This window comes from Heloderma suspectum, chromosome 16, assembly GCF_057233095.1.
Source record: "Heloderma suspectum isolate Gila_16-S chromosome 16, 16-S_ref, whole genome shotgun sequence".
In the NCBI taxonomy this organism is placed as follows: domain Eukaryota; kingdom Metazoa; phylum Chordata; class Lepidosauria; order Squamata; family Helodermatidae; genus Heloderma; species Heloderma suspectum.
This window is the reverse complement of record NC_139473.1, coordinates 23,290,904-23,568,214: the sequence shown is the minus strand read 5'-3', so window position 1 is coordinate 23,568,214 and position 277,311 is coordinate 23,290,904. Positions and strand designations below refer to the sequence as shown.

Sequence of the window (277,311 nt, the reverse complement as noted above, 5' to 3'; positions counted from 1 at the left end):
GCTACCGTGCATGAACAGTGGCAAGGGATTATGGGAGTTGCATTCCAAAACATCTGGCGCACACCAAGTTGCCTCCCCCTGGAGTAGGGCCATAGGCACCCAGGGAGATCCTGGACTGGCAGGTCTCCCCACCTGGGTCTGTGTGCAACCACCCCCACCACAGGCACTCTCCTTGACTGTACTTGAGGGGGGCGCCCACTCCCCCAGCGGACGCTCTCCTCCACCAGCAGCGTGTGCGTGTCAGGGACCAGCCAGCGCTCCGCCACTGCTGCCCTTCCGCAGCAAGACTTGCGGAGGGGCGCAGCCGCCTGGAGCCACTGCAGCAGCTGTTGCCACCACTTGCAAGACCCTCAGTCTGGACACACAGGGACTGGCCCCCACCGGCATGTCAGCCTTCGCGCCTCGCCTGGGGCGTGGCCCTGGCGCACCTCTTGCGCATTCCGCTGTTGTGGCGCAGCGGAGGATCTCTGGGTGGCGATGGGGGTGGGGAGGGCACTGGCTCTCCTGTTGCAGCGCCGCGCGTAGAGGGGCAGATACTCACACACACACCCTCTCTCTCCCCGCTGCTCCCTTGTGCAGGGGCAGTGGCCAGGGCCGGGCCAAGCTGAAGAGATCCCAGAGCTTTGGGGTGGCCAGTGCCAGCAGCATCAAGCAAATCCTGCTGGACTGGTGCCGCTCCAAAACCATTGGCTACAAGGTAGGGAGCCGCGCCCACTGCATCCTGCTTCGCTCTTGGGCGTCCAGGGCCTCTGCCCCATTCTGTTCCTAGGCTTATGCACCCCGTGTCCTCCGTCAGGACTGCACCCCTGAACAGCCGTGCTTGGTGCTCATTCTGCCCCCTCCCCTCCCTGCCAGCACGTCGACCTGCAGAACTTCTCCTCCAGCTGGAGCGATGGGATGGCGTTCTGTGCCCTGGTCCACTCCTTCTTCCCAGAAGCCTTTGACTACCACACACTGGACCCCACCAAGCGCAAGGAGAACTTTGAGCTGGCCTTCACCATGGCCGAGTAAGTGTACTGATGGCCACCAATTTGGATGGCTTTAAAAGAGGGTTGGACACATTCCTGGAGGAGGAGAAGGCTCTCAATGGCCACTAGTTCTGATGGCTATGTGCTACCTCCAGCACCAGAGGCAATGAGCCTATGTACACCAGTTGCTGGGGAACATGGGCAGGCGGGTGTTGTTGCACTCGTGCCCTGCTTGTGGGTTCCAGGCCGACAGCTGTTGGCCACTGTGTGAACAGAATTACTGGACAAGATGGGCCCTGGGTCTAATCCAGCAGGGGTCTTCTGATGTTCCTATGGGGCGTGGGGCAAGCCCAGCCTCTGGGGGCAGCTGTGTGAGGGAGGCCCCCATCTCTGGGGCATCCTGAGGCTTGGGGGATGTGCCCAAAAGGCTCTGCAAGCTCTCTGGCTGAGAGAGCAGAGCAGCACGTGTAGCCTGGGCTGGGCGGGGGAAGGGGGTGGAATGTGGCCTGAGGGGAAGCTCTGTGAAATGGGGGGGCCCCAAGCAGCCCCTGAACCTTCCTGGGTCCCCTGCAGCCCTTAACGGGACTTGCCTTGCCTCCTCTGGCAGGAAGATGGCCAGCTGTGACCGCTTGATTGAGGTGGAGGACATGATGCTGATGGGCCGCAAGCCGGACCCGATGTGCGTCTTCACCTACGTGCAGTCGCTCTACAACCACCTCCGGCGCCTTGAGTGAGGCTGCGATGGACCGCCGGGCCCCACGCCAGCCGCCAGTGCCCGCTTTCATGCCGGCCCTTGCTGCCGCTCAGCTGCTTTCAGCACGGGCAGCTGCGGCAGCCACTGACCGAGGCCCGGGTGGCTGGACGATGCTGCTGCCATGAGCCGGAGCAAAGGAGAGACCGCCGCTGTGGCCCCAGGCTGCTTGAGCAGGGGCTCCGCAGGGCTCATGAGCAAGGCGGGGAAATGCCAGCCCCTGGCCTTCCTGGTCCACTCTAGGCAGCTGAGCCTCCGGCAGGCTCTTGCCGCAAGGCTTCTCTTTCCTAGCATCGGGCAGGCCCAGTTGGCCAAGAGGGTTGAGGCCCCCAGGTCCACAGAGAGAATTCAAGCAGAGCCCCTCCCTTCTGTATCCACGGTGTGTGCCCCCCACAAGGTAGTTCGCAATCATCCCCCCTGCCCCCCACCGACACACTCACTCCCTTCTGCGAAGTTTGGCAGCCGGAGCCGGCACCCTGGAACTCGCCTTGGCCAGAGCTTGAAACGAGGCTCTGCCAGGGGCAAATTCTGGGCGGGGTTGGGGCCCCTTGGGTGCCGGCGGGGCACAGCCCAGCGCCAAACGCTGCAGTGTGGAGCTGCTTGCACAGCGCAACAGCTCCTTCCCCAGCAGAGGCCTGTAGCGCACATGGCAAATCGGGCCCTTCGCGCCCGCAGCCCCCATGCGGTGCTGGACCTGCAGGCTGGGTGGGAGAGCCGAGGCGGGTGGGACTCAGCCATTCCGGCTGTGCTCTCCCCTGGGCAAGCCTCAGCTCCACCCCTTGGAGATGCTGCTGGTGCATGCCCGCCCCGCTTTAGACACGCAGCCGGGCTGGGGCCCCAGGCACCAGAGACGATGGCTGTGCGGCTCCCTCCATCTGCCTTTGCAGCAGGAACTCTTGTCCCCAGAGGACCCTGTGCAGACCACGCGCCCTTGCAGGCAGGGCTGGCTGAGCTCCAAAAGAAAAGAGCCACAGAACGCTGCATCCTGCATGAATTCGGCAAATGAAACAAATGCACTGACATTTGCATGACTTATTTGTCTGGCCCTGTGGGAAGGAACAAGCCGAAAAGCCGTGCAGGGAGGATTTTCACCCCCTGGAAATTTGGCCCAGCCCTCCACTTGTGGTTTCCTTACCGCCATGCCCCTTCTCAAGCAGGATCTGGAACCTTTTTTCCTTTTGATGCAAGGAGATCCTCTGCGCTGATTTCTGCACCAGGACCCAAGCTGGCGTTTGCAGACTGTGGTTGGGAAGGTTTGGAACACGCACACGGAGGCTTCCAGGGGGTGTCAGCCAAGCCACTGCGTGGGGCCCCTTCAGGGAAGGAGGGTGGGAAGGTGGCCATTGCAGGACCCCTGTTGAGCTCAAGGAGAAGGAATACTTCGTTGCCTGAGGGGTGGGCCACGAGCTGGCCCTTGCCCTTATGTCCAGCTGTGTGGGAGGGCTGCACTTAGTTGCAAAGGAAAGGCACTCTGGTCATGCTCAGAAACATGAGCATAGGGTCCAGATACTCCATAGCTGGTTGGGCAGGAGCCTCCACACCCATCCCTCTCAAGTGCTCAAATCCACACTGTGGGCCACTTTGAAACAGGGCCCACTGAAGGCACATCCCATTTCCAGCACTAGAGTTTTGGGGCAGAGGGAGTTGCACCTCGGGGCTCTCCGGCAGTGGATCCCAAGCGCTTCACCGGGAGCTGCTGGGTGAAAGCAGCACTGAAGACCTCCGAGACCCTGCAGCTTGCCTGCTGCTCTGCCAGCACAAGGACACACGACTTGCTTTGTGGCCCTCCAGAAGTGCACGGGGGCGGCGGGGGGGGGGGAGTTCCTGTACGACCCAAGCGTCCCTTCTCCCAGCAACTGTGTTCCTATTTGCTCACAGCTCCCCACTGCAACTGCCCTCCCAGCCTTCTGGACCTGGGCTTCCTTGCCAATATAGATGTATGTATAAGTGCTTGGTTCTGCACAGATGGCCATTTCTAACCGTATATACTGAAGGCAGCTCTCTGTGTTTTATCCCTCAATCTTTTATTGTTAACAGTAAAATGTATGAGCCTATAAACTGACTCAACATTAAATAAGAGAATAGCAGCACATAAGCTCGGGGCAGACTTTAAAAGCCAGTGAGCGACAGCTGAGCGTTTCTTGCAGGGTGGGCAGTGCAGAGTCGGGCTTCCCGGTGAAGGCAAGCGCCCCCCAAGAACACGCTGCCAGGGACAGGAAGATGGCGCTACACCGGACTCTGAGGGCTTTGCCCTCGGGGCCCATGTTAGAGTGGGTGCCTGGGAGCAGCCACCCCAAGCCCCTGGCTGTTCCAAAGGCGGCTCACGCAGCCTTGGCCCAGGAAAAGGGGGCTTCTCCCCACAGCAGCAGCAGGGGGCACCAAGGGGAACAACGGGGCCTCAAACTGACACTTGCAAGCAGCCCGTGGCGCTGGCTGCGGCCACGTTTGCTCAGCTTTGCTGACTCAGCCAAGGCTTCGGCAGTGGCGAGGTTCAGCAAGCCACGATTCCAACAAAGGCAACATGCCGTTCCACGCTGGACCACGCTTCTGCGCTTCCCAAAATAGAGAATGGAGCAGAGCTACCCTGTTTTGGGGGTTCAGCCCCAGCCTTGGGAGGAAATGCAGAGAGGGACCCAGTAGTACCCAGGGCCAAAGGACCAGAATGCAGCCACTGGGCCTTCTGACTACACAAAGCATCTGCAGGGAGGTTCCGGAGGCTGGGAGGCGAGAGAGAGCAGCTGCCAGCAGCCCAAACGCTCCAGGTGGAGCTCCCGCCTGCCCTGAAGGACCCGCCCCAAGAGCATCAAACCGCTTTCTGGGCCTTGTTGAGAAGTTTCACTGCTGCTTGTGATTGTCGGAGATAATTGCCCTGTCCAGACACCCTGGCTCAGTGCTGGGAAGCTCCCCTTTGTGCAACCTGTGCAGGGGAAGTTCCAGCATTGGAAAAGACTTTGTGCAGCTAAGAAGCAAACTGGTAGAGCAGGGGTGGGAAAGGCCGGATGCTTCTGGGGGCCCCGTCCCACTGCAGTGGCAAACTCAGCAACAGTATGCAGCACCCCACCCCCCTCAGCACCTTGGAAGATGCCCACCCTGATGTAGAGCCAACAAACTGCTATATCCAGCCATGCTATGCACATAACCCACAGACAGCAAATGGCCTGTGGAGAAGCAGTCTAATGGTTAGAGCGTGGGACTGGGGAGACCCGGGTTCAAATCCCCACTCAGCCATGGCGCTCACTGGTTGATCCTGGGTCAATTGCTGACCCAGGATCTGGGCCATAAGCCCACCCCGTGGGGTTGCTGTTGGCATAACATTAAGTGGGGAAGAGCCACGTATGCCGCAGTGAGGGCTGGGCAAGGGTGGGGGTGGGCATTCCAGAACTGGGTAGGAGCAGGACACCAGAGTCCCAGGCACGGCAGCTGCCACATCAAGGGCGTGGGGGGAAGAGGCGGACTGGGATTGTCGCTCCATTTGGCGTGTGAAGGGGTAAGGCAAGGCCGTGGAGGTAGAAAGGAGTGCCATTATTGAGGGGGGGGGTATTCTGGGGGAAGCTTGGGCCCCTGGGCTGTCCTGGACCTCCCTGAGCCAAGGGCAATGTTTGGCTCTCAGAGATGCTGCATTGGCCCTGAGGGGTCTTCTCAGGAGGGGGCTTTGTCCAGAAACCCTTGAGCCCTTCGGAGAAGCAACAGGAAGATGGGCATTACGAACATGAGAAGAGCCCTGCTGGATCAGACCCAGGGTCCATCTAGTCCATCATTCTGTTCACACAGTGGCCAACCAGCTGCTGACCAGGAACCCACAAGCGGGCATGAGCACAACAGCACCCACCCACCCATATTCCCCAGCAACTGCTGTACCTAGGCTCACTGCCTCTGGTACTGGAGGTAGCACATAGCTATCAGGACTAGTAGCCATTGATGGCCTTTTTCTCCAGGAATGTGTCCAACCCCCTTTTAAAGCCATCCAAATGGCTGGCCATCACTACATCCTGTGGTAGCGAATCCCATAGATGGACTATGTGCTGTGTGAAGAATTCCTTCCTGTTATCTGTCTTGAATCTCCCACCAATCACCTTCATGGGATGACCCCAGGTTCTAGTGTTTTCAGAGAGGGAGAAAAATGTCTCCCTATCCACATTCTCCACACCATGCATAATTTTGTACACCTCTGTCATGTCTCCCCTCGCCCTCCTTTATTCCAAGCTAAACAGTCCCAGCTGTTGTAACCTTCTCTCATAGGGGAGATGCTCCAGCCCCTTGATCATTTTAGCTGCTCTTTTCGGCACTTTTTCCAGCTCTACAATATGTTTTTTTGGGTGCGGTGACCAGAAATGTACACAGTGTTCCAAGTGTGAATGCACCATAGATTTGTATGGGGCAGTATGATGTTGGCGGTTTGACAGTTTTATTCTCACTTCCTTTTCTAATTATACCTAACATGGAGTTTGCCTTTTTTACAGTAGCTGCACACTAGGCTGACATCTTCATTGAGCCACAACCCCAAGATCTCTCAGATCCCATCAGGCTATACTTGAAGTTGGGATTTTTTGCCCCAACGTGCATCACTTTACACTTGCTTACACTGAACTGCATTGCCATTTAGATGCCCATTCTCCCAGTCTGGAGAGATCCTTTCGGAGTTCCTCACAATCCCATTTTGTTTTAACCACCCTAAATAATTTGGTGTCCTCGGCAAACTTTGCCACTTCACTGCTCATTCCTGATTCCAGATCACTTACGAACAGGTTGAAAAACATTGGTCCTAATACAGATGCCCTGGACTGCAAGGAGGTCAAATCAGTCAATCCTAGAGGAAATAAACCCTGAGTGCTCATTGGAAGGACAGATACTGAAGCTGAAGCTCCAATATTTTGGCCACCTAATGCGAAGAGAAAACCCTGATGCTGGGAAAGACTGAAGGCAAAAGGAGAAGGGGACGACAGAGGATGAGATGGCTGGATAGCATCACCGATGCAATGAATATGGACTTGAGCACACTCCGGGAGACAGCGCAGGACAGGAAGGCCTGGAGTGCTATGGTCCATGGGGTCATGAAGAGTCGGACACGACTGAACAACAACAACAACAACAACAATACAGATGCCTGCGGGACCCCACTATTTACTTCCCTCCATTGGGAGAATTTACCCTGTATTCCTACTCTCTGCTTTCTGTTCTTTAACCAGTTACTGATTTAAATTATTTAATTAGTCCACAGCCTGCTTATACAGCACGGGTGGGGACTTGTGGCCCTCCAGGGGTTGGACTACAGTTCCCATCAGCCTTCACCACTGGCGCTGCTAGATGAGGCTGATGGGACCTGCAATCCAACAACATCTGGAAGGCCACCCCTGACACACAGCCAGTAGCTCCAGGTAACCTAAGCAAGTGAGCCAAGCTACATGCTGCAGGGGAAGGCAAAAGATGCCAGGGAATCTTCCTTCCCAACATTGAATATGACAGGTCACTCGACTCCAGAGAATGAGCAAAGAGCCACCAAGGAAGTCAGATTTGGAGTGGGGAGGGGAAGCAGGGTCTGTGTCTCCACTCAGTACCACTCCTTATCCTGCTCCCAAATTGTGTCACCCTCCAAGGCTGTCCTATGGATAATGCCACAGCCATAAGAACTCTGCGCATGATAAACCTGGCCTCTAATACAATCCATCCATGAGTTCCAACATGAAGCAGGAGATGGCATGCTCAGCTTGGCCACGAGGGACCTCAGTTCAAATCAAAGCCTGACCACAAAACTCACGACACAGTGGTAGGGAAGTCAACATTGCTCAGCCTGGCCTACTTCACAAGGTTGTTGTAAGGCTAAAACACCACAAGAGGAAGGATGGGATGCATGCATGCGTGAAACAGAAAGAGCACCAGGAAAAATGGCCCCATTCGCAAGAAGCCAGGCTAGTTTCATTCATGCCACATGGTCTTTTGTTTTTCAGGATCTGGTAGGCACAATCCAGCACTTTCTGGCACTTGAGGGCTTCCAGTCCCTTGAAAGTGTTGTGGTTTTACTGTTTGAGCTCTCTGCTTACAGTTCAGTACTTTGGGACTCTTTGACTGCCCGATAACTCCCTATGGCAGATAAAAATACTTCTAAACAAGGTGTACACCTAGGATTCCATCAGGGGACTGAAAACAAAGCCCTATGAGGAGAGACTAGGCCTCATCTGGAGTACTGTGTCCAGTTCTGGGCACCACACTTTAAGAAGGATGCAGACAAGCTGGAGAGGGTTCAAAGGAGGGCAACAAAGATGATCAGGGGACTGGAAACAAAGCCCTATGAAGAGAGACTGAAAGAACTGGGCATGTTTAGCCTTGAGAAGAGAAGACTGAGGGGAGATATGATAGCACTCTTCAAGTACTTGAAAGGTTGTCACAGAGAAGAAGGCCAGGATCTCTTCTTGATCATCCCAGAGTGCAGGACACGGAATAATGGGCTCAAGTTACAGGAAGCCAGATTCCGGCTGAACATCAGGAAAAACTTCCTGAGTGTCAGAGCAATACGGCAATGGAACCAATTACCTGGGGAGGTGGTGGGCTCTCCCACACTGGAGGCCTTTAAGACGAGGCTGGACAGCCATTTGTCAGGGATGCTCTGACTTGGATTCCTGCATTGAGCAGGGGGTTGGACTCGATGGCCTTGTAGGCCCCTTCCAACCCTACTATTCTATGATTCTATGATTCTATTAACTGGGCATGTCTAGCCTTGAGAAACGAAGACTGAGGGGAGATATGATGGCGCTCTTCAAGTCCTTGAAAGGTTGTCACAGAGAGGAAGGCCAGGATCTCTCCTCAATCATCCCAGAATACCGGACACGGAATCATGGGCTCAAGTGACAGGAAGCCAGATTCCGGCTGAACATCAGGAAAAACTTCCTGACTGTTAGAGCAATACAAGAATGGAACCAATTCCCTCGGGAGGTGGTGGGCTCTCCCACACTGGAGGCATTCAAGATGAGGCTGGACAACCATCTGTCAGGGATGCTCTGACTTTGAATCATAGAATAGAATCATAGAATAGTAGGGCTGGAAGGGGCCTACTAGGCCATCGAGTCCAACCCCCTGCTCAATGCAGGAATCCAAGTCAGAGCATCCCCGACAGATGGCAGTGCCGAATACAGGGGAACTAGTACTTCCCAGGATTTGGAAGCTATGCTTCTATGAATGCAGCCCAAAAGAGCACTGACCTTTTTTGCAGCCACATCTCATTGTTGGCTCATATTCAGCTTGTGATCGACAACAATTCCAAGATCCTTCTCGCTTGTAGTGTGGTTGAGCCACGTATCCCCCATCTTGTAACTGTGCATTTGGTTTCTTTTTCTAAGGTGCAGAACTTGGCATTGATCCCTATTAAATGTCATTCTGTTGTTCTCTGCCCAGCGCTCCAGTCTATCCAGATCACTTTGAATTTGGTTTCTGTCTTCCAAAGTATTAGCTATCCCGGCCAATTTTGTGTCATCTGCAAATCTGATCACCATTCCGTGCACCTCCTCCTCCAAGTCATTCATAACAATGTTGAAGAGCACCGGGCCCAGCACTGAGCCCTGCAGTACCTCACTCGTTACCTCTCCCCAGTTGGAGAAGATCCCATTGATAAGCCTTCTTTGAGTCCGATTCTGTAGCCAGCTGTGGATCCACCGGATCGTTGTTTCATCTAGCCCACTTTGCGCTAGTTTGCTCATCAGGATATCATGGGGCACTTTGTCGAAAGCTTTGCTGAAGTCGAGGTATATGATGTACACAGCATTCCCATGGTCCACAAGGGAGGTGACCTGATCAAAGAATGAGATCAGATTCGTCTGGCAGGATTTGTTCTTGACAAATCCATGTTGGCTTCGAGTCATCACTGCATTGCTTTCAAGGTGCTCACAGATGGATTGCTTTGTCATCTGCTCCAGAATTGTCCCAGGGATGGATGTCAGACTGACTGGTCTGTAGTTCCCAGGTTCCTCCTTTTTACCCTTTTTGAATATAGGGACATTAGCCCTCCTCCAGTCATCTGGCACTTCACCCGTCCTCCATGATTTCTCAAAGAGAAATCTCAAAGAGACTTGGATTCCTGCATTGAGCAGGGCGTTGGACTCAATGGTCTTGTAGGCCCCTTCCAACCCACTATTCTATGGTGGGTTGCAATCCTGGTCTAGTACAACCACTGATTATTGTAAAGGAATCTTTGAATCCATCTCTTTCTTTTATTGATATAAATGTACATTTTCAATCAAAATGCAAGTATTAAAGTATTTAAATGCAAGTAAAGCTGTATTTCTTAAGCATTTCTTGTTGTTATAAAGGAGAGCATTGCTGAGCCCAGTTTGCTGACAAAGACCTTCTCTGTAGAGTTGTCTGGCATTATCACAGGCACAGAGCTTTGCTATCAAAGAAGCTCTCTGAATCCCAAATCGGGCCATATTTATATATTTTCTAAAACATTACCTCACTGCCAATGTTGTTGTTGTTGTTCAGTCGTGTCTGACTCTTCGTGACCCCACGGGCCATAGCACGCCAGGCCTTCCTGCCCTCCGCTCTCTCCCGGAGCGTGCTCAGGTTCATATTCATTGCATTGGTGATGCTATCCAGCCATAAATCTACGTTCACAATCTTGACTTCTAAAAGTCATGATTGAAACATGCATGTAAAAGCGTAAACATACACTTTTCAAGTTAGATACAGTCAGTTTCTTACTCGGAGTCTATTAATTAAACCTAAGTGTATAAATCTCTCTAGACATCTATACGTCAGGCTTTTATTAATTGATAAGTGAAAACTTTATGTTCGCTTTGACTCCGAATGATGCAGTTTGATGTCTTCCACCTCTCACGTAGCCCTTCTTCTCTGTAAGTCAGCATTTTCTCCTTGGATATTATCCAAACTGCTTTGCCAATGGCATTCCCATAGCGATTCCCTAAAGTTCACTGTGAACCCACTTCTGCCTTCCCTATCGGTACCAGCCGCGTTATTTCCTATTTGATCCTCTGGATCCCTCGTTGCTTCTCACGCCACGCGCGCCGCCGCCTGGGGCGGGCAGCTCCGAGCCCAGGCAGCGGCCCACGGGCCAGGGCGGGGCGGCGGGGGCGAGGCTGGGGGGACGCGGCCGACCTGGCGGGGCGGGCGGCGCCCCCTCCGCCCGCCACGCCCAGCCACCCAGGGCCGCGTTCCAGGGCGCCGGCGCCGCCCCCGTTGCCGCGGCACCGCGTCCGTCCCCACGGCGACGGGCTTGTCGCTCCGCCGGCTTCGGCTCCCCTGCGCCGCCCCGGACCGCCGCGAGGGGTGGGTGCGCTCGCACGGCGGCGACCGCCGCGGCAGCTTCCCCTGCCTTCGGCGGGGGTGGCGCCGCGCCCTCCCCGCGGCCCGGCCGCGACGGCGAAGGCAAGGCGGCGCCCGGCGCGCGCAACGCGCCGGAGCCCAGCCGGGCCCGCTTCTGGCCGGGCCCTGGCCTCGCCGGCCGGGCAGCCCGGGCTCTCCCGCGGAGGGAGCGCGCGAGGCCGGGGCGCGCCGCGGGCGGCCCGCTCCTCCCGGGCGCCAGGGCCCCGCCGCCACTGCGCCCTTCCTCCCCGCAGGAGCGATGGCCCGGCCGCTGCAGGCGCCGCCCGAGTTCCTGCCCGCCGAGTGGCGCGTCGCGAGCAAGGCCCAGTGCGGCGGCGCGGAGGCCCAGCGGTCCCGCTCCGAGCGCCTGGTGGACGAGAGCCGGCGCCTGGTGGACGAGGTCGAGAGGGCCGCCCGGCAGGCCCAGCGCGACGTCCGCGAGAGCATCGGTGACGGCGGGGGCGGGGGCGATGGCGGGGGCCTGGCGCCGCGCCGCCCGCGGAACGGCCCCCGCGGGGAGCAGGCGGGCGGCGGCGCGGGCGAGCCGCGCCGACACGGCGGGCGCAGGGCGGCTGCCCGAGGCGGAGCCCGGCCCGGGCCCTCTGGCCCAGCGCTGCCCGCGCGGACTGGCAGCTGCGGCCGAGCGCCCGAGCAGAGAAGGGTCTCCGCGCCTGGGAGCGGAGCCCAGGAGCGGTGGCGTGCGAGGCGGGGGCCCCTCGCAGCGCTGCGGCGCTCCCCCGAAAGTGAGGGCTCCGGGCCTCGCGGTTGCGCGTGGCGGGCTGATTTAAGCAGCAAATACGGGCGCAGGACGCCGCCTCCTGGCCAGCCCCGCACCCCCCCCCGCCCGCCCAGCTCCCTCGCAGGTCCCCAGGGTTTCCGGCAGGACTCTCGCCCAGCCCTCCCTGGAGGCGCCCCTGGGACAGAACCTGGAGCCTTCTGCATGCAGAGCACGGGCTCAGCCCTTCCCCGGGACGGGGGTAGCGTTTCGTATCTTATTCACGGATAGGTTAGTGAATAAGATGGCCACGGAAGCTCCGCGCAGGGAGGCCGCAGACCTGCTGGCTGCAGGAATCGAGCTGCCGGCGGGAGCCTCTTTCCAGCATGCCCTGTGTGTGTCTGGCTGGCTGCTGAGGGAGGCTTGGTGGTCCTGCTAGGCTCGCTCCTTGCTGGAGGAGAGGCCCCAGCCCTTGTACCGGCTGTGGGAGCCGCCTGCCAGGAGTGCTGGTGCTGGGCGCTTCCCCTTGGCCCACTGGCCTGCCGCTGTGGCACAACTGTTCCCCCCGTTAAGCCTGCAGCCTGGAGGTCCAGCCCCTTAAACGTGTTGGGTTTTTACCACCACGCCCAGTCCGCTCCCAGTTGTGTTGAGAGCCCCCTGCCAGCCTTGCTGCTCCTCTCCTTTGGACTGACCCACCATTCTCCCTCCTACAGAACAGAGACTCAAGGAGATAAAATTCTGGAAGCAGCAACTGGATGACAAACTTGACCAGATTGCACAGGAGACTGAGGCACTTTTGGCATTCAGGACAAGGCTGGAGAAAGCCCTGGAGGGCTGCAAGGAGCCGCTCTTCATTGCTCAGGAGTGTCTCCTGAACCGGTGAGCATGCGGGGCGGGGGATTGTTCCTCCTTCCCCCAGGGGATCTGAACTGGTTGGGGAGGGCGGCTTGCACCTTCAATTCCTGCTCAGGGAGCTCTGAAAAGACTCCGCATTTGGCTGCTGTGTGGCCGTCTCATCAGGGTGGTTCAGTAGGGGGAGAATGGCCCTTTGCACATGCCTCTGAGGCACTCTCTTCTTCATCTTAGGAAAGGCTGCAGCAAAGTGGCCCCTTTGTGTTCCAGGGCTGTGCCCTGGCATTGAAAACCAGCGTCTTCTCAGTCAAAGGGAAGCCCATGCAGCCCCTCCAAAAGCCCCTCCAATGCAGTCACAGGTGCCCATTCCTCAAACGGGCCGGGCAGGAGAGCAGCAGTACGAGTAGCCCACCCTACCATGTAGGTCACATCAAGATCTGCTTAGAGCAGCTCCTGATGCGTGTCATGAAAAGAAACAGCTGCAGGAAGCAAAGCAGGATTTGTTATCGTAATTAATAACACCAACAGTACATTTTGAAAAATAAAAATGTAGTGTTACACGGCCCAGACTAGAGGAGGGAGCATGTAGAAGTATCCAGGATGATGGACTTTTTCCCCACACTTCCATTTCCATCACTCCCTTTCCTCCCAGTTTCATCTCTGCATTCTACTCTCAGGGTTGCTTCCACACTAGCCCTTTTCTCTGAAATTGCCCCCTTGTGTTCCCTCACTCCTAACTCAGAATCCAGCCAACAGTGTTGCTGAATCATTGCGATCCAGGGTTTTCTGCATTCTTTTTCAGATTTGTATTTGCTATAAAGCACAAGTCCAGTGTGGAGAGACAGGACTATTGGGCTTTTCAGAGCTTCTTCCCCTTTAAGCTGCTGCTGCTTCTCCTTTCATTGCTACCTGTTCATTGCAAGGGGGGGGGGGAATTATTAATTAATTGCTCTTTAATGGTAACATCTCTTTCCCAGGTCTGTTTTAAAGGGTGGCTTTATATATATTTTGATCCTTTTATTGCTTCAGCATGGCTGGGGGAATTGTTGATGAATTGCCCCTTAGTCAGCTTCTGTTCCCTGCATGTCTTTAACTGCTACTTTCCTCTCATATTTTGTATATAAAAAAAAATATGAGAGGAAAGTAGCAATTAAAGACCTTCCCTGCGTGCGAATTGACTAAGGGGCAATTCATCAGCAATTCCCCCAGCCATGCTGAAGCAATAAAAGGATCAAAATCTGCATAGAGGAAACTTTTAATTAATATTGCAGGTGACATCTGCTGAATGGGAGTAAACTTTATGGAAAAGGGCATTGCTAGACAATACAGTGTTATATCAGGTGCTGTATGAATCCGCTGTTCAAATTCCGCTTCTGGCCGAGCAAAAGGGTGCTTGTCTGGACACAATCTCGCGGTTGCTTCCATGCATTCTTGCTCCAAGCTTTTAAAAGTTCCATCCACCCTTCCCTCAGACTGCAAGCAAAATGGTGGATGCCAAAGAAAACACACATGCACACACGCACACCCCCTATAATGAGGAGACCTCACAGAAAGTGCTGCACCCAGCCTTGTTGCTAGAGACACATCCTATCTGTGCAATCCTGCTGCATCTAAGAGGAAAACCTTTCTCCTTCCTTTGTACAGGGAGAGGCGGGTTGGGATCGACCTGGTCCATGACAAAGTGGAGCAGGAGCTGATCAAGGAAGTGGAGGTTCTCCAGGGAGTGGTTGCTCTGCTTGAGCGCACGCTGGAGCAAGCCAATGAGCAGATCAGGTATGGGAGAGCAAATGCAGTACATGGGTGGTGGGGGAAGAAGGAGGTTGTGGGGATTCTGGAGAATATGTGGAAAGCAGGGAAGGGCTGAAAGTGTATGTGTGTTCACACACAACTGAAAACCCAATTGCTGGCACATGTTCAAAGCATTTCCACAGCTGGAGCTGAGGGGTGTTAACACCAGAGCCCACAGCTCTGATCCATGGGGCTGAAGGACAGCCAGGGTGTGTGTGCGTGTGGCAGGGGTGGGGGGGATAGCTCTGCCCATGTACAGAAATCCCATGTGGAGGACCAGAGCTCAGTGGAAAAGCACCTGCTTTGCACATGAAAGGTCCCAGGTTTGATCCCCGGCATCTCCACCGAAAGAGAACCTTTGGCCATGTGGCTGGAGGCGCCTCTCTTCTCCCCCTTCCAGTGCTAGCATGGCCCTCTGAGGGCCATCCTGCCTCTTCCTGGCTCTCTGGCTTGGTTTTACAACTTCTGGTGAAGGAGGTTCTGTGCATTTCCCAGCCCTTCTGACATTCTGAAGTGTTCTCCTAAGAGTTCAATCCTACACTTGTCTAGTCAGAAGTAAGACTTGTTGAGTTCAAGGGGGCTTACTCTCAGGTAAGTGGGTCTAGGATTGTATCCTAGTAGGCTTTTCGATCTTTGAATTGTGCAAGGTTGGGGCGAGGACCATTCTGCCCATTCTACAGCAAGGATTGCTGAGGCAGAGAGAAATTTTGCAAAGCTGCTCTCTGCTCAGTGGAGTTGTGGAACACACAATATCACACACACACACACCCTCTTGTGCCATTTCTTCACAACACCCGGTGCCCTCTAGCCAGGGATTATGGACATGTTGGACACTTTCTGGCCAGGCAGTGTTTCACTTGGTTCTCTCCCCAAAAGCTGGCTTTCCTCTTCCAGGCTTAACCGCTCAGCCAAATACAACCTCGAAAAGGATCTGAAGGACAAATTCACAGCCTTGACCATCGACAACTATTGCTCCAGCCTGACCAACAATACGCCTGACATTGGATACGCCCAGAACGTTGTGAAGGTTGAGGAGAAGTGAGTCCCAAGGGAGCGGGGGTGCATAGTGGCAGCAGAGCAGGAAGAGGACCCTGAGATTACCCCCCCCCCCCAAGGCTCGAGCACTCTCACCTAGCTCCTGTTTGTTTCAACAAGTCTTGGCTTGGGAAGAGAACTGACCAGCAGGAGGAAGGGGTGAGGGGGTAATTTGGTCTCCCTCAAACAGTTCAGCCTCTGTTTCCCTTTTGCTGCCCGCTTGCCTGCCAGAGCCACCTCTCAAAACACCTGCATGATGCAGTCTCTCAGCTTTCCTGCAAATCTCTCCTCAAAATCCGCCCTTTCCAGGATGCCTTCTGCGCAGCCCCCAAGTCCCATTCCCTACAGGAGGCAACACAGAGTACTTCTCACTGCAGCCAACACACCCTGCTCTTCTTCCCTCCATTTCTTCGTCCTTCCACCCTTGTCTGCCTTCAGTAGAATTTTAGACTGCAAGTTCCTTGAGGCAGAGGCCTGTCCTCTTGGACTTTGTAAGCCCCCATGCACACTGTTGGCATAATTGTCCACCTCCAGCACAAAAGGACCTTGGGCTGCCCACCTTCTCTTAATTAGGCTGAGATCTCCATCTAGTTCCGTCGGCTCCAGTGCCATTCCAGGGCAGTTTCTCACTATGTATTGGACTTTCTCTTCCCCCCCCCCCCCCGCCCCACCATTCCTTTTGCACTGTCTCCTCTTGGAACTAGGGCTGTTCTTCGGGCTGGGATATATAACACATGATTTCCCAAGTGAGGAAAGCTTGCACAAAAACAACCTTGCACAAAGGCGATGCAAGCAGGCAATAAAAGATGCAAAAAAGCATTTTGAAGAGCATATCGCTAACAACATCAATGCCAACAATAAAGAATTCTTTAAATATATCAGAAGCAGAAAACCAACTAGGGAGGCAGTTGGACTACTGGACAACAATGGGGTTAAAGGAATACAGAACGAATACAAGGAGACTGCAGAAAAGCTGAATGAATACTTTCATCCATCTTCACTGCCTAAGATGTAGGACAGATACCTGTGCCTGAACTGATGTTTTCAGGAAGGGAGTCTGAGGAACTGAGGCAGATAGTGGCAACAAAAGATGATGTTCTCAACCTTATTGATAAAATGAAAGCAAGTAAATCTCTGGGCTCAGATGGTATCCATCGTAGAGTTCTCAAAGAACTCAAATATGAAATTGCTGATCTTTTAACCAAAATATGCAACATGTCCCTAAGATCAGCCTCTATACCAGAGGACTGAAGAAGGGCCAGTGTAACACCAATTTTTAAAAAGGGATCCAAGGGGGATCTGGGAAATTTCAGGTCCATTAGCTTAATGTCTGTTCCGCATGAATTGGTTGAAGGCACTATTAAAGATAAAATTAATAAACATATAGAAGGACAAGCCCTGCTGAAAAAGAATAAACATGGCTTCCACAAAGGTATGTCCTGTCTCATTAACCCTTTAGAGTTGTTTGAAAGTGTCAATAAACATGTGGACAGGGGTGATCCGGTAGACAGTGTTTACATGGACTTCCAAAAGGCTTTTGACAAATCTTTCACCAAAGACTCCTGAGCAAATTTAGCAGCCATGGAATCAGAGGACAGGTCCTCTTATGGATCAGTAACTGGTTAAAGAACAGAAAGCAGAGAGTGGTAAATTACATGGTAAATTCTCCCAATGGCGGGAAGTAAATAGTGGGGTCCCACAGGCATCTGTATTAGGACCAAAAACATTATTTGTATTAGGAACAAAAAAGGACACACATAGGAAGTGGAAAGAAGGCCAAGTAACAAAGGAAGAGTACAGGCAGGTAGCACAGAATTGCAGGGATGGCGTCAGGAAAGCTAAAGCTGAGAACGAGCTGAGGTTAGCGAGGGATGCTAAAAACAACAAAAAGGCTTTCTTCGGCTACGTGCAGAGTAAAAGGCAGAGGAAAGAAATGGTGGTTCAGCTATTAAATAAGGACGGCAAAACGATAACAGATGACAAAGAAAAGGTAGAGGTGCTCAGTTCCTACTTTGGCTCAGTCTTCTCCCAAAAGAGGGTCTATGACCCCCCTGGCAAAGGCGAAGTACAGGCTGAAGGGGCAGGATTGCAGCTTGAGAGATCGATAGGCACATGGTCAAGGAACACCTAATGACTTTGAATGAGTTCAAATCTCCAGGGCCAGATGAACTGCATCCTAGAGTCATAAAGGAACTGGCAGAAGAACTCTCAGAACCGCTGTCTATTCTCTTTGAGAATTCATGGAGGACGGGGGAAGTGCCAGATGACTGGAGGAGGGCTAACGTTGTCCCTATCTTCAAAAAGGGTAAAAAGGAGGAACCTGGGAACTACAGACCAGTCAGTCTGACATCAATCCCTGGGACAATTCTGGAGCAGATGATAAAGCAATCCATCTGGAAGTACCTTGAAAACAATGCCATGATGACTCGAAGCCAACATGGATTTGTCAAAAACAAGTCCTGCCAGACAAATCTGATCTCATTTTTTGATCAAGTCGCCTCCCTTGTGGACCGTGGGAATGCTGTCGACATCATATACCTCGACTTCAGCAAAGCTTTTGACAAAGTGCCCCATGATATCCTGATGAGCAAACTAGCGCAAAGTGGGCTAGATGAAACCACGATCCGGTGGATCCACAGTTGGCTACAGAATCGGACTCAAAGAGTGCTTCTCAATGGGACCTTCTCAAACTGGGGAGAGGTAACGAGTGGGGTACCGCAGGGCTCAGTCCTGGGCCCAGTGCTCTTCAACATTTTTATTAAGGACTTGGAGGAGGAGGTGCAGGGAATGCCGATCAAATTTGCAGATGACACAAAATTGGCCGGGATAGCTATGACTTTGGAAGACAGAAACAAAATTCAAAGGGATCTTGATAGACTGGAGCGCTGGGCAGAAAACAACAGAATGACATTTAATAGGGATAAATGCCAAGTTCTGCACCTCGGAAAAAGAAACCAAATGCACAGTTACAAGATGGGGGATACGTGGCTCAACCACACTACAAGCGAGAAGGATCTTGGAATTGTTGTCGATCACAAGCTGAATATGAGCCGACAATGGGATGTGGCTGCAAAAAAGGCTAATGCTCTTTTGGGCTGCATGAACTGGACACAGTGCTCCAGATGAGGCCTAAGCAGTGCTGAGTAGAGGGAAACTAGTACTTCCCAGGATTTGGAAGCTATGCTTCTATTAATGCAGCCCAAAAGAGCATTTGCCTTTTTTGCAGCCACATCACATGGTTGGCTCATCTTCAGCTTGTGATCGACAACTATTCCAAGATCCTTCTCACTTGTAGTGTGGTTGAGCCACGTATCCCCCATCTTGTAACTGCATTTGGTTTCTTTTTCCGAGGTGCAGAACTTGGCATTTATCCCTATTCAATGTCATTCTGTTGTTTTCTGCCCAGCGCTCCAGTCTATCCAGATCACTTTGAATTTTGTTTCTGTCTTCCAAAGTATTAGCTATCCCGCCCAATTTTGTGTCATCTGCAAATGTGATCAGCATTCCCTGCACCTCCTCCTCCAAGTCATTCATAAAAATGTTGAAGAGCACCGGGCCCAGGACTGAGCCCTGCGGTACCCCACTCGTTACCTCTCCCCAGTTTGAGAAGGTCCCACTGAGAAGCACTCTTTGAGTCCGATTCTGTAGCCAACTGTGGATTCACCGGATCGTTGCTTCATCTAGCCCACTTTGAGCTAGTTTGCTCATCAGGAGATCATGAGGCACTTTGTCGAAAGCTTTACTGAAGTCGAGGTATATGATGTCTATAGCATTCCCATGGTCTACAAGGGAGGTTACTTGATCAAAAAATTAGTCAGAATTTGGATGGCTTTAAAAGGGGGTTGGAGAAATTCCTGGAGGAAAAGGCTATCAATGGCTGCTAGTCTTGATGTCTATATGCTACCTCCAGTACCAGAGGCAGCATGCCTATGTACACCAGTTGCTGGGGAACATGGGTGGGAGGGTGCTGTTGTGCTCATATCCTGCTTGTGGGTTCCTGGTCAACAGCTGGTTGGCCAGTGTGTGAACTGAATGCTGGACTAGATGGACCCTGGGTCTTACCCAACAGGGCTCACCCAACAGGGCTCTTCTTGTCTTATGACACAGGGCTGTGCCTTGCCAGAGATGGGGGGTGCCCCCCAAAAGGAGGGAACAGGCCTCTGTGAAATTGAGACGTCAGACCCCCCCCCCCCCAAGTCTCCTCCCCTGGAACATGCTGTGTCCACTGACTGCTGAATAGGTGGACATGGTGCACCGTCAGGTTAATGACAGTTTTTGTTAGGGGAAAAGTAGCAGTGGAGGACGAGTTGCCCCAAGTTTGACCTCTCCCTACCTGAAACTCCAGAGAGCCACTGCTGCCAGGACTAGATGGACCGGGGGGTCTGACTTCCTAAGGCAGCTTCCGATGCCCCTAACCAATGGCAGCGCTAAGGCCACTGAGGGGCCTGTTTGCGTGTGGCACTTACTTTTGACATGCAGGGCCCCAGACGTGGCGCGCTGCTTGGGATGGCGCTAGGGGCGAAGCATGGGCTTTGCACGTGACAGGCAGAGGTAAAGTCACGTGGAAGGAGCCCGGGGAGGCACGTGCCAGCGCTCCTCTGACCGGCCATGGCCTTGCCATCTCGGAACTCTCACCCGCTGCTCCACATGCATCAGCCCCGAGAAACCCCCTTGCCCTCCTTTCTCCCAATTCCAGACATTTAGGGCTGGATGATGCCCAGCAATGTGAGTGACCTGCCTTCTCTTTCGCCTCCATGACAGCTCAGTGAGTCCAGAAGAATGGGTGGATTTCTCCAACCTGAACATTGAAAAAGCCGACAAGCAGCGGAACAACTCCCTGGCCCTCCGTGCGCTGATCGACAGCATCCTCTCCCGGGCGGCACGCGACATGCGCAGGCAGAGCAACACAGTCAACGTCGCCTTCCGGAACAGGGTGAAAGAGACCCGGGACGCCAAGAGCACGTTGGAGATGCACCTGGCCAAGGTCAAGCCTGATGTCATGAGCCCCCTAGCTGCCTCTTACAGTCCCCTCCAATAGCCAAGCACGACACAGACGAAAGGGATTCTTTCCAAGGCTTTGTTCCTTTGCAACTTAATGACGCTTTCAGATGCTCATCACCAGCAAGGAAACGCACTGGGGTAGTTAGCAGAGTAGCCTAAGCCCTGGGTAAGGCAGTTGGTCCCCGCTTGAAGGGGAAGAGTGGGAGAAAACTGAACTTACGGGCTATGGGGAAGTCCTCCCTCTTACCTGGGGATCCTCTGGACGCGACCGTTGTTTTAGCGCCAAGCGGGCAGAGCGCTGCCTCTTGGCACCCTCCATCAGGGGGCTCTCCCTCCGTCTCTGCCGAGCATCCAGCAAGGTCCCATCCTCCACTCTCTCACTGCTAGGGTCACTATCTCTCAGGAATGCAGGCAGGAGGAATCTCCCCCTGCCGCTGTGCCTGTGAGAGATGAGCGAGCTCCTCTCCCACAGGTGGTTGGTCCTCCTCAGAATCAGAACTAGTCTGGGGCTCTATGGGCTCAGTTTCCACCCTGACACCTGATGGGCCAGCAGCCAAGGGGGTGGGCCCTGTCCATCTCCTCCATTCATCTGTTGTTGCTTCCAGTCCATCACCGTGTCTAGGGTTTGTGTGGGTAACAACTTTGAAAGAACGTTCTCAGTCCAGGAAAAGGCTGAAAAACTGCCAACTGATGCCCTTGAACCCTGCCCGCAATGGCCCATCCCAAAGCATGGCCCAGACACTGCTCCAGCAGGGAGGGAGGGGCCACGTGTCAGTGGGGGGCCCTGCCTTGTGCGCGGAAGGCCCCCCGGCTCAGCTCCCGGCAGCATCTCCAGGGCCAGCTGAAAAGACTCGCCTGAAACCCCGCCAAGCCACCAAGCGGGCAATCAAGATGTGGCCCTCCAGATGTCTGGGCCTACAACTCCCCTTGGCTGCAGATGGGAGTTTTGGCCATTCGGATGTTTTGGCCTACAAGTTGCCCACCTCTGGTGTAGACAGTCGTGAGCTAGATGTTCCAAGGGCCTCTGTAAACAGCAGCTTCCTCCCATGTTCCTCTTAAAATCAGCACCCCAAGGACTGGAATCTGACTTCTTTTGCAGGGGAGGGGTGTGGCTGAATGGTCCAGCCCCTGCATCGCATACCGAAGGTCCTGGCTTCCGTGCCCAGCAAGGGCTGGGAAAGGCCCTTCTCTGCCCGTAAACCTGAAGAGCTCCTGCCAGTCCATGTTAGCAGTACTGGGCTGGATGAGCCATGGGGGATCTGTTGCCCTCCATCCCAGCCATCTGAGGCCCCAAGGGAAGGCTGGCTGGCTGCCCCAGGCTTCCCTTCGGTGTGCTTTGCTGTCCAGAGACATCCAGAGTTGCTGGGGTGCTTCCGGCCGAGCCCAAGCCCGGCTGCCCCAGGTAGCCTGCTTGACAAGCAGCATTGCTTCTGGGTCTTGAGCGGAGTGACGGGGCTCTTCCCTGCTAGTGCAGCTGCCTGCTGCCCTCCTTGCTGGGCTCACACCAGGAGTGTGCGGCCTGCCACGCAGGGCGCTCTCCTCAGGCAGACCCTGCCAGACTGAGAGACTGGCTGGGGCGGCAGAGCCCGTTACAGTGGGCAGCGGCAGGCACCCTCCCTCTCGCTTTTTGGCCAGCAGGAAACAGCAGCCCAAGCCGCGTTCCTCTCGCTGATGTGCTCTGCCTTTGGCTGCAGGTGATGGCGCAGATTGGCTCCCAGGAGAAGAACATTGAGGCCCTACAGAAGTCCATCCTGGACAAGGAGGGGCCAGCCAAGGTGGCCCAGACTCGCCTGGAGACCCGGACACACCGGCCCAACGCAGAGCTCTGCTGGGACCAGGTGCAGTGCAGGCTCATGCGGGAGGTGCAGGAAATCAGCCACAACATCCACAGGCAAGTCCAGCCCCCAGCAGCAACACGGCCTGGCCTCCCACTCAGGAATCTTCCCTGGGGGCTGGCAACCTCCCCAGGAGGGCAGGGGGGGCTGCCCGGCGCTAACAGCCTTTTGTGGCCTTGAGGCGTCACTGCACACCACCCCAAGATCCTCTGGGTTTGGGCCCCCTACGCTTCCCATCAAAAAGGAGGGGATGCTTTCCCCTGCCCCCAGCCTTCAGTGTCAGCGTGGGGTGAAGTTCTCTCCAGCAGAGGTGAAGTTTGGAGGGGCTGCTTCACGGGAGCTTGTCAGAGCAACAGATGGCTGTTCTGTGAACCGGGATGGATTTGGCCCAGTGGGTGCAAGCGGAGGGTGTCTCGCTGCTGGTTGCATGGGCACCACTGCCACCACCAGGGTCAGACTGGCACCCAGCTGAGCCTTGTGTCCTTCCTGGGAATTAATGCCTCCCTTTCCCTCTTTGAGAGCACATCTCTAGTCCTTATGGGTGGCTACGAAGGGAAATGTGAAGAGGCATGGGCAGAGCATCCAGCAATCCTGGGTCAAGAGGGATTGGGTCTGTCTTTCTGGCAAAGGACTACACAAAACAGCCGCATTCGTGCAAGCCCAGCTTTATTTGCACCATCTCCTCAGGGGCTTTTGTGGCACAGAATTCCTAGTGTCTTGGCTCCCAGCAGCCATTCCATTGAATCGTGGGCAGGTCCACGCCCCCCAGGAGAGTCGGGGCCTGGCTGGGATCGGGGGGGGGGGGGTGCCCTGCCATGTCCCCACCAGAGGGCCTGGGAAGGAGGCGGCCCCAGGGGCCTCTCGGCTAGTTGCCCTGCTCTTTCTCTGCTCTGCACTTAGGCTGAAGGAGATGCTGGCTCAGGCCCAAGCGGAGCTGAAGGGTCTGAACCGCCGGCAGCTCTCCCTGGAGGAGGAGATTGAGGTCAAGGCCCACACACTCTACATCGACGAGGTGCTGTGCATGCAGATCAGGGAGTCCCTGGCAATCCACCACTTCTGACAGCGGGCGGGAGCCCCACCCTGCGTGGGCCCCCAGCCAGGGACAGACCCAGCTCTGCCAGGGGCGGCAGCGGCCCAGCATTTGCACCAGACTTTCTGTGGGACAATAAAGTCGTGCAACACCCGAGGCCGGAGTAGTTCAGTGTGAGGCAAACAGCCTGATGCGCCCCCTTCTCATGTCGGGGCCTGCTCGCCCCAGCCGCTGGCCCCATTCCCAGGGGCTGGAGGGCTGCAGCTGCTGCCCCTCACACACAGGCCAAGCACTTCAGAGGCGGGGCAGCCCCCAGCCTGCCTCCTCAGGATTTGCAGCCCTGCCGCTGATTGCACCGTCCTGAGTCATCCTTGCCTGTCTGGAGCCAATTTGAACGGGCAGACTTGAGCGAGGCACCATCTGTCCCCCAACCCTCCTTTGTACGCTAGTGCAAATGATGCTGCCGGTTTAGGGGGAAAGTACCCAAAGCCGGACAGGTCGGGGACCCCGTAACGGGAGCAGTCCCCTGGCGTAGGGAGAGTGTGCTGCAAATTGCCAAAGGCAACTGGGTTTGTAAGCATCAAGGGCTTCTGCCTCAGCTCTGTCAGATACAGGTCTAGACCAGCGGAACCTGGCTGTCCACCGCCCCCCCGCCCCCATTTCCCACTGGGCCCCCCACGGGACTGGGACCGGGACTGTGGACACGGCCCAGGCAACTCTTTCCCTCAGCCTCCCATGCATTATGTGGGCTCTGTTTGCCCTTGCTTCCCTCCAGAGGACGCCCCTTCTGCCCCTAAAGGCTCCGAAGCCCCCCCCCAGTGCGTGCGCGCGCACACACACACACACACTGTTCTTCCTTGTGGACAGGAGACAGTGGAGAGGCCCCCACCCTGTTTTGCTCCGTGGCCTGCATCCCGCACTGGCCAGTACTGGCACGTGCTCTGGGAGGACAAGTCTCGGCAACCCCTTCCCCACCCCAAAGGGACTCTGCCCTAAATCCCAGAATGGCTGCTGGTGCTCCGTCTTGGATGTGAAGCGTAGCTCTTTTATTCTCAGCGAGGCAAATCAGGCCCGTGCGCGGCCAAGCAGTGGGCTGCACCGGATACTGCCGGACAGACAGGGATGCTCCCTGTCACTGCCAGCTGGCTTCTCCGGGGGGGCCTTGCAGTGACTCCTCTGCAAGACAAGGCAAGGCAAAGCAAGGGGGTCAGCGCTGGGGCAGGCCGGCCTGCTCTTTCCCGGCCAGAGCATGGCTGTGGGGTGCGACACTTCTCCTTCCCAGCCCTCCCCACAGGTGCCCAGAGCAGGGTGGTGCACCGGCACAGTCCAAGTCTCGGGGGCTCCGCCCCAGTGCGTGCTCAGGGTCAACAGGCCCACACGCACCCCCTGAACTGGCACAGCCACGTCTCCCTGGCCCGTGCAATGCCATGGGCCCACACGCACCCCTGCACGCGGGCCCACGACTGGCACAGCCGAGCCCTGGCAGGAGTGCGAGGCGCTCCCAGCGCGAGAGCAGCCGGCGGGATTTTGCTCGAGGAGCTTTGCCGGGAGCGGGGCGTCCCCACTGGCAATGGCGGCCCATCGTCAAATGGGGGTCCGTGGCGTGGCAGAGACCCCTCTTGTCCTGCTGGGGGAAAGGGACCCCACAGCCCCACCCAAGCAGGGGGCGGCTCAGCCTCTCGCCTGCGGCTGCACCCACTGCACCAGGGCCCTGGGTGGCTGGAGAGGGCTGGCATCTTCCACTGAAGAGCTGAAGGGGCACTGGGCAAGGGGAGGGGGTCCTCTGCCCTACATGCCTAAGCTGGGGGGGTCCACCCGCCATGCAGCTGCTACCTTAGGAGTCCCTTATGCGAGGGGCAGGGTCTTTCAGATTCCTGGCGCCTGGAGACCCAAAGGGGGCTGCTTGATCCCTTCTTCCCAGCTCTCCCTAGGCTTGTTTCTCAGACTGAGCTCTGAGTGTCTTACTGAGTATTACTCTGAACTCTGGGTCTCTTTCTGCTGGATGCGGCCTTGAAAGGGGCATCAGAAAGGGGGGTCAAGAATCAAACTAACTTCACTAAGCTTCCAGCTGTAGCTGGGGGCGGAGGGGGAGACAAGCTGCAGCTGCCCCGCTCTGAATCTCTTGCAACTGAGAAATGGGCAAGTGCAGCCTCCTTGGGTCACAGGAGGGGCCCCCAGCCAGGTGTGGGGGACTGGTACCCCCAAGTTCCATCAGCCCCAGCCAGTGCACTGGGATGATGGGAGACCCAAAGGCTTCCCGGCCCTGCACTTGGCGGAAGGAAGCTCCCCTGCGCCTTCTGCAGTGTGGCCCCTGCGTGCCACCAGCCGCTCCTCTGGCGTGGCTCAGCAGAAAGAGCAACAAAGTACCTCCTTTTCCCAGGAAACGGGGACTCCGACGGAGGGTCTGCAGGGAAGCTGCCTGCCGGCATTTTTTCTGAAACAGGAAGGATGAAAGCAAGAATGCCGCAGCGGGTCTCTGTAGCTGCCACGCATAGTAGTCCGAGGATGGCCCTATCCAACCTGGTGCCCTCCAGATGTATTGGACTACAACTCCCATCACACACAGCAAGCATGGGCACCACTTTGGGGAAAGGCTGCCTTAGGACCTCTCCACTAGCGCTGCTATCTGTCCTTAACTTTAAGGTTTTCATAGACTCTTCATTTTTAAGAGTTCTTGAACATAAACAAGCAAGTTTTCCTTTACAGAGAAGGAACCTCCCCTCCGCCCGCCCAAGGAAGAACCAGGGCGGTGCCAATTGCCTGGTGGACCCCGAAGGGAGCCATGCCCACTCCCCAGAGGTGAACTTTTAGGCCAATCATGGTGAGCAAAGCTGACAAGAACATGAAGAGAGCAATTATTTCAGCACTCCACTGATGTGGTTCCCACTGGAGAACTCCCCCCCCCCCCGAGTATCCCAGCAGCCCCTTCAGATCCTCCCCAGACATGGCCCCCGTGGCCGTGGCTCCAGCCACCCCTGGCTCACCTCGTGCTTCTGCAGGGTGGGACTTGGGAGGAGGATGCTGCACTGGGAGCAGCTCGCCAGCTGGTCGTAGGCCGCATCATCCAGACCCTGCAGCCCTGCCAAAGCCAAGGCGGATGTGGAGGCCAGGTGGCCAGCCCCCTTCTTGCTCCTGGGGGGCTTCAGCGAGGGCCTGGCTACAGAAGGCCGCTCGCTGTCCTTCCTCTTGGGCAGGACGTCCTTTTCGACCACTGAGTTCAAAGTGGGGGGAGCCAGGACCCTCTGAGGAAGAGGAGGAGGAAGCCGGGGCTCTGTGTGGGAACGGGTGCTGAGAGCCCCCAGGAGCCGAGAGCATTCTTCCTGTAGACAAGGGGCAAAAGGGAACGATGACCACATGTGCACACGCATACCGCATGTGAAAAGCGCCATCCTGGAGGGTGGGAACTGACCCGGAAACAACCCCCGAAGGTTCCAAGTGGCTTGTGGCAAGCCATCGGGCCAGTTCGGAGCAGTGGACAGGGTGCAAACATCCCCCTTCTCCCAGCTAGGGGATTTGGGGGTAGCAAAGAACCACATCATTCCACACACACACGTACACGACCAGAGGCCCCGGGGAGGGTGCCTGCTCCGCGCCCAGAGCACCCCAGGCCAAGCCCCGCGCACCTTTGCTGTGCCTTGGAAGGGCCATTCACAGGCGCCTGGCCTCTCCCCAGGCCGCCATCCAAGCCTCAGCATGGGGCTGTCCGGCCTGCCCAGGAAACAGCAGGGAGGTGGTGGCCGAGGGCGGGGGGGGGGGGGCATACACTTACCAGGTGCTGGAGGTGCTGCTCGTCCGGAAACCAGTTACCACACTGCTGGCATAAACTGTTTGGGGGCCCTGAGGAGGGAGGAAAGCGCTGTGAGCAGCCTGCAGGCCGGGGGGGGGGAGGCAGAGGCATTCCAGAGAGACCCTCTGGGGCAGCACCTCCCCCCACCCCAGGAATACCATCGGCCAGAGAATGGGGTGGCAGCAGTGGCTGGTCATCCATTTTGCCCCTCTAAGCTCCCCGAGTGATTTGGAGCATCTGCTGAGGCCAGTTGGGCAGCTTCGGAGAAGCCAAGTCTCTGATGCCCAGAGCGAGCCAGAGCCCTGAACTGCAGTGAGTTCTCTTGGAGGGTGTGGGGAGCGGGGGGGGGGGGCAGCCACTCCACCCACGAAGGTCACCCAGCTGCCTGATCTGCTACCGGAAACATCCCTTCTGCTGGGCCACTCTTGCCTCTAAGTCCCCATGGGGGAGACCAGGCTACATCTTGAGGGGGGCTCAGCGCACCCAGCTCCAGTTGTGGGCCCCTCCGGCACCTGTCCCTCAGAGTGTGCCGGAGGCGGAAGGCCTGGAAGGGCCGGGCCTTGGCAGAGGCAACTGGACTCACCGGGGTCCCTCCTCGGCGTGTTGCTGGCCAGGCACGTGGCTTTGTGGCCCTCGAGGGCTTTGTACATGATGTACTTGCCACAGTCCCAGCACATGGTGGTCCGGCTGCCGCATGCATCCAGATGACCTTCCAGTTTGTGGTAGGGCAGCTCCAGCTCGCAGAAGTGACACCCAGCGGAGCGCTCAGGGCACACCTCGGCCTGTGGGGGAGGGTTCGCCTTACACAGCAGCATGAAGAAGGACTGCCCCGCCCCAGGAACAGCAGGACCAGGGAAAAGGAGGGCGACCGGGAGAGGCCCCCAACTCTACGCGAAGAAGCACAGGCCCAAGCCCCTGTGGCCGCCTCGCACAGGACAAGACAAGCTGCAGCATGCTCCTCGGAGCGCTGCAATGGGCACCTTGAGAGGCCGCATCCGGCACTGGGGCGGCAACGGCTGCAGCTCCCTCGCCTGCCTGCACCGAGTGGCAAAAGCTGGGGGGGCTGCTTCACCATGGACGGAGCAAGGCCCCCATGGTGCTTTAAGAACCCGTGAACACCCACCAGGGGTAGCAGCCCCCCCCCCTTGTCAGTGCCGGGATGGAAGGGAGGCGAATCCAGAGATGTTGGGGGAGGGCAGCTCCCTTTCTGGTCACTGCAGCTGGGCCCTTGGGGTACTGACACATCTCAGCCAAACAAGGGTTCAGGCAGGGGCTGCTACCCAGGATCAGGGCGAACGGAAGCGGGTCCTGGAAGGCAGCCAAGGCCTGTCTCCCCCTGCAAACGCCCCCCTTACCTTGTGGCCCTCCAGCAGGTATTGCTGCATCAGCTGGTGGCAGAGCTGGCACCTGACCTACAAGGGGGAGAAAAGGCCAGGGGGCCCATCGTCCGGAAGGCCCGAGCCCTACGGCAGGAAGGGAGGCCCAGCCAGCCCAGGGCTTGGCTGCTGGGCTGGAGGGCGTCCGGCTCCCCTGCGCCCCGGCCAGGGCGGCGGAGCGGGGCGCAGGGCAGCTCTGCCCTGCAGGAGGAGAGGCCGAGGGCCCCGGGACGGGCTTTGGGGCGGCAGGGCCTGGCCCGGGGCGGGGCAGGGGCGCCCCGCCCTCTGCCGGGCAATCGGCCCCGCCCCTGTCGCCCAGCACACGCTGAGGGGGTGCAGGAGGGGGCGGAGGGGAGGGGAGGTCCCGCCCACTCTGGGCCGTGCCCCGCAACCCCCCTCCCTGGCGTGAATGTGGCTCCAGGCGCAAAGGGCCCCAGCACGTGTTCAGCAGGCGGGCGCCGGGCTCCCCCCTCCGCGGGGGGCCTCGCCGTGCCCCGGGGCCCCGCCCGCCCGCCCGCCCGCTGACCGGGCGCGCCCCGAGCGGGGCAAGGGGCGGGAGGGGCAGAGCCCCGCTACCTGCCGGTGGGCGTCCTCGCGGTGCTGCGCCATGTCCTTCCGCGCGACCAGCTCCCCGCAGGCGGGGCAGACGGCGAGGAAGCGCGCGCAGTGCGCCTCGTGCAGGGAGAAGTTGGCTGCGGCCACGTCGCGCTTGCTGGCCCGGCGAGGGCGGCGGGAAAGCCACGGGAGAGAAGTCAGAGGCCGCCGGGGCCGCGCCGCCAAGGCCCTGCCCGGGCCTGCCTGCGCCCCAGCACGCCCGGACGCGGCCCCCAGGCCGAGGCCTCTCCCGTCGCCTATGCTGACGAGGGCGGATGGGGGTTGCAGGCCGAAGCGTCCAGAACAGGCTTGGGCAGCGAGTGCCTTCGCAGGACAGGAGGGCGCACGTGCTCCTCCGGATCAGGCCCGGCAGTAGCCCCGGGCGTTTCGTCCAAAGTGACGGGGGGGGGGGGGCTCGCATGAAACACGAGGGGCTTCAAGGGGAGCTGAGGAAGCTTCCCTTAACCGGGGGAAATCCCTCCCACTCATTCTTGATGAGCCAAAGCGGCGACCGCCGCCTTCCTTCCCCGACCCTCCAGATGTGCTGGACTACCTGTGCCGGGTGGGGCATGCCGGGAGTTGTAGCCCAGCACATCTGGCGGGCGCCGGGGTGGGGAGGGCTGGGCGCCAAGTTGCACCCAGGCAGCCTTTGTGAGCGACCCTGAGACCGGGCAGAGGAAGGTGCGGAGGCCGCTGCTGCCCTCGGAAGACCCCCACCCGCCTTCCCGGGCCGCGCTGGGGCGGCCCTCTGTTCCCGTTGGCTTGCAGGGGGCTTGCGCAGGAGAACACCGCCCTCCGCCGCCGCCGCCGGCCCCTCCGCTGCCCACAGCTAATGGGGTAGGAGCAGCACCGAGCCCCCCTGCCCCGTCGGACCGGCAGCAGCAGCGCCCGAAGCAGCCGCCCGCCGCCTACCAGTTCTTGCAGAGGCGCCGCTCTCCCTCCATGGCTCGGCTCGGGCTCGCTCTGTCTTTCGCTTTCATTTCTGCAACCTGCCGGGGTGGAAACGAAACTCACCCGCCTGCGCGAGGGCTGGGCAGGCGGGCGGCCTGGAAGGGAGGCGAGGGAGCGCGAGGCGCAGCCGGGGATCCCTCCGCCTCCCGCAGCCGGGGGTCCCTTGCCCCCCCGCCAGCAGGTTTCCCCCGTTTTGGACTTCAGCTCCCAGCAGCTCCAGCATGGCCATTGGTCAGGAATGCTGGGAGTTGTAGTCCAACACATCTGGAGGGCGGCGGCAGTCGAGGCATCCCCGGATCGAGGCATCCCCGGAGGGAGATCCGCCGGCAGCGCTCCCAGCGGGCAGACCCCGGCGGCGGCCACGAGAGGGCAGCAGGCCCCTCCTAGCAGGAGCCTCACCCCGCTTGGCGAAGGCTCTGCAGGGAGGCCCTCGGGCCCCTTTCCTATCAGTCACCTGCGCCCCGATACCTTTAGTGGGGATGCCAGGATTGGGCCTTTTGCGTGCAGACTGCTGCTGCACCACGGAGCTCAGGTGCCACAGAAACCCAGGTGGTCATCCCAGAGCAGGGGTGATGAAGCTCAGGCCCATGGGTCAAATCCAGCCTGCCTGGGGACCCAGTGCTGCCCTCCGAGTTTGGTGGTCCCCCCCCCAGTGCTTCTCCTGCGGCTCAGTTCCCGGCACAGAGAGCTTTCAGCTACAATAAGCTGGTAATTTGGTGCCACCCCTTTGCCCCCACCCCCAGTGGAACACAGCCCTTGGGTGGTGGTCTCCAAAATGGCATTCAGGCTGAAGGAGAATCAGCAGCCCTGCTCTAGAGATGGGAGGCCCCTCCACTTGGTCTCTTGGACTCTGGGAAGGGCCAGGCACCCCCCTGGCTCTCCGCCAATGAAGAACCCATGGCCTGCCATCTGCATCGTGGAGTCTTTGTGAGCAGAAGGTACGCAGCTGCCATTCTAGGGGCCCTGAGCTGCCTCCATGCCAGTGAACACGTGCGCAGTGTTGGTGCCTCCACAAAGCAATGCCCCCCCCCCTGCTATGTTCTGGGAAGTGGCAGGGTTCAGGGAGACTCACGCACACACCACCCCTGGCAGATCTGTCCTGGTTCTCAGGGGCTGAATCGTGCCGACCTTCCTCACAGGGTTGCTGTGAAGGAAACCTGTTTTGCAGGAGTATTTTAAGGGATATATACATAATAACATGAGAAATCTCCAGAGCTGTGTGCTAGACAGCTTCTGGAGACCCTCCCCCCATACACACACCAGCCAAAGCAACAGGGAGAAGCAGCAGCATCAGGGTCCAGGGCAAATTTCTTAGCCAACAGTTTTCGTGGAAAATCAATTTGTCAGTCATGTGAAATGTGCTGGCCACTGAGATTTCATTTCCTGTAGGTCCCCCTGCCCTGCCCATAATCAGCGGTGGACGTGGCTTCCGTCCACCAGAGTCCACTTCGTCCAACCAACAGACTGAATCCTCAGTCAGCAGAGTGGTCAATTTATTTGCCATCTGACGATAACATTGTTTCGTGTATTGGATGAGATGGACCATGAAACTTCTGCCATAATAAATGGGTGGCCTTTAAGGTGCCATAGACATGTGGCTTTTGCTGCACCTGATTCACATGGCAGTGGTGGCAGCAGCAGCTGCTGGAGATTGGCATCCCATAGAAAGTGTTCATCAGATGTAGGGAATTGCTTCCCAAAAATCAGCAATTCAGACAAATTATGGAGCAATGGAGACCCGAGCGGGGAAGGTGCCAGCTGGAGCCCCCTTGCAGGGTTTCTGTACCTTTAAGAGTGGCAAAGAAGCTGGCAATTGGAATGGGCAGCTGTGAGGGCCAAACTTCCGGTATGGATGCCGAGGGCCCAGGCAGCTCTGGGCTGCAGCTGGTGTGTCTCCAAAGCCCAAGAAATCTACCTTTCCTTAGGCCACTTCTGATGTCTGGATCATCCCCAAGGAAGCAGGAATTTTACAGCCCATCACCCCAGCCTCTGGTCATGTAACAATGGCTCTTGTTAAGCCAGCCAATGGTGGCTTTGGGCTCCAGTTAGCCAGGCATCCAGCAGCAGCCACAGGGGCTCAGTTTGCTTCTCCCTTAATGGGGATGGAAGGCCATGGGACTTCTCAGTGGTCCTGAGTTTCTCACACTGGGAGCCTGCTGGTGGAGCTCAGCTCCACTTGGTGGTTGGGAAACCCTTCGGTCCCCTAAACTCACTGTGTGGTTTAGGGCTGCCTGTGGTTACTGGAGGGGGGGCTAGAGAGGGGAAATTACTCTGCATGTGCTCAGAGGCTGTTTTTTCTGTTAACCCTTCATGATTCTGAGCCTGGCACTGAAACAGGTTTGGGGGCTGAATCCTGGCTGTGATTAAGAGGAGGAAACCGATATGGATGCCCCTCAGTCCAGGTGCCACCCAAGCCCCCTGTGGCCCCGAGAAGTCCTGCTCCGTCTCAGCTTCTCCTCAGATCTGAAGTTTTATCTTAAAAGGTTATAATCCACTTTTATATTAAAAAAAATAATTATCTAAAGTAGCTTCCAAGAGCCATCCAGCCATTAAAACACACATACCAGTATCCCAGCTGAACTGTTTAAAATCTTGCAAGATGATGCTGTCCAGGTGATGCAGGCCATATGCCAGCAAATTTGGAAAACACAAGAATGGCCACCAGACTGGAAAAGATCAACTTATATCCCCATACCAAAAAAGGGGAGCACCAAAGAATGTTCAAGCTATCGAACAGTGGCACTTATTTCACATGCCAGTAAGGTAACGCTCAAGATCTTGCAAGGTAGACTCCAGCAATTCATGGAAACATCTATTTCTGCTTTATTGACTATTCGAAAGCCTTTGACTGTGTGGATCATAACAAATTCTGGCAAGTTCTTGGTGGTATGGGGATACCAAGTCATCTTGTCTGCCTCCTGAGGAATCTGTATAACGACCAAGTAGCAACGGTAAGAACAGACCACGGAACAACGGACTGGATTAAGATTGGGAAAGGAGTACGGCAGGGTTGTACACTCTCACCCTACCTATTCAACCTGTACGCAGAACACATCATGCGACGTGCTGGGCTTGATGAAGCCAAGGCTGGAGTTAAAATCACTGGAAGAAACATTAACAATCTCAGATATGCAGGTGATACCACTTTGATGGATGAAAGCGAGGAGGAGCTGAGGAACCTCATGACAAAGGTGAAAGAAGAAAGTGCAAAAGCTGGGTTGCAGTTCAACCTCAAAAAAACCAAGATTATGGCAACCAGCTTGACTGATAACTGGCAAATAGAGGGAGAAAACGTGGAGGCAGTGACAGACTTTGTCTTTCTAGGTGCAAAGATTACTATAGATGCTGACTGCAGCCAGGAAATCAGAAGATGCTTACTTCTTGGGAGGAGAGCAATGACAAATCTTGATAAAATAGTTAAGAGCAGAGATGTCACACTGACAACAAAGGTCCGCATAGTTCAAGCAATGGTATTCCCCATAGTAACCTATGGCTGCGAGAGCTGGACCATAAGGAAGGCTGAGTGAAGGAAGATAGATGCTTTTGAACTGTGGTGCTGGAGGAAAATTCTGAGAGTGCCTTGGACCACAAGAAGATCAAACCAGTCCATACTCTAGGAAATAAAGCCAGACTGCTCACTTGAGGGAATGATATGAATGGCAAAACTGAAGTACTTTGGCCACATAACAAGAAGACAGGATACCCTGGAGAAGATGCTGATGCTAGGGAAAGTGGAAGGCCAAAGGAAGAGGGGCCGACCAAGGGCAAGATGGATGGATGATATTCTGGAGGTGACGGACTCGACCTTGGGGGAGCTGGGGGTGGCGATGGCCGACAGGAAGCTCTGGCGTGGGCTGGTCCATGAAGTCATGAAGAGTCGGAAGCGACTGACCGAATAAACAACAAAACCAATAACATCAATAAAGGAGCCAAAGTCCTCAAAGCAATTTTAAAAGTCCAGTAAAGATCCACAAGTTGAGAGCGACAGAAATCTAGATCGCCTTTCAAAAGCCTCAGGCTCAGGGAATGGAAAGGTGGTGACCCTGGGCTGTATCCAGGAATAGGGAATGACCCTCCAAGGGGCCCCAGTCTCATCCCTTGGCCAGGGAGAAACCCGGTTGCTGCAGGCTGGTGTTCAGAGCCTTGCCAGAGAATTGTATTTCACCATGCAAGTAAATCAGCTATCCTGCCAAAAGTGTGCAGAGCTTGAATTGGCTAATGACCCTATGGACCTGGCAGCTAAATGGTAACAGTGCTGTTGCCTTGCAGAGTTTCTTGAGGACAGTATTCCACCGATGAGGGGCCACCATGGAAAAGACCCTGTCTCCACCTGCCCAATCTCGGAAGCTGGGGGCACTTGGAGGAGGGCCCCCAAAGCTAGGGATGACAGAGAATTCCGCCACGGATCTCGGTGAGGCCGAATGCCAGTGCATTCAGCCCCCTGAAATCTGTGGCGGAACGGCCCGCCCCCCCGCGGAACCCCCCCGGGACGAGACTTACCTGGGGCGGATCTTCTGGGCGGCGGTGGCAGCGGCAGCGGCTGGTCTTCCGACCGGCTGCCGCCACCATTTGCAATCTTGTCGGGTGGGGGGGGGTTGGCTTAAAAAACAAAAAACGTGTACACAAATGGCGGCTACGGCCACTGCCATTTGCGTTCCTTATTTTTGCCGTCTTAGTCTATGTAAATATTTACGTAGATTCAGACGGCCAAAAATAAGGAACGCAAATGGCGGCGGCCGTAGTCGCCACCGTTTGCGTATGCGCGTTTTTTGTTTTTAAGCCAGACGTGATAGGCTACGTAAGTCTTTACGTAGCCTATCACGGCTGACTACAGGGACGCAAACAGTGGCAGCTACGGCTGCCGCCATTTGCGTCCCTGCTAGCCAGCGGCCGGATGTCCGGCTGCTGGCGGAGCCAGCCGGCGGCTCCGCAGAATCCCTGTGGACCAGAGCCGGCCGGCCAGGATTCCGGGGGGGAGGATTCCGCGGGGGGGACAGTGCGCCTCCCCCCCCAGCAGAACCCGGTGGAGCCAGGTAAGGGGACTTTCATACATCCCTACGCAAAGCACATCACAGAGATGGTGCAAGCACAAATGGGGGGAAGTGGTCCTTCTGGGCACCCTGGTTCTCCATGGCAACAGATGGGAAGCACTTTCATGAAATCAGCTTTGGTCCATCAGGAGCATGTGAAGCAAAACATGCAGAGCAAACACTGCCTTGAAACCGGCTTTTCACAAGTTAAACTGCACTTTAATCTGCCTTACTTGGTGGTTGGATGGGTGGAGTCCCTCCAGTAGAAGTGATCATCATCAACCTGACTTGTGTTGCTGATAATTTGCTCCTGCAGAAAGTGGAGGAAGGAACTAGAGGATCAGCTATCCTTGACTTGATCCTAACCAACAGAGATGACTTGGTGGATAAAGTAGCAGTTACAGGAACTCTGGGGGAAAGCGACCACATTGTACTTGAGTTCTTGGTTCTAAGGGAAGCACAAGCCGAGTGTAGCCATACCCATACCCTGAATTTTAGGAAAGCTGATTTTAATAAACTCAGACCAATGATAAGTAAGGTCCCATTCAAGCGACTCTAATGAGAAAAGGAGTCCAGGATGGGTGGGAGTTTTTTAAAAAGGAAATTCTAAAGACACAATTCCAACAGAAAAAGGCAAAAGACAACAGAAGAAGCCAGTGTGGCTTCACAACAAGCTAGAGATGACCTGAAAACAAGAAAGGACACATATAGGAAGTGGAAGGAAGGCCAAGTAACAAAGGAAGATAACAAGCAGGTAGCACAGAATTGCAGGGATGGTGCCAGGAAGGCTGAAGCTGAGAACCAGCTGAGGTTAGTGAGGGATGCTAAAAGCAACAAAAAGGCTTTCTTCAGATACATGCATACTAAAAGACAGAGGAAAGAAATGCTGGTTCAACTACTAAATAAGCATGGCAAAATGACAACAGATGACAAGGAAAAGGCAGAAGTGCTCAATTCCTACTTTGGCTCAGTCTTCTCCCGGAAGAAGGTCTACAACCCCCCTGGCAAAGGCAAAGTACAGGCTGAAGGGGCAGGATTGCAGCTTCAGGTCGATAAGCATATGGTCAAGGAACACCTAATTACTTTCAGACTCAAAGAGTGCTTATCAATGGGATCTTCTCAAACTGGGGAGAAGTAACGAGTGGGGTACCGCAGGGCTCAGTCCTAGGCCCAGGGCTCTTCAACATTTTTATTAAGGACTTGGAGGAGCAGGTGCAGGGAATGCTGATCAAATCTGCAGATGACACCAAATTGGGCGGGATAGCTAATACTTTGGAAGACAGAAACAAAATTCAAAGTGATCTTGATAGGCTGGAGCACTGGGCAGAAAACAACAGAATGACATTTAATAAGGATAAATGCCAACTTCTGCACCTAGGAGAAAGAAACCAAATGCACAGTTACAAGATGGGCGATACTTGCCTCAGCAATACTACAAGCGAGAAGGATCTTGGAATTGTCGTAGATCACAAGTTGAATATGAGCCAACAATGGGATGTGGCTGCAAAAAAGGCAAATGCTATTTTGGACTGCATTAATAGAAGCATAACTTCCAAATCCCAGGAAGTACTAGTTCCCCTCTACTCAGCACTGGTTAGGCCTCATCCGGAGTACTGTGTCCAGTTCTGGGCACCATGCTTGAAGAAGGATGCAGACAAGCTGGAGAGGGTTCAGAGGAGGGCAACAAAGATTATCAGAGGACTGGAAACAAAGCCCTATGAGGAGAGACTGAAAGAACTGGGCATGTTTAGCCTTGAGAAGAGAAGACTGAGGGGAGATAAGATAGTGCTCTTCAAGTCCTTGAAAGGCTGTCACAGAGAGGAAGGCCAGGATCTCTTCTTGATCATCCCAGAGTGCAGGACACGGAATCATGGGCTCAAGTGACAGGAAGCCAGTTTCCAGCTGAACATCAGGAAAAACTTCCTGACAGAGCAATACAACAATGGAACCCATTCCCTTGGGAGGTGGTGGGCTCTCCCACACTGGAGGCATTCAAGATGCGGCTGGACAGCCATCTGTCAGGGATGCTCTGACTTCGATTCCTGCATTGAGCAGGGGCTTGAACTTGATGATCTTATTGGCCCCTTCCAGCCCACTATTCTATGATTCTATGAACCCCATGGATGCTGCTCAGCCAGTGAGAGAGGCTTGCGCCTGCCCCTCTCCATGCTCTACTGCTCAGGGACGTTTAATGGAAGAGATGAGCAATGTTGGATAGTTTACCCAACACCTCTCCCCTCGCATCCACCAACTGTGAACCAGCAATATAGAAGCCTAGGGGCAGATTGATGGGTGGGCAGACAGGAGGTGCTTGGGTCCTGCACAGAGGGAAGGGCCAGCATTGCCTCCCTCTGCTAGCGCTCTGGAGTCAGCGGTGTGTGCTGCTGCTGCCGCCGCCGCCTCCACTTCCCCAACTGGAACGGAGCCTCCTCCTCCTCCCCACAAACACACAGGAAAATTTCACACAGGTGACTAGTCTGAAGAGGAGAAATGAACGAATCAGAGGCTGCTATTTGTAAATGGAAACAGCAAACTGCTGCATTACTCTGAAGGGGCAACCCGGAGCGATTCTGTGACAGGCGTGTTCCCAGCCCTGTCCGTGCTCCCTTGCTGTACTGGCCTCCCTTTTCCTTCCGTCTGTCTATGTATTCCTTAGTTGTAGGTATGTTGTGCAGCTGCAAAGTTGCAGGTGTATCCACACTGCGAAATAGCAGCTGGCTGCCCTTTCTCTCTGTGTATTCTGTATTGTGCACTACATATAAACTGGCTACCCTGCTATTGTGAATGAAACAGCACTCCTGGTATAATGAATGGGGAAAGGAGGCTACTCAATGTGACAGCAGCGCTACTGCTTTAAGTGAAAAATACAGAGTAAAATGGTTTTCAGAAAATGTGGCTTTTCAAGAGGGAAGCAGCTGGTTGCCTACGGATTGGCCACGATGTCATGTGTTCCTAGTGACTGTAAGCCACAGCAGCATCCAAGAAAACCTCCCATGTAGATGGGCCCTTGGTCCCCAGTAGTTTAGGACTTAACTTGTCAAAACCAGGTCTTTCTTCAGTTAGGCCCAGAAGCCAGCTGTAGATCTTGGAAAAGAGGTGAAATGTGTTCAGAGCATCGAGCTCCCTTTTATGATCTCGCTGCTATGTTCTCAGCCAGCCAAAGTTTCCAAACTGCTGTTAATGACAGCTCCATGTATAACATACTGCCATAATTTAACAGAGAGTAGAGTCCAACTAAAGTCTTACTTAGAGTAGACCCATTTATTTATTGGCTGTTTCCCGCCTCCCAGCTGAGCAGAGCAGAGCAAGCTGCTCCAGCTGGTCAAGGGACTACAGAAGCCGGCAAGCTCCCAGAGAGCGAGCAACCAGAGCGAGCGGACAGGGGGAGCAAACAGGAGTTGGCCAGGGGAGTTTGGCAGGGGGGAGGCCCCTAACATTTTTTTTTCATTTTTTCATTTTATTTTATTTTTTAACTTAACTTTTTTTCATTTATTTGTCTTGTAACACACACTTCCACACCAGTGGGACTCTGCTTTTAACCTCTGCTGAGTAGAGCACGCACAGGCTAGTCTAGAACAATCCCAAAGCTAGACACAAAAAGGGAAAAGAGGTGATGGAAGGACAAGACTCTCCAGTGGTGGTGACCTGCAAGGTGTGTGCAATGTTTGTTTTCTTGCCTGAGAACAACATGGCCCACACCTGCAACAAGTGCAAGTTGATCACACTGCTGGAAGAAAAAGTAAGTGGACTGGAGCGGCGAGTGTCGACCCTCACGAAGAGTTCTTGGACAGAATGGAGGAACTACAGCAGCAAAGGGAAGACCAGAAGCTTGAAGAGCAACAGCAAGATGAGGCAGAAGTGGGAAATGCTGAGAAGAAAAATGGAGTAAAGGATACTCCTTGGAAAAGGGTGACAGGAGAAGAAGAACTAGACGCCACTCTGCACCAGTGGATGCAGTGGAGCTGTGGAACCCATTCCAGGTACTTGCAGATGAGACTGGAGGACAGCCTGCAGAGGAAGCATCACAGGGGAACCTGCATGACAGCGAGCAAGGGGCTGAAGGTCAGTCAAGCAGAAGCGATGAAACCCAGGCTTACAACAAGAAGAGAAGAGTGGCAGTAGTGGGAGACTCCTTGCTGCGTGGGATCGAAAACCAAGTATGTCGCGAAGACCCGTGGACTCGCCAGGTATGCTGTGTCACGGGAGGATGGATTAGAGACGGGACTGAAGGGTTGCCTGCACTCATCAAGCCCACTGACAGGTATCCCTTTCTTCTCATCCATGTGGGAACAAATGATACCACCAAGCAGAGCTACAAAGAGATCACGACAGACTTTGAAGCTTTGGGAAGGAAACTCAAGAACTTTGGGGGGCAGATAGTTTTCTCATCCATCCTTCCAGTAGTTAGAAGAGGACTAGAAAGGGAACGAAAAATACTCCGGGTGAATGACTGGCTATGAAAGTGGTGCCGACAAGAGAGATTTGGATTCTGGGACCACGGGCTATACTTCCTGGAAGATGGACTGTTGGCAAGGGATGGGTTGCACCTCACAAAGGCTGGGAAGAATGTGTTTGGCCACAGCATGAAGAACTTCTTCAGGAGGGCTTTAAACTGAATCCTACGGGGAAGGGAGATGTAAAGTTGGGGGTAACAACGGACGAAGGCTCATGCACTGCAGCGGAGAGAACAGCTGTAATAAACCCCAATAGTAGTCTTCAGACACATGTAGGAAGAAAGCCAGCCTATGAAGCACATGGTCTTCGATGTCTATATACTAATGCCCAGACTATGGGAAACAAACAGAACGAACTTGAACTCTTAATACAGGAGGGAAATTATGACTTGATAGGTATAACTGAGACTTGGTGGGATGACTCCCATGACTGGAATACAGCAATTGAAGGATATAACTTGTTCAAAAAGAACAGGAGGAACAGAAAGGCAAGTGGGGTTGCACAGTATGTGAAAAATACATATCTCTGCACAGAAATACAGGAGGATGAGCTTGGTAGCCCCATCGAGAGCATCTGGATCAAAATAAATGGAGCAAAGAATAAAAGCAACAAGGTGGTCGGAGTCTACTACTGGCCACCCAATCAAGGAGAAGGATGAAACTTTTGAAAAGCAAATAGCTAATCTTTTAAGGAAGCATGATGTAGCAGTAATGGGGGACTTCAATTTCCCCGATACTTGTTGGGAGACAAATTCTGCAAAACATGGCCCCTCCAGGAAATTCCTGACTTGTGTGGCGGATAACTTCCTCCTACAGAAAGTAGAGGATGGAACTAGAGGATCAGCTGTCCTTGACTTGATCCTAACCAACAGAGATGACTTGGTGGATAAAGTACTAGTTACAGGAACTGTGGGGGGAAATGACCATGTTGTACTTGAGTTCTTGGTTCTAAGGGAAGCAAAAGCCGAGTGTAGCCAAATGCGTACCCTGGATTTTAGGAAAGCTGATTTTCATAAACTCAGAACAATGATCAGGAAGGTCCCATGGCAAGCGGCTCAAATGAGAAAAGGAGTCCAAGATGGGTGGGAGCTTTTAAAAAAGGAAATTCTCAAGGCACAATTACAAACAATTCCAACAAGAAGAAAAGGTGGAAGACAACAGAAACATCATAGAATAGTAGGGTTGGAAGGGACCTACAAGGCCATTGAGTCCAACCCCCTGCTCAATGCAGGAATCCAGGTCAGAGCATCCCTGACAGATGGCTGTCCAGCCTCGTCTTGAACGCCTCCAGTGTGGGAGACCCCCCACCACCCTAGGTCATGGGTTCCATTGTCGTATTGCTCTAACAGTCAGGAAGTTTTTCCTGATGTTCAGCCGGAATCTGGCTTCCTGTAACTTGAGCCTATTATTTCGTGTCCTGCACTCTGGGAGAAGAAGCCAGATTCACAAAAAGCTTAGAGATTACCTGAAAACAAAAAAGGACACATACAGGAAGTAGAAAGAAGACCAAGTAGCAAGGAAGAGTACAGGCAGGCAGCACAGAATTGCAGGGATGGCATCAGGAAGGATAAAGCTGAGAACCAGCTGAGATTAGCGAGGGATGCTAAAAGCAACAAAAAGGCTTTCTTCAGCTACATGCATACTAAAAGACAGAGGAAAGAAATGGTTGTTCAGCTATTAAATAAGGATGGCAAAATAACAGATGACAAAGAAAAGGCAGAAGTGCTCAATTCCTACTTTGACTCAGTCTTCTCCCAAAAGAGGGTCTATGACCCCCCTGGCAAAGGCGAAGTACAGGCTGAAGGGGCAGGATTGCAGCTTGAGATCGATAGGCATATGGTCAAGGAACACCTAATTACTTTGAATGAGTTCAAAACTCCAGGGCCAGATGAACTGCATCCTAGAGTAATAAAGGAATTGGCAGAAGAACTCTCAGAACTGCTGTCTGTTGTCTTTGAGCAATCATGGAGGACGGGGGAAGTGCCAGATGACTGGAGGAGGGCTAATGTTGTCCCTGTCTTCAAAAAGGAGGAACCTGGGAACTACAGACCAGTCAGTCTGACATCAATCCCTGGGAAAATTCTGGAGCAGATGATAAAGCAATCCATCTGGAAGCACCTTGACAACGCCGTGATGACTCGAAGCCAACATGGATTTGTCAAGAACAAATCCTGCCAGACGAATCTGATCTCATTTTTTGATCAAGTCACCTCCCTTGTGGACTGTGGGAATGCTGTAGACATAATATACCTCAACTTCAGCAAAGCTTTCAACAATGTGCCCCATGATATCCTGATGAACAAACTAGCTCAAGGGGGGCTAGATGAAACAACGATCCAGTGGATTCACAGCTGGCTACAGAATCGGACTCAAAGACTGCTTGTCAATGGGATCTTCTCAAACTGGGGAGAGGTAATGAGCAGGGTACCACAGGGCTCAGTCCTGGGCCCAGTGCTCTTCAACATTTTTATTAATGACTTGGAGGAGGAGGTGCAGGGAAAGCTGATCAAATTTGCTGATGACACAAAATTGGGCGGGATAGCTAATACTTTGGAAGACAGAAACAAAATTCAAAGTGAAGCATAGTTTCCAAATCCCGGGAAGTACTAGTGATAATGGGCTCAAGTGACAGGAAGCCAGATTCCAGCTGAACATCGGGAAAAACATCCTGACCGTTAGAGCAATACGACAATGGAACCCATTCCCTCGGGAGGCGGTGGGCTCTCCCACACTGGAGGCGTTCAAGATGAGGCTGGATGGCCATCTGTCAGGGATGCTCTGACTTGGATTCCTGCATTGAGCAGGGGTTGGACTCAGTGGCCTTGTAGGTCCCTTCCAACCCTACCATTCTATGATTCTATGATTTCATTTCTATACTGCCCAATAGCTGAAGCTCTCTGGGCGGTTCACAAAAATTAAAACCACAAAGCTTTTAGTGGGCCTACTCTAAGTAAGACTTTAGTTGGATTCTACCCATAGATAGATAACTGTAACCAGGCTGAAGCAACCAAGAGTCTTGTGCACATTAAAGACTAGCAAATGTAATATGGCAGGAGCTTTAGTGGGCCACAGTCTACTTCTCCAGATGCATGAAGTGTCACCCTGAGTTACGTGTGCATACACCTGTGATTGGGGTGGAGGGAAGTAAAACAGCAACATCAGAGGGAAATGAAATGCAGAAAGCAGAGTGACAACCACATTCCCTTCTTGGCCGTGGCCATTTGCAAAACAGTTGCTGCTGATAACACAAATACACTGGCACTGGGAAAGCTAATGCACACCTGTCGTGGGATATAAGAAACAAAACAAAACAAAAACCCATGCGAGGCTATCTCAGTCCGGGAGGGGCTGCCACCGATGCAACCCAGCTAAAAGTGGTGAAGGGCTCAACCACTGTATGTCCAGGTAAGAGGCTGTGTCTCACCGCTCCCCTAAGATGTGAGTCCATTCCAGGGATGGGGGATTGCAACCCATCCAGAGCAGACCAAATGCCACTGTCCGCATCTGTAGGACAACCGGCCAACAGCACCTCCATCTTGTCCCAACTGAGCATCAGTCAGTTTGCCCTCATCCAGCCCATGACTGACTCCAGGCCCTGCTGGCCCCCTCCTGGTCCAGATGGTGCCAGCACACCGAGGACACCTCGCTTCAATTCTCTGTATGCTCTCCACGTGCAGCAGAATGGCTTTAAGCAGACAAACCAGAAACGGAGGATGTCAGCCCCTGGATCCATCCAGTCTACATGGGGGGTTTCTCTGATGCTGCTGTGGCTTAAAGTCATTAGGGACACATGACACCATGGCCAATTTGCAGGCAACCAGCTGCATCCCTCTTGAAAAACTGCATTTTCTGAAAATCCTTTTACTCCATTTTTTTTTACTTAAAGCTGCTCCCAGGCCATTCCCCTGCAGTATGCCCCGTCCCTCCACATTGAATCCTGGGTGTGCCTCTGTGATGTGGCTGTGACCTGGTAGTGAGGTGGTCAGGGGGTGGGGCTGCTCCCAACCCCCACCACATTCCCTCTTTTTCCCCATTTGTAGACACTGATGGGCAGCTGTGGGTCTCCAGGGTTTCTTTCAGGCAGGGTTTTTCCCAGCCCTCCCTGGAGATGCCACTGGGGATTGAACCCAGGAACTTCTGCATGCAAAGCAGGGGCTCCCTTGCTGAGTGACGGCCCTCCAGAATGGTTCCCTGGGTGCCAAAGGATAATTGCCCAGTGCCACCTCCTGGCATCACCCCACCAGTTAGGAGCTCAACAACTGCAGCCCGTCACTCCCAAGCCTCACCCTGAACAGAGGCATCCCATAGTTGATGCACAAAAGGCCCCTGAGAGATCCAGGAGAACCAAAGAGAGGGTTGCAACTTGCTGTCTTTCTCCACCAGGGCAACAGAAGCCATTTCGGTACCAAACCTGGACCAGAAACAGTTCCAGGTAATTTGGGTCACCCCAAGGCACTTGGCATGGCACTCCCACCATCCACCTTGCCTCAATAATGCACCCAGGTAACATGCTTTGCCCCACAAAACTGATACCCCAAGTCGGTCAGAGAGAGCAAGAGAGATGAAACATTGGAACCGGCCCTTCTGCCCGCACAATGCGCAGAACTCCTTGCAAATAAGTATCCTCACCCTGGCATAGAAATAGTATGAAAGAAAGGACATGGAAGACAGAGAAGCCAGTCACAGAACAACCACCATGGAGAGAAAGCAGATCTGTGGATGTCCTGTCCAGCCTCACCTGAGAAAGACCCTGCAAAGGAGGCCTGTTGCTTTGGACTGGCAAGGAGGGGCTGGGGGTCCCTGCCAGTGGGATAGATTTGTAATATCAGGGATTGCAGAGTCAACATTTTTAAAAGGGACCCTTTGCAGACGGGCGTTGGGGGGATCCTGCTGCTGCAGAGGCTTTGGGTCTTTCATAAAATCATAGAATAGTAGGGTTTGGAGGGGCTTATAAGACCCTCAGGTCCAACACCCTGCTTAATGCAGGAATCCAAGTCAGAGCATCCCCGACAGATGGCTGTCCAGCCTCAGCTTGAATGCCTCCAGTGTGGGAGAGCCCACCCCAGGTCATTGGTTCCATTGTCATATTGCTCTAACAGGGAGTTTTTCCTGATGTTCAGCCAGAATCTGGCTTCCTGTCACTTGAGCCCACTCTGCCGTGTCCTGCACTCTGGGATGATGGAGAAGAGAGCCAGGCCTTCCTCTCTGGGACAACCTTTCAAGGACTTGAAGAGCGCTATCATATCTCCCCTCGGTCTTCTCTTCTCAAGGCTAAACATGCCCAGGTCTTTCCGTCTCTCTTCATAGGGCTTTGTTTCCAGTCCCGATTATCCTCATTGCCCTCCTCTGAACCCTGCTCTGTGTAGGGCTCCTGGTGACTTCCCAAAAATTCTGCTAAAAATGGATTGTGGTTTGGCTGGGCAGCCAGGCAGCTGGGCCAGCCAGGAAACCCCAAACAGCTACCCTGTCCAGTGACTGGGATCGGGGGGGGGGGGGCTCCCTCAAATCCATGTGGGTCTTTCCAGAGGGGCAGGCTGGGGGGAGGCTCCCTGGGTGGAGACCTTTTTGACTGGTTCTTTTCATTCAGCTGGTCTGCCCACCCCCAACAGACCTCCCTCAACCAACCAGTTCCTGGTTGGCCTGCCTGGACAGGCCAGCTGCAGTCTGGCCCATAGTTGTGTCTATGGAAAAGCACTCTGTGCATGCCCCACAGTGCTTCCTTCTGACTTTCCACATTCTGCAGGGGTGCGGGGAACATAGCCAGGGCCGCTGAAAACAGGTCCCAATAGAGGTGGTTCAGCTGAAATGGGGGGGTCTTCTCCTCCCCAGCTGGAGAACCGAGGCACGTGGCTGGTGGGAAGGCGGGCTGGCGTGGCTCAGAGAAAGCAGGGCCAGGGCCAGCTTTTCGAGGCCCTCAGCAAGACTCTTAGTGAGTCCACCTTCTCACCATCATGGTCACCGGTTGCTCTTGCTTCTCCCCCTCTTCCTTGTCATGGCTCCTGCTTGCCTGCTGGACAGCCAGGGAGCCAGCAGGCTGCGGCACTGCCTGTCCCTCCTTCTCGCCCCCACCGCTGTGGTCTGGCCAGAGCGAGAGGCAGCAGGGGAACCAGCGGGGGGCAGCGGGGAGGAGGCGGGGCAGGCCGGGGGAGTCGTGTCGGTGGGCCCCTGCTGGGGGTGGGCCCTCAGTGGGTCCTGGCCAGGCCGGCCCTGACGCTGGCCCTGAAGCAAGGCCAGGCCCCACGGCTGCACCCGAGTCCTGCGTCCTGGTAGCACTCCAAGAACTTGGCGGCGTTCAGGTCAGCTGCGCCATTATCGCCACCATCTCCCCTTCTCAGTTCAGCACCCTCACACAATCGCTCCCTCTGGAAAGACACACCCAGAGCACCCGGAAGGGACACCCTGCCTGGATACCACCGCACCCGCTGTTAACCCCTCAGCTCTCTGCACAGCCTTGCCTTCCCAGCTGGGCCCATTTTGCCCAGCCCCCCGGGAAACTTCAGAGTGGCAGAGGGGCATTTGCTACAAAGGGGGCTCTGAAGCTGGCCGTTTGCTTCCTTTCCACCAATGTAAGAGCCTGGGGGAGGGGGATTTTGCCCTGGACAGGGGCTGCTGTCAGGGAAATGTAATGGGATGTTGCCCACGGTGGAGGGAAGGCCACTTTGAGATGCTGCCCTGCAGCCAAGCCCTGTAATGGGGCTGGGACAGACATGTCCCCTTGCTCTGCAGTCGAGGGCTGGGGTTGCACACCCTTTGCCCACCATGCACCAGGTGCAAGGCAGAGGGAACCCAGCACTCTCCTCCCCTCCCCTCCTGTCACCTGGCCCTGACCCCTTGCTTGCGGAGAGGCTGCGCATTCGGGGAGTGGCAACGCTGCCAACCTCCCCGCAGAGATCAGGAGTGGATTAAGTGAGGCCGATTGGCCCTTGACTCACCCAGCAATGTGGGGAGGCTGGTTTTTCTGGTAACTGTTGGACACCTGTGTCCCTGATCACTCCCACATGGAGGGCACACAGCGCTTTCCTAGGGCGAGGAGGCCAGGAACGCCAGCCCTGGCTCGGCATGAGCCACTGTGGTGGGCAGCTGGGGCCGGTGGGCCGTGGGGCCAAAGTTCAGGGCCCCAAAGTGCAGAGGAGGCCCAAGGGCCCCCGGAGGGTGGTGAGGGGCAGGGCGGGGCAAGCGGGCGAGGGATCAACCCTGGACCAGCCTGTGTCTGCGGGGTCCCGGGGGGGTGCCGCTGGCGGCAGTGGCCCCCGGTCTTCTTTTGAAGCAGCATCTCGTGGTCAGAGGGTGGCCAGCTGGGGGCACAGGGGCTCGTGCTATGGCTTTTACTTTACAAAAAATATCCCCAAGCAGGGCTGCATTACTGACCCCTGCTTGCACTTCTCTTTTGATATAGACATGGTGAGTGAAACATGCCGTGTCTGTATGGGGTGTCATGTGCGTCTCCTTCTCTCACCTCCACCCCACCCTGTTCCAATCAGTCCTTTAATAAAAGACTTGTATGGGAAAAGTGGCTGAGCAAAATTCCTCAGCCATTCTGGGAGGATGCAAGAGCCCCCCCACCCTGGGCAGCTGAAGTGATGCTTACGGGAAGATGCCCAAAGGAGCAAAAGAACCCTAACAGAAATACTCTGAGGGCCCGTTCCAAGAGTTCGATGCCGTTCCCACGTGCATTCCCTCAGGGATCTTCACAACTTCCCTATAAGGCAGGACCGAGGATGAGCATCCCCAGATCATACGTGCAACCGGGGGTGACTGACAGTGATGTACCTAACGTGTGAATCCTCTCCAGGCCTCCAAGGGGCCCCCGGACTCCGGAGGCTCCTGCAGCCAAGTGTGGAATCAGTGGACTGGGGCGCCAAGGGCGGCTGTGCCACGGGAGCGGGGGCTGGGGCGGCCCGGCAGCGGGCGAGTGAGGCAGGACAAGGCAGCAGGGGAGCCTGGATCGCCACCGCGCCCCCCAGGCAGCAGGCCCAGCGCACCTGCGGGGTCTCCCGCGGGCCAGCAGAGGGGCTGGGCGGGCGCCCGCTGGCCCCTTGCTGAAGCATCCTGCGCGGGGGTCGCCAGGTGACGCTGCTCGCCGGGTGCCGGCGCCCATCCTGCCGGTGCGGTCCCGCCGCCGCAGCCTCCGTTTGTCTGTCTGCCACCAGGTTCCGCGCCCGCACCAAGGACTCTCTGGGAAGGACAGGGTCCTTCCTCGGGCGGCGGGAAGGGCCAGCCTTGTTGGCAGCTCTCGCCAAAACACCCGAGGCAGCCACGAGTAAACCGCTGGGCAGCAGCTTTCTTGGGGCCAAACAGCAAAGTGCCGCAAAAACGCGCAAGCTTTCAAGTGCTCCAGAGCTCTTCGTCAGACTAGGTGGCGGTCCCAAAAGGAGGGGCTCGTTTCTCTGAATTGGGGGGAGGGGAGGGGCTGCAGGGAGGGGGAGGGGTCTCCTCTTCCTCCCCGATAGACCACGGAGAGAGGGACTCGGACCTGGGCAGCCCCTAGCTCCTCCTTTCGGGTTGGCTGTGGGGGCCCTCTGCACACGCCCAGAGGCACCACCAGCCCGCAGTCGAGCTGAGCAGGCAGCCTGCTGCCCGCCAGAAAGGCCGAGAGGAGGAGGCCGGCCCCAGTCGCGGGCCCCAGCGGGAGGGGCCGGGGGGGCGGCCGCTGCTTAAAAGGCTTCGCTCGGCGGCCGCGGCGCTGTCCCGCCCTCCCCGTCCAGGCCGCTGCCATGGCTCCGCCGACGCTGCTGCGCCGGCTGCTGCGCTGCAAGGCCTTCGCCACGCTGCTAGGGGCGCCCCTCGCGCTGCTGCCGCTGCCGCTGCTCGTGCCCACCCAGGTAGGTCCTCGCCGGCCTGGCTACGAGGGCCCCCGCCCCGCCCCGCCCGCCGCCCCGCGCGGCCCAGGCTGCTGCGCCCGGGCGCGCGAGCTCCGGCCCGGCCCCCGTCGGGGCGGGAGCGCCCTCGCTGTGCCAGGCGGCGGCTTCGTCCTTTGCCAGTGGGCGAGGAGGGCAGCGGGCACCGGCTCCGCTCCGGCCCTTTTCCCGACGTGAGGCGGGCAGCCCGCGGGGCGGGGGAAGCGGCCGTCCGTTGGCGGGGCGCGCTGCAGCGGCGGGGCCCGGCTTGGCAGGCGCGCGGGAGCATCAGAACCCTGCCCGCAGCCCGGACTCCGGAGGGAGAGCCGCGGCTGCCTGTCCCAGCAGTGCCGGGCTGGCTGGGCCGCCTCCGCTGGGCTCCAGCTCCCGGCAGCCGCCGGTTGGGGAGTCGCTCGCCCCTCCAGAATAGCGTCCAGGCCCTCGGGCACGTTTGACCTGGTTTCCCTTCGAAGCCTCCGAGGATCCGCCTTCGCCGCGGCCAGGACCCCGACCACCAGCTCTGGATGGGGGCGGAGGGCGGGGTGCATTGTTCCGGGGGTGCTGGGGAGATCCTGCGAAGCCCCCCAAGCCCAAACGTGCAGGCAGGCGGCGGTTCTGGGCGGTTCCTCTCAGCAAGGTGATGGGGGGGCGGGGAAGCGGCCGCCCAAACGGTCAAAGGCTGGACCCCCTCCCTCCAAGGCAAGTCTTCCTCGCGGAGGGCGGAGGAGGGAAGAGGGGCAGCCGGGTCTACGAACACGTCAAGAGTGGTCCGGAGGAAGTGCCTAGAGGCATTTTCCGCGGGCTCTCGTGATACTGGGTTGGGAGGGGGGAGGTGGCCCAGCGAAGCCCATCAGCCAGTCGGCCCAGGCCAGACCAAAGGATGCCCTTCTCAGCCCCACCCACCATTAATTGACAACTCACTGCCACAAGATGCGATGGGGGCTGCGACCTGAGAGACAAATTCACGGGCAGCGGCCAAACGCGGCCACTGCGCCCAGAGCAAGGCAGCCCCTCTGCCTCCACATGTCTGATGCTGCCGGGGTCAGGCAGACAACCCGAGAGGGCTGCATGCCCTATTCCGGAGCGCCTCGAGTCACCTCGCCACTGTGGGCAAGATAATGCCAAGCAAGGCAATGGCCCATGCTGAAAGACAAGCACTCTGCATAAGCCCAGCGGGGCTCTTTTCATAATCACACCATGCTGGGCCTGATGACTGACAGAACTCAGAACTGGTGCTGGTTCTGGCTGAGGCCCTGGGAGCCACCCTGGCTCAAATATAGTAAAAACGACCAGAGCCAAGACAAGTGTGAAGGGAGAGGGAGCAGGGAGAGCGGGATGAAGCATTCATGTGATTCTGAACAGGGAAGTTTGCAGCAAACCCTGAAATCCTGCACCATCCATTGGAATGAATGTGCAGCTGTCTCGGCTTCGGCAGAATAGCCACATAAAGGCAGAGTGCCAGGTCCAAACCAATACATTGAGGAGGGTGGGCGATGGATCTGGGCCATGTTCCGCACAAGGCCAAAAGTGGGGCCACAAAGGCTTCATGGCCACCTCCAGGATCCAGTCCACAGCTGGGTGCTCACTGAGGCAAGCACTCGACTGCTTTGGCATAGGGGAGGGAGCCCACTGGAGCCCACTGCCTGCCACATTCTCCCCGCAGTGCCCGTGGGCCCTGTGCAGATGGACGAGAACCTGCCCAGCCATTTCTCTGCCCCCTGCCCTCTCTCACCGTGTAGTGCTCTACAAATACGATCCATTCCCTTAGCAGCCGTTGTCCTATTAGTGACTAAGGAGTGATGAACCGCATCAGCCAGCAGTTTCCCATTTTAATTGCGGTGATTTATTTTGCATGAGCCAAGAATGTGTCTCTTGCTTGGCTTTCTCTACTTGAGCTCAAGTTAATTTCTAAGCCTGGCTGTATTCTTGACCTTTAAATCAATGATTTGCTCCAGGTGAGCAAGGAGACATGGACTGGTATCAGTGAAAGTGTGCAAGCTTTGGAGTTGCACCAGGCTCTTCTTCAAGCAGAGCTAGGAAGCTGAAGGTCAGACTGAGCTTGCATGCAAACAAAGGCCAGATCCTGATACCAGGCCAGGAAAGCACTAAACAGCCCCATTATTTGTAAGCAGTCAGGCCCTCTCTGCATTGGTATATTGGCTCAGCCCACTTCCCTAAGGTAGATTTGCTGTCATTCTGGCCTTATGAATCTTCTCCTGTCCAAACTGCACAAATGCCCTGCAATATATAGGCCCCAGGGACGAAGGGTGCTTTTAGAGGTAGGGTTAGGGTGGTCCTGGTGGGACTCATTCCCTCAGCACTGGGTAGCTTCTGTTTAGATGTTCTCTGGAGGACAAAAAGTGCTTCAAGCTGAATAGACAATCAATCTCTTTGTAGTACAAACAAAATGATCTGGGAATCTGTTTTAGCACAAGAAAAGCATGTCACAGCAACTCCCCAAAGGGGTGGTGGCCATGTCCGTCTGCAGCAGCGAGACCAGACGTGGACCCCCTTAAAGACAAACGTGTGTATTTGTCTTGAGGCTGCTGCTGCAGCACTTAGTGCTGTCTTCACACAACCAGTCTCCCCGCCTAGGCAGGCTGGATACAAACTCCCAGTGCAGTGGTAGAAACCTTCTCTTTGTTCCAGGGCAAAGTGGTCATGGTGGTGGGGGTGCCTGGGGGGTGAACCTATTTGTTGCCCAAGCCTAGAATAAGGCCTGATAAATAGTCATTTGGGGCAGAAGGGAATTGAGATGCATGAGGTGTTTGCACCAAAGCACCATTTACAGCTAGTTAATTGGTCTTCCCACAAGAAAATTGCCTTGACAAATTCTAGACCATTTCAGTGTCTTGTCAGCAGTTTAATCTGGCATGTTTATGCAACATTACTCCAGAAAGTCTGAGTTGTGGACACTTTAAGTGGGGGTTGGAAGAGATTCATTCTGATTAATGAATCATTCTGATTCAGAGGCATGATGTACCTGCCAGGATCTCACAGATGTGAATGGGGGGCCAGGGCAGGAAGCCATCTTACGGGCTACTAACACCCCATCTCTCATCCCAAGGATGCTCTGACTTGGATTCCTGCATTGAGCAGGGGGTTGGACTCGATGGCCTTGTAGGCCCTTTCCAACCCCACTATTCTATGATTCTATATGATTCTATGATCTCTGAATGAGGTATCTCCCACCTGCTCCCAAGTACCTCTAGAAAAGCTCCGTTACTCTCACCCTTGTAGACTCTGCTAATTGACTCTGCAGTCACTTGTTCCGCCCTGCACTGGTGTCCGAAGCAGCGGGGTGCTCGTTAATGGAAGGGTTCCTGTTTGAAAACCTAAAGCATGTTTCATCCCAGTATGGATCTGGCCATAGTTGTTTTAGAACACCTTCAGCTCAGGCACGTTCAGTGACATTTGCAATTTGGGTAAGCAGTAATTTGGGGAGGAGGTGGCAGGGAAGCTGGCGGACCTGTGTGCCCAGAAACAAAAGGTTAGAAAGGGTGAGGGAGGGGTGGTGACCAGGATCTGGGAGGTCGTGGGGCAGAGGAGAGGTTTCTCCATGGCCAGTTGCTCCTGGAGACATGGACAAAGAGGAGCCCCACGCCTCGGTCCCACCTCCAAAGGACCCTGCATCCAGCAGGTGCTTGTGCCCAGCTCTCCCTGTGCCTCAGTGCCCCTCTCCTTCCCTGCAGGAGGCCAAGTGTGGCTACGTGATCATCCTGATGGCTGTGTACTGGTGCACAGAGGTGATTCCTCTGGCCGTCACAGCACTGCTGCCTGTTGTTTTGTTCCCCATGTTCGGCATCCTAGAGTCCAAGAAGGTAAGGCAACGCAACAGAGAAGCCCTTTCCCACATTTAAAAAAATATACACACCGTGTATATCAGCTGGAGCAAGGAAGCCTTTGAGACAAAATCTAACATTAAGCCCAGGAATCTGAGGGAGGACAGTTGAAAGGCAGGACAGAAACAAACTGAGGAATATATACCGCTGAGCAGTTGTATTGGACAGCGCAGACTGAGAGGGGAGGGGATAAGAGGGGAAGCGGAGGAGGATTGGACCAGGCAGTATTAAGCCTCGCTAGAGCTGGCCTCCTCATCGTGCCTTCCTCCAGATGCCGGAGGTGTGAGGGCAGGTGGTGGAAAGTCACTCTGCAGGTTGTCTGAGGCGCGCCACCATGGCTACTTCTCAGCTTCCAGGCATTCCAGACTGGGCCGAGCTCTGGCCCCAGAAGCGCTCATGACAGAGTGGAGAGGGAAGTCGGGAGAGGTGGCAGGCGTGTTGGGGGTGCCATGGGGAGAGGGGCTATAAAGGCGAGGAGGGAGATGGGGGATCCAGCGGGGGGCAGCGCACAGCCGAGGCTTCGCCATCAGAGCAGCACAGCCAAAGCCGTGGGGTGCTGAGCTGGGCCGCCTCTGCCCCCTCCCCAGGTGTGCATGCAGTACCTGAAGGACACCAACATGCTCTTTGTTGGGGGGCTGATTGTGGCTGTGGCCGTGGAGCACTGGAGCCTGCACAAGCGCATCGCGCTGAGGGTGCTGCTGCTCGTCGGTGTGAAGCCTGCGCTGTGAGTGGCCCTTCTCCTCCCGCGATTAGGCCAGGGTGGCCAGGGTCCCGCTTCCGATCCGCCGCCCAAAGACCACGCCTGCTGGCCTGGAGACCCCTGCCCCCCACGCAGGGCCTGCTGTGCTCGAGCAGGAGGAGGCCTGGGCGTCCTCTGCTTGGTCCCGGGAGCCGATCCTTGCCCTCCCCAGGCAACCAGCAGCCCGCTGCGCTGTCCGGGGCTGCTCAGAGGGCTTGTCTCCGTTGCCCTTGCAGCCTGATGCTGGGCTTCATGGGGGTCACAGCCTTCCTGTCCATGTGGATCAGCAACACAGCCACCACGGCCATGATGGTGCCCATCGTCCAGGCCGTCCTCGACCAGATGAACAGCTCGGAGCAGAATCTGGCCCTCCCAGATTTGGCTGCTGGGCACACCAACACTGGGGCTGAGCTGGAAGGAAAGATGGCCCTGGGCCTCTCCACAGGGCAGGGTAAGCGGACCCACTCCCCCATCCCTGGCCGGGAGAGCAAGGAGGGCCATTTCTGAAATTCCTTTGGGATTTACACGAATAGATGCTCATGGGGGGAAAGGGGGCCAAAGCAACCAGCCGAGAAAGAGCCCAGACAGCATGCGAGGGAAATGCATGAGGACCTGGTGCTGACCTGGAGCCAACCAGGCTGCAGCTCTCCTGACTTTATCCCACTTTGCAAGGTGGATGGAGCATTATCCGCTCACATGGTATGGGCTCCAGCAGCCTTCCCCAGATATGTTGGACTCCAATTCCCATCATTCACATGCTGGCTTGGAAGGGTGAGAGTTGTAGTTTGACACATCGGTAGGGCACGTGGTTGAGGAAGATGAAGAGAGACGGAACGGTGGACAGCAGGCCAGGGAGCCTGACACCCACCCAGCATTTCACAGGGTGCCTCCTCGCATTTCCAGGCCTTTGGGGCGGCAGCTTACCCCTTTGCTTGTTCTCTCCCCCCTTCCAAGTGGGGGTGACCCTCCCTGCCTCTGACACACGGGGCTCCGGTCCGCGGAACCGCTCAGCCCTTGGGGAGCCACACGGAGCCCTGCTGACGGGCACAGTGGTCGCCCCGCTGGCATTTCAGGGAAGTAATGCAGAAATCCTGCCAGGATCCAACACAGTGTGTCTCAGCTCTCTCCCTTCCGCAAGCAGGAATCCCTGGCACATTTGCCTGGGATTGTACATCCCACTGGGTTTGATGAGATTTACTTCTGAGGAGGAGGCAGACAATTTGCCACCACGAGATGAGAGCTACTGGTTCAAGGACTTCAACCCCCCCCCCCCGGACTAATCCAGGGGTATCAGGCACAGCAGAGGCAGGTGGCCAGAGGCAGGAGACCTCTCAATGCCAAACCTGCCAGGAGGCCCCTTGCCCTGCTTCGGAGCGCTCCAGGGCGTTGCGGCGAGAGCGCTGGCCTGCGACTGGGGAGACCCGGGTTCTAGCCCCCACTTGGCCACGAAGCTCCCCGGGTGACTTTGGGCCAGTCACGGACTCAGCCAAACCTACCTCACAGGGTTGCTATGAGGATAAAAGGTGGAGGAGGGCCATGTAAGCTGCCTTGGGCTCTTTGAAGGTAAAGGCAAGATATATAAATGTGACTAATAGGAATAGAGAACAGTTGGCTGGTGGTGGTGGCGGGAGGCCACACAGAGGGGTCTCTCCTGACGACCCGGGGATGCCTTCCTGATGCTCTGACCTGCCAGTCCCCACCCAACCTACAGTCATCTTCAAGAGGCCAAGCCACACTTGACCCCCTTCACTTGCAGCCAACGGCTACCTCCCCGATGACTCCAAGGAGCCAGAGAGGGAAGCCAAGAAGCGCATCAGCAGGGGGATGACCCTGTGCATTTGCTACGCCGCCAGCATTGGCGGGACGGCCACACTGACGGGGACGGGGCCCAACCTGGTCCTGAAAGGCCAGATGAACCAGTAAGTCCCCCCGGAGACACTGGGAGGAAGACCCGGCTCTGCCTTTGGACAGCAGGAGGCCAGTGTCTGTCCTCATGGAGGGTCCTCAGGACTGGGGGGGTCCTTGCCACGGCATCCCAATGAATGGGGGGCTTCTGTTTCTTGGCCCCCCCCACCATTTCCACAAAAGCCCTTTCAAAGGCTTCCTAGCCACAAGAGGGGCCGCTCCAAGCTGCATGGGCTGGGAGCCCCCCCAGAGCAGCCCTTGGCCCCACCCCCAGCGCCCCCTCAGGCTGCCCTGGAGGCCAGGAGCACGAGTCCCCCCACCGCCTCACGCTGTCCCTCCTCCCCCTCCTGCAGGTTGTTCCCGGAGAACGGCGACATCCTGAACTTTGCCTCCTGGTTTGGCTTCGCCTTCCCCAACATGCTGCTGATGCTGGCGCTGGCCTGGTTCTGGCTCCAGTTCTCCTTCATGGGGTTCAAGTACGGGCTCAGTCTTGCGTGGGGGGGAGTGGGGGGTGAAGCATCCCAGAGGCGGCGGGGCCCTGCTGCTGCTGCTCCTGGGCACAGCCACCCTGCCCGTCCATGGATGTCTCCAAGGCAAATGGGCTGGGAGAGGAGCGAGCCGGATTGGCGAAGCGCCTCCTGGGAAAGCACCCTTGGCGGGGGGCAGGGCACGCTGTGGGCCAATCTGGGCATTGGCTAGGAAGCAGGCAGAAAGTCTGCCGGGGGCAGGGATGGCATGTGTGGGGCCACACCAGAGCAGCCACGCCGGAGGAGCTTCCCAGACCGTCTTTTCCGCTGGGCCGGGCAGGGTGTGGGACCCTTCCTGGCCATCTGTCTGTTCATGAGGCATTCGGCCAGACCCTGAGCAGGAGGGGGCGCCCGACGGCCACCCCACTCACATCAGCCACTGCTGGCGCTGTCCGTCTGCCTCCGGGCCCCCCAACAGTTGCCTCGGGCTCGCTGCGCTGGCCATGACCCCTGCCTCCCACCACTGCTCTGTCCCCCCAGCCGCTTCCATGCCCCCTTCCCAGCTCTGTCCTCCACCGCTCTGTCCCCACCTGGATGATCCCCGGGCCCAGCAGCCTCCATGCCACCTCCTGCTTGGGCTTCCACTCGTGCCAGGGACGTCCACGGCCTGGCCCGGCTCCCTTGGCCCGGTGCCCCTTGCCCGTGCCTCCATCCCAGAGGCCAGTTGGCCACCAGTCTGCCCAGCGGCCTACAGGGCAGGAAGCCCCTGGCTGCTGGCAGTGGCAACGGCTTGACCCTTCTGCCCTCCTGCCTTCAGCTTCCGGCAGACATGGGGCTGCGGGACCGAGAGGACGGAGAAGGAGAAGGCCGCGCTCCACGTGCTCAAGGAGGAGCACCGGAAGCTGGGCCCCGTCTCCTTCGCCGAGTTCAATGTGCTGCTGGTCTTCACGCTGCTCATCCTGCTCTGGTTCACCAGGGATCCGGGCTTCATCCCGGGCTGGGCCACCTTCCTCTTCAACCAAGACAAGGAGTGAGTGGATGTCCCAGCACCTGGTGCCCTGGCTGGTTCATGCAGGCGCTCAGCCCTGTCGGGAGGTCTTGGCCCCTCCCCAGATTGCCCTGGGCTTGTTCGGCAGAACAAAGGGCTGAGCACCAGCAGGAGGAGGGAAATGCAGCTGAGCAGAGGCAGCAGCTGAGCACAGATCAGGATTGCCCCAGCCCAGGCTGTGTGGTGCATCAGCTAGAGGGGCACACTTGGGCCATCGTGTGCTGGGTTCAAACCCCTATTCAGCAGTGGAACTCGGCAGGCAGCCTTGGGCAAATCCGGCCTCCGTCCACTGGGCGTTTGTGGGGAGAACGACAAGGAGAATGAGGCTGGCGGACACCGACCTCAGCGCTGGGGGGAGGCTAGTAGCTGCTGGTGCCCGAGGAGGCACCGATCTTCGCGCCGCCTTGGCCTGGGTCGGCAGGAAATGCAGCCTGCACATGTCCAAAGGCAGCCCAGACTCAAGAGTGGGCTGGGAAACCTCTTTCTGCCTGAGAGCGGAATCCCGTTTCGGAGAAGCGCTCGGGTGCGTTCCGGGGTGGGAGGAGCGGAGGGCAAGTGGGGCGGGGCCGAAAATACAAGACATGCCGGCCTGCTGTAGCTGAAAGCTGTGGGTGCCGGTAGCTGAGCCTCAAGAGGGGCGTTTCAGCCTCCGTGAATGGGTGGGGGGACTCTGCAAAAGCTGGGGAACCACCAAGCGATGGGAGGGGGCAGCCTTCTGGGAGCCCTGGGGGTCTGGGGTGCCAGGTGGGCTGGATTTGGCTCGTGGCCCTGAAGTTGGACACCCCTGCTCTAGATTAACTGAGGCACATACCCGGGTCCTCTCATTGCCTTGCTGAGTAACTGGCTGCTGCCCAGGGCATCACACACCTGCCCAAAGAGAGACGCAGCACTGATGGGGGGGTCTGGAGCACTCATGCCCCTGCCACATTTAGCTCTGGGGCTCCTGGAGCCTGAGGGGGCCTCCTGTGCTTTCACTGGTTGGCCTGTCGCTTCCCAGGACTGACCCCATCTCCCATCAGTTCTGCTTTGTCATCTCCCAAACCTGCTCCAGGTATGTGACGGACGCCACTGTGGCCATTTTCGTGGCCCTGCTGCTGTTCATTGTTCCTGCCACCCGACCCAGATGTGGCTTCTGCAGCCAAAGCAGCTGTGATCTGGAGGAGGCTGAGGAAGGAGGTAAAAGAGGGCAACCCCTCCTGGGACCCTCTGAGCATTCCCCAGGTCCTTCCTGGGACCCTCTGAGCATTCCAGGAAATGGGTTGGTGCTGCCACTCTTTTGTGGCTCGTAAGTTGGGAGGGCAGGATGGAGGCTGCTCCCCAGGGCTGGTATCTGGGGGCATTTCAGGCCCTAACCAAATTTTGCCCTCTGGTGCTCCATGTAGCCCCACTAAACAGAATGGGCTCCAGTGTTGGGGCAGTTAGACGCGGATGTCTTGCATGGGATCCATGCCCCTCACAGTGGCATCAGGCCTCTTGGCCACCTCCTCCTCGGACAAGCCCCTTCTAGTTGGTGCTTGGCCCATGGAGCATTCTGCCTTGGTCCCACCCTGCCTCCCTGACTCCTCTTGGCCTCTCTGGCAGCCATGAAGGAGCTGTTCTTCCCAGCGCCATTGCTGGACTGGAAGGTGGTCCAGAAGAAGCTGCCCTGGAGTATTGTGCTGCTGCTTGGAGGAGGTTTCGCCTTGGCCAACGGGAGCAATGTAAGCCGGGGGGGGGGCTGTGTCCGGGAGGGAGGGAGGCTGGGCGTTCTGCGAAGGCTGGGACTTTGCCCGCTAGCTTGGAGTGGAAGTGCAAGTGTGGCAGCAGAGCTTTGGAGTGCAGCTGGGGGACAGCTCTCAGAATGACAGTTAGGGGCTCTCTCAGGATTAGACTTGCTCAATTGTGCTGTGGCCACAGAGTCCAACCCACGTCCCAAGTGCTGCTGTGATGGCGGTGAGCAGCCGTGGGTCATCCTGTGACATGTCTTCATAGAGCTGGGAGCCGCCCCTCGCTGCCAGGTGATTCTGTCTCTTATCTGGTCCAGGCTCAAGGGTATGCAGGGGAAAGGCTCAGCCGTGCGACACAGGCATCAACAAATGACAGCTTCTGGCCACGCGTGGAGTACACTCCCCCTTCCAACTAACTGGGCCCCGGTCTACCTCTTCCTTGCACATCTGAAATAGCGGGTTTCTGCAATTGCTAAGCAGCTTCTGGGCTGCTTAGCACAATGCCAAGGAAGGCTCAGCCCGGCAGCACTCCATTTTGGCCACTGGAGGATCCGTGCAGCATTCGCCACAGACATGGATCCCGTTTCCTGGGACACCCTTGAAATGACAGCTGACAGGGACACTTCCCAGGGCATCCTCTCTGGCTGCTGAATGGCTGCTGTCTCCTCCAGAAATACCCGATGTTGTTCTGAGGCAAACAGCCACATGGCCTGCCGGGAAACGCTAGAAGCCTGCAAGAGGTGCCGGCCAGCGCTCAGACCCTGTCAGTTGCTGCAAGTGAACCCCAGCACCAGTGGGGTTGACTGCTACCCACGAGGGGGCAGGTCCAGAGCCCAGCGCTGCCCTCCTCACACGAGGTGCCCCTTCCGCTTTTCCAGAAGTCGGCCTTCACCATGCTGCCTGTGGCTCCCGGGAGTGATGAATTCTGAGTCGCCCATGCGCTGGCTTTGGAGGGAGTGCGCTGCACATTGCTGCTTGGCCCCGAGCCCAGGCACGACGGCCAGGTCTGCCAGCCGCTGCCATTTACATTCGGATGGCGTCAGGAGAAGGAGAAGCTGCCCCGAATGCGCCTTGTTAGGGAAGCACATCTGATAGTTAGGCTGCAAACTTCCGCGGGTTGTTCCGCCTGGTGGAGCTTGAACACAGGCTTGATGCAAAAATGCCGGCCACTCAGAGGGGAGAGCCCATCACGCTGCAGAACAGTCTCCCCTTGTCCTCCCCAAAGGGCCGTGGCCAGAGCAGAGCAACACAGGGCTCGGACAAAGGGGATTCTGTGTGTCCCGCCAAGCCAACCGGCTGCAGCAAGGCCTGGCGAGAGCATCTTTGGCATCACCACAGCACTGAGCAATCTGCACACAGAGCGGCCCTGCTTGGTATGCTTGCACCAGTGGCTGGGCTGGGACAGACAGACAGAGCCTCTTCCCTGCAGCAGGCTCATGGACAGCCACAGAGACTCGCAAGCCCAGCAGGGAGGGGCACCGCCCAGCAGGACACTGTCTGGTGTAAGCCCGACTGCCGCCTTCCCCAGCCTGGGGCCAGTGGACGCTGGTGGCTCCAAGAGCACTGAGTAGTTCTGACCGAGACCCTGAGCGGAATCACCACCCCACTGGCATTGGAGTCACCAGCTTCCACTGCCTGGCGCCCTCCAGAGGTGTTGGTGCACGACACCGACCGGGAGCTGCACAGGATCACTCTGGATTGGGCCTTCAATCATAGAATCATAGAACAGTAGGGTTGGAAGGGGTCTACAAGAGCATCAAGTCCAACCCCCTGCTCAATGCAGGAATCCAAGTCAGAGCATCCCTGACAGATGGCTGTCCAGCCTCGTCTTGAACGCCTCCAGTGTGGGAGAGCCCACCACCTCCCCAGGTCATTGGTTCCATTGTCGTATTGCTCTTACAGTCAGGGAGTTTCTCCTGATGTTCAGCCGGAATCTGGCTTCCTGTCACTTGAGCCCATTATTCCGTGTCCTGCACTCTGGGGTGATTGCGAAGAGATCCTGGCCTTCCTGTCTGGGACAACCTTTCAAGGACTTGAAGAGTGCTATCATATCTCCCCTCAGTCTTTTCTCCTCAAGGCTAAACATGCCCAGTTCTTTCTGTCTCTCCTCATAGGGCTTTGCTTCCAGTCCCCTGATCATCTTCATTGTCCTCCTCTGAACCCTCTCCAGCTTGTCTGCATCCTTCTTAAAGTTTGGTGCCCAGAATTGGATACAGTACTCCAGATGTGGCCTAACCAGTGCTGAGTAGAGGGGAACTAGTACTTCCCGGGATTTGGAAGCTATACTTCTATTAATGCAGCCCCAAATAGCATTGGCCTTTTTTGCAGCCACATCCCATTGTTGGCTCATCTTCAGCTTGTGATTGACAATTCCAAGATCCGTCTCACTTGTAGTGTTGTTGAGCCACGTATCCCCCATCTTGTAACTGTGCATTTGGTTTCTTTTTCCTAGGTGCAGAACTTGGCATTTATCCCTATTAAATTTCATTCTGTTTTTTCTGCCCAGCGCTCCAGCCTATCCAGATCACTTTGAATTTTGTTTCTGTCTTCCAAAGTTTTAGCTATCCCGCCCAATTTTGTGTCATCTGCAAATCTGATCAGCATTCCCAGCATCTCCTCCTCCAAGTCATTCATAAAAATGTTGAAGAGCCCTGGGCCCAGGACTGAGCCCTGCGGTACCCCACTCGTTACCTCTCCCCAGTTTGAGAAGGCTCCATTGAAAAGCACTCTTTGAGTCCAATTCCGTAGCCAGCTGTGGATCTACCAGATCATTGTTTCATCTAGCCCACTTTGAGCTAGTTTGCTCATCAGGATATCATGGGGCACTTTGTCGAAAGCTTTGCTGTAGTCGAGGTATATGATGTCTACAGCATTCCCACAGTCCACAGGGGAGGTGACCTGATCAAAAACTGAGATCAGATTCATCTGGCAGGATTTGTTCTTGACAAATCCATGTTGGCTTCGAGTCATCACTGCATTGTTTCAAGGTGCTTCCAGATGGATTGCTTTATCATCTGCTCCAGAATTGTCCCAGGGATTGATGTCAGACTGACTGGTCTGTAGTTCCCAGGTTCCTCCTTTTTGCCCTTTTTGAAGATAGGGACAACATTAGCCCTCCTCCAGTCATCTGGCACTTCCCCCGTCCTCCATGATTGCTCAAAGAGAATAGACAGCGGTTCTGAGAGTTCTTCTGCCAGTTCCTTTATTACTCTAGGATGCAGTTCATCTGGCCCTGCAGATTTGAACTCATTCGAAGTCATTAGGTGTTCCTTGACCATATACCTATCGATCTCAAGCTGCAATCCTGCCTCTTCAGCCTGTACTTCGCCTTTGCCAGGGGGCTCATAGACCCTCTTTTGGGAGAAGACTGAGCTGAAATAGGAATTGAGCACTTCTGCCTTTTCCTTGTCATCTGTTGTCATCTTGCCATCCTTGTTTAGTAGTTGAACCACCATTTCTTTCCTCTGTCTTTTACTATGCATGTATCTGAAGAAAGCCGTTTTGGTCTTTTAGCATCCCTCGCTATCCTCAGATGGTTCTCAGCTTTAGCCTTCCTGATGCCATCCCTGCAATTCTGTGCTGCCTGCCTGTACTCTTCCTTTGTTACTTGGCCTTCCTTCCGCTTCCTGTATGTGTCCTTTTTTGTTTTCAGGTCATCTCTGAGCTTTTCATGAAGCCACATTGGCTTCTTCTGTTGTCTTCCACCTTTTCTTCTTGTTGGAATTGTTTGTAATTGTGCCTTGAGAATTTCCTTTTTTAAAAGCTCCCACCCATCTTGGAGTCCTTTTCTCATTAGAGTCACTTGCCATGGGACCTTCCTGATCATTGTTCTGAGTTATTAAAATCGGCTTTCCTAAAATCCAGGGTACAGGTTTGGCTACACTCAGCTTGTGCTTCCCTTAGAACCAAGAACTCAAGTATAACATGGTCGCTTTCCCCCAGAGTTCCTGTAACTGCTACTTTATCCACTAAGTCATCTCTGTTGGTTAGGATCAAGTCAAGGATAGCCGATCCTCTAGTTCCTTCCTCTACTTTCTGTAGGAGGAAGTTATCCGCCACACAAGTCAGGAATTTCCTGGAGGGGCCATGTTTTGCAGAATTTGTCTCCCAACAAATATCGGGGAAACTGAAGTCCCCCATTACTACTGCATCTTGCTTCCTTAAAACATTGGCTATTTGCTTTTCAAAAGTTTCATCCTCATCTTCTCCTTGATTGGATGGCCGGGAGTAGACTCCGACCACCATGTTCCTTTTATTCTTTGCTGCATTTATTTTAACCCAGATGCTCTCGATGGGGCTACCAAGGTCATCCTCCTGTATTTCTGTGCAGAGATAAGTATTTTTCACATATAGCGCGAGTCCACCTTCAGTACTTCATTTTTCCTCACCTCAGCAGTTTCCTTTTCTGCCTCAGCTTGCTTCTGCTCTTCTGGCTTCTGTACTTCGCTTTGCTGCTGTAGTTCCCCCATTCTGTCCAAGAACTCTTCGTGTTCTCTTATTCCCCGGATGGTCGTCACTTGCCACTCCAGTCCTCTTACTTTTTCCTCCAGCAGCGTGATCAACTTGCACTTGTTGCAGGTGTAGGCCATCAAACATGGCACACACCTTGCAGGTCACCACCACTGGAGAGTCTTGTCCTTCCATAGTCTCTTTTCCCTTTTTGTGTCTAGCTTTCTAGTTGTTCTTGACTAGCCTGTGCCTGGTCCTCTACGCACTGCAGGTTAAAAACAGAGTCTCACTGGTATGGAAGTGTGTGTAACAAGACAAATAATTAAAAAAAAAAAGTTAGGAGCCTCTGCCTTGATCTCCCCTACCGAACTCCCCTGGCCAACTCGTCTTTGCTCGCTCTGAGCGCTTGCTCTCTGGGAGTTTGCTTGCTTCTGTAGTCCCTAGACCAGCTGGAGCGGCTTCCTCTGCTCTGCTCTGCTCTGCTCTGCTCTGCTCTGCTCTGCTCTGCTCTGCTTAGCTGGGAGGTGGGAAACAGACAGCAGATTTGAGTAGGCTTCCCTTTCTCATCTGAGCAATGAGCGGCAGGTTTCATGTCTCCTTAGCCACCCCTCCTATTCCAGCTCACCCTCTTCCTTCCCAGGCAGCGGTGGCATGTTTGGTGTGGCGTGGCAGCACGTATTCGCAGCCTTCACAGATAGCCTGAGTTGCCCCCCAAGAGCACCTGCCGTGGCCACAGGCTCAGAACCAGAGCTAGCAAGAAAATGGCTGACTGAATTATGGGAGACTGCCTGGGAATCAGGCTTCCTGCACTGAGCAGGGGTGGACTCGATGGTTTTGTAGGCCCCTCCCAATCCAATGATTCTATGATTCAATGCATGTGAGAGTTAAAATCCAGGCCATTTGTTTGTCTAAAAGGCATTTAGGGAGGGTTACATTCTACAAATTACCCAGAAGAACTGCTCTGCATGCTGGGCCCATCCAGTCCACCATCTGGATGTCCCCAGAAAGCCCACCAGCAGGCTATGAAGGTGATCATAGAACCATGGGGTTGGAAGGTGTCTCAGAGGTCATCTAGCCCAGCCCCCTGCTCAATGCAGGCTCTGCACTGCAGGCAGTAGCTACAGTATCCCTGGCAGGTGGCCGCTCAGCCTCTGCTTAAATACCTCCAGCAAAGGAGGTCCCACCGCCTCCAGGGGAAATCTGTCCCGTTAGGACATTTCTCCTGATGTTTAGCCGAAATCTGCTTCCCTATGAAGTTTCCACCCGCCAGTTCTAGCCCTGCCCTCAGGAGCAACAGAGGACGAGTCTGCGCCATGTTCAGCATGGCAGCCTTTCCGCCGTCTGAGGGCCGCTATCGCATCTCCCCTTAACCTTCCCTTTTCCAGGTTCCACACACCCAGCACATTCAGCCGTTCCACGAAGGGCTCTGTTTCCAGACCCCTTGCCACCCTGGGTGCTCTCCTCTGGTGGCCTTCACAGGGCCCATCCTTGCTTGCTTAGCCCCCAGCACCTGGTTTTCAGGGAGATGCTGCTTCCGAACAGGGGGTTTCCGGCCTTGCTGGGGAGCAGTTGCTGAGCTGACAGGGCCCGGCCTCCTCCACTGGCCCGGAGTCGACGGCAGGATGGCTTGTTTTGGGGGCTCATCTCCCTCCCTCCCAGGTTGCTATTTCCCCTTGGCAGTGAGGAGGAGTGTGGGGGGGTGAAGCCCTCTTGCTGAGGGGACTGCTTTTTAACCAAGGGATCCTCCCCTGCAGGCTTCGGGGCTGTCCAAATGGCTGGGGGACCAGATGACCCCGCTTCACAGTGCCCCCCCCTGGGCCATCGCCATCATCCTCTCCCTCGTCATCGCCGTCTTCACGGAGTGCACCAGCAACGTAGCCACGGCCACCCTCTTCCTCCCCGTCTTCGCATCGCTGGTAAAGCACTTCCTGGTTTGCGGATGGACCTTTCTGGTTCCGCGCTGCCCCTCACGCCTGCACGGCAGCCCATGGCAAAGCGCCACGGGCCACGCGTGCTTCAGCCCCACCGCCCGCTTGGGGGTTGCCTGCGAGTGCTCCCCCAGGGTCAGATTTGGCCCTGGAGCTCCAGTTGCCAACCCCAGACAGTTCTGAGAACTGTGACCAACACTGCCGAGCGCTTGCTGCTTCTGTAGCACCACCAGCATGCCTGGAGCTGTGCAAGGTAGAGGAGGGCAGACCCGTGCCCCAGGGGGCTCACAGCTGCCAAGGCAGCCTAAGGGTGACAAGAGGGAGGGAGAAATGGGGGTCAAATGGGCATTTATTTCAGTTACACACACTTGGGCTTAGTTGTGGAGGGATATGAGGTCTCACAGCATGTGCCAAAGGCTTCACGGAGAAGGTGGGCTCTGAGGAGAGATTTGATGGAACAAGGCCCTAGGAGTGTCCTCATGGAAGTATTCAGGGGGGCAGTTCAAGGGGCAGCAAGGAGGGAGCCCTGGGGTGGCTGAGTCTCCTGGCTGCCTCAGCTCCTGTTCTGGCAAGTCCCCCTCCCAGAGGGACTGGCCAAGGACATGCAGAAGCTTTCCAAGTCACCTCTGACCACATCCCAGGCAAGCCGGAAGCAGGAAAGGCAACCCCCCCCGGGGCGGGGGCAGGGGAGACACTGGCCTGCAGCGCTCTTCAGTTGACAGTTTATGTCTTTATCTGCCAAAAAATGTCACTCAAGGCTGCTAACGATAATGAAATACAGATTAAGAACAATCCGAATTTAAACATAACATAAAAACAGATCCATTAAAACACAGTTAAAAGCACAACGAGAGAAGAAGTAGGCCACGTCCAACCATTTCACCTCCGCCCCTCAGCAGACTGGCGCATATGCCAGAGGCTGCCCAGGAGGGCAGCGGAGGGGAAGCCTGCCCAGCCCCCTCAGCAGGGAGTTCCGCAGCCTGGGACCGCCGCCGAGAAGGCTCTTGGTTGCCACCAAACGCGTCTCTGAAGGTTCCTGTCTAAGCATGCGTAAGATGCGCCCCAAATCTTTTAAATTTAGCCTTTGAAAGTATGTTGTTGTTTTACTATTTTAGAACTTTTTCTTGTGTTACACTTCTGTTGTTTTCAATTGTTGCACACCACCTTGAAGGCTTTTGGGCAGAGGAGGCGGCATGTCGGAGGGGAATATATATAAGCCATACGTGTCTCTTTCCATTCCCACCACCACCGCTTGGCTCCCTCTCCTTCTAGTCCCAGTCCATCGAGATCAACCCGCTCTACATCATGATCCCCTGCACTCTCAGTGCCTCGTTTGCTTTCATGCTGCCGGTAGCAACCCCTCCAAACGCCATTGTCTTCTCCTACGGCCACCTCCGTGTCTCAGACATGGTAAGTCGGCAATATTGCTTTTGCCAAAGCCTTCCTCTGGTAGCTACTGACTGGTGGCCCTCTCCTGGCTCTCAGGGGAGGGGGCATTTGCCCAACAGCCCCCCATCCCACTGCAGCTTTTGGCTGGCACAGCCATCAGCATTTGTCAAACTAGTGGGAATCTCTTTGGCCGCAAGGCGGACTAAGGCGGCATGTCTTGCACAAACCCAGTGTTTTAAAAAGGAATACTGCACACATTATAAAAACAGGATTGGGCTTCCCCTCCTGTTGGAACTTGAACCCAGACTGCGGATTTGGGGTTTCCATGTGCCGAAGGCTGCTGCTAGCACAGAACTGCTGTGGAAGGCTCCTCCTTCATCCTCATCAAGCTCTTTGTAAATCAGCTGCAGCAATTATGTGGCAGCAAATGCTCCCCTTGTGAACAATTAGACCTGGCCTCTTTTCCATGGGGTCAGTAACGGGAGGCTTCCCACAAGGCCTGGGGGGCAGGAGGGAGGGGCTGCTGGCCAGAAGGGGAAGAGCCCTGGGGGCCAGATCCGGGGGGGGGACAGTGGAGGCCAAAAGAGGCATGGTCGGGCTTGGAGGTTTCATCTTGATCTGGACAGCTGTTTGGCTGCAGTGAGGCTCAGCTCGATCTCAAGCATGGCTGAGCTGCATGCCTGAGGATCAGTCGGCCAAGCTCTGGTTCTACAGCCGATGGCACTGGCTGGCTGTGGCCGCTCCAAACAGAGCCCTTTCCCTGGAAGGGCAGCAGTCGTCAGCTGTGCTGGCTCACGTTGTCCCCCAGAGCTTCCAAGAACCCATCCAGGGGAGAGCCGGAGTGCTTGCGCATTGCGTTCCAGACAGGGGGAAGATCCCAGGGAGGGGGCAGTCCCCTGGGGGCTGTCAGTGGGTCCTGCTCCACCATGCAGAGGGATGGCGGCTCTGCCTCTTCCCAAAAGCGTTGCTCATTGACTGGGCTCAAGGGCAGACCCGCCAGACCTTTGGACTTCACCTGGCTGCTTCCTTGTTTTCTCTCCCCTCCAGGCTAAAACTGGAATTGTGATGAACGTCATCGGTGTCCTCTGCATCACGGTGGCCATCAACAGCTGGGGACGTGCCATGTTCCACTTGGACACCTTTCCATCCTGGGCAAACACCACCGTCGGAAAGTGAAGACGGAGCTGTAGGGGCTTCCTTCCGCTTGCTGCCTTGCCCTGAACCTTTTCACCAGCCTTAGCAAAAACCCTCCAGTGCCCACAATTGTTTGGGGTCAGGGCAAACCAGGAGAGACTGTTCCAGCTGTGCCAAAGCCATTTCTGAAGGGACTCTGGGGAAGAGACACCCGGGTAGCATCTCCTGTGGGGAAGCGTTGGCCCGGCTGTGTCTCCAGAGAAACTGGGGGTTGAAATACGGGTTACTTAAAGAAACAGAAACAACAGCCAACAGCACAAGAAATAAGCTGCTACATTTTAATAAGGCAGGGAATTAGTCAGGGCAGAGCTGGCCGGACTCACAACCAAGAAGGAGATTTGTGAACCCACACAGAGTGCTGGGGCTGATGAGCAACTTCCCCCATTGGCTGGGAGCCCGCCAGTGGACCGTGGCACGGGGCTCCGGCTGTCTGCATCAACTCCGCCAGGCAGTGCTTGCCTGGCATGGACCAAGAAGTGGCCGTTGAGAGAGACGCTCCAGAGCATCTAATTCACTGGGCCACGTTGGCTACTGCCACCCCCCACTCAGCCGCTGCAGAAAGACTCAGGCCGAGGGCAACATGGGGGGAGCCTGTGCCCCTGAGGCTGCATCTCTAGGGCAGCCCCTGGGGAGGCAAAAACTCTGGAAACAGGCCCGGAAGTCTTGAAAATTCACCTTTCTGTACATCTTGTGTGCAGGCACAAAGCCAGAAAGGGGACAGTGAGGAGGTCAAAGGGGACACTGACATGGGTGGAGTGGGGAGACACGCAGATCCACCGAAACCTAAATACCCGCAGCCTGTTGTTTTCATGTTGTTATTTAATTGCCTGAAATATTAACAAAAGACCATTTGTAGTTTGTAAAATTGACCAGCACAATTTTTAAATGATCCCAGTGCCTTTGTACTCAACAGCCAGGATGCTGAAGGTGGGAGCAGGGACCGCTCCTGAAGTGAGCTCTTAGGCAGGATCTGGCCTGTCCCAGCTTCCCGCTTAATCTTAGCAAGGAAAGGAGCAGGAGGCTTTTTGGCACACCTGGAAGGCACCTGGAGCGCCCCTCCCCCCCCCCCCCCCCGGCTTGGTTGATCTCCCAGGCACTGAAATGCTTCCAGGTTTCCTGTCAAGAGTCGTGGGGGAGGGTGCGTTTGTACAGACAAAAAAGTGAAAATACATTAAAACAGATTTTAAACTTGTTGCTTTTTCCTGTTATCGTTATTTATTGCATTACTATACTGCCTTATAGACAAAGCTGTCCGGGTGGTTTACAGAAGTTAAAACATTAAAATACAATATACAAAGTTTAAAAGCCATTTACATAAAAGCACACAGACAATATACATAAAAATATATAACTAAAACCAACTTTGAACAGGCAGTCATAACTGAACACACATCCTGGACCAGTTAGAAGTCACCATGTCCTGTTGTAGCTTGCCTGTCACATTTGGGAGCTTGCGAGAATGCATTTCATGAAATAATTGTTAATTAATTTATTTTTTTAACCGATGAAGCTTCTTGTGAAGTTTGTACCTTTGCTGCCATCAAGACTCATTCAAGACCTTTCAATCCAATCCCAGTTAAAGGTGGATTTTTTGACCCCTTCCATATCTTACCTAACACAGTGTTCCCCAGATGTTTTGGACTACAACTCCCAGCGCTGGTGACCGTTGGCCATGGTGACTGGGGCAGGTGGGAGCTGAAGTCCAAAGCACCTCTTTGGAGGGCACCAGCGTGCATTATGCTGCCGCCCTAACAGGTTTCATTTAGTAAAACTGCAGCCAGTCTCACTGCACTTGCATGATGTGTGGACAGGAAACTCTGAGGGTGATTCTTGAAATGGGCTCATCCTGTCTGGTCCAGTCCAACTTGCCAGGACTTAAGAGGTGGCAACTGCATGGCCTGCAGAGCCAGAGGATTCCTGAGAAAATGGCAGAAGGGCCACCAACTGCAGGGCTCCCTCCTGCTTCTAACACGGAGCACATGGGCTGGACGGTCTGGTTGTGACTGCACCTCTGTGGCTGCGCATGCAGCGCGAGCGCTTTACAGAGCCTCGGCAGCAACAAGAGACCGGCTCCTGCCCTGAGGGGCTTGCAGTCCAAACAGGGAAGAGCAGGGCAGCCCAGCGCCTCCCCTCTCAGGCTGGGGATCTCGTGCCTGCCAGCGGCTGCCCAGGGCACCTCTGGAAAGAGCGGTTTCTGGCAGGAGAAGTGGCAAAGGCCCTGCAACCCCGCCACTGTTCCACTGGGTCTCACAACTGATCCACCTCGACTGGAAGGCACCAGGGTGGGGAAGGCTGCCCTCTCGTGACCGTGAGTTCAGGGTGGGGAAGGCTGCCCTCTCGTGACTGTGAGTTCCATAAGCGTGAAGAAGGCCTTTCTGCGGACGTGTGGCATCAAGAGGCAACGACAGTGCTCACTCCCCACGTTAAAGCATACCTGGCTCGGTCTGGTTCAAGCCTGCGAGAAGGTGGAAGGGCCCCTCCATACCAAACCTCTGCAAGGGGCCTCATTTCTCCCCCTGCCTTTTTATCTCGCCAAGCTTGAATGCAACCCACGCACACACAAAGAGATACAACATCCCCAGCACCTCCTGCCTTGCAGCTTTTAGCACCACACATGGACCACATCATGCTTCTTATAATGGCCATCCCAGCTGCCCAGATGCGCCCAGACAATCTTGCCTGTCTGCTGAAGTCATCGGCAGCTCTGCTCATGCGCCTGCCATTAGAACAGCTGAGACTGGCAAGCAGAAGGGGCAGGGCTTCCTTGGTGGTTCCATAATTCCTAAATTATGGATCTCCTTGCTGCTTTGCACCTTGCACCTTCAGTGCAAGCCATTCAGAAAACTGTAAAAGTTCATCTGTTCATAGAATTATAGAATAGTACGGTCGGGAGGGGCCTTCGAGACTGTCGAACCCAACCCCCTGCTCAATGCAGGAATCCAAGTCAGAGCATCCCTGACAGGTGGCTGTCCAGCCTGTTCTTGAATGCCTCCAGCGTGGCAGAGCCCACCGCCTCCCCAGGTCATTGGTTCCATTGTCGTTCTGCTCTAACAGGACGTTTCTCCTGATGTTCAGCTGGAATCTGGCTTCCTGTCACTTGAGCCCATTATTCCGTGTCCTGCACTCTGGGATGATCGAGAATTGATCCTGGCCTTCCTCTCTGGGACAATTTTTCAAGTACTTGAAGAGCGCTATCATATCTCCCCTCAGTCTTCTCTTCTCAAGGCAAAACATGCTCAGTTCTTTCAGTCTCTCTTAATAGGGCTTTGTTTCCAGTCCCCTGATCATCTTTGTTGCCCTCCTCTGAACCCTCTCCAGCTTGTCTGCATCCTTCTTAAAGTGTGGTTCCCAGTTCAAACTGGTCTTTCCTGGGGAAGCAATTACTATGAGTGTTCTGCTCTCATCAACCACAAACTTGGATGAGTTTCCTCAATTTCTCTATGAGAGAAGGTTACAACAGCTGGGATTGTTTAGCTTGGAGAAAAGGAGGGTAAAGGAAGGAGGTCTAAAAATGATAGAGGTCTAAAAATTACGCATGGTGTGGAGAATGTGGATAGGGAAGCATTTTTCTCCCTCTCTCACAATACTAGAACCCGGGGTCATCCTATGAAGTGGGTTGGTGGGAAATTCAGGACAGATAAAAGGAAGTCCTTCTTCACACAGTGCAGGGTTAAACTATGGAATTCACTACCACTGGATGTAGTGATGGCCACTAATGTGGATGGCTTTAAAAGGGGGTTGGACAAATTCCTAGAGAAAAAGACTATCAATGGCTACTAGTCTTGATGGCTATGTGCTGCCTCCAGTACCAGAGGCAGTGAGCCTATGTACACCAGTTGCTGGGGAATATGGGCGAGAGGATGCTGTTGCGCTCATGCCCTGCTTGTGGGTTCCTGGTCGACAGCTGGTTGGCCACTGTGTGAACAGAATGGACTAGATGGACCCTTGGTCTGATCCAGCAGGGCTCTTCTTATGTTCTTACGTTCTAATTCTGATTTAATTGTTTTTGCATGTTGGCATGTGCTTGTGTCCAACACATTTATTGTTTGTAAGCTGTGTTTGAGGTTACATTTCTGAAAAGTGGGACATAAACGGATAGAATAATTGAAGTGTCGTTGCAGATGGGAACATGGTTGCTTTGAAACGTTTGCACAGCTGTCATTCCCACAGGGAATGTTCCTGGTGCCCAGCGCAAGGAGGACACCTTGCCCCAGACTGCCACCCAAGGAGGAGCATCCATTAGAGGGCTCCTGCATGACAGGTTACTGAACCCAATGGGCAATGCTGCCCTGACAGGGGCAAAAGAAGGTCTCCCAGGCAACCCAGACAAAATGGCCTTTTCTTTAGCCCCAGCAGGCATTTTAGGCCATTTCCCAAGTCTGGGCTGCAGCCATCCAAGGGCACCTTCTGTTCTCTGGAGTTCAATACTGAAGTTGCAGCACCTTTTGGAAGCACAGAACTAGAAGCATCTTCCATGTGCTTGCCCATCACCAGAGGTCCTGAGAGAAGGCACATGGCTCGGCTTGAAAGAGGCAAAGCCCTTCCAAAAGGAAAGAAAAAAGTTTCTTTTGGCAGGGAGAGACTTGAGGGTTATAGTATTACAAAAGGTTCTTTATCTTTTTCTCTTCCTGTATTTCTGTTGGGATGCTTAAAAGATTCACCAAATCAACTAAAAGGGGTCGTTCATTTACTGTTTCAGTTCCAGCCAAAATAGTGCGTGTAAGCAAGATAGTGGAAGTCCAGCTATCCCTCCTGCTGCCTGGGATGAATTATTGCTGGAATTGTGGTATTGCCCAACGGATGCAATAAAGAGAGCAGGGGAGACCAGGAGGCAGCCATGAAGGCAGGAGGGGGCAGTGGCTCATTCGTGCGTCGATGCAACTGGGCCGTCCCTGTCTCCGTCCTCTACTTGCATTGGGAGTGGAGAGGTGGAGCTCCTCACTGCATTTTAGGAGGTTGAGTTTCATGAAAAGTGAATGTAAAGTGGGGGTGGGGTGGAGGGGGGCAGGGAGAGAAAGCTGCTGAGTTTGGCCAGAGTGGTTCTGCAGCCTCTTCCTGGGGGTTGGCTGAAAAGACTCCTTGTTGAGCAGAACAGCCGGGGTGGGGGGGTGGGGTGGGGCTTCTCTTGAGCAAGTTCCTACTGCAGGCTCTGAAGGCAGCACCCACCCCAAGCAGAGCTGCAGCTGAGAGGAGTTTCTCCTCACCACCTCCCCACATTTACCAAACCAGAATCCTTGGTTGAAAACAGATGCTTGTTTTGAAGCTTCCCTGAGAAGACTCCCTCATCCCACCTTTCTCTTGCACGCCTTGGCTTGGTTCCAGGTAGCTGCTGGGCGTCTTGGCCTGTGGTTAGTGTTGCTACACCATCAGCGTTTAAGGTGCTTACAATATAAAGAGGACAGGCCCTGCCCCAAGGAGCCTGCAATCTTAGAAGAGGGCCTGTTGTCAATTAAACTGTGGTAGCTTTTGTTGACTAGTTCCAGTCTGAGAGACAGACAGACAGAGGCTGCTTCACAGTTTGCAAAATTCCTACATGAAAGGCAGAATTGAGAAATCTGAGATTTTGTTTTAGAAAGCAGGAGAGACTAAAGGTGTTTCCAGATGAGGCTTCTGTGGTGCCTTCGCCCTCCCTCATTCGTAGAATTTTACAGGTTCCATACAGTGATGATTTGCACTTATCCTCCCACGTTCCCCCATCACGTCTTCCATCCTTTCTCTTAGGTGTGGAAAATCTGTTCAGGAGGAAAAGACAGAAGAGCTGCACGAGGCCTTCTCGCTTGTAGTCCGAGGAGCCCTCTGCCTGGGAGCACCCTACAGAAGGGGGGGCGCTGGGAAAGAGGAGCCCCTCACACAGGCCAGAAGGGGTGGGCAAGGCCGTGGCCCTTAGGAGGCTGAGGCAGAAGCAGCTGGACTGGAGAGCACGACGGAGGGAAGAGCAACTGGGGGATACGCGAGGCGGCTCTGGCCTGCCCCTTCCTCCTCCTCCTCCTCCTCCTCCCCCCTTTGAGCTAACCAGCCACATCTTCTGCCCTCCAGCCTTTTGTAAATGATTAATGGAGACAATCCCCTCTCTGGGACATCATGTCACTTAGATGACACCAAACCGGAGTTTTCTAGAAGGAAGCAGCAGCTGGAATAAAGTCCAGACCCAGGAAAGGGTATGTGGGGGAGAGCCCCAGCCCCAGGCAGGCCACGCAGAAGTGGCAAATGGTTAGCGAAGGGGTTAAAGGCGGCTCAGCAGGGCAGGCGGGGAGGCAGGTGTGTGTGTATCCCTTTCAAGCAGCCCAGCTTCACGGCCTGGCCAACGACCTTGGCTGTGGGACCAGGATGTCCCCCACAGTGAGATGAAGCAAGAATGTGTGGGTTTGTGTCATGTATATGCCGTATTTCCCATGGCAGCATACGAAACTGAGCGTAACGTTTATAAGAAAAACGGTAACGATAAAATTACATTTTAAATAACAACAGATGCAAGCACACTACAGTTCGGTCAAGATAATACCGACTCACAACCGAAATGCCCATAACCATTTTTGCAATGCAAGAATGCTCTGAGAAGGGTCATCCATCCAATTAAAGAAATCTTAGGCTGCAATCCTATACACACACTTACTTGGGGGTAACCTCCATTGAACTCAATGGGAGTTACTTCTGAGTAGACATGCATAGGATTGGAGTGCTAGTTGATTAATCATCTAAGTTTTATTTCATTCACCTATAAATTAAATTTGTATACCGTTGCAAATGGCTAAAGATGGCTTTGCAGCAGGAAGAAGACGTGGTTTATACCAACAACCAGACGAATACCTATAGCGATGGGAAGGGAGCGTGATTGTACTTGGAAACTGCAGTAACTAAACTTTACCAGGCATCCCCAAAAGGCATAAAAAGGTTTGCCCGAGATGCGAAAATGGGGGCTGTCCCTGGTAAACAGGGACTGTTGGCACCTATGAGCCGGCCACCCACCCAGCCCCTGTGTGAAGGGTTTGGGGGTGTTGCAGGCTAGCACTTCTAAGATCCTCAGGGAAAGCATCACCTTCCCCAGGAGAGGACCATCTTGAGAAAGGCCTTCTGGGTGGCCTTTGGTCTGGCTCTTTGCACACCACAAAGCAGCAACTCAGTGATCATTTTCCAGCTGGAAGAGCACAGAGGGAAATCTGGCTTGCCAGGATAAATCAGCCTGCCTGCTGGACCAGGACTTTGGAAAATCCTCCCAGCAGTTTCGTATTTCTCTTCATTGAAACCTTGCTTATTATACTGTAAAGGAGGGAGTCGGGCCTTTCCCCCAGGCCCGAAGTACTTTGAGAAGAGATTCCAAGGAAGAAGCGCTGACGTTGTTCAGCCTCCAGAATGCCCCTGCCGCCAAGTGCAGGTCCTGCAGCTGTGTCTTTGGAAACGCTTCCTTAGGAGCTTCCGAAGCAGCATCGCAAATAGTCTGCAGCAAACCAAGCAACTGCCAAGCAGCACAGGCAGGTTGGCTGAAGCCAGCTAAAGAGCAGCCTTGTGTGGGCCACTCCCCAAGCATTTTATTGCAAACGAGGTGGAATGGGGGCTGTTGGTGAGTCACTTGGGCAAAGGCAGAGGGGCCTTGTTTTCAGACTGGGGGGTGGGGGTTGGAGCCAGGCGCTGTCTCACAGCTGGCTTCCTAGAATCACAGAAGGGTAGGGCTGGAAGGGGCCTACAAGGCCATCGAGTCTGACCCCTGCTCACTGCAGGAATCCCGGCTTGGCCTCCAGGTCCCCTCAAATGGCTCCATGGAGCTCTGCCCTGAACTCCGGCTCCAAGAGCTTTGCCCACACAGGGCTGCAAGGGTGCACCCGTTGGGTGGGCTCCTCCTGCTGGTCCACCATCCACCTCCTCTGGGTGGCCCAGAGCACCAGCCCGCCCTGGAGACTGCAGATCTCGCGCGAAGTCCTGAGGTCCTGGCTGGCCTCGTGGGACAAGCCACCGCTCAGGAGCTGAGCTGCTACGGATGAGCGGTAGCCCACAGTGCATTAGCACACGACTGGCCTGCAACAGCCCTCCTCGTGTTCTGGAACAGAGCAGACATACCAGGCACTTGCTGACTGCTTATCGGGGAAGGAGAAATACAAAACAGCCTGCTACAAATAATCAGACATAACACTGGGAAGGAAACAACAACACAAGGCTGCAATTTATTCTGAAAGCTGATGTGCCAAAATATAATAAAAATCATGTTTAAATACATTTGTCTCTTTGGTTCATAAAATAACTACGAGAAAAATATGTCAGTTTCATTCATAATGCAAAATTCCTTCTCCTTTTAATCCAATCTGTAACTGAAGGTATGATTATTTTCCCAATGCAGCATTCCAGGGATTTTGGTGGCAAGAGCTTCGTTATAACATGCTCGCCTGGGCATGGGCCCCAGATCTTTTGAGCTGTCTTAATTGCCATTTTTTAACATTTTGCCATTGACTTGCACTGGAAAACAGAAACAGCCATAACTTTTTAAGTTTGCATGATAAATACATAAAATTTGGAGACCTCATAGCCCCCATAGAGCTGATTGAACCTGCCCAATTTCAGGCAGTTAGGTCCAGTGGCTTTTGTGCTAGCCACAGATAAAATTTCCTTTTTTCAAGAAAATCTGTCAAAGTAAAGAGCTATAATTTTTTTGTTCTTCCACGCTTCACTTTGTTTGCAATGCAAAGGGCTGGATGCGCTTGATCTTGGAAGCTAAGCAGGGTCAGCCCTGGTTAGTACTTGGATGGGAGACTGCCTTGGAATCAGGCTTCCTGCACTGAGGAGGGGGTTGGACTTGTCAGCCCCTTCCAACCCTATGATTCTATAAGTTCATGGAATTTGGGGACCTGGCAGCCCCTGTGGATCTGACTGACCTTGCCAAATTTCAGATAGTTGGGTCCAGTGACTTTTGTGCTAGCCATGCATAAAGTTTCCTTTTCTCAAAGACTAAAACAAAAAGTAAAAACTGTCAAGCCACACCGGGGATTAGAAATCCTAATCAGAAGGTCACCATCCCAAATCTCTGGTGTAGGGTCGTTGTTTTTGAGGTACAAAAACCTCTCTCCCCCTACTTTTCTGTTCTTACGTGCCCACTGTTGGGAGCTTGCATGCAATGAAATTTTGAAGAGGGAGAAGAAAGGGAAGAAAGGGCTCCATGTGAAATTCTGGTATTTCACACGGGTTCTGCACTAGATGGACCCAGGGGTCTGACTAAGGCAGCTTCCTATGTTCCTATGAACAGAAAGCTTTAATTTTAAAAATAGAAGTTTTGGGGTTGTTTTTTAAGTGAAGGGGAGATAAATACTGCTCATTTATACAATCCTATGTATGCCTACTCAGAAGCCCCATTATGTTTAATGAGGCTTACCCCCCGGAAAGCGTGCACAGGATTCCAGCACAAGTTCCCTTTGCAGGGAGGTTTGCACCTTGATGTTCTGCATGTTTACTCAGAAATAAGTCCTGAATTGTGAGCGTGGTACTGCAGGCTTAATACAGTGCCTACCCAATTCTATCTAGTAGATTGACTACCCTTTCAGCTCAGTCCTATCCATGTTTTGTCATTTGTGTTTTTTATTATTATTTTGCACGAACTCTAGCTTCAGTGGTGAGGGAAAGGCACTTAGTACATGCTCAGAGTTTCTCCATAACTTAGCCCTAGTTTTGAAAACAGACTCATTGGATGAATCCTGGTGAAGTCTTGGCACAAATGAAGTTATGGGGAGGAAGATACAATGAGAGCTTGTGCATATCAAGGAGGAGGTAGAGGAGAGTTGCACATCTGTTTTTATGAAGAGTCGCTGGAGGATGGTAGGTAGGATGAGGAGGGATGGTTGCATGGAGAAGAATAGAATTGGTAGGGGGAGAATGTAAGTGCTCAATGGTGAAGGAAAAGCTCTCTGCACATGCTCAGAGGCACTCTGTATTTAAGAACATAACAAGAGCTATGCTGCATCAGACCAAGGTCCAACTAGTTCAGCATTCTGTTCACACAGTGGCCAACCAGATGCCCATGGGAAACCCACAAGCAGGACATGAGTGCAATAGCACCTTCCCACTCATATTCCCCTGCTGCCAGCATTGGTGAAATGTAAATAAATTCTAGTCATTCTAAATTTGCATGCATGTATATCCTTCAGAAACTGTCCAGGTTTCTTGCCTGGCGGACACCTCTAATGACCTGTGCATTTTCATACAAATTTACCAAAACTATTGGGGAAAGGGTGAAGGGAAAGCAAATCACTCCCTCCTCCAAATTGGAGAACTCCCCTTCCCTATGAACTGCTGCACCTATCCTTCTGAAACTTTGCTGGTTTCTTACTTAGGGAGACCTCTAGGCTGTCTGTAATTTTCAGAACAATGGTCCACAAGGGACATAGGGAGATAAGTATGTCCTCTTTTAGAGACCTCAAAATGTCAAGGCCACCCTTGCACAAAAAACCTTGCGGCTATCATTCTGAAATTTGGAGACCAGAAGCTTGAAGAACAACAGCAAGCTGAGGCAGAAGTGGGAAATACTGAGGTGAGGAAAAATGCAGTAGAGGATACTCCTTGGAAAAGGGTGACAGTTAGGAGAAGAAGAACTAGACGCCACTCTGCACCAGTGGAAGCAGTGGAGCTGTGGAACTGATTCTAGGTACTTGGGGATGAGACACGAGGACAGCCTGCAGAGGAAGAATCACAGCGGAACCTACATGAGAGGGAGCAAGAGGCTGAAGGTCAGTCAAACAGAGGCGATGAAACCCAGGCCTACAACAAGAAGAAGAGTAGTAGTAGTGGGAGACTCCTTGCTGCGTGGGATCGAGACCCAAGTATGTCGCGAAGACCCGTGGACTCGCCAGGTATGTTGTCTCCCGGGAGGATGGATTAGAGACGTGACTGAGGGGTTGCCTGCACTCATCAAGCCCACTGACAGGTATCCCTTTCTTCTTATCCATGCGGGAACAAATGATACTGCCAAGCGGAGCTACAAAGAAATCACGTCAGACTTTGAAGCTTTGGGAAGGAAACTCAAAAACTTTGGGGCCCAGTAGTTTTCTCATCCATCCTTCCAGTAGTTAGAAGAGGGCTAGAAAGGGAACGAAAAATACTCCAGGTGAATGACTGGCTACGAAGGTGGTGCTGACGAGAGAGATTCGGATTCTGGGACCACGGGCTATACTTCCTGGAAGATGGACTGTTGGCAAGGGACGGGTTGCACCTCACAAAGGCTGGGAAGAATGTGTTTGGTCACAGCATGAAGAACTTCATCAGGAGGGCTTTAAACTGAATCCTACGGGGAAGGGAGATGTAATGTTGGGGGTAACAATGGATGTAGGCGCATGCACTGCAACAGGGAGAACAGCTGTCATAGCACCCAATAATAGTCTTCAGACACATGTAGGGAGAAAGCCAGACTATGAAGCACATGGTCTTCGAGGTCTGTCTACTAATGCCCAGAGTATGGGAAACAAATAGAACGAACTTGAACTGTTAATACAGGAGGGAAATTATGACTTGATAGGTATAACTGAGACTTGGTGGGATGACTCTCATGACTGGAACACAGCAATGGAAGGATATAACTTGTTCAAAAAGAACAGGAGGAACAGAAAGGCAAGTGGGGTTGCACAGTATGTGAAAAATACATATTTCTGCACAGAAATACAGGAGGATGAGCTTGGTAGCCCCATCGAGAGCATCTGGATCAAAATAAATGGAGCAAAGAATAAAAGGAACATGGTGGTCGGAGTCTACTACCGGCCACCCAATCAAGGAGAAGACGAGGATGAAATTTTTGAAAAGCAAATAGCCAATGTTTCAAGGAAGCATGATGCAGTAGTAATAGGGGACTTCAGTTTCCCCAATATTTGTTGGGAGACAAATTCTGCAAAACATGGCCCCTCCAGGAAATTCCTGACTTGTGTGGCAGATAACTTCCTCCTACAGAAAGTTGAGGAAGGAACTAGAGGATCGGCTATCCCTGACTTGATCCTAACCAACAGAGATGACTTAGTGGATAAAGTAGCAGTTACGGGAACTCTGGGGGAAAGCGACCATGTTGCACTTCAGTTCTTGGTTCTAAGGGAAGCAAAAGCCAAGTGTAGCCAAACGCGTACCCTGGATTTTAGGAAAGCTGATTTTCATAAACTCAGAACAATGATCAGGAAGGTCCCATGGCAAGCGGCTCAAATGAGAAAAGGAGTCCAAGATGGGTGGGAGCTTTTAAAAAGGAAATTCTCAAGGCACAATTACAAACAATTCCAACAAGAAGAAAAAGTGGAAGACAACAGAAGAAGCCAATGTGGCTTCACAAAAAGCTTAGAGTTGGCTTGAAAACAAAAAAGGACACATACAGGAAGTGGAAAGAAGGCCGAGTAACAAAGGAAAACTACAGGCAGGCAGCACAGAATTGCAGGGATGGTGTCAGGAAGGCTAAAGCTGAGAACCATCTGAGGTTAGCGAGGGATGCTAGAAGCAACAAAAAGGCTTTCTTCAAATACGTGCATAGTAAAAGACAGAGGAAAGAAATGGTGGTTTAACTATTAAATAAGGATGGCAAAATTACAACAAGGAAAAGGCAGAAGTGCTCAATTCCTATTTCAGCTCAGTCTTCTCCTTATGAGCCCCCTGGCAAAACTTCCTGCCTGTTAGAGCAATACGACACTGGAACCGATGACCTAGGGAGGCGGTGGGCTCTCCCACACTGGAGGCATTCAAGACGTGGCTGGACAGCCCTCTGTCAGGGATGCTCTGACTTGGATTCCTGCATTGAGCAGGGGGTTGGACTTGATGGCCTTGTAGGCCTCTTCCTACTATTCCATGATTCTATGATCTCCTCTAATGGGGCAATGAATCCTGAAATGTTTATCCAAATCTTCCAAGGAATTAAAATGTTAATGGCAGTTCCCTTTGAACAAAAATCAAAATATAAACCGTGCACCTATTTTTCTGACATTGGCAGGTGTAATCCCTTTCTAGGGGGCTACTACCGCTGAAAGTATCATCCAGTTCTGACCAAGATAAAAAAGCTACAGTTTTTTTTCCAATTTCCCAAGGTAGTCAACAGGAAGCATAAAGACTCGTTTTTCGAAACCTTGACTCAGGTTTGGTACTGAGCTGAAGTGGTCTGACTACAAATTGGCCTGAGCAGAAGCGAGATGTTTTCTAAAACGCTGAATCAGGGTCTGAGTTGAAGCGGGGTGGGAGGGTCAGTGCACACTTCTTATGTATGTATGTATGTATGTATGTATGTAATCTATGCACTCATGTAAGCACACCACATACATACACACACACACACACACACACACACATACACATATTAGAAGTGCTCTTCGACATGTGTGTGTGTATGCAAATTTGTGTTATGGGCCTGTGCCCCGGATCTTTTAAGAACCTAGCAACACCCCTGTTTAGTGACCATTTATACATTCAGCACCAGATCTAAATCAGGGGGGGCGTTGAAGGGGGAAGGGATAGGGAAGGGGTAGGCAGCCCAGTGACCTCCAGATGCTTTGGACTACAACTCCCATACTCCCTTACCATTAGTCATGCTGGCAGGTGGGAGTTGTAGTTCAAAGCATCAGGAGGGCACCAGTTCCCTCAGGCAGCCAGGGACACCCGTGTCCTCTCCCTGGTACAGCCCTACTCGTGTTCCAGACCTGCGAGGGAGGGTGCGACTGCTGGGAGTGATTTTGGGCGGAGTGGTCCAGAGGCTGCTGGCAGTGCTGGGCCTTCGGCATTTGCCCCCAGTCCTGCAGCACAGGCTGGCGGCTCCGATGTCAGTGGGCGATGCATCCGCTCCGGGTTTCAGTCAGAACCAGTCAGACCTCTAAAGGAGCTACCCAAGGTGTGGAACTGGCGGATGCTGGAAGTTATAGTCCAATGTATCTGGACGGCATCCAGTTGGGAGAAAGCTGCTTTAGAGACACAGTGCTTTCTAGCATCAGGAGCTTTCATGGGCAAGGAGCGCCTTCTGGGATGTGTCTGAGCTCTTGCCTCAATAAACCAGCAGATTTTCCAAGCCTCCCCCTGTCCCCCTTTGTCTTTTTGCTTGCGTGACCGTTGGGGAATTTAGAAGCATGCAGCAGTTTTTGGCATGCATGGTTTTGTGGGCAGAATTCCCTGAGTTCTCCTGCCTGATGGGACAGCTTGACCCAACAGCACTGCCAGCACCTCTGAACCCTGCCCGCAAAGCCTGGCCATCCCCAGCGTGCCTTGAGACCTCTTCCGAAGTCAGGAAGCCCTTTCCGCTGTACCTTGGGTGAGCCATGCCCCTAAAGGCTCTGAGAGAGCCTCAGCTTCAGGACGATGACTCCTGGCAAGTGGCTGACGTCAAATTCAGCTGCAGTTCGAGCGTCCCAAGAGCCAAGAAAAGGAATCAAGAAACAAACTAAACATCAATCCCAGCTTGAACACCTGGGCAGGAGCAAGCCCTGACCCCCCCCCCGCCCCCACCCCAGGTCCTGGGCAAACAGCAGGAGCCTTGTTGGGGCTGGTGGGCCAGAGAGAGGGGACACACCCCCCCCGGCAAGACTGGGTGTGAGTCCCCCCACCCCCCTGAAAGGTCCTGGAACTCCAGCCTGCTCCAGCAACGAAGCAACCCGAGTTGCATTCAGCGCTTGAGGAGGGCCCACAGCTCTGTGGCAGGGTCTAGGCCCATTGTAGCATGCAAAAGGTCCCAGGTTCAATCCCGGACAGCATCTCCAGTTAAAAACAGACCAGGTGACAGCAAAGCCCCTCCTCTGCCTGCAGTCCTGACAGCTGCTGCCAATGAGCGCTGGAATTCCTGGGATGGACCCAGGGCCTGACTCTGCATATGACAGCTGTGTGTGTTCAGAGGCTGCGTTTGCCACGTCGCTCCTCCTCTGTCGCCCTCCTGTAGCTTCTGCCCCCAAAGAACAGAACTCTTCAAGAGGAGAAGGGCAGAAACGGGTTCACTGGTGAGGTCTTAACTGGGCCGGGCTGCCAGACCTCTGGGGTGGGCAAATGCGAGGGGTCAGTGGGCTTGGGGTTTCCAGGCAAAGGGTGCAAGTTCTGGGCAGGCAGTGCCCTGGCTCATCCTTCTCAACAAGTCAGCAACTGCATTCAGTGACAGGAGGGCAGTCAGCCTTCAAAGCCAGGTCAAAGTGGGGAGGGTGAAAGGAAGTGGATCTTCCCTAGAACTACGGTGGGGAAACTGTGCCCTCCAGATGTTGCTGGACTTCAACTCCTATCAGCCCCAGCCAATGGCCAGGCATGATGGGAACTGGAGGCCAAAACACCGTGGTCTATAAGAAAAAGTCAGGTGAAGTTGCTGGTCTTCAACTAGGCAGCCAAGCTGAGGCCTTCGTCACAGGACAATAAATCACCTGTATCTGAGTAAGTCTCCAGACTGCAACTTACTCCTCCCTGAATGACAACATTTACACAATGGGGCTTTTGTGGACTGGGCAGCATCACCTGCTGCTCCCCCCCACACACACATGGACCGGCGTGAACAGCCAAGCCTCTAATCAGGCAGCCGTTGCCCATGATCTTGCTGTTGTCCATGCGTAATGACAGAGGAAGAGGGAAGAAATTGCGGCCTGCAGCACAGGTGGTTATAAATAAGCACTTGCAAGCGCAGCCTCTTTCAAGAGCCCTGTTGCAAGTGAGCATGTCTGGTGGATGTACAAATTCTGTCGGAAACATCACATCTGCTGGAGAAAACCTTGGAAGGTTTCTTGGTGTCCTTGAGAAGGCAGTTCATGCCCAAAGACCTTTCAAACATCTGGGGAATGGCTTCCATCTGTTTGGCATCCTACTCCAGGCATTAGAACTTCCCAGTCATGACTTAGAACAGGGGTAGACAGAAAGTCGATCTGGACTTAACTTCCAGCATTCCTGACCACTGGCCATGCTGGCAGGAGCTTCTGGGAGTTGAAGTCCAAAACATCTGGAAATCTACCTTCTGGCCACTCATGAGTTTAGAAGGACTTTTCTTAGTTTTTATCTTGGAGGGGGGTTGCTGCTGTGTTTCTTCTTTTAAGTACAGATGTTGTACAGTTCTATTGTATCTTTTTAAAAACAGAACAGATTGTTCTGTTTTAAATCCATATAGATTGTATTCCTTCTCTTCATTTGCAGCCTTGAACTTTTTGCAAAGGTGGGAAATAAATGTTTTAAAAAATAAATACATAAATAGATGGAGTAGTGAGTGAGGTGGCCCAAGTTTGCGGATGATACCAGCTTATTTAGGATGGGGAAACCCTAACAGGCAGCCTGCAAAGCACTCCAGAAGGACCTGTCCAAACTGGGCAAAGTGGGTGTCCAGCGGGCAGATGAGATTCAGGGAAGGAGCTATGATGAGATGCACCTTGAGACATTTTCAAAAATGTCCAACTTGCACATTTATGTCTAGGGAATCTGAACTGGATTTGACTAAGAAAGTGATCTTGGATTCTGGTGGGTAGCTCAATGAAAATATCAACTTGGTGTGAGACAGCAGTGAAAAAGCCAAATTCCATGTGAGGGATCAAGAAAAAAACAGGAAAAAAACCCAGCCAGTACTGTAATACTTTTGTATAAATCTATGGTGACCCCACATTTGGAATAGCATGTACAGTTCTGGATGTCTCGTCTCAAAAATTTATATTGTAGGGCTGGAAATGATGCAGAAAAGGCAGCTGTACAAGGAAAGACTGAAGGGTTTTAAGAAAAAAGATGTGACTAAGCAAGACTTTTAAAATTATGGTGTGGAGAAAGTGAACAGAAAGGAGAAGAGTGGCATTTGTAATGCAAACTAACATTCTGGTCCAGTCATTTATTTAAAGCATTTTTACCCCACTCTTCAGCTGAAAAGGCTGAAATCAAGACAGTTCCAGTACACAGGGTACATTTTAAAAGACATGATACAAAAGGAAAAAGGGATGAGGTGGGAAGAGGAAAACAAGTAAACCCAGGCACACAGTGTCAAAGTTAAATAGTAGTTATCATGGTCAGCTTGAATGGAAACAGCGGACGAAGTGGAGGAACCAAATGCAGCTGGTCTTTCCCAGAGCCTACTGAATGGCCTTGTTTTCCATCCCTCCCTCTGCTGCAGCCTGAAGGGAGTTGGGCTTTATGTTTGCATGACAAAGGGGATCCAAGGGGATCCCTGAGCCTGGAAACACCCTGAGTGTACCTCTTTGTGTTGGAGAACTTGGACAGGGATCTGTGTTCACGGCCCCACACTTTTGCCAGCAGTTGGGAGAGTGCTCTGCTACCTGCAGCATTCTAGCATGTGTATCTCTGGAGCTGCCCAAGAGAACAGAACCACATATGGGTTTCATGGAGAAGATGGGGGGGAGGGGAGCAGGCTGGTCTCACAGGCCAGGAAATGGCAAGGAGGAGCAAAGGGAAGTCGGGCTCCATCAGGCTTTCAGTTTCCACAAGACAGGAAAAATGGACAGCTGGAAAATAACATCAGGTATGAGAACACGCTGATCATAGCAAACACTCTTTTCCAACAGCACAAGAGACGACTCTACACATGGACATCACCAGATGGTCAATATCGAAATCAGATTGATTATGTCCTTTGCAGCCAAAGATGGAGAAGCTCCATACAGTCAGTAAAAGCAAGACCTGGAGCTGACTGTGGCTCAGATCATGAGCTGCGCCTTGCAAAATTTCGGCTTAAATTGAAGAACGTAGGGAAAACCACTAAACCATTCAGGTATGACCTAAATCATATCCCTTATGAATATACAGTGGAGGTGAGGAATAGATTTCAGGGATTAGACCTGATAGAGTGCCTGAGGAACTATGGACGGAGGTCCGTAACATTGTTGAGGAGGCAGCAACGAAATCCATCCCAAAGAAAAAGAAATGCAAGAAAGCCAAGGGAAGCGAAAAGCAAAGGAGAAAGGGGAAGATATATCCAACTGAATGCAGAGTTCCAGAGAATAGCAAAGAGAGACAAGAAGGCCTTCGGAAATGAACAATGCAAAGAAATCGAGGAAAACAACAGAATGGGAAAGACTAGAGATCTCTTCAAGAAAACTGGAGATCTCAAGGGAACGTTTTGTGCAAAGACGGGCATGATAAAGGACAAAGAAGGCAGGGACCTAACAGAAGCAGATGAGATTAAGAAGAGGTGGCAAGAATACACAGAAGAACTATACAGGAAAGATCTGAATGTCCCTGATAGCCATGATAGTGCAGTCACTGAACTTGAGCCGGACATCCTAGAGAGTGAAGTCAAGTGGGCCTTAGGAAGCATTAGTAACAACAAAGCTAGCGGAGATGACAGTATTCCAGCCGAGCTATTTAAAATCCTAAAAGTTGATGCTGTTAAAGTGCTGCACTCAATATGCCAACAAATTTGGAACACTCAACAATGGCCGCAAGACTGGAAAAGGTCAGTTTACATTCCAATTCCAAAGAAGGGCAACGCCAAAGAGTGTTCAAACTACCGCACAATTGCACTCATATCACATGCCAGCAAGGTGATGCTCAAAATCCTACAAGCTAGGCTTCAGCAGTATGCAAACCAAGAACTACCGGAAGTACAAGCTGGGTTTCAAAGAGGCAGAGGAACTAGAGATCAAATCGCCAACATTCGCTGGATCATGGAGAAAGCAAGGGAATTCCAGAAAAACATCTATTTCTGCTTCATTGACTACGCTAAAGCCTTTGATTGTGTGGATCACAACAAACTGTGGCAAATTCTTAAAGTGATGGGAGTACCAGACCACCTTACCTGTCTCCTGAGAAACCTGTACGAGGGTCAAGAAGCAACAGTAAGAACCAGACGTGGAACAACCAAGTGGTTCAAAATTGGGAAAGGAGTACGACAAGGCTGCATATTGTCACCCTGCTTATTTAACTTATATGCAGAGTACATCATGAGAAACGCCGGGTTGGATGAATCACAGGTCGGAATTAAGACTGCTGGGAGAATTATCAACAACCTCCGATACGCAGACGATACCACCCTAATGGCAGAAAGCGAAGAGGATCTCAAGAGCCTCTTGTTGAGGGTGAAAGAGGAGAGTGCAAAAGCTGGTTTGAAACTCAACATTAAAAAAACTAAGATCATGGCATCTGGCCCCATCACTTCCTGGCATATAGAAGGGGAAGAAATGGAAGCAGTGACAGATTTTACTTTCTTGGGCTCCAAGATCACCGCAGACGGTGACCGTAGCCATGAAATTAAAAGACGCTTGCTCCTTGGGAGGAAAGCTATGGCCAACCTAGACAGCATAGTCAGAAGCAGAGACATCACCTTGCCGACAAAGGTCCGTCAAATCAAAGCTATGGTTTTCCCAGTAGCAGCATATGACTGAGAGCTGGATTACAAGGAAGGTTGAGCGCCGAAGAATTGATGCTTTCGAACTGTGGTGCTGGAGAAGACTCTTGCAAGTCCCCTGGACTGCAAGGAGGTCAAATCAGTCAATCCTAAAGGAAATCAACCCTGAGTGCTCATTGGAAGGACAGATACTGAAGCTGAAGCTCAAATATTTTGGCCACCTAATGCGAAGAGAAAACTCTCTGGAAAAGACCCTGATGCTGGGAAAGACTGAAGGCAAAAGGAGGAGGGGACGGCAGAGGATGAGATGGCTAGATAGCATCACCGATGCAATGAATATGAACTTGAGCACACTCCGGGAGACAGCGCAGGACAGGAAGGCCTGGCGTTCTATGGTCCATGGGGTCACGAAGAGTCAGACATGACTGAACGACTGAACAACAACAATAGAATGCACATCCAGTAGTGCGCGTGTGCAAAGATTTGCTATTCCAGCCGCTTTTTTCTTCATTTTTTAATGCAAAATGGGCTCCGCTGAAGACAGTGCAGCACTCATCGCAGCACAGTCACCAGGGAGAGATGATGAGGCGGGCCATGGGGCGGGGCGGAGCACCCATACATTCCAGTGGTTTCTGTTCGTCAAGCACAGCCCCGGTGTTCAGCTCCCTGTTCCCGGGAATCACCACCCCTGTTTTGTCCATCTTTCTGCCTTATGAAAATTCCCTCCAGGCAGGCTGCTAGAGTTGTCATTCTTCAGGGTTCAGCGCTCTCTTCCCTGGCATGGATTTCATCTAGATCTGTGGTGGTCCAGCCCTCTAGATGCTGTTGGACTACAACCCCAATGGCTGGGAGTTGCGGTCCAACACATCCGGAGGGCCCCAGGGTGGGGAAGGCTGCTCTCGTGTGCCTGTGCGCGTGGATGCACGTGGAGAATAAGGCACTGCAGCCGGCGGCTTCCTAGGCTGCAGCAGCCAAGGGATACTTCAAACTTCTGGTCACAGCTCGTAGGACATAACCCAAAGAACGAACACCCTCTTGGATTTTTGATCAGGGCAGGACAAACTCCCTCCGCGTAAATGACTGCAGCGCACAGCTGCAGGGGAGAGTCTCAGCTATGCACAATCACAGGGGCAAGAATGAAAAGCTGGAGGAATTGTAGCCACCCATCCCCCACATCTGCGTCGTGAGCTGAGTTTGCTCTGGAGTATAGGCATCCTGCATAGACTCTGTTTTCTGGGTCCTGTTTATCCTCTAGGGTTATTTCCCCTTTTAAAAATGGCTCCAGCATTTGGTGGCCTGGAATAAAGATGCTGAAGTTTCTTTTGGCACACGTATGTGAGACTTTCCAACCAAGCCTGCCACAACAGGCCACCCTCCTCTGAAGAAATCAGAATAGAAAGTGAACTTGTGGGCTGCTCTCTGCCTTCAGTCCCGAGGCTGTGTTTACTGGGGAGGGATTCCATTGTCATAACCACTACAGCCTCTTTGAGTAAGTGATACCCTGCTATATTTACAAAAGCTAAGAATAAGTCAGCGTTAGAAGCATTATAGCTTAGTTCCTCAGTTTTCTGTTGGAATGGGTCAGATTATAGGATGCAGCTAAAAGGCTTACAATATCTCACCATTTAAAAATAACAAAACCATAACTAAAAAAAGGTCAGGAGGAGATTTTGAGGCTACTTTATAAATGGCAGCTTCAAAAATAATGGAACGTCCAGTGAAGTCTTGCTGGCTTGGCTCTGTGGGTGACCACAGGCGTTGCCTCAGCCTCCTTATGCAGAGAGAATCTGGGTCACTAGGCAAGGCGCAGAGCTGGGAGCTGCCCACAGAAAACCAGCCCGGCTCCCACCACAGGGCCCTTTTCATGACACTTCTCATGCAGAGAGCAGAGCGCTCTCCTAGAGGCAGCCGAGGAGGCCCATCCCTTTGTGCAGAGGAGGAGGAGGAGGGCCTCGCAATCAAACCTTGCTCAAATGAATTCAAGCAGCTCTGGCTGGCAACATGGCCTTGATTCCTGAATGAATGGAGGCCCACAATGGGAAACGTGACTGCTTTGGAAATAGGCCCCTTTTGTGGGGTCCAGAGATGCTGCAGTCTGAAGCACTGGCGTGTCTGCAGGGAGCCAGGATGACGGAAGGGGCCTGTTTGAAATGCCCAGCGAGGGCTGCAGTTGCTGGCATGCTGGGAGCTGGCCACAAGGGCCCTGCCATTGCCCTCCTCCCCACCAACCACCACAGAACAGGCTGGCCATGCCTCTGTGCCATGCAGTTGCATTGAAACGGTCCCTCCAGCATGGAGCTAGATGCTTCTGCAATCCTGGGCACCCCTTGGGAGAAGCCCTGACACAGGATTCAGCCAGACATGTTCCCCCTGAAACATGCACAGGGCCGAGTGGAGAGCAGATTTAAAGAGGTGTGGAATGGAGCAAAGACAAACTCGACACAGGCCTGTGAGCAATGGCCGTCAGTAAGAGGGCTCCTCTGGGAGCCCTGCAGCAGAACCTGCCTTGCTCCCTGGCCATCCACAGGCTCCTTCTCCCCTTCCCCACAGGGTGACCACTCACCCATCGCCCAGGAAAGCGGGCACCCGCTTGCACAGGCAAATGTCCAGGTGTAGGAGTGAACTTAGAAAGAATCATAGAATCATAGAATAGTAGGGATGGAAGGGGCCTACAAGGCCAATGACTACACTTTAAACAGAACTACAACACATCTCACTGTTGCAGAGAAGACGGACCAGGTGAGCGGTGTGGCTGCTCAGTCTGCAGTCCAGGGCTGCTAAATGTGAGTCAGCAGCTTCAAGGCCCCCAGATTCCCTCCTCCTTATGGCTCTTTGACTTAAACCAGACCAGGACAGGACATCTCTTCAAACAGAGGACTCTCCTCTGTAATGTAGGACAACCGTCGTCATTGTCCTGCCGCCCCCAAAGGAGGATCGTGTCCCATGAAGTCCCTGAGAAGGACCCTAGGAAGCCCTCATCTGGTAATATTGACATGAACACACTCTTTGAGGCCGAAGACAGCCATAGCTTTTACGAGAGCTGAAGGTGATTTGGGAGGAGGGCTTTACTTCCCAGGGCGCACCCGTTTTCTCTGCAGATCTTTGAAATGCGAAGGCGCGCCTGCCAAAGCTGTCTGCCAGGGACTCAACTGGGATGCATGTTCACACCACGCACCCAGCCCAGAACAGCACACCAGGCAGTCCTTGGATTGTTGAGAGGCAGAACTTGACATGGCACAACAGAGAATCCCGAGAGTTGGAAGGGGGCCATCAGGTCCAATCCTGGGCTTGATGGAGGGAATCCAGCGCAAGAGCATTGCCACCACATGGCTGCCCAGCCTCTGCTTGAAGATAAGGGAGAGCCCACCACCCCTCTGGGCCTTTGGTACCACATCGTTGAACTGCTCTATCAAGATGTTTCTCCTAACATTCATCCAAAATCTACCCTCCTGCAACTTAAGTCTATTAAATTTAGTCCTGCCCCTAGGGGCAGCAGAAAACAGGTCTTTGTCCTCTTCTGTGTAACACCCCTTCAGGTCATGTCCCCACTCTGTCTTCTTTCCAGGTAAAACATGACCAGTTCCCTGAACATTATATCCCCAACATCTTTATCTCCCTTTTGGGAAACTGCTCCATTGTGTCTGCATCTTTCTTCTAGGGCCACTCAAGGAAATATGCTGGCTGGGGGATTCTGGAAGTTGTAGTTCAACACATGTGGAGGGCAACACATTGGGGAAGGCTGCTTTTTAAGTAACTACTTCACCCTCATCATTAACTTATTGGAAAACCAGCTGCAAATCCAGAAGCCCCAGAGAAGCCAGCAACTTGTCAAAAGCAAACGTTCTCATTTCCATTGGCAAGGAACAGCCACTTACAAGGAGGAGCAGTTCCCCTGGTTTTTCTTCCATCCACTGCTGGATGGTCTCTGTCATGACTGACTCCACGCCGGGGAACAGCCCCTCCACCCACTGGATCATCGGAGGCTTCAATTCCGCTGGCTCCCTCAGACCTGAAGCCTCAAGTTCCTTTAAAAATTGCTCTGCCATGGTCTTGCGAGGGCCTGGAGCTCTGCTGAGCTGGCAGAAAGTGAGAGCCAGTGGTAGGCTCTGCACGTGCTGGCTGAGGAGAGCCGAGGGATCATGTGGGGATTTCTTGGACCGGGCTTAGCAAATAATTGAAGAAACCGGCTCACACGTTTTGTAAGCAACGGCTCCCAAACAAGTCTGGTAGCGAAGATAACCTCTTTGGAAAAATATGAAACAGCGCTTGGTTGGTTTGTGTATCTGACCCTCTTTCATTACACACACGCACATATATACTCCCACGCCCGGCCTTCCCAAACAAGCATTCAGACCCTCTTTGGCACACGCCAGGTGAAAGTTGGGCAACACAAACCAATGATTGCAAAGGGAGGAGACACTGATGATAAAACTCTAAACTTTGCTTCCTATTAACATAACCTGAAATCGCCGTGCCCTTTGAACACTTCGAAAAGAAGAGAGGTGGAGCCATAGGGAGAAAGGGAGGACCTAAACAAAAGGTCTCATACTCTGAGACGGACTTATTTATTTAAAATTATTTTTAGTTTGCCTTTAAGAATGAAACCCTCTCAATGCAGCATGCAAGATAAAACCAATATAAAACTATGCAAAATACAAGAGACAAGTGTGTCCTCTGCAGTGGTGTCACAGTCAGTTTCAAAGCTCATCATGACAGTCCCCATAGCTGTGCCCCCAAGGAGAGTCCAAACGTGCAGGCAGCTCCATTGATCCATATCAACAAACCACTTCTAACAGTTTTCATCTCCACTAGGAGCAACTGTTTGGTAAAGTGAATGGATCTCAATTGCCCATTCCAGGCCAGGCCACCTCAAAACACTTTGCAATACAACAGGGAACGATATGTTCTTGCTGGGAAAATTCATTCCCCCCCAGCTGCTGTAAGGTCAGAGGGAACAGGGATTTCTGAGGGGGGAGGCAAATGACATCAGTGTCCCTGCTAATCGAAAAATCCTGGGCTTTGACCTTGCAAGCCCTGGCTCCACTGCACCTCTGGCCCTCTGTTGCATCTGGTCGCCCTGCTTTTCACTCCACCCACCCATACCAGGAGAAACCCTGCAGATCTGCCTGAAAGCCATACAGAACCTTGTTAAATAAATGCACTTTCGGACACAATCCTATGCATGCATTCCCTACCGGGAATGCTGGGAGTTGTAGGACTTTTTACCCATCTAAACATGCATAGGATTTCACCTTTAATTACCAACTGCTGAGTGGAGCCTTGTGGCAAAATATAGCTGGTCTTGTCCTTAGCAAATAGTTCAGCCTATTAAGGATCTGTCTGTCTGTCTGTCTGTCTGTCTGCAGAATCACAGTTTAATGCAATTTAAGATGTGAGTGTAGCTCTGCTTCCTCCCTGGAAGAACATAAGAAGAGCCATGCTGGATCAGACCCAGGGTCCAACTAGTCCAGCAACCTGTTCACACAGTGGCCAATCAGCTGTTGACGGTAAACCCACAAGCAGGACACGAGTGCAACAGTACCCCCACACCCATGTTCCCCATCAACTCATGTACATAGGCATAGAATCATAGAATAGTAGGGCTGGAAGGGTCCTATAAGACCATCAAGTCCAACACCCTGCTCAGTGCAGGAATCCAAGTCAGAGCATCCCTGACAGATGGCTGTCCAGGCTCGCTTGAATGCCTCCATTGTGGGAGAGCCCGCCACCTCCCTACGTCATGGGCTCCATTGTCGTATTGCTCTAACAGTCGGGATATTTTCCTGATGTTCAGCTGGAATCTGGCTTCCTGTCACTTGAGCCCATTATTCCATGTCATGCACTCTGGGATGATCGAGAAGAGATTCCGGCCTTCCTCTCTGTGACAACCTTTCAAGTACTGAGCATACTGGCTCTGATAATGGAGATAGCACATAGCCATCAAGACTAATAGCCATTGATAGCCCTCTCCTCCAGGAATTTGTCTAAGCCCCTTTTAAAGCTATCCAAATTGGTGGCCATCACTACATCCTGTGGAAGTGAATCCCATAGTTGGACTATGTGCTGTGTGAAGAAGCCCTTCCTTTTATCTGTCTGGAATCTCCCACCAATCAGCTTCATGGGATGACCTCAGGTTCTAGTATTATGAGAGGGAGAAAAATGTCTCCCTATCCACATTCTCCACACCATACAAAACTTTGTACACCTCTATCATGTCTCCCCTTACTCACTGTTTTTCCAAGATGAACAATCCCAGGTGTTGTAACCTTCCCTCATAGGAGAGTTGCTCCAACCCCTTGATCATTTTAGTTATGCTTTTTTTGCACTTTTTCCAGCTGTACAATATATTTTTTTAGGTGCGGTGACCAGAACTGTACAAAGTATTCTAAGTGTGGTTTCACCATAGATTTGTATAAGGGCGGTATGATATTGGCAGTTTATTCTCAATTCCTTTCCTAATTATGCTCAAAGTGGAGTTTGCCTTTTTTACAGCAGCCACACACTAGGTTGACATTTTCATCAAGCTGTCCACCACAACCCCAAGATCTCTTTCTTGGACAGTCACCGCTACCTCAGATCCCATCAGGCTATACTTGAAGTTGGGATTTTTTCTGCCCCAACGTGCATCACTTTACACTTGCTTGCATTGAACTGCATTTGCCATTTAGATGCCCATTCTCCCAGTTTCAAGATCCTTTTGGAGCTCCTCACAATCCCTGTTTGGTTTCAACCACCCTAAATAATTTGGTATCATCCACAAACTTGGCCACTTCACTCCATTGGGAGAATTTACCATGTATTCCTACTCTCTGCTTTCTGTTCTTTAACCAGTTACTGATCCATAACAGGACCCCTCCTCTTATTCCATGACTGCTAAGTTTGTTCAGGAGTTTTTGGTGAGGGACTTTGTCAAATGTCTTTTGGAAATCCAAGTAAACAATGTCTACCGGATCACCCCTGTCCACATGTTTATTGACACCGTCAAAGAACTCTAAAAGGTTGGTAAGTCAGGACTTACCTTTTATGGAAGCCATGTTGATTCTTTTTCAGCAGGGCCTGTCCTTCTGTATGCTTATTAATTTTATCTTTAAGAATGCTTTCAACCAATTTACCCAGAACAGATGTTAAGCTAACCGGCCTGTAATTTCCCAGATCCTCCCTGGATCCCTTTAAAAAAATTGGTGGTACATTGGCCATTCTCCAGTCCTTTGGTATAGAGACTGATCTTAGGGACATGTTGCATATTTTGGTTAGAAGACCAGCAATTTCATATTTGAGTTCTTTAAGAACTCCTGGATGGATACCATCTGGGCCTGGTGATTTATTTATTTTCAACTTGTCAATAAGATTGAGAAATTCATTTTTGTTAGCACTATTTGCCTCAATATCTTTGTCCTCTTTTAGAAGTAGGTGTGGAGGAGTGTCAGGGTTCCCCTTATGACCTGGACCTCCTGAGTAACTCCTTAAGGATCTCTCGCCTCTGTAGGAGGCGAGAGATCCCCTCCTACAGAAACCCCACCTTCCTTCTTTTAAACTTCCCCTTCCCAGGAACGTGGGGTTTAGGCTGTAGACGTGGGGTGACTGGCATGTCAGACACGTGAATTTTAACCACAACAGTTTACTGGTAAATTAAAACAAGCAAATTACAACTAAAGGTATTTACAAAATAGAGCTGAATCATACGAAGGGCATTAAGAGAAAATAAAGGTTGCAAAAATGGAAGTTCCTCTACCCTAACTGCAGTTGGAGTTCTTCAGCGTGCTTCTTCCCACTCCCTCTTCGTGCTCTGCTCTTCCTGACTCTCTCTCTCTCTCTCTCGCTCCTCTCATCCCCAAAACTGAAAATACAGTTTCAAACCTGAAGAAACGAAACTTAACCCAGGAAGATAAAACCTAACCAGGGAAATGAAACTACTCCTCTCAGGGATACCCCTTCCCAACAAAAAAACAGAAACAAGGAACCCAGGCCTCTAGGCCTGATCTTTTCCTTTCCCTTGCCTCTGTACATCTCAGCCCTTCACAGGGAGCCACCACTAGAAAAGGGGCTGCTCCGCCTGCAAGGGAGGAGAGAGCAGGGGCAGGCATGAGGTCTCTGGCTAGCGACATTGAGGATGGGCTTTGACTTTGCTGTAGAAGCTGCATTTATAGAAACATGTCATTTTGTAAACTCATGCAGTTAAAATGAACCCTGCTGTTTCGATTTGTAATTTCTCTCTGATGTTGAGTCCAGCATAACTGCAAGCTTTCTACCACAATTATAATTTGCAGCCGATTTTCTAGCTGAATTTCTAGCCATTTAACACACTTATAATTTCTAGCTGATTTTGAGTTCAGCATAACTGCAAGCCATTTACCACAAGCCTGGATTCACTAGTTCAGGCTGACCAGGCAATGATGCAGGTCCCAGCTGCATTCCTAGACAATTGGCCAGGCCCAAACCAGGTGATAAGCCTATACCCACTTTCCTAAGAGTAAGCCCCATTGAACTCAATGGAATTTACCTTTGAATAGAGATCTTTTCAAGAAAATCGGAGATTTCAAGGGAACATTTTGTGCCAAGACGGGCATGATAAAGGACAAAGAAGGTGGGGACCTAACAGAAGCAGATGAGATTAAGAAGAGGTGGAAAGAATACACAGAAGAACTATACAGGAAAGATCTGAATGTCCCTGATAGCCATGATAGTGCGCTCACTGAGCTTGAGCCGGACATCCTAGAGAGTGAAGTCAAGTGGGCCTTAGGAAGCATTAGTAACAACAAAGCTAGCGGAGATGACAGTATTCCAGCCGAGCTATTTAAAATCCTAAAAGATGATGCTGTTAAAGTGCTGCACTCAATATGCCAACAAATTTGGAACACTCAGCAGTGGCCACAAGACTGGAAAAGGTCAGTTTACATCCCAATTCCAAAGAAGGGCAATGCCAAAGAGCGTTCAAACTACCGTACAATTGCGCTCATTTCACATGCCAGCAAGGTGATGCTCAAAATCCTACAAGCTAGGCTTCAGCAGTATGCGAACCGAGAACTACCGGAAGTACAAGCTGGGTTTCGAAGAGGCAGAGGAACTAGAGATCAAATTGCCAACATTCGCTGGATCATACCTGTATGAGGGTCAAGAAGCAACAGTAAGAACCAGACATGGAACAACCGATTGGTTCAAAATTGGGAAAGGAGTATGACAAGGCTGCATATTGTCGCCCTGCTTATTTAACTTATATGCAGAGTACATCATGAGAAACGCCGGGTTGGATGAATCACAGGTCGGAATTAAGATTGCCGGGAGAATTATCAACGACCTCAGATCCGCAGATGATACCACCCTAACGGCAGAAAGCGAAGAGGATCTAAAGAGCGACCGTAGCCATGAAATTAAAAGACGCTTGCTCCTTGGGAGGAAAGCTATGGCCAACCTAGACAGCATAGTAAGAAGCAGAGACATCACCTTGCCAACAAAGGTCCGTCTAATCAAAGCTATGGTTTTCCCAGTAGTAACTTATGGCTGTGAGAGCTGGACTATAAGGAAGGCTGAGCGCCGAAGAATTCATGCTTTCGAACTGTGGTGCTGGAGAAGACTCTTACAAGTCCCCTGGACTGCAAGGTGGTCAAATCAGTCCATCCTAAAGGAAATCAACCCTGACTGCTCATTGGAAGGACAGATTTTGAAGCTGAAGCTCAAATATTTTGGCCACCAAATGCGAAGAGAAAAGTCACTGGAAAAGATCCTGATGCTGGGAAAGATGGAAGGCAAAAGGAGAAGGGGACAGCAGAGGATGAGATGGCTAGATAGCATCACCGATGCAATGAATATGAACTTGAGCACACTCCGGGAGACAGCGCAGGACAGGAAGGCCTGGCGTGCTCTGGTCCACGGGGTCACGAAGAGTCGGACACGACTGAACGACTGAACAACAAAAGACATGCAGTGGATTGCACTCAATGTCTTTCATCATTAGCCAGGGTGTGTGGAGGGGGGCTAGTTTCCCATAGGCAAGTGGAAGGCATTCTACGTATGCTCAGAAGCACTCTCATCTTTATAATTACTTAATATGTGCTCATGAATGAGTCATAGACCGACAGCAGATTCTTGGCTAAGGTTGCCCAAAAATATCTTTATCCTATTATTATTATTATATTTATATCCCAACTTTTTTCTTCTTGCAAGGAACTCAATAGACCATACATGTTCCGCCTCCTCTTCTCCATCTTCTCACAACAACCCTGTGAGGTAGGCTAGGCTGAGAGTCAGTGCCTGGCCTAAAGTCTTCTGGTGAACTTCAGTCCCAGGCTAGCACTCTCACCACTGCACCACACGACTTCTGTCAGCTCAAGGTATTTCACAACACATTTCTTCAGAGGCAATACAAATAAGAAAATGAACAATAATACAATTCTATTAGAACAAGCTGTTGCAGTTGGGACACAGCAGCACAAACAGCGGAGGAGCTTGTGGCACCCTAACGCCGCCTTCCAGCACTCGGAGCCCTCCACAGGGGTTGGACTACACCGCCCAGCGTCACTGGCTGGGGGATGCTGGGAGGTGTAGTCGAACCCCTCTGGTGACGCGCGACGGGAGGAAGCGGCTGGCCTGGGCCTTCCGTGCTTTGAAGCCGCCCGCCGCCAAGCCCCCCCTGGGGCGGCGCGGCGCGGCGCGGCGCGGCGCGGCCGGGCTCAAGCTGGGCCTTCCGGCCCTCTGCCAGGCCCAGAGCATCGCCATCGCCCTGGCAACGGCGACATGGCCGCCTCTCGGAGCTTCCCAGCATGCCCCGGGCTGGGCCTCAAGGGCGCCGGCGCCGCCGCCATCTTGCGCGCTCGGCCCTGAGGCGGAGGCTGGAGCCGCGGCCGGCGCCATGGAGAGCGGTGAGGGCCCCCGGCGCGTTTAAATCGTGTCGTATTAACGGGCGGGCCCCGCCGCCGAGGCAGACCCCGCTCAGCTCGGAGCAGGCGCAAGGCAGGCTTGCGAGACTCGCGGCCGCAAGATAGGGGAGCGGGGGCTCCGCTTCAGAAGACCCGTTCGGGGCGGGGCCCGCCAAGGGCCTGGGAACAGGGAAGCAAGATGAAGGCTCCTCTGCATGCGGGTTGCTGGGCGAGGAGAGGAGGGGGCTGGGTGAGCGGGCGGCTTGCCCCGCCCCGCCCCTTACCCCAGAACCACGAAAGGTCCACCCGCGCCAAATTCGCCCCCTCGCCCTGTGGTACTGCTTCTGGTGGCCTCAAAAGTGGCTCTCGGGCTGTTTCCAGAACGGAGCTTTCTCGGGCCTCGGAGACCTGCCAGGGCTCCGGTGCCAATCCCTGCTACTCCAGGCAGGATGTCCCTGCCTGCTGGGCTTCAGCGCTGTCCTGGGCATGCAGCCAGCAGGGTCCCTTGAACAGCCCCTCTCCAGCCCCCTGGTTCAGTCAAGGATGCCGAGACTGGATTGGGATGCAAGGCCCAGACAGGTGGTTGGGCTTTGTACTGCAAATGCAGGGGAACGCACTATTCAAGAGGTGCCTAGGAAAACTGAGTTGCCCATGCTGGTCCCACAGGAGGCCCCAGTGGCTCTGTAAACCTGTCCGCACTGGTGTTTAATTCTGGTGTCAGTGGGATAGAAATACTTTAACAGCACAGCCCACCTGGAAATTCAAACCATCTAGATGGACTAATGTGCCCGGTTGTATCTAAAACATAATACTGGCAGCTTAGAATTCGAACTTCTGAGTTCTGTGCAAGCTCCTGGGGGGTCCCAAATATTCAGCTGTGTCCCAAGTGGTGTAAAACCTGAGCAACAACAGGTGGTGTATTTATTTGAGCCCATGTCATACTGTGTTCCTTGTGTAACTCCATACTCCTTTCTCTTCATGGCCACAGATGATACTGGAAATCGGCTTCGGTTCCAGCTGGAGCTGGAATTTGTGCAGTGCTTGGCAAATCCCAATTACCTCAATTGTAAGTACCTGGGATGGATATGTGAGTCAAGGCTTGGTTTAGATTTATTTATTGACCTTTTCAGCCAAGGGCCTTAAAATGCAGAATAGAAATCACGTCACAAAATAAACAAAACTGAATACGTTAAAATAAGCTATAAACAATCACCTGAAGCACGTTAATGTGTGTTCCTAAATAGGCTCAAGTTGATATGCAAAATATTTTAAAATTCATATCTAGGGTAGTACTTAATTTGAACTTTTCATGTATTTGCCTGACTTGACACAAGGCAGGTTATTTATTTTATTTACAACCTTTGTATACCGCTCCCCATCCAAACAGATTCTGGAGCGGTGAACACAAGAAGTACAATAGTAAAAAAGATAAAAGATTAAAACAGCATATTAAAATTATTAGAAACAGAATGCCAAGAAAAACTGTGGCTAGTCATTTCAAGAATGCTTCCTGGAACAGACCTGTTTTCAGGGGGCGTCAGAAGCAACACAGTGTCGGCACCTGCCTGACCTCCAGCGGCAGGGAGTTCCAAAGAAAGGGGGCCACCCCACTGTAGGCTCTTCTGGTGGACTCCAGTCAGGCCATAGGTCCATGTGGAACTGCCAGGAGCATGCCCACCGATGACCTCAGTGACCGGGCAGATTGGGAAGGGAGAAGACGCTCTCTCAGGTATCCTGGTCCCAAGTTGTTTAGGGCTTTGTAAACTAGTACCTTAAACCTGACCCGGTAGTGAATGGGCAGCCAGTGCAGTTCCCTCACCAAAGGAGTTGCATGCTGACAAGGGGAAGCTCCCGACAACAGCTGAGCTGCTGTGTTCTGCATTAGCTCCAACTTCCGGACCAGCCTCAAGGGCAGCCCCACATAGAGCGCATTGCAGGAATCCAGTCTTGAGGTTACTAGCGCCTGTACCACCATGGCCAAGCTATCCAGGAGAGGCCATAGTTGGCAAACCAGCCGAAGCTAGTGAACCAGCAGAAGCTGGTAAAAGGCACTCCGAGCTGCCATGGCCACCTGGGCCTCTAGCAACAATGATGGATCGAGGAGTATCCCCAAACTACAGACCTGATATTTCACAGGGAGTGCAACCCCATCCAGAACAGGCAATGAGCCTATCTCCCGGACTCAGGAACTACTCACCCACAGGGCTTCTGTCTTGCCAGGATTCAGTTTCAGTTTATTGGTCTTGATTCAGCCCATTACTGCATTTAGGCACTGATCCAGGACTTGCGCAGCCCCTCCTCATTGGGAGAGGCTGTCACAGGGAGATAGAGCTCTGTGTCATCAGCATACTGATGGCACTTGGCTCCAAATCTCCTAATTACCTCTCCAGTAGTTTCATATAGATGTTAAACAACATTGGGGACAAGATGGGCCCCTATTACCAAGGGGCCAAGAAGTGGTCACACACTGAACTCTCTGAAATTGGCCCCATAGGTAGGACTGGAACCAGTCTATCACAGTGCCTCTGATACCATCCCATGCAGTTGATCCAGGAGTATACCATGGTCAATGGTATCAAAAGCTGATGAGAGGTCGAGCAGACTTAACAGGGTTGCACTTTTAGATGCTTTATTTTATTATTACATTTATATCCCGCCTTTTTTTCCTCCAAGGAACTCAAGGTGGCGTACATAATCCTCCTCCTCCTCCTCCATTTTATCCTCACAACAACAACCCTGTGAGGTAGGTTGGGCTGAGAGTTTGTGACTGGCCCAAAGTCACCCAGTGAGCTTCCATGGCTGAGTGGGGACTAGAACCCGGATCTCCCGACTCCCAGTCCAGCACTCTAGCCACTACACCACACTGGTTCTCAGTGCTTCAATGCTTCTGGATTGAAAGGATTAGCCAGCTGTAAGCTGTTGCCCAGGGGACGCCTGAGTGTATTTAACACTCTTCATGGAGGCTCCTTTTGTGTCCCCCAAAATGCTTCTGACATGAATAAATAAGCAGGATTGCACTCCATCCCTCTCTCGACAAAGGTCATCCATGAGGGCAACCAAGGCTGATTCAGTCCCATAACCAGATTGAAACCCAGACTGGAATGGGTCTTGATAATTGATATCCTTCAAGAGTGCCTGCAGTTCCTCTGCCACGACCCTTTCAAGCACCTTCCCTAGGAAAGGGGGATTTGCAACTGAGCAGTAGCTGTCTAGTACTGTTGGGTCCAGAGTGGGCTTCTTCAGGAGTGGTTTCACTACTGCCTCCTCAAGGACAGGAGGGACCACCTCTTCCTGCAGGGAATCATTTACCATTCCTTGGACCCACCCAGTTATATCCTCTCAGTTAGCTTTTATTTGCCAGGAGGGGCAGGGATTGAGAGGGCATGTGGTTGGTCACATTGCTGCAAGCACTTTGTCCACATCAGTCCACAGCAACTGGAACTGATTCTGCAAAATTCGGCAGATGGTGGCATCAGACACCTCAGCTGGAACTGCGCTAATAACCGCATCAAGTTAGCTGTGGAGACTAGAGATTTTGTCCTCAAAGTGCAATGCAAAAAGGTCACAGCAAGTCCTTGAGGGAGCCAGGGCCCCATTTACTGGGGAGGATGTTAACAGCCCCCAGACCACCCAGAAGAGCTCCATAGCTACTTGAGGACACAATGGAAGCAGGAAAATGAGCCGCCTTTGCTGCCTGCACTGCCACGCAATAGGCATGATTATGTGCTCTAGACTGTGCTCGGTCATCTTCGCTTTGAGTCTAATGCCATTTGCACACACAAATATCAAAGCAGCTAATACTAAAACACTCTGGTTTGGATGTAGCAACAACCCATGGTTTAATTAACCTTGGTTTGTTGAATCGTGGATTGTCGTTACGTGTGAATCCAGAACTGTGGGTTAACAGTTCTTAAACATGTTGTTTCTTAACAGTTGTTAAACATGAACAACCCGCAAAGAGCACCCATGGTTTGTTATTGGATTGTGAACAGTGGGTTGTTTAAACCATAGGTTGTTATGTGCAAACCCAGAATCGTGGGTTGTTTTGCCAGGCTACAGAGGCAACTGGCAAAAGTTGCCCCAAACCCCCAGCCTCTTTATATGCCAGTACTGCAGTGCTGCAAAGGCAGTTGAGTTACAGGGAGGGAGTGGGCAAAGGAGAAGAGAAACCCAGGGACTGAGAAAACAAACCATGATTTGTTAAGTTGTCTGCGAGGCAAACCCTGAGTAGGGCAGCAAAGAATTATGTGTGTACTAGGCCTAAAACTGTTGTAGTGAGAAAGCTGGACTAGATGGACACTTGATCTGAACCAGCAAAGCAGTTCTTAATTTCTGAATTGCTCTGTAGTAGTTTCTTTCCTGTTAGGCTTTATGGATATAATATGGGGCTAAAGATTTGAGTGTGTGTGACCTTTGTCTTGGACTCTGCCTCTGTTCCCATCTGTAAAATGGGAATGATGGTGACTATTCCCACAATAATATGTAAACAAACTGGAAAAATTCACTTTAAACTAAATTAATTTGTGTGTGTTTTTCAGTTCTTGCCCAGAGAGGATACTTCAAAGACAAAGCATTTGTAAACTACCTAAAATACTTGCTCTACTGGAAGGAACCAGAATATGCCAAATACCTAAAGTAAGAGTTATGATTGTGTTACCTCACAGTATTAAAATTTCCTAGAGATCATTGAGCACGTGGTGCATAGCCCTCTGATTTTGAATGCTGGGGGTGGGGTGGAGGTGTCCCAAGACTGAATGTGATTTCCCCAAACTACACGCCTAGAGGCATGTACTATGTACTTTCTGAATGCAGCACAGCTTTTCATGAAAGGCATGTAAGACTCTTCCATTCTGTCTGCCCACCCACTGGCCCAAGTATGAACGTGCATAGGACCTCTTTTCATAATTGCCAAAGTTGAAAAAGCAGCAAGTGTTACAGTTGCTTGACATGCTCCAGAGGAATTGGAGCATACACTGCTTACACCAGTGTGTAAGAGAGTCCCCAAGCATCCTGCTAAAGGAAGATAAATGCATGACATGCAAAGAAAAGTACCCTCTTATGCATTTATACATAAGCACATGTCCCTTTGGGAATTCTGGCCTATGGAAGAGACAACTAAAAATGGATGCTTTTAAAAAAATCAGATTTTTAATTAAAACCTGATATTTGTAATTAAAGAACCCAGTTACATTAGGCATCCCTTAAACTAGCATGCCTTAAAATTATATTGGAATGTAATATATACGAACATATTAAAGTCTCTTATAATCCATGGCTATCATACACAATTCGGACAAACTCTTAATATCCATTTCTGGTTTGGAGGGCTAGTGCCTGACCACGGTTCGCAGATTCGGATGTTCTGGCAAACTACTGTTGGCTGTGAAAAGTAAATACAAAATGACAGTGCTGGGAGGAGAGGGGAGGGAGCCTGCAAGCAGGTGGCTCATTCCCAATCCTCCAGATCGTGGTTAGAGGATCATCTAAACTGAGCCATTGAGTTAAAGTCTGCTTTACTTTGTAAAAGAACATGCCACTGGCAAAAAGAGTCGACTCTGGAGGTCAGGCACTAGAAGTATGGCACAACCGATCAGGTATTGTGGGGGCGGGCAGAAAGTAAATCTCCAGATGTTTCAGTTTCCAGTATACCTGATCATCGGCCATACTGGCAGGGGCTTCTGGGAGTTGAAGCCCCAAATATTTGGAGATCTATCTTCTGCCTACCTCTGATGCATTGTACTTCATATTGTGCACATTTTGAATATTTAGACTGTCAGCCAAACAGCACAGACCATTCTTTTTGGGATGGAGAAGCATTTTTCTGCCCACTAACTAACAGCCCTTGCTTCTGGAAAATTCTGGGAACTGAGTGTTCAAGTAACTGATCTTGCTTGGTGTCATAGAACGATAGAATAGTAGGGTTGGAAGGGGCCTTAGACCCATCAAGTCCAACCCCCTGCTCATTGCAATAATCTAAGTCCAAGCATCCCTGGCAGATGGCTGTCCAGCCTCGTCCACACCTTCAGCGTGGGAGAGCCCACCACCTCCCTGGGTAATTGCTTCCACTGTCATATTGCTCGTAACAGGAAGTTTTTCCTGATGTTTAGCCGGAATCTGGCTTCCTGTCACTTGAGCCCATTCTTCCGTGTCATGCACTCTGGGATGATCGAGAAGAGATCCTGGCCTTCTTCTGTGTGACAGCCTTTCAAGTACTTGAAGAGTGCTATTCTATCTCCCGTCATTCTCTTCTCAAGGCTAAACATGCCCAGTTCTTTCCGTCTCTCCTCATAGGGCTTTGTTTCCAGTCCCCTGATCAACGTTGTTGCCCTCCTCTGAAATCTCTCCAGTTTGTCTGCATCCTTCTTAAAATATGGTGCCCAGAACTGGACACAGTACTCTAGATGAGGTGTAACCAGTGCTGAGTAGGAGGGAACTAGTACTTCACGGGATTTGGAAACCATACTTCTATTAATGCAGCCCAAAATAGCATTGGCCGTTTTTACAGCCACATCCCATTGTTTGCTCATATTCAGCTTGTGATCGACAACAATTCCAAGATCCTTCTCGCTTGTAGTATTGTTGAGCCACGTATCCCCCATCTTGTAACTGCGCTTTTGGTTTCTTTTTCCTCGGCGCAGAACTTGACATTTATCCCTATTACATTTCATTCTGTTGTTTTCTGCCCAGCGCTCCAGCCTATCAAGATCACTTTGAGTTTTGTTTCTGTCTTCCAGGGTATTAGCTATCCCACCCAATTTTGTGTCATCTGCAAATTTGGTCAGCATTCCCTGCATCTCCTCATCTAAGTCCTTAATAAAAATGTTGAAGAGCACTGGGCCCAGGACTGAGCCCTGCAGTACCCCACTCATTACCTCTCCCCAGTTTGAGAAGATCCCATTGATAAGCAGTCTTTGAGTCTGATTCTATAGCCAGCTGTGGATCCACCGGATCATTGTTTAATCTAGCCTACTTTGAGCTAGTTTGCTCATCAGGACATCATGGGGCACTTTGTTGAAACTTTGCTGAAGTCGAGGTATATTATGTCCACAGCATTCCCACAGTCCACAAGGGAGAAGAAGAACTAGACGCCACTCTGCACCAGTGGAAGCAGTGGAGCTGTGGAACTGATTCCAGGTACTTGCGGATGAGACAGGAGGACAGCCTGCAGAGGAAGAATCACAGGGGAACCTGCATGAGAGTGAGCAAGTGGCTGAAGGTCAGTCAAACAGAGGCGATGAAACCCAGGCCTACAACAAGAAGAAGAGAAGAATGGTAGTAGTGGGAGACTCCTTGCTGTGTGGGATCGAGTCCCAAGTATGTCGCAAAGACCTGTGGACTCGCCAGGTGTGCTGTGTCCTGGGAGGATGGATTAGAGACGGGACTGAAGGGTTGCCTGCACTCATCAAGCACACTGACAGGGATCCCTTTCTTCTCATCCTTGTGGGAACAAATGATACCACCAAGCGGAGCTATGAAGAAATCACGTCACACTTTGAAACTTTGGAATGGAAACTCAAGAACTTTGGGGCCCAGATAGTTTTCTCATCCATCCTTCCAGTAGTTAGAAGAGGGCGAGAAAGGGAAAGAAAAATACTCCGGGTGAATGACTGGCTACGAAGGTGGTGCCGACAAGAGAGATTTGGATTCTGGGACCACAGGCTATACTTCCTGGAAGATGGGCTGTTAGCAAGGGACGGGTTGCACCTCACAAAGGCTGGGAAGAATGTGTTTGGCCACAGCATGAAGAACTTCATCAGGAAGGCTTTAAACTGAATCCTACGTGGAAGGGAGATGTAAAGTTGGGGGTAACAACGGACGAAGGCTCATGCACTGCAGCGGAGAGAACAGCTGTAATAAACCCCAATAGTAGTCTTCAGACACATGTAGGAAGAAAGCCAGCCTATGAAGCACATGGTCTTCGATGTCTATATACTAATGCCCAGACTATGGGAAACAAAGAGAACAAACTTGAACTCTTAATACAAGAGGGAAATTATGACTTGATAGGTGTAACTGAGACTTGGTGGGATGACTCTCATGACTGGAATACAGCAATTGAAGGATTTAACTTGTTCAAAAAGAACAGGAGGAACAGAAAGGGAGGTGGGGTTGCACTATATGTGAAAAATACATATCTCTGCACAGAAATACAGGAGGATGAGCTTGGTAGCCCCATCGAGAGCTTCTGGATCAAAATAAATGGAGCAATAAATGGAGCATAAAAGGAACCTGGTGGTCGGAGTCTACTACCGGCCACCCAATCAAGGAGAAGACAAGGATGAAACTTTTGAAAAGCAAATAGCCAATGTTTTAAGGAAGCATGATGTAGTAGTAATGGGGACTTCAATTTCCCCGATATTTGTTGGGAGACAAATTCTGCAAAACATGGCCCCTCCAGGAAATTCCTGACTTGTGTGGCAGATAACTTCCTTCTACAGAAAGTTGAGGAAGGAACTAGAGGATCGGCTATCCTTGACTTGATCCTAACCAACCGAGATGACTTGGTGGATAAAGTAGCAGTTACAGGAATTCTGCGGTACATGAGCCTTTCATCCATTGTTACCCCCAACTTTACGTCTCCCTTCCCCATAAGATTCAGTTTAAAGCCCTCCTGATGAAGTTCTTCATGCTGTGGCCAAACACATTCTTCCCAGTCTTTGTGAGCTGCAACCCATCCCTTGCCAACAGTCCATCTTCCTGGAAGTATAGCCCGTGGTTCCAGAATCCAAAACTCTCGTGTCGGCCACCACCTTTGTCATTCACCCGGAGTATTTTTCTTTCTCTCTCATAGAATCATAGAATAGTAGGGTTGGAAGGGGCCTATAAGACCATCCAGTCCAACCCCCTGCTCGATGCAGCAATCCAAGTCAGAGCATCCCTGACAGATGGCTGTCCAGCCTCGTCTTGAACGCCTCCTGTGTGGGAGAGCCCACTACCTAGCTAGGTAATTGGTTCCATTGTTGTATTGCTCTAACAGGAAGTTTTTCCTGATGTTCAGCCGGAATCTGGCTTCCTGTAACTTGAGCCCATTCTTCCATGTCCTGCACTCTGGGATGATCGAGAAGAGATCCTGGCCTTTGTCTCTGTGACCTTTCAAGGACTTGAAGAGCACTATCATATCTCCCCTCAGTCTTCTCTTCTCAAGGCTAAACATGCCCAGTTCTTTCCGTCTCTCTTCATAGGGCTTTGTTTCCAGTCCCCTGATCACCTTTGTTGCCCTCTTCTGAACCGTCTCCAGCTTGTCTGCATCCTTCTTAAAATGTGGTGCCCAGAACTGGACCCAGTACTCCAGAGGAGGCCTAACCAGTGCTGAGTAGAGGGGAACTAGTACTTCCCGGGATTTGGAAGCTATGCTTCTATTAATGCAGCCCAAAAGAGCATTTGCCTTTTTTGCAGCCACATCCCATTGTTGGCTCATATTCAGCTTGTGATCTACGACAATTCCAAGATCCTGCTCGCTTGTTGTGTTGAGCCGAGTATCCCCCATAGAATCATAAAATCTATGTAATTGTGCATTTGGTTTTTTCCTAGGTGGAGAACTTGGCATTTCTCATTAAATTTCATTCTGTTGTTTTCTGCCCAGCGTTCCAGCCTATCAAGATCACTTTGAATTTTGTTTCTGTCTTCCAAAGTATTAGCTATCCCTCCCAATTTTGTGTCATCTGCAAATTTGATCAGCATTCCCTGCATCTCCTCCTCCAAGTCATTAATAAAAATGTTGAAGAGCACTGGGCCCAGGACTGAGCCCTGCGGTACCCCACTGTCTTCTAACTGCTGGAAGGTTGTTCTGGGCCCCAAAGTTCTTGAGTTTCCTTCAAAGCTTCAAAGTGTGACGTGATTTTCCATAGCTCCGCTTGGCGGTATCGTTTGTTCCCACATGGATGAGAAGAAAGGGATACCTGTCAGTGGGCTTGATGAGTGCAGGCAACCCTTCAGTCCCGTCTCTAATCCATCCTCCCGGGAGACAGCATACCTGGTGAGTCCACTGGTCTTCATGACATACTTGGGTTTCGATCCCACGCAGCAAGGAGTCTCCCACGACTACTACTCTTCTTGTTGTAGGCCTTGGTTTCATTGTCTCTGCTTGACTGAACTTCAGCCTCTTGCTTGCTCTCCTGCAGGGTCCCCTGTGATTCTTCCTCTGCAGGCTGTCCTCCAGTCTCATCCTCAGGTACCTGGAAACGGTTCCATAGTTCCACTGCTTCCATTGGTGCAGAGTGGTGTCTAGTTCTTCTGCTCCTGTCACCCTTTTCCAAGGAGTATCCTCTACTGCATTTTTCCTCGCGTCAGCATTTTCCTCTTCTGCCTCAGCTTGCTGTTGCTCTTCTAGCTTCTGAACTTTGCTTTGCTGCTGTAGTTCCACCATTCTAGGAACTCTTCATTTTCTCGTATTCCCTAGAGGGTTGACACTCACTGCTCCAGTCCTCTTACTTTTTTTCCAACAGCGTAATCATTTTCTTCCAACCGTGCCCTTTCATTTGTAGTGAGAGTGTCAGGCTGAGTTTGTTTCACAACTGCTCCTTCAAGTGGATGCACATTGACCTGGCTCACACAACACAGCAAGCCAGAGCACAGGTTGAGTGTGAGTTGTTGAATTGTGGGTTGTTGTGTTGTGTGAATATAGTTGCCCTAACCAACCATGGGTTGTTCATAACCCAACAACAAACTGTGGGTTCTTGTGGATTGTTCATGGTCAGCAAACCATGGTTTCTTATTGTATTATGTGAACCCAGCTACAAGAACCCATGGTTCAACCACAGCCCGCACTCAACCCATACTCTGGCTTGTTGTGTTGTATGAATCCAACCATTGTGTAGTCCTGCAAAAGGATGTGCCCTGTATAACCTGAGGCCCTGGGTAGTTCGGAGGTTGTGTCTAGTTACAAAACCGTGCATAATTCTTATAGAAATCAATTAATATGCATGCTTGTTCACTAAATATATTAATTGGAAAGCTGGAAACTGGATTCAGACTGAGAGTCCTGGCAATTTGGATAGCCACTGATTTAAATCAATCTACCCTGTTTGCAGAGCTCGGTATTTGCTTGACAGCTTCGAGGTGGCCTGGGGAGGGTATTCTAAAAAACGTTCCCTTAAATTGCTTCTTTTGTGAAGGTACCCCCAATGTCTGTACATGCTAGAGCTGCTCCAGTACGAACACTTCCGCAAAGAGCTGGTGAACGCACAGTGCGCCAAATTCATTGATGAGCAGCAGATCCTCCACTGGCAGCACTACTCACGCAAACGGATGCGCCTCCAGCAAGCACTGGCAGAGCAGCAGCAGCAGCAGAACAGCACCTCTGTCAAGTGAGCCCTTGGGTGCCACAAGAGCACTCCTTGCATGGGCGGAAGACTCTGTGGACTCATCCTGGGATGGGGCTGCCCTACCTAAGCAGCTGCATTGGTGAAAGGCTGCCTGTGGAAACCGGGCAGCTTCAGTTTGGTTGGTATTCCAGACTGTAGAAATGGTTCCTTAAATGTGTGAGATGAAATTGCAAGAGTTTCTTGGGCCCTCAGAATTGAAGGGAGTAGCTGTGTTTCCTGAAAGACTATAGCAGGAGGGTGGTTTGGGAGATATATGGGGGTCTGTTGTGAAGCAGAGGTGGCTAGGTTATTTTTCTTAGTGTGCTGGATGAGGATGGCAAATAGAGATCCCAAGCTGGCAGAATGTCCTAGCTTTGCATTTCAGGAGTGAGCCTCATGTCTATGGGATGCCTCTTCTAAAAAAGAAGCTCTCTGATCTAGAAGTGATTTGACTAGAATAGTGTAAGCAATCCTTGCTGTGTTTGTCTGGCAGAGTGCTGGGTGGAAAAAGCCACAAATGTAACATGTAACTGGCAACAGAGAACCATTTCTTGCAGGGCAATATAAAGACCCCTCTCCCTGGAGAAAGTTAAGCAAGTTCTACATTAAGGTGGGAAAATTATTTCCTCATTATTCAGTTTAGTGGGGCTCTGCTGTGATGTGTGCCACTAAGTTTTGGAAAACCTTCAGAGAAAACCAGTTTCCTCCAAGGCAGGTGCAGCCATTTGAAGTTAAAAGATGTTTTACAACAACTTACTGTTGGCGCTCTCCATCTGTGTCATGCCATTTTAATAAATTTGTTGGGGCACTCGCTTAAATAATAGTTTGAAGCCCCCACCTATTAAGTCTCTCTTCCTGTTAAGGAGCAGTAATTGTGTATTCCAGTTCTGTTTCCAAGTCCTCAAACCCTCCACACATCTTTTCTGCAGTTTTGGGCTTAATCTCCCATTCTGAACTTGAAGAGTAACTTCATTTGCTCTTGCTTATTCCTTCCCCGTTTGTCTTTGATTGTAAGCTCCCTGAAGGCAGAGATCTGTCTTTGTTTATAAAACTCTGTACAGCACCACGTAAATTATATAAATAGTAATAAAAATAATCTTTGCATCAGTCTGGTACGCTATTTTAGGATGCGATACTATCATTTTCATTGTGTTGGGGAGTGGCTTGAATAGCCACCAGTTCAGCAAGGGAGGCTTAAGAAAATTTTTCCTAAAATGTATAGGAAGATGGCTGATTTGAACTGATCCAAGATAGTCTGTCAAATCAACTTACAATTCCAATCTACACGCAAGTATAATATAACTCAAGATAGATTGGCAGGGGAAGCCAGCCTCCAGGCTTTCCCTCCAGAGGGAGTGGCAGAACGAATAAAAGTGACACAAATGCTTTGCTATCTAATGTGCTCCCACCTACTGCATGGATGAAAAGTGAGGGAGGGGCTGGTGCAGAGGCATGCACTCTTTGGGAGGGCATCTGTATTTACATCAGAAAGTGTAGCCCTATATACACTTACTACTTACTTCTGAGTAGACCTGCATAGGATTGTGCTGTCAGTTTCTCAAGATACACCCTTAAGTAGCCTGACATAATCATGCTTCAGATAGTGGACACACAATCTGGTTCTAAGATTTTATTCAAATTAGTTGGTTTCTAGGCCACAAACCCATCTGCCTGCACTTTAAGATATAATGGCCCCCTTCCAAGGCATGTGGGACAGCTCCTCAGCTGGTAGCAACATCCTGATTAAAGGAGAAATAGCTCAGTCTTCAGTGAACAGCATCCGTACAAGGTCTGCCTTAAAGCACTCTTCTTCCACCAACTTCTGAAGCTGAAACAGAAATGACGACCCCCGACAGATGTCAAAAGTACCACATAAGGTCAAAGTCCTTGTGTAGGCATCCCTTGCTATTTTGTCCACATTGCCAGGCATTTTAATACCTATACAGCTTGAATTTTGCACTTGCTATAGGTTTTGCAGGTTTCCAAATAGAAATATTGATGAAATATTGAAAAGCACTTTGGATGTTACAGCCTAATTCTATTTGTTTACTCAGAGGTCATTCTCAATCCTATGCACACTTAAGGTGTAAATCCCATTGAATGTACTGAGACTTAATTCTGAGAAAATGTGTATTGAGTGGGGAACTTTTTTTGGCTTGACAGCTGCATTCCAAGGGTGGGTAGAGCCAAAAAAATCCACCCAGCCTCAATTTCCATTGTTACCAATTTGTAGTAGGAAGCATGTCTATCCACAAATAAGCGGGACAAGTCTGTGCCTGTTCAGAAGTAGGACTGAATCACTCAGCAGCACTTTCATATAGCATCCCAAACAGCAAGCCTATGTATGTCTACCCGACTATATGTCAGCAGCTTCTTCCACCTAGCTTTTTTCAGTGCCAAGCAGGGAAAAGCTCTCCCATACCAAGATAAGGGCTTTTTCCTCTGTGGCAGAAGGGTCAGAGGGAAGAAGTTGCTGGGTTCCTCATCCCTGATGTATAGGTTTGGTATAATTCTCTTACAATCAGCTGAATTGCTTTGTAGACTTGCACAGAGTTTCTCCGAAAACTTAAGAGAAACATACAGATCTAAATGCCCATTTTAAGAATAGGAAGGAAAACTCTTGACAGATCTGAAATAAGCAGGGCCCCCTGACCACATAATGCCCATTCCAAACCATTATTCATAAAATGTTAAAATACTTACAGTTCCATATTTAAGCAGTGTAGGTACTCCGGTTAGCTTAAGATTCTTCTTGAATTCATTGTTGGGATCTTTCCAGCTGTAGAAAATTAATACAAAGATCAGCATTAATAGCTGTAAGAAGGATTGGACCCATTCATGAAGGTTTTGAAAACCATTATGATCAGTATTCCATGGGGCCCATCTCCCATCGTGGGGTGGCTCTCCCCATCATGTCTTGCATCTGACTGGCTGCTGGGAGAGAGATGAGTGCAGGGGGAAAACTCACTACATCTGACCTGACCAGGGCAATCTGTGTTTTCATCTGAACAGGAGGAGGGTCCAATACTTTGGAAGACACAAACAAAATTCAAAGTGATCTGGATAGACTGGAGCACTGGGCAGAAAACAGAATGACATTTAATAGGGAGAAATGCCAAGTTCTGCACCTAGGAAAAAGAAACCAAATGCACAGTTACAAGATGGGGCATACGTGGCTCAACAACACTATGTATGAATAGAAGCATAGCTTCCAAATCCCGGGAAGTACTAGTTCCCCTCTACTCGGCACTGGTTAGGCCTCATCTGGAGTACTGTGTCCAGTTCTGGGCACCACACTTTAAGAAGGATGCAGACAAGCTGGGGAGGGTTCAGAGGAGGGCAACAAAGATGATCAGGGGACTGGAAACAAAGCCCTATTAAGACAGACTGAAAGAACTGGGCATGTTTAGCCTTGAGAAGAGATGACTGAGGGGAAATAAGATAGTGCTCTTCAAGTCCTTGAAAGGCTGTCACAGAGAGGAAGGCCAGGATCTCTTCTCGATCATCCCAGAGTGCAGGACATGGAATAATGGGCTCAAGTGACAGGAAGCCAGATTCCGGCTGAACATCAGGAAAAACTTCCTGTTAGAGCGATACGATAATGGAACCCATTCCCTAGGGAGGTGGTGGGCTCTCCCACACTGGAGGCGTTCAAGACGAGGCTGGACAGCCATCTGCCAGGGATGCTCTGACTTGGATCCTGCATTGAGCAGGGGACTCGATGGCCTTGTAGGCCCCTTCCAACCCTACTATTCTATAATTCTATGGCAAACATTCTCTCCTCACTGCCATTCATCTTAAAGCTATCAACGAAGCACAAGTATATGGATGCAATCCACATTATTCATACTCTTCTCCCCCCCCCATATATTTCTACTGGAGTCCAGTATGGTGACTGCAAGCGGTACCTCTTCAAGCATTGCTGCATTTCAGAGGAACTCTGCCAACTTTCAGCCAAGTGTGAGTTTTTGTGGGGATTTCACACACTATACAGAGAAAAATCCTAGGAATGCCACTAAGTGTAGAGTCAACCCTTGCAAATGCACTTGTCACATTAACACTGTTTGTAAGGTGTATACCTGAAAACTGAAGTGCGAAATGGCCTTTGATTGTCTGCTGGGAGCATTTATGCTTGGGAGATGCATCCCAAGTTCAGCCCGTCATCAAGCTTCTTGCTTTAGAGGACAGGAAGGCAAAGTCCAGCTGACAAGCACAGATACGTGCAAAGAGGGAGCTCAAAGTACAGACGAAGGCAGGGTCTGAGCAGGGTTCAACTGCGAAAGGCATTTGTGGGCTGGAGAAAGAAGCAACACCAGAGCAAGCCTTTGATGCCATAGCTCAAGAAGCCCGAGTTTGGGCAGGTGTTACTCAGGAGGCTGCCTGTGCTGCTCCCCCACGAGAGGGAGGGCCATGTGGCAGTCCTGCTTTCTGGCACGCTCCTCTGAAGACGCCCTAAAACGTGGCAGGGCGTATTTTAGGAGCAAAGACGCGAATAAACAACTACAGCGCTTGCCCGGCCGCCTGCTCAGGAGTAACTCCACGCAGGCCCCCCACCTTGCTCAGAGTGTGGCACTTACTAGGCTCGCCCTCCTACTTGGCAGTAAATGAAGACCGACCCCTCCGGCAGGTGTGGGAGCTCAGCCCGCACGATGGGTTCAGCTGGAAGGAATGAAGAGGAGCTGTTCAGCCACGAGACCAACACAAGCGCTTAGCGGAGGGGGCGGACGCCGAGGCCAGCGCCATCCGCTGCCCCGCGGACGGCGCGCGGAAGCTCTTCTCCGGGAGTGCGCGGCCCGACCGCCAGCGCGTCCGGCCCTCGGCCGGGCTTCCGGGAGGCCCGGAGACCGGCTTTCTGCCCCGCCCGGCGGTGCCCCCGCCAGCCCCTGGCTCACGCGCGCGCCAGCGGCTGGGGCGCCCTCCAGACGCGGGGCTGCTCCCATCAGTCCCGGCCAGCGTGGCCAGCGACGGGCGTTGCAGCCCCGCAGCGGGAGGGCCCCGCGGCGCGGCGGGGCGCGGCGGGCTGCCTGCCGAGGAGCGCGCGAGTGAAGCGGGCGCCGTGCGGCAGGCCCGCTGCGTGGCGGCGGGCCGCGGGCCGACCCCGCGCCGGAGAGGCCGGACGCGGCCGCTGCCCGCGCCGGGGCGCCCACCCTTGACGCAGTCCGGGCACCAGCTGGCGCCGCTGGCGGGGTCCTTGTCGCCGCTGAAGTAGGCGAAGACGCGGCCGCCGCCCCGCAGCCGCTGCCGGGCGACGCGCTCGAACTCGGCGAAGCCGCGCACCGCCACCTCCTCGCAGCCCATGGCGCCGCCGCGGCGCGCTCCCGGCGGGCGGGCGCGCGCGCGCGCCAGGGAGCCCCGCCCCGCGGGCCCCGGCGCGGCGCCGCCCGCCGGCCGTTTCTGGCGTCCTCGCGTTGCCGGGCGGCCGCGGCGCCTCCTCGCCGGCGCGCTGCTCGGGCCGGGGCCGGGGCCGGGGCCGGGGCCGGGGCCAGGCAGCCCGCGGCGGAGCTCCCGGTAAGCGCCGGGCCGGCTGAGCCGGCGGCACGACCGCCCGCGGGGCCCGGCCACGAGGCCTGCCCCCCCGGTGGCCGGCCGGACCAGGACTGGGCGCGGCCCGGGCGGGTCGGCCCCGCTGGGCCCGCTGGGCCTTGCTCCGCGCCGAGGTGTCGCGGGCGGGCGGCAGCCTCGGGCGCGACCCGCGGCGCGCAGAGGCAGGAGCAGCTGCCCGGGGGCGGGCGGGCTGCCGGCAAGGCCTGCGGGGCTTTCCCCCGGCGCGACGAGGCGTGAGTCGCGCCCTGCACGGACCCGGCGGGCGCCCTGCCTCCGGGGAGAGCCTTTCCGGCCAGGCCGGGCGCGCCCACGCCGGAGCAGCAGGACGCGCGACCGCTGAAATCCGGGGGCAGGCGGCGGCGCTTGCGGGGGCCGATGGAAGTGCTGCAGCAGCGTGGGTTTGGGGCTTTTTTCGTGGGGTCCATATGCCCACCTTATTTATTTGTTCATTTATTTGTGGTGGGGGCGGGGGTGTTTGCCACGGGGACCCACGCAGAAAAGTACACAAAAGCACCAAAAGCACGACTTTATGGAGCCGTGGCGCTGCCCTACACGTGGGACTTTAGCGAGGGCATGCAGAAGAGCACCAGACAGCCATGCTCCTCCGTGGAAGGGCACGCTCCGATGAACCTTAGCCCTATCCCACCGCCACCAAATGCGAGCTGTCTAAGGATCTCTGGGGACCCTTTCTGGCGGGAGAGCAGTTTTGAGCCCCTGGGATATTGTTTGTTAATGATGTGGTTTGTACTGCTGACACGTGCGATACATTGCGACGTAAGGGGGGCAGGTGGACAGGCAGCCCACAGCGGAGTCCTTCTGTGGCCATGCAGCTCTTCCCAGGCCACACGTCGCAAGGGTGGAGGTGGCTGACCCGCCTGCTGTTGAGCCAGGACCACAGCGTGTGGTGGCATGCCTGCCTGCTTCATCCACCTAGCCTAAGGATCAGCAGTTGGGGTAGTCCCTGGACAAAACTAGCCCTGTGAGAGGTACCCCCTCGTCTCCCTGCTGCCAGTCCTCAGGGGCACAAAGAACTTTTGGAGGGATTGTTGCTGCCCCCTCTGCCGGCCGGCTTCCAGCTCTTCCTCCAAGTCCCTCTTCCATGCAGGTAGTTGCAGAGAAAGGGCAGATTCAAAGGTGGGTGGGAGGGCAGCAAGACTCCTGGACCTTGGCCTGTTTGTACAGGGAGCCCTTCACAGCTATGGGAAGTACATGAGTCAGCCTCCCCTCTGAATACCAGGCACTGGAGACAAGTGACAGGAGAAGAGTGTTCCGCTTTTGCAGCCCTCCTTGTGGGCTTTTCTGGAAGCCCCTGGCTGGAGGGGCCCACCATGTACTCTTCTTAGGACAACCTCTTTGCACCTCTTTGCCCTGTTTCTGCTCTTCCCTGATACCACATTCCAGGGGACTGGGCTGAGCTGTGCTTCTTGGCATGCTCAGTAAATTAGGTTCTTTCCTGCTTGGTTGAAAGAGAATCTTTAGGGGTTAAGTAGCAAAGCGTGTGCCTGTTAGCAGGAGTTGTAACATTTTTTGGCTCTTGTTATTTCAGCAACGTCCACAGCAGGTAAATGACGGCAGATCTCCACTCTCCGAGCTGATTGCCCACTGTGATGGAACCGAGGAAAGCAGTGGCAGTCGCCATTCCTTTGACATCCCATCATCCAGAGCCAGGCAAAAGTGAGATGAGGGCCCCACAGACCCAGGTACTGGCCAGCATCTTCCACCTCTGTGGGGTTTGGTTTGTAGTCATCTTGAAAGGCTGACTTGGGCTGATCAGCTGGCTGATGTGTATTCCTGCACTGCGAGCTCTCTTGCCTAACAAACATTGCATGTTTCTTAGAGATGTACTGACAAACTTTAATCAGGATGAGTCGATGACTTGTGGCAGTGGGTTGCTGGTTTCCAGAAATATATCACATAGGTCTTGGGTCTTTAATTGTGATTGGCGGTGAAATCAACAAATAATGTCGGCTGGGTTTGTTTTCGCTCTTTCCCCTTTGGTTGTGACTAGTATGGCAGGTTGCATTTTGCCTTGTACTTTCTGAGGAATAAGTCTCATTCAGGTTGTTAGAGCTCAGTTCCAAATGGTTTTCGGAGGTGGGGGATGTCGTGGAAGCTGATGACAAAGACAGCGCCAAACGCCTATTCAGCGTAATGGGATCTGCTTGGTCTGCCACAATGATGATGCTTTTTCTGACTGGCGGTGACACTGGAAGCACTAAAACAAGATTCCAAACAGAGGCCTGTCTAATATTTTCCTGGAAACTTCCAAAGGATTACTTTAGTTTTAGTTTAATTGTTGTGCCACTTTTCCACAGTTAGACTGTGTACAAAGGGCTCACTATTTGCATCAAATAAATATTGAAATACAATTTCCAGAGGGGTAGCCTTTGTGTTAGTCTGTAGCAGCAAAAACAACAAAGAGACTTGTGGTAGCTTAAAGACAAACACATTTATTTTTTCTAGCCTAAGCTTAAAATACAACATTGCACTTGAAAAATGGACTTGGTACAAAACATATTGGACAATGTCAATTGGCAGAGTCAACAATTCAGTAAACATTATGCCAGTATTACAATAACATAAATCCAGTAGCCAATTCACACTTGGTACACAACCTAACACAAAAGCAAGATCATAATTGGGGGGATGGGCAGGGGGAGAGGAGAAGCGAGCTCACCTGCTGCCGCCTGTCTTGCTGCATTCCAGGGGGCTACAGCAGCCTTGTTTAAATGCAGCTAGGGGGCAATGCTGTGCATGTTTGGGCAGAAAAAAGTCCTACAATTCCCAGCATGCCCCAGCCAGCCATGCTGGGAATTGGCTGTGGCCTGCTGGGAATTGTAGGACTTTTTTCTGCCCAAACATGCATAGGATCGTGCCCTTATGTAACTTGCAGTGAGTGTGGGCTGGGGGATGTCTTTTGACCCAGCTAGATGGTCCTCAGCTGGTTCCCTCATTTCCCCCCAGGAGGCACTGGCAGCACCAAAGGAGAGATACTGGGGAGTGACAAGGTTGGTCAGCTGCCTCCTTCTGTGGCCTCTCGGAAGTTCTGGCTGCTCATGCTGACGTTGATCCTTTAAAGGGAGCAGTGCAGCCTTTGGGGGGATCTCGAAACAAGGCTGGGCCAGCACCTTTGGGGCTTGCGTTGGGGTTTGCTTTGCAGTGTCTTGGGACAGTGACTGGCCCAGCATCACCCACCGAGCCTTGTGGATGAGAGGAGACTGGAGCCAGGGTCTCCTTGGTCATAGTCCAGTGCTCTCCCTGCTGCACTGCTGTGACTTCCATTGTTTGTTGCTTGGCACAGCTCCAGTTCAGTCGGACGGTGCCTGCCCTGCCTGAGATGCCGCCTGTTGGCTACACCAGCCCCCGCCCCATCCTCATAGAGAAGCTGATGCAGCTGGAGGGCCGGCGGGATCGAGGGGCCGGCGATGGACCAGACCCCCGGGGCTCCGTAAAGTTTTCCACCATCTCCGAAGAGGAGCTCAACCGGGCTGTCCAGCTGGCCAGGAGGGATGTGAAGCAAAGGCATCTGAAGCAGCAAGTGAGGCAGCAGATGCTCAAGAGGGAGATGGGGCTGGCCGGCGGCCCTCAGGGTCAGGAGCCCCAGCAGCGTGCGGGACTGGGAGGTTCCAGAGCCCTCCTGAGAGCTGGGCGCCAGCTGGGCAACTGCTCCCAGGTGGAGACGACAGGCTCTGGAGCCAAAGTCTTCCTCTACACACCCACTCGGGTCAAGTCGGACCCTTCTCTGTCTGACTCGCCCCCCACCCGTGATCTGGGCCCTGGGTCCCCCCCACCAGTCCTCAGAAAGGAGGACAAAAGCATCCTGGAGGTCAGGCGCTTGCAGAAGGAGCTTCAGAACCACATCCGGAAAATCGAAGAGCTGGCGAGGAAAGGTGAGGGTGAGAAGGGTGAACCGTTCTCGCGGGGCAAAGGCTCAGTCCTGGGTTCCCTCCCTTGGAATGCTGGATTGCAAAGGCTGGTAGAGTAGGGTTTTGTCAGCCGATTGGTTTAAAATATTTGGCACAGAAGAAAGGGTGGAAAGAGGCAGAGGTGCTTCCTTAGCGGGCCGAGGCAGGTGCGCTGGGGGCGCAGGGTGGGGCTTCCCTCGGTGCGCTTTGGCCACTCCTCGCTGGCTGCTCTGTTCTTCGCAGGCGCCTCCATGCTACCAGTGCGGTTGTAGCCGATCCTGGGAAGCGGCTTGGAGATCAGCTGCTTCTTTTAGAGCCAGGGTGGGCGATGTGTGCCTTCCAGCTGTGCTGGCCTTCAACTCCCATCTGCCCTAGACAGCAGAGCCAGTGAGGAGGGATGCTGGGAGTTGTAGGCTCAAACCTCTGGAGGGCAGCAGTGGCCCAGCCCTGCTTGGGAGGGGGAGGGCGCTGGGAGAAGCAGTGGTGAGCCTCCACCCCTGTCCTGGGCGTTCAGGTCTCTGGAATGGCTTCCACCTTCGGGGAGCAGTCCAGCCTCGCAAAGGCAGCTTGAGGCAGGGTGCACCCTACTGCCTGCCCTCCGCCTGCTGGGGTTGTCCCCAACCCCCTGCCCCAGTCCCTCTGCTGCCTCTTGGTTTGGAGCCGGGCGGCTGCCCGTTCCAGTGCAAGGGGAGGTTCTGACCGGGCCTCTTCATTCCCCCGTGGGCCTTGGGAGGCTTTTGTGTCCACGGCCTGTGGTGGAGCATGGCAGTCCCCGCGGGGTGCCCTGCCCTCTGCGGGAAGAGCCAAGCCCAGAGACCCATCTCTTGCCTGGGGGCTTGTGCAGCTAGATCCCCACTAGTGGAGAGGCAGGTTAACAAGCTGATTTGGTTTAGTTACAAATCTCCAAGGAACGTGAAGTGAGAGACTCTTTGGAAATGTGTGCTGACTTCCCCTGTAGCATCCTCCTTGGCAGCTGAAGATTCATTCCCAACTGGGGCTGAGCTTCTGCCCTCCATAGTGCGGGGGCAGGGGGCACTTGGGGCATCTTTTGGAATTGGCACAGTTTTGAGTGCAACCTGGTCAGGGCTCTCCACCATCCCCTCTCATTTGGGGGCAGGGGTGTGCTAGCCATTCATGTCTTCTGCACCAAAATGTCCTTTCCTTCCTAACTGAGTACAGCTTCCTAAATGTATATTTTTTTGTCCAGAGAGAAGTGAGAAAATGTTGGATCCTGATGAAGAGCGCCGCATCTGTGTCCGGAGGCAGGAACAAGCTGTGCGCTCTGCCCGGATGCTGTATGTGCTCCAGCAACAGGTCTGAGCGAACCCCGGGCATACTGGCGGCCTGACGCCTGCGCAAGGCCTGGGTTGCAGCTCTGTCTCGCCTGGAGGCTGTGCTGGTCTTGGGTGGAGGGCTGACCTGGGCCTGAACTCTGCTTCCACGGCTATAACTGGGCAGCAAAACCAGGCTGCTCCGAATTGCGAGACGTAATGCCTTTGGCTGTAGCCTAGCTGACTCTGTAATATGGTTAAACAGGTAAAAGAAATCCAGGAGGATCTGGAGAAGCTGAGTCCTCGTCAAGTCAGGCACGCAAAGAAGGTGAAATGAAGCTGCCCCGGGGAGTGTTGGGAGCGAAATGAGTGGTGAGGGAGCAGCCGCCTCCTCTGGGGTGGAGCCTCCTGGACAGTCCTGGGTGGGGCTTGGAGCCTGCTGGGGGCGCTGGGTGGGGGCCTCTTTGACACGGTGCACAGGGTGCCCTTCAGTCTACCTGGAATGAGAAATGAGTTACCCTGAGCTCTGGCCAGTCGTTTGGGCCGGCCCTGTGCTTCCCACGTTGCCATGGCGCTCTGGCCTCCATTTCTGGGCTTCTGGAGTGGTTTGGGGACTGGGCTGAGGGCGAGCCTTTCCTCGCAGTCGGCAGGAGTGTCTTGACCGGAGAGCAGCTGCTTCAAGCCAGGCCCTCCCTCCCTCCCTCCCTCCCTTTGTGATGCAGTCACGAGCCATGGCTAGGCTGGCAGCAGCTCACAGAGGAGCCATCCGGGCCGTGCAGACATTTGTGGCTCGCTGCGCCGACCAGCCAGGGCAGTGGCCAGCCCCGGCCCACTGCAAGGAGCTGGGCAGCCTCATCTGGCAGCTCTCCCTCTGCTCTGCCCGCCTCGAGATGGACTCCTGCGTGCCTGACGTCGTCATAGACCTGCTTCTCCAAATAGAGGTTGGTGGTGGGAGGGCGGATGCCTGAGTGCCTGTATTGAGGCTTGTGCCCCACAGAGAAGGGATCACACATGCAGATAAGCCTCGAAGAAGGGGGTATGTGGTAGCACTCCCCAAGGGAGGGTGGCCAGACTATGCAGTTTCTGTGGCTGCACGACAAACTGTGGCTGCACGATGAACTGAGAATATCTTCTGGCAGCCAGGTTCAAGGCACATTTGCTTCAGATTTTCTTTTTTTAAGCTCACTGTGCAAATAAGATGTTTACATTTTAGTCAAGGGCTAAAATTCTCTTAAGACAGTCCTTGAATCCTGCAGCAAATGGGGCATCTGTAAATCAGATCATTTTACTCACGCAGTTTGTTCAGAGGCGTCTTGTTTCTTCATTAGATGGGGAGGGAAATCCCCGTGAGGCAGATTTTGCCTGTTTAACATGAGGTGGAAATTGTGTTGTGGCAGGACCTGGATTCTCTGCTGGCCCAGAAGACGTCTCCCAAGAGAGGGCTGGAATGGCTCCCCACATCTCCGGCTGACCCACTGAAGGGCCCCACCAGGTTGCAAAGTAGGGAGAAGAAATCTTATGCCTCAGAGCCAAGGCAGCTGCCGGTGGTCAGGACGCTTCTCCCCAGTGGGTCGGGTGAGATTTGGCTGCCACACGGTCTGCACCATGATCTCTCCTTCAGAGGCCTTGTTTTGCACAAACGCGCTTCTCTCCCAGAAGTATTGTGGGCAGAGATGAGAGATGCCCAGCCACGGGTCACCGGGGCTGATGGTCTGTCAGTGCTGGTCCTGCTTGAGGGGCTGGAAGGGGGACTGAATGTATGGGCAAGAGAGTGGTGCCCTCGGGGTCCATTCTGGGGAGGGTCTCAGGCGTCCAGGGGGAGTGGAGTTTGTCTGGTTCTGGAGTTTGTCACCGCCTTGCTTTGTTTAGGAGAAACTGTCTTGCTCCCGGGTCCCCCAAACCTGAAGTGGGCTTAATATGTTTTTTGCAATGAGGACAAAACTTTGACACAACCCAGAATGTGTCTTTCTTGGCTGGGGCCTGGTCCTTCTGTGCTTGCTCACTGTCTGGCCGGTGCTGAAACATCTCTTCCCCCCTCCACACACCCCTGGAGGCTCTCCATCCCAGAGGCCTCCAGCTCCTCCTGCCTGAGGCTTGGCTCTCTCCGCGGCTTCACATGGCTCAGGGCTGTGTCTGAGAGCGTCTCTCGTTCCTAGGCTGCCAGTTCCAGCCTCTGCTCATCCCCTGTCACCCCGCTGCACCTCCTCTTCCTTGGGGAGCCACAGGGTTAGAGGTGTGTCCCCCCCCCCCCCGTACCACTCCCCAGGCTCTTCCTCGCATCCTCCGCTTCGGGCCACACCTTCCTCTGCGATGGCTCTCCTGTTTTGCTCCTTGGCGTTGCTTGTCCCTGTGTCCCACGGCTTTTCCTCTCCTCTCCCTGATCTCTGCCCTCCACCTCCGGCTTTGGACGGACTCCTCCACGTGCTGCCTTGGGTGCTGCCTTCAGGTGTGTCTGCCCACGCCGCCATGGAATTCCCTTGGTCCGACTGCTGCCTTATCTCCTTCCATAGTGCTCCCTGTCTGCCCTCCCCAAACTCTGCCTCCCCTTCCTTTTGAGAGTTCCGGTCCATCCACAATTGGCTTTCTCCAACCATTGTCTTCCTCTCTGTGGAGCGTTTTCTCCTTGCTGTGTTTTCTTCCTGCTCATGGGACTCTGCAGTTTGCACCTTCAGTTCATCCCTGTCGTCCACTCCTGTTGCTTTTGCCCTCACCTCCCTCCGAACCCTTTGCCTCTCTCATCCCAGCCCTGGCGCCCGCATGCCATTCGACGTTTTGCGTCATGTTCTTGTGCAGCTGAATGCCTTTGGAGAACCAAGGGGCTGGCTGACTTGGTCCACGATGAATTCGTCCTCAACTCCTCCTCTGCCATCAGCCTCTGTCTCCTGTCTGACCCACACTGACTCCATGAATCTAGAGGTGGCATAGAGCCATTGGGACCAGTAGCCATTGATAGCCTTCTCTTCCAGGGATTTGTGTAACCCCCACTTAAAGCCATCCCAGTGGGTGGCCATTACTACGTCCTGGGTCCCTGCTCTTGCTCCTTCCCTTCAGCCTTCAAACATGCCAGCTGACATGCCCTTCCCTCGTAATTTATTTATTTAGTACATTTCTAATCCGCCCAATAACTAATGTTCTTTGGGCGGATTACAAACAGTTAAAAAACTGAAATGCCGTATAACCGTTAAGTCATAAAATACAATGCAAATATTTAAAAGAATAAAATACACTATAATGCTAAGCATTATCAGTCCTAATAGTATTGTAATCATTGGCTTTAGATGCACCTCTGGAGTCCGATGAGATCCTGGCGCCCTGCAAGAGAAGCGGTCCCAGCAGCACGGGGGCCAGGGAGGGCCGGCCCCCTCCGGAGTGCAGTGCAGTGGCACGAGCTGAGTGCGAGGCTTTGGGAAGGCCGGGGCACCTGAAGCTGGGGGCTGGCCTTGAGAGTGGCCCCCTGCGGAAGAGCAGCGCCCTGTTTCCCACCAGACCACAGGTGCCCAGACATGTAATCATTGGCCTCTCCGCCACCTCCTCGTCTCTGAGCTTAATTTCAGGCGCCGTCAGACATGGCCTCTCCCATGGTGTAATGTCTTTTTCTCCAGAATTACAGTTGTTGGGGAATGAAGGCTCTGCTGGGTGCTATTTTGGAGGAAGACTTCTCAAGTTGCCTGAAGGTGCACATTATGTGAATGCTTTTGTTCCTCTGCAGGGGCGTTCTCGGCCTCCCAGAGCGAAAGTGGTGCAGCCCATAGCCAAGCAGGCCCGTTTCCAAGAGCCCACCATCGCCTTCCGGCTCAAGGAGGCGAAGCTGCCCATCCGAGAGAGCGCAGCCCCGAGGGCGCCTCCCAGCCTCCCTTCCCCCCTGGCCTCGCCTCAACGGTAGGTCGGCCCCGCTGCCAGGGCAACCATCAGGCAGCAGGGAGCAGGCCAGGTAGATGGTCTTGAGCAGTGGCGATGGCTCCCACCCAGCCCCGTCCGGAGGCCGGAACGTGGGACGCTTCCTTCTGCCTTTGGTCCTTCGGCCTCAGCGTTGCCGGCATGGACTGGCCGCAGTGGCTCTCCGGGGTGCAGGCAGAGGGCCTTTTCCAGCCAGGGATTGGGCCTGGGGCCTTCTGCGTGCCAAGGACCATGGCCCTGCAGATGCCCCTTTGGAGGCCCTTCCGTGTGGCAGACGTGTGCTGCAGCTGCGAGCCCCTTGAAGGGCAGCGCCCAGGTTCACCGCTTGCCTGCTCACCCCTCTTTTTCTGAAAACACATGAAGGAGCGTTTTGTGCCCTGGCTGATGTTTACAGTGGGTGGCTCTTAGTCGTGCTGTGTAGCCCCCCCCTTTGGTGAACGCCTAGTAGAATCCAAACGTCCCGACGTTTGGGATGGATGACTGACATCTGCGGCTACTGCCATTCTTCTTTCTCCCAAGGTAAAAAGTAGGACAGCACAAATGGCCATCTCCCTCTCTTTCCCTTCTTCCTCTTCTCCGTGCAGGCACACAGAGAGAAGCCCCAGAGACAGAGATCCTTCTTCAGGGAAAGAGACAGTGGGAGAAGGAAAACCAGGCGCCTTTAAAAAAGAAGTGCTCAGGTTGGCCAGGAGGTTTTGTGGAGCAATTTGGGGAAGGGGTGCAGTCAATCAGTCTTCATTTACAGTCAACAGACCATTAGTACATCATGTGAAACACACACACATTAATAAGAATACATATTAATAGAAATGGAAACATACAAAAATCTGTGAAAATGCTAATCAGCAAATTTAAAAGAAATAATTGGACAGTCACGAATGGTCTAGCAAGAATAGCTAAATTCAAAAATTTAGCCACTTGCTCAATAATTGACTTACTTATTGGTGCCCTGGAGTAAAATAATCATAAGAGACTCAAAAGAGCAGCCAGAGAAAGACTGTGTGATGGGATATATTAGGTCTTTTCTGCCCGTGGAGCTCCTGATAATCCGCATCCAGTAGTCTCTGTTTAACAACTGATTTTGCACTTTGTGTCCAGACATAACAGACAGGGGGGCAATACACCTACTGAGGGGACGCTTTGCACCACTGCTTTCCTCCAAGGAGATTCAAAAGCACCTGACAATACCTGGGAAGCCAGGGAGTTAGGCGCCAGCACAAGGCTGCAGCAAAGCCAAAGTGGACATTGTGAATCCATGCCAAGCCTTTTGGGGAGTTCACCCCAGCCTCCAGATTAAGGGTAGCCCCAGCAACACACTTGGGAACACCGAATATTAACCTAAGAAAGTAGGATTGGGTTCCTTCAAGAGAACTCTTAGAGGAGGGAGACCAAATTGGTGCCCCAAACAATCCGAGAAACAATTTTGACCTTAAAACCTGGATGGTTGCTGGTGAAAACTCTCCACCCTTGGGAAAAAGAAATGGGCGATCACACCCACGTTTTGCTCCGCTTCAGCCTTGGCAGATTTCCCTGCACTCTCCAGCATGTGGCTTCGCGGCAGAGTCTGGCTCCCTGTCCCTGCGATGTGTTCTCTGCAATCGCACATCCCCTTACAGGGAGGGAGGACATCAAGCCGCAGGCCTTCACTGTGGGCATGCTTGTGCCCTCCTAGGGCGAGCAGTGCCTCTCTGTCCCGGAGAGTGGAGAAGGCCGAGGGAGCTGTTCGGGAGCGTCTGGAGCCCTTCCTGGCGAAAGCTCAGGTACAGCAGAGAACCCCCGCACCCTGCACCCCCCCCAACTTTTTGACACATCTTCCAGTTCAACTGATGAAATGAAAGATGTGCTAAAGGACACCCCCCCACACACACATCTCCTTCCTTCCCAAGACTTGCTTCATGCCAACAGAGTGCCAGGTGCTGCACACAGCACAAACATTGCTCCCCCCTGCCACCTCACAACCTTTTGCAGCAGATCAGGGGTGCAGGACAGCCAGCCTGCAGGCCTGATCTGGCACACAGAGCTCTGCCTCCAGCCCGTGGGGCGTGTGCATCCCCCATGGGCCCCACCTCCGAGCCCCGACCCTCCCAGGGACTGGGGAGGAGGCAGGGAGAGGGACCCACACTGTTTACAGATCAAAGATGCGGGGGGGATTCGCCTGCACTGTCTCCACCACCAGAGGAGGACTGAGTCCCCTTTGCTGCTCCTCCGCCGGAGACTTGGCCAGCTTGGCTTTGCTGCGTCAGGGCTTCCCTGACGAGGAACGTCACACACAGCAAAGCCCGGACCCCAGAAGGCCCGCCCGGTGTGTGGGCCAGGGAGCAGTGAGGCCAGGTGGACTAGGAGGCGCCCCCTCATGTCACCCAGGCCCCCACCCAATTATGGTTCCCTCCCTTTGCTTCAGATGATCAGGCAGGGTTGGGGGAGGGCGGGGGGGCAGTGAAGGTGAGGGATGCCCCAAGAGGCAGGTGACATTGGGTGTGGCTGGCCAGGTGAAGGGCCCCTTTTTGTGTGCAAATATGGGCCTTGCTCTGGGTTTTCGTCTTCCCCCAACCCACAGAGAGTCACCTTTCTCTCTCCCTGCCCCCCCTCCCCGCGCATCTTGTGTTTCCAGCCTCACTTGGTTGTTGGCTCCATCCCATAGTATATCCAGTGGCCTTTCTGGGAAGGGTTGTGAGACTGTTGATCTAACACCTCTCCCCAGCTGCCCCTGGAGAAGTGGCTGATGGGGCGCCCCCCAGCTGGCTACGCCCGCTAGGGGGAGTCGGTCGGTGTGAGCAGGCGGCCTCGTCAGATGTGTCCGACCGTCCTGCCTCCCTCCTGTGGAAGAAGAGCTCTGCTTTTCTTTAGCGGCCCCTTCCTCCGCGCTTCAGCCTTACGACTCCCCTGCGAGGGCTGGCCAGTGAACGCCAAAGCCATGTGGGGTGCTGCCTCCGAGGGCCCCCCCAGCACTCCCCTACAGCACCACCCCCCCAGCATGGGCTGGGCTGGCTCTGGCTCTGGCCGCTTCGAAGACGGGGGCCAATCTGTCCAGCAGGGTTCCCCACGGCTCTCTTTGGTTCTCCTGCAGCAGCTGCGCTTTCGTTGGGGCCGGCAGCCTAGAGGAGCCCAGCTAATCCACTGGGCTATTTTTATTTCCTTAGAAGGTGAATCTCTCTCTGGAAAGACGCACCAGCCCACAGGAGCCTTTGTGGGACGACCCATGGCTGCCCCAAGGTGCTGGAGAGGTATGAGGCAGCTCTGGGAAGAAGGGCTGTGCTGCCCAGGAAGGGCCGCCGTTGCAACTCGCCCTGCTTGGAGAGGGCCCTGCGGGGGCGGGGGGGCAGTGCTGCTCTCTGTGAAACGCTCCCGTGGTGCAGCCAGAGCATGTGGAAGGCCACCGAGCAGCGGGTGACTTAAGCTGCCTGCCCCCGGCAGCAGGCCATCAGGCAGCAGCGTCCTGGCGGTGGTCCTGTGCGACCAGCTGCTGCAGGGCGAGGGCGGATGCTCTGGGAAGCAGTGCACAGGCCCTGTCCTGAGCAAGCGCCGCCTTTCTCGGGGGCTTCCTTTGCGCCCGCTTAAGTGAGCTGCCCCACCAGGCTGCGGAGGAGGAGAACGGCCAGCGCATGGCTGTAGATCTGCCTTCTGCAGAGACAGCTTGGAATGAATGGGGCATCCCACAAATTGCTTGCTGAGCAGGCAGGAGACCTGCTGGCTTGTTTTATTTCTAGGGACTTCTAGTGGGGGCTGGTAAAGAGCATGAGCTCGGAGCTGGGCAGTCCCGGGTTCAAACCCCTCTTCTGTGAACTGGCTGGGGAGGGCCTCAAAGGAGCCACCACCCTCTCGGCATCACCGGCCCCCAGCCAGGCAGCAGTTCCCTCTGCGGAGATGGCGTCCTGTGCTGGAGAAGTCGTCCACTCCAGGCATCTGCTGCTAGGGAGCCCGTGGCAAAGCTGCTTCTCTCTCTGTCGCTTGCCAGGCCGCTCCTGCTGCTGGTGGCCTGGAGCGGGGCAAGGAGGCCGAGCGCGGGGCTGCTCCTGCCATCAGCACCTCTGACCTGGAGACGATGCTGCAACGGATGGAGGCCATTGAGGTGTGTTCGGGCTCCAACATCTGTCGCCTGCTGTCTCCTGCCAACTGGCAGGCTTCCCTCAGAAGGGGCCGGGGAGTGTGGGGAGCCGTCCATGTGCAGTGACTGAAATGGGAGCCCTCGAGAACGGGCTGTTCTCACAGGGCCTCTTTGGCACTGTGTCTGCGCCAGTGTAAGAGCCGCATCCTGCCCTCACATCCCTTCCGAGGACTGCTTGAGATGCCTCGTGCTGCTGCCAGGGGGAGCTCTGTGCCTTGCCAAAAACATGTGCTGGGCGGCCTGAGTGCAAAGAGACCCTCTGGCTGGAGGAGGGTCTTCTCTAGTTTCTTTGGCCTGTTCTCATCCCCCGTTCCCCGCTCAGCGCGGACTGTCTGTCTGGGTGCCCCAAGTGTGACCCAGCCCAGCATTACAAAAAGGGAAACCCCTCTTCCATGCCCTAGCAAGGCCCTGATGAGTAGGATGGCAGGCAAGGGGGAAAGGATGGCAGGCCCTGGCGATTGGCACCTGGGGCTGGAACAGTTTCTGCGGAGCCAGTGTGATGTGTCGTGGCGAGAGTGTTGGGCTGGGACTGGGGAGACCCAGTTTCTAGTCTCCACTCAGTCATGAAGCTCCCTGGGTTACTTTGGGCCAGTCATTGACTCTCAGCCTGGCCTACCTCACAGGGTTGTGAGGATAAAATGGAAAGGAGGAGGAGGATTGCGTATGCCGTCTTGGGCTCCTCGCAAGAGGAAAACAGGCAGGATATAAATGCAATGATAAGTAAGCATGGGAGCTTTAGTCAGTTCTGCTGCTGCACAGGATTGGATGTCTCCGTTTATGAGGGGAAGGCAGGAAGACGCGGCTTATGTTAGATGTGCCATGATCATATTTCTCTTGGCCTGTCAGCATTTCCCCAACACAGTAAAATTGTGGGAATGAATTGTGGAGTAATGTTGGGCTTGTGTGTCTTGAAGCGCTCCCAAGAGGCCGTGCGCAGGCGATACACCCAGGTTGTTTACTCTGATCCTGAATTCTGGGCCCAGGAAGAGAGGAGGGGTGAGTTTCTGATTCTTTGTCTTTAGATTCTCAGGGAGGAAGAGGAGCCAGGCAATGAGCGAGCAGCCCGTTAGGGATGGTGGGGGGAAATGGGGTCTGGGTCTGGCGGATTCTGCGCCCCTGCCTTTTTTGCATAAAAAAGGGGGGGAGTGTTGAGGCAACAAATTCCCCATGGAGAGTCCCTTTCCCACTGATGTCTCTTTTCTAAAGAAGGTCTTTGTGGAGGATGATCAACAACTGGATGAGTTCCCTCCCTGGGCCCAGTGAAATGTGTTTGGAGGTCTCTGCCCACCTTGGTACTGGTGGGGTGTTTAGTTTCCTGACTCCTCCTCATCTTCCTTGAGATTCCTCCCATTTTTCTCCCTCTCTCATGCCATGAAGCTGATTGGTGGGAGATTCAGGACAGATCAAAGGAAGGGCTTCTTCACACTCCCACAAGATGGTGGTGGTCACCAACTTGGATGGCTTTAAAAGAGGATTAGACAAATTTATGGAGGAGAAGGCTGTCGATGGCTACTAGTCCTGATATTTGTTTGTTTATTTATCTAGCACATTTCTAATCCACCCAATAACTAATGTTCTCTGGGTGGATTACAAGCAGTTAAAAAACCTAAAATGCTATAGAGCAGTTAAAATTTTTTACAATAGAAATCTTTAAAAGCATAAAATACAATTTAATGCAAAACAATAAACAGCACAGGAATCGATAAAACAGGCATGCAAATATTGAACTAGGTGTTTACAATGCCTGGGGGAAAAGAAAGGCACCAAAAAGATAATAACGTAGGTGCCCGGCGAATCACTTTGGGGAGTTCATTCCACAGGTGGGGGCTACCACTGAGAAGGCCTCCTCTCTGATGGCTCTGTGCTCCCTCCAGTACCAGGGGCTGTGTGCTTCTGTACACCAGTTCCTGGGGACAATGGGTGGGAGGCTGCTGTTGTGCTCTGGTCCTGCTTGTGGGCTTCCCGCTGGGGTACCTGGCTGACCACTGTGTGACTAGAAGGCCCTTGGTCTGATGCAGCTGCTGGGCTCCTCTTATGTTCTTCCTCCTAGGGGGAGAGCACAAAGTGGAAAGCCCAGAACTGAGGGATCCTCATCCCATCCAGATAACAAAGTGGGATAGTGGGAAAGAACCACAAGTGGATATTGTTTTAGAAAGTCCCTTGGATGCCAAGTGAGTAGGAAATCCAGGCGCGTACTGTGACTGTTCCCATGGATGTCTGATTATTCAGCTGCCCGCCCTTCTCTCCCTCCCCCCGCCCACCCCATTGGCTGAGCTGCCATAATCTGTGGAATGTTCACCAGTATTCTGACAGTCTAGAGGTCATGTGACAGTAGAAGGGCCATTTCTATGAGGGAAGCAAAATCGGCTGGAGGAAAACTTTGCGTGGTGAGGCTCAGGGGCAGGAGGAGCTGTGTGGTGCTGACGGCAGGAGGTCAGGGCGGAGGCTGAGGGGCAGGGGAAAGGTCACAGGGAGGGCCCAGCTGAATCGGACCTTGGCCCAGCACCCAGTTCCCCACAGCAGCCGCTCAAGGAAGCTCACAAGCTCAGCACGGGATCTGTTTCTTTGAAATTAATAAAAGAAAACGGGCTTGTTCTTTGCTTGCTGCAGCGGGGGAGGTGACCTTGCCGCCCTCCAGTGGGTCCCTGTGGTGCCTCTTGCTCTCCTTGAGGCCCTGGAGATGATGGGGGCAGGTGGGCGTCCTCAGACCACACTGGCCGGGGGGGGTCCAAAGGCAGGGGGGGCGCAGAGGCAGTCGAAAGAGGGCTGGGGGAGGCGAGCGCCCCAGGGAGCACGGGCAGGAAGGGCCATGTGCTCTGGGCAGCCAGGCCAGGCTCGGGGGAGAGGCGCAGGGGTGAATGCCGACCGCGGAGGCGTGGAGACCAGGGACGCTGTGGTGGCAGGCTCTGGTGAGGGGCTTCTGCGTGCCTCTCCATCCCAGTGGCCGGGAGGAGCATTGGGCTCCTCCCCGGCTTGCTGGCCTCCCGGAGGCGTGGGCTTGGCTCCCGTGGGAAACTGGGGTGCGGGACTGGCTGTGCCCCCAGCCCAATCCCGCTTCAGGGTGGCTCTTCTGTTCTCCTCTCTCATTGTGTGTTGTGCTTCTAGTGCTGTGGAGGGGGGCGTGGGGACAGCAGATGAGCCCTGGCATGGGACTCAGCACTCCTCAGCGTGGCGTGTCGCCCCCCAGAAGGAGGACGGCGCCTTCTTTTCGGTACCCAAGAACGTGCTCCAGAGCATCTGGGATTACAGGGCCCGATATGAGCAGCACCTGAAGCGTATCTCCCACGAGGCAGTGGGGAACTTCAATCCCTGGCACATGGCACAGAGGTATGGTGCTGGTGGGGCTGGGGAGTCTTGGGGGCCTGCATTAAAAACGTGCACCTCACCTCTTCCTTGAAAAAACAATTCAAGGTGGCATTTCTTCAATTGGAAGCAGGCCGGTGGCACGGGATGTGGCTGATGGGATTCCCGGTGGTGCCACCAGGAGGCACTCCGTGGCTTGCGAGGGATGTGTAAGAATTCCGGGGCGGGGGTGAAATCTTGGCAGGTTTCGCCAGTTTGGGCCTTGAGGATTTCGTTACACACACACACACACACACATACACACACCCCCGCTGGCATAGACTTGATCTGCAGCGAGTTGATCCAATATGCGGATTTTGGATTTTTTTTAATGGTGGTGGCAATTTGTGCAGATCGGATTGTGGTTGTTTTTTCATTTTTCAGGTCTGGAGATTTGCACAAATGGGATCTTTTTTCCCCTTCAGGTCTTTAAATTTGCACGAATGAGGTCACAATTATTTAAAATTCTTATTTTAGCGTGAGTCTTGCTCAAATCTGCCTGTGGGGTGGCTATCAGCCCCACAGAGGCATACTGTTGTTCAGTCGTTCAGTCTTGTCCGGCTCTTTGTGACCCCGTGGACCAGAGCACGCCAGGCCTTCCTGTCCTCTGCTCTTTCCCGGAGTGTGCTCAAATTCATATTCATTGCATCGGTGATGCTATCTAGCCATCTCATCCTCTGCCGTCCCCTTCTCCTTTTGCCTTCCGTCTTTCCCAGCATCAGGGTCTTTTCCAGAAAGTTTTCTCTTTGCGTTAGGTGGCCAAAATATTTGAGCTTCAGCTTCAGTATCTGTCCTTCCAATGAGCACTCAGGGTTGATTTCCTTTAGGATTGACTGATTTGACCTCCTTGCAGTCCAGGGGACTCGCAAGAGTCTTCTCCAGCACCACAGTTCGAAAGCATCGATTCTTCGGCGCTCAGCCTTCCTTATCGTCCATCTCTCAGTCATACGCTGCTACTGGGAAAACCATAGCTTTGATTAGACAGACCTTTGTCAGCAAGGTGATGTCTCTGCTTCTTACTATGCTGTCTAGGTTGGCCATAGCTTTCCTCCCAAGGAGCAAGCGTCTTTTAATTTCATGGCTACAGTCACTGTCTGCGGTGATCTTGTAGCCCAAGAAAATAAAATCTGTCACTGCTTCCATTTCTTCCCCTTCTTTGTGCCAGGAAGTGATGGGGCAAGATGCCATGATCTTCGTTTTTTTAATGTTGAGTTTCAAACCAGCTTTTGCACTCTTCTCTTTCACCCTCAAAAAGAGGCTCTTGAGATCCTCTTCGCTTTCTGCCATTAGGGTGGTATCGTCTGCGTATCTGAGGTTGTTGATAATTCTCCCGGCAATCTTAATTCCGACCTGTGATTCATCCAACCCGGCGTTTCTCATGATGTACTCTGCATATAAGTTAAATAAGCAAGGCGACAATATGCAGCCTTGTCGTACTCCTTTCCCAATTTTGAACCAGTCGGTTGTTCCATGTCTGGTTCTTACTGTTGCTTCTTGACCCTCATACAGGTTTCTCAGGAGACAGGTAAGGTGGTCTGGTACTCCCATCACTTTAAGAATTTGCCAGAGTTTGTTGTGATCCACACCATCAAAGGCTTTAGCGTATTCAATGAAGCAGAAATAGACGTTTTTCTGGAGTTCTCTTGCTTTCTCCATGATGCAGCGAATGTTGGCGATTTGATCTCTAGTTCCTCTGCCTCTTCGGAACCCAGCTGGTACTTCCGGTAGTTCTCGGTTCACATACTGCTGAAGCCTAGCTTGTAGGATTTTGAGCATCACCTTGCTGGCATGTGTTGTTGTTGTTGTTCAGTCGTGTCCGACTCTTCGTGACCCCATGGACGCCAGGCCTTCCTGTCCTGCGCTCTCTCCCTGAGAGTGCTCAAGTTCATATTCATTGCATCGGTGATACTATCTAGCCATCTCATCCTCTGCCGTCCCCTTCTCCTTTTGCCTTCAGTCTTTCCCAGCATCAGGGTCTTTTCCAGAGAGTTTTCTCTTCGCATTAGGTGGCCAAAATATTTGAGCTTCAGCTTCAGTATCTGTCCTTCCAATAAGCACTCAGGGTTGATTTCCTTTAGGATGGACTGATTTGACCTCCTTGCAGTCCAGGGAACTCGTAAGAGTCTTCTCCAGCACCACAGTTCGAAAGCATCCATTCTTCAGCGCTCAGCCTTCCTTATAGTCCAGCTCTCACAGCCATACATTTGTTGTTGTTGTTGTTCAGTCATTCAGTCGTGACCGACTCTTCGTGACCCCATGGACCATAGCACGCCAGGCCTTCCTGTCCTGCGCTCTCTCCCGGAGCGTGCTCAAGTTCATATTCATTGCATCCGTGATGCTATCTAGCCATCTCATCCTCTGCCGTCCCCTTCTCCTTTTGCCTTCAGTCTTTCCCAGCATCAGGGTCTTTTCCAGGGAGTTTTCTCTTCGCATTAGGTGGCCAAAATATTGGAGCTTCAGCTTCATTATCTGTCCTTCCAATGAGCACTCAGGGTTGATTTCCTTTAGGATGGACTGATTTGACCTCCTTGCAGTCCAGGGGACTCGTAAGAGTCTTCTCCAGCACCACAGTTCGAAAGCATCAATTCTTCGGCGCTCAGCCTTCCTTATAGTCCAGCTCTCACAGCCATACATTACTACTGGGAAAACCATAGCTTTGATTAGACGGACCTTTGTCGGCAAGGTGATGTCTCTGCTTCTTACTATGCTGTCTAGGTTGGCCATAGCTTTCCTCCCAAGGAGCAAGCGTCTTTTAATTTCATGGCTACAGTCACCGTCTGCGGTGATCTTGGAGCCCAAGAAAGTAAAATCTGTCACTGCTTCCATTTCTTCCCCTTCTATATGCCAGGAAGTGATAGGGCCAGATGACATGATCTTAGTTTTTTTAATGTTGAGTTTCAAACCAGCTTTTGCACTCTCCTCTTTCACCCTCAACAAGAGGCTCTTGAGATCCTCTTCGCTTTCTGCCATTAGGGTGGTATCGTCTGCGTATCGGAGGTTGTTGATAATTCTCCCGGCAATCTTAATTCCGACCTCTGATTCATCCAACCCGGCATTTCTCATGATGTACTCTGCGTATAAGTTAAATAAGCAGGGTGACAATATGCAGCCTTGTCGTACTCCTTTCCCAATTTTGAACCAATCGGTTGTTCCATCTCTGGTTCTTACTGTTGCTTCTTGACCCTCGTACAGGTTTCTCAGGAGACAGGTAAGGTGGTCTGGTACTCCCATCACTTTAAGAATTTGCCACAGTTTGTTGTGATCCACACAATCAAAGGCTTTAGTGTAGTCAATGAAGCAGAAATAGACGTTTTTCTGGAATTCTCTTGCTTTCTCCATGATGCAGCGAATGTTGGCGATTTGATCTCTAGTTCCTCTGCCTCTTCGAAACCCAGCTTGTACTTCCGGTAGTTCTCGGTTCGCATACTGCTGAAGCCTAGCTTGTAGGATTTTGAGCATCACCTTGCTGGCATGTGAAATGAGCGCAATGGTGCGGTAGTTTGAACACTCTTTGGCGTTGCCCTTGTTTGGAATTGGAATGTAAACTGACCTTTTCCAGTCTTGTGGCCAATGTTGAGTGTTCCAGATTTGTTGGCATATTGAATGCAGCACTTTAACAGCATCATCTTTTAGGATTTTAAATAGCTCAGCTGGAATACTGTCATCTCCGCTAGCCTTGTTGTTACTAATGCTTCCTAAGGCCCACTTGACTTCACTCTCTAGGATGTCCGGCTCAAGTTCAGTGACCGCACTATCATGGCTATCAGGGACATTCAGATCTTTCCTGTATAGTTCTTCTGTGTATTCTTGCCACCTCTTCTTAATCTCATCTGCTTCTGTTAGGTCCCTGCCTTCTTTGTCCTTTATCATGCCCGTCTTTGCACAAAACGTTCCCTTGAGATCTCTGATTTTCTTGAAGAGATCTCTAGTCTTTCCCATTCTGTTGTTTTCCTCGATTTCTTTGCATTGTTCATTTCCGAAGGCCTTCTTGTCTCTCCTTGCTATTCTCTGGAACTCTGCATTCACTTGGGTATATCTTCCCCTTTCTCCCTTGCTTTTCGCTTCCCTTCTTTCGTGAGCTACTTGTAAAGCCTCATCAGACAGCCACTTGGCTTTCTTGCATTTCTTTTTCTTTGGGACGGATTTCGTTGCTGCCTCCTGAACAATGTTACGGACCTCCATCCATAGTTCCTCAGGCACTCTGTCTATCAGGTCTAATCCCTGAAATCTATTCCTCACCTCCACTGTATATTCATCAGGGATATGATTTAGGTCATACCTGAAAGGTTTAGTGGTTTTCCCTACGTTCTTCAATTTAAGCCGAAATTTTGCAAGAAGCAGCTCATGATCTGAGCCACAGTCAGCTCCAGGTCTTGTTTTTACTGACTGTATGGAGCTTCTCCATCTTTGGCTGCAAAGGACATAATCAATCTGATTTCGATATTGACCATCTGGTGACGTCCATGTGTAGAGTCGCCTCTTGTGCTGTTGGAAAAGAGTGTTTGCTATCATCAGCGTGTTCTCTTGGCAAAACTCAATTAGCCTTTGTCCTGCTTCATTTTGTACACCAAGGCCATGCTTGCCTGTTATCCCGGTGATTTCTTGATTTCCTACTTTAGCATTCCAATCCCCTATGATGAAGAGGACATCTTTTTTTTGGTGTTAGTTCTAGAAGGTGTTGTAGGTCTTCATAGAACCGATCAACCTCAGCTTCTTCGGCCTCACTGTTGGGACATACACTTGAATTACTGTGATGTTGAATGGTTTGCCTTGGATTCATACTGAGATCATTCTATCGTTTTTAAGATTGTACCCCAGTACTGCTTTTCCCACCCTTTTGTTGACTATGAGCGCTACTCCATTTCTTCTAAGGGATTCTTGCCCACAGTAGTAGTTATGATGGTCACCTGAATTAAATTCGCCCATGCTTGTCCATTTTAGTTCGCTGATTCCCAAGATGTCGATGTTCAATCTTGCCATCTCATGTTTGACCACCTCCAGCTTACCTTGATTCATTGATCTGACATTCCAGGTTCCTAAACAATATTGTTCTTTACAGCATCGGACTTTTTTTTCACCACCAGACACATCCACAGCTGAGTGTCCTTTTGGCTTTGGCCCAGCCGCTTCACTCTTTCTGGCGCTACTTGGAAATTCCCTCTGCTCTTCCCCAGTAGTATATTGGACACCTTCCGACCTGAGGGGCTCATCTTCCGGCATCATCTCTTTTAGCCTTGTGATATGTTCCATGGGGTTTTCTTGGCAAGAATACTGGAGTGGGTTGCCATTTCCTTCTCCAGTGGACCACATTTTGTCAGAACTCTCCGCCATGGCCTGTCCGTCTTGGGTGGCCCTGCATGGCATAGCTTATGGCATCACTGAGTTACGCAAGCCCCTTCGCCACAACAAGGCAGTGATCCATGAAGGGGACAGAGGCATATTCCCCTCTTGTAAATACCCTTGTCAGTTTCATCCTCCCCCACACTCAGCAGAGTCATATTCCCTACTTGTCAAAGGACTTGTCAATTTCATCCTCTACTTCATAGCTGAAGGGTCGGGGAGCACCAAGGCGGAGGATGATTTCCGGAATCAGAAACAAAAAAAAGTTCACTGCCACTTATTGGAACAGAAACAGTGCGGAATCCCATTGGGCTAAAACAGAATGGAATTCCCAGCATTGCACATCCGTGTGCAAGGGAAGGGGCTCTGGCTGAAGGAGCCCCCCTTCTTGTGCTGATACCCAGCCTGGAAAAAGGGCCACATGTGAGCTGTTGCTCCCCGCCACCCCAGCATTCTCGCTAGCACTGGAATGGCAGCTTTTCCTCTCTCCGGCCCCACAGTGGAGTGGGAAAGAGGCTGTTCTGTTCTTTGCTTCCTACATGGGCAGGATCCCTTGAAGGCAGTGGGAAGGAAGACCATTTTTTCTGTCATCCCCTTTGCGGGGGACGTAATCATGCCAACAGCGGGCAAAGCCTCCCCCCCCCCCCTTGCCCAGTTGGCTACCACCAGGGGAGGGACAGATCATTCTACACTGACTGCTTGCAGAAGTCTCTGGAGAGCCGCAGTCTGCCCTACTCTGGGCCGGGCAAGACGCAGCAGTGGGGCATGTAGCTGGGTGTGTTATGAGGATTATATGTGAAGCGGGCCTAGCAGCAGGGGAGAGGGGGCCCGCCCTGCCCTGCCCTGCCCAGGGTTTTCTCATCCTAGCTCGGCCGAGGATCTGGGCGACGCAGGGCTGTCTGTGGCGGCAGCTCTCCTGGCTCTGCGCTGCCGATCTGCGGCTTGGCTGAGGCTCTGCTCACCCCCTGGGCTGCTGCGGAAGAGGCGCCTCTGGGGGGAGGAGTGGCCAGGCTGCCCTGCTCCTCACGCCCCCCGGGAGCAGCCCTGGACCGGAGCGGGCCTTGTCCTGGGGCCTGCTGTGGCGAGCCGGGGGGCCGAACCCGCCAGGCGCCTCGGGGCCCTGGGTTGGGTGGTCAGGTCAGTGGCGGTGCCTCGGGGCCTGGCTGTGGACCTCCTCCCTGCTGCTCTTCCCCTCCAGCCTGGCGGAGCAGCTGGTGGAGGAGGCTGTGGCAGACGTGGCGGCAGAGCTGCAGGGGCTGTGTGAGGACTACGCAGAAGCGGTCTTCACTGCCGAGTTCTTGCAGGCAGCTGCGTGAGCAGCTCTCCTCCCCCATCTATGCTGGGCAGCCGCGGCTCTGGCCCTGCAAGGAGAGACTCCGCTGTTCAGGCCTGCACTTCGCCCGGGCAGCATCGCTGGGATCCCGCTCTGAAGATCCAGAGGGCGTTGGGTGGCAGTGAGAAAGGGTCCCAGAGGCTCTGCTCCTGCCCACATCTGGGGGCTCGCAAGTCACCAGATCAAGCCCAGGGCCTCCACCTTGGGAGCCTTGCCTGCGTTGTCTTGGTGCTCCACGTCAGAAAGGCACTCTGCCCCATGAGACCCCCACGCCCCTTCCTCACTCGGGCTGACTTCCTCCCATCTCTTTTGACTTGCCTGCTGTTCCATCCTTTTGCAGGAGCTGCTGCCCCTGCCGCCACCACCCACTTGAACTGTCCCACTCAGCAAAATGCCATTTCTGGGGTCTAGACACTTGAGAGGTTTCTTGAAGTCACTCCTTTTTAAAATAAAAAGTAAAGCTCTATTTTTCCGTTGCATGATTTAAGAACCCGCCTTTGTATAGAGGTAATATTTATGACCGGCTGGAAGGTTTTGTTCATTAAAGCAGTAAATGTAATACTTTGTTTTTTTAAATGTGAAGAAACCCATTTTATTGAATAAGCTTCTTAAAATACCGGTATATATTTTTGTGCAATGGCATTTCCAGATCTGTTAGGTCTTAAACACACTTTCTCACCCCTGACTGTGTTGCAAAATATTCAAGGGATCAGGTTTTGGGGGGAAAGGGGGGCTCTATTTACAGAGGGTAGCACGGCTGGTGGATTTGGTAAACTGACGTTCTGTTTGGGGGTAAAAAGGGGCTTGTGCTTTTTTCCATACAGAATAGTTGGACCCTAATTTGATAGTAATTAAGAGCTCCCGTCCCCGTTTCTCCTCCTCCTTGGCCCTCCCTTTGCAGGGCTGGTTCCTGCCATGGTTTTGGGAAACATCAGTTCCTTCTGCAGATTCTTAACTAAGGAAGTCAAATCCTTGAGCACCCACGAGAGAATTGTGGTCTCTTTGGCCATAATCCAGTGAGGTTTTCCTGCACAAGACCTGTTGAAATGTACAGGGCCTGGCAAAAGGGCGTAACTACCTGAGGGCCCATGCCCCTCTTTTCTCCCCAAGGCCACGCTTGGCTCTGCTTCTGTCTCGGGAGCAAGACTGCCTCCCTGGGTCACCTGGTCCCTGGTCTCTCTCCCGGGCCATCCCGCCTCCAGAGTCCTTGTTCGATGGCAAGCCCCTCTCAGGCCAAAGAACTGCTGTGGGTCTGCCTGCGGGCTTGTTGGCCCTGCCTCTGGATACCTGTAGCTGTGGGTGGGTGGGTGGGTGGGTGGGTGGGGGGCCACCTGCTTGGGGGGTCCTGGAGACGCTGGCATGAATATTTCAGCAGCAGGAAGAGAACCATGTCCCTTTTGGGCTGGCGCCCTGGGGTCTGGCAGTTCCTTTTAATGGCAGCCGCCTACTCCAGCCTGCCCGTCATGAAGCAAGGAGCCCCTGGTTGCCACCCGCTTCCAGCTAAGGCGCTGGCGTAAGCCATCCACCAGGGCAACTTCCAGGTGTTTCAAGCCAGCACTTGAGTGGCCCTGTGCACGTTGTAGGCGCGGAAAAGACCACGAGAGGCTGGCCCGGCATCGGGGGCGGAGAGGGTTTGCCCCAAAAGAGAGGGGCAAAACCCTCTACCCTGAGCTGCTGGCAGATTAAACAGGTGAGGTGGACAGGCAGACAGGTGAAGCTCTGCCCCTGAGGCTTTCCAAGGATGGGGTGTGGGCTCCAGGGAGGGAGGGGTGACCTTTATGGGGAGAGGGGAGGGGTGTTCACCTGGCCCTCCTACAAACCACCGTGGCCAGTGTCCCTGAACCTGGCTTTGGTCTCAGCCTCCGCAGTGCTTCACTGTGCGTCTGAAACAGCCCAGGAGTCACCAGGGCTGCTGTGGTCTGCCTGCCTCTTTCTGCACCGTTCTCGGCAAGCACGCCCACTCCATATGCCAGCTACCACACGCCACCTTCTAGCAATCGGGAGGAGCCAGCAACCGTGCCAGTTGCAAGCTTGGGGCAGGGCGCCCCTAGGGCTGGGTTTGGGGTTGCCTCGTCCTCTGGCCAGACCTGTGCTTTGGTGCAATCTCATGAGAGCCATCCTGCTCCCAGCATGAAGTGTCACTTTGTCCAGAAGGGTTGAGGCTAGTGTGTGATCCAAATGAAGACTGAATGGCGGAGAAATCCTAGCTTGCTCAAACTGCGACTTCACACATCCCGGAGAACTGTTTGTTTTGAACCTAGCCCAGTGGAGAGCGGGCAAGGGGGAAGACGGGGTCTGGCATGGGTGGGTAGCTTGGAGCCAGGAGCAAGTGCTCTAATCCTGCCCATCCTGGCAGACGGGGTCCCAGCCATTTCTGCTCATGGGGTGAATCTGCTTCAGTTAATCCATGCACAACGCACAGGAGTGGCAAGAGAACCAAAGGAAAGCCCTGCTGGGTCAGACCAAGGTGGGCCCATCTACCCCAGCATCTGGTCTCCCACTGTGGCCAACCAGATGCCAGGAAGGGGGTGGCTGTCTCCTGTCCCTGCTCCCAGTAACACGCTGCCTCTGGCCCTGCCTCACCTGCTGTGTCTAATACTGTCCCAGTTTTGTAGCATTTTAGCTCCGTGTAACTGGAATGCCAGGTATGTTTAGCCTGGAAAAGAAAGGATGCGGGGGAGATGCGATTGCAGCCTTCAAATACCCGAAAGGCTGTTATGCTGGGGATGGAGCAAGACTTGTTCTCTGTTGCTCCTGATGGCAGGACTAGAGCCAGCTGGCGGAAATATTGTAGGTAAGCAGATTTCGGTTAAACATTAGGGGAGTCATCCTAATGGAACAGATTTCCTCAGGATGGCAGGACTAGAGCCAGCGGAGATGATACAGAGATGACTTAGTGGATAAAGTAGCAGTTACAGGAACTCTGGGGGAAAGCGACCATGTTGCACTTGAGTTCTTGGTTCTAAGGGAAGCAAAAGCTGAGTGTAGCCAAACACATACCCTGGATTTGAGGAAAGCTGATTTTAATAAACTCAGAACAATGATCAGGAAGGTCCCATGGCAAGCAACTCTAACAGGAAAAGGAGTCCAAGATGGGTGGGAGCTTTTAAAAGAAATTCTCAAGGCACAATTACAAACCATTCCAACAAGAAGAAAAGGTGGAAGACAACAGAAGAAGCCAATGTGGCTTCACAAAAAGCTTAGAGATGACCTGAAAACAAAAAAGGACACACATAGGAAGTGGAAAGAAGGCCAAGTAACAAAGGAAGAGTACAGGCAGGCAGCACAGAATTGCAGGGATGGCATCAGGAAGGCTAAAGCTGAGAAGGAGCTGAGGTTAGTGAGGGATCCTAAAAGCAACAAAAAGACTTTCTTCAGATACATGCATAATAAAAGAGGAAAGAAATGATGGGTCAGCTATTAAATAAGGATGGCAAAATGATAACAGATGACAAAGAAAAGGCAGAAGTGCTCAATTCCTACTTTGGCTCAGTCTTCTCCCAAAGAGGGTCTATGACCCCCTGGCAAAGGCAAAGTACAGGCTGAAGGGGCAGGATTGCAGCTTGAGATCGATAGGCATATGGTCAAGGAACACCTAATGACTTTGAATGAGTTCAAATCTCCAGGGCCAGATGAACTGCACCCTAGAGTAATAAAGGAACTGGCAGAAGAACTCTCAGAACCGCTGTCTATTCTCTTGGAGCAATCATGGAGGATGGGGGAAGTGCCAGATGACTGGAGGAGGGCTAATGTCCCTATCTTCAAAAAGGGTAAACAGGAGGAACTTGGGAACTACAGACCAGTCAATCCCTGGGAAAATTCTGGAGCAGATGATAAAGCAATCAGTCTGTAAGCACCTTGAAAACAATGTAGTGATGACTCAAAGCCAACATGGATTAGTCAAGAACAAATCCTGCCAGACAAATCTGGTCTCATTTTTTGATCAAGTAGCCTCCCTTGTGGACTGTGGGAATGCTGTGGACATCATATGCCTTGACTTCAGCAAAGCTTTCGACAAAGTGCCCCATGATATCCTGATGAGCAAACTAGCTCAAGGGGGGCTAGATGAAACAACAATCTGGTGGATCCACAGTGGGCTACAGAATCAGATTCAAAGAGTGCTTATCAATGGGACCTTCTCAAACTGGGGAGAGGTAATGAGTGGGGTACTACAGGGCTCAGTGCTCTTTAACATATTTATGAATGACTTGGAGGGAATGCTGATCAGATTTGCAGATGACACAAAATTGGGCAGGATAGCTAATACCCTGGAAGACAGAAACAAAATTCAAAGTGATCTGGATAGACTGGAGCGCTGGGCAGAAAACAACAGAGATGAAAACAGAAAACAACAGAATGACATTTAATAGGGATAAAGGCCAAGTTCTGCACCTAGGAAAAAGAAACCAAATGCACAGTTACAAGATGGGGGATATGTGGCTCAACAACACTACAAGCAAGAAGGATCTTGGAATTGTTGTCGATCACAAGCTGAATCTGAGCCAACCATGGGATGTGGCTGCAAAAAAGGCAACTGCTCTTTTGGGCTGCATGAATAGAAGCATAGCTTCCAAATCCTGGGAAGTACTAGTTCCCCTCTACTCAGCACTGGTTAGGCCTCATCTGGAGTACTGTGTCCAGTTCTGGGCACCACACTTTAAGAAGGATGCAGACAAACTGGAGAGGGTTCAGAGGAGGGCAACAAAGATGATCAGGGGACTGGAAGCAAAGCCCTATGAAGAGAGACTGAAAAACTGGGCATGTTTAGCCTTGAGAAGACTGAGGGGAGATAGGATAGCACTCTTCAAGTCCTTGAAAGTTTGTCACAGAGAGGAAGGCCAGGATCTCTTCTTGATCATCCGAGAGTGCAGGACACGGAGTAATGGGCTCAAGTTACAGGAAGCCAGATTCCGGCTGAACATCAGGAGAAACTTCCTGCCTGTTAGAGCAATACGACCATGGAACCGATGACCTAGGGAGGCGGTGGGCTCTCCCACACCGGAGGCGTTCAAGACGAGGCTGGGCAGCCACCTGTCGGGGATGCTGTGACCTGGATTCCTGCACTGAGCAGGGGGTTGGACTCGATGGCCTTGTAGGCCCTTCCAACCCTACCATTCTATGATTCTAGGAGGGGAGGGGGCCTCCTTCGCTGGACGCATGTAAACAGAGGCTGGACCTGTCCGGGATGCTGTAAGCTGCACCTGCGTTAGGAACGTCGGAAGCCGCCTTACACTTGACCCATCTAGCCCAGTGTTGTTGACACTGGCTGGCAGCCGTGGCTCTCCAGGGCTTCAGGCTAGAGTTTTTCCTGCCCTATCTGGAGACGGTGGGAATCAAACCCAGGACCTCCTGCGTGCAAAGCAGGGTCTCCGCCATGGAGCTGCAGCCCGTCCAATGGCGCAGGCAATGCTGGGCCAAGTGGGTCAGCCATCTGCTTCCGTGCAGGGCAGCTTGGCGGGGGCTGCGTCTGTTTGGGTGGCTGAGGAGCGAGCAGTGAAGGCCCGACGGAGGACTGGAGGGCCCCCGTGGTGCTCTCCAATGCTCCTGCTGCTGCATCTTCAGAGGCGGCCTCTGGTTCCCTTCGGAGTCTGTGAAGCAGCGTGTTTGCTGTTGGCAGCTTGAAGGGTATAAATGAACATGTTCCCTGTGCAAATTTCCCTGTTTCTGCCTTTTCTTTGAGGTTGGAAGGCTGCAGGGATGTAGTAGGGTACTGGGGCAGGGGGTCACCCTTTCAGAATGGCCTGTTCTCTGCAATGAAGTGTTTGGGATTTGAATAATGAAACGAGCATCAGTTATACCTTAAGGGGAGGAGAGCCATGAGCAGTTGTCATGAGGGACCAGGGCGGCCCAGCAACCTTAGGCCCGTGGGCCAACCTCCGGAGGTCCCCAGATGGCCCCGCCCACTTCCCCCCACCACGGATCGTTTGGTGGCATTTGTGCAGTTTCCCCCATCCCCAAAGTTTGGAACGCTGGCCCTGTGGCCCAGTGGCAGGCAGGAAGAGCTTCAAACTGGAAGGTGAGGGTATTTTTTGTATTTGCCCCCCCCCCCGCCCACCGCTGGAATGCAACCTCCCACCCCACCAGCTTCCCTGAAACTGAACCCGGCCCTTGGGCTGACAGAGGTTTGGGCCGTGGGAAAGGGGCATTGAGTGCAGAGGGTCTCCAAGGTGGAGGACAGACCCCGAGCAGCCACAAAGGGCCCTCCTGGCCATGCTCTACAATGCTCTGCGACGAGCACCAGTCTGGTCCGGTACCAGTGGACTGGGAGGAGGCAGGGAGGCTACATGGGGAATAACCCATTCCTCCAGAATCTGAGTTTTTACAGCCTTTACCTTGAGTCAATTCTGCCTCAAAGTGCAAACAGGCCGTCTCCAGAGCTCTTCCAGCCCAGGAGCTGACTTGACTTTGGGAGAAGCGGGGGCGGGGGGTGTGCCATGGGGGGAGGCCAACGGCAGAAGGGCCGGGGCCAAAATACCGAAACCACCAGCCTGCGGCAGCTTGCTACTCCCGCGCCGTAGGAGCGGCATGTCAACCTTCCAGGGCAGGGAAGCGGCCCAACGGCCAGCCGTCGGGGGCGGGGCGGGGCCATCGGGCGGGGCGTGGCGGCCGGCTTGGCCCGCGGGCCGAAGGCGCCCGGCTGATTCTGCAGCGGGGCGCGCGGCGCGCCCCAGCACGGAAGCGCCCGCCCGCCGGCCCCCGGGGCCGGCCGGCCTCTGTGAGCGCGCTCTGCCGTCCGGTCGCGGCGCGCGCCCCGGCCCCGCGCCTGGCGCGCGCCAGGGGCGCCCGGGAAGGACGCCCGCCCGTGGCTCCCAGGCCCCCGCCAGTGCGGCGAAGGCGTGGCCGGGCCCCCGGGCGAGGCGGCCGAGAGCGCGGCCGCGCGGCAAGCAGAGGGCCGGGGCAGCCCCCGCCGGCCCTCTGCCCAGCGGCCCTTCGGCGGGGCCGTCCCTCGAAGGAGGCGGCGCGCCTCGGGGCCCGCGGGCTCCCTGGACAGGCGCCCCGAAGAGCCGGCCCTGAGGCCCCGCCGCCTGGCGTCCTCCCGCCAGCCGACGGCGAGGAGACGGGGGGGCGGCGCCCCGCCCGGGCTCGCAGGCAGCCTGGGTCCCGTCCCGGCTCCGGAGGCCGAGGCGGCCCTGGGGGGCCGGCCGGGCCCCGCTTCCTCCCGGGAGCAGGAGCCTGGCCAGCCCGCAGGCGTCTGCTGCCGTGCCTGCCGCGGGCGGAAGCAGCGGCTGGCGAGGCCGCGCTTCTTCCCCCTGGGGCGGTGCTGCGCCAGGCCCCCGCAGAGGGAGAGCAGCCTTCCCGTCTGGCGGGGACGCGGCAGGAGACGGCGGAGGGCCGGCCACCGCCCCCTCTTTGAGCGTGTGCAGAGGGCTCCTGGCGGGGCGGGGCGGGGCGCTCATTTCCTAGGGCGGACGGGGCCGATGCCCGGCTGCTGTGGGCTCGGGAGAGATTTCCCCGCCCAGGAAGGAGGGACTTTAATCCTGTCCCCGAGCCGTGGCTGCCCCTGGCGCCGCAAGGGCATTTGCCTCGTGACCCTCCTAGGCGGTGGGGAGGCGACTCTTCCGGGCCAGGGGGAGGCGCTCTGCACATGCTCGGGGCCTTTCCACCGCTGAGTTCGGCTCCAGGAGGGAAGAGAAGGCGCAGATCAGCCTCGCCCGACCACTGGCTTTGCCCCCTGCCCGAAGCAGGGGCGTGATAGCCGCTCGGGGGGGGGGGGCAGCCTCAGCATCGTCCTCCCCCGCGCGGCGGCAGCTGCACGTCCAGCGGCTGCGGGCGCGAGGGGAGGAGGCCGTTTGCGGCGCTTGGACGCGACCCCCCCCGAGCTGGCGGCGGCGCCTTTAAAGGAGGAGAGGAGGGCGGCGGCGGCGGCGCCTCTGGCAGGCAGAGGAGCGAGCCGCGGCTCCGGCGGCGGAGAGGAGCGAGCCGAGCCCGACGGAGCAGGAGCAGCCCGGGAGGCGATGGCGGCCGAGCCGGAGCCGCCGCCCGCCCCGCCGCGCCCAGGTGAGCCTCTGCCGCTGCGGCCTCGCCGCCCTCCCGCAGTGGCGCGGCGCGGCGCGGCGAGGGCGCCTCGCCAGAAGGGAGGGCGCGAGGCCCGCGCGGGGGAGCCTGCGGTCCGCCAGGCGCTCCGCGCGGCCCCGGGGGCCTCCGCCTGCGCCCCGCCCCGCCCCGCCCCGCCTCCTCTGAGCCGAAGGCTGCCAGGGCGGCTCCGCGGGGCCTGAGCGGGCGTCGCCGGGCGCCCGGCCCGCCCCAGGCGCGCGAGGCGCGGCTCCTTCGCCGCCTCGGCCTGGGCAAAGCGCGCCGCCTTCCTGCGCGTCTGCCCGCGGCCTCGGCCGACGCTTGGCAGCGGCACAGTGGGGAGGGGGGGCGCTGGGCGCCTGTGGCTTGGCCCCCCGCGTCTCCAAGAGGCGAGGAGCTGCAGCCGTGCAGCGCGCGGTCCGTTTTGTTCCCTTGGGCTTCGTTTATGCAGGTGAATGGGCAAATGACCCCCCGCCGCCAGGCCGCCCCCCCCCCAGGTTCCCAGGAGCCAGGCCGCGGCCCCGCTCGCAACCCGCCCGTTTTGGTTCTCGCGCAGGCAGACCCTCGTCTTTAGGACATTTCTCCACCACTCCAGAGCCAAAGCTCCCTGGACAGTTTGCCAAGACCCCTGGCTGTCGGCCCTTCGGCCAGGCCTGTCAAATCCGAGTCCCCCACAGCACGTTTGGCTCAGGGAACCTTTTCCTGCCCAAACTTCCAATCTTGCAAGGCTGGCATTATGTGGGTCTCTTGGTGCGCCCCCCCACGACAGGTTCAAAGGGCAGAAGACGGAATCCGGGCCGGCCTGCCTCTGAGGCTCCTCACCTTGACCGAGAGGTTCTAGTCGTAGTTGTGCTGCTGTGTTTGGTGTCCTTTTAAATGAGAGCGCAATGGAAAGCAACGGGGTCTTTGTAAACTCTGCTTTATTTTGCAAGTGTAACAGTTGAGCATGGCGGAGGCAAGTAGGCAGTCCTGCAGTGACAGCACAGTGACTGATGCCACTTCCAGCTCCCCTTCAGAGAACAGCCTCTGCGCCAGGGATGCTCCAGCCAACCCACTGTCTCTGTCTCTCCCCAAATTCCCCCTGCAAAGCTGTCTCTGAAGTGTTTCTGTGCCACCTTTCCGACTTCCAGCAGGTCTGGCATCCTAAAGGCTTGAGAGAGAGATTCCTGCGGCCAAGGAAAGCGACTCCTCTTCTGCATCCCCAGCCACTCCTCTGTTGCCCACCCAGAGCACTCAGGGTGGATGAACTTGCAAGAAAGAGATTTTGCAAGCAGAGCCTCCAAAAACAGAGGCTGGATTTTCTGCTGGGGGGACTTGGGACCCTCATGCTCCGTTGCTCTTGGGATGCCTCAGTTCAGCTCTGGCTGCTGCTTCCTTCCCTAGGCTCTGTCTCCACAGCCCAGCTGAGTGAGGAAGCCTGGCTGGCATTTCCCTAAGGAAGGAAAGCAGAAGCCCCTTCAGCTTTGGCCCTGGAGCAGAACGCAAAGCGGGTGGAGGCTGTTTGGTCCCCACATGTCAAACCTGACTCTCTCTTATTCATCTCTGTGTGGTTTTGAGGGCCTCTCCATCTCCCGCCCCCCTTTTTCTTTTGCACAATAAGTGTGCTGTCGTCACTTGCCGTCTGTTATGGGGTGACTGTACATCATTCCCTTAAAGAAGAGCATAAGAGCTTTTGTAGCAGGGAGGTGTCATCCCCTGCCCTGCAAAGAGCGCTCTCGCTGTGACACTGGCATATGTGCAGGCAAGTGTGTCAGGCACTGGATGGCCCAGGCAGCAACTTCACTGGGGCTAAACGACAGCCATCCTGCCCCTGCTGTGCCTGCATGTTGGATGTGGTGTGGGGGTTGCTCGTCTCACTAGTAAAGGGGGGGGGCTTGGGGAGGATATGAACAAAGTTCCCCACTTCTGCTATTCTAGGAATCATTTTAAAAAGTCCTACTTTGAAGGTGGTTTTCAGGTGCTGAGAAACAGACTCCCCCCCCCCCCGCATTTGTAGGATTTCTTGTGGATTTCCTGGATCCCTGTGAGCTCTATGAAAGAGGCTGGGGAGCCTCTTTGCATAATGGTGGTGTTTTGCTGCAGGGGATCTGCTGCTTTGACCTTGCAGAACAGGAAAAACCACCCAGGCATTTCAACTTTCCTTGGAGGAGCTGGAGGGCTGACTCTGTGCAGTGGGGGTGTCTGGCTGTGCAATTGGGGCAGCGGACACAGGTGGGAGGGCAGGGAGAGCTCAGTCTGTTTTCATTTAATTTGGGTGGAGATTAATTCTTCCTTTCTCAATAACTGACTGCTAATCAGGTTCGATTTTGAAAGCCTGCGGGCTCACCAGCGGTGGGGCTGGGCTAGGCTGGGGGCGGGCAGACGCTGCTTCATTCGCTCATACAGAATTGCTGGCAAAGGAGCGCGTCACCTTTGTGGAGCAGAGCTCAAGAGCTTGTTGTGGGCTGGAGGGCGCTGCCAGCCTTCTGGCGCGCAGTCAATTTCTGCAGCCCGTTTCTTGGGGCCTCTGTCTGGCCACAGTGGCGGAAACCCTTCTGGGCTTGCTGAGCTGGGCCTCGGGACCTAGAGCCCAGGGAGGCAGGGGAGCCACCCTGGGGGCACTGCAAGGCTGGCTTGGTGCTAGTGTGAGCAGTCCTGAAGGGGAGTCATTTGGAGAGGGCGTGGCAAAGAGACCCCCAGCCTCAGCCAGTCTGAGCCTGGAGCAGATGGTTTTCCCCAGTCAAGCAGGGCATTTCCAGGCCTGTTGTGAGCAGCAGGCAAGTGTCTGATTGTGCAGGGGAGCTCTAGCTGAAATGGGAGCCTCCCCGAGAGCAGGGCTCCGGCTTCTGGGGCATGTCTGAGCCTGTGGCAAAGTTCCTTCCTTTAGACATCTTTAAAAAATCAGGAACACAGGCTGCAGCACACAGCTCTCCGCACTTGGCCTGTTGAGGCAGGAGGGCGGGCTTTCCGAGCGGAGCTTCCTGCGGTCCCAGCCCCAGGCCGTGGATGCACATGGCTTGGCATCTCTCTCGCAAGGAGGGACCTGCCAGCTGCTGAGAGCGGGGCGGGGCCTGTCTGGTGGTTGCAGCCAGCACTGTGGGCTCTGCAGAGAGAGGAGAAGAGCCCCCCCCCCCCGGCCAAACTCCCATTTCACTACAAGTGGCGTCGACAGACCCATCTGGGCTCAGCTGTGGACTTGCTGTGCAGCGCCCTCATGCCTCAAGTTCAGAGTTCCTTCTCCGCTTGCACCAGTTCATTGCTTATGGCTGTGTGGCCTTTGAAGAAAGGGACGTGGCCCAGCTGCTTTTCCTTTGGAGCGGCTGTGCTGCAAACTGCGCCGTTAAAACCACAACCTCATGACTTCTAGGAACAGGCATACTAGCTGCTGATAATGCCAGAGATGCTCGCCACACCCCTAAGGACCGGGAGCCCAAGAGGCCATCTTCCCCTTAAAAAGTAGCCCCACCACTGCAAAGGAGAGGTGATCTGGACTGGGGGCAGGGAGGGGGCGGCTGCTCCTTCTTAGAGCTCTTCTGGGCCTTGGAGCCTGGTGGCAAGAAAACGGTTGGCATTTGCGCTACAGGAGCCCTCCTGAGTCTGGTGTCTTCCAGATCTGTTGGACTACAACTCCCATAATCCCCCAGCTGGAAGGCACCAGGTTAGGAAAGGCTGTCCTACAGGATTCATGTTGTGTTGGCAGCCGTGGTCTCCCTTTGTAGTTGGTGCTTGTGAGTGGCTGGACTGAGATTACAAATAGGATCTCGAGAGGAATGGCCAAGACGCGCATGGAGGTGGGGCTCGTGTAAGGCCCAGAGGCGTGCGCTCATGCGCTGTGGCTCCTTTCAGTGGGCTATGCTCCTGTTCGTTGGCTGGAGCAGGGCCCCATTCTCCTGTTTTTCTTTGCGCACATCTGTCTTAGTGTCACATTATGAAGCTTGAGGAGAACTGACAGCAGGCCCCGCAAGACCAGGTAGGGTGTGTCAGGTTCTAGATCTCCCAGTTTCCCTCCAGGGCAGGAGGATGCTGGGTGGTGTGCGCTGAGTGCGGAGTCGTCGCCGCTTTCTTTTGGGCAGACGTGGTGGCGGCGCCTGCCGAGGGATCCCCATGTATTGGGGACATATTGGGAGGAACATATGAAGGCAGCTTTCATCCAGTCGAACCCTTGGTCCATTTAGCTTGGCATACATTGACCAGCAGCTGCTCTCTGAAGGCGTTTCCAGCCCTACCTGGAGATGCTCCTGGGACTTGAAGGGGTTGGCGCTTGAACCCGGGGCCTTCTGTATGCAAAGCAGGGAGTCACCTGCTGAGCCACGACCCCTTCCTCCAAATATTAGCACGGGGTCTGGAAGACGCTGAACGGAGCCATGTTGATGTGCAGAAGGTGGCTTCTTAAACCTGGAACAGTGTAGTAAAAGTGGAGCACGTGCCGGATGCATAGAAGCCTCTGTGTGCGTGTAGCAGGTCCTCCCAGCCCTGCCGTTTTTAAGGAGGATGCCGGTGGGAGGGGAAGAAGTGGGGTGGGCGGGGAGAGCAGCCTGAACTTCCAGACTTTGGCTTGCAGCCCTCCCATGAGGCCTCCAGTCCTTTGGTGTTGTGTTTCCCGAGTGAGGAGGAGGATGGGGGCTTCCCTTTGGGGTCTTGGCTCTGCGTTCGCCTGTCCCTGAGGCCAGTGCTTCTGCCCTGGGGCTGTTGCGCCTCCTCTGCAGGAGGCTCAGCCCCAGGTTCTTTCAAAGAGCAAAGAAACCTGGAGCAGCTGTGCTGTGCTCTGTCCCTGTGTGCAGAGAGCAGGAGCCTGGCGGTGTTGGCCGGGGGAGTCATCCGGAAGCAGGGCCGGTGTCCGGGGTGGGCCTGGTCAGGCACCTGCTGAGGGCCCACCCCCCAGCAGGGCCCACCGACACGACCCCTGGGCCTGCTCCCCCCATTGCCACCTGCTTGTCCCCTGCTGCCTCTCCCCCTGGCGCAGACCACAGCGGTGGCGAGAAGGGGGAACAGAAGCAGCTGTGGCCTCCTTGCTCCCTGCCTGCCTGGCCAGCGCCGCAGTGGCAAGAGGGCGGAGGAGCCGTGGGCCGCTGGCAGAGGCACGGGGCTCATCTGGGGAGGCAGCCTCGCCTCTGCAGCAGAAGCCTGTGTGCGCGGCTCGCCCTGCTCTGTCTCCTCGGGTGTCAGGTGTGTGCTGCTGTTCTCAGGCAGCATAGCAGGTTTGGGGAAGATCCTGTCCTGAGAACCCAGAGGGCTGCTAGTGGGCAGGAGGGACCAATGTTCGGGGGGGGTCAGGGGGGCGTCATATCTACTCACCGCTTCGGTGCCTGATGGCTCGGTGCAGGGAGCTGCATGCTGCCCTCCAGATGTGTGGGTCTGCAACTCCCACCCTTCCCGGCTGCTGCTGCCTCCCCCTGCCTGACAGTCGGCCCGGCCCTGTTTTGGGGAATGTCCAAAGGCTTCCTGTTTGGGGTGTATTTGCACAATTCCAAGCTGGGATCGGGGCCTGTGCATCTTTCTTCCTGGAGCAAAGAGTGTCCTGGGTTCCGAGCAGCGTGTTTTTCAGCCCTTGCTTGGCGAGATGGAGGCGCAGCTGGACGTTTGCAGGTAGTATCCTCCCAGGCAGGAGGAGGCTGAAGGGTGGCAGGGCTGCGCCTTTCTGTGGGGGGATGGGATGTGGCCCCCTTTGGGGTGCACCCTGAGAATAGCCCCAACCTTTTCCAAAAGAAGAATCCTACCACTGCAGGAGCTCGTCCATAATAATTCTCTTGATTCCTTAGGAAATTGCCCATTTAGCAGCCGACACCCATGAGAGGACGGGGGGCGGGGTTGGGTGTTACCAGAAGGATTGTGGAGCTTCTGCCCAAACTGGGGAGGGGGCGCAAGGACACCTGAGGCACTTGTCCACCCTTGGCCCACTTGTCTACTGACACCCGCCCCCCCCAGTGGGAGAGAGGCTGCTGCCAGGTTGCTCAGCCAGCCTTCGTGCTGGGCTGCCTCCTAGCAAAATCAGGATGTGTGCAAGGCCCCCACCCCCTGCTCTGTGACCACCATTTCTTTCCTCTCTTTTATTATGCACGTGGCTGAGGAAAGCCTTTTTGTTGCTTTCAGCTGGTTCTCAGCTTTAGCCTTCCTGACGCCATCCCTGCAATTCTGTGCTACCTGCCTGTACTCTTCCTAAGAGGAATGGGGATTTCCACAGGCGGCATGGGATGGGAGGTCAGACTTCAAACCCTCCCTGACGATCCCTCTTGCAAGCCGGTGGCAGCTTCACTTCACACAGGGGCACCCGCTTCTCTTCTGCTTTGTCTCCTGCAGTTAAACAGGTGTTGCAAGTTTTCGAAATGCTAGTAGCCTGTCCACGAACCTGATGGCCAGGAGAAGACGTGAGACATGTGTCCACACCACCTCTTCCAAGCCACTTCCGGCTGTCCCTATGGACGGCTGAGACTTGCCTTCACTCCCCCAAATGGCCAGCTGTAGCCTTGGGAGGCCTGGTTCTGGGCTCTGCTGCTGGGCTCAGGACCGAGGCCTTGGGAGCCCCACCTGTGGAGCAGAACCCCAGGCAGGGCAGGGTCTGCACCAGGTGGCCTTCATCGCGCCAGAGCGGGGAGAGGGGCATGATACGAGTCCTCCTGCGCTGGCTGCTCCCGGCCCGGCGCCATGTTGAGTGGTGGGAGAGCAGTTTCCATGGCAACCGTAGGCCACTGTGAGATCTCCGAGGCAGCTGCCTTGCGGGGGGGGGGGCACGGCTCCGGCGCTTCCCTTCTAAGGCCCGTTGAGCTGCAGCGGTGCTGGCGTGTGTGTGTCAGGATCACAGCTGGGTTGCTCTATAAGTTGTGGGTGCTGATGGACAGTTTAAGAGGGGTGGTGCGAGGGAGCTGCTGGGCCCTTCCCCATTGCCCAGCCTCTCCCAGCGCTTTCCCTCGGGTGGGGCTCGGTCAGGGAGGGCCCCCCTCTCCACTGCTCTCCGCTCCTTGGGCGGGGACAGGGTCCAATGGTTTGGGAGCCCTTCCAGGAGAAGATGGCTGGGGGGGCTCCCAGGAAAGGGTTTGGCACATGCCCAGAGATGGAAGGAGGACACGGGCAAATTGGCATGGGTTCAGGGGAGCATCGAAGGGGGTCAGGGTCCAATGAAGAAAGGGGCATGGTGCAAGGCGGACATGACCTGAAGGGGTGTCCCATAGCGGAGGGCAAAGGCCTGTTCTCTGCAGCCCCAGAGGGGGTGATGGGCTCTCCCTCTTCAAGCAGAAGGCTGGGCACCCCTCTAGTGCTGGATTTACTTCCTGCGGTGCGCGGGGTTGGGGGCACTCCTTGGCCTGCAAGGCCCCCTCCACCTCTGCGATTCCCTCTTGGCTGATGCTGCCGTTTGCCCGCGGTCTGTGCGGTGCAAGGCCGGCCCAGTAACTGGGCAGGCAGGCGGGGAGGGGAAGGGCAGGGCAGGGCCAGCCAGGTGCAGGGGTGCCCCTCCCAACCTCAGCACCCCAGGCAAGCTCCCTTTGGAGGGACAGCAACCTTCTGGGATCAGAGGGAGACAGAAGTGGGCAGGGGGGCTGGGGGGAGATTCACGGTGGATCTTCAGCTCCACCCAGCTAAAGGAGCAGTGCTGGTTCCACCTGGCAACTGAGCAGAACGCCCGGAGTTCGTCTCTCAGTGGTGCCGGGGCTGCCCTCTCCGGCCTGCTTCTCCGGGGTGGGGTGGAGTCCGGGCCAAGCAGTGCTTCTTTTTGGAGATGGAGCCTCTCTGGCCCAGTGGCATGAGTCTGAGGGCTGTGTGTGGGCATGCAGAGCATGGTGGCCAGGCTCCAGGTGACCTGTGCTGAAGCTGCCTCTCTGCCATGGGCCAGCAAGCGGTGCCCTGCCTGCCTGCCTGCCTGCCTGCCTGTCTGCCTCAGATTTGGGTCAGGAGGACTGGCGGGGATGGCAAGGTGGCGAAGCCTTTGCAAGCTGAGTGGGCTGCTCTTTGCGTGTTCAGGGACAGGCTCCTCTCCGGAGGGGAGGGGCGGGGCAGAGACGGGAAGTTGTGGGTCTGGAGCAGAGGAGGCCTGGGTTCCCCACCCCAGCCCTCGCTGGCAGGGGCAGGGGCAGGAGCTGGGCGGGGGAAGCCCATAGGCTGGGGTCTGCACTTTGGCATAGCAACTGGCTGTTCGCACTGCCTGGGCCGCTGGGTTGGAAGTGGCTCTGGGGTTTGTAAGCATGTAATCCCCCCCCACACACACCCACACACTGAGATTTGAAGCAAATTTGGAAAAGGAATGGCTGCTTGTGGAAGAAACATTAACAATCTCAGATATGCAGATATTACCACTTTGACGGCTGAAAGTGAGGAGGAGCTGAGGAACCTCATGACGAAGGTGAAAGAAGAAAGTGCAAAAGCTGGGTTGCAGTTCAACCTCAAAAAAACCAAGATTATGGCAACCAGCTTGACTGATAACTGGCAAATAGAGGGAGAAAACGTGGAGGCAGTGACAGACTTTGTCTTTCTAGGCGCAAAGATTACTGTAGATGCTGACTGCAGCCAGGAAATCAGAAGACGGTTACTTCTTGGGAGGAGAGCAATGACAAATCTTGATAAAATAGTTAAGAGCAGAGATGTCACACTGACAACAAAGGTCCGCATAGCTCAAGCAATGGTATTCCCCATAGTAACCTACGGCTGCGAGAGCTGGAACATAAGGAAGGCTGAGTGAAGGAAGATAGATGCTTTTGAACTGTGGTGCTGGAGGAAAATTCTGAGAGTGCCTTGGACCACAAGAAGATCAACCCAGTCCATACTCCAGGAAACAAAGCCAGACTGCTCACTTGAGGGAAGGATATTAAAGGCAAAACTGAAGTACTTTGGCCACATCATGAGAAGACAGGATACCCTGGAGAAGATGCTGAGGCTAGGGAAAGTGGAAGGCCAAAGGAAGAGGGGCCGACCAAGGGCAAGATGGATGGATGATATTCTGGAGGTGACGGACTCGACCTTGGGGGAGCTGGGGGTGGCGACGGCCGGCAGGAAGCTCTGGCGTGGGTTGTTCCATGAAGTCAGGAAGAGTCGGAAGCGACTGATGGAATAAACAACAACAATAAATGGCTGCTTGTGGCCTGTCCGTTCACCCTGCAGTCGCCTCTAGTCAGACAGATCCTGCAGGTTTGGGCACTAGTTCAAAACAGGCCAGGCCTGTTTTGACCCGAGGTTACAGTGGGTCAAAAGGAGCACATCTGAAATGCTGTGGGACATGGAGCCTCTCTGGGGCACCCTTGCCGAGACACTCTCCTCCCTGGCCCTGCCGCTGGCCAGACGGCTTTCACAGATCTTTGTCGCACGACCAGAATAGTGCAAAGCCACCCAAAGAACTGTGGCTACCTGGCAGATTAAAGATAAATGCATACATAAAATCCTGTTTTGACTGTGGGGCGGGGGGGGGGGAATATGTGTCCATCAGGAGCAAAATCGGCATGCTCATCCCAGCTGAACTCTCTGAAAGTTGAATTGCCCAAGTCCAGTCTGGGCCCTTGGCCAGAGGATCTGGCACATTTCTCTCTCTCGCTCTCTCTCTCGCTCTCTCTCTCGCTCTCTGTGCTGCGGTCAGTTTACCTTGGGACTTTTAGGATGGCTTAATGGGAGGCACCCTTGCTCGGTCCCCTGCAGGGCAGCAAGGAGGCCTGGTCTGGCCTCGGGATCTGTGTGTGTGGGGGGGGCGCCCTTGGCTTGCCCCACCTGCGAACACAGCTGATGCTGCCATGTGTCTTAAGAAGGCTGGGGGGGCACACAGCCCGTTTGTGACTATAAATGACGCGGCAGAACTGCAAATGAGGCCCACACCTGGGGAGAGGCCGGTCGAGGCGAGCAGGTGGCCGTGCGACAGTGTCCCTGGTTGGGTGGTGGAATGATGTCCGGGCACGCTCCCCGCCCCTGCGGCATCTGTGAGGTGGTTACATGGAAGTGGCTGCCCGGAAAGCACGAGGCTGATGTCAGCTAGCAGAGTTGTGCGGGAGGAGCGACCCGAGGTGCCACTGAGCAGCCCTGGAGGTGGGGCAGCTATTACAACTGGGGAGCATTGGCCTGGGCTCAGGTAGACGGTGCCTGCGCCCCGTGCTCTTTTTCGCCTGTCGTTTCTGCCCTCCTCGACAGCAGCAGAGCAGCTTGTCTTTCTGCGGCATCCCGCCCACCCCGCCACGGCCCAATTGCGTTGCATCCCTTGGCGCTCCACTGAGGCTCCATTGCCGTGGCTGGGCTGGGCCTCATTGGGCGTTTGAGGGGGGTGCTCGCCTGGCTGTTCTTCCTCTTGGTGTTGCGCGTGGGCATCTTTTCCCAGCACCCGCTGTGATGCTTGAGCAGCGCGCAGGCGTGTCCCTGCACCGGAGAGAAGACAGCTCTGGAAAAGAAGTGTGGCCTCAGGCTTGAGAGCCGTGCTGCGCAGTGGAAGGCCAGAGGAGGCCGGCCTGGCCAGCCTTGTGTCACGGCCCTGAACGGCACCGGCTCTTCACAAGGCTCTGTGGCCATCAGTACAGGAAGCACGAGCCGCGCATCTCCGCGCCTGTGCTGGGACCTCCGAGGAGAAAGAATGGCCCTGAGCACGCCTCTGGCGGCTGTGCTCTGGAGGCAGTTGCCAAGGAAGGCCAGGCCGCCGCCTGGACGTGGGTGGTGGGCCGAGCGGCCTTCTCTGTCCTGGGCTGGCGCGTGGCTTCCGCCCTCCCAGAGGCAGCCCTCCAGCGGGCGGCTCCGCGCCTGCTGCTTCCTCATTCAAGCGATGCAGCAGACGCCGCCCTTCCCTTCTGCTAGCACCCAGGAGCGCCCCAGCGCTGGTGGCGTGTTTACACCCCCTCGCAGCCCTGGTTGTCATTCGTTGCTCAGGCAGAGGGAGAGGCCTCCGCTTGCCAGATCAGCCCGAGCAATCTGGGCTCAATCCACACGGTGGGGTGGGTGGAGCTGAGAGGGTGGGGTAACATGTGGGAGCGAGCCAAGTTGCTTGCTGGCTGCGGGAGCATTTCTTCTCATGGGACTCTCAGACACCAGTGGCACACTAAACGATCCGTCGGTGGCCGGGTGGTCTCCCACCTTTTCCAGCAGAGTCTGGAGTCTGCAGAGTCTCTCCCCAAGCCAGGGTGTGTTGTCCTTCTCTGGGGGCCAGCTGAAGCCATCGGCTGGGCCACTCGGGCCAGGGCTTCTGCTGGGGCTTGCTTTCTTTCAGCGTGGCTGCTGCTTTCTGCTCATCTTTGACCTGCCGTGGAGTTGGGGAGGCTGTTCAGGCAGCCCCAGCGCCCCCAGTCTGAAAGCTTGCCAGCTCCTGCTTGGCTGGCTTTGAGGACCTCCGTGGCTGCACCCCGGAGTCCCTTCTATGGCCTCCCCCAAGCGCTGTCTGTCACAGGAGCTGCACTCTCCGTATGCGGGAGCTTCGCCACCCTGGAGATGGCCCGATGTGACGAGGGGGCCCGTCTTGGGCTCTGCCGCCCTCAGCAGCGTGGCTCGGCCTGGGGGGCGTACGCCTTGAGCCTGCCCTCTTCAGCTGCTTGTTCAGAATTAGCCTCTGGCCCACGCACCACTCCGCCTCTGGTCTGCTCAGCAGGCGTTCTCTGTCCGCCCGTGGCGTCTTCAGACTGTGGACCATGAGCCCCAGAGCCACCGGCAGACAAAGCAGGGACTAGAGGTGTGCCCAGCATTGGGCCTTGCCCCTGGCTGGCAGTATGCGGTTCCGGACTGGCTGGGCCGCCTGGCCGCCTGCCCTTGTCCGGCCACAGAGAGCAGTCCCGCCCCTGCCAGCTTCACTCAGGGCTATGGGCCACTGACCGTGGGCCGCCAGGGGCTGACTTTCCAGGGGAGGGGGCTGCCCCTGGCATTGCAGTCGGGCCTCGCCTGCCCTGCAGGGCATGCGCTGGGCTTCCTGTTGAGCCCGCGGCACAGACGCCGCATCCTTGCTGGGACCGGTGGTCCAACTAGCTCAGGGTGCCTCCTCTCGACAGTCACTGCTGGCCGAGAGAGACATCCCCCGCACCCGCTTGAGCCCAGGCCTTCTTGGTGCCAAGCGTGCGCTCTGCCCCATCTCTCTGTCGCCCTCGGCCGCCCTCCCGATGTCCAGGCAACGGGCTAATGCAGCCTTCCCCAGCCTGGTGCCTTCCGGATGGGTTGGACTACAACTCCCATTAGTCCCTGGCCACCATGGGTGGTGCCGGAGTTGGGGGAGACTGGCTCAGGTCAGGCGTGTTTGCAGCCCCTCGTCCGAGCTGGGGGATGGATGGCCCGTGAAGCCTGGCGGTGGAAGCAGCCGCCCAGGCCTCGCTGGCTCATGGGTGCACCTGTGCACAGGCGTTGCAGGGCGCAGTGTTTGCCTGTGCCTTGCAGGGGCGAGAGCTGGCTTCCTGCTGCTGTGTCTTAGCAGAGCTGCCATGTGTGTGTTTTGAACAACGCGACGCTGCTTTGGGAGAGGCACTTAGCCCTTCCCTGCCTGCTGTTTCCCCACTCCAAGTCGTCCCCTCAAGTGGGTCTCCTCATCGCAAGGCCCCAAGCTCCTGCGCGTGGGCCAGCGGCGTGGCTTCTTTCGCCTTGCGCGTGCTTGAACGGCTCCGACTCACGACGCCTCTTCCGCTTCCGCCAAAAGCCCGGTCCAGGCAGAGCTCTGATTCCTCTCTGGAAAGAGAGAAAGATCCCCTATAAATGGGAGAGTTCGCAGGGGGGTGGAAGTTATTAGGGGAGGGGTCCCTCCACCACACTGGACTGTCTGTGCAGGGCAAGCCACGGAGGTTTGTTTGGGACCCTCTTTCTGCAAGAAGCCTCCTGCCCGTGGGTGCCGGGGAAGGTTGGCCTTCCAGGGCTGGCAATGCTTCTGCTGCCCTGCTGGGGCCAGGCTGCTTCCAGGCCAGGGTGGGCAGCTTGCGGCCCCCCAGATGTTGTTGGACTCCCAACTCCCATCAGGCATAGCCAGCAAAGCCCGTGGTGGGGGACAATAGAAGTTGCAGTGCAGCAAGGTCTGGTGGGCCACACGCTCCAGGTGGAGGGCTCCTAGCGCTGCCCCCTGCCCAAGCCGTGCATGTGGCGCCCCCGTCTTTTCTTCCATAATGGGTTTTTAGGGGAAAGAAGAAGGACGGCGGCAGCAGAGGGGAAATGCTGGAGGGCTCCTGGCGGAAGAGGGCATCACCTCCACCACCGTCAAATTCTGTGATGGCACAGTCCAAGCTTTGCCAAGAAGCCCCCTTGTTTGAGGAGCCCTGTGACCTCGATTGGTCCTGAGCCATGGGCGCACTCAGCTCTCCGTTCTCCCCACTATCTGGCAGGGCCCCCCGCCTGCCTGCCTGCCCCCTCCCCTCCCTCCTCTCTGAGATGGCTCCCAAATTAGCCCCTGATGTCATGCTGAAACTTGGCGCACCTCGGAAGGCGGCTGGCCTGTGTGCGTCAGCCGGAGCGCCATGGCTTTCTCCTCCCTGCTTGCCGCCTCATCAGCATGCATCCCGAGTCCCAGCTGGATATTTTTAGCTGCCCAAGTTTTAGCAGAATTGAGAGTCTCAGCTACAACTTCCTTTTCTTCTACCTCCATGGTTCCTACAGATCCAGTACGTGAATAATACAACGTGGTCTGCCATGTGTTAAGAGATGAGAGACAGCCCTGCCTCAACTCAACACACTCACCACCACCACCACCATTCGCTAATTGCTAGCAGCTTGGAGTGGCAGGTCTGAGCTCTGGACCAACTGAAGTCATAATAAGCCCTTGTTCATGTGCAGAGTGCATTTTCTCTCACCTACGTGGAATTCGGGGGGAAGAGTGCGCAGCCTCTTTCTTTGGGGCTGCCTTTTATTGTGCAAATGGGGAAAAGTTAAGACTAAAGGCTATGGACGGATCCTTAGGCTGTGTTGCTGTCCTCTCTGCATGGAAACCAGTAAGTTAGTTCTTGCACTTCAGTGAAATGTAACTGGCCGGCCCTTTCTGTTTTACTGCTGTGAGCACCATCTGGCTTGTTTGCTGCACTTCTGGCCGAGACTTGATAGCCGTTAACCAGGCTGTTCCCGTCAAGGCGGGAGAGGCTCTGGCAGAGGCCTCTGGCAAGCTGGCAGAATTAGCCTGTCAGCTGCAGAGGGCAGCCGGGCTGCTTCAGATGTTGCATGATCCCGACGCTAGGAAAGCAGCCACACGATGGTGGCGGGAATGTGGAGAGTGGAGAGGTCTTGGGGCACCCGGTCAGCTCCGGGGGGCGAAGCTTCGGGCTGGGAAATAATGCTATGCTGCTGAAACCTTTCAGGGTCCTGGAAAGTAACAATTGGACCCCTCCCGGCTTCGCAGCCCCCCGCCCCTCCAGCCCCTTCCCTGAAATACTGGCGCACCTTACCTGCCCTCACATGTCTCACTTGCACCGTGTTCCTCCTTTCCTGGCTGTTGAGCATCCGGCCAGCATGATGTTGTGCATCCCCGCCCCCGCCAGTGGCTTTTCCCACTGGTTTGAGCACTGTGTTGGCTCCCCATCACTAATCTGCCTTGATTTTTCCAAGCATAGAAAGCTTTGCATGCTCTCTGGAGGAGATAACGGACAGATTCCAGGAACAGCTCCTGTCAAGGGTTTTTCACATAGACTCCTCTTTCAGAGCCTTTTAGCCAGCTGCCGCTGTGAGCCGCTGGATCGTGCCCACCTGTTTTTGTCTGTCCAGAAGTGAGCATGCTGTGGGGGCGAGGGTGCCTTATCCGGCGTGTACCTCCTGTTTCAGCGTGAGCAGGGTTCTCACGCTGACGTCCAGAAGCTCTGTCCGCTGGAGGCTTGCCACTCTGCCGCCTGCACCGCTCTGCAGAAGCTGAGCCCTTCCCAGGCAGGAGCCAGTGGCAGCAGGAAGGGGGGATTCTGAACCAGCTGAGCTCCAGCAGAACCCCAGGGGCTTGGGGCAGGAACATCCAGGCCAGTTCCTGTCTTGGGCTCAGCCTCAGGTCAGCCCCCACGTAGTGACTGGAGGCGGGGCACAATCCAGCAGGAAAGGTGGTCTTGCACCGCCTTTGTGGATGCTGGTGGGCCTGGGCAGGAGAACCTCCTGCTGGGTTGTGCCCCATGGGCCGCTCTGGATCTGCCAGGGGGCTGACGTGTGGCTTTGGCAGTATCTGGGTCAGTAGTAGGTTTTGACTAGTTAGGTTAGGGTTTGGGGTGAGTCAGAGAGGAGCCAAGTAGATCACGAGGCAATGGAAGGAAAACAAACCTCCTCCCCCTCAAAACACCTGCTTTATTTGGCAAAATTCTTGATCCCAAATTGGAGGCAGAAAGTCCCTCATGGATAGGTGTGATGTCCCTGATGCTGAGGTGATTGCCTTGCTATGCAGCAGGGTACCCCTGGGCCTCTGACCCTGGCAACAGAGGCAGGATTTGGCTCAAAGAGCATGTTTAGTCCTCCCTGGTGTTTGATATTCACTCATTCATTCATTTCCATACCACCCAACAGCCAAAGCTCTTTGGGCGGTTCACAAAAATTGAACCCCAAAAGCACAGGATAAAACAATATAAAATATAAAAGCATTAAAGCCACAATATAACACAGTATAACCAGAATAAAATTTAGCAGCAATGCAGAAATTTAAAATACAGATTTAAAACACCAAAGCTAAACAACTAAGAAGTTAAAATGCCTGGGAAAATAAAAAGGTCTTCACCTGGCACCGGAAAGAATACAACGTAGGTGCCAGTCGAACCTCTCTAGGGAGCTCATTCCACAGCCAGGGTGCCACAGCAGAAAAGGCCCTCTTCCTAGTAGCCACCCGCCTCACTTCCTTTGGCAGGGGCTCACGGAGAAGCTATGCCGTGCAGGGCCACCCGAGACGGACAGGTCATGGCAGAGAGTTCTGACAAAATGTGGTCCACTGGAGAAGGAAATGGCAACCCACTCCAGTATTCTTGCCAAGAAAACCCCATGGAACGTATCACAAGGCTAAAAGAGATGACGCCGGAAGATGAGCCCCTCAGGTCGGAAGGTGTCCAATATACTACTGGGGAGGAGCAGAGGGAATTTCCAAGTAGCGCCAGAAAGAGTGAAGCGGCTGGGCCAAAGCCGAAAGGACACTCAGCTGTGGATGTGTCTGGTGGTGAAAAGAAAGTCCGATGCTGTAAAGAACAATATTGTTTAGGAACCTGGAATGTCAGATCAATGAATCAAGGTAAGCTGGAGGTGGTCAAACATGAGATGGCAAGAGTGAACATCGACATCTTGGGAATCAGCGCACTAAAATGGACAGGCATGGGTGAATTTAATTCAGGTGACCATCATATCTACTACTGTAGACAAGAATCCCTTAGAAGAAATGGAGTAGCACTCATAGTCAACAAAAGGGTGGGAAAAGCAGTACTGGGGCACAATCTTAAAAACAATAGAATGATCTCAGTACAAATCCAAGGCAAACCATTCAACATCACAGTAATTCAAGTCTATGCCCCAACCACTGATGCCGAAGAAGCTGAGGTTGATCGGTTCTATGAAGACCTACAACACCTTCTAGAACTAACACCAAAAAAAGATGTCCTCTTCATCATAGGGGATTGGAATGCTAAAGTAGGAAGTCAAGAAATCACCGGGATAACAGGCAGGCATGGCCTTGGTGTACAAAATGAAGCAGGACAAAAGCTAATAGAGTTTTGCCAAGAGAACATGCTGATGATAGCAAACACTCTTTTCCAACAGCACAAGAGACGACTCTACACATGGACTTCACCAGATGGTCAATATTGAAATCAGATTGAGTATGTACTTTGCAGCCAAAGATGGAGACGCTCCATACAGTCAGTAAAAACAAGACCTGGAGCTGACTGTGGCTCAGATCATGAGCTTCTTGTTGCAAAATTTTGGCTTAAATTGAAGAACGTAGGGAAAACCACTAAACCATTCAGGTATGACCTAAATCATATCCCTGATGAATATACAGTGGAGGTGAGGAATAGATTTCAGGGATTAGACCTGATAGACAGAGTGCCTGAGGAACTATGGACGGAGGTCCGTAACATTGTTCAGGAGGCAGCAACGAAATCCATCCCGAAGAAAAAGAAATGCAAGAAAGCAGAGTGGCTGTCTGATGAGGCTTTACAAGTAGCTGAGGAAAGAAGGGAAGCGAAAAGCAAGGGAGAAAGGGGAAGATACATCCAACTGAATGCAGAGTTCCGGAGAATAGCAAGGAGAGACAAGAAGGCCTTTTTAAATGAACAATGCAAAGAAATCGAGGAAAACAACAGAATGGGAAAGACTAGAGATCTCTTCAAGAAAATTGGAGAGCTCAAGGGAACGTTTTGTGCAAAGACGGGCATGATAAAGGACAAAGAAGGCGGGGACCTAACAGAAGCAGATGAGATTAAGAAGAGGTGGCAAGAATACACAGAAGAACTATACAGGAAAGATCTGAATGTCCCTGATAGCCATGATAGTGCGCTCACTGAACTTGAGCTGGACATCCTCGAGAGTGAAGTCAAGTGGACCTTAGGAAGCATTAGTAACAACAAAGCTAGCGGAGATGACAGTATTCCAGCTGAGCTATTTAAGATCCTAAAAGATGATGCTGTTAAAGTGCTGCACTCAATATGCCAACAAATTTGGAACACTCAACAATGGCCGCAAGACTGGAAAAGGTCAGTTTACATTCCAATTCCAAACAAGGGCAATGCCAAAGAGTGTTCAAACTACCGTACAATTGCACTCATTTCACATTCCAGCAAGGTGATGCTCAAAATCCTACAAGCTAGGCTTCAGCAGTATGCGAACCGAGAACTACCGGAAGTACAAGCTGAGTTTCGAAGAGGCAGAGGAACGAGAGATCAAATCGCCAACATTCGCTGGATCATGGAGAAAGCAAGAGAATTCCAGAAATACGTCTATTTCTGCTTCATTGACTACGCTAAAGCTTTTGATTGTGTGGATCACAACAAACTGTGGCAAATTCTTAAAGTGATGGGAGTACCAGACCACCTTACCTGTCTCCTGAGAAACCTGTACGAGGGTCAAGAAGCAACAGTAAGAACCAGAGATGGAACAACTGAGTGGTTCAAAATTGGGAAAGGAGTACGACAAGGCTGCATATTGTCGCCCTGCTTATTTAACTTATATGCAGAGTACATCATGAGAAACGCCGGGTTGGATGAATCACAGGTCGGAATTAAGATTGCTGGGAGAATTATCAACAACCTCCGATATGCAGACGATACCACCCTAATGGCAGAAAGTGAAGAGGATCTCAAGAAACTCAACATTAAAAAAATGAAGATCATGGCATCTGGCCCCGTCACTTCCTGGCATATAGAAGGGGAAGAAATGGAAGCAGTGACAGATTTTACTTTCTTGGGCTCCAAGATCACCACAGACAGTGACTGTAGCCATGAAATTAAAAGACGCTTGCTCCTTGGGAGGAAAGCTATGGCCAACCTAGACAGCATAGTAAGAAGCAGAGACATCACCTTGCCGACAAAGGTCCGTCTAATCAAAGCTATGGTTTTCCCAGTAGTAACGTATGGCTGTGAGAGCTGGACGATAAGGAAGGCTGAGCGCTGAAGAATCGATGCTTTTGAACTGTGGTGCTGGAGAAGACTCTTGCGAGTCCCCTGGACTGCAAAGGAGGTCAAATCAGTCAATCCTAAAGGAAATCAACCCTGAGTGCTCATTGGAAGGACAGATACTGAAGCTGAAAGCTCAAATATTTTGGCCACCTAATGCAAAGAGAAAACTCTCTGGAAAAGACCCTGATGCTGGGAAAGACTTGAAGGCAAAAGGAGAAGGGTCTGGAAATAGCATCACTAATGCAATGAATATGAACTTGAGCACACTCCGGGAGAGAGCGCAGGACAGGAAGGCCTGGCGTGCTATGGTCCATGGGGTCACGAAGAGTCGGACACGACTGAACTACTGAACAACAACAACAACAACATGGAGAAGGACCCCTGAAGATGATCTTAGCGTCCAGGCAGGCACATATGGGAGGAGGCTGTCCTTCAGATAATTTGGCCCCAAGCCGTTAAGGGCTTTGAACTTAATACCAGCGCTTTGAATCGGGCCTGGAAATAGACTGGCAGCCAGTGCAGCTGGAAAAGTACTGGGGTAATGTGATCTCATTGGCCAGTTCCTGTTAACAATTGCGCTGCCCTATTTTGGACTAGCTGAAGTTTCCAGACCCTTTTCAAAGGCAGCCCCACGTATAACGCATTGCAGTAATCCAGATGAGAAGTTATCAGAGCATGGATAACTGTAGCAAGGCTATCTCTGTCCAGATAAGGACGTAGTTGGTATACCACCCTAAGCTGATAAAAAGTGCTCCGTGCCACCAAGTTTACCCATCCCTCAAGTGACAGTTCTGGGTCCAAGAGCACCCCCAAACTACGAACCTGATCCTTTAGGGGGAGTGCAACCCCCTCCAGAACAGGTTGAATATCACCTAGCTGGGCAGACGAACCACCCACTCACAGTACCTCCGTCTTGTCTGGATTGAATTTCAGTTTATTGGCCCTCATCCAGTCCATTACCGTGCCCAGGCACTGATTCAGAACAGCCATGGCCTCACCTGGGTTTGATGAAAAGGAGAGGTAGAGCTGGGTGTCATCTGCATCTTGATGGCACCTCAGCCCACACCTCCGAATAACCTCCCCCAGCGGTTTCATGTAGATGTTAAACAGCATGGGGGATAAAATAGAGCCCTGTGGCACCCCATGGCATATTTGCCATGGCACAGAGCAATAATCCCCCAGCACCACCTTCTGGAATCAGCCATCCAAGTAGGAGTGGAACCACCAGCGCAGTGCCTCCAATTCCCAGCCCAGACAACCTGTGCAGAAGGATACCATGGTCGATGGTATCGAAAGCTGCTGGGAGGTCCAGGAGAATCAATAGGGTTGCACTCCCCCTGTCCCTCTCCTGGCAGAGATCATCCCACAGGGCAACCAAGGCAGTTTCCATTCCAAACCAGGCCTGAAGCCCAATGGAAATGGATCTAGATCGTCTGTTGCCTTCAAGAGTGCCTGGAATTGTCCTGCAACCACCTGCTCAAGCAGCGGGGAGGACATAGGCAAATGGGAGCGTGTCCGGCAGGTGGTGCAGTTGGTCCGGCAAAGGGCAAGAGGTCTGGTCAGGTGTCGAGCTGGCACAGGGTCCTGCGTGTGGTTTCTTCAGCGTGCAAAGGCCTGCTTAGTCTAGAACAATGGGCCCCGTGCTTGTTTCTTGGAGCGGGCCACATGGAGTGTGCAGCTTCTGTAGGCTCCACACGGAGAGAGTGGCATCAGGCAGGCACCAATCCGCCTGTCAGCAGTTGCTGGCTGCCTGACGCTGAGGAGGGGGTGACCTTCCTGTCAGCAGCTGCGCCGCTGCCTGATCGCCTCTCTTGGCTTTCCGGGTTCTAGCCCCCCCTCGGCCATGGCTTTGGGCCAGTCACAGACTCTCAGCCCAGCCTACCTCACAGGGTGGTTGTGAGGGTAAAACGGAGAGGGGGAGGGTTGTGGTGCTTCTCCTAAAGTTCAGATGAAATCTGCCTGCCTGCCTGCCATTTCCCCCCTGCTGGTTCCAGTCCTGCCCTCAGGAGCGACAGAGGACGACAGCCCTACTCCGCCCTCTGCATGGCAGCCCCCCAGAAGGGACGGCCGCAGTGCCTCCCTGGACCCCTCCTCCTTCAGATTAAGCACGCCCAGGTGGTCCAGCTGTTCCTCCCAGGGCTCAGTTGCCTGGTCCCTCCACCACCTGGCCACCGGATGATTTGGACTGCAGCTCCCATCCTGCATGTCCATTGGCCATGCTGGATGGGAATGATGGGAGTTGTAGTCCAGCACATCTGGAGCGCCCCAGGTTGGGGGGAGGCTGCTCTCATTACACTGGTGTGGGGGGGAGAGGCCATGGCTAAGCCGACGGAATGGCCGCCACGTCCTCTGCATGCCCAGCCTCGGAGGGGAGGGGGAACCCACCAGAAAATGCAGAAAGAGACACACACCCCCAGCACCCCTGAAAACAGCAGTTGTGTCTGCCAATCAGGGACTGCGCTGGCAACAAGGACGCCAAGGCGCCGGCCACAAATGTAGGCAGCCAGTGAGCTAACAGTGACGGGGGGGGGGGCACACGCACACAGCCAGCCCCGGTGACCTGGCCAACAGTGGCCCCATAATGGCCAATCCTCTGGCGCTGCTCACGGAGCCCCCATTGTGGAGCACAGCATGCCCCAGGAGGAAAGGGGGGCGCTCGCTCGGGACAGCCCTCCGCCCTCTGGGCAGGAGACTGCAGAGAGCAGGGGCAGCCCTCCTGGGGCAAGGGCTCAAAACCCCCCTGGGAGGGGGCTCCTGCCAAAGAGTGGGGGGGCAGGAGCTCTTCCAGCCCGAGGGCCAGGCGCCGCTTAAGAGAAGCGGGGGGGGGGTGCCGGGGGGGCAGTCCCCAGCCTAATTGAGTTTAAAGCTGGGGTTTAAAATTTGGAAAGGTCTATTTCTGGCGTGATGCATTTCAGGGTTTTCATTTTAGTGGACTAGCTTCGGCTATCAGGCAGTATAGAAATGCGCATAGATCAAGAAGTGCCATGGCGCTCTGCCTCCCCTTGACCCCTCCTGCTTCCGGCTGTTTCCTGCTGCGGGCCTGATAAAGGAGGACGGGGTTTCTTTTGCAATCCCTCCATGCGTGCGGGAGATCCTCCTCTGCCCAGTGCCTCTGCTTGCAGCATGTTGCTAGAGCAGGAGTTCGCATGCGTGTGGTGGGGTTATAAATGGCCGTCGTTGATCGCTTTTTATTCTTGCAGGCGATTTGGGATGATTTAAACATGGGCTCCCCCCTTAATATCATTTCGTCAAGTCCTTTCAGGTGTCTGCCCCCTCCCCTGAAACACAGATGCACACTTTGGGCAACTTGTCCTCGAGGGGAGCTTCTGCCTGCATCCTTCCACTGCCTGGCTGCCTGTGTGAAATGCGCAGCCTCTGGTCTGAAGGGCACCTGATAACAGCAACCCACCCCATTGCTGTGCCAGCAGGAGCCACGTGATGCCGGAGGCCCTTCTCCATGCAGACAAGGAAAGCGCGCAGCTCTGTGGTAGAGCGCCTGCTTGCCAGGGACCTCAGCCTGGTTCTGCACATTTACAGGATTTCAGATAACCAACCCAGGGTTGGAGGAGACACTGCTGAGCTCAGTGGACTTGGCTGGAAACCGCCTCGTAGCTTCACAAGCATGCAGAGAGCAGGGCTGGTCTTGATGGGGGAAGGGGGTGCGGCCCGTGTATGTCTTCATTTTTGTTTTCCACATCCAAAAAATGTGCACCGGGCTGCTTGAGTGCGCAGCCGCCGAGGCTGAAGGAGAAGCCAAGCCACCTGGCCGGCCTGTCCTCGCTTCGGCTTCCTGAGGTTAAGAACATCAGAAGAGCCCTGAGTCTGGATAAGACAGAGGTCCATCTAGTCCAGCATTCTGTTCCCACAGTGGTCGACCAGATGCCTCCAGGCAGGACATGGTGCAACAGCCCCCCCCCCCCGCGTTCCCCAGCAGCCGGGGCGCACAGGCTCACTGCCTCTGATCCTGGAGGTAGCATGGAGCCATCGGGACTGGCAGCCATTGGGAGCCCCCTCCTCCATGAGTTTGTCTGACGCCCTTTTCAAGCCGTCCAAATTGGTGGCCATCACTGCGTCTTGTGGTAGTGACTTCCATAGCTTAACTGTGTGCAGTGTTGCTCCTGAGCTGGGCTCTGACATGGTGTGGTGGTCCCCTGGCTGGGTCCTTGTCAGGTTCCAAAGTCCACCCCCCTTGGCTAGACACGTATGTGTATCCACTCACTCCCCGCCCCACCCAAACACTTAAGACCAAGCAAGTATTTCTGCAGAGGCTTGGATCCTCTAAATACTGATTTGGGGCTTGCAAGCTTCTCTGTCCAAACTGGGGGTAGATAGCGTCCCCCCACAGAGATCCTTCTGAGGAGGAAGGTGAGGGTGGTGGTCCTGGCCCAGCAACCCCCACCCCTGAAAAAGCAGTTGGGCGGCTCGTCCCCCTTCTCACTCTGCCCAGCCACAGTTGATCCCAGGCCATCATTTGCTTTGGACCTCCCCCTTCTGGCAAGGAAGGGAGAACGAGGGTGGCTCCCAAAAAGGCCTGTGGAAAACAGCAGGACCAGGATGGGTGCTGTCCTGCCTCCAGTCCTCGAACAGCACAACCTTGGAAGGGATGGAGATCAAGAGAGGATGCTTTGCTCCCTGGCAGAGGGTGTAATGGAAAGAGTGTCTGTGCAATAGAAGCCACTCATAGAATCATAGAATAGTAGGGTTGGAAGGGGCCTGCAAGGCCACCGAGTCCAACCCCCTGCTCAATGCAGGAATCCAAGTCGGAGCATCCCTGACAGATGGCTGTCCAGCCTCGTCGTGAAGGCCTCCAGTGTGGGAGAGCCCACCACCTCCCCAGGTCATTGGTTCCATTGTCGTATTGCTCTAACAGGAGGTTTTTCCTGATGTTCAGACGGAATCCGGCTTCCTGTCACTTGAGCCCATGATTCCGTGTCCTGCACTCTGGGGTGATGGAGAAGAGATCCCGGCCTTCCTCTCTGTGACAACCTTGCAAGGACTTGAAGAGCGCTGTCATGTCTCCCCTCAGTCTTCTCTTCTCAAGGCTAAACACGCCCAGTTCTTTCCGTCTCTCTTCATAGGGCTTTGTTTCCAGCCTGGCCCATGGATCCAGCCCACCCACTCTTCAGGATGCTGGACGTGTGAGTGATGCTCTTATGACCGAAACCGGCCCCTCCCACCCTGGCTGGCCATTGGCTGCAGGCTGAGGAGGAGGATGTGGCTGCCAAGCAACTGGCGGTGGGCCAGATTCCGCACTGGAGCGGAGGGTGCTGGACTGGCGATTCCTGCGCCTCTTGTGACTGATTGGCCCCCCTCCCCTCACCTCCCGCCACAGGCAACACTGCCAGCCTTGAGGGGAGAAGCACAGCCAGGGCCCAAATCTCTCCCCAGCACCCGGATTTTGGGCTGCCCTGAGCGGATCATCCAGGCAGGCCAGCACAGGGCGCGGGGAGGCTCCGGCGGTCCCCGAGGTGCTTCACTGTCCTTGCTGAAGTGCCCGGACAGGCCGCCCTGGCCCCGCTCTCCACACTGCTGGGTGCTGCTGCCAGATGTGTCGCATCTCGCTGAATGGACTCACTCGTGTGAAAGAGAACTTTATGTATTTATCCTTATTACTTTATATCCTGCCTTTTCCCCTCCCGGGCAGCTTGCATGATCCTCCTCCTCCAGTTAATCCTCACGACAACCCTGTGGGGTAGGTTAGGCCATGAGCAGGGATGGGCAAGCGAGCAGTGTGCGAGATTGCTCGGGTCCTCCGGATGTTGCCTCACTGCTCGTCTCGTGCATGGTTCCTGTTCCCAGTTGCAATCCCTGCTCGCCCTGTGCGAACGACGCAAATTGAGCTGCGATAGAATGTGAAACGGGCTTGGCTTTCCTCCATAGACTAAATGGGGCTTTCAATCTGCAGGGAGAAATTGCACAAATCGGGAAATTCACACAACATCAAATGGGGGGGAAGTTGCACAAATCGAACACGTGCACACATCCGGCAGGCTGCGAACGTTCTTTGGTGGACTCGCGCTCGCAGCTTTGAACAGAGCACACCCACGCGTTTTGTGAGCAAAAACGAAACACATCTCCCTAGCCGCCCCAGGAGTTTCAGGGCCGAGTGGGGGCTAGAACCCAGGCCTCCCAACTCTGAGTCCAAGACTAGGCACTACGCCACACCGGAATTGGGCCTTGCGGAAGGGCTCACTCTGCTCAACGTTGCCGTGGCGGCAGGGCTCGTTCAGCGACAGTGTGTCTGTCCAGCCCCCTCCCCCGATGTTTTGCTGCCTGGGGGGCCCTGTCCCGCTCCACAGACTGAAGGTGGCTGGGCTAGCGGGGCTCTTTCTCCCGCCCTGGCAATGGGACAGTGTTTCCACTGCAGCAGCCAAGCCCAGCAGCTCCACGCACGGCCCTCCTGTGCCTCACTGCTGCTGCCCCCGCTGCCCTTCAGCACCTGCTGTGTGCACGGCTGCCCCTTTCCGCCTAGATGGCTGCCCTTCTCCACCTAGCCGTGGGGCCGGCCCTGTGCCGGTCTCCGCCTTTCCGAGCCTGTGGAGGCCCTGGTTCCTGTGGGGACGGAGGCGAGGCTGTTTGCCTTGGATGGCCGCATGCAGGACAGATCCACTGGGGCAGCTTTTCAAGGCGGGGGGGGGGGCTCCAGTTGCTGTGTTTTCTGCTGTCAGATGGGGAGAAAGACCCGCTTTGCCAGCAGTTGTGAGGATGGGAAAGCTCCACCGCAGAAGTCTCACAGCAGCTGCAGAGAGGGGCCACCCGCAAGGCGAAGTGCCCCAAATAGGTCTGTTGTTGTTGGGGATGCCGTAGCTGGCTGATGGTTGTGTTTTAACCCCTGGGCTTCTCCGGACTGTCTGGGCTGGGCAGGGCTTCCTCGGGGGTTGGGGGAGAGGGAGCCATTTCTCTAGCTTGAGGGGGCACAGCCTCAGCCAGCAGCCTTCAGGGGCTCCTTGTCGCTCGTGAATGGTGGGAGGCAAGGGAAACGGCTGCCACTTGCATGCGCCGTCCTGTTCCTCCCAAGGGCCTAGGGAGCCAGGCACTCTGCTCCCCGCCGCAAAGCGGCCCAAGCTACTCTTGTGCAGGCTCTCGGGGCAGGGGCCGTGTGTGGGGCATGTGCCAGCCTAGCCCCACTTCTCACTTTGCAGCCCTACAAGCAACATGATCCCCCCTCCCCCCGGTGTATCCACACCAGCTTCCAGACGTGTTGGCACACGCCCCCACATCTGGATGGTGCCAGGTGGGGGGAGGCTGATCTACACTATAAATGCCTTTTCCTGCTAGTCCAAGTGCCTCGGCTTCCCCTAAAGGATGCTGGGAATTGTTCTTGTGCCCCGAAAATTTTCTGGTGGCTTCTAAAGGTCTCTGCTTCACAGAGCTGCGATTCCTGGTGGTGGAGGTGGGAGTGGCTGTTACACTAGTTTGCAGCCGTGGTGTCTGTGTAGACACTTCCTCCCCCCTGCCCTGGGCCTGGCATCTAAGGGCTGCTGGCCCCCTCCTTTGAAGTCAGCAGCCAGGAGAGGCAGTGGAATGGCAGCCTTTGGGCAACCTCGGTGTCCTTTTTGGCTCCCTTTCACCCCGGCTTCATAATTTGAGCAGGTCACACCAGGACTGATAAGTTTTGCACGTGATGGCTGAGCTCTGGAATGTGTGATGTAATAATTAGGATGTGGGGGCATCTGAGCATGCACAGAGTACCTCACCCCTGAAGCGCCAGGCGTCCCTTCTCTACATCCCCCTTTCTGCAGTCCTCCTCCTCCTTGCGCCCATGCCTCTCTTCACCTTCTGGCTGCCCGTTCTTCTCTGGCGTTTCCCCAATTTGGCTTAATTAAAATCAATGTCTGGCTTTTCATTCAACGAGCCATTAGTGGCTGATTCAATTTCTGTGAATTAATAGGAGGAGCTTTGCTTTTTCCTGCTTCTTTGCTTTCAGTGGGCAGGCACTGAAGCTCACGCTTGCGATCTCCCACTGCCAATCCATGTTCTGAGAAGCAGGCTGTCAGCCGGCCCTTTGGGCTTAAATGGAACTTTGCACATTCATTGGGCGGGGCTTGGTTATATGGTCTGTGGGAGATGAGCTGTGATCCACAATTGCCCCTTGTCTTCTCCCCACTGAAGGGCTGTGGGTTTTCCAGCAGCAGGCAAGGTTTGAGTCAGTGGTTCACCTCCATCTTGAAAGTGGCCATTAGATGGGGCTCAGGGGGCGGATCAGTATCTGGATCTCCAGATCAATATCCCCCCTCCCCCTGCATTTGTGACCCCTCTTCCAGAGTATGGGATTTGTGGGACAAATTGGGGTCCCACCCTGGTTCTCCTCCTCCCCTATTAAATTGAGACACAGCGGTGGTGGAAGAAGAAAGTGGGAAGTCTCTTGCCCATGCTGTGTTTTATTCACTTCCATTTGTTTCTAGTATTTATGTTTTTAAAATAAAATGAAACAACACCCTGTAACAAATTCAGAAGAAGCAACAAACAAACCACGCACGCACACAACATGTACTCCAGTGGATCCAAGTTAATTTCTGCTGGCTTAGCACCATAACAGGTTTTTTTATGGCTTTTTCAAAACAAATCTGAGAGGAGCATGTTACTCTCTCCAGGGAGCGCTCCGGAGCTACCACCAAAGCCCTGCGCTTTGTCAGATCCCATGTCTAGTGCCTGGAGAGTTCTCAAAACATGGCTGTTGGAGCTTTATCCACCCCTTATTAGCCCCACCCCTCCCTTTGAGAAAAAGATACGAAATGGTGACATTAGCCAGAACGGGCCTCCCGAACAGGTGCGGAGCGCCTTCCTGTCGCCACTGAGCAATGGCCGTTTGTCCCCAAATATTCTTCAGGGGAAGAGGCTGGGCTTCCTTCCAAGGGAGAACGCAGCCCGAGAGCGCCATCCCAGCCTAGCCTGTGCCCCTTCCCCCTTCCCGGCGTAGAGGGCCACAGTGGTGGCCCCACCGGCACGGCCCCTCCTCTCGTAACCAAACTGTCCACAAACTGGCGAGTCTTTCTAAGAGAAGGCCAAGTCCACACGGGGTCCATCTCCGCTGCCGCTCGCTGCTAGTGCGACTTGGGTGCCTGTCGCCTCCGGTGCTTTGCCTAAAGCCAAGTGGGTGTTGCGGGGAAATGGCCCGGGGCTGCGCTCTGTCTGGAAACAGTAGCCTGGAGAAATGGCGGCAGGAGGCCATCTCAGCCAGTGAGCTGCCGCTTCATGTCTTTGGGCCTGGGGGACACCTGCTTCCCTTTAGTTTTGGATGGGAGATGTAGATTTGTTGGGAGAGCAAACAGAGCCTCAGGCAATATTGAGAGCTCTCCCAACGGAGCTTGTGAGCTGCCCAGAGAGCTTCGGCTGTGGGGCAGTATAGAAATGTAACACACATACCAGTGAAGGAATTCGAAAGAGAAAAGTTGAAAAAATGCATTCTTAAAGAGGGTGCTTTTTCAAGAAAGTTCCTTTCATGCCAATTTAGCAGCCAGGAAAAGAGAGAGTAAGGACACATTCTTATGCTTGTTTAAGCAGAAGTCCTACGATTCCCAGCATTCCCTAGCCAGCACAGCTGCCTGGGAATGCTGGGAGTTGTAGGACATTTTTCCGTCTAAGGATGCATAGGATTGTGCCCTAGGATTTGTTCCTCTATGTGGATCCTTCAGCAAAAAAAATTACTTCGGGGGATGTTCACAGCATGTCAAACTTTGCCAGCAGCCAGCAGTACAGACTTTTATAGACCAGTGGTGAATATCTTTCTGTGAAAACCCATATTAAACATAATAATTATGATGTGTTGATACAGTGCCATCAGCGTGAATGAGGCTTGACAGAGAAGAATGGTCCAGGTCTGTGCTGCAAGGAGCTTAGTAATCTTAAAACTCAACACAGGGAAAATAACGGGAAGGGGCGGGTCTGGGATGGGATGGAGCAGGGTGGGGTGGGGTGGGGGAAGAGGAGCGCCGTGTGCGGTGGGTTAGCTGCCGGTGCTCAGGGTGTTTCCAGACGAGGCTGCTATGGTGCAATCTCCCTGTGTCATGCAAAGCAGTAAGAACAGTCATATCTGGAATGGTTTTAGTAATTGTTTTCTGTGTTTATGGTTTTATTTTAAATTTGTTGTGCACTTCATGGCCTATTGGCAAAAAAATGGTGGCATAAGTATGTTAATATTGTTGTAGGCTCAGTCCTTCAAGCACACACTCTGGCATTCTGACACAGGGCACACCAATTAGTAAGACTTTTTTATTGTAGCAAATCCTACAATAAAAGCTTAATTGTTACACTCTTCAGAAATCATATACAGTCAGGGCCAGAAATATTGGAACAAGGATAACTGTTTTGGCAGTTGGCCTCTGTACACCACCACATTGAAGTTGAAAGGAAACACAGCCAGATGGGAGCAAAGTCAGGACTGTCAGCTGTAATTCAAGGGGTGTGACAAAAGTGGGGCACTAACCAGGAAGGACAGCCAGTGGCAGACACACACCCCCATCGTTGGCGGCTCATAAGTAACGGAGCAAACCAACATCATTTCAAACTTAAGGATCGCCTTTAATACCTGGATGAAAATCCTTTGCAGCCAATGACTGCCTGAAGTCTGGAACCCATGGACATGACCAAATGCTGAGTTCCCTCCCTCGAGATGCTTTGCCAGGCTTCACTGCAGCTGCCTTCAGCCACTGCTTGTTTGTGGGTCTTTCTGCCTTCAGTCTTCAGTAAGTGAGAAGCATGCTCTGTTGGGTGGAGATCCGGTGACTGACTTGGCCATTGAAGAACATCCCACTTCTTTGCCTGGAGAAACTCTTGGGTAGCTTTTGCTGTATGTTTTGGGTCATTGTCCATCTGCAATATGAAGCGGCATCTTATCAGTTTGGCAGCATTTGGCTGGATCAGAGCAGAAAGTACAGGCCTATGCACTTCAGAATTCATCCTGCTGCTTTTATCAGCAGTCAGGTCATCAATAAACACCAGTGACCCGGTTCCATTGGCAGCCATACATGCCCATGCCATATCCACCATGTTTGACAGATGATGTGGTATATTTTTATTATTATTATTATTATTATTATTATTATTATTAAATTTATTAATCGCCCATCTGGCTGATCACCCAGCCACTCTGGGTGATGTACAGCATACAATAAAACAGTTTAAAACAATACAATTCTACAATAAAAACATTTTCTAAAATACCCTAACCCATCCCAAATGCCTGCCTGAACAACCACGTTTTTAATGCACGATGGAAGCTCATTAAAGAGGGGGCATGACGAAGTTCCCTAGGGAGGGAGTTCCACAGAGTGGGGGCCACCACAGAAAAGGCCCTCTCCCTCGTCCCCACCAGTCTGGCTGTCCTGGCTGATGGGACAGAGAGAAGGCCATCCGAGGCTGATCTTGTTAAGCGGCCTGTCTGGTGCTGCTGGAGGCACTCCTTAAGATAGGCTGGGCTGGAACCATATAGGGTTTTAAAGGTCAAAACCAACACCTTGAATTTGGCCCGGAAAACAACTGACATGGACAGCTGGGAGTCCAAAATGACCCCCAGGCTGCGGACCTGGTCTTTCAAGGGTAGCCGTACTCCATTCAACACCAGGTCAACATCCCCCCACCTCCTCTGGTCTCCCACCAAAAGTACCTTGGTCTTGTCAGGGTTCAGCTTATTCCTCCCCATCCAGCCACTCACCGTCTCCAGACATTTGGACAGGGATTCTACAGCCAACCTTGGTAAAGATTTGAATGAGAGGTAGAGCTGCGTGTCATCCACATATTGATGACACTGCACCCCAAACCTCCTGATGATAGCCCCCAGCGGCTTCACATAGATGTTAAATAGCATCGGGGAGAGGATGGAACCCTGTGGCACCCCACAAGTGAGTGGCCACGGGTCCAAAACCTCCTCTCCCAGTGCTACCCTCTGGTACCTGCTGGAGAGGAAGGACCGGAACCACCACAATACGGTGTCTCCAATGCCCAACCCCTCCAGGCGGTCCAGGAGGATACCATGGTCAACGGTATCAAAAGCCGCTGAGAGGTCGAGGAGAACAAGGAAGGAGCATTCACCCCTATCCAGAGCCTTTGGATCATGAGTTGTTCCTTCTCCATACTTTTCTGTTCCCATCATTCTAGTACAAGTTAATCTTGGTTTCATCAGTCCAAATAATCTTATTCCAGAACTGGGAAGGCTTTTTAAGGTGTTTGCTGGCAAAGGCTAATCTGGTCTTTTGGTTCTTGAGCGTTCCCAGTGGTTTGCACCTTGTTGTGAGGCCTCTGTATTTACATTCATAAAGCCGTCTCTTGACTGTAGATGGTGACAATGACATGCCTACCTCCGCAAGAGTGTTCTTGACCTGGCTAGATGTGAAAGGGTTCCTCTTCACCATGAGCAGCATTCTGCAGTCATCCACTTTAGTTGTCTTCCGTGGTCTTCCAGGCCTTTTGCTGTTGCTGACCTTGCCAGTTAATTCCTTCTTTTTCAGGATGTTCAAAACTGTTGTGTTGACCACTCCCACTGTGTTTGCTATCTCTCTGATGGGTTTATGTTGTTTCCTCAGCCTAATGATGGCCTCCTTCACGCACATGGACACCTCTTTGGGCTTCATGTTGGGAATTCCAGTGAACAGCTACCAAATGCAAATGTAACACTCAGAACCACCTCCAGGCCTTTCATCTGCTTGTTTGGTCAGGAGGCACCCAGGAAACAGGCCACGCCTGGCCATGCAGCTGCTTGTCAGCCATTCGTTCCATTACTTATGAGCCACCAACGATGGGTGTGTGTGTATGCCACTGGCTGTCCTTCCTGAATGGTTAGTGCCCCACTTTTATTTATTTATTTATTTATTAAATTTATTAATCGCCCATCTGACTGGTCACCCAGCCACTCTGGGCGATGTACAACCCCCACAAAACAATTTAAAACAATAAAATTTCACTTTTGTCACACCCCTTGAATTACAGCTGGAAGTCCTGACTTCGCCCCCATCTGGTTGTGTTTCCTTTCAACTTCAATGTGGTGGTGGACAGAGGCCAACTGCCAAAACAGTTACACTTGTTTCAATATTTCTGGCCCTGATTGTTGTTGTTGTTATTCAGTTGTTAAGTTGTGTCCGACTCTTCGTGACCCCATGGACCACAGCACGCCAGGCCTTCCTGTTCTCTGCTCTCTCCTGGAGTGTCCTCAAGTTCATATTCAGTGCATCGATGGTGCTATCCAGCCATCTCATCCTCTGCTGTCCCCTTCTCCTTTTGCCTTCAGTCTTTCCCAGCATCAGGGTCTTTTCCAGGGAGTTTTCTCTTCGCATTAGGTGGCCAAAATATTTGAGCTTCAGCTTCAGTATCTGTCCTTCCAATGAGCACTCAGGGTTGATTTCCTTGAGGATGGACTGATTTGACCTCCTTGCAGTCCAGGGGACTCGTAAGAGTCTTCTCCAGCACCACAGTTCGAAAGCATCAATTCTTCGGCGCTCAGCCTTCCTTATAGTCCAGCTCTCACAGCCATAAGTTACTGCTGGGAAAACCATAGCTTTGATTATGGGGACCTTTGTCGGCAAGGTGATGTCTCTGCTTCTTACTATGCTGTCCAGGTTTGCCATAGCTTTCCTCCCAAGGAGCAAGCGTCTTTTAATTTCGTGGCTACAGTCACTGTCTGCGGTGATCTTGGAGCCCAAGAAGATAAAATCTGTCACTGCTTCCTTTTTTTCCCCTTCTATATGCCAGGAAGTGATGGGGCCAGATGCAATGATCTTCGTTTTTTTAATGTTGAGTTTCAAACCAGCTTTTGCACTCTCCACATTCACCCACAACAAGAGGCACTTTAGATCCTCTTTGCTTTCTGCCATTAGGGTGGTATCGTCTGCGTATCTGAGGTTGTTGATAATTCCCCCGGCAATCTTAGTTCTGACCTGTGATTCATCCAACCCGCGTTTCTCATGATGTACTCTGCATATAAGTTAAATAAGCAGGGCGGCAATATACAGCCTTGTCGTACTCCTTTCCCAATTTTGAACCACTTGGTTGTTCCATGTCCTGTTTTTACTGTTGCTTCTTGTCCCTCATACAAGTTTCTCAGGAGACAGGTAAGGTGCTCTGGTACTTCCATCTCTTTAAGAATTTGCCAGAGTTTGTTGTGATCCACACAATCAAAGGCTTTAGCATAGTCACTGAAGCAGAAATAGACGTTTTCCTGGAATTCTCTTGCTTTCTCCATGATCCAGCGAATGTTGGCGATTTGATCTCTAGTTCCTCTGCCTCTTCGAAACCCAGCTTGTACTTCCGCTAGTTCTCGGTTCGCATACTGCTGAAGCCTAGCTTGTAGGATTTTGAGCATCACCTTGCTGGCATGTGAAATAAGCGCAATTGTACGGTAGTTTGAACACTCTTTGGCATTGCCCTTCTTTGGAATTGGAATGTAAACTGACCTTTTCCAGTCTTGTAGCCACTGTTGAATGTTCCAAATTTGTTGGCATATTGAGTGCAGCACTTTAACAGCATCATCTTTTAGGATTTTAAATAGCTCAGCTGGAATACTGTCATCTCCGCTAGCTTTGTTGTTACTAATGCTTCCTACGGCCCACTTGACTTCACTGTCGAGGATGTCCAGCTCAAGTTCAGTGAGCGCACTATCATGGCTATCAGGGACATTCAGATCTTTCCTGTATAGTTCTTCTGTGTATTCTTGCCACCTCTTCTTAATCTCATCTGCTTCTGTTAGGTCCCTGCCTTCTTTGTCCTTTATCATGCCCGTCTTTGCACAAAACGTTCCCTTGAGATCTCCGATTTTCTTGAAAAGATCTCTAGTCTTTCCCATTCTATTGTTTTCCTCGATTTCTTTGCATTGTTCATTTCAGAAGGCCTTCTTGTCTCTCCTTGCTATTCTCCGGAACTCTGCATTCAGTTGGGTATATCTTCCCCTTTCTCCCTTGCTTTTCGCTTCCCTTCTTTCCTCAGCGTCCTGTAAAGCCTCATCAGACAGCCACTTGGCTTTCTTGCATTTCTTTTTCTTTGGGATGGATTTCGTTGCTGCCTCCTGAACAATGTTACGGACCTCCGTCCATAGTTCCTCAGGCACTCTGTCTATCAGGTCTAATCCCTGAAATCTATTCCTCACCTCCACTGTATATTCATCAGCGATATGATTTAGGTCATACCTGAATGGTTTAGTGGTTTTCCCTACGTTCTTCAATTTAAGCCGAAATTTTGCAAGAAGCAGCTCATGATCTGAGCCACAGTCAGCTCCAGGTCTTGTTTTTACTGACTGTATAGAGTTTCTCCATCTTTGGCTGCAAAGGATATACTCAATCTGATTTCGATATTGATCATCTGGTGATGTCCATGTGTAGAGTCGCCTCTTGTGCTGTTGGAAAAGAGTGTTTGCTATCATCAGCGTGTTCTCTTGGCAAAACTCTATTAGCCTTTGTCCTGCTTCATTTTGTACACCAAGGCCATGCTTGCTGGTTATCCCGGTGATTTCTTGACTTCCTGCTTTAGCATTCCAATCCCCTATGATGAAGAGGACATCTTTTTTTGGTGTTAGGTCTAGAAGGTGTTAGTTCTAGAAGTTGTTATAGGTCTTCATAGAACCGATCAACCTCAGCTTCTTCGGCCTCAGTGTTGGGGCATAGACTTGAATTACTGTGATGTTGAATGGTTTGGCTTGGATTTGTACTGAGATCATTCTGTCATTTTTGAGATTGTACCCCAGTACTGCTTTTCCCACCCTTTTATTGACTACAAGTGCTACTCCATTTCTTCTAAGGGATACTTGCCCACAGTAGTAGATATGATGGTCACCTGAATTAAATTCGCCCATGCCTGTCCATTTTAGTTCGCTGATTCCCAAGATGTCGATGTTCAATCTTGCCATCTCATGTTTGACCACCTCCAGCTTACCTTGATTCATTGATCTGACATTCCAGGTTCCTAAACAATATTGTTCTTTACAGCATCGGATTTTCTTTTCACCACCAGACACATCCACAGCTGAGTGTCCTTTTGGCTTTGGCCCAGCCGCTTCACTCTTTCTGGCACTACTTGGAAATTCCCTCTGCTCTTCCCCAGTAGTATATTGGACACCTTCCGACCTGAGGGGCTCATCTTCCGGCGTCATCTCTTTTAGCCTTGTGATACGTTCCATGGGGTTTTCTTGGCAAGAATACTGGAGTGGGTTGCCATTTCCTTCTCCAGTGGACCATTGTCATTTTGTCCGAACTCTCTGCCATGACCTGTCCGTCTTGGGTGGCCCTGCACGGCATAGCCTATGGCTTCACTGAGTTATGCAAGCCCCTTCGCCACAACAAGGCAGTGATCCATGAAGGGGGCCCCTGACTGTAGCTGATAGTAATTAGCTATATGATTTCTGGAGAGTGTAACCATTAAGCTTTTACTGCGAGATTTGCTGCAACAAAAAGATCTCACTGCTTTGGAGTGTCCTGTGTCAGAATGCCAGAGTGTGCCCTTGAAGGATCGGGCCCATGACAGTTGTTAACAAAATCACCTACAGAGTCCAGATGTTGTCATCTTCCAGTTGTAGCTCTCCTGTGGTTCCCCACCACTTTGTCCTGATCTTTTATTTCCACAAAAAGTCAGCTGAGGAGCAAAAGACGGACGAGCTGTGCGAGGCCTTTGGGTTGTGCACTGGGAGCCCTTGGCCTGGAAGGCCCCAGAGGTACAGGGGACGCTTCAGTTGCACGCTGGTGGTTTGGGGGCCCTGGCTGGCATAGGCGGCTCCCAGCTCACCTGGGCTGCTCTGCCTCCTTTTGGACCAAGGGCCAGACTAGGCCTGCGGCTTAAACATGCAGGCAGCACTGGCTGGGCTAGTAATTGCCCTGAGCAAGTGTGGGGGGTTAGCCCTTCCCTCCCCTCCCCTCCCCTGTTCCAGTCTGGACGAAGACCCCTCTTTTGAAGCCGGAGTTTGCTTTCGGCGGGGGCATCCCCCTTGGCAACAGTGCGGGGTGGCCTCCCAGTGGGAATAGCACCTTCCCCGGGAAGAGGTTTTCCTCAGGACCCCAGAGTAGGGTAGGAAAGGGTTAAATCCTGATCATGCTCATCACCCCTCCCCAGCCGATGTTGTTTGCTTTTTTTTGAGCTCCCTGCCAGTTCCAGCTCTTGCCTGCTTCTCTGCCTTGCCTCAGCATCCCTCCTGCAGTTTGCGTTGTGCAGTCTCCGTGCTGTGCTCACTGTCATCCCACACAGTTCAACCAGCAAGGTCTCTCAGTCTCTGAAGTGTGCAAAGCCTTCCCAGCTGGGCCCCCTGGTCTGCCATGGGGATGTGGCGATGGACCTCCGGCAGAGGTGCCTTTAAGTTTGGGTTAGGCGAACGCATGGAGGAACAGACGATGTCTGTTCCTGGCCATGAGCCGCACCGGCTGAACAGACCCTCCCGCTTCTGCCACAGTCGACCTCTGCATATGCAGCTGGTGAAGATCTTCCATTGCCTTCAGGGCCTGCGGTAGGGCTTCCCTGGGGCATACGCCAGCCCTGCAGTGCTGGCACTGGAGTAGGACTGTACTGGCGTCTACCATTGGCACCTGTAAATGCCTGGGACGCTGCTGGAGATGCACAAGGACATTCTTGGGGCACCTGGTGGACGCCGGTCCTAAACATCTGTCCTCATCAGCCCCAGCACTCAATGAGCCAGGCCTTCGTCAGCTCCTCCAGCTTAATTTGGAGGGGTTCTTTGTGTGCCGGGGAGCACTTAGCACTAAGTGGACTTTATTTAATGTAGCCAAGCAATTAGCCTTCCCCGGGTTCCTTGCCAGCTAGGCAAAGTGATCGAGATATTGGCTCCATGCGCCATGTTCATGAGCCATAATTGCCTTTAGAAAACTGTGGCCTGAGACAGAGAGAGAGAGAGAGAGAGAGAGAGATTAAGTGGGTTTAGCAGGATTAATAGAGTGGACTTGGCTAAAGGAGGAACACACCAAACATTTAGGTTAAATCTGCCTTGGTGTCTACTGGGGTGGGGGGGGGGGGAAAGGCAGAATCAAGGATGATAGTAAGAGTGCTATTCAGGCGTTGGGATGTGTGGACTGCCCTGCGAGCACAGACTGCTCGGAACGAGTGGCCTTCTCCTCAGGCAGCTTGGGCACAGGAGCCTGGGAGGGTGGAAAGAGCTGGGGATATCAGCTGCTTTGCGAGACCTCTGGAATGAGTCCCTTGGCAAGGAGCTCTCCAGTCCAGCGCCCTCTGGATGCACTGGACTGCAGCACCCACGGGCCGCGCGGCTGGGAATGAGAGACTGGGCCAGAGGCTGGGGAAGGGGCTCTCTTCCATGCCCAGCTGTCCTCCAGGGCCGTCTTGGGCAGAGAGAGGCTGTCTGAGATCCGTTGACCTGGAGATCCTGGGGATTGAACCTGGGCCTTCTGTGCATGGGCAGGAGCACCACCACTGAGCTGTGCCCCCTTGACTGTTTATCTTGGAGAAGGGGAGAGCGAGGGGAGGCATGACAGAGGTGTACAAAATGATGCCTGGTGTGGAGAATGTGGACAGGGAGGCGTTTTTCTCCCTCTCTCCTAATAGCAGAACCCAGTGGGGTCGTCCCATGAAGCGGATTGGTGGGAGATTCAGGACAGATAAAACGGAGGGCTTCTTTGCACAGCGCAGAGTTAAACCATGGACTTGGCTACCACTTTGGGTGGCCTTAAAAGGGGAAAGGACAAATTCCTGGAGAAGGCCACCAGTGGCTACTAGTCCCGATGGCTCTGTGCTGCCTCCAGTACCAGAAGCAGCGAGCCCATGTACACCAGCTGCTGGGGAACATGGGCAGGAGGGTGCTGTTGCGCTCCTGTCCTGCTTCTGGGCTTCCCATGGGCAGCTGATTGGCCCCAGTGTGAACAGGATGCTGGACTAGATGGGCCCTTGGCCTGATCCAGCCTCCGCTCTCCTGATGTTCTTACGACAGAACAGTTCCGGGGTCCTCGGTGGGCTCCACAACAGCCAAACAGGCCCGAAAGAGGCCGACACAGCAGCAGGCCCCGGCCTGGGACAGACCGTGCAGGCTGCCACGACCTCTTCCAGAATGGACCCCAGGCCTGGCCGGGGGGGACCCCCCCTCGGCGCTGTGCACCTCAGGAGACTGGAGTGGCCCCACCCCTTTGGATCTCCCCGTGAGAGACCCTCAGTGGGCCCATCCCCCTCTAATGGCTTTGGGATGCTGCCATGTTCTTTTAAATATATTGATGGAGCCATAGAGTTGGCTTGGCAGGGACCTCAAGGGTCATCTGTTCCAACCCCCTGCCCATGCTGTGGCACCCCTGACGGGACATCCATCTCTCTCAGAAAGGACCGCCTGCCGCCTCTGGGAGGGCCTGCTCCACCATCACGCCACTCATGTCATTGGGAAGCTCTTCCAAACGTTTAATCTGAAGCAGAATTGAGCAACTTGGTGCCTGCTGGACATTTGGGACTCCGACTCCCATAGGCCTGGACCATTGGCCATCCTGGCTGGGGTGGATGGGAGTTGCAGTCCAACACTTGGAAGGTACAGGTGGGCAGCCTACCCCTGCTCTAAATCCTGTCTCTTGTCGTGTGATCCCACTGGCATGGGTCCTGGCCGTCTGGCACAGGAGAGCAATCTGTGCCATTATCTCTGCGGCATGCTTTCAAATGGTGAAGATGGTGATGGTATTGCCACTGAGCAGCCTCACACCCAGGTCCTTCAACCTCTCCCCATAGGGCGGGGGTCGGCAACCCTGGGCCCGTCAGCCACAAGGCATCCCTCTGCCTAATGTTGAACAGGTGGCACTATCCCAGAGGGAGAGAAGGAGCGGGAAAATGTACTTATTTACTGTCACCATTTACATGCTGCCTTATCTGCTAAAAAAACCATCAAGGCTCTTTTGTGGGGAGGGGGGAGAGGCTGAAATGGATGGTGGGGGGTGGGGACCCTTTGCATGTGACCTTTGGCGAGCACCCTCTGTCCTTCCTCAGAGCCTGCTCGAGCAGGGGAGCGAGAAGGGCTGGGCAGAAGGAGAGGCCTGCAGCCCCCGATGAATGACCCGTGGGAATGGGCCCCCCTGGCAGAGAAAAGCTTCCCCACGCCTGACAGGGACTGAGCTCCTGGCCCCTCGCCACAGCTGTCATCTGCTTTTGAAGGCATCCTGCCTTCCAGAATCGGAACAGTCGGGTCTTGGGTGATCCTTTATCTGCTTTGGGTGGTATCTGAGGGCTTTTTAGAGTCGTGTTGGTGCTGTGGGTGTGTATTTCTAGCAATAATAATTAAAAATTGCTAATTAAAAATAGGTAGTGCAGACAGTTAAAGATGCCCTTACTTTCTAAGGCATTTGCAGGCAGGAAGGGGGACTTGTTTACTGTTTTGCATGTTGTTGAAGGCGTAAAATGATATTTTTCTTGGCTGGTCTTGCTGTTCTTGTTTTATCATTTTACTTATTCCTAAAATTTAAAAGCAGGCCTCCATCCACAAGGGATCCCAGGGAGGTGTACACAGCATTCCAAAACAAGCAAGTGCATCTGACATTCTCTCGGCGTGCCAGCGGCGTCCACAGTAGCACACCTGTTGTACACACAGTAACACACCTGTTTTCCACTCTTTGAGCTGGAAAAGGAAATGCCAAACCTTATAAACAGCCCCAGTGCACGGAGAAGGGCCCATCACCTTGGAGCTTCTCGCTGGACCACTTCTGTCAACATAGCATGACACTGGTGTGGGGCCAGGGGAATCCGAGGCCTGGCAGGGGCCGCCCCTTCTTCCTGGCTTTGGCCCGTCTGGCACGGGGATGTGCCGCAGCAGCAGCCTCTGTCGGTGCATCCCGGCTCGTGGGCTGGAGCGTTTCCCCTGGCAGAGCTCTGTGCCAAGATCTGCCCGCCCAGGAGCTCCCTAGGCAGCGCATCTGGTATGTGGGGCTGCACCCGAACCTCACATCATCTCTGGGCGTTTTGATGATGTGGCTGCATCACCCTCTTTTCTCAGCACTGAGGTGTGGGCATGCTGGACTTACTCCAGCAGGGCGAAAGGTGGTGGGAGGCGGGGGGGCACATGAGATGGCCCTTTCCTTGGATAAGTCACCCCCCAAGCACCCCTGGAGTGCCGCCTCACTGTCCTCTCTGCCATCAGAGCTCTGGCAGCAGAGGGGCAACGGCAAGTCCGCCACACAAAGGAGGCTTCTCGGGGTGGACTTCCTTCTCTGCCTGTGGGTGTCAGAGGAGGTCTCCAAAATCCTACGGTCCCTCGGCTGCCCTCCCAGGGACCATAGGACACCGCCCTTAGTGGATGATATTTTTTCTCCATATTAGCAATACGACAATGGAACCCATGACCTAGGGAGGTGGTGGGCTCTCCCACACTGGAGGCATTCAAGACGAGGCTGGACAGCCATCTGTCAGGGATGCTCTGACCTGGATTCCTGCATTGAGCAGGGGGTTGGACTCGATGACCTTGTAGGCCCCTTCCAACCCTAACATTCTATGATTCTTTGATTCTATGATCTGTTGTAGTTCAGCGACTGATTACATCTGCATAAATTTTGCATAGGAAAAGAAGTTCACAAGACCAAAGTGCATTTCCTTAGAAGAGGCATTCTCCTTTCCCTCTCTCGAGATGCCGCTTGGATTCCTCTGCAGTATTTGCAAGCTCATGTCATTAAAATACCTTTCTTTTTGGTGACCAATCGGGGAACTTTTTAATTGATCAAGAAGTTTTGCTTGGACTCATTGTTGCAGGCCTCAGTCTTTTTTGCTAATGTTACTCTCTCCCCTCCCCCTTTTGCAGCTGGTTTACGCCAATTTAGCTCCCAGTGGCCCATGCAAGGCATCCTCAGTGACTCCGTGGAGAGCTCCGACGACGATGAATTCTTCGATGCACGAGGTTTGCAATAATAATAATAACAACAACAACACTAATAATTATACTGTAGCCTAGCACTTTCAAGTGTGTTTCACATGCATGATCTAATTGTAATCCTCACAGCCGCCCTGCTACATTTTTCTCCTTTTAGGATTTTATCGAAAAGCGCTCCTCCGGGTCTCTTTAATATCACCTTTGCGGAGGGCCGTTGGCAGTTGCTGCTACGCCTTCTGATGTGGGGCTCGTGGGACCCCCCCCGCTCAGCCGGAGCACCGCGTGGCAGGCGCCTCCTGTGGTCTTCGCGGGGCGGCTCCGCCTGGGCTCAGTTGTGTTCCCGAGGCAGCCTGCTGGGGTGTTGCTGCAGAAATCAGAGACTACCACAGTGCTGCCAGCTTCTGCCCGCTGCTCACCCTCAAGAGCTGCTTCTCCCAGCCTGATCAGCTCAGGGACTCTGTCGCTAAAATGCAGTTCTGCCTGGTGACGAAGCACGTGTGGCTGCCTGATGCAGCAATGTGTAGCTAGATAAACCGAAAGGGCAGGAGGGCGGAAATCCCCCCTCCCTCGCAGTTTGCCTTGAGGAACGGAGGGAACAGACATGAATGTTACTGTGCAAGGGAAGCGACGAGATCGCTTGAGCACTGCGGATGCTCACTCCAGATGCTTCCCCGTGAGCGTGCGGAGAGGGCTGGTTTGGACAGGATGAAGCCCACCATGACAAAACCTCCTTGCCTTGCTGCCTTCAGCCTTGGCTTTTGGGGAGGGGGCCTCTGGGCAACTGATCTTTTGCAGAGGAGCAAAGGTGCCGTGGGTCCCTGTGAAGAGAGCCCCAGGATCTTGGCAGAATGTGGGGCCTGGCCCACTGGCCCCCGCCCAGAAGGACATTCTCCCAGGCAAGCCCATCAAGATGAGCCCTTCTGGAGGGGGATGTCTGTGGGAGAATGTCCTGTGGGAGGGGGGTCTGTGTTAACTGCCTGTGTGGAGTTGGTATTTGTGTTTGGCTGCCCACACCTGGGTTAGGCATCACCTTGCCAAAAAAGGTGTGCTTCTGAGCAGAATTTGTAAGCCAGTTGCTGCGCTCTGTCTCTGTCACGCCCTGGTGTGACCCAGGCTTTGGACTTGGGGTAGGGCTGCACAAGGCAGGGAGAGTGGCTCCCCAGATGAAGGTGGATGGAGGGTTGCTCTTTGAAGCCGTGGTGATTTGAGTTGAGGAGAGGCCAGCGGGGAGAGCGAGAAGGCGAAGGAGAGAGCGAGAGCTGACTTTCTGTGACGGGTGAGACCTGTTCAGATGTGGGCTGTTTATATAGTGCTTGCAGAACCCCTGGAGGAAAAGAAGGCGAGGGAGAGGGTCCAGGGCAGATCTGTAATTTAGAGCATGAACAGAATCTGTCCTGGAACAGAGGCACAGAGGCCTCTCCATAGCAGCCCCAAGTGAGTAGTGACAGAACTGGTGACAATATTTTCTGTTCAAAAGGTTCCTTTATCTAAACCATTTTTTTATAGCTGGCCAATGGGAGACAATAATTACATTAATAAGAATTAGGTGTGGTGCCAATTCCCACAGATTATATAGAGACAGATAGCCTGGGACAGCTGTGATTCATATCCCTGGGAAATGCGCACGCGCACAGAGCCAGCATCAAGTTAAGACCATGCAATAGCCCCAGATCCCAAACAGTTCCTCTCCTTGTTCTGCAGGTATGATACCCTTAATCCTGTACTGTGGAGCTGAGGTAGCAGATTGACTATTGATTGAATGGGCACCACATTTAAAAGATTTGTGTGTGATTAATGGGGGTTTGTATCTAATGGGGTTTTGTATTTGTATTTGTAACCATGTTTAAAAGATGTGCGTGTGATTAATGAGGGTTTGTATCCCCCCTGCCCCAGAAGCATTAGCTGCTAGCAGTGCAATCCTATTTATGTCTACTCAGAAGTAAGTCCCTTTAAGTTCAGTAGTGCTTACTATCAGGTAGGTGGGCATAGGATTGCAGGTTTAAGGGGCATGTTTCTTGCCGTGTAAATAGGAGCAGACAAACTCCAGCTGAGAAACGGGCATTTCTGTGTCAGGAGCAGCTGCCATTGAGAGTGTCCCTTGAAGCTCAGATGGAGGCTGGGGTGGGGGTGGGGGTCAGAGCTGTGCCTGGCCGGGAGAGAGTCAGATTCCGCCACTCCTGCTGGTTCCTTCCCCAGGCTGCTATATACATAACAAAAACCTACCTGTCAGTGGCTTGGATGCCATTGTCCTCTGGAGAAGGGCTACAACTAGGGATGTCTGAAAGTGGAGGAATTAACATCCGTCCCTTTGTCATGGTCAGATCACTTCCTGCTGAGGTTTAGACTCCTGGCGGCCTTTCCCCTCTGCAAGGGTGGGGGACCTATTAAAATGGTCGGCCCCCGGAGATTAATGGATTCCGATGGATTCCAGAGGGCTCTGGGGGATTTTCCTGCTGGTATGGCTGGTGCTCCTGTCGAAGCCCAGGTCGCTCTGTGGAATGCAGAGATGACTCGGGCGGTTGACACGATCGCACCCAAGTGCCCTCTCCCTCTGCGCAGAGCCCGGCCAGCTCCTTGGTATACACCTGAGCTGAGGGCAATGAAGCAAGAGGAGAGACGGCTAGAACGCAGGTGGAGGAAAACTTGTGCTGAGTCTGACCGAACACAGGTAAGAGCCCACTCTCGAGCCTACTCTGTGGCGGTGAGGGTGGCAAAGAGGCAGCTCTTTTCCACCAGCATTGCATCTTCTCAGTGTCGTCCGGCGGAGCTTTTCCGAGTGGTTCGCGGCCTGTTACATTCTGGGCCAGGGGGAGAGACGGTGGAACCCTCGGTAGCACGCTGTGACGAGTTTGCGCGGCACTTTGAGGATAAAGTCGCTCAGATTCGTCATGAATTGGACACCACCATTAATGCAGTTCCATTGGTAGAGGCGTTCAGAGCACCGTCTGGTCCAGTTTTATTGGATGAGTTTCAGTTACTGAGGTCTGAGGATGCGGACAAGGTGCTTGGCCAAGTCCGATCGACCACTTGTGTGCTTGACCCTTGCCCTTCATGGCTTATTAAATCAAACAAGGAGGGGTTCTCTGGCTGGGTCCAGGAGGTTGTAAATTCCTCCTTGAGAGAGGGAGTGGTGCCTGCTGCTTTAAAAGAGGCAGTAATTAGACCACTCCTGAAAAAGCCTAACCTGGACCCAGAGGATGTTAACAATTATAGGCCAGTGGCCAACATCCCCTTCCTGGGCAAGGTGCTTGAGCGGGTGGTTGTAGGACAGCTCCAGGCACTCTTGAATGAAACGGATTATCTAGATCCATTTCAATCGGGCTTCAGGCCTGGTTTTGGAACGGAAACTGCCTTGGTCGCCCTGTGGGATGACCTCTGCCGGGAGAGGGACAGGGGGAGTGCGACCCTGTTGATTCTCCTGGACCTCTCAGCGGCTTTCGATACCATCGACCATGGTATCCTTCTGGATAGGTTGTATGGGCTGGGAGTTGGAGGCACTGCACTACAGTGGTTCCGCTCCTACTTGGATGGCCGATTCCAGAAGGTGGTGCTGGGGGATTATTGCTCTGTGCCATGGCAATTGTGCCATGGGGTTCCACAGGGCTCTATTTTATCCCCCATGCTGTTTAATATCTACATGAAACCGCTGGGGGAGGTTATCCGGAGGTGTGGGCTGAGGTGCCATCAAGATGCGGATGACACCCAGCTCTACCTCTCTTTCTCATCAAAACCAGGCGAGGCAGTGGCTGTTCTGAACCAGTGCCTGGGCACGGTAATGGACTGGATGAGGGCTAATAAACTGAAACTCAATCCAGACAAGACGGAGGTACCGTGAGTGGGTGGTTCGTCTGCCCGGCTAGGTGATATAATATATTCAACCTGTTCCGGAGGGGGCTGCACTCCCCCTAAAGGATCAGGTTCGTAGTTTGGGGGTGCTCTTTGATCCAGAACTGTCACTTGAGGCACAGGTGAACTCAGTGGCACGGAGCACTTTTTATCAGCTTAGGCTGGTATACCAACTGCGCCCTTATCTGGACAGAGATAGCCTTGCTACAGTTATCCATGCTCTGATAACTTCTCGTCTGGATTACTTTAATGCGTTATACGTGGGGCTGCCTTTGAAAAGATTGTTAACAGGGACTGGCCTGCGAGCTCATATTACGCCAGTACTTTTCCAGCTGCACTGGCTGCCAGTCCATTTCCGGGCCCGATTCAAAGTGCTGGTGTTAACATTCAAAGCCCTTAACGGCTTGGGACCAGGTTACCTGAAGGATCGCCTCCTCCCATATGTGCCTGCCCGGACCTTAAGATCATCGTCAGCGGCCCTTCTCCATCAGCCCCTGCCAAAGGAAGTGAGGTGGGTGGCTACTAGGAGGAGGGCTTTTTCTGCTGTGGCACCCTGGCTCTGGAATGAGCTCCCTAGTGAGGTTCGCCTGGCCCCTACATTGTATTCCTTTCGGCGCCAGGTGAAGACCTTTTTATTTTCCCAGGCATTTTAGCTTTCTAAATTTTTATCTTTGCTGTTTTAAATCTGTATTTTAAACTCCTGCACTGCTGCTAGGTTTTATTGTGGTTGTATTGTTATATTGTGGTTTTAATGTTCTATATATTTTAAATTGTTTTATTGTGTGTTGTTTGGTTTTAATTTTTGTGAACCGCCCAGAGAGCTTCGGCTATTGGGCGGTATAGAAATGAAATAAATAAATAAATAAATAAATAAATGTCCCAGGTGGGTAAATCTGGCCCTTTGGGGGCCCAAAAGATTCCTACAGCGCCCCGATTCAGCTTGCCCTTGCAAGAGGAGCCGGGGGTCTATTCCCGAAACCTGGGAACTTTGTTGGTGTTCTTTTCTTTTGTCATAAAAAGCAATTTCCGCAAATTACAGCCACAATTGCGCAAATAATGCAAATTTCAGCTGTAATTTGCGCAAGTTGTGGCTGTAATTTGCAGGACTTGCTATTTATGAGAAAAACCTAGAAAATCTCCCAGACCCACCCCGACCTCTACCCACCCCCACATTGCTGCCGTTGTCGTGTTTCCTACTGTCCCCTCACTACATCTCTCCCACCCACCCTCCATGATGTATCCAAGCAACCTGGGGTGTCTCCCCCATCGCATCTCCCTCCCTCCCCACATCGCTTCTCCCAGCCCCCACTGAGTCACATCTCCTCCCAGCCCTCCGCCACATCTCCCTGCACTTCCCAGCAACACACTGTGTCTTCTAGCAACCTGTCACCCAGCTCGCATCACATCTCTCTCCCAACTCCCAGCTCTATTTACAGGAAAGGGGTGGGGGAGGAAGATCCGTGCGCTGGCCTGACTCAATGCAGCTAAGTCAGACCAGCTTGCAGGGAGGGGAGCCGAAGCACGGGGCGGGGGGCGAGCTTCTGAAAGCTCGGTGAACTCAACCCCCCCCCCCCCCGGACGGATTCCTTCGACATCCCTGGCTACAACAGCCTCCTTGACCTACCTGGCGCCCTCCAGAAGTTTTGGATTACTGGCTCATGGCTCCTTGTGCCCCAAGAGGTGGCAGGGGATGGGGGTGGCTGGCTCCCAGTTGGGAAGCTCCTGCACCCCATTTCGAGATGGGGTGCTCAGCCTTGAAGCGTGTCTCAGCTGTGGTGGCCTGCCCAGCCCAGTGCCTCTTGGGAGCCAGCAGGGTGCGATCTGGGCCATTGCCTGTACAGTGAGCGGCAGCAAAAGCCAGGGGCAAGCAAAGCCCCCCCCCGCAGGGCCCCCCCCCGCCCGCCATTGCTCTCCTCCCTTTGGGAGCAGGCTCTTGAAGGACCAAAGCCCCCTTCTGTTTCTCCCCCCCTCCAGCCTGATGAAGAGTTCTGGAGAATGCAGAAGCGTACACACTTCTGTGGCATTTGGGCCGGTCCTCAGAAAGGTATTGCCCAACTCTGGCCGTTGGGCTGTTTCTCGAAAAAGGGCTCTCTGGCATCCATTGCACTGGCAGAGGGGAAGGAGGGCTGTGACCCTGTGGATTCTCCTGGATCTCCTGGATGGCAGCATTCGACCCCCTCGACCACAGCACCCTCCTGAGTCTGTTCCTGTAGGGGGGAAAGGAGATGTGTGTCTGGGGACCAGGCCCCCTGATTTCAACCACTCCTGTGGTGGCTGGTGAGGAGGTCGTCCGGCCTTGTTTCTCTGGGCCGCTGTTGACGTTCCGGTGCTCTTTCTTTCCTCTTGTTGCAGAGGAGGTGGCGGAAGGCAAGAACGCCATTCTCCTGGGGATGAGCCAGTGGAACTCCAACGACTTGGTGGAGCAGATCGAGACCATCGGGAAGCTGGAAGAAAACCAAGGTACCGGGCGGGCAGGCCCTGGCTCCCAAGGGGTGGCTGCTGTTCTGCATTCATGCTCAGGGGTGGCGAAACAGAGGCTGATGAGCGGCAACGCTGCCCAGAGCCAAGGGCCCATCTCGAATGGCGGGAGTATTTGTGGGTGCCGCCTGGCCCGCGCTTTTCAGCCGCGCCGGTCGCTTGAGACGTGTGCAGCCCCCAGCCTCGCTCCTTTCCGTTCCGCCTGCTGCCCTGAGGCTTTGGGTGCGTTTCCGCCCCGGGCGAAGCCCCCTTCTGCAAGGAGCCCGCACAGATGTGAAAGTGGAATGGCGGGTTCAGACCCCCCCTGCCAGGATGATGCTTGGCAGACTGGTAGCACCTTGTTACTGAAGCCAAGGATAATTGAGGCCCCTCCCGCAAAAGCCACATCTCCCCACCCCCACCCTCCACACCCACCATTGTGCACTGCCCCTCAGAGCCTGGCAGGCCCCAGGCGTTGTCGCGTGCGCACAGGCGAGTGCGCGCCGCTTGTTGGAAGGGTCGTGCCATCCTCACTACATCTGCCATGCGATGAGATGTTCGTGCATCTCCTCCTGCCTGCAGTAGTGGAGCGGCGGCATCTCCACTGCAGCTAAGCAGATAATGAGCGGGCGAGGGTGAAGGCGCCGCAATCGGTTGTGCAGCTGCCCTTGACGGGACACCGAGCACTCCCTCGCGCTCCCTGCTAATTTATCTCAGTCAAGAGCAGAGGATTCAGAGGGGGGTTGAGAAAGAGACGCTGTCTGCATCTCGAGCAGTCCTCCCTCTTGGTGGTGGTGGGCGAGGGAGAGGCATGTCACCCTGACAGTGAACTGAAGCCTTCTGAGAAGAATGACAAGGAGGCAATTCCCAGAGAGAGCTGCTGTGTGGCTGATCCCTCTGAGGAATGTGAATTGCGTCATTCCAGTGCACAGGGAACAAAAATTGTGATTTTCATTTACTCTTCCCATTTTGTGTCCCACGCACTTTGCTTACTTTCTGCATTTATTTTGTGAAGATTTCACATAGCATTTTAAATCTGACAGCGAGGTGAAGCCAAATGCGTAGTGGATTTGAAGAGAACTGGAATCTGGTCTCTTCTCACCCATAGAAAACTCATGCCATTTAGTTAGCAAATTTCTGCCCTGCTTTTCCACACACAAAGGTGTGCCAAGGTAGCCAGGCAAGCAGCGTGCTAAAAACTGGAAGCTGGGCTGAGCAATTCTGTGATCCACTTTCTCTGCAGAGGCCACCCTCCTAGAGCAGCCACCCCAGTCTGGTGCCCTCCAGATGTGTTGGACTGCCACTCCCATCACGCTCAGCCAGCGTGGCCAATGCATCTGGCTGTATTTGCATACTGCCAACTCCATTTCTATTGATCTGTGGCAATAAGTTGATTTCCCTTCCGACGTGGACATGCCACACCGTGGGCCAAAAGCGGGTGGGTCTTATCGCTGTGGCTAATTGACGAGTGTTTGTTTTGGGGACGGAGTTCCATCAGCCGAGAAAGCTGTTTGCTGGCAATGAATCCTGGACAGAAAAGAGTCCAGAGGGGTGGCCAAAGGGCGTGTTTGCTGGGATACATCTCTCTCCTGGCAGTCTGCAGCCATAGGGACCACCCCTCCGAATGGACGCCATTCCTTGATTGAGAGGGGAATCAAAAGCAAAGGTAATTGGAGCTGTTAAAGGCCATGGCCTGACTTTAGATGCAAAAGGTACTTTGGCTAATGCTACTAACTAGCAATTGTAGTCATCGGGGCGGCATCCGCGTGGCTGGTTCTATGCTGGCTATTTATGTAGATCCCCCTGCGTAGAGCCCGTGAGGCCACCTCTGCCCCCATCAGCGATCAAAGGGATGGCGGCAGCAGCTCCAGACACCTCTCCTCTCCTACTGCAGAGGCTGGGGGGCGCCTTGGGCAGCTCCCCCACCCCTCCCCTGCCGTCTGCAGGGCCGGAACCTGGACCGGCTCAGCGTGGCTGTCTGCTCAGAGGGCCAGACTAGGCCCCTGTGGCATGTGCACAGAGGGGTGGGGAGCGCGTGTGTGCATCTCTCAACAGCCCTGGTTCCCCCTTGCACTCTGGGGGCACCAAGCAGGCTGCTGCTTTGTTTTGCTTAACTCAGGGCTGGGGCATGTGCGGCCATCCAGACAGTGTTGGACAACAGCTCCATCATCCCTGGCCAAAAGCCACACAGGCTGGGGCTGATGGGGCTTGGAGTCCCCACAGTGCCCGGAAGGGTGCCTGCCATAAGGGGCCCTCTGAGAGGGCCTCATTCCCCTAGTCCCACGATCCCCCGGAGAACAGGACCTCTGGCCTCCCTGGGTTGGACTGTGGTGGGCCTGTCGAGGGCAGCCTCTGCTTCCCTGCCTGGCCATCCAGCTTCTTCAGGGATGGAAGCCAGAGCCCAGCTGGTCTTGAGCGGCCGAGTGGCTCTGCACACAGAGGCTCCATCGTGGCTAAAAGCATCCATCCGTCTCTCCACTGCGAATTTGTCTAATCGCCGATGAAAGCCATCTGGGCCGCTGGCCACGTTTTGCATCCACAGTCTGTCCTTGCATCTGCCTGTCCTGAGCCAGCTGCCTGTGGCCACCAACTTCATGGGGAGGCTCTGAGTTCAAGTGCTGCAAGGGTGGGGGAGGGGGTTTGCCTCTGCCCTGCCAATTTTGCTGCAGTCTCCATGGCTCTCATGACCCTTCCTCTGTCCCGCACGACGAGTCACGCAGTTCAATGGCCTTTAAAGAGGCTGCCGCACGGGGGCAGAGTTGAAGGGGTGGGGTTGGAGCTGGGGCTTAGTAGGGGGCATTTGGAGCAGAGAGGGCTGGGGAGGGGCTGGCAGTGGGGGTGGCTGTGAAGAGCGCGCGAGGCTGGAGTGTCGTCCACAATGCTGACCTGGCTCCTCTGGCTCCCTTTGGCAGGCGAAGACGCCGCGCTCTGCTCCTCTGGTGTTCTGCAGGAAAAACAGCGTGAGTCCCGCGCTTTCCTTGAAAATACTCTGTTTAAGAGGGGTCGCTGAAATGCCTAGATTACAAATAGTAACTGTGTTTTAATCTGCCTTAATGCTCTTTTTGAAGGCCATCTGGAGGCAAAAGATCGGACCTTCATCAGCCTTGGGATTAAAACACTGATGATTTATGATGTTAAAAAAATGTTTGCTGGTGTTATCTTCTCTCGACGGATGGGAGTTCCTTCTGCAGTTGCTGGGGCACTGGCTCTGCTCCCCCTCCCTCCCTCCCTCATACCTGTCAGGATTCCCTTAGCCCCCACTTTACTTCACCGCCCTAACATACACAGAGGAGCAGCTTCAGTCTACAGCTTTTAATCCATTACTTCACAGGGTCATACAGATGCAAATTCTCAGAGACTCTTCGTCTACATTGGAATGCCTTCAGGGGATTCAAATGGAATGCTGTTTGAAGAGGGAGGCGGTCTCACTAGCCTAACTTAAGTGGGGGAGGCCCCTCTCTTGTCGTGAGGCCTCTAAGCGCAGCTTTTCACGCAGGGCCAATTGGGTAGACGGTCCGGGTTCCGCCCCTGCCTTCTCTCTCTTTGCTTTGCGCCTGCGTCTGGCATCTGTTGGGTCATTCTCCCCAAACCCTGCCTCCCCCTCTTCACTGCCTCTCCTGGGGGGGGGCGGGGCGAGGAGGGATGCTCGTGCTCGGCCATCTGGACGTTTGTAACCTGAGAAGCAGGCCTCCCCATATCTGGACTAGCCTGGGAAAACACCTCCCCCATCCATGTCTGATGGTTCTCCTTCAGAATCTGAACTGCTGTCCCACTCCCTGTGCTCAGAAACACCCCTGTCAATACTAGACGCCCTTCCGGACATCCCCGGACATCCTCTGTGGGCACACCCAAGTCTCCAGGATCAGGCCCTGGCATCTCTGGGTTAAGAGGGATCATCAGGAGCAGGGCTTGGGAAGGCCTCCGGATACCTTGGAGAGCTGCTGCCAAGCTGGGTAGACAGCACAGCACTGCACGGGCTGAGAGCCTGACCAGGGAGGAGGCAGCAGCTGCTTGGGGGGGGGGTGCATATGGCCAACTTTCCTTTCTCACCTGGGCGGAAGGGGCCAACGGGGGGCGGGCAGGCAGGCAGGCAACTGTAGGCAACGGGCAGGCAACTGTAAACCAGGCTTTCCCACAGGAAGACTAAGAACAGCACAGCAGTGAGTGACGCAGCCTCGGTAGACTTCCAAGCTTATGCTTAAAATACTCTAAGCAGATCCATTTTAAGTTTAAAATCTGAGCTCAAAACAACAGCAACTCAAACACTACTCGCTGAGCTAAAATATTGCTCACATTGTACTGAAATGTATCTGGCGTCTCCCAAGTTAATTTTGCACCCCAAATGAGGAGCCCCCTTTCCATGCGGCATTCTGCTCATGGCGCTGCTGCGGGCTGCTTCTTTTAAGCGGCAAAACTGAAGAAAAAATGCTGGGCCACCTTGTATTTAAAGCGAAGACCCCCTCCCTCCTGGAAGGTCTCCCCCCCCAAGCCCATGCCAAAAGTTTGATTTGTGCTTTGGGCCTGTTTCTGCCCCACCCCACGAGAGGCCAGACAAGGCGGGTGGGAACCCTTTGGCCCTGCTCTGCCGGAAAGAGCGCCTCTGCCGCGCCGCCAAGGGTGCAGTTTTCTTGCCCTCCATGGCCACCAGCACGTGATCCTCACACAGACGTTCTGCTTGTGCCCTCCTTGCATAGCAATTTCCTCTCTCTCCACTTCGCAGCCACCTGCAGAGATCTCCATCCTTGGCGAATTTTAAATATTCGTGTTATCATTTGCTAATGGGAAGCATATGCCAGCAGCCACATGCAAGTTTATTTCTCTCTGACAGATTTGTTATGATAAACAGCCAGTAACAGTGCAACAGATGGCAGGAAATTGGCTGATTTCTTAGGGGAATGTGTGAATAAAGCGCCTCTCCCCTCCACCCATAGGGCTCGCATTCTACTTCTTTACACTTTACAAGCCACGGCCGTTACATTGGTCCAGAACTGGCATTGGCGTGTGCTCCAGCTGTGCCCTGTGAGCAGAACCACTCTAGAAAAGGGAGCCGCTCTCTTCCTCGCCTGCTCCCAAATGGGAAACACCATTGGAATGAGATCTCCACACATGCAAGCACGCCCTTCCCCTCCGAGTGCCTGGGGGCAATTCATCTCTTCTGTGCAGAAAGCCCCCCACCACTCTGGCCAGGCTGCCTTTGTGCTGGCAAAGGCCAAGCTGGCTGGCGGTTCAAGGAGGGCCCTTGAGGGGGGCCGGTTGGCTGCCCAGACCAAAGGCGTCTCGCGCCTCGGGGAAACCAGCCTCCGGAGGACACCGGTCGTGTGCCCCGGCCTTTCTCTGGAGAAGGCCCTGGCTTTCCTGAGCTCCAGGACTCAGCTTTCGTCTCTGGATGCTCTTCGGATTCTCTCACTTGTCGAATGTTCCTCTAGCCTCCACGAGAGGCACTGGAGCAGGCAAGACACTTCAGAGCCCGTTCTGCTCTCTTGCTTGGATCCAGAGAAGTCCATGTCGGGGGGGGGGGGGATTTGTGTTCCGCTCACAGCAGTGCTGCCTCCACCCTATGTCATATATTAACTTTTGATGTTGAAGGGACTCCGAGGGAGGGGTTTGTTCCTCCAAGAAGGAAATTGTAACCCCTTGGGCACCCCGGAAGTAGCTCTTGAGACACTTCTCTTCAGCAAATGTCACCAGCCTGGCTTTCAAGGGGGTTTTGTCCTGAGCCTGTCCGTGAGCTGTGGCCAGGATGAGGGGGAGGAAGAGCTGGCTGGATCCAGGTCATCAGGGCCACCGGAGGAGGTGTGAGACTCTGATCCTGGATGCAGCGGCTAGGAGCCCCTTGCGCCTCAACCAAGACACTGAGAGGAGCCCTTCCTGAGCCCCAGCCTGCCAAGCATCTCTCACTCACTGCTGCCTGCCCCAGCAGCCAGGCGGGAAGTGGCTGGGAGGTGGCCGTGTCCTGTCCTGTGGTCCCTTGAGGGGAAGCTGGTAGCAAGATCAAGGCAGGAAGAAAGTAGGGCCTCGGATAGCTCCCAGTGGGGCCTGCTGGCCGGAGCTCTCTCCTACTAGGACGATAGGCACTGACTGTCCTACCCCCAAGGATGTTGCCTATGGCACATCCTCATCAGAATCCTCCGATGCACACAGGAAGGGCTGGGGGGTGGGGGACATGACAGACTGAGCGCCAGGCAAACCCAGCTGTCACTTTAAGGACCTCCCTTCCTCAACAGTAGGATGACACGTGGAAGGGCTAGCGAGGGCCTGGAGGGAGGGAAAGGGCTCAGCTGGAGCTGGGATTTCTTTGGAGCAACTGGCTTGCACCCAGGGATCTGTCCATAGCCTTGTGTCCAGCCATCCTTACTCCCCTGGCTCTGGACCGGTCTCTTCAGCCATCTGCTAGCCTCCTTGCCCTCCCGGATCACAAGTGCCACACCCTGTTGATCCTGGCTCTCTCCTCCCGCTCCCCCCCCCCCAGTCTGCTAACTTGAGCTCCTGCCTCCCTGGCTGCCTGTAGGTTCTGTCTCTGTCCTTGTCTTGGGAGAGGCAGAATGTATAGGTTGTAGAAGATCGTGGACCAGAAAACAGGACATCACAGAGAGTTGCTACCTTTGAGGTCTCTACCCAGATTGGTCCTGCCAGAGTGCAAGTGTCTGGCCTGTGTCTTAAATTTCAGAGTTAAATTTCCAGAGTTTCATGGTCCTGGGACTTGTGATGCTTTTAAATCACAGGAGTGGTGCGGGGTCTGCTTTTCTATGGCTTGACCCCACCCCACTCCTGTGACGTTGAAAGACTGGTGCTACATGGGCAGCCCTTCCTCTGCCAATGGTTGCAGGGGACAATGATCAGTGGGAAGGCCTGAAGGATTGCCCCCCAGCCCCCTCCCCTGTGATGCTGAGCCACAGTTGTGTCACTGAATGGGCGCTCTTGTTAGCTCTCCATATTTGGAAGACAGGGAGTGTCCTGGTTCGCCAACCACTCCTGCCTTTGTAGCTGCTCCTGTTGGGGAAGGCTGAGGGCCTGGTCCACATTCTAGCCCCTTGGCAAATTATAGTTTTAGATGGGCACCTGCAAGCCCTTGGCATGAAAAATGCACTTGCACGTTGCAGAATGAGCTGCCTCTCTGCCGGGCAGACCCTCCGTGGCCAGGCCGGGGGTCCTGTCGTGTGCCATAGGAAGCAGCTCTTACAAGCCCAGCCAAGGGCTGGAGCATGCGACCCCGCGCCTCACTCCTCCACAGTCACACATGAGGGGCAAGAAGATCCCTGAAAATGACCTCCCCTCCTCCCCAGAGGTTTCTGCTGTTTTGCCTCCACCACAGGCCTGTGCGTGTCTCCTGCTTGGGGCTTGAATGTGCTGGCTTGAAATCAGCACTTCTTTGCAGGATTCCAGGCACCCTGCCACCCGCCGGCTGCCCCTGGGGCTTTCTGCACTTCGTACGTGTGCCGGCCAGTGGCTGCAGAGCCCGCGCGCTTGAGGCTCGCTCTGCTGAGCCACCAGAGCCGATTCCGAATCGCTCCCCACAAATAAGTTGAGATCAGGCGATGCACCGTGCTTTGCAACAAGGATTCGTTTATGCATTGATCCACTTGTGGGACAAATCACAAATGAGGCCTGTTTAGTCAGGCCGTGGGTGGCTGTTCACTTGTCTGCCCCTCCTTGGAGAGCCCCTGCTGCCGCCCAGCTCACATTCCTCTCCGTGGAGGATTTTATCGAGGCAGAAGCCCGTGGGGCATGTTCCTGCCTCCAGCCCTGTTGGATCTTTCCCCACAGCCTGGGCCTCTTCCGATAAGCGCCAGCAATGACAGCGCTTGTTATCTGCAAATGCATTCGGAAGTGCCAGGGCGGGTGGGCTGGAGTGCGAAATTGGCTCTGCAATTTCCTCTGCTTTGGGAGATGCCTTTGCCGTTTACTCCTCCGTTCTCTCGATGGACAAGGACAGGCTGGCGAATGCAAAAGGGCAGGAGCCTCCCCCCTTTTCCCTCTGATGGATGATTCAGCCTGGTGCAAAACGGCTGCTCACCCTGTTCCAAGGAATGGTGCCTCTCTTCCGGCAGGGTTTGGTGCCACCAGTGGGTGGAGGTCCCACCCCCGTAGAAACACCACGAGTGATGAGTGATGCGCTTGGCAGACAGGAAAGGGCCGGTCTGGGGCAGCCCTAGATCCCTGTATGTGTGGACAGGGATGGCAGCTGAGGCTGGCCATGATCCGAGAACCACCTCCGGAAACAGTTGAGGTTAACAGGTCCAAGACGGGTCCAGTTTATTTTATTTATTTATTTATTTCATTTCTATACCGCCCAATAGCCGAAGCTCTCTGGGCGGTTCACAAAAATTACAAGTCCAGTTCAATCAGAAGGCTGGATTTCAATCCTTGTTTAATTTCAAATTGGAGCAGATGGAAGGTTTGAGGAAGTGCAGCCTCCCACTTTATGTTTCCCCCCAATGAAGAGTGGCAGGCCTAGGTGAGGCGGCTTCCTTTGTGCTTTGCTTCTCCTCGGGGCTGTTGTGGCACTTGTGTGGATTAGCTGAGGTAGGTTCACCCCACAATCAGAGGTGGCTGTGATCTCTTAGGGTATCTGCAGTGTCAAAGAGGGTCCCCGTGTCATCCTGAAGTTAGCAATCCACTGCTCGTCATCCCAAATTTGGGGAACAACGTTCCGCCACCAGTCCTGGCTGGTAGGGAAACACCACCAACGCCTGTGGTGTTCTGTTTGAGGCCTGGCCATGACGAAAGCAGCAGGCTTCCCGCTCCCATAGAGCCATGAGGCGGCTCTCCCCCATGCCTTCGCCTCCGATCCCTCCTCAGTGTCTTCAAGCAGGACTCCCGACCCTGCAAGAGCGGCAGAAGGGAGAGCATAGCCCGAATGTTGGACACCGACATGTAGATCGTGGAGATGCAGATCTGCACTCGTTGAGGATGGATGTGACCGGGACGTTTCCCCACATCTGCACTGACCAGAAGCCATCTGTGCCTGGGGGGGAGTGGTTCCGCCCAGAGAGTCCGGTCCAAGCAGTGCTGTACTGCTTGTGGCTTCATTCTTCATAAGATGAAGAAATGCAAATATGTGGCATTGCACTGAATCAAAATAGCGCATTTGTACCAGTCTTTATTGCACTGATGCAGTATAGCAAAATTACAACGTAGTGATCAACCTCGGATGCTGAATGCAACTGCCCACAGTTACGACTAACTGAAATAGCAGTTTAGGGGCTCCTTCCAAATTCCTATAAAGTGCAGAAACACGCCCATGGAAGCAAGGCAGGGCAAACTCCCCCAGCAAACAACTACTGCACCTGGTGGCTCCCACACCCCAAGTAAACAGGAATCGATGGGGCTGCCGATTTACTCTGGTCACTATTGCGCTACTGTGGTTTTGGAGGGTAGATAAATGTTTAAAAAGAGTTGGGGAGGGTCGTAAATAGGGTGGGGAGGGGGAGGGCTCTAACACACACGCTGGCCAGAGAAAGCAGAAGGGGTGGAACAAGGTGAGAGTGGGAGGGAGGGAGCAGGCTCTCTAAATGATGACAGGGGTGAGGCTCCACCCAGTAGCCACCCAAACAATTTGCAGTAAACTGCGTGTATGACCTGCCGAGAGCCCCAGGCGGGCTTTGGGATAATCCGGGTTTTTGACCACCATGTGCCCCCGTAATGGAGCAGATTGGACTCTGGTAAAAACTGCAACCAAGTGGAGAGTAAACTTAAACCCGTCACTGTGGAGATCCCCCCCTCAGTCTTCCAAGGGACTGGGTGGGGCTTTAGCACTTTTGCTCCTGGCTTCAAGCTCCCCCCATGCCAGACCCCCACATCTTCCCTGTGGACCCCTCTTCACTGGGCTATGGTTGAAACAAAATCTTTCTCCAAGTCACATTTGTGACCAAGCAAAGATTTCTCCACCATTTAATCTTCATTTGGATCACAGAATAACCTCAACCTTTGTGGACAAAGCAAATCCAGAAATATCTTCACAATGGGGGAGGGGGGCAATTGCTCAATAGCTTCTCCCCACCCCACCCCCCGAAAGCATATCTGACTTCACTCCTTGACCTCCAAACCCATCTGGTGTTGGTGCGTCAACTGGGGCAGATATTTTGTGTCAGTTCTTCTGTTTTGTGCACAGTGGATTCTACCTGGAAGGTCAAAGGATCACAAAGCTGGAACATTTCCAGAGGCGGCAGCTGCAAAAACAGCAAAGGCTCTTATAGCCTCTTAAAGATGAACAAATTTATTAGGGCATAAGCTTTCTGCCATGATATCTGAATTGGTCTTTAAGGTGTCACAAACCCATGGTTGCAAAGGCTGGACAAGCCCCTCTTCATCATCCTGCAGTGCCCCCGGGTCTGCAGCGTTAAAAATTCAGCATCCAATCAACTCCCCACCCCACCCCCCACTGCTAGTTGAATGGTGGGCTATTATGCCTGCAGAGTTTCACCTTCTGTACAGGATTTGATTTTTACCTCCTTTGTTCTCAAAGTTTGCATAATGATGCAATTAGCATAAATTGTGGTAATGACGGTATAAATAAAGATTGCCATGGAAAACTGGTAAAAAACCTGAAACCTCACCTGGGAGGTTCGTTGGAGTCCTGCTAAGCCTCATTTAGAATTTTACCTCATTAAGGCTCCTCCAGTAAATAGAAAAACACATAATTTCCCACATAATCAGCTTCATTTCAGCTGCTAGTTAAATCCCTCTGTTTTCTCTCCAGTTCCGCTTCCCTCGCACACCCGCAGTTCCCCCTTTGGTGACTTCCTTTGACCACGCAGCCGTCTGTAGCCAGGTCCCCGGTGTCCAGGCTGGCGCTCTCTCCATCTCAGCCCCGAAGTGCGGCTTTCCCTCCTCCCTCCTTTGTCGCGAGGTCTGATGCTCCATTTGGATTGCACCAGAAGAGCGCTGGAGCTGGAGCAGAGCAAAGGCCCACCTAAGCTGGCCTCCCGCTTTCCGCAGTGGCCAACCAGATGCCCCAGTAGGAAGCCCAAAAGCAGGAAAGGAAGACAAGATCTCTCTCTCTCTCTCTGCTCCCAGGAATGGGTATTCAGAACCATGTTGCTTCTGATCCTGGAGGTAGCATGTAGCTGCCATGACTGGTAGCCATGGGTAGCTCCATGAATTGGCCTAAAACCCTTTGAGAACTGTCTAAGTTGATGACCCTCACCACGTCTTGAGGAAACACATTCCTTAGCTTATGCACTGTGTGGAGAAGTCCTTCCTTTTGTCTGTCCTAAATTTCCCACCACTCAGCTTTATGGGATGATTTCAGGTTCTAGTACTCTGAGGGAGAAAAAGGTCTCCCTCTCCTCTTTTCCCACATCATGCACGGTTTTATACTCTGGTATCATGAGTATAAGGTACCCCTCTCACTTGTCTTTTTTTCTAGGCTAAAAAGGCCCCAACACTGTAACCTTTCCTCAGAGGGGAGTTGCTCCAGCCCTTTCATCACTTGGCTTGCCCTTTTCTGCACCTTTTCCAGCTCTACAATATCTTTTTTGAGATGTGGCAACCAGACCTGTACGCAGCATTCCAAGTTGTTGTGGTCACACCATAGATTTGAATGAAGACATTACAATATTAGGAGGGGTTTTTCCAGTCCCTTTCCTAATGAGCCCCAACGTGGAATTAGCTTTCTTCCACAGTGGCCACACAGTGGGCCAGCGTTGCCCTTTCTTGGTCAGCCAGCTCCGGCCCCATCGGTGTATATGTGAAGTTAAGATGCGCACGCGCACATGAGGTGAGTCACTTTACACTTAAGCTACACTGAACCACGTTTGCCATTTTGATGCCCATTCTCCCAGTTTGGAGGGATCCTTTTGGAGTTCTCTGCAATCGATTTTTGTTTCCACCACTCCAAATAATGTTGTGTCATCAGCAAAAGTGGCCACTTCACTGCTCACCCCTAACTCCAGATCATTTGTGAAGAAGTTAAACAGCACCAGTCACAATGCAGATCCTTGTGGGACCCCACAGGTTACATCCTTCCATTCTGAGAAGTGTCTTTTTATTCCCATATAGGAACGCAGGAAGCTGCTGACAATGAGTCAGGCCAGTTACCAGTGCATAAGCTAAGCTTGCTAAGGAGCCTTTGGTGAAGGACAGAAGCATTTATGGTCCCTGGCATGTCTCAGCGAGCAGCACTGATGGCCGTGTTTGCTATTACTAGGGGCTAATGGAAGGAAATGGAGATAAAGCAAACGAGCGAGCCCTGTCCCTTGCTCTTGCGGCGTGAGGAGGGTTTGCCATTCTCCAGTCAGTGCTTGCTAATGAAGCAGCAGGCGGGGAGGGACCCTCGTCTGGGTTGCACAGGGGGCAGGGGCGGCAGGGAACCGTGAGGGCCATGCAGCGTGGTCTCCATTCATGTCACTCTGCGTTCTTAAGATGTTGCCTTGGCAATGAAGAGACCGTTTTCCATGCTGAGGCCAAGCGAGGGGGGCCACAGAGGCGCGAGCGCTTCAGCTATCGTCTCATGAAGCCAGGATTGCAAAATCGGATTCGCAGCCGGATGCATGCGATCTGACTGGCCTGGGACAAAATTAACAGGTGGCATGGCTCTAGCTAGGCTGCACATCTCTGCCTGGCCTCCCCAGGGTTCAGGGGCTGTTGCTCAGTGTGTTGTGCGCTGAAGATCCCGGGTTCGGCCCACCGCACCTCCAAGGAGGGCTCGGAGAGAACGGAGAGCTGTTGCCAGCTGTTCCGCGGGTCAGGGTTGCAGAACATGTGGCTGTCCAAATGTGGCTGGACTGCACCCCCATCAGTCCCAGCCAGCATGACAAGTGGTTGGGGATGATGGGAGTTGTAGTCCAACATCCTCTAGAGGGGCGCCAGTTCCCCAGCCCTGGGAAAGGCAACACTGAACTAGACAGGCCAAGGGCCTGAGGATTACCTGAGTCCCTCTGCTCAGTCACACCCAGGGAACCTCAAGGTCGCTCTGCCCAAGACGTCAGTGTGGTTGTCCCTTGTGGGAGGCGGAGCTTGGCAGAGAGGGAGTGGATGGCCCACGTTGGCCCAACACTGCATCCATGGCCAAGACTTGGAGTGGGGCTTTCCTCACAGCACTCGGCTCCAGCTGGATCCCCAAGGGTGGAAGCCGCCCTCCTTCTCTTCACCAGTGTTCACAAATCCTTCCTGGGCTAGAGCAGAGCTTTGACAAGGGGCCACGGAAGACTTCAGCCCGGGCATTTTCCCCCTGAATGTAGATGGGGCTGTTCTTCTGAATAGTTAGGAGCTCAGGGAGTGGAGGCAGGCAAACCGTTAACCCAAGAAGCGGAATAGCCCTGACAGGGCATCCGTGTCAGTCAGATGAAGTGCCTGCACGACGGAGTTGCCCCAGATGTGTCCCCATCCTTGATGCAGAATGGGAGATGGGGGTGTTTGGGCCTTCTTCCTAAGGTTGGGGTTTCATGTGCAGCTGAACGTAGGTGGTTGACTGGACTAAATGGCGCCACTCCAGGGGACCACTGTGTTGAATTCCCCTCATGTTAACAAATTCCCTGCAAGTAGAAAGCCAGCACAGGAGGCCAAGGGTCTAAACCAGATCCTTTCGCCCTGGATGTTCTTGTTTTCTGTCTGCAGGGAGTTCCCCCTACCCCCAGTGCTTTGGTCTGTTCCACCACTGCCACCATCTCCTGCATAGGACCATTTTTGAGATGGCAGGTTTGGGGGGGGTCTCGTATTTGAATTTCTCACTTGACATTTCAAAAGCAAACCCTGCACTTAGAAGACTTGTGCACATACCAGAAGCCAAAAGGAGCCTTCCTTCCTGGCATTCTGGGAATTTGGAAGAACCAGGAGTGCGGGGGTGGGATTCAGACGCACGATCCCTCCCCAGCCAGCACAGCCCCAGGGACTCTGAACACCATTTATATGGCAGTTTGGATAGAAGGGAAGAGGAGGAGGAGATTCCACTGCTCCACAGCGCAAATGGGTGCTTGCATGAAGACCCAAGTAGAGCAGCCTTGCAGGGCAGGGAGGCGGGGGGGCGGCGTGTGGGCGGCGTGTGGCCGTGGCAAGGAGATGTGGCCCTCGCCTTTGGATGATGAGAGATCATCAGATTCCATCCTGCAGCAGTTTCCGTGGCAACTGACACATGCGGAGGGGAAAAAATGGATCCAAGCATGTTGAGGGGGGAAAGGCTGGCATGAAATGTACGCCAGTTTCTGGCAAGGAAGGGCTTGATGGAAATATGGTAGTATAAATATTTCCTCAGTTGTTCACGCTGCATTTTCAAATGGAGCCCTAAGATACTCAAGGAAAACCATGTGTGAATTGGCCCTCTGGCCCCTTCCCTTTGTCCTCCTTCAGCTGCATTTGTTAGCCTGAGCATTAAATGGATGAGTTGTGCCCTGGTGGGAATTTCTGCTTGTCTGCAAGGCCAAACTTGGCCAAATGTGATTTGTTTTTTAAATCATACCTTGACAGTCCAGCTAGGGGAAACCAGAATCTGCTGTTGTCTCCTTTTGCCAGGTTGCCAGCAACAAATAGAAACACACACACTTTCCCTTTGTCCTAAAATGGGGCACTGATTTCCAGCTGGCCCTTGCTGGTGGGGGCTTCTGCTTTGAACTTCTAGGTGAAAAAAAGCCAACCCTCCCATCCATATCTGGAGAGCCATTCCCAAAACAGTGCGGCTGGCGTTCTTTTCCGTTGATTTCCATTTGCGCTGGGTTTACCAGCTTTTTTGGCATCGCTAAAGGCTAGCATTTTATGGAATGGAAGCTGAGATGATTGTAGAGTTTGGCTACTGGAGGAGTTGAGCTGTTTTCAAATGCACTAACTTGATAATAATATCGTATTGGGACTCAGCATCTGCACTCAGCCTTTTAGACCTGCTTATTGCAGGTCTGAAAGGTTGAGGTGGTCCGATCCTGAGGCAGGAGAGCGGACTGCATCACTTCCCGAGTGACAGGTGGGGGGATATGTCGTATGTCGAAGGAGTCCCCAGGTGAAAATGCTCCCTGCACCTCAGAACAAAGCACGAGCGCAGCCTTCCTCCGCTGGCGGCCTCCAGAGGGGCTTGGGCTGTGGCTTCCGTGATCTCCAGCCAGCGCGCCCTTGGAGGGGCCCCGCTGAGGAAGGCCGCGCTCGGAGATCGGGGAGAAGATGTGCTTCCCCAGGCCCTACAGCGCCAGGGATTTCAGAGATTAAAGATCAAGAGCCCCCTTTTTAATGTACTTTTACTGTGTGTGACCTGCCCTGGAAGCAAGAGTCCCAAAGCAGGGGGGAGAGCGTGTCTTTCAAATCAGCAGGGCTCTCTGTGCTCCGAAGGAGGCGTCCAGGGAGGGGCAAAGCGCCAGGATTCTCTCAGCATCGTCTCCCTGTTCGTCCCGTGCCTGACTCCTTTTGCATTTGCTTCTCACTTTGCACAAATGGGAGAGTTGCACCAGTCAAGCAGCCATCAAAAAGGAGGTTTGCACAAATTTCTTCCATAGACTAAAGCAAGGATGATTTAGGCTATCTCTACACCAGCCTAAAATCCTGCATTTAAAACTAGGCTTTCTGCTTCTGCTTTAAATGCAGGATCACAACAGACTCCCTTTACGTGCGCCTCCTTTCCCCACGCCTTTCCCCCTTATCCGAGTTCCATATGTTCCATTATAAGGCCGCTAGATGGCGCTGTGGTCTAGCTCCTCTTACTGTAGGTTTTCCTCTTTTCATGGAGGGAACTGGAGTGGAACTCAAGCGTGGTAATTTGATAGCTCATTATCTCTGAACTTTTAAAAAATGGAACGAAGGTCATTTAGTGGAGGAGACGCCCTGGAGGTTGATGATGTCATCTAAAGGACCCACAAACTTCTGTGAGTAACCAATCTCAATAGCAGGATAAAAGCTCCATGTGAAGAAGCTCTTGGTCTTCTGAGGGAACTTGCATGAATTAGGAGATTTGCGTAAATTGAACCTGGAATTGGGAACAAGATGAACGCAAGCATGTGTTTGACAATTTGTGAACATTTTTGGTGGACACATGCTCACGTTTGGGGCTTTGAACAGGCTCGCATGTTTTACAAGCAAAAACAATATTCTCGTGCATCCCGACCAGCGGTGTAGTGGTGGCAGGTCGTGCCGGGGCTTTGCTCCGGCACTTTTTTTGAAGCCAGCCCCCAGCTGGGTCGCAGGAGGGAGCAGAGGGCATGCGGGCGGCTGCCTCTTTGCTGCCTCTCATCTACTACACAGAGCCGGCCAGACAAAGGGAGCGAGTGAGAGAGGGAGCCTCCTCTCCCCCCCCTTCTCCTCCTCAGCTCTTGGCTTCTCTGCCCCTCGCTGCTCCATGCCTGCGCGCCTGGCACTGCCCTCGTCTCCTGCAACACCGACCACCCGTTGAGAGCTGCTGCTGCTGGCCACGGCAGCAGCTGGGAGGGGGCACTGCCACCATTATTTACTTCTGGGGCAGGGCAGGTGGCTGGTTTGTGCCAGTTCTTAGGACTGATCACACAATCTTATGCATGTTTACTCAGAAGTCAGTCCCACTGTGTTCAGTTGCCAATTGGGCTTTCTCCCAGGCAGGTGTGCGTAGGACTGCAGCCTTAGCTGCCTTCCCAAGATCTCTGTAAATTTAATTCGAAATACACACCCATCAGATTGCACTGTTAATTCTTGAACATTAATTTCTACAGTGAGCAAAATTGCCAAATGCAACCTGCTCTGTCAGCTACACTTTTTGGTACAAGGTTGGCATGTATCTGGGCCAACAAACTCTGGTGGAGGGAAGGGAAACAGAAAAAAAAATCTGTTGGGGGGAGAGGAGAAAGAAGGTGTGTGTGTGTGTGTGTGTGTGTGTGTTTCAGTCCAGCTGGGTGAGTGGATGTTTCTAGTAGAATCATAGAATTATAGGGTTGGAAGGGGCCTACAAGACCATCAAGTCCAACCCCCTGCTCAGTGCAGGAAGCTTGATTACCAGGCGGTCTCCCATCCAAGTATTAACCAGGGCTGACCCTGCTTAGCTTCCGAGATCAGATGAGATCGGGCACATCCAGCCCTTTGCGGGATGGGAGAGATATAATGAAGGAGCTTAGGAAAGGCTGGGGGGTAAGGTTGGGGTACCAAGGGAGTGTGCAAGGGGGCTATTTAAATGAGAAGGGATCTGTCCATGAGGTCTGAGTTGAGAGGGTGAAGCTTCCATAGAGTATCATATTTTGAAAACCTAAGATGTTTGTGTTTGAGAGAGTGAGTGAGTGAGTGAGTGAGTGAGTAGGTGAAAAAGATTAACACCCCTGCATTTTTTCTCAGACATCCAATTAAATACCCCTGCCTTACTCTCAGCTGCCCTGTTTTTAGATCCCAGTTGAAGGCAGTCTATCTTACAAGGTTGTACAATCTTAGAAGGGGGCATGGCTGTGAGGGTACGTGGCTGTGACCGTCACAAAGGGACCCTGCGCTTCTGAATTTGCCATGACGCTACTGATGATTTACTGAAAATGATGATTTACTGAAAGAACTGGGCATGTTTAGCCTTGAGAAGAGAAGACTGAGGGGAGATATGATAGCACTCTTCAAGTACTTGAAAGGTTGTCACAGAGAAGAAGGCCAGGATCTCTTCTTGATCATCCCAGAGTGCAGGACACGGAATAATGGGCTCAAGTTACAGGAAGCCAGATTCCGGCTGAACATCAGGAAAAACTTCCTGAGTGTCAGAGCAATACGGCAATGGAACCAATTACCTGGGGAGGTGGTGGGCTCTCCCACGCTGGAGGCCTTTAAGACGAGGCTGGACAGCCATTTGTCAGGGATGCTCTGACTTGGATTCCTGCATTGAGCAGGGGGTTGGACTCGATGGCCTTGTAGGCCCCTTCCAACCCTACTATTCTATGATTCTATGATTCTATGATCCCGACAGGTGACACTGCAGCCTTTGGGGTCTGTGAGTGGCCTTTTGTTGTCCACTGGAGGCCAAAGCCCTGGGCCTTTGACCTCCCGGCCAGCTGGCCATGGCGACAATGGTGCAGTGAGGTCATTTTAGACAACATGGTCGGGGGGGGGGGGGGCTTTAGATGGCCATGTGCATGACTTCACATGTGAAATGCTCAGCTCACATTTCTCTTCTCCCCTCTGTGCCATCCCATGGTGCACAACTGCTTCTACAGCTGTGATACCTTAGAGCAAAAGACCAACCCTGATTTACAAAGAAAAGAAAAAAGGAACGTTCTGAGCATGTGCAGTTTATCATTTTCAACTTACTTAGATTATGGCTAAGTGGGTTTAATGATTTCTCCATCATGACTACAAGAATAAAATGGTGGTTGCTTCTGTTGCCCTGATGCCAAACACATTCCCTTTGGGATAAGCACCATCATGTTGGGGAGGGGGAGAGTACATTTTTAAAGCAAAAAGAATAAGCTGAGCATCAGGAACCAGGTGCATGCCTGGCCAGCCGTTCTCGAAAATAAGAATGACAGAAGGGAGCTGCGGCGACTGGCATCACCCAGAGCGCTGTTGCTGGTCCTGCCCGTCGCTGCCCCATCCCGTCGCGCTCTGAGTGGTCCGGGGGGCGGACTTTGGCCCTGGGCCAAGCCATTGCATGGTGTTAATGGAATGACATGCATGGCTCTTTGGACCTTGGCCCAAATTCTAAGGTTGACATAAACCAAAATGTAGCAGTCCACTTGGGAGCTTTCTGGGATAGCTGGAAGTGAGTGGGTTGACTTCTCTCTCTCTCTCTCTTCCAGGAGAGTTATACAGGGCCTCTCTGAGGAAGCACCGATATCCGGCACAAGGCAGTGTTGAGATCCACGAGGCCAGCGAGGTGAGGTGCTTGGGCTGTGGGCAGCTGCTCGCTGCTGGGCCAGGCGCTCGGGATGCTGCAGGGAAGGGGCCTGAGGGCTCAGGTTGGGATGCATCGTGGAAGGAAAGGGGGCTCCGTCAGCAGGGGGCGGTGCTGCCCCATAATAGCTGCCTGCGCTGGTCGTTCTGCTGTTGCTGTGAAGCGCAGCCCCGTCGCACGCGGGCGTCTGCTTCTCTGGGCGAGAAGTGCCGCGGGGGGCTCTCGCGTGCGCTTCGTTGCGCCCCGTCTCCCAGCGTCCTCTGCTCGCCCAGGCAGGACCTCGGCGTGATGTGACCTGGGGGCTGTTTCTCCCCACAGAAGCCAACTGTCCAGCAGCCTTCCAGTCTTTCGGCTCCCAGCAGGTCCCACGCGGTGGCTCAGAGAAGCACCCCAAATCTCTGCTGCTGCGGATCCACGGTTTGTTTCTGTCTGTCTGTCCAGGAAGGGGGTCAGCAGCAGAACTGCAAAACACACGTCCTGATTCTCGTTCTCCACGGGGGCAACATCTTGGACACAGGAGGAGGGGAACCCAGTGGCAAGATGGCCGACATCAACACCTTCACCTCTGTGTTCGAGAAGGTGACACGGGCCCATTTCCCTGCTGCGCTCGGCCACATCCTGGTCCGGCTCGTCCCCTGCCCAGCCGTCTGCTCCGAGGCCTTTTCCCTCATGGCAAAGTGAGTCCTCTTGCTTTCTAATTCTCAGATTGCTTCGTTCAGTGAAACAGGGCTGGGTGAGGAAATCAACTTCCTGTACACTGTTGTGCCAAAGGAAAGCGGGGGCCCCAGGCAGGGCCGTTTCTCGCAGCCTTGGTCCCCACCTGGGAAATCGGCACAACTGCCGCCCTCCCTCGCAGGCCGCCGTTATGAAAGCATATGTGGAATCACGATTGTGAAGCGCTTCTGGATTAAAAGTGCCAGCTTAATAAATAGAACCAATGGCAGCAATACGAAGTGGTTACGTTTGGCATAAAAGGGAGTGTGAGAGAAGTGACATTTCAGCTCCTGCTGGTGGGCGGCTCTGGCTGTGTGTTTGGGCTCTTTTTAGCGCCTCTGGCTTTCCGCAGTCCCTGCAGTGAGCTCTCTGAGCAAAAATGAACCAGTGGTTCAGCATTTCAAAGGAGAAATGAGTCTCCGTAAAACAAAATGCCATTGACGGGAAGAAAAGATTGCACTGCAGGGATGGGTTCAGGCTGATATTGAGGACTCCCTGCAAAGCTCAAGCAGGCCCCTAAACGTGAAGCTGCCAAGGAGGCCCTGACCGGGAGGCACGGCGACCCCCCAGAGGAGCAGTGCCCACAGAAGCGTCTGCTCTAGCAGGCGGGGGAGCGGGTTAGCAGAGCTATGCGCAGCTAGGCCGGAGCCTTCCCATCTTCTGCTGCCAAGGCAAACGTTTGTCGGCCCTGCCGGGACAGCACCCCGCCCCCTTTTCCCGTGAGGAAGGCAGGAGGGAGCGTTCTGGCTTTGGCAGATGCGCGATGAAGGGCCCAGAGCTCCTCTGCGGAGCGGCAGCTGCGGCTGCCCCCGTCCCCCCCGCTGCAGGGGGCGCAGGCTCCGCTGTGTCTGCAGGAGTGCCCCGCCCCGAGGAAGAGAGGCGCGTGCCCCGCCCTGCAGCTTCAGGGGGGAGAGGGAGGCTTCTCGTTCGCCGTGGTCGCCAGGGGGCGGTGCCGCGCGCACCACGGCGAGCATAATTTTTCGAAGCCTGCATGTAATAACACAGGTTCACTAAATGCCCATTTGTTAGGTATCGGTGATGGACAGATTGCAGGTGCCCCCCCCCCACCCCCGAGCTGCCTAACCAAAGAAAAACTAGCTGCCTCTCTGCATCCCCTGGGCAGGGTCGGGCAGCCCGCCTTCTCCTCTGGCGCGTGGGTGTTGGCCCACTGCAGCGAAGAGGGCGCTCCAGGTTTCCACCCAGGTGGTTGCACACATGAAAGCACATGGCCATGCGTGCCTCCCCTGGCCACAGTTGCCTGAAGCTCCCAGGCAGAGCTTCACGGAGACGTGAACGCCCTTCCTCCTGGCTCGGCGGGATGCCCGGCGGAAGGAGCCTGGCACAGGCCGCTCCGGGGCGCTTCAGTGCCAGGGAGAGATGAGTTAAGTCCAGTAAAGCAGGTCACATCCCAGGCCAGTGTCAAGGCCGGCATGGCTGGGCAGGCCCACCGCCCGGCAGGGGCCCGCTGACCAGAGCCCCCGGGCCTGCTCCTCCTCCTTCCCGCCGCCACCGGCTCGCTCCCCGGCTGCCTCTCGCTCTGGCCCAGGCGGCGGAGGTGGTGAGGAGGAGCAGCAGGGGATGCCGCCTGGCTCCCGGGCAAGCGAGGGGCAGCCATGAGGAGGAAGAGGCCGAGTAGGGGGAGCAGGTGGGTGACCATGGCAGGGAGCAGGCAGACGTCCCGAGGGAGGGGGACCAGGGAGGGTGCAAGCCTGGAGCCGCGAGCGGCCGCGGCCAGCAAACATGGCCGCTCGTGTCCAGCGAAGCACTGCCAGGGGAGCGGGCGGCGCGCCGTCAGGAACGTTCAGGACCCTGGACAGCGCAGTGCGCGGCTCCCCCGCTGGGGAGCTCTCATCCCAGCCAGGGCCGGCCAGCGCGGAAGCCTTGCCGGGGCTGCCGGGCACGGGGCCTTCAGAGGCTGTGCCCCCGCCGGGTGCACGCTGTAGCCTTTCAAAGCCCACAGCAGGCCCTGGGGGTCTCGTGCTCCTGCGTGGCCGAGGGGCAGGAGAAGCTGTGGGGGTGTCATCCTTGGAGCCCGAGGCTGAGGGGAGGGCTGTGTCCTCGGGCCTGGAAGGGATCTGACCGGGTGCTGAGGGTTCCCCTGAAGTGGGGTGACCAGCCCTCAGTGAAAGCCAGGCGAAGGTGGGCGTATCTGTGTCCCCCTGGAATCGAGGGGGCTCAAGCGTACACCTCACCGCCTTGCCCTGTTGATTTCCAGCGAGGCTGAAGAGGCCTGAACTCTCCATGCGGACATACCTCTGCGACTCTCTGCTGGAGGGATCTCTGCTTGGCGGATTCTTTGGCTGCTCCGCACCCCACAAGCCCATCCAAAGTGTGGTGGGTGTGCATTCTGCCACGGGCAGGATGTTCTCCATGCCGGGTGTGTGGTGACTAGGAGGGAGTGAAGTCGTTGTCCAAACTGACCCCCGATCCTCACTGCTGGGAAATTGTGCTGACTGAGTATATCAAACTGTGCAATGTCTAAAGATTAAAATCTTTCAAGAAGTATTTTCCACAGATTCTGAAATAAATTCAGGAGAACAAACATCTCCGTTCCCCTGGCCGTAAATCATAAATCTTGTCAACGTAATTGGCAGTCACTCGGCAGGCCTGTGTGTCGGAATGTGCCACCTGCCTCAATGGCTGTTTTCTGCTGCATCTTCCCAGACATTAATGTCATTAAACTGCCTTGCAAATAATGAGGTTTCGCCTTGCTGTTCTCAAGTTCCTCTGTGTTTGAGGATTTGTAATCTAGTCAGTGATATTTTCTCTGGGTCAGTTTGACCAAAGGCTGGAGAAGAAGCCACTCAGCTCCCTTCAGGGAGTAGAATGAGCGTTTATATCCTGAGAATAGGCTACTGAGCGAGGCTGGTCTTTTAATTAGGGCTGAACCAAAGCTGCTCTTTGTCCTCTGGGAATGTTTTCCCTAGTGTGCAAAAGGAACGGCCTCTTTCAGACATTCTCCGGCAACGCCTGCAGCGTTTTTTGCCTCTTGTACTTCTGCTGTCTCCTCTTCCGCCCGCGTGCTCTGGAAGCAGCTTTCTTTGCTCTCATTGACCTCATGTAGCCCAGCGGGACTGTGCAGCACTATTACATCACCCCATGTGGGTGATCCTTCCCCAGATGGAAGGGTCACCCAAATGACTGGTCCAGGAAGAAAGGGGAAATGGCTCCTAATGAAGCACTAGATGAAAGAGAAATGAAGATAATTAATGGGATTTCTTTTTTTTAAATGGGAAGAGGGAAATGGGAAATGCCCCCCACCTCCAGAAAGCATGTGATTCATCCTTCAGATCAACATGGGGGAATATTCAGCCTAGCTCTAATTTAATTGCAATAAGCAGATACTTTTGAATGGAGATGACTGTTGGAAGGAGGCTGGTAAAAGTTCCCCTCCCTTCCCCCACCCTATAATATCTGCTGCTGCAGCTGCTGCAAACTTGATAAATGATGCAAACAGGAATTTTTCAGCTAAGGAATTTGGCTCAAACTGTGCGCAGCTCTCTCGAGTGATACTGAGGATGGCTGCTCATCTAGTCTTTCTTTCTAATCTTCTGTTGCCCAGAGTAGCTTTCTTCCATCCAGCGTCTCATGCCATTCACTCGGGGTTTGCACTGTCACTTGACACCCCCATGCAGCGTAAAGAAGCATCTTGGCACAGGGCTGGCCAAACATGGGAATGGTGGTTTCTGAATACACATTGTACATACAGCAAAGGTTAGTGAAACACGAGGGGCGTGTTGCATGGAAAGGTGAGAATTAATGTGGAAGTCGCCCACCTCCCACGAGAGCCAGAGTATGGCATGATCAGAAGGAAGCATCCATCTCTGCTCTGCTGCTGTGGTCTTGTGGCACAGTTCTGCCCCAGTTTCCACCACAGCCTTCCTGACCTGGGGCCCTCCGGACGCGTCGGGCTGGAACTCCCCTTGGGAAACGATGGCAGCTCCAGCCCGACGCGTCTGGAGGGCCCCAGGTGGGGGAAGCCCCCGTTTCGTGAGAACGCAGGTGAGAGGGGGCCCGGCGCAAGGGGCAGGCGGAGCAGCGCCCAGTGTTCTATGGCTCCCCACCCCCACCCTGGCCTCTGCAGAGCTGCTGCCGCAAGACAGGCCAAAGCTCGCCCTGCTTCCGCACTGCATCGGAAAGCCCACCAGCAGGAACGCCCTCTGGCAAACGGGCCCCGTTACGTTGGGCAGTTGTGGTGGAGGGGCCGTGACGCCCAGGCCCAGCTGCCCCCAAGGCGCCTCTTTGGGTTGTGCTGGAAGCGCCCGTGTCAGCCCCCGCCCCCGGGGCAGCGAGATCCCGCGCTCCTCCTCGCGGCCGAGGCCAGCTGGTGCAGAGGACGTTGGGCTCGCGAGGCAGCCTGCCCCAGCCTGCCATGCTGGCTGGGGGGGCGGGAGTTGTAGCCCACCCCTCTGGAGGGCGCTGGGCTGTGTCTTGGGCCATGGCTCATTTTGTGCCTTGGCTCAGCTGCAAAATTTGCTTCCAAAATCAGCCGTACCGGGATTCGTGAAGCGATGGGAAAGGGAACTGCTTCTGGACAAGTGCCGCGCCCCTCCCCTTCGCCTCTGGAGGGCCCACTCCCCATCCAGCAGCCAGAGATGGCTGGGGCCCACTGGGGCTTGTGCGGAGGGCAGAGCAGCTCCATATAGGCAGAACCAAGGGTTCTGCTCCACTGCAGGAACCCACTTTACAGAGAGGGCAAACCGACGCATGTGAGTTAACTTCAGGATGGTGAGTTCCAAGCAAAGGATGGGGGTGGAGGTGCCTCTGACCCATGCAGCAACACAGAACACCCTTTTGAGCCCACACTTGTGTGCTCCACCAGCAACCCACTGAAAGGGGAAAAAATGGGGCAGGTCACTGCAAGATCATGAGTGCAAAGCAGACTGAGAAATAGGAAAAAGGAAGAAGAAATGGAAAACACAGGAATAATTAGGGAAAATAGAGCAGAGTTTGGGCACTTATGATACCCCACAATTGCTCCCACACTCCCAGGGTACCATTTAAAAAAAACTCTGGGGAAAGTAAGGGCATATTATTGTCCCTGGAAAGTCTGACAACAGAAGTCCCGTGGGGCTTCTCTGCTGAGGATAGAGCAGCAACAATTTCTAGCACCCTCCTGACTGAGTCACTCCTGTCCCTCAACAGCAGCTATAATGCAATAAAAGAGAAGGAGGGACGGGGAGCCGTTTTGCTCCTTTGCCACAGGAGAGCATTCCTCTGCAACGTGGAGGCCCCCCCGACCCTCGGCAGCGGTGCCAGACCCCCCCGTGCCGCTCCCTGCTGCCGTAGGGGCGACCAGCCCTGCCCGAGGCTCATCGGCACCTCGTCCAGGACACAGCTGCTGCCCTCGGCCACAAGGAGAGGTGGTGCAGACCCTTGCCGTGGGAGCTGCCAAGGAGACCACCGCCACCCCAGCTGCTGAGCATGCCAACTGCTCGCCATCCCAGCCACGCTTCCAGCCCTGGGCCTCCTTCACTAGGATAGACAGCACCTGGATGGGGGGGTGCGGTGTTGCTGGAGGGGGATCCCTGGGATGGGATTGCCTTGGTGTCTGTCCCGCCACACCTCGTCCCGCCTGCCTGCTGGAGTGGTGGGGTGGGAAGAGCGGGCGCCTCTTCCACCCAGAGGGCCAGAGCCCCTCTCGGAGGAGCGCTCCAGGGCCACAGGGCTGAGCTTGGAGCCCCAGCATGTTGTAGCTCCAAGCGGCCACTGCCAGGAACCTGGCCTGGCGAGAGGCATTTGGCGAGAGGTGGGGAGAAAGGGGGCGGGACAGGAGGAGGGGCGTGGGCCTCTGGGGAGGGCCGGTGGGCCCCCAGGCTGGAGGTTCCCTGCCCCGTGCTGCACCAAGCCTCCTTGGCCCAGCCCCTCCACTGGCTGTGCCCTGCCACCCTGGTGCAGCAGCGGGGGTCTGGCTGCTCCGCAGCTGGTTCTGATGCCAGGGCCGGATCCTGGCTGCCAGGTGCCTTGAGCAGCAGGCCATGGAATAGCCTTCCTCCACCGGGTGTCCCCCATATGTCTTCAGCTGCAGCCCCCCTCATGGAGCAGCTGGAGATGATGGGAGCTGCAGTCCAACCCGTCTCGCGGGCCCCAGGGTGGGGAAGGCGGCTGACCTGGGCAGGCTGGCTGGCTGGCTGGCCCGTGCCTGCTGGAGCCTCTCTTGCTTCTTTGCACGCCCCTCTGTCTGTTGCTGCAGCCTGATGGCCGGGGGCAGGGTAGGTCCCTGGACTAGGCGGCTGACGGCTCTCTGCCAGTGCTGCCCTTCTGCCTCAGGTGCGCCAGGCCTGAAGCCGCGGCTCTGATGGCTCCCACCTGGCCTTGTTGCACAGCCATCCCATCCCGCTGTGTTTTCCCTCTTTAGTGCTGGCTCTAAGGGGCTCCATAAACACTCCACCAAGAGCCTTCCTGTGTTGCGCCCAGCGCCAAGTGACATGCAGCAGTACAGGGAGGTGGGCCTCGCAGGAGTGGCTGAGCTCCAGCACGGAGAGGCTGCGTGGCCACTTCGGAGGCCCCTGACGGGCCCAGGCGCTTGCCAGAGACTCGGAGGAAAGGCGCAGCGCTCTGCCTGCAGGGTGCCTCTGCGGGGCTCGGATAGCGCGCCCCGCCTGTGTTGCTCCAGCAGGCCGTGCAGCACCACACCTTCCCCCAGCCTATGCTGCCCCCTAGTGGCAACTGGTTAGTTCTCTGGGTGTGGGGAGAAGGCAGGGCGGGCTTCTCCAGGGATAGTACAGTGAAGGGGGGCTATTGTGTTGTGGCAAGTGAAGAGACCCCCCCTTCTCTCGTGGGGCACACCTAATGCCACCTCTCCAGCCTGGCTTCCGTGTCTCACCTGCCTCCCTCCATAAGGACCTCAGCAGCACCCTGAGGAGGATCGGGCCCAGGGTCCCTCCTGTCCAGCGTCTGCTCCCACGGTGGCCAACCAGCTGCCCCAGGGGGAAGCCCACAAGCAGGACACGAGTGCCACAGCAGCACCCTCCCGCCCACCTTCCCCGCACCTGGCATACTGAGAGCGGCCTGCCCGGATACTGCTGGGGGCAAGACAGAGCCAGCAGGACCAGCAGTCGTTTCCTCCATCGCGCCACGTCCTCAGAGGCCTCCTCGAAGTGCTGCAGTCACCATTACTGCTCCCTGATGTGTGATGATTGGGGGCTTCCCCGCCACATGTTAGTTTCTATAGCTTCCGGTGGGGGGCGTAGAGTGGGATGACTTTGCCTGGAGAGGCCTGACGCAAGCCCCCCGAGCCAGCGTTTCCCAAGGCAGGCTCTGGCTTGGCCCGTGGCCACGGGCCTCAGTCTCCTCCTTGCGGGAAGTAATTCCACCCGTCACCTGCCAAGGGTGCCCCCAGTACGACTGGCAGTTCAGCCTGTTGTGCACTGCAGAGTGCGCTCCTGTGTGGCGCAGAAGCAGCACCGGATAGCCCCAGGTTGCATTTCTGGCCTCGAGCTGGTGTTGAGATGCTCAATGAGTGTGTGTGTGTGTGTGTGGGGGGGGTATTTCGGAGAAGAGGAGGTTGAGGGAGGAGCTGGAAGAAATCCTTGAGATGCACAAAACAGGAGATGCGCGTTGGGAGGGGCTCTGTGCTGGCCCCCCCATAGCCAAACAGGGAGCCACATGGGAACTTAGGGCAGCCAAAGTGGTTCAGCTGGACATCGGCGCACTTTCCGAGAGTGGCGGAGCGTGAGGGAAACTGTCCGGACTCTCCATCTTGATAGGTCTTTTGGACTTTGGGAGGTGGAGAAAAGCAGGTTGGGCGAGTGCATGTGTGAACAGCCAGTGTTGCTTCTCCAGGGTCTTGTCTGAACTGGAAGATTAAGGGAGGGGCCGTAGTGCAGTGGCAGAGCCCCTGCATTGCATGCAGAAGGCCCCGGTTTTGACCCTGGCAGCATCTCCAGGTAGGAAAATCTCCTGCCTGAAACCCTGGGGAGCTGTTGCTGCCAGTCAGTGTCAACAATACTGGGCTAGATGGACCAAGGCTGGTCTGACTCAGGATAAGGCAGCTTCCAATCTTCCTAACATATACTCACCTCCCCTTCCCAGGAACAGTATGCTTGTTCTGTCCTCTCACTGGGGGAATGTGCATCTTCCTCCTTTGGAGGAGACCCAGAAGTGTGGGAGATGAAACCCATCATTGTTCAACTCCCAGAGCCTGTCTCCATGCCTACTGTTTCTGTAGCACTTTGCGCACGCACATGATCTCAGCCATTCTCACAACAGCTTTGCAAGGGCTTCCCTAGTTATCCAGGACCACTTTTCCTTGCTGCTGCTGCTGCTGCTTCTTCTTCTTCTTCTTCTTCTTCTTCTTCTTCTTCTTCTTCTTCTTCTTCTTCTTCTTCAGATTCACTTTTTGGAAATTAATTTCCCAACTGGAAATGGGGCAGGGAGGGGACCCTTGTTGCAGCAGGATCACTGACTATACCAATTAATCCTCAGACTTCAGCTTGACCCCAAATCAGAAACGAGGCCAGTAAATCTTGTGCATGTTCTTCTTTTTCTCAGAGAACCAGCGCTGCAGTTAGACCTGGCTTTAAGCAGAACAGATCCCTCTGTGTGTCAAAGCGTGTCTCAGCGGTGCAGAACTGAAAGTCCTGGGTCATTTCAGTCACCCTCCCTTCTCTGCTCCCTTCTCTTGGTGCTGTCCTGTTGTCTGCTCTGGATAGCTTGCCATGCCGTCACTTTTTCCTCTCCCAGCTTGAATCCTTACAGTTACGACGAGACATCTCTAAGCAGCAGTGAAGACCACATCCCTCTAGCCGCCTTGCCCTTGCTGGCCATCTCATCTCCACAGTACCAGGATGCAGTTGCCATGGTGATCAGCAGAGCCAACCAGGTTTACAATGAATTTCTCAGGTCTCCTGATGGGACTGGCTTTAATGGGCAGGTACGACCACTCCTCTCTCCAACAGGAGACCCAAAAGCTGGAGGGTGGTGGCGGGAAGCTTGAGCATACCAGCTTGTCTGCAGATGTTAAGAACATCAGAAGAGCCCTGAGGCTGGATCAGACCCAGGGTCCATCTAGTCCAGCATTCTGTTCACACAGTGGCCAACCAGCTGCCCATGGGAAACCCACAAGCAGGACATGAGTGCAACAGCACCCTCCTGCCCATGTTCCCCAGAAACTGGTGTACATGGGCTCACTGCCTCTGATTCTGGAAGTAGCACATAGCCATCAGGACTAGTAGCCATGGGTAGCCTTTTCCTCTATGAATTTGTCCAACTCCCTTTTAAAGCCATCCAAATTGGTGGCCATGACTACGTCCTGTGGTAGCAAATTCCATAGTTTGACTCTGTGCTGTGTGAAGAAGCCCTTCCTTTTCTCTGTCCTGTGTCTCCCACCCATCTGCTTCATGGGACGACCCCGTATAATGGAGAGGGAGAAAATGTCTCCCCCTCCACTTTTCCCACACCATGCATAATACACCTCCTGCTGGCTTCTCTGCTTCAGCCAAGGCGCCATCTCTTCCTTTGTGAGGTGTGAGGTGTGTCTCCCTTTTCTTGATCACTTGCAAGCAAGACAACCGGAAGCAGCAAGGGGTGGCAAACGGCGCAGCCTTGGTGCTCTTTGGTGCTCGGTGGCCTAGTGAGCCCCCTGAGGCTAGGGTTGCTTAGGCCTCAGGGGGATCTCCAGGCTCAGGAGGGGCGAAGGGTTTGCAGCTGGCCATGGGAAGCCTCTGGATCGACGGGCAGCTTGCTGGCCGTCTGCCCTTGCCTGGTCCACAGCAGAACGACTTCCTTCCCTCTGGCTAACCCCAGGGAGGGAAACTGTGCTGGGGAACCAGGACTCCTGCTCTTGGTGCAAGCACAGCCCCTGCCAGGCCCAGATGAGCCTAGGCACACACCTGTCCCGCTGGAGCCCCTGGAAATGCAGCTCAAGCAACATCGGTGAGGCAGAAGGTGGCTGCGGGGAGAGAGCAAAAGCGGAGGGAGCACACGGACGCCATAAATGGTCCTGCAAATAAAGGAGGCAGGTTGCCACAGGGCTCCCAGGGAATCTCTCGCCCTCCTCGGAAGCCCCAGGGGGAGGAATCTGCCTCCTTCCTCTGTGCCAGCCTGCTGCTGCTCCAGAGAACTCGGGGCTCAGCACCCCAAGGGCGCAGGAAGGAAGGCGGTGTGCTCAGCACCGCGTCAGCACGAGACAGCGGCTGGGCGGCCGCGCGCTCAGGCTTCTCCTTCTCAGGTCCCGGGGGGCGATCCTGTTGAATTGGCTTTGTCGCTGACAGGACCCGTGGAGCCAATGGGAGAAGCGGGCTTTGAGGTGCTGGGAGGGGATGGGCAGGAGAGTATTATGGTCTAGCCCAGGGAGGGGCAGGAGGCAGATCTCAATGTTTGGGGCTTCAACCCCCAGAAGCCCCTGCCAGCGTGGCCAACAGTCAGGAGTGCTGGGAGTCGAAGTCCAGAACACCTGGGGCCCCATCTACTTGTGCCCCCCCCGGGCCTAGTGCTGGGGTCCAGAACCAGATCGGGGTGGGGGGCTGAACTGCCCCCACCAGGCCTTCTGTGGGCCAGATGATGTCTGTGGGTGTGGCCACAGCCATGGATGTCCCTGCCCCGTCGCCCTGCCCATTTCACCTTTCTCCTCCTATTCCACCTTTCACGGGGGACCCTGCCTCTCTCAGTGTGGAGGAAGAGATGTGGCTGGTGCTGGGAAGCCCAGTTGCGCCCCTCATCGTTAGCTGAGGCCCTGAGGACTCCCTGCATCCCAGCCCTGGCCAGCCCCCCGGCGCACCTGCAGCCCTGCCCCCTGGAGGGGTCCAAAGAGGCTCCGTAGCCCTGACCTGGTGAAAGTGGGCTTCTTTAGACTTGAGAAGGGGGTGAGAGGGACAGATACCCACACGTTTTGTGCAGTCGGCCGGTAGCATTCGGGATGGTGTGATTTGCATCAGGAAATGGCTGGGGGGGATGGTGTGGCCCCTGCCACCCAAGCATTGCTGTGGTCCCAATGGAATTTGTGGTTATTAAAACAGTTGGTTTTTCTAAGAATGTGAGCAATCCAGGTTAGCCCTTCTACATTTGGCCCCACGTTTGCACGCCGCTGCTTATCCAGGAAACAGCTCTGTGCTTGTGTGTTGTGGATGGTGCTGATGTGAGTTCACCAAAGATTCCCAGTTTGGTAACTGCAGGGGAGATGTCCCCTTCTGAAAAGCCCGCTGTGGTAAGATCGTTGCCCCTGCACAGGTTGCTCCCACCTCACCTGAACCCCCCTCCATCTTTGTGTATTGGAGAAATAACTTCTCTCCCGGGGGGGGGGGGCGTTACCTGCTGGATGGCGGTCCAGATAGAGGTCTGTAACCTTGCTGCCCATGGGGAGCTCAGCACCTGACCTCCTCCTCCCTCTCTGTCCAGGTGTGCCTGATTGGGGACTGCGTGGGCGGCATTTTGGGCTTCGACGCTATTTGTTACAGCGCGGGGCCAGCAGGCGAAAGCCGAGCCAGCAGCAGGAGAGGCAGCAGCAGCAGCGCCCAGGTACACCACCGGTGGGGTGGGCAGGGGGCTCACAGGCTTCCCAGTTGCTTTTTTCCGGGGGTTGGTGGCCCTTTATAGAGAAATGGTTCCCTGCCCCTGCATTGCACTGAGCAAGGCAAAGTGGTACGAACTGCAGTAAGAGATGACCTGACCTGGTTACCATCTTCCCCACTGGGGTGAGATGTAGCGTATTTCTTTTTAAATTTTTAGTAACTTGCATATATATATATATATATATATATATATATATATATATATATACACACACACACATACATACATACATACATACACACTCAGTCTCTCTCTCTCTCTCACACACACACACACAATGGCATATGCAAATATTATGCAAATTTGCACACACTTTTGTGGATGTGGCAGAGGGCCCAATCCACATTCAGTCCACTGGGCCCAGAAGATCCTGTGGACTCCAGAGACTGAATTTATTAGGTCCAGAATTCAGTCCAAGATGGTTTGCGGTGTGCTCTGTTTTTTAGGACAATCCCCTCTCAGCTGAAGACTCCAACCTGGGAGGTCTCAAGCGCCTCAGCAAAAGCAACATCGACATCTCGGGAATGATGGAGGATGAGGAACCCAGGCAACCGCTGCTGCGGAAACAGAGCGACTGCTCCAGCTACGACTGTGACGCCATCGCGCAGCATCACGCCTTCCTCTCCAGGTACCCAGAGAGCCCTCCTCACGAAAGCCAAGACCTTGGTAGTTAGTGGCTTGTGTGGCTGCAAGACAGGTGGAAAGGAACCCAGACGTTGCAGCCACGTCCTAGGAGTGCCTGCACCTACCATTATGTGGCAAGGCGCTGGAGGTGGCGGGCGGGGTGGGGGCGGGGAGCCAAAAGATGACTACAATCCTCTTCTTATTTTTTTATGTTTAATGCACCTTTTGATCCCCAAATCAGGCCCCTTTAAATTGAAATGAAACACATCCAGACCCAAACAATTTCTTTTTACAATTCAGAAAACGAATAACCCTGACCTGAAAAGAGCATCCAGCCTTCTCAAGTGTGGAGGAGGAGGCCCCCTGTTAAACAGGTTCCCAGAGCCCCCTTTGAGAGGAGGAGGCCTCTGCTGCCGGAGAGCATTGCTGAGCATGTGAAAGGTCCAGGGCGGGGGGGCACAGGACGCAAGCCTGCATTTGCTGACTTGTATCCAAATACGCAGATTTAGAAATAATTACTAGGATTTATTTAAATTTCACAGGAGGCGAGGGCAGCCAATTAATTTCTCATACAAATCATCTCAAATGAAATAAATTACTCAATTAATTTGCACCTTGCCCAGATCAAACCAATGTGTTTTTTAAAAGAAATCTTAGTTGCCATGCAGGGAAGAATTTGGGTGAGGGGATTGGGGGCTGTTGCAGCATGTGAGAAGGGGGGAGTGAACCCTTGCCACCCCGGCTGCAATCCCCATGGAAAATTGCCCCCTGCGTGGCAATTAAGCTGAGAGAAAAACTTCCCTTGGCATCAGCGGACGCCCAGCGCTCTGGGGAAGAGATCCGGGTTCCTGGGAAATAGATTTGGGGCCAGGACCCTATGAGCCTGAGACATTTTGTCTCCTGAACTCCCGCTCCACGTGTGGAAGCCGGTTGGATTCACGGTGCTGTTTGGGAGGTGAGTAGGTGAAACAGCCAGCCCAGGCCAGCAGGAAGCCCACCATCCCGCCACATTAGTGCCAGGATGGAAGTGGCGGGGGGCTCGGGAGGAGCAGCTGGGAGGGGGCTCGGGAAGAATGGCTGGGGGGCTCCCCCCACCCTTACAAATCCACTGCCTGGAGCAGCTGGACCCTCTCTCTAGCGGACAGCCCAGCCCGGAAGGCATCTCTCTCCTCAGAGGATGCCACAGGAGGGGGGCTGCCGCCACCCCCACCCCCCCGATGAGCACAGCCTGTGGGTTTGGTCTTGGGGCTGCAGAGCCCCAGCAAATGACCCAGCCTGAGGCGCAGGCCCCGTCCCTGGGGCACCCTGTGACAACCTTTCGAGTATTTGAAGAGCGCCATCATATCTCCCCTCAGTCTTCTCTTCTGAAGGCTAAACAGGCCCAGTTTTTTCAGTCTCTCCTCTTAGGGCTTTGTTCCAGTCCCCTGATCGTCTTCATTGCCCTCCTCTAAACACTCTCCAGTTTGTCTGCATCCTTCCTTCTGCATCCTTCTGCGCCACATAGAATCATAGAACAGTAGGGTTGGAAGGGGCCTACAAGACCATCGAGTCCAACCCCCTGCTCAATGCAGGAATCCAAGTCAGAGCATCCCTGACAGATGGCTGTCCAGCCTCGTCTTGAGCATCTCCAGTGTGGTAGAGCCCACCACCTCCCTAGGGAATGGGTTCCATTGTCGTATTGCTCTAACAGGCAGGACGTTTCTCCTGATGTTCAGCTGGAATCTGGCTTCCTGTCATTTGAGCCCATTATTCCGTGTCCTGCACTCTGGGGTGATCAAGAAGAGATCCTGGCCTTCCTCCCTGTGACAACCTTTCGAGTATTTGAAGAGCGCCATCATATCTCCCCTCAGTCTTCTCTTCTGAAGGCTAAACAGGCCCAGTTTTTTCAGTCTCTCCTCTTAGGGCTTTGTTCCAGTCCCCTGATCGTCTTCATTGCCCTCCTCTAAACACTCTCCAGTTTGTCTGCATCCTTCTTAAAATGTGGTCCCCAGAACCGGAAACAGTACTCAAGAGGAGGCCTAACCAATATTGAGTAGAGGGGAACTAGTACTTCCGGGGATTTCTGATTGTACTGGAATAGCCTGTGCTTTGTCCTCTATTCACTGGGGGTTAAAAACACAGTCCCACTGCTATGGAAGTGTGTGTTTCAAGAAAAAGAAAATTTAAAAAAACGAAAAAAATGAAAAAAAAATGTTAGGGGCCTCCCCCTTGACCACCCCTGGAAAACTCCTGTTTGGTCTCCTGGTTCGCTCGCTCTGTTCGCTCTCTCTCTCTGGAAGCTTGCTTCCTTGTATAGCCCCTAGACCAGCTGGAGCAGCTTCCTCTGCTCTGCTCAGCTAGGAGACAGGAAACAGACTGAAACTTCCTGCCCACACAGCTGCTGGGAGTCCTCAGGCCACCCTCACCCCCCTCAATTCAATTGAGAATGTTAGAGAGAATGTGCCTCTGGTGGATGCTGAGACAACTCTTCCTCCACTAGCAGGAGCTGGGCTCGCTGCTAGGCTTATGCTCACCTTGCCAGCAAGTGCGTGGCTCACTACTGGTCTTTTAGAGGTGGCTATTTTGTAGTCCAGAGGAGGCCGAAGTGCCAAAAGGTTTCACACAATAGCAGGAAAAAGGGCAACAAGCTGGTACCACAATGGCAACCAGAGATGTTCTTCTCTTTCGGGTCCAAAATGACCCAAAGGGCTGATGAACTCTGTGTTCTGGCACATCCAGTGTTGTCTGGTTCTGGGGCACGTTGTCTCCTGCGGGCAACACTTCCTTGCAGTGGGATGCAGGGATCCAGGTAGGCTGTCTTTGCAGCCTCAGAGCGGTGTGAGTGGTCAACAGCATCTGATGGGGTCTTTTCCAGTGAGGCCAAGGGAAGACTTCTTCTGATGGACTTTGATGGAGGCTCAGTCTCTAGGCTACAGGTTGTGACATTGTCATAGGAATGTCTGGAAGCCCTTTTTAACCTGTGAATGGAAAACCTTCACACACTTCATTAATGCTTGGCAAGAGTTCAACACAGTCTTACCACTTAAATGCAAGTTGTTGTTGTTCAGTCTTTAAGTTGTGTCTGACACTTCATGACCCCACGGACCAGAGCACGCCAGACCTTCCTGTCATCCGCTCTCTCCCGGGGTGTGCTCAAGTTCATATTCATTGCATCGGTGATGCAATCTAGCCATCTCATCCTCTGCCGTCCCCTTCTCCTTTTGCTTTCAATCTTTCCCAGCATCAGGGTCTTTTCCAGGGAGTTTTCTCTTCGCATTAGGTGGCCAAAATATTTGAGCTTCAGTTTCAGTATCTGTCCTTCCAATGAACAGTCAGGGTTGATTTCCTTTAGGATGGACTGATTCGACCTCCTTGCAGTCCAGGGGACTCGTAAGAGTCTTCTCCAGCACCACAGTTCGAAAGCATCAATTCTTCAGCACTCAGCCTTTCTTATAGTCCAGCTCTCACAGCCATACGTTACTACTGGGAAAACCATAGCTTTTATTAGACAGACCTTTGTCTGCAAGGTGATATCTCTGCTTCTTTCTTACTATGCTGTCTAGGTTTGCCATAGCTTTCCTCCCAAGGAGCAAGCGTCTTTTAATTTCATGGCTACAGTCACCGTCTGCGGTGATTGGATCTCTAGTTCCTCTGCCTCTTCGAAACCCAGCTTGTACTTCCGGTAGTTCTCGGTTCACATACTGCTGAAGCCTAGCTTGTAGGATTTTGAGCATCACCTTGCTGGCATGTGAAATGAGCACAATTGTACGATAGTTTGAACACTCTTTGGCGTTGCCCTTCTTTGGCATTGGAATGTAAACTGACCTTTTCCAGTCTTGCGGCCATTGTTGAGTGTTCCAAATTTGTTGGCATATTGAATGCAGCACTTTAACAGCATCATCTTTTAGGATTTTAAATAGCTCAGCTGGAATACTGTCATCTCCGCTAGCTTTGTTGTTACTAATGCTTCCTAAGGCCCACTTGACTTCACTCTCAAGGATGTCCGGCTCAAGTTCAGTGACTGCACTATCATGGCTATCAGGGACATCAAGATCTTTCCTCTATAGTTCTTCTGTGTATTCTTTCCACCTCTTCTTAATCTCATCTGCTTCAGAACCCAGTACTGCTTTTCTCACCCTTTTATTGACTATGAGTGCTACTCCATTTCTTCTAAGGGATTCTTGCCCACAGTAGTAGATGTAATAGTCACCTGAATTAAATTTGCCCATGCTTGTCCATTTTAGTGCGCTGATTCCCAAGATGTCGATGTTCAATCTTGCCATCTCATGTTTGACCACCTCCAGCTTACCTTGATTCATTGATCTTACATTCCAGGTTCCTAAACAATATTGTTCTTTACAGCATCGGACTTTCTTTTCACCACAGACACATCCACAGCTGAGTGTCCTTTCGGCTTTGGCCCAGCCGCTTCACTCTTTCTGGCGCTACTTGGAAATTCCCTCTGCTCTTCCCCAGTAGTATATTGGACACCTTCCGACCTGAGGGGCTCATCTTCCAGTGTCATATCTTTTAGCCTTGTGATACATTCCATGGGGTTTTCTTGGCAAGAATACTGGAGTGGGTTGCCATTTCCTTCTCCAGTGGACCACATTTTGTCAGAACTCTCTGCCATGACCTGTCCATCTTGGGTGGCCCTGCACGGCATAGCTTATGGCTTCACTGAGTTACGCAAGCCCGTTCGCCACAACAAGACAGTGATGTTATGTAATAGGTGCTGAAGATGGGAGTCTCATGGGTCTTCGCATAAGGATCTCATGGGGACTGAGTCCATTCTGCTGGTGCGAAGTGGCAGGCATGCTCAGCAGTGCCAAAGTTAGAGCATCAGGCCATTTAAGTCAAGTCTTAGCACAGATTTTGGCTAATTTGTTCTTTAAAATGCCATTCTTTTTTCTACCAGCCCTGCTGGCTGGGGATGGTAGGGGCACTGGAAACGTTGCTGAATTTGTAGAGCTTTGTACATACAACCACTAATACATATTTAAAAGGACAACATTTCTTCATCTAAATGAAACCTATTTGTATGTTAAAAGAAAGCTTAGATGTCTCTTAACTCTCGGTTCAGTCACTCTGGTTTCCAGGGGAGCGATGGGGTGCTGTGCTTCCAGGCTGGTTATCTGAGCAGATGGTGCAGCTTCCTTCTCTCGGACGAGAACAGATAACAGGCTAATTCACTCAGGATTTTATAGAGCAAGTCTCACTAAGTTAGAAAACTGTCAGAAAGTACACGCACTGCTGGCCCCCCTCCCTCTTTTGGCAGCAAAATAAGTTTCTCACAGTACAGAAAGAAGCATTCCTTACCAGTTAGAAGAGCAATTACGGTGCATTGTTTTAGCTTCTGTTAGTAGCAAAAGTGTGGCTTTCACTGTATGTGAATACAGCTAGGAGAACAAACTCTAAAATCATGAAAATTGCCAACTTTCTAGCAAATCAGTGTACTTGTGCCATTATTACTGCGTATAATTCTGGGCAAATTCACACCTGACTGCCTGCCAGTCTCCTGAAACCAAATCTAATGCAGCCCTCTTTTGAATTCTCACAGATTCTACGTGCAGTTGTTTATTGAACAATTAAAACAAATCTAAAATCATTAAGCTTGCTAGACTACATACAAAGGAAAAAGACAAAGCAAGAAAATAACAATAACTAACATAACAATGGGACAATGCACAGCACATCAGATTTCAAATCCACTGTTACTTCAGTGTATACCAGTGACTTTCCATAAAAGTTTGCGCTTGCTTAGACCACGTTAGAATCTCATTCTCACCTCGACAGCATCGTTCCAGCACATGCAGCATCTCTCAACAAACATTCAGTTCAGCTGCATTTCTCCCTTGTGAAGCGCACACAGAAGGTTGGGCTTGAGCTGCAATACATGTTCAAACACATTAGCTAATACATGACCAGACAGACGATCCTCAGCCAACACTCACTCTCTGTTGCCAGGCACACGCAGTCATTGCCTCTTGCAATGGGAGAAGCTGCTGTTGTAGCTTTCGGGTGGCATATAGCAGGGGTCCCCAACCCCCGGGCCGCAGACTGGTACCGGTCCGTGGCCTGTTAGGGACCGGGCTGCAGTAGGGGTGTGGAAACCCCCCCTTACCTTGGGTCCACGGGGGGGGGTAGGCAATCTGTCCCTCCCCCCTGCCTCAGAATCCTCGCCGGCCCTGGCCGGCTCCGCTCCGCAGCGAGTCCGCAGAGCTGCCAGCAGCTCCGGCCCTGTTCTTTGCAGTCATAGCCTATTACTGCAAAGAACAGGGACATAAATGGCGTCCGCTACACGGACGCCATTTGCATCCCAGCGGCCAGAAGTCCTCCCCCGGCTGGAGCCAGCCAGCAGCTCCGCAGCGAGTCCAGGGCCGACGAGGATTCTGGGGGTGGGGGGAGGAACGGATTGCCCCCCCCCCGCAGACCCAAGTTAAGGGGGGTTCCCACACCCCTACTGTGGCCTGGTCCCATTCCGCCCCCCAGTCCGTGGAAAAATTGTCTTCCATGGACCGGTCCCTGGTCCCAAAAAGGTTGGGGACTGCTGGCATATAGGACAATCTGTCCAGCAGGCCCAAAGGACAGGCATTTGATGACTAAGGGCGCAATCCTATGCACGTTGAGACTGAATAAAGTCCTACAACTTCCAGCATGCCCCAGCCAGCCAATTGTTAAGGAAATATCCAAGCGAGGTTAGGTTGAACAGTCGGAAATTTATTAAAGCACATCATGGCCATGGGAGAGGCAGACAAAACTGTGTCTCTCCCCACAAAAAGAAAACAGGATGCATTTATACAGATTGACAGTTGGAGAACAAAGAAAATACACTACACATGCTCAGAAACCAGTTAGTACTCAGTAACAGTCTTATCAGCACAGAGGCCTTCTTATCTTTAGGGATGAGTTACTTTGGTGGATAGGAATTTCCTGCTTATGAGCAAGTTACAATTACCTTCTCATGATCAGACACATACACATTCTCTAAATCCCATCAGGCACCTCGCCTGGACCAAACTATTTACAGGGCCTAGTCAGGCCTACCTTCACATTTTAATATTGAATTGTATGTATTTTTCATGTAAACTGCTTAAAGATCTTATGATATTAAGCAGTTTATAAGCACTTTATCTAAATAAAAAGTAAAATAAACAGCGCCATAGGATTTCCCACAGAGAGTCAAGTCAGCTCTCTGCCTGCTTTTCAGATCCAGTTCCAGCCCAGAATGACTGCCACCCATGTAGGCCTGGTTCACATGTAACTACAATCCAGAATATGGGTTGAGTATGGGTTGTCATTGAATTGTGGATTGTCATTACGTGTGAACCCTACACTATGGTTTAGCTATGGGATGGGTTGTTAACCACATAGTTCACAACCCAACAACAAACCATGGGTTCTCTCCCTGGGTTGTTCCTGGTTCACAATTCAACCATAGCCCCTACTCGACTCATACTCTTGAGTTCGCATTATGTGTGAACCAGGTCATCTGTTGCAGAACCCAGAGTCAGAGAGACCACGGAGTGAAGGAAAAAGAGATTCTTTATTTAACGCGCGGGCTTAAGGCTGGAATCATTTCCAAAGAGCCAGAAGCCCCGATTTACATTAGCACATTGGTTTTATAGACATTGTGACACATATGAAACGGCTCCTCCTCCCCCTCCCGTGTGGGGTTGCAGTCCTCAACATTTCTTCTCCTAGCACCATTGTTTATAATACAAGAACTGGGTTATAGGGTAGCCATGATAAGGAGAGAACAGAATAGAACAGCAGAGAACAAGATATACAATTGTATGACCTTTGACAAGATAAGGAATTCCTGTGTCTCGTCAGCTTACAACAATATATTCAAGGGAGAAAGAGCTCAGCAAGAACATGAAGCATGAGACTGCATGAGGCTACTTAGTCTGATCCCCGATATGGCTGCTACAATCAACTTAGTTTGCTTCTATTTGTCCTCATCCCAGACTCAGTTAGCACATTCATAGAATCATAGAATAGTAGGGTTGGAAGGGGCCTACAAGGCCATCGAGTCCAACCCCCTGCTCAATGCAGGAATCCAGGTCAGAGCATCCCTGGCAGATGGCTGTCCAGCCTCGTCTTGAATGCCTCCAGCGTGGGAGAGCCCACCGCCTCCCCAGGTAATTGGTTCCATTGTCGTATTGCTCTAACAGTCAGGAAGTTTCTCCTGACGTCCAGCCGGAATCTGGCTTCCTGTCACTTGAGCCCATGATTCCGTGTCCTGCAGTCTGGGATGATCGAGAAGAGATCCTGGCCTTCCTCTCTGTGACAACCTTTCAAGGACTTGAAGAGCACCATCATATCTCCCCTCAGTCTTCTCTTCTCAAGGCTAAACATGCCCAGTTCTTTCCGTCTCTCCTCATCGGGCTCTGTTTCCAGTCCCATGATCATCTTTCTTGCCCTCCACTGAACCCTCTCCAGTTTGTCTGCATCCTTCTTCAAGTGTGGTGCCCAGAACTGCACACAGTAGTCCAGATGAGGCCTAACCAGTGCTGAGTAGAGGGGAAATAGTACTTCCGGGGATTTGGAAGCTATGCTTCTATGAATGCACCCCAAAAGAGCATTTGCCTTTTTTGCAGCCACATCCCATTGTTGGCTCATATTCAACTTGTGATCAACAACAATTCCAAGATCCTTCTCGCTTGTAGTGTGGTTGAGCCACGTATCCCCCATCTTGTAACTGTGCATTTGGTTTCTTTTTCCTAGGTGCAGAACTTGGCCTTTATCCCTATTAAATGTCATTCTGTTGTTTTCTGCCCAGCGCTCCAGTCTATCAAGATCACTTTGAATGTTGTTTCTGTCTTCCAAAGTATTAGCTATCCTGCCCAATTTTGTGTCATCTGCAAATGTGATCAGCATTCCCTGCACCTCCTCCTCCAAGTCATTCATAAAAATGTTGAAGAGCACTGGGCCCAGGACTGAGCCCTGCGGTACCCCACTCATTACCTCTCCCCAGTTTGAGAAGGTCCCATTGATCAGCACTCTTTGAGTCCGATTCTGTAGCCAACTGTGGATCCACCGGATCGTTGTTCCATCTAGCCCCCTTTGAGCTAGTTTGCTCATCAGGATATCATGGGGCACTTTGTCGAAAGCTTTACTGAAGTCGAGGTATATGATGTCCACAGCATTCCCACAGTCCACAAGGGAGGTGACCTGATCAAAAAATGAGATCAGATTCATCTGGCAGGATTTGTTCTTGACAAATCCATGTTGGCTTCGAGTAATCATGGCATTGTTTTCAAGGTGCTTCCAGATGGATTGCTTTGTCATCTGCTCCAGAATTGTCCCAGGGATGGATGTCAGACTGACTGTTCTGTAGTTCCCAGGTTCCTCCTTCTTACCCTTTCTGAAGATAGGGACAACATTAGCCCTCCTCCAGTCATCTGGCACTTCCCTCGTCTTCCATGATTTCTCAAAGAGAATAGACAGCGGTTCTGAGAGTTCTTCTGCCAGTTCCTTTATTACTCTAGGGTGCAGTTCATCTGGCCCTGGAAATTTGAAGATTCCTTAGGCAGAGGGGTGGATCAGGGGAGAGGGAAAAGGTGAGTCTTCTCCACCCAAAGCCTCTGCCTTCTGGGGCCATCCCAGTTCCAAACGAAACACATCCGCAGCGTGCGACCAATGATCAGTTGTCTGTGGTCCGTTCTTTGAGAGGTGCTGCCTCCAGGCATCTACATGCACAGCTCTGTCTGAAGCCTTAGAATCAAGGTCAGAAGTGACGCAGAGTTGCAGCCGGGGATACTGGGCTGTAACGGGCCCCTGAAGGTCATTCAGACCAAGCCGCACACACAAACCAATATGTTTTATTTCCAAACCTAGAGGCTGGAGAAATATAAAATGGGAAGCACAGAGCACCACATCTGGCACAAGCGGTGTGACTCTTGATAAGAGCTTTTTTGCTGTTTAATTCAGTTGTGGTTTAACTTGGCCTCATGTCTAGGGGTTGCGGAATGGTGCCGCTTTGTTTTAAAGACCCATGTGGCCTCCTCTCTCCCTCCCTCTCTCTCTCTCTCTCTCTCTCTCTCTCTCTCACTCTCTCGTGTGTGTCTCTCTTCTCCAGTATCCACTCAACAATGCTGAACGAGGATGCAGATTTCCCCCCAGAGAGCTCCTCTGCCATGCTGGATGTCCACCTGGGGCGTTTTGAGTTCGAAGTGTCTGACTTCTTCCTCTTTGGCTCGCCCCTCGGCTTGGTGCTGGCGATGAGGAGGATGGTGCTGCCCGGCCTAGAAGGTGAGCCAGCCGCGCTCTCTGGCTGCAGGCGGCCGGATGCTCTTTGCTGCTCCTGGCAGGGCTCAAAGGCCCGGGAGGGGAATGAGGGGCCGGCCGCTTGGCTTGCTCCTGCAGCACCCCCACCGTGCTCCCGTGAGAGGTGGGGAACCCAGCGCGGCTCTTTTGAAATGGTGGCCTCATAGAATAGTAGGGTTGGAAGGGGCCTACAAGGCCATCGAGTCCAACCCCCTAATGTGGCCTCATGCTTCTGAAACTCGGATTCCCCCCCACGAACGGCATCTCAAAAGCTGCAGGTCATGGGGCTGTTTTCAATACAACAAGAGTCCCTTTTGTGGATTTCCCATTTTCTTCCCACCTTTTAAAGCTCTTGCAGCCTAGATTTTTATTTAATGGCAGCCAAGGCGATTGCAAAGCTTGAGCTGTTCTTTGAACTTTGAAGCAGCCTTGTCACCAGGGGGAGAAGGGTGGCCGGAGGAGGGTCTGGGAGCCACCAGAACAGGGCTCAGCGAGGGCGCAGGGAAGAGCCCCGGGAGCGGCCTGGAAGGATGGGGGTCAGCAGGCGTCCATTTAGGGGGAGCCGGGCTCCGTGGCAGGGAGCCTGCAGCGTGTGCCCCTGCTCCCAGGTTCAATCCTGGCCTCACCGGGTGCAAGGACCAGGGAGGAGGTGGATGGGAAAGCCCCTGTGGGAGCAGTTTTCCAATCCGTGTGGAGCGGCCTTCCCCAACCTTGGGCCCTCTGGATACGTTGGACTACAACTCTGGCTGGGGCTGATGGGAGTTGTAGTCCAATGCATCCGGAGGGTGCCAGGATGGGTAAGGCTGGTGCAGACAATGCTGGTTTGACCGTGGCGTGAGTCAGCTGTGTGTGTGCGGAGAGGGGAGTGGTCCAGTGAACAGACCCAGCAATCAGCAGGTGGGCTCTTGAACTGGGCGTGTGGTGGAAAGGCAAGAGAGAAGACCCTGCCGCAGCATCAGCAGCGAGGCCGCCTTATGCATGATGGGCGCCTTCTTGCACCAAGAGACCAGCTCGCAGGCACACGCATGCTCTGAGCCTCTGCAGTTGGCAAGGAGTCCACGCCTGCCCCACGCTTGCCTCTCCGGCAGGCCTGTTTCGGCCTGCCTCTAGGAAAGGACTATCCGCCCGCATCGGCTCGTTCCCGGTGTGGGCCGCCGCCAGCAACGCGCAGTGCTCCGTCACGCCTCGGACAGCTTTTCGAGGAAGCCGCCGTGCGCTGGGGGCTCCGGGGGGACGTGAGCAGCGGCAGCTTCTCTTCGCGCTGGCAGTGAGACTTCCGCTCCCTTGGGATAGAGATGGTGCTGTCTGAATCCGCAAGACCGCCGCTGCACCCCGGGAAGCTGCGGCGTTCACTGGGGGAGCTCGCAGGCGCACCGCCCATTCCTGGCCTTGGAGGGCGATGACGAGGCAAAGCCCTGGCGGGGCGCAGCAGGCCACCCTCCCCACCGGCTTGTTTGGTGCCGCACCTCCGGCAGACTGCCCGAGTGGCTCAGACACATCAGCCGAGCAGCAATACATAGAGCCGTCCAGAAGGCAGCAGGGCAGCTGTTCCGGTCTGGGCGGGGACACGGGCCCAGGAAGCAGTCGGCGCAAGGGAATGCTGAGCAGCGTGCAGAGAGGGGCAGAAGCCGCACTGCTTTAGATGACACAAAATGCGTTCATTCACCTTCTGCTTTTTGGTAAAGAAGATATTTAGGAGGCGGAGCATTCTAATGGAGGCAAATGCTCCTTAGCAGACTTGCCTTTAGCAGCTTTCCCCAACCCTGGTGGCCTCCAGATGTGTGGGACTGCAAGTCCCATCACCCCCAGCCAGGCTAGCTGGCTGGGGAGTGACGACACTTGGCAGTCCCACATGCCTAGAGGCTGCCAGTGTTACGGATTAGGGACTTTGTTTGAGCTATCTGCCTACAGTTCAGTACTTGGGAAGCGTCTAGCTCCTCGTTCACCACCTAATAGCAGATAAAATAGTTCTAAACAAAGTGTATATCTAGGATTGTTTCATGGGTTACAATCCAGGTTTTGTACTAACAAGAATTAGTACAGAAAGATATTTTTGATCCATGCTTTATTTTGTATTACAAATATGCTTATAGCATAACATCAAAATGTAACTTGCATGTAAAAACATTTTTTATTGTTGAACCCTTAGATCTTAATAGCTTCAAAAGAAATAGAATTTCTTAACTGTTCCTTGTTCGTAGACTTCTGGTCTTAATTCCTTAAAAAATAGAGGTCTTGCACTAAGTGCCACATTTCCTGTTTAATGCTGACTAGGCTGTTCAGCTAACAGCTCACCAGCAAGGCGGCGAGCTTCTGAGAAGAAGCTCCACGTTCTAAAATGCCTTTATTCCTTTTTGTGTAGCAATTACCTCAGAGTTAATATTCTCCACTGTCCCATAAATTAGGGCTCACAATCTTACTTATTTCTTTATTATTAAATATTCTTAAAACATTGGAACATACATAAAAGGCTTACACCTTTCAAGCTGAAATCAATTTTGAATTATACTTTTGAGAAGATAACCCCTTACTCAAAATTTTCTAATTAAACTTAAGCTTTTTTTCCCTAGACATCAAGCGTTTTGATGTGTGTACTTACCCAATATTTTTTGCTCATTCATTGATAAGCGAAATCTTTAAGTACACCTTTGACCTGGAATTATAGTGTCTTGCACCTGTTCATTATTCAAATACATTTTTGGCTCAAGTGATAGGCCTTTAAATCAGCATTTTCTCTTTGGATACGATCTAGGTCATCTTGACCATTATTTTTATGCCAGTTACGCAGAATTCATGGTGAACCTGCTTGTGTCTCTGTATCTTCTCTTTAATATGATTTCATACAATATTTCTTACTTATTTACATTTTCAAATTCTTAATACTCAATCATTAATATTTAGCATTTGTATTTCATAGTAAGACACCTTCAATTGTTTTCAGAGAAATGGGTTAGCGTTTTTTCAATGGGCTTCCCGGCATGTCCAATTAAGCAAAGTCAGCTCTTTCCTAAAATCCAGGACACCGGCTTGGGGGAAGCTGCCTCATGAGAAAGGAAATGGCTCTGCAATTGGAAATGCCGACCAAGCGGTAGAGAAAGGGGGGACATCCCCAGTGCCTCCTCCAGCTTCCCCAGGGACAGCCCCTCCTGCTCCGCTGCGCCTTTTCCTGCCCTCACTTGCCAAAAGGTTGCACTGCTGCTTCTTCTGCTCTTCTCGTCCTCAATGGATTTTCTGTGGCAGAAAGAAAAAAGAGGGAAGAAGTGGTGGGAAAACTCAGGAGGGTTCCGAGTGGATGATGACGGCTGGAAGAACCTCCGAAAAATTGGCCAAAGGAGCAACTGCACATGAAAGGAGCGATTGTGCATGAAAGGCCCCTCCCAGAAGCCACCCTGGGGGCCCTCCACAGTTAGCCCTGCACACCCCAGTTGGCAGCCCCCCCTCGGCCTCTCTGCGTCTTTCCCCCACCTGTCAGCTGGGGAGGTAAAGATCACGTCAGGCCCCATGTGAAGCACTTGCGGTCTGGATACCTGCTGTCTCTCTCCACCAGCCCTCCCTCCCAGCCCTCGATGTCTTCAAGGCTTCCTGAGGCTCCCAGGCGTTGGTCTCCCCCACAGACAGCCCCCCAGAAGGGCTCCTGACCCCTCCCATTTCCAGTAATGATGTTCTGTTCTTTATTAAATGTATATCCCGCCTTCCCACCAAAAACGGTGTTCAAGGCAGCTAACAGTAACAACATTGGGATTGAAACAGAACATAAAAACAAATAAATTAAAAGCACAATTAAAAATTGTAAGAGCCAATGTGGCGTAGTGATGAGAGTGTTGGACTGGGACTTGTGAGATCCAGGTTCTCGCCCTCACTCGGCCATGAAGGTCCCTGGGTGACTGGCCCAGTCGCTGACTCTCAGCCTAACCTACCTCACAGGGTTGTTGTGAGGATGGTATGGAGAGGAGGAGGACTATGTGAGCTGCCTTGGGTTCCTTGCAAGAGGAAAAAAGGTGGGATAGCAATGTAATAATAAATAATAAATAAAAGCACAATGATAAAAGGAACAGCACCAACCAATTGAAAAAAAAAACCTTCAGCAATAGATCAGCTTGTATGCCAAAGGCCTCCCTGAATAAAAATGTCTTTGCCTGCCAGTGGAAGGTCAGCAGAGAACAAGCCACCTAGTCTCCCTCAGCACAGCATTCCAGAGCCTAGGAGTGGCCCCCGAGAAGGCCCTCTCTTGCATCCTCAAGCAGACGCCCCTGTGATGGATACAGACCGAGAGAAGGGCCCCACTCAAAGATCTTAAAATGCAGGCAGGCTCATATGGGAGGAGGCGGTCTTTCAGGTAGCCTGGACCCAAGTTTTATCATCCATACTCCAAGAATCCTAACTGGAAGGATAATGTAGCCAGTCTGAGGAGGCCCCTCCAGTTGGCTCTCTCCTTGGAACTAGGAACAATGGCAGAGTGCATTCTGGGTCAGCTCCCAGGACTCTTCTTATGGGAGGAGGCAAGGATGGCCGCCTCCATGCAGACACGCTTTCATAAGAGTCAGTACATAAAGACTGTTAGCGTATGCCGTGATGTTTTTGAAACATCAGAAATTAATTCAGAAAGAAAAAAATGCGGCCAGATCTTGTTCATTGCCTGAGGGAGGGAATGCAGGGATGCTTCTAACTGCACTCTTTCTGGGAAAGGGGGATGCAAGAGCCCCTGAACCCTTCCGTGTGGACAAGTGGCTGTGTCCACTCAGCAAAGATCCGTTTGTTTGAGCTGCACCATTTTTGTGTCTGAGAGCTCAGAATTGAGACTGTTGTTTCTGAAGCCTCTCTGGGAATTTAGGGACAAGCTTGTACCTATTTGTGTGCTGCTTTTATGCTGTTACGAGATTTCTGAGCACTTTCTGATGATTCTGGGACATCCCCCCACCCCCGGCCACCCGCTTGCTGTCTCCAGTCTCCCAGGTACATCCAGCCTGCAACCAAGTCTACAGCCTCTTCCACTCTGCCGACCCCTCTGCCTCGAGGCTGGAGCCGCTGCTGGAGAATAAATTCCACCTTCTGCCTCCCTTTACCGTGCCGAGGTACCAGAGATACCCACTGGGCGATGGGAGATCCCACCTCTTAGGTATGGCTCCTGTTTCTTTGCTGTGCTATTCACATCCCGTTGTAGCCACCTGGCCTGTCTTCCAGGAGGCTTTGCCAGAAAACGGGTTCCTGCTACTTCAAGCAGCCTTGACCGAGACAAATACGAAATGGCTGCCAGCCCCACGCAGCGAGACAGCTGCTCATTGCTTGCCCTGAGCATGATGCAGGACAGCCCATGTAAACCCTTCAGATCCTTGCACCCTTCTCATCCCAGCTGATGACCCATGAGAGCAGGGCTGGGCAACCGGTGGCCTTCCAGATGTTTTGCCCCACAGCTTTCATCCATTCTCACCTTTGGCTGTGCTGGCGAGGGCTGATGGGAGTTGCAGGCCAAAACAAAGGGAGAGCCACAAGTTGTCCCTGGGCTACAGCAGCAACTCTGGTGAAAGCAAGGACATCAAATACCTTTTCACAACACAGCAAATGCAAATAAAAATGCATGCCTCGGGGGGGGGGCAACTGCCCCTGTGCTATGAAGGGCTGGGGAAACCCAAAGCTGCCAGATAACTGGAACATGGAGGGGGAGGACGGAAGAACCCTGTTCAGGGCCGCTTCTGTTTGGGCGACCCACAACACACTTGCATCCTGCCTTTTGTGCTGAAAGTATCCAAGGTGGCTGATGCCAGTGGTGAAAGGCATGAAAGAGCACGAAGTAATCAAAGGCGCAGTCGGGGGGAAATCCTGTGACTCCCAGTATGGCTGGGGCATGCCGGGAGCTCTAGGACCTTTGTCTGCCGGAGCATGCATGGGGTTGTGCCCTAATGCCGGAGGGATCAAGAGAGAGCAGCAGGCAGGCCCCGGAAGGCTCCCCGGCCCCTACCCCCAAACGCAGCCAGCCAGGGGCAGCTAACCGCTGCTCTGCCAGCCCCGCCGGACCGTGCGTCGCCGCTCCACGCACTCCCCGCCCCGTCTGCCTTCTGTCTCCCACCACGCAGCTGAGGCCCTCCAGTGCCATCGCGCCCTGTTCGCCGATGGCTCCGCAGCGCTGCCCTCCGTCGCGGGAGCCGTGGAGCCCCAAAGCGCAGAGGGGCGAAGGGGGAGCGGGGGCAGCACCGAGAGCTCCGGGTCGACGGAGAGCTTGCTGCCCGCCGGCGCGGCGAACGGTGAGTGCGGCCGGCGGTTGACTCGCCACGCGAGGTGCGGGCGCCTCAGGCACGTGCCCGAGAGGCCTCCCACGAAGCAGCGCCGCTGCAGGGCCCAGGCCTGCGGACGGTGTGGCCCCCGGGATGAAGCCGTCGGGGCTCCTCCTCGCTTCCCATCTGGAATGGGGGGCGCTGCGACGAGGCCCGCGCTGAAGCTTGGGGACGCGCCCCGCTCCCTTGGCCCCGTGCGGCTGGCCTTGCATCAGCGCTTGGGGCCCTTTGCCGCAGAGCACCAACGCGCACCTCTTGTGCCTCGCCTTTTAACACCGGCTGGGCCCCAAAGGCGGGACGCAAGTAAAGCCCGGACGGCAGCAGCGCGTGCCCATTTTTGTTGCTTTCTGAACGGGGGAAAGCGAGAGAGACTTCATGAAGCTGCGCCATGGCAGTGTTGCTGCTGCGCATGCGCCCGAGAGGGGAGAGGAGTGAGTTCGGTTCACAATACGGAGTGAGCTCATCAGCACTTGCCAAACTAATGCACAGCCTGGAATGCAACTATCCCTCAGTTTCCGCACTCCTCTGAGTTTTGCAGTGCACTTCTCCAGTCAAAAACTATAACTCCGGTGGATGTTAGTATGCATTCCTCCTTACGTCTGCATTTTGTATGCCTTTCTCCGAATTATACATCGAGAGAAGTGCAAACAAAAATGCATCTGCATACCCAAAAATGTGCAAACAGATGTAGAAATGGGACAGAGTGAAGGTGTGCTTCAAAAAGTTGGACACTTGTAGCAGCTGAGACCTGCGGATGTGTCCGTGCCGCCTGGATACCCAGGGCAGCTCCCTGCTGCTGGAGCCAGCCACGGCCTCAAAGCCGACGCGGTCCAGGCCCCCTTGTGCACGCAACACTCACGCTGGTGGCGGTTCCTCCTCGGCTGAAGGAGGTGCGTGATCTGGCATGCAAGTCATAGAAACGCCACTCTGGCTGCTGCCAGCGGTGACAGATGCTCCTCTGAGCCCCCTGGAGCATTGAGGCCTGAGCAGGGGAAGCAGCTGGCACCCCTGCCTCTTTGGACTGAGAAGAAATACCTGGTGCTTCTCATCCACATTTTTTAAAAAGGACAATTCCTCCATTGCCCTCTCCCATTGGCCATACTGGACTCCTTGGGAGGGGCCAGTTGGCGGAGCCCCCGCCTTGCATGTAGAAAGTCCTTGGTCTGGTCCCCAGCATCTCTAGCTCTTTTTGAAATAAGTACCAAGCAAAGGGGGGGAGCTCTCCCTGCCAGAGGAACCCCAACAGCCCACCCCAGGACAAGGGGGCAATATTGAGGGAATAGGCTGCTGGGCAGCTTCCTACCTTCCTGTCTGCAAAGCGGGTTGCCTGCGCGCGTGTCTGAGTCTCCTTGCTATTGCTTGTGAAAGTGGTGCAAGGATTTTGCACCTGTGGGGGGGGGCACAGGGCTTTGGGGAGCGTTGGTCATGTTGTCCTGTCTGCCTGCTTCTCTGCAGTCACCTCCACATGGTGGGGAGGCAAGCGGATAGATTACGCCCTGTACTGCCCGGATGTCCTCACTGCGTTCCCCACGGTGGCTCTGCCTCATCTCTTCCATGCCAGCTACTGGGAATCGACGGATGTGGCTGCTTTCATTCTAAGACAGGTAACAGTGCCGGCTTCCCCCCCTCTCCCCCCCTTCTGCTTGGGTCCAGCATGGAGCGGGGAGACACGAGTTCAAATCCTGCTTGACCGTGGAGCTCAGAGAGTGGCCTGGCCAATCGCTTTCCCCCCGCCCTTGCCCACCTCACAGAGTTGCTGTGTGGGTAGAACGGGGGTGTCACCCTGAGCTCCCCAGCGGAAGGGCGGAATGCAAATGCCGCAAGATGAATAAAGCGCACAAGACCTGCTGAGGCGGCCTGTGCCAGCGTCTCCAGTCAGCTGGACCCCTCGGCTCACAACGCAATACGCCGTCTTCCTCGGGAGCTAGAACAAGTCGTCTGGTGGCACCCTTGGCTTCCTTTCTGCAGGCTGCGCCTCCCAGGAGCAGCCACGCCCTCTTGCTCGCTCCACCAGGACGTGGCCTCTGGGGGCGCCCCTGTCGGTGGAGGCGGGGCTGCCATGCTTCCTCTCTCACTGCCTTTCCCCTGTAGGTGATGCGATTTGAAGCCGCCAGCATCAAGGAGAGCAACAGCTTGGACCCGGCGACACTCGGCCCCTCCGGCCCGAGGGAGAAATGGCTGCGCAAGAGGACCCAGGTCAAGCTGAGGGTGAGGGCAATGGGCCCGCGTGGAGCCCCTCGGCAGTTGGGGCACGTTGTCCGAAGCACGGCAGAGTCCGTGTTCTAGCAAAGCGGCGTGGAGGATGGCGGTGGGTGGAAAAGTTCCAGAACGTTGCATGCAAGAGTTCAGTGAAGGAACTCTGAAGCCTGAGCTGGGGTGGGGGGTGGAGAGGGGGAACTCCAGGTATCAAGGAGCACAGCGTCCGTGTTTGTGCTGCATCCACCCACCCACCCCCAGACTCAGTGGAGAAAGAATCCCAATACTTCGGAAAACCCTGAAAAGTTTCTCCAACCCCCTCAGGGCGGTTCTCTTGTGTCCCCTTCCATATTTCTGAAAACAATTGGCTGCTGCCCCCTTCAAGACTTCAGGACCTCAGGGGCGGGGGCCTAACTGCTGGCAAGGGGAAGTCTGCATGACTGGAAGGGAAGCGCAGAGCCTCGCCGGGGCCCAGGGCGGCTGCCGTGCTGTTCGGCCCAGTCATTTCCTTCCCTGCTTCCCTTTCAGAACGTCACTTCCAATCACCGATCAAATGACGTCATTGCAGCAGAAGGTGGCCCTCAGGGGCTGGTGGGGCGCTTCATGTACGGCCCCCTCGACATGGTGGCTCTCACGGGGGAAAAGGTAGCGCTCCCAGGTCGCCATCTTTCTTCTTAGGCGAATGCAAAACAAAGTCCAAATGCATTCTGCCATATTGGATTTCTCGGCCTTGAAGGTGCTGCAGACCGTGTGTGTGTGGGGGGGAGTCCTCCAAGAGGCCGACGTGGCCTCCCCTTTGAAAAGCATTGGTGCAAATTGCGGGGGAGCCTGTTTGCTTGAAATCCCCGATGCCTGATCTTTTCTGTTCCTGCACTCTGATGGGAGAACACACCATGTGCCACACGTGCCATTCCTCTCCCAGGTCGACATCTTCATCATGACCGAACCCTCCAACGGGCGGTGGGTCTATTTTGATACGGAAATCACCAACAGCAGTGGCAGGATCTCGTACAACATCCCCAAAGAGAAACGACTTGTGGTTGGCGTCTACCCGGTCAAGCTGGTGGTCAGGTCAGGCTAGGGGCATGGACGGAAAACCCTTGAGTGCTGGGGAGGGAGTGCGCGGGTGTGTGGGGGTGTCTTACTCCAACCTAGTGTTGAATGGGGGGCAAACGGGACACTCTTTGACATTAGTTCTTCTTGAAAATCAGGGGTGTTGAACCTCTTTCAGCCCGAGGGCCGAATTCCATTTCAGACAAGCTCTCGGGGGCCTCATTCCAGTGGTGGGTGGGGCCAAAGGCAAAGGGGTGGGGCCAAAATGCCAAACAGACCAGCCTAATGTAGCTTGAAACTCTTCGTGCCAGTCACTTCCCTTAGGAGAGGCATTTCAGCCTTTTAGAAGGGGGGGGTCTGGCTACACAAAAGCCAGGTGTCAGAGTTCTGAGCAACCCCCTGAACAACTTCTTAAGGCTCTCTTACCTCCCAAGAGTCCCACCTTCCTTCTTTTCCCTTTCCCTTTCCGATAAATGGGGTTTGGGTTGTAGGGGTGGGGTGAGTGACACTCTAGACACCTGGGTGTTAACCACAGCCAATTACTGGAAATTAAAGCAAGCAAATCACAACTAAATATATTTACACAATAGAGCTGAGTGATACCAAAGGCATTAAGAGAAAATAAAAGTTGCAAAACACCAATTCCTTTACCCTAGCCATACTTGGACTTCTCCAGGCTGCTTCTGCTCCCTCTTCAGGCTCTGGTCTCCCAACTCTGCTCTTATTGGCCCTCTTGCTCTCTTTATATATCCTCCTCCCTCAAAACCACAAGTACTGTTTCAAACCTGATGAAATTAAACTTAACTGGGGAAATGAAACTACTCCTATCAGGGATACCCCCTCCCAACAAAAAACTCCAGGGCTCTAAGCCTGACTGCTTTTCCCTTTGCCTCTGTAGGCCTCAAATCTCCAACCAGGAAGCCACCAAATGACCAGTTGTCAAGGAAAAGGGATGTGGCCCTATCAGGAACCCCCGAGGGCCAGATTGGGACCCCGGGATGGGCAGCTTTAGTTCCTGAGCCTGAGGTTCCCCAGCCCTGCTGCAGAGAAATACAGAGTTGTATTCACACTGGCTTAGAGTCCTGTAACTCACTGACCATTCCTATTAGGTACAAAAACTAAAAAAGTATCAACAAATAACCCTTGAAATTTGATGGTCAGATCCTGGAGTTTTGCAACGGAAACTCCTTTTGGGGGGCGTGCACGCGCGCTCTGCTTGAGCTTCTATTTGCGACCTTCCTATCACACTGCACCTTGCACTAAAACGGCACGTGGCATGTTGAGAGAAGGAAAGGGAGCCAATGCTGGCAAAACCTCAAGACCTCACTGGATGCCTGTCCAGACCTGATTCCAGCACTGATGAGGCAAAGCGTGATCCAAAAGGGTGAAGCAGGATATCCTCAGGATGTCTCGGAGGGAGCCTTCCAGGGAAGGAAACGCTTGCCCTGGGAGGGGGATCTGAGCCACGTGGCACGTTGCTGACCATTGCAGAGCGTGGCCCAGACGCAAACAGGCGCTGACATTCTGCTGCATTCCTTCTTGGCCATCAGGGGGGACCAGAGCAGTGCTGCCAGCTACCTGACCGTGCTCCCGCGAGGGATGGAGACTGCGGTCTTCAGCATTGACGGCTCCTTTGCTGCCAGCGTCTCCATCATGGGCAGCGACCCCAAGGTCCGGGCTGGAGCTGTTGACGTTGTCAGGTGAGGGGCTCCCCGCCATCAGGCCGTCTGGAAGGAAACCAGGGTGGCATCCAGCTAGTCCAAAGCCCAGGTTTCCCCTGAAAGGCAGCTCCTGCTCCTTCGGGGGTTCGGGGCTCAGGCCCATAAGACACAAATCTGTGTACCAGGTATATATGCACATTTAGAAATAAGGACTAAGGTTGATTTACATTTCACAGGAGATGAAGGCAGCCAGTTAATTTCTCATATAAATAATCTCAAATGAAATAAATTCTTCAGTTAATTTGCACCTTACCCAGATCATCCCAAACCAATGTGAAAAGTTGCTTATTATATTTAATTTCCATGTAGAGGAAGATGTGTGTGTGTGTGGGGGGGGGGGTGTTAAGGGGAGAGTTAACTCTTCCTTCCCCAGGTGCAATCCCCCTTGAAAATTGCCCCCTCAATGGCAGTTAAGCTGGGGGAAAAGCTTTCCATTGGCACCAGTGGTCACTCAGGGCTCTGGGGAAGAGATCCGGGGCTGGGGCCCAGGCATAGCAATGCCCTGGGTTCCAGTGTCTGTCTGCGGGTGAATCCCTCAAGGGGGGCCCGCTCCCTAGCGAGAGCGTGTGGTGAGATGCCGCTTCGCTCACGACTTGCCCTCTGCTGGAATTCCTTCGAAATGTGGCAAGCCAACAGTTCAGCACTCGGCCACAGCAAGGCCAGCAAAATACACCCTGGCCTGGCACAGAGAACACAAAGCTCAGTTCAAAGCAAAAGAGAAGCTTTGAAAGCCCCGAAATCTTTCTCCAAGTCAGTTCAAACTCCAGGTTTGCAAACAATTCCCAGCTCGCCCCGGATCCCCAAAAGCCAGCATGGTTTGGTCACAGACAAATCCTGCCCACCACCTCTTCTCTTTTTCTTTGATCAAGCTATTAAATTAGTGGGTTGTAAATGTGACTTGCCTTGATTTCAGCAAAGCAGCCAAGTTCCCCATGATATTTTGGCTAACAAACAGGTTACATGCAGGCCAAACTGCAGTACTGCTGGGCGGCTCCACAGCGGGCTGGAAAGCCATGCTCCCAGAGTGGTTCAGCATCAGACTGGAAGGAGGCTTTGAGTGGTGGGCTTCGGGGCTTTGTCCTGGGCCCTGTCCTCTTCAGCACTTGTATTAGTGATGTAGAGGAACAGGTGGAGGGAACCCTTCTCAGGTCAGGCAAGATTGGGCGGGATGGTTACCACACCGGAAGGCAGGGATAAAATTCTTTGATAGAACTGAAAACTGGGTTGAAACTAACATAATGAAAGTCAACTCAGAAATATGTAAATTTCTGCGTTTAGGCAAATAAATAAATGCACAGATGGGGACACTTGGCTCGGCAGGTTTACATACGGGACGTTTCTCAGCACTGTACTTGATCCTGAGTCAGCGTGAGTCAACAGTGCGATGTAACTGCAAAAAAGGCTAACACAATGTTAGGTAATAGAATCATAGTTTCCAAGGCACCAGACATAACAGTTCCACTTTATTCTGCACTAGTCATATCTCAGATCTGGAGTACTGTGTCCAGTTCTGGGCACCGCCCTTTGCAGGAGGGCAACAGAAGGGTGGTTAGGGGCATGGAAACAAGTCCTAGGTTGAAAGGTTGAAGAACTGGGTAAGTTTAGCTCTGAGAATGGGCTGTGAGTGGCATGAAAGCACTCTCACAATACCTGGAGAGCTGACCTGTCGAAAAGGGCAGAGACCTCTTCTCTGCTGCCCCCGCAGGCACAGCTAGATCTAATGAGTTGAAGTTACAGGAGGGCAGAGTGTGGTTGAATGTTAGGAGCAGTTTGACAATGGAACCATTGTCCATTGAACTGGCAGGGCAGTGGGTGGGCTCTCCGTCCCTCGAGGTCTCTGAGCAAGGTTGGACATCTGTCTGGGGGGTGCCGTAGCTCTGGGTTTACTCCATGGAGCAAGGGATGGACTAGATGGCCTCCAACACCCCCTCCAACTCTTACAGTTCTAATTGTGTACATATAGGTCCTTCGCATCAGTGGCCAGGCTAGTCCACATAAACAGCAGCATGCACGAAACCACGGAGCAGTAGGGGGTTATTCTCTCCAGTGCACGATCTGGATAGGTTACGGTTTATTACTCTGGGTGCCTAAATGATCTCTCGGTCTGTGGCCTTCAGCTGGGCACTGCCGTTTGGCGCATGCACACACACGCCATCCCTGCAGGTCTGAGCGGGCGCGTCCCCTTCTTTTCGGGGAGGGCAGATGCTTTGCAGCCCCTTCGGCTTTCCACCCTTGACGGTTCACTTCTCCTTGTTGTTGTTATGTGGCATTTATTGATTTATGTCCCACCCTCCTGCCAAAAATGGTGCTCAAGGTGCCTGACAACAGAACCCAGGTTGAAAGCAAAATCTGGATTAAAACATAACATGAAAGTGAGTAAATTAAAAACACAATTAGCAACACAACAATAAAAGAAATAAACCACCCCCACCAGCTCTCCATCAACAGCCCCCTTCCGTTCTCTGTGTTCTGCTGGGGCCGACCTGCTGCGGCCCTTTGTGGCTCCTTGCACACCCATCGCCCGGGGGGCCCTGACCGCTCCTCCTCCGTGGCCACCACAGATAAGCCACCCCTCCCCTTCCACGGCGCTCCAAGCCTCCCCACTGCCTCTCCCCAGCCCGCCCTCAGAGAGTCTGTTGCTCCGAAGTAGCACATGTCGGGCTGGCTCTCCCCAACCGGGCGCCTCCCAGAAGGGTTGGACTACAACTCCCATCATTCCCAGCCACCACAGGAGGGAGCCCAGTTCTGGGAGGTTGCTGTGGATGCAGATGAGATGCTCGAGGGCAGGAGCACCTTCTCTCTTCCTCTTCTGGCCCAGGCACTGGCAAGACCTGGGGTACCTGATCATCTATATCACTGGGCGCCCCGACATGCAGAAGCAGCGCGTCGTCTCCTGGCTCTCCCAGCACAACTTCCCCCAAGGGATGATCTTCTTCTCCGACGGGCTCGTCCACGACCCCTTAAGGCAGAAGACCATTTTCCTCCGGAACCTCGTGCAAGAGGTAGTGGCTGCTCTGCTCTTTGGGACCTTGTGGGGGGCTTCGTTGCCCAGGGCTGGCTCTGCTCTGCACTGGTCAGGCTTCACCTCGAACGCTGTGTCCAGTTCTGGGCACCACATTTTCAGAAGGTTTCAGATAAACTGGAGTGAGTTCAGAGAAGGACAACAAAGACTATCAGGGGGCTAGAAACGAAGTCCTGCGAGGACAGATGGAAGGAGCTGGGTGACCTTAGCCTTGAGAAGGCTGGGGGCGGGGGTGATTGTCCCTACAGAGTTGCCACACACAAGAGGGCCACAGCGCGTTCTCCATCATCCAAGACTGTAGGACACAAAATGACAGGGTTTGACTACAGGAAGGCAGATTTCAGTTGAACCTCAGGAAAAGCATCCTGGTGGCCAGAGCAGTCAGACCGCGGGGCCGACTTCCTTGGGAGGTGGTGGCCCTCCATCCCCGGAGGCCTTCGAGCAGCAACTGGGCAGCCACCAGTCAGGGAAGCTTGAAAGTGGATTCCTGCATGGAGCAGGGGCTTGGCCCAGGTGGCCCCTTCCAACTACAGGATCCTGTGATCCTGTGACGGCATTGCCAGCGTTGTCTTGGAGTGTCTCCGGCCCAATGGAAAGGCCTCACACCGCCAGCCAATCACAGAGGCCCATGTTGCTCACCCCTCTGCCCCCCGTTTGTCCCTGGAGAGGCGCTGGGGCTGCAACATGCAGAGTTCCCTGTGGCGCCCCAAGCTCAACTCCAGCCTCAGGTAGCCCATGGGATTTGTGTCTCGAGCCCTGGAGCCCGTGACTGAGAGCAGGGTGCAGAGCCTCCTCCAGCCCAAGGGCTGGATTCTGTTCTGGAGAAGCTCTTGGGGGCAGCATTCCAGTGGTGGGCGGAGCTGAAGGGAAAGGGGTGGGGCCAAATACCAAGAATACCAGCCTGTTGTGGGTTCAAGCCCTTCCTGCCAGTCATGAAGCCTTCAGAGAGGCATTTCAGCCTTTTAGAATGGGGGAAAACTGCACAAAACCTGGGAAACGGGAAATGATCCGTGATCTGGGGAAAGGGGGTGAGGCCAGGGGAAGTGGACATGGCCATCTGAGGGCCTCCAGAGGGCTGGATTTGGCCCACAGGCCTGAGGTTCATTGCCACTGCCTTTGTAGGTCATTCCCAGCACTTCGAACTGGGCCTGGGAGCGGGTGTTGAACGTCAGGCTGGATTTGGCCCCTGGCCTGAGGTTCAGCACCCCTGACTGCTGGCAAGGGTCAGCAGCCTGAAATGTAATGCCAAGCAATGACGGGGTAGCTCTGCCTGGTCCCGCACCTTCTCTCAGCGTGGCTGACTCTTGCGACGTCTCTCTCCCTCCCAGTGCCACATCAGGATCTGTGCCGCGTATGGCTCCATGAAGGACATCTCTGTGTACAACGTCCTGGGCCTCTCCCCGTCCCAGATATACATTGTTGGACGGCCAGCAAAGAAATACCAGACTCAGTGCCAGGTCACAGGCTCTTTGGGGGGCTTTGCAACTGGGCGGGGATGTATGTGTTGGGGGGGCAGGGGAGGCCAGGTGGCACAGGGCCCCTGGCCAGTGAGGGAGGGAGATTAGCTGAAGCACCAACGAACGGGCACGTTGGTTGTGCCAGGCACACGCGGTGTGCGTGCATTGTAACCCTTGGGGTGTGTGGCTGTTGCCCCTTGCCATACGTGCAGAGGTCCAGCTCTTGAAATATTTATATCCAGCCTTCCCATACTGTCACTGGGATACCCAAAGTGGCCATCAACAACCACTAAAAATCATCATAATGCATTGTTTTTTGACATCAAATGAACAGATAAGACAGCAGATAATCATCCCACCTCTAAAAGAGCAAAGGGGATACGAAGAGCGGGTCCCCGAAGGCAGGCTGGTGGAAATAAAGCCATCCATCTATGCCTGGTATCTGGATGCCCACCAGAAGGGGACCTGCTGGATCTCCCAGAGGAGGGAGATCCACCCCCTGGGCACAATACTTTCCGCCTGTCAGGGTTGGATCGGGGCCCAGAGAGCCCCAAAGCAGTTCTGATTCTGAGGAAGAGATAGAAACAGCGGGAGAGGAACCCGCACGCTGTTCAGAGGAGCAGCCAGGGGGAGAGCCCCCTCCCGGTACACATTCCTGAGAGTGATAGTGACCCTGGCAGGGAGAGGGAGGAGCAACAGCAGTTTCTGGACACTAGACGCTGGTGCACTGTCAAGCACGATATGGCGGGCGCTGAGAGGAGGCACTCAGCCCGCTTGGCATGTCGGCAACAGCGGCGCCCCGATGCCCCACGGGAAAGGGGTGGACTCTCTCCTCCTAGCTCATATGTACAGAGGTTTCCCGCCATCCCCTCCAAATGGAGATCAACTGATTCCTAAGGTTAGAACCCCTGAGTAGGAAGCCCTCTTAAGTCTCACTCATAGGATGAAGCAGTTAGTATCTGTAAGTGTCATTAGGTTGAAGGGAATAAAGCCTTGGAAAAGAGCCCTATTGTCTGCGTGTTGATTCTGGCTACCTGAGGATTTCAGAAGGCAGCAGGGGCGACCTCCTGACACTGCCCCAGGGGAGGGAGATCCACCGCCTCCCATGTGCCCCCCCACACCTCTGCCAGCAGGGGAGCTCCGAGACCTGTCAGGGCACACAAGAGGAGCAGCCCAGGGGCTAGGGCCATTGTCCCTCCAGGCGGGATCAGGGACCTGTGACTGACCTGCCTGGGTTGTCTTGCCCTGGAATCCGCCTCCCTCGACCTGGTGCCTTCCAGACACTTTGGACGCCATCTTCCAGCAGCCCCGGCCAGCATGGCCAGCAGTCAGGAGGCCTGGGAGTGGTTGCGCAAAACGTCTGGAGGGGCTCCAATGGGGTTGGAACCTGCAGGGCCGGGACTTCAGGGAAACAGCCGCACGACCCAGGGGTGACCGTGCGCTGTTGCTGTATTCCTCCAGCTTCTCGTCTTCCTTCCTTCCTTCCTTCCTTCCTTCCCCCCTCTCCCGGCTACAGTTTCTCAGCGAGGGCTACGCCACCCACTTGGCCTGGCTGGAGTTCGGCCTCCACTCTCGGCCCAAGAAGAACAGCGCCCGCATGATCCTGCGGAAAGGCAGCTTTGGCCTGCACTCCCAGCCCGACTTCCTGCACAAGCGCAGCCACCTCCGGAGGACGATGTCTGTCCAGCAGCCCGACCCGCCGTCTGCCCCCAAGCCGGAGCGGGCCCAGAGCCAGCCCGAGTCGGACAAGGACCACGACCGGCACCTGCCCCCCATCGCCTGGATGAGGGCGGGGGCTCCGAAGTTCGAGTCTGCCCCGTAGCGGGCGCCGCCGTGGCTCGTGCATCCGGGGAGCGGGGGCGCCGGCCCTCCAAGGCGCGCGCGGGCCGCTTTGGGGGCCAGGCAAAGGCGAGTGGCCAGGGTTGTGACAGCCCTGGCAGCTTCTGTCCCCTGGGGGGAGCTTCCCATTCTTCGTCTCGTCTGGATCCACCCGCGAAACTTTGAGAACAGAGCGGGCGGCACACACCGGCTGCCGCCTCTGGAGGTGGTGACACCGGGCAGGCTGCAGAGCTGGTCTTCCGATGTTTGCTTCGCTTGCAGTAAGCGGGAGGGGGGCAGGCTGACAGCCGTTAACCCTGTTTCTCGGATGAAGCGGCCAGGGCAGTGCCAGAGACGGCATCGGCAGCACTTGGGAAAGGGAGCTCAAGCACGGGGGAGAGGGGCAGCGCGGCAGCCATGCAGAGAGGGCATCTCTTGGGCACCAGAGACCTTTTCCTCCGGACTGGACCGTGGGGCTTGTGGCTCTTGCCAAAGTCGGCCTCGGATTACGAGAGGCTCATCGGTAGAGGCAAAAAGAAGGGAGGAAGTCAGAGAAGACGGAGAACTTGGTCTTTCTTTGCGGGGAGCCGCAAAGGGAAGACACCTTGGGGGGCGGGGGTGGACACAGGTGCCCCTGCTGTGTTCTAGGTGTGGCGCCTGTCTTTGCAGATGCACAGCTGCACTCTTTGCTCTGAAAATGGAACCACACTGGAGCGATCCGTTTGATAAACCAAATAGTACCGGAAGTCCGTGTGCATCTCTTTCCCACCCCCCTGCTGAGGCCTCTCAAGCACATGTCTGGGCTGCTTCAGAGGGTGGCGTAGCCTGCACATTGAAGTCGCGCACGCTGTTATGTCTCATGAGACGTGGTTGCTGCTTCCAGTGCTTCAAGCGAGGAGAAAAGGTGTTGCCCTTTCAATATTAAATATGGATCTCAAGTCAGTGAGGGAATTGTACACGCAGACATCCTCACACGCAGACGCACACACTTGTGCACAGTCAAGTCCCCCCTCCCACACACACACACACACACACACACACACAGTTGGACATCACCTTAAGGTGGCCAGGCAAGGGCATTCTCCATGGCACTTTTGTCTGTGAAAGCGGAACTGAGGACCATGTCTGGCGCCTGATCCACTTCCAAACTCTGCCCCAAGGGGAAATCCTTATGTAGGGGCAGCAGGCCAGGCACCAGAGTGCAGGAGAGTTGGGCCAGCAGGGGGCAAGTGGCGTGCTCTGCGCATCATGTGCTGCTGGATCGTGGGCTTGACTACAGTGGCTATCCCTAGATCCCTGGCAGGAACTGACACTCGACACCGCAGACAGGCCGGGCATTCTCGAGTCCTTCCTCCCTTGCTTTTGCCCATTTTGGTGGCGGAATCCACCCCTGGCTGAATGAGATTCGTCATGTGCTCGGCACATGGCCATGGGGCCGTCCGCCTGCCGCGCAGCTTCCCTCCCCACGAGCTGCATGATGTATTTCCCCCAGTCCCCCCGCCCCACTCAGAGCCCGCTCCAGCCTTCCTGGGTCTGGCAGTCTGGCCGCGCCGCTCCCCCGCCGCCTCCACCTCAAGCGAGGAGCGCCCACCGCGCGGGGAGCTTGCCGGGGGAATCCAACCGGGAAAGTGCAGAGGCACCGGGAGGCCTCCGCCTCGTGAGCCAAGGAAGGGCTCCCTGTCACCTGCCTGCTGCCAACCAGCGCCGCTGGGCAGCTGACAGTCCCGTGGTTTTGAGAGAGAGAGAGAGCGAGGCGCATTTTCCTCTCCTGGCTCTCACTCTCCCCCCACACCCTCCGTGAGTTCATGGCTCTCTTACCGTGGGGCTCCTCCGCTTCGCCCCGAAGCCCTCCACATGGGACATGCCCTCTGGGCCCTCTGCTCAGTCTGACCGCCCTCTTCTGTAGCTTTTCCACGCCGCCCCCGTCGGGTGACAGCGGCCTCCCTGCGAGATTTCCCAGGGTGACGCGCCTCAAAAGGGCAGCTAATCATGCCGTGCTTTTCGTGAGCTGCCCAGAGAGCTTCAGCTATTGGGCAGTACAGAACTGCAATAAGTAAGCGGGGTTTCAAGACAGCCAGGAGGGGCAGTTAGGAATGGTGTGAATGTTCTGTCTTGGAGTCAGTGGCAGGTGGGGGACCCCCATCCCTACTGGGGGAGTGGGGGGGCTTTAACCCTGCAGATTTCCTCAGCTGCTGTTCACCCTTTTAACAACATTCACAGGGTTGCTAACCACACCTTGCTTACTGAGCCAGGCCAGGTGATGGGGGACGTCTTTGACCTTTTGCATTGGTGCATCAGCCGGCAAAGTGGGTGGAGCGCAGTCTTTTCCCCAGGGGAGGCCTCCTGCCCCTGTCCTTACACGCTTGTGGGCAAGCCCAGAGACACCCCCAGGACCCAGCAGAATGGCCACGGGGCTTCATGCCTGGTGCCTCGGCAGCTCTGCAGCCCCAGACACGGTTGGGGCCCCACTCACAACTGTCGCGAGGGCTGGAGCCCCAGAGGAAGCGGAGCCTGACCCAGAGGGGCGCCTCCAGGCCTTCTGGAGTGGAGCCCAGCGGGGCTCTTTGTGCAGCCAGAACAGCAGTCGGGCTGTGGCGCAGCAGAGCCCCTTCGCTCCACGGCCCGCCCCGCAACAGAGGCCCTTACAAGCTGCCGGGGCACGCCCTCAGCCCAGGGCTGCCAGAACCTGGGGGGAGACGTCTGCCAGACCGTGTCGCTGGCCCCAGCTGGTGCGCGCCGGGTTTATTGTTCTACTGATTTTAAACATTTCTATACCACTTTCTAGAAAAGCCAATCAAGGCGGTTTACACAAAATCCAGAAAATGCAAATGACAAGCAAAAAAAATGTAGCTAAACATTAAAAACCACCTTAAAAACCGTAACAACCAGTAGCTTCAGAACACCAAATAGTTGATCGAGGAGATGTGTCCTGGCCCCCCTTCCTGACTGCAGCGCATGGGGACCAGCCATGGCTCCAAAGACTCGGCGCAACACAAGAGAAAGCCCCGTATCACAAGTGAAGCTCCTCCTCCGCTCGGATCTGCAGGCACGTGGCGCCACTTTCCATTCCGCCGGCTTCAGGGTGTCTGTTCAGCCGCACAGCGCGGTTTGCCCCCACGGGCGCTCCCAGGCTGTCCTGTGGGCAGCAGCCTCAGCCCTGCAGGCCGGTGCTGTGCCAGCATCCAGACCTTCCAGACCTAGCAGACTGCACAGGATTCTCCCGGGGGGCTGGCGTTTCCCATGGCCACGTTCTGCGTGGCCTGCAACACTTTGTTGCTTCCTTCTCTTCACCCTTGCGCTGCCCTGAGCACCCTCTTGCTGGCAGGGTTCTGATATTTCAGGATAGTCCCAGAGAAGCTAGGTCTGGAGGGAGCCAGGGTGAGGACAGTTAAGCTTGCAAAAGAAGAGGCTGGGAAGGGGCAGGCAACCTTCAAATGCAGAAGGCTTCCTAGATGTAGGGGAGGGCTTAGTTCTGCTTTGTCCCAACTTAAGCAAGGAAGGCCAGGATCAAAAGATTCATGCTGGGCGTTGTGGGGCGGGGCTGGAGTTGAGTGCCAGGAGGGCAAAGGGAAAGGCAGGTTTCTTTGGGAAAGGTCTTGAAAGAGCCATCCACATCTTGCCAGCTGAGAAAACCCGGGTGGTGGGGTTGACCCGTGAGGCAGGGGTGACGGACTGAACACGGTTCCTAAAGGCCGCCTCCATCTCCCTGGGTGTCCGCTGCTGGAGATGAAGGGAGACGGGCCTTCGGCTGGCTTGTGATTGCTGCCGATGCTTTTATTATGCCATGATTGGCTGAATCAACCCATCTGAGCTGCCTTCTGCACCCTCATCGATTACTGACAGTTCCCCAAAATGGTTAAATGCCTCATTGATGGTATTCTCTGTTCTGGGGCCCACATTTCAGCACTCTTTTATTGGGGGGGGGGGTGTTCTTAAGTCTGTGATTAATAATGGTGGACTGTTCAACATGTGTGTTTATAGGAAGACACTTTTACAGCTGCGCTGTGTGTGTTTGTGTGCGTGCAAGTATGCGTGTGCTGTGTATATTCACATCGGTGCTTTGGTAGCGCTAACTTTGCGTAGCAACAATTCATTTCTTACCCTATTGTTTTGTTCAAGGGTTTGCTGCCCTGTTGTAGCATTGTCAGAAACAACGGACGGTTCCAGATTACAAGTAGCACTGTTGATCCAAACTCGAGCCTTCGCATTAGGAAGCTCTAAGGGAATTGTTGGCTTTGTGGCCATTCTAGTGCTGGGGGTCACCTGTTTTGCTTGGCCAAAGTATCGTGTGGCTTGCCTTTCTCTGATACCAGGCATGGAGTTCTGCCAGGCATTTGAAGCCCAGGCGAATCATTTTGCTAGTTGGCATCTGCAGATCAACCCCTGTTTTTCGTGATCCCAGTGGAAGGAAAATGAGAGCATGCGCCAGTCCCTTTTAGAGGCACAGCAGTTGTTTGACACATGCCAGGAAGGGGTGACCAAAGGTGTGTGTGTGTGTGTGTGTGTGTGTGTGTGTGTGTGTGTGTATGAGGACACTGACCATTTATGATGCTTCCTTCCTGCTCTTTGGGGGCTCCAATGGAGGCTTTGCTGTGTGACCCAAGGTTGTCCTTACCAAGAAGCCACCCCCGTCGTCCGAATGGCCATGCTGGCTGCCGGAGGATCATCCTCGCAGGGCGCAGGTTGTCACAAGGTTTCCCTGCCGAAGAGTTGCTGCCAGCTCCAAGCAGGGAGCCTGAGTGTGCCAGGTTCATGTGGTGTCTCTCCCGCCCACTAACATGGATGGCCTGGGCTGGGACAGGCTATAGAGCAGGGGTGCAGAGACCCAGGCCTGGGGGCCAAACCCTGCCCTCCAGGGTTATCCCAGAAGGACATACCTCCTTCCCCTTCCCCTACCCCCTTTTCCTCAGCCGCTGAGTGCTGGGTGGTCCCTTGCTTTTGTGCAGTTCCCACTCCACCCCAAAGGCTGACAAGCCTCTCCAGAGGCTTTGTTACTGGCAGTGAGAGCTTGAAGCTAGAAGAGGCTGGCATTTTGGCCCTATCCCTTTTGCCTTTGGCCCCACCCACCACTGGAACGTGGCCCCCAAGAGCTTCTCCAAAATGGCATTCAGCCCTCGGGCTGAAAGAGGTTGAACACCCGTGCTCTAGAGGGACAGTATTTCTGTGGTAAAGCATCCACTTTGCATGAAGAAAGCCCTCCGTTCAGTCTTCAAATGTTCTCCAAACGTTGGATGTCTATATTTGACACCTAACTCTATTTAATTTCAGTATTTGATACTTAGAATCATAGAAGAGTAGGGTTGGAAGGGGCCTATAAGTCCATCGAGTCCAACCCCCTGCTCCAAGTCGAAGCATCCCTGACAGATGGCTGTCCAGCCTCATCTTGAACGCCTCCAGTGTGGGAGAGCCCACCACCTCCCTAGGTCACTGGTTCCATTGTCGAATTGTTCTAACTGTCAGGACGTTTTTCCTGATGTTCAGATGGAATCTGGCTTCCTGTCACTTGAGCCCATGATTCCATGTCCTGCACTCTGGGATGATTGAGGAGAGATCCTGGCCTTCCTCTCTGTGACAGCCTTTCAAGGACTTGAAGAGCGCTATCCTATCTCCCCTCAGTCTTCTCTTCTCAAGGCTGAACAGACCCAGGTCTTTCAGTCTCTCTTCATAGGGCTTTGTTTCCAGTCCCCTGATCATCTTTGTTGCCCTCCTCTGAACCCTCTCCAGCTTGTCTGCATCCTTCTTAAAGTGTGGTGCCCAGAACTGGACACAGTACTCCAGATGAGGCCTAACCAGTGCTGAGTAGAGGGGAACTACTACTTCTTGGGATTTGGAAGCTATGCTTCTATTCATGCAGCCCCAAATAGCATTGGCCTTTTTTGCTGCCACATTCCAGTGTTGGCTCATATTCAGCTTGTGGTCTACGACAATTCCAAGATCCTTCTCGCTTGTAGTATTGTTGAGCCACGTATCCCCATCTTGTAACTGCGCATTTGGTTTCTTTTTCCTAGGTGCAGAACTTGGCCTTTATCCCTATTAAATGTCATTCTGTTGTTTTCTGCCCAGCGCTCCAGCCTCTCAAGATCACTTTGAATTCTGTTTCTGTCTTCCAGGGTATTAGCTATCCTGCCCATATTTGTGTCGTCTGCAAATCTGATCAGCATTCCCTGCACCTCTTCATCCACATCCTTAATACAAATGTTGAAGAGCACTGGGCCCAGGACTGAGCCCTGCGGTACTTGAGAGGAGAAGACTGAGGGGAGATATGATAGCACTCTTCAAGTACTTGAAAGGTTGTCACAGAGAGGATGGCCAGATGGCCTTTTTAGGCCCCTTCCAACCCTACTGTTCTATGATTCTATGATCTCTTCTCAATCATCCAAGAGTGCAGGACACGGAAGAATGGGCTCAAGTGACCGGAAGCCAGATTCCGGCTGAACATCAGGAAAAACATTCTGACTGTTAGAGCAATATGACAATGGAACCAATTCCCTAGGGAGGTGGTGGGCTCTCCCACCTTGGAGGCATTCAAGATGAGGCTGGACAGCCATCTGTCAGGGATGCTTCGACTTAGATTCCTGTACTGAGCAGGGGGTTGGACTTGACTGTCTTATAGGCCCCTTCCAACCCTACTATTCTATGATTCTACCCCACTCATAACCTTTCCCCAGTTTGACAAGATCCCATTGATAAGCACTCTTTGAGTCCGATTCTGTAGCCAACTGTGGATCCACCGGATCATTGCTTCATCTCGCCCACTTTGAGCTAGTTTGCTCATCAGGATATCATGGAGCACTTTGTCGAAAGCTTTGCTTAAGTCATGGTACATTCTGTCCACAGCATTCCCAGAGTCCACAAGGGAGGTGACCTGATCAAAAAATGAGATCAGATTAGTCTGGCAGGATTTGTTCTTGATAAATCCATGTTGGCTTTGAGAAATCACTGCATTGTTTTCAAGGTGCTTGACCATTCATATTCTGCAGTATGTGAAAGTAGACATGCAATACAATGTACGATTTGACAGTATTAATATCCAACATGCAATGCTGGTGCTTAGTGGTTTTCAGACTCATTACCTTCAAGGCATCGCATTCCACATTGGGCTCTGCCACAGAATTGCATTCACTGCAAGGGGTTCTGGGGGCATGTGCGAGGTGCACACCCAGTTCGCATGGAGCAGCACTGTTTGCTGTTGTGAACGTGGATGAGCACTCTTAAACACCCAAACTCTACATCGTAGAGAAAGATCAGAAGTCTTGAGCAGAATCTGCATTTCAGAAGATCTCCTAATTGGGGGATCTCACAAATTTCCACAGAGGGTAGGCTGAAAACCACTGGAACATCTCATTTATCACGATTGGATATTGGCCTGCAAAAGTATTTAATCTTCAGATTTGGCAGCGGACAATAGCATTTGATAGCTAACAGCATGCAACGGCGAGGAGTGTTTGATGGCTTGTGAGATTTCAGGGTCCCCAACTGAGGGACCCCAGTGGGTTAGGGTTCTATGAACAGGGGCGACCTGTTTGACCCAGAATGCCCAGCACTCACCCCAATGGGATGACCTGGTCATTGAAGCAGTTTCAAACCACCGTGGGTTCATATTGCTGCTGTGCCCTGTGCAAAGCTCCATGGGGAATGATGTTGCCCCCCGAACATAGTGATGAAATGATGGATGATGGTTTACTTGCTAAATTTCTGTGTGCTGGAGGCAAAGGGGCCGGACTGCAAAATAAATAAATAAATAAATAAACCACAGTTTAAAAACTCACACCCCACACTAGCCATCCTGCTGCAGTTGGAGTCCTTTAAAAATACTCACACACCCCAAGTCCAGTTGATGGAGCTGCAAGAATCAGAAGAGGACCGTCCCAACACACATCTTTTCATCAAGAACTGGGATGCCAGAAAAATGGGCTCTTTTGGGTGGAAAGGTTGTTCTCGGTTCCAAGTCTGAATATCTACTACCTGCCGGGAGACACCCGCATATATGAATGTTGTCTCTCGAATCTTCGGTACTTTTCCAGCCGCAGAGAGCAAGAGTGCTTCAGGATGTTTTCATCTCTTGCCAGTTTAACTCAATGTACAGCTGTGAATTTCTTACGAGAAGCTTAAAGGGCAGTGCAGGGAGGGGAAATAAGATTTTTCCACTTGGTGTATGTTTTATGTCGAGCTGGTTTTGACAAGTAATGTCAAATAAACACCTCCTTTGCCTTCCAGTATGTATATTTTGAAGTTCCTTCCTTCTTGTGCGGGCGTTTTTCTGTTGTTGGGGACCCCCCCTTTCCTGATGAATTGCTTTGACATTCAGCACACCGATGAAATAAAGCGCCTTCTTGGTCAGGACTTTTGGGGTTTTACTGGTTTGCTGTGGGTTCGAACTCTGCATGTGTGAAAGTGACCCTTCCCTAGGCAGCCCTGTTCCCACAGCCCCTGGCGCTTCGCCCAGGATGGGCCCTTCAGCCCTTCCGTGGCCAGATCAGCTCCGCAACCCCGCCTGGTGCCAACAAACAAGCACTTTGCCTTCATCCAGCCCTTAGAAAGGGGCCTCTGTTCCGAGATGCTTCTGTTGTCACTGGGTTTTGCAGGCACCACTGCTGGGGAAGGGGACACCTGGCATGCCCCTGTGACTTGGGAATGCTCATAGAATCCCTGTTGGAAGGGATTTCAGAGATCACCTTGTCCAACTCCGCTGGCCATGCAGGGAATCCTCTACCGTGTGCAGCATCCTTGATGGGTCAAGTTTAAAGCCTTCCTGGCCAGGTTTGCCCAGCATGATCTTCCCACCCCTCCTGGGGTGCAGCCGATCTCCTGCCAGACATCCTTCAGAATGGAAGCAGGCAGGTGGGACCAGCCCTGGTACCCCTCCCTGTCTCCTCCCCTCCCTCTGAAGCAAAGCTTATCAAGGGTGCAAATGTATCTGCCCTCAGTATGCCTGCCTGAATCTCTGCAACTACACATGGATGTGAGAGCCCACCACCCTCTCCTGGACAGCAATCCCACAGGGAGAGAATACCCCCGCCTTGCACACACACACACACGAACCATATTATGAAATAGACCACCATGGGGGGCAGCGCATTTTGTTTTCCCAATTGCTTCTGCTTGTTCCGCCATGGAGCAAAATGCCACTATGGGAAGGGACAGCTCCACAGTCAGTCGCCTCTTGGGGACCACCTGGTCCACAGCCAAATGAGGATTCTTTTCAACCTGCCCGCAACACCACCAGCAAACAGCCATTGAATGCCTCCTCAATCCAAGCTGTTTCCAGACGAGGATTTTCTGGTGCGATCGCCCTGCCTTGGGTCACTGAATTTTACAGGGGGACCAGACAGTGCCATCTTCCACCCATAACCCTCCCTCATTTCCCCACAGGCTCTCCTCTCTTTTCCCTCAGCCCAAAGGATCCACCCAGGAGTGAAAGATGCAAGAGCTGCTTGAGGCCTTTGGGTTGACAGCAGTTGGAGCCTTTGGTCTGGAAGCGGCATTTCATATTTGCTGTCCTGTCCTCAAGGAGCAGATGGGGAGGTGTATTTTGGGGAACCTTCATGCACCCAGATAGGCTGGAGGGAGGGGCCCTAGAGGCTCATTGCTCTTTGGGGGGTGACATGGCTGGGAGTAAAGTGAGGCAGCAGGGATCTGGTACCCTCTAACAGGGGGCCTGCTGGAGGTGGGAATTCAGTTGGTGCCACTTCTCTCCCACTTCATGGTTAAATGCCTAGTGCTGCTTTCCCGCTTTTCATTTAGTGACAACAGAAGGGCCATTCTCCAGCCTAGCTTTAAGCCACAATGACGCTGATGATGACAGCAAGGCCTGCCCGGAGACACGCTCTTTAATATTTCACATCTTTTTCAGGGCTGAGTGCTGTCATGTCGCCGCCTAACACAGAGCCCAAATGCCAACAAAGCCATCTGAAGCCTTGCTGTATTGTTCAGACGCCTCTTCCTGCCTTCACCTCTCCCTCCCTCGTGGTGCAACCTGAAGTACATCACTGCACCCTGCAGCTGTGTCCAGCCTCACTTTCTTTTTCTTCAAAATGGTCTTGGCCCTTTGGGTCCGATTAAGCCATCCAGCCTTACCTGATCTCCAAGGCCCAAATGGGGCAGTTGATTCTGATTTAGTCAGAGGGACCCCCCCCCCAATCTGTTCCACCACAAAGATTTGCATTCTGCCAAAGAGCCAAAGCCAAGCTGGGAGCCTTTGACATGGGCACACACCTTGCGCCATTAGGTTACCTGCGTGACCTTTGCATGTTTAAAGCGATGACAGATAACTTTTATAGAGCCAGGGGACAAGCTGGGAAGAGCCCCCACAGCATTATGTACAAGTGGTTTCCTTTCTGGGGCCTAACCAGTTGGCAGGGGCAGAATTTTGTAAGTTCACAGGGAAACTTTCCCCTGGACAGCACCAATTGGCTAGTGCCCACCTTGATGTCACCAAAATGATTTCTCCCTCCTGCAGTCCTCAGAGTAGTTTTGCTCCCATCATCATCTCAAAGGAGAAAGTGTGGAAGTACATAACCATAGATGTGGTACTTTAATACATGTCACCAGCAGGGGACTGACTATCCGAAGGGAGAAAGACCGAGTCTGGACCAGCCTTTGCCATGGAAAGGTCTGCCATGCGCCATGCACAAGGCAGGCCAGAGATCCCAGTGACGCCGCTTTGGATCGCTCGCTTTGCTCCAAGACATGGACTACAGCAGAAGCCACCCCCTGAAGGGGGTTGCAGAGTGACACAGTCTGAGGCACACAAGGGTTCCTTATCATGAGATTTATTATTCACACTTCAGATCTTTTTGGCAACAATTCAAAGAACCTTTACACAATCTAACTTCCCTTTTAAAATAAAAAATACATAAAAATATTAAGACATAATTTAAATAGAATACATTATTTGTTCTAGACTAAAATAAACAGTCAAGTTAATAGTGCAATTGTCCAGACAGGATCAAGTGAGTCCAGCCCAAAGAGACGCTACTCCCTCATTCCTTCTTGTGAGGGAGATGCAGGCAGAGGCAGGGGGATGTTGTCAGTTTTGGGGCAAGCGGTTCAAAGCATTCTTGACCCACGACGCATGGGGATCAGCGCAGATCCGTCTGTTGCCTTTTGTGGTAAATCTGCAAAGACGACGTGTAGTTTTAGTCAAAAGCTAGAAACTGGGAGGGAGGCAATTCCTTGCCTTGCAGTAGCCCCAGCTCAGAGCTGTTGTGGGGGCGGGGAATCATAGAACAGTAGGGTTGGAAGGGGCCTACTGCGCCCCCCCCCCCGCCCTTAAGGCCCTCCTAAGCTTCTTCCCATCAGGGGAACCTTTCTGAAATGTCATTGCATAAACTGGTTCCAGAGCCGCTCCCCTAACTAGTGCCCTCCAGATAAGTTGGACTACAACTCCCATCATTCCCACCAGTTGCAGCCCAACACATCTGGTGGCATCAGGTGGGGGAAGGTGCTCTGCTGCCAGCACCTCATCAGGCTGGGTGGGGGAATCACAAATCAAAGGAACTTTCTTCACATCCCTGATTTTTTTTTAGACAACCCTTTAAGTATCTTAATACTTACATGACAGCTGACTTGGCACACTGGAAGTTTGTGTATTCATAGGATTTCAGGAGCTTCCGTGGAATTTCTTTCTCTGCGAAGCTGAAGCAGCAGAAGCTCGGGTCTGTGAAAGAGATGGGGGAACAGAGTGATTTAGAAGCTGATCTCTGGTCTGGCTGGGGTGAATTAGCAGCTGATCTCTGCATGTGTCTCCCCTTAGACTCCCCATCTGATAAACCAGGATTTTAGAACAACTACCATCTCGTTGCCTAAGCTGGGTAGATTTTCCTTCGGGCCGCCTTGACTTTGGACCAACAGGAAGCAGAATGCAGAGAGCCCCCCTGCGCCCCTCCCCTGCCGGGCCTCTTAAAAAATGAGTTCCAGTCTGGGCCATAGCTTTGACCTTCCACTTTCAGGTGTGAAAACATCAAAGGCGAGCCCAGCACAGGATTTCCCAGAAGGGGTGAGGGTCTCGGGAGCTCACTCGACTGATCCGACGTGGGAAGATTGTTGTGATGGCATGCACACATTGCTGACTTGACCTACCAGCACAGAAGCACCTGGAGATCAATTAATGCAGCAATGCGGATCACACAATAAGCTGGTGGTGTGAAACCTCTGCCACGGATGGATCCCCTTGCAAAAAAAGTCACTTCTGTTCAGATGTGCAAAGGGAAGCAGACGCAGAAGGGCCCAGGGGGAGCCATGCTGGCTTGGACCAGAGGCCTGTGCGGTCCAGCGCTCTGCTCACACAAGGGCCAGCCAGCTGCCCCAACGGGACGCCCACAAGCAGCACAGGGGTGCAATTCAGGTCCCTCCTGCTGGTGTTCCCCAGTGCCTGGGGGACACAGGCATCCTGGCTCTGATTCTGGAGGCAGCGCCTAGCCCTCAGGACTAGGCGCCAGATCGCCACTGACAGCCTCCTCCTCCTCCATGATTTTGCCTAACCCCTTTTTAAAACCATCCAAATTGGCGGCCATCACTACATCTTGTGGTAGCGAATTCCACAGTTTAACTCTGTGCTGTGAGAAGAAGACCTTTATTTTAATGTATTATTATTTATATGACACTTACATTCCACTAAACATAATAAAATCCCAAAGCGGTTCACATATAAATATTAAAAGCACATTAAAAACAATTCCAGCCACAACCGCGCAACGCGAGGCGCAGTCAGACGGAGCGCGCGACTCATCGCGGCCGGGGAAGCCGGGCAGCGGGCGCGTCCCCAGGAGGCGCCCGGAAGGCGCCGCGCTGCCCGCCTGCCCGCCTGGCGCTCCGGTCTGCCCGGCCGGACCCCGCCGCTCCGCCTCCCCGCGCCCCCGCCGGCGCCACCCCTCCTCGCCGGGCCGTCCCTCCCGGCGGTTCGCGCCCGCCCCGCCCCGCCCCGCCGCGCCCCGCCGCCGGCGGCTGCGCGGGCTCCTCCGGCCACGCGCCTCGCTCGCCTCGCCCGCAGGCCGCGGCCGGGCGACGCTCCGGCCAGGCTCGGCCGGGGCGGCGGCGCGAGCGGGGCGGGCGGAGGCCGCGGGCTGGCGGGCGGCGCGCCTGGCCCGCTCGGCCGCTGCGGGGAGCGCGAGCGCCTACCGTGCTGGGCCCGGGCGCCGGCGAGCAGAGCAGCCGCCAGCGCGAGGGCGGCGAGGGCGGCCGCGGCGGGGCTCATCGTGGCGGCGGGCAGAAGCTGCCTTCCGGGGCTGCCTCCGGCCGCCCCGCGCCCCTTTATACCGGCCGAGCGGGGCGGGGCGGGGCGGGGCGGGGCGGATTTCTCGGAACTGGCCGTGATGCCGCTTCTCGCAGAAGCCCTGACGGGCCGCGTTCTTGCCGAGTCCGGGCAGCCGCGCGAAGCCCTCGGGGCCCCGAAAGAGGAAGCGGGCGGCGGGCCGGCAAGGATCCGCGGCAGTCCCGCCTGCGCTCGCGGGGCGGGGGCGCCGCGCCCGCCGCGGCTGTGAGCTCGGGCATCGGTGCCTTGGCAGGGCACTTGGAGGGGGGTGAGCGGCAGGGCGGCCGGGGGCGTCGCGAGCAGTCCGGCCGGGCCACTCGCCCAGCCCCCCCGGCCTCCCCACTCCGCGTGCGCCACCCCAGCGCCGTGCCCATTCTGGCCGGCCGAGTCAGCCCTGCCCCACGCACCGTCTGCTGGCCTGCATGGGCACCGGCACCGGAGCAGGGGGCCGCCTTCACTGCTGGGGGGCGGGGAGCTTCAGGGGCGACATGCGGTTCAGCAGCCTGCAGCGTGCACTTCCCTGCTGATGCCCCACATCAAATCGTCTGACTTGAGCGCTGCTTATCAATAGGCGATTTTCCTACATAAGCATCGCCTCCATGTAGGGAAATTATGCGCCTTTCATACCAGCACATGCGTGAAGAATTTGAGGCTTGATTGCCACAGAATCAGAAAAGAGTTTGCCAGGTCCTTTTTGACCAGATGAGGAGGTGAGCCAAGGTCTCTGCGTGCCCAGATGTTGTTCAGTCGTTAAGTCGTGTCTCTTCGTGACCCTGTGGACCAGAGCACGCCAGGACTTCCTGTCCTCCGCTCTCTCCCAGAGCGTGCTCAAGTCCATATTCATTGCATCGGTGATGCTATCTAGCCATCTCATCCTCTGCCGTCCCCTTCTCCTTTTGCCTTCCGTCTTTCCCAGCATCAGGGTCTTTTCCAGGGAGTTTTCTCTCCGCATTAGGTGGCCAAAATATTTGAGCTTCACCTTCAGTATGTGTCCTTCCAATGAGCACTCAGGGTTGATTTCCTTTAGGATTAACTGATTTGACCTCCTTGCAGTCCAGGGGACTCGCAAGAGTCTTCTCCAGCACCACAGTTCAAAGGCATCAATTCTTCAGCGCACAGCCTTCCTTATAGTCCAGCTCTCACAGCCATACATTACTACTGGGAAAACCATAGCTTTGATTAGATGGACTTTTGTCAGCAAGGTGATGTCTCTGCTTCTTACTATGCTGTCTAGGTTTGCCATAGCTTTCCTCCCAAGGAGCAAGCGTCTTTTAATTTCATGGCTACAGTCACCGTCTGCGGTGATCTTGGAGCCCAAGAAAATAAAATCTGTCACTGCTTCCATTTCTTCCCCTTCCATATGCCAGGAAGTGATGGGGCCAGATGCCATGATCGTAGTTTTTTTAATGTTGAGCTTTTGCACTCTCCTCTTTCACCCTCACCAAGAGGCTCTTTAGATCCTCTTTGCTTTCTGCCATTAGGGTGGTATCATCTGCGTATCTGAGGTTGTTGATAATTCCCCCAGCAATCTTAATTCCGACCTGTGATTCATCCAACCCGGCATTTCTCATGATGTACTCTGCATATAAGTTAAATAAGCAGGGCGACAATATGCAGCCTTGTCGTACTCCTTTCCCAATTTTGAACCAATCGGTTTTTCATGTCTGGTTCTTACTGTTGCTTCTTGACCCTCGTACAGGTTTCTCAGGAGACAGGTAAGGTGGTCTGGTACCCCCATCTCTTTAAGAATTTGCCAGAGTTTGTTGTGATCCACACAATCAAAGGCTTTAGCATAGTCAATGAAGCAGAAATAGACATTTTTTCTGGAATTCTCTTGCTTTCTCCATGACCCAGCGAATGTTGGCGACTGGATCTCTAGTTCCTCTGCCTCTTCGAAACCCAGCTTGTACATCCGGTAGTTCTCGGTTCACATACTGCTGAAGCCTGGCTTGTAGGATTTTGAGCATCACCTTGCTGGCATGTGAAATGAGCGCAATTGTACGGTAGTTTGAACGCTCTTTGGCATTGCCCTTCTTTGGAATTGGGATGTAAACTGACCTTTTCCAGTCTTGTGGCCACTGCTGAGTGTTCCAAATTTGTTGGCATATTGAGTGCAGCACTTTAACAGCATCATCTTTTAAGATCTTAAATAGGTCACCTGGAATACTGTCATCTCCACTAGCTTTGTTGTTAGTAATGCTTCCTAAGGCCCACTTGACTTCACTCTCTAGGATGTCCGGCTCAAGCTCAGTGAGCGCACTATCATGGCTATCAGGGACATTCAGATCTTTCCTGTATAGTTCTTCTGTGTATTCTTGCCACCTCTTCTTAATCTCATCTGCTTCTGTTAGGCCCCTGCCTTCTTTGTCCTTTATCATGCCCGTCTTTGCACAAAACGTTCCCTTGAGATCTCTGGTTTTCTTGAAAAGATCTCTAGTCTTTCCCATTCTATTGTTTTCCTCGATTTCTTTACATTGTTCATTTCAGAAGGCCTTCTTGTCTCTCCTTGCTATTCTCTGGAATTCTGCATTCTGTTGGATGTATCTTCTCCTTTCTCCCTTGCTTTTCTCTTCCCTTCTTCCCTCAGCTACTTGTAAAGCCTCATCGGACAGCCACTTTGCTTTCTTGCATTTCTTTTTCTTTGGGATGGATTTCGTTGCTGCCTCCTGAACAACGTTACGGACCTCCGTCCATAGTTCCTCAGGCACTCTGTCTATCAGGTCTAATCCCTGAAATCTATTCCTCACCTCCACTGTATATTCATGAGGGATATGATTTAGGTCATACCTGAATGGTTTAGTGGTTTTCCCTACGTTCTTCAATTTAAGCCGAAATTTTGCAAGAAGCAGCTCATGATCTGAGCCACAGTCAGCTCCAGGTCTTGTTTTGACTGACTGTATAGAGCTTCTCCATCTTTGGCTGCAAAGGACATAATCAATCTGATTTCGATATTGACCACCTGGTGATGTCCATGTGTAGAGTCGCCTCCTGTGCTGTTGGAAAAGAGTGTTTGCTATGATCAGCGTGTTCTCTTGGCAAAACTCTATTAGCCTTTGTCCCGCTTTGTTTTGTACACCAAGGCCATGCTTGCCTGTTATCCTGGTGATTTAGTGACTTCCTACTTTGGCATTCCAGTCCCCTATGATGAAAAGGACATCTTTTTTTGGTGTTAGTTCTAGAAGGTGTTGTAGGTCTTCATAGAACCGATCAACCTCAGCTTCTTCAGCCTCAGTGGTTGGGGCATAGACTTGAATTACTGTGATGTCGAATGGTTTGCCTTGGATTCGTACTGAGATCATTCTGTCGTTTTTGAGATTGTACCCCAGTACTGCTTTTCCCACCCTTTTGTTGACTATGAGTGCTACTCCATTTCTTCTAAGGGATTCTTGCCCACAGTAGTAGATATAATGGTCACCTGAATTAAATTCGCCCATGTGCCCAGATGGCCTGCTGCCAAATCTTGCTACCACGGCCCTCTTCCTTTGCCCCTCGGCGGGGGACACAGGGGCACGATCAGCACAGGAGCCAATCTCCGCTGTAGCGCACCTTTGGTATGCGACGCTGCCATCCTGCGCCATGACTGTAGCCGTGCCGGAGAGAGTAGCATGTAGCCTTGAGTGCCACTTTGCGGGGCACAAATCAAATAAATAGCACACACGCAAAGAGGGATGCTTAATACATGCATATGAATGAGCTGTTCCATTAATCACCTCAGGCAAAGTAGATTTTAGTGGAGACTGTTCAAGGGAGCCAGCCAGGCACCAGTCCTGAAGTGCTGAATAAGCCAGTGATGTTGTTGTTATGAGTCACTGTGATTATTTATTATGTTTCTATAGTGCTCCATAGCCGAGGCTCTCTGGGCGGTTCACAAAGATGTTGCAGGCCTGTGTGAAGCAACCCCAAGATAAAATTCAGTGGAAAGCAGGACAAGACGAGACTCTTTTAACTTCCACTTAGAATGTTAAGAAAAACAAAGCCATGAGAGAGAGAGAGAGAATCTAAAATCTGCAGTTGAGCAATACCTCTATTAGGAGCAACCAACATGGCACAAAAGATTGTGCAGGCTTTCCAGTTCTCTAGAACTCTTCGTCAGACTAGGTGGTACTGAAAAAGAGGTGCGGTGGAGGAAGAAACAATATAATCCAGAAATCAAGTTGTGGTCTGGAGAAAAGGCACAGTTTCAGTAAGAAGATTAAAGACTTAATGAATGAGCACAATCTATGCATGTTTAGATGGGGGGAGCCTTTTTTTTTTTGCATAGGGTTGCACCCTTAATCCCAGGTAGCTATTGCAGGTGTCAGGTTACATCCAGCATTCTGGGACTAAGAAGCAAGGGCAGAACCTTGTTTCTAGGATCTGTATCTTGCTCTGGGAATTAATTGACACACACCAGTCCCTGGGTAGTTGGAGAGCAGAAGTCAAGAGAAATATGACAGCCTCTGTAGGAGCAAAGCCAGACAATAAAAAAGGTGAAAAAGTCCACTGAAGCCCAGTGGCGTAGCTTCGCCTCATGGAGGGAATGGCACCCTCAGAGTGCACAGTCCCAGTGAGAGGGCCATGCACTTCTCCCAGGCTGGAGGGAATTCCAGAGATGGTCGGTCCACCACTGAAAAGGCCTGTTCTTGGTCCACATCCACCTGATCAACCTCCGTGGAGGCCAGAAAGCCGGGCCTCGGCGGCCAGCCTCAGACATGAGCAAGTTTGTACAAGTGCAGGAGGCCCTTTGGATAAGCTGATCCCAAACTGCTTTGCAGGTGAGAGACCTCAGCCCCGGGCCCCTTGGGTCCAAAGGCTCTCTGACAAAGGGCTGCAACTGACCCTTGCAAGACCACGGCCAGTCAGAGGAGACAGTCCTGAGCCCGGTGGGACTGGCTCTGTGTAAGGTGGATCTCCTGCATCCTGTCCATGCATTCCCTGAGCAGTGAAGGTCCAGGGGCCACCCAGCCCAATTTTGGCTTGCTTTGGGTGAAAGAGCCCAGGAAACTTGAGACATTTTGGCCATATCTGCTTTATTTACAGAGACAGGAATGAAACAAGCGGAAGCGAGCAGCAGGTCACATAACAGAAGAGGAGCTATGGTGGATCAGGCAAGAGGCTCTCCAGGACAGCATCCTGTTCCCACAGTGGCCAAACAGATGCCCAGGAAAACCCCCAAAGCAGGACAGGAGGGCAACAGCACCCTCCCACTTGTGCTCCCCAGCGTACAGCCTCTGATACTGGAGGTGGTGTAGAGCCGTCAGGACTAGTAGCCACCAAAAGCCTCCTCCATGCATTTGTCAAAAACCCTCTTAAAGCCATCCAAAGTGGCGGCCATCACTACATCTTGTGGAAGTGAATTCCACAGTTTAACTCAGCACTGTGTGAAGAAGTCCTTCCTTGTATCTGTCCTGAATCTCCACTGAATCTTCATGGGATCAGCTAGGTTCTAGTTCCCAGAGGGAAGCACTGTAGGCTGTGTCCCCAGATGCTTCCAGCTCACAGCAGTCTCTCTAAAGGAGCCTTGCTGGTTGGGGATGATCGGAGTTGTACTCCCAACACCTCTGGACGGTACCATGTTGGGCATCTTTTCCCCATATAATCTGTGGGGCTGATGTTTAGCGAGCAAGGATACCAGGCCCCTATTGACTCCCTTTGATGAGGAAGGGGCTGTCATGGCTGCAGCCTTCCTGTCAGTTGGGGAGGGGGGATACTGCCTTGACAATGCACCCTGGTGCTGCAGTCATGCTTAGACTTTGATGGCACCGGCTGTTCCAGGCTGGCTAGGAAGCAAAGAGGCTGCTTCACATGATCTTCTACAGGCGCATCCTACGACCCCCCATAAACACTGAGGGTCGACTGGAAATGGTCACCCTCTCAAACACATGCCTGCATTTTTGGAACCATTCATAGATTGCAGAGAAACGCACCTGGGCCTGCTGCAGCACCAGCGCAATATTTCCATCAGATAAGCAAGCATTCTGCCATTGCCATCTTACCTGTTTAAAATCAGAAAGGTTGAAGCTGTGCACGCCTCCAGAAGCTCTTGGAAGGCTGCGGGGAGGCCTGTGATCATGTCCACATAGCAGCACTGCTGTTATGGAGTCTCCCTTCCACCCCTGCCACCCCAGTATCCTTGGCACATCCAGCCCGAGTTGGATCCTGTGTCGCTCAAGAGCTCGCTTCTCACCCGTGGAATGCCTGTGCCTCCCGATGCAGTTCCTGCTCCTCAGTGTGTTTCTCCGTCAGTGGGGCTGACCCAGCTACAGAGTCCCAGAGATGGACAAAGGAGGAGGCACTGAACTGGGGCCTGAACCTGCCTCCCAAGTTGGTCCTTCGGCAGACTGGGCAAGAGCGCCCCTTGATCATCTGCAGTCAAAGCACGGCCAGCTGTGGAGGGCGCTTCCCCTGGCTTGCAGCTGCTGCTGCTCTCTCTTTTTTAATCTTTTGTTCATTCAACTTTGTCATCGTAAATTACAACCGTTTACTATTATATTGTATTACATAAAACAGTGTGGGGGGGGGTTGTATGTAAACTGCTTAGAGATGTAACATTAAGCAGTATATAAGTAATACTGATTAATAAATGTGAATAAACTGAGAAAACCCCTGGAGTCCTCAAGCACAAGCTCTCATTTGGCTCCAGGTCGGCCAGGCAGGAGACACGGGAACATTGGAAACCTGCCTTATCCTGAGCCAGGCCCTGGTGCATCTGGCCCAGTATTGTCGACGCTGCCCAGTGGCAGCAGCGGCTCGCCATGGTTTCAGGCAGGAGGCTTTCCAGCCCTACCTGGAGAGGCTGCTGGGGATGGAACCCGAGGCCTTCCGCATGCACAGCAGGGGCTGTGCCACTGCGCCACAGCCCCCTCCCAACTGAGCCCGCGAGCAGCGGCGTCTCCACCCTGCTCAGGGCTCTGAGCTGGAAGCCTCCTCTGGCGCTGCCTGTGGGCAGGGTCCACCGGGGCTCCTCAGGGCCCAGCCACAGCAGAGATGGTGCAGGAGCCGCCTCTGACGCCAGAGAGCTGGCATGACGCAGCACCCCTTTCATCCCAGGCACGAGAGGTCCCTGACTCAGCTTGGCGCATGAAGATGAGCCCCAGCCACAAAGCCTGCAAGAACGGCCAGGAAAGCTGCCCACCCATTTCTTCTGAGCCGCAGGAGCTGAGCAGCCAAGGGACAGCTGAGGCAGGGCGCCTGCCCCCGGTGTGTGGCGTCGTGTGGAGGGTGTTGGGCAGTCACCGCTCTCCGGCTTCCCGAAGCATGAACTCAGTGAGCCCAGCATGGTCTAACAAGGCACCCTTTTCCTGGGAACTTGCGCGACTTCCATGGGTATTGACAACCTGTTGCCAAGCCATGCTCAGTGATGAACGTGGCGCACGCTGCTGACACGTGTGCAACTCCGCAGTGAAAGCAAACCCAGTAAGGGCAGGAAGGTTGTTGCTCCCAATACTGGGATCTGCAGCTGTGAGGCCCCGTGCCTGCCTCTGGAAGCCTAGGAGGGCTCGCTCCCCTCTCGGGGCTTGTCTCGTGCTGCAGCTCCCTGACTAGCCGCAACTCATTCTGAGGGGTTCCCAGAGAAGCCGTGTGAATTTGGGCAAGGCAGTATTGTATTGAGTAGCATAAGAACATGAGAAGAGCCAGGCTGGATCGGACCAAAGGTCCATCTAGTCCAGCATTCTGTTCAGACAGTGCCAACTATGCCCACAGGAAATCCGCAACCAGGACATGAGCGCAATGCAGAAGTAATTCCCATTGTGCTCAGTGAGGCCTGTCCACTGTGTGCCCACATCAGAATTTACAGAGATCCCTGTGAATTGACATTTAAAGCCTGTAAAGTGCTTTACCAAACCTGCGATTCTCTGTGGCTTGGTTTATTGCCTTGGCAAGTAACTACTTCACACCTTCCTTATAGAGACCCTGCAGTTAGAAAGGGGGCTGGTTTCCTAGCCCTGTGTCCCCCTCCCCTCCCCCGTGTTTCCCAGCACAAGCATATGTGTGTCTACTCGGAAGTAACTTCCATTGTGGTCAATGAGGCTTGTTCCTGAAATGCAGGTGCATCTGGACCTTCAGGGGAAAGAAGAAAGGGGGAAGGGGTGAAGCCTCTCTTACTGGCGGAGCAGCCCCTGCCAGTCAGATGACGTTCACTCCCGCCCCCGCCCGGAAGTATCTGTGAAGAGTAGGGATGTCGGAGGATTTATCCACGAATCTCTGGGAGGCCGAATGCCAACGCAGTCGGCCCCCCGAAATTGGTGGAGAAACGGTCCCCCCCCCCCGGGATGGGACTTACCTTTGTCGAATGTCCCTGGCGGCGGCGGCTGGTCTTCTGACCGGCAGCTGCAGCTGCCATTTCCAAGTAAAAAACAAACAAACGTGATGGGCTACGTAAAGATTTACGTAGCCTATCACGGCTGACTTTGGGGGGGGGGAGCGCGTATGCAAATGGCGCCCATGGGCGCTGCCATTTGCATACGTGCTTTCCCCCCCCCAAGTCAGCCGTGATAGGCTACGTAAACATTTACGTAGCCTATCACGGCTGACTGCAGGGACGCAAACAGTGGCGGCTACGGCCGCCGCCGTTTGCGTCCTGGCAGGAGACGAGATTCGTGGCCGGAGGGACGGGGCGTCTCCCCCCCAGCCAGAATTTCGGTGGGGAGGGATAGGGCGCTTCCCACCCCGCCCAGAATTTCAGGGGGAGGGGCGGAGCGCCTCCCCCCCACCGTGAAGCAAGCTGCGGGACCAGGTAAGGGACTTTCGTCCATCCCCAGTGAAGAGATTATAACTGGTGCAGAGCACTCCCTCGTGGAGCCCTACATGGACCAAACTGCAGCAAAGCTGATTCCTTTCTTAAACAATCCAGTGCTCCTCCATTTGCTTCTCCTTCTGTTGCTGTGGAGACATGGTCCAAGAGAAGGAAAACAGGACCAGGGCCAGGAAAACTAGGCTGTGAGGTTCTTGGAGCTGAAAGAAAAGTGCTGCACTGGCACTCTATCGAGAACAGAAGGCTTTATGAACCCCACTCGTAGCCGGCCATCCGTGCCTTGCTCACCAGTACACATTTATTCATGATGAGTCTGGACTCTTCTGCATCTGGGGAATTCCTCACACGTGGCCTGAAACTTTCAGGAAAGCAGAGGTGAAAGATATTTTGTGAATTTTTCATCTAAATTGTTAGCTGTTGCTAATGTTTTTGATGATCATATTATTATGCAACTGCTTAGCCAGGCATGTAGTAACTGGGGGGGGGGGATGAGGGCATTGCCCCCCAAATGATAGTTCCGTCCCCCCCAAATGAAATTTTGGCATTTCAGTAATTTAGAACTCCAGCAAAGCTTTTACAGTTTAGGCAACCAAAGAGAGGTGGCAGGGCAAAGTCCCCAAGGGAACGCAAACACAGCAAATATGTGGTGTCTGTATCATTATTAGATGGTCTGTAGTCGCAACACAGCACAATGAGAATTACATGGAAGTAACTAGAATGAAGTAGGAATAGGCACGTTCCGAAAAATGAGGTTAATCCATGCAACCAAAGTTGGGGCAGAAAAACAAACTGGAACGTTGCTACAGAAAGACTGCAGGAAATGAAAAGACGAGATGGGAATTAATGTGGCCCATTCAGATGGATAGGTGTGAAGTGAACACAAAGCTTGATGGCTGCGAGTTTGCAGCTGGAGGAAGGGTGGGTGGGAAGAACAGTGCTGCTACGCAGTGCAGAGCACCTCCCCCTCCCCTGCCATGCTCAGCCAGCCTCTTTGGCGGCCGGGGGGGGGGGGGTGTTATTAGTGCAGCTGGTGGGTGAGCTGAAGCCTTTGGGCCTACTCTATGCAGCAGCCTACCCTAGTCCAGGGCAGGACCTGAGAAGAGGCAGTGGGGTGAGTGAGCGGGCTCCCCAAGGCCCAGGGAGCCTGATGAGAACCGTACTAACTTAGACCAGGCAAAGGGCAGCTGGAATGATGGGGGGGTCTTCCCCAGTTAGTTAAAGAGGTTGAAGCAGAGGTCCTTTCAGTCCTTTCAATCCTTTCAAGCTGGCTCCCTTTCAAAATGGTTTTGAAGCGTATAATGGGGCTAGAGCCTTAGTTGCAACAGTTTTAGACCTCCACCCAGCTGTGCCAATGATCATTATAATTCACCTTTTCAACTTTTCTCATGCAAGCGTATGTACTGCCAAGACAGGGTGTGTGAGATTTGCTGGTTGAGCCATCAGAAGCAGTGTCAGCCGGCTGGCCCAGGGCCTTTCTGCGAAACAGACTGTGTGCTTGCACAGTTAATTCTAGCCCCTGTAGTTCAGAGAGACGTATAGTTCCTATGTGACATGCTGTCAAGCATTTCCTTATGAACAGTGATGTTTATAGGTATTCAATTAATTTTCAGAGTGAACACATATTATTTTACCTTGGCTTTCTCTTGATATGACTGCTATTGTTGCTGTTACTGCTGTTAACATTGTTGCTGGGCTTTTTGTTGGCTTTTATTGTTGCTTTTATTGTTTTGATGTTTTTATCACTTTTAATATTTTAACTGTTTTTATGCATTTTATTGCTGTGAGCCGCCTTGGGCGGGCTTTTGCCCTGAAAGGCGGCCAAGAAATAAATAAATAAACAAACAAACCTCTTAGCTGCTTTCCTGGCATGGCAAAGGAGACCGGGTAGTTAGTTCTGGGAAGCAGCTGCCCCAGGAGAACTGAACTCACAGTTGTGGGGCAGTTGAGGCTTAGTGGAAAACAGCCAGAATGAGAATACAGGACTACATGGAATGATCCTGTGGGCTCTTCCTTTTAAAACTAGAACATTAATTTAATTAAAATAACTAAACTCTTAAAATTGATTCAGCCAGCAAATGCTATTCATTTTCAATGGATATTTCCCAAGCTCTTGCTGTCATAACAGTTTTGGAAAAAATTACATCACTACAAAATTATGGCAGTTTTCAAAGCAATCTTGAAGAAGCGAGACTGAAGGCAATAGATGAAGGAGCAGAAGTGAAGAGGGAAAAAGCACCGTGAATGCGGGTGAAGAAGGGGGAGACAAGCTCTGATGCTCAAGAAAACAAAATGTATTGCACTCGATGCATTTCGGAATGCTTCCTTCCTCAGGAGCTATAAATCCAACCAAACACTTATATTAAAAATACTGCCTTATGGATAACAACACGTTGCTATATTACAAAATTTCATTAAACCTTTTTGTATACAAACGTTAAAATTTCACCACCCAAAGCCACTCAAGAAAAGAACATTTCCCATTTACACATAGGGCTGATCTACACTTACGGGCTTTTTCGCTTCCAATGAGGTTTCACCGCCTGTCTTTCACACTACGTGGTACCCGCCTCGAACTGGAACCGGAATTTCACGCTTACATGCTCCCGCTTTCAATACCCTGATATCCCGGTATTTCCCCTTCATGTGCTCTGATTTTCCGCCTTCGCTGCCATCTCTGGCCGCAGTCCCCTCCCCTGCCTGTCCATATATGGCGGTGTTCGTATGTCCCTCCTGTCCAACCACAGCTCTCGACGTCCCCAGGTCGTCTTCCAGCTACTGATCGCATTGCTTCCTCGGCACTCAGTGTTTCCTCAGCAACAAGCAAAGGGCTGGATGTGCGCGATTGTCTGGTCTCGGAAGCCACGCAGGGTCGGCCCTGGTCAGTAGTGGGATGGGCGACCGCCTGGGAATCGGGCTTCCTGCATAGAGCAGGGTGTTGTTCTATCCCTTCAAATGAGACTAAGTTTTACCCCCTTCAGCTTGTTTTTTTTTTAAATTAAGGCATTATGTTCGAAGAATCGTGCCTTCTCCACAATTTTTTTTTTCTAATTCAGGCGTGATCTTCGAAGATTCGAAGCATGGTGGGCATGGAATCAGCAGAAACGGGAAGAGTTTCTGATCCTCCAATGAGAAATTGGAGGATCCAATTTCTCATTGTCTTTAAGAGCAGGAAGACAGCACAGCACTCGAGTGTGAACCAACCTCGCGCATTTGGTGAAGCACCGCAACAGGGAAAACGGGTGAGCGTGGATAATCACGTTTTAATGCGAGAGCATTTAACCCAACGGGACACTGAATTCATTGCGATGACGGGCCCAGTGTAGATCGGCCCATAGTATAAAATACTCCCACACATTACTTTTGAACTTGGGAGATAAAGTAAGCGGGAGCTTTCTAACAACCGCATGGCTTTTTAACAAACACACGAATGAGCAGTCATTATATCAACGCTCATCTTTCGAACAAACACTGACCTTATACAAGCTGTTTGATCTCTTGCTTTGAAATACACAAATGTTCATACTTCTGGACACTTGCAAATGCTGTAGTTGAGGCCTGGTGCTCTCACATCAGGTGTGGAGCCTGAAGCACGCCTTATAGAGCCTAGAAGATTTAAAGCCAAACACCTCCCCACTGTATCTTCCTCCTATTATGCCTTACAGATAACATTTCACATGTGGTATTTATGGTTAATATTGCATGTTCTTACAATCGTCTAATTTCATTTTTCAGTATTGTATCATGTTATGCATTATTTCGGCTGATCCAAATTCTTTTTCTGCCTTTATTTAAACCCTGAGAAGAACAAATCCTCATTGAGTCCTATGGGCCACATATTCAGGAAAGGATCCCAAACAATTCCTTTTTACTCAATAATCTTTCATCCCCATTTTCAAACCCTTTTCAATAGGGTTTGTTTATGTTGTTTTTCACTGAAATACTTGACCGTTGGTGGTCCTGCCCTTTGATGTCTTCGATTATACAGATGCTGTCCTACTTGGAGCTTTAAAGGTCTCGAGGTCTTGCCAATGTAGATCTTGTGGCATTTCATTATGCAATGAAATTGTATAAATCACTCCTGAGGAGTTGCATGTTAGCAGGTCAGAGATCTGGATGAGATTTCCAGTGCTTGGGCTCACAAAAAATGTTTTCTTTTTGGTGAATTTACAGTATGCACAATGGCCAGAGGATGTCCTTTTGGCTTTGGTGTGTGAAACACTGTTGGCTGCATTGTCTTTTTTGTGTTCCATGTGTGCTCCATATGCACTAAGATGTCCTTGAGATTTTTTGTTCTCTTGAACGTTACTCTGGGGGCTCCTTCACACTGAACTTTTATTGTGTG

General features: G+C 53.6%; 9 protein-coding genes, 1 long non-coding RNA gene and 1 pseudogene across 30 annotated transcripts in view; 6 read left to right on the top strand and 5 right to left on the bottom strand.

The window, feature by feature from the left end:
* SMTNL2 (smoothelin like 2) overlaps window positions 1–2,241 on the top strand; it is an 18,152-nt gene extending 15,911 nt beyond the window's left edge. Inside the window, exons 7-9 of the mRNA XM_084822855.1 lie at window positions 580–697; window positions 856–1,007; window positions 1,576–2,241. Of these exons, the coding sequence (XP_084678981.1) occupies window positions 580–697; window positions 856–1,007; window positions 1,576–1,702 (397 nt within the window). The 3' untranslated portion in view covers window positions 1,703–2,241. The remainder of the gene's footprint in view (window positions 1–579; window positions 698–855; window positions 1,008–1,575) is intronic.
* Window positions 2,242–10,904: 8,663 nt separating this feature from the next.
* TEKT1 (tektin 1) lies at window positions 10,905–23,439 on the top strand. 4 transcript variants are annotated; one of them, XM_084822847.1, is made up of 8 exons: window positions 10,905–10,992; window positions 11,283–11,477; window positions 12,457–12,622; window positions 14,240–14,368; window positions 15,278–15,421; window positions 20,180–20,402; window positions 22,114–22,310; window positions 23,155–23,439. In XM_084822847.1, exons 2-8 carry the CDS (start codon window positions 11,288–11,290, stop codon window positions 23,312–23,314), a joined length of 1,209 nt encoding a protein of 402 aa, XP_084678973.1. In that variant the 5' UTR covers window positions 10,905–10,992; window positions 11,283–11,287; the 3' UTR covers window positions 23,315–23,439. The 4 variants fall into 4 exon arrangements, with proteins under 4 accessions (XP_084678973.1, XP_084678974.1, XP_084678975.1 ...); XM_084822848.1 differs by having other exon boundaries at window positions 10,905–11,091; XM_084822849.1 differs by lacking the exon at window positions 15,278–15,421.
* Window positions 22,904–30,318, bottom strand: XAF1 (XIAP associated factor 1). 5 transcript variants are annotated; one of them, XM_084822854.1, is made up of 8 exons: window positions 29,954–30,006; window positions 29,024–29,159; window positions 28,427–28,483; window positions 27,655–27,853; window positions 27,054–27,121; window positions 26,269–26,604; window positions 25,652–25,718; window positions 22,904–24,460 (listed from the first exon to the last, which is right to left on the bottom strand). In XM_084822854.1, the coding sequence occupies exons 1-8, from the start codon at window positions 29,983–29,985 to the stop codon at window positions 24,417–24,419; spliced, it is 939 nt and encodes a 312-aa protein (XP_084678980.1). In that variant the 5' UTR covers window positions 29,986–30,006; the 3' UTR covers window positions 22,904–24,416. The 5 variants fall into 5 exon arrangements, with proteins under 5 accessions (XP_084678980.1, XP_084678978.1, XP_084678979.1 ...); XM_084822852.1 differs by lacking the exon at window positions 29,024–29,159 and having other exon boundaries at window positions 29,954–30,316; XM_084822851.1 differs by lacking the exon at window positions 22,904–24,460 and having other exon boundaries at window positions 25,255–25,718.
* Window positions 30,319–48,187: 17,869 nt separating this feature from the next.
* On the top strand, window positions 48,188–68,172 carry SLC13A5 (solute carrier family 13 member 5). The gene is made up of 12 exons (XM_084822997.1): window positions 48,188–48,298; window positions 52,006–52,134; window positions 52,743–52,879; window positions 53,131–53,345; window positions 54,651–54,813; window positions 55,153–55,275; window positions 56,084–56,296; window positions 57,366–57,490; window positions 57,896–58,014; window positions 64,224–64,385; window positions 65,670–65,807; window positions 66,834–68,172. The coding sequence occupies exons 1-12, from the start codon at window positions 48,191–48,193 to the stop codon at window positions 66,960–66,962; spliced, it is 1,761 nt and encodes a 586-aa protein (XP_084679123.1). The 5' UTR covers window positions 48,188–48,190; the 3' UTR covers window positions 66,963–68,172.
* Window positions 68,173–73,055: 4,883 nt separating this feature from the next.
* Window positions 73,056–94,303, bottom strand: LOC146335114 (uncharacterized; annotated as a pseudogene). The gene is made up of 3 exons (XR_014786204.1): window positions 90,076–94,303; window positions 81,206–81,308; window positions 73,056–75,012 (listed from the first exon to the last, which is right to left on the bottom strand). The product of XR_014786204.1 is annotated as an uncharacterized LOC146335114 (transcript).
* A 2,698-nt stretch (window positions 94,304–97,001) lies between these two features.
* MED31 (mediator complex subunit 31) lies at window positions 97,002–109,464 on the top strand. 2 transcript variants are annotated; one of them, XM_084822641.1, is made up of 4 exons: window positions 97,002–97,055; window positions 98,041–98,118; window positions 101,591–101,687; window positions 108,167–109,464. In XM_084822641.1, the coding sequence occupies exons 1-4, from the start codon at window positions 97,046–97,048 to the stop codon at window positions 108,360–108,362; spliced, it is 381 nt and encodes a 126-aa protein (XP_084678767.1). In that variant the 5' UTR covers window positions 97,002–97,045; the 3' UTR covers window positions 108,363–109,464. The 2 variants fall into 2 exon arrangements, with proteins under 2 accessions (XP_084678767.1, XP_084678768.1); XM_084822642.1 differs by lacking the exon at window positions 97,002–97,055 and having other exon boundaries at window positions 97,847–98,118.
* A 506-nt stretch (window positions 109,465–109,970) lies between these two features.
* Window positions 109,971–113,675, bottom strand: TXNDC17 (thioredoxin domain containing 17). Its single transcript, XM_084822640.1, has 4 exons — window positions 113,503–113,675; window positions 112,933–113,014; window positions 111,059–111,134; window positions 109,971–110,183 (listed from the first exon to the last, which is right to left on the bottom strand). The coding sequence occupies exons 1-4, from the start codon at window positions 113,651–113,653 to the stop codon at window positions 110,115–110,117; spliced, it is 378 nt and encodes a 125-aa protein (XP_084678766.1). The 5' UTR covers window positions 113,654–113,675; the 3' UTR covers window positions 109,971–110,114.
* A 121-nt stretch (window positions 113,676–113,796) lies between these two features.
* On the top strand, window positions 113,797–137,775 carry KIAA0753 (KIAA0753 ortholog). Of its 5 annotated transcripts, none has more exons than XM_084822636.1 (17): window positions 113,797–113,863; window positions 115,446–115,599; window positions 117,201–117,789; window positions 119,012–119,118; window positions 119,341–119,403; window positions 119,798–120,016; window positions 120,473–120,650; window positions 122,354–122,568; window positions 122,785–122,954; window positions 123,557–123,652; window positions 124,645–124,732; window positions 126,113–126,196; window positions 126,928–127,041; window positions 127,992–128,073; window positions 129,128–129,248; window positions 130,183–130,404; window positions 136,958–137,775. In XM_084822636.1, exons 2-17 carry the CDS (start codon window positions 115,507–115,509, stop codon window positions 137,073–137,075), a joined length of 2,559 nt encoding a protein of 852 aa, XP_084678762.1. In that variant the 5' UTR covers window positions 113,797–113,863; window positions 115,446–115,506; the 3' UTR covers window positions 137,076–137,775. The 5 variants fall into 5 exon arrangements, 3 of the variants coding, with proteins under 3 accessions (XP_084678762.1, XP_084678764.1, XP_084678763.1); XM_084822638.1 differs by lacking the exon at window positions 113,797–113,863 and adding an exon at window positions 114,249–114,293; XM_084822637.1 differs by lacking the exon at window positions 113,797–113,863 and adding an exon at window positions 114,918–115,004.
* Window positions 137,776–144,697: 6,922 nt separating this feature from the next.
* On the top strand, window positions 144,698–251,727 carry PITPNM3 (PITPNM family member 3). Of its 8 annotated transcripts, none has more exons than XM_084822764.1 (20): window positions 144,698–145,090; window positions 185,237–185,332; window positions 191,504–191,611; window positions 194,521–194,568; window positions 210,253–210,329; window positions 210,789–211,024; window positions 219,747–219,936; window positions 222,399–222,518; window positions 223,019–223,200; window positions 233,260–233,432; window positions 238,393–238,563; window positions 239,519–239,686; window positions 241,172–241,320; window positions 241,808–241,924; window positions 242,441–242,557; window positions 242,835–242,983; window positions 244,516–244,665; window positions 247,505–247,688; window positions 249,037–249,165; window positions 250,682–251,727. In XM_084822764.1, the coding sequence occupies exons 1-20, from the start codon at window positions 145,048–145,050 to the stop codon at window positions 250,985–250,987; spliced, it is 2,913 nt and encodes a 970-aa protein (XP_084678890.1). In that variant the 5' UTR covers window positions 144,698–145,047; the 3' UTR covers window positions 250,988–251,727. The 8 variants fall into 8 exon arrangements, with proteins under 8 accessions (XP_084678890.1, XP_084678887.1, XP_084678886.1 ...); XM_084822761.1 differs by having other exon boundaries at window positions 247,409–247,688; XM_084822760.1 differs by having other exon boundaries at window positions 210,666–211,024.
* LOC146335110 (uncharacterized) lies at window positions 235,503–240,133 on the bottom strand. The gene is made up of 3 exons (XR_014786136.1): window positions 239,969–240,133; window positions 238,876–238,962; window positions 235,503–236,678 (listed from the first exon to the last, which is right to left on the bottom strand). It is a non-coding gene; the product is annotated as an uncharacterized LOC146335110 (long non-coding RNA).
* Window positions 251,728–261,735: 10,008 nt separating the features above from the next.
* Window positions 261,736–264,210, bottom strand: LOC146335108 (C-C motif chemokine 5-like). The gene is made up of 3 exons (XM_084822766.1): window positions 264,103–264,210; window positions 262,540–262,642; window positions 261,736–262,100 (listed from the first exon to the last, which is right to left on the bottom strand). Exons 1-3 carry the CDS (start codon window positions 264,176–264,178, stop codon window positions 262,013–262,015), a joined length of 267 nt encoding a protein of 88 aa, XP_084678892.1. The 5' UTR covers window positions 264,179–264,210; the 3' UTR covers window positions 261,736–262,012.
* Window positions 264,211–277,311: the final 13,101 nt, after the last annotated feature.

What these genes read in the sequence shown, in the direction of transcription:
- TXNDC17 (XM_084822640.1), bottom strand. Translation starts at nt 113,653, where the DNA reads ATGGGCTGCGAGGAGGTGGCGGTGCGCGGCTTCGCCGAGTTCGAGCGC. An exon ending in CAAGTAGGAGGGCGAGCCTA is followed by an intron (nt 111,135 to 112,932) that starts GTAAGTGCCACA and finishes AATTTTCTACAG; the next exon opens with CTGGAAAGATCCCAACAATG. An exon ending in CACTGCTTAAATATGGAACT is followed by an intron (nt 110,184 to 111,058) that starts GTAAGTATTTTA and finishes TTTCTGTTTCAG; the next exon opens with CTTCAGAAGTTGGTGGAAGA.
- XAF1 (XM_084822850.1), bottom strand. Translation starts at nt 30,298, where the DNA reads ATGCCTCGATCCGGGGATGCCTCGACTGCCGCCGCCCTCCAGATGTGT. An exon ending in CGGCGCCTCTGCAAGAACTG is followed by an intron (nt 27,854 to 29,953) that starts GTAGGCGGCGGG and finishes CCTCCCCCACAG; the next exon opens with GCCGAGGTGTGCCCTGAGCG. An exon ending in AGCAGCACCTCCAGCACCTG is followed by an intron (nt 26,605 to 27,053) that starts GTAAGTGTATGC and finishes CCTTGTCTACAG; the next exon opens with GAAGAATGCTCTCGGCTCCT.
- TEKT1 (XM_084822846.1), top strand. Translation starts at nt 11,288, where the DNA reads ATGGCCCGGCCGCTGCAGGCGCCGCCCGAGTTCCTGCCCGCCGAGTGG. An exon ending in CAGGAGTGTCTCCTGAACCG is followed by an intron (nt 12,623 to 14,239) that starts GTGAGCATGCGG and finishes TCCTTTGTACAG; the next exon opens with GGAGAGGCGGGTTGGGATCG. An exon ending in TGGAGATGCACCTGGCCAAG is followed by an intron (nt 20,403 to 22,113) that starts GTCAAGCCTGAT and finishes CTTTGGCTGCAG; the next exon opens with GTGATGGCGCAGATTGGCTC.
- PITPNM3 (XM_084822758.1), top strand. Translation starts at nt 145,048, where the DNA reads ATGGCGGCCGAGCCGGAGCCGCCGCCCGCCCCGCCGCGCCCAG. An exon ending in GCCCGCCCCGCCGCGCCCAG is followed by an intron (nt 145,091 to 185,236) that starts GTGAGCCTCTGC and finishes CCCCTTTTGCAG; the next exon opens with CTGGTTTACGCCAATTTAGC. An exon ending in AGATCCACGAGGCCAGCGAG is followed by an intron (nt 210,330 to 210,665) that starts GTGAGGTGCTTG and finishes TTCTCCCCACAG; the next exon opens with AAGCCAACTGTCCAGCAGCC.
- LOC146335108 (XM_084822766.1), bottom strand. Translation starts at nt 264,178, where the DNA reads ATGAGCCCCGCCGCGGCCGCCCTCGCCGCCCTCGCGCTGGCGGCTGCT. An exon ending in CGGCGCCCGGGCCCAGCACG is followed by an intron (nt 262,643 to 264,102) that starts GTAGGCGCTCGC and finishes TCTCTTTCACAG; the next exon opens with ACCCGAGCTTCTGCTGCTTC. An exon ending in TGTGCCAAGTCAGCTGTCAT is followed by an intron (nt 262,101 to 262,539) that starts GTAAGTATTAAG and finishes TCGTCTTTGCAG; the next exon opens with ATTTACCACAAAAGGCAACA.
- KIAA0753 (XM_084822636.1), top strand. Translation starts at nt 115,507, where the DNA reads ATGGAACCGAGGAAAGCAGTGGCAGTCGCCATTCCTTTGACATCCCAT. An exon ending in GGCCCAGGAAGAGAGGAGGG is followed by an intron (nt 128,074 to 129,127) that starts GTGAGTTTCTGA and finishes TCTTCCTCCTAG; the next exon opens with GGGGAGAGCACAAAGTGGAA. An exon ending in GAAAGTCCCTTGGATGCCAA is followed by an intron (nt 129,249 to 130,182) that starts GTGAGTAGGAAA and finishes TTGTGCTTCTAG; the next exon opens with TGCTGTGGAGGGGGGCGTGG.
- SLC13A5 (XM_084822997.1), top strand. Translation starts at nt 48,191, where the DNA reads ATGGCTCCGCCGACGCTGCTGCGCCGGCTGCTGCGCTGCAAGGCCTTC. An exon ending in TTCTCCTTCATGGGGTTCAA is followed by an intron (nt 55,276 to 56,083) that starts GTACGGGCTCAG and finishes TCCTGCCTTCAG; the next exon opens with CTTCCGGCAGACATGGGGCT. An exon ending in CCTTGGCCAACGGGAGCAAT is followed by an intron (nt 58,015 to 64,223) that starts GTAAGCCGGGGG and finishes CCTCCCCTGCAG; the next exon opens with GCTTCGGGGCTGTCCAAATG.
- MED31 (XM_084822642.1), top strand. Translation starts at nt 97,986, where the DNA reads ATGTCATACTGTGTTCCTTGTGTAACTCCATACTCCTTTCTCTTCATG. An exon ending in AAATCCCAATTACCTCAATT is followed by an intron (nt 98,119 to 101,590) that starts GTAAGTACCTGG and finishes TGTGTTTTTCAG; the next exon opens with TTCTTGCCCAGAGAGGATAC. An exon ending in GAATATGCCAAATACCTAAA is followed by an intron (nt 101,688 to 108,166) that starts GTAAGAGTTATG and finishes TCTTTTGTGAAG; the next exon opens with GTACCCCCAATGTCTGTACA.